The sequence below is a fragment of the Ips typographus genome, linkage group LG16 (assembly GCF_016097725.1).
Source record: "Ips typographus isolate SLU linkage group LG16, UJ_Ityp_2.0, whole genome shotgun sequence".
Classification (NCBI taxonomy): domain Eukaryota; kingdom Metazoa; phylum Arthropoda; class Insecta; order Coleoptera; family Curculionidae; genus Ips; species Ips typographus.
This window is the reverse complement of record NC_138437.1, coordinates 8,757,425-9,029,731: the sequence shown is the minus strand read 5'-3', so window position 1 is coordinate 9,029,731 and position 272,307 is coordinate 8,757,425. Positions and strand designations below refer to the sequence as shown.

Sequence of the window (272,307 nt, the reverse complement as noted above, 5' to 3'; positions counted from 1 at the left end):
GGGAGGAGCTACAGAGGCCATTTTTAACCCATTTTGTAGTATTTTTTATGCTTTTTCGAATGGCGTTGGAACGAATTTTCTGCGAATTTAAATAAAAGAGCTACGATTTTTCAAAAAGTCTGAAAATTCAATTTTTGTCAAAAGTGCAATTTTGGCAAATTTTTATTTTGCTCCATAAGGGTTCTAATGCACAGCAAAGGATATATTTATACCAAAGGACCTCAAATTAAGGGAAATAACCACTTTGAACCTTTCAGAAATTCGAAAAATGCCATTTTTTGTCAAAATTTTCAATTTTTTTTTTTGTTCCATAAGGGTTCCAATGCACAGCAAAGGGCATATTTATACAAAAGAACATTAAATTAGGTGAAATAAGCACAAAAAAAGCACTTTAAAATTTTTCACTTTTCAAAAAAATTGAAAGAATGGGGGGGTATTAGAGAGGTTTTTTAGGTACTTTTTGAAATTCAATATCGCGGTAACGGGAGGAGCTACAGAGGCCATTTTTAACCCATTTTGTAGTATTTTTTATGCCTTTTCGAATGGCGTTGGAACGAATTTTCTGCGAATTTAAATAAAAGAGCTACGATTTTTCAAAAAGTCTGAAAATTCAATTTTTGTCAAAAGTGCAATTTTGGCAAATTTTTATTTTGCTCTATAAGGGTTCCAATGCACAGCAAAGGGCATATTTATACAAAAGAACATTAAATTAGGTGAAATAAGCACAAAAAAAGCACTTTAAAATTTTTCACTTTTCAAAAAAATTGAAAGAATGGGGGGGTATTAGAGAGGTTTTTTAGGTACTTTTTGAAATTCAATATCGCGGTAACGGGAGGAGCTACAGAGGCCATTTTTAACCCATTTTGTAGTATTTTTTATGCCTTTTCGAATGGCGTTGGAACGAATTTTCTGCGAATTTAAATAAAAGAGCTACGATTTTTCAAAAAGTCTGAAAATTCAATTTTTGTCAAAAGTGCAATTTTGGCAAATTTTTATTTTGCTCCATAAGGGTTCTAATGCACAGCAAAGGATATATTTATACCAAAGGACCTCAAATTAAGGGAAATAACCACTTTGAACCTTTCAGAAATTCGAAAAATGCCATTTTTTGTCAAAATTTTCAATTTTTTTTTTTGTTCCATAAGGGTTCCAATGCACAGCAAAGGGCATATTTATACAAAAGAACATTAAATTAGGTGAAATAAGCACAAAAAAAGCACTTTAAAATTTTTCACTTTTCAAAAAAAATTGAAAGAATGGGGGGGTATTAGAGAGGTTTTTTAGGTACTTTTTGAAATTCAATATCTCGGTAACGGGAGGAGCTACAGAGGCCATTTTTAACCCATTTTGTAGTATTTTTTATGCTTTTTCGAATGGCGTTGGAACGAATTTTCTGCGAATTTAAATAAAAGAGCTACGATTTTTCAAAAAGTCTGAAAATTCAATTTTTGTCAAAAGTGCAATTTTGGCAAATTTTTATTTTGCTCCATAAGGGTTCTAATGCACAGCAAAGGATATATTTATACCAAAGGACCTCAAATTAAGGGAAATAACCACTTTGAACCTTTCAGAAATTCGAAAAATGCCATTTTTTGTCAAAATTTTCAATTTTTTTTTTGTTCCATAAGGGTTCCAATGCACAGCAAAGGGCATATTTATACAAAAGAACATTAAATTAGGTGAAATAAGCACAAAAAAAGCACTTTAAAATTTTTCACTTTTCAAAAAAATTGAAAGAATGGGGGGGTATTAGAGAGGTTTTTTAGGTACTTTTTGAAATTCAATATCGCGGTAACGGGAGGAGCTACAGAGGCCATTTTTAACCCATTTTGTAGTATTTTTTATGCCTTTTCGAATGGCGTTGGAACGAATTTTCTGCGAATTTAAATAAAAGAGCTACGATTTTTCAAAAAGTCTGAAAATTCAATTTTTGTCAAAAGTGCAATTTTGGCAAATTTTTATTTTGCTCCATAAGGGTTCTAATGCACAGCAAAGGATATATTTATACCAAAGGACCTCAAATTAAGGGAAATAACCACTTTGAACCTTTCAGAAATTCGAAAAATGCCATTTTTTGTCAAAATTTTCAATTTTTTTTTTTGTTCCATAAGGGTTCCAATGCACAGCAAAGGGCATATTTATACAAAAGAACATTACATTAGGTGAAATAAGCACAAAAAAAGCACTTTAAAATTTTTCACTTTTCAAAAAAATTGAAAGAATGGGGGGGTATTAGAGAGGTTTTTTAGGTACTTTTTGAAATTCAATATCTCGGTAACGGGAGGAGCTACAGAGGCCATTTTTAACCCATTTTGTAGTATTTTTTATGCTTTTTCGAATGGCGTTGGACCGAATTTTCTGCGAATTTAAATAAAAGAGCTACGATTTTTCGAAAACTCTGAAAATTCAATTTTTGTCAAAAGTGCAATTTTGGAAAATTTTTATTTTGCTCCATAAGGGTTCTAATGCACAGCAAAGGATATATTTATACCAAAGGACCTCAAATTAAGGGAAATAACCACTTTGAACCTTTCAGAAATTCGAAAAATGCCATTTTTTGTCAAAATTTTCAATTTTTTTTTTTGTTCCATAAGGGTTCCAATGCACAGCAAAGGGCATATTTATACAAAAGAACATTAAATTAGGTGAAATAAGCACAAAAAAAGCACTTTAAAATTTTTCACTTTTCAAAAAAAATTGAAAGAATGGGGGGGTATTAGAGAGGTTTTTTAGGTACTTTTTGAAATTCAATATCTCGGTAACGGGAGGAGCTACAGAGGCCATTTTTAACCCATTTTGTAGTATTTTTTATGCTTTTTCGAATGGCGTTGGAACGAATTTTCTGCGAATTTAAATAAAAGAGCTACGATTTTTCAAAAAGTCTGAAAATTCAATTTTTGTCAAAAGTGCAATTTTGGCAAATTTTTATTTTGCTCCATAAGGGTTCTAATGCACAGCAAAGGATATATTTATACCAAAGGACCTCAAATTAAGGGAAATAACCACTTTGAACCTTTCAGAAATTCGAAAAATGCCATTTTTTGTCAAAATTTTCAATTTTTTTTTTTGTTCCATAAGGGTTCCAATGCACAGCAAAGGGCATATTTATACAAAAGAACATTAAATTAGGTGAAATAAGCACAAAAAAAGCACTTTAAAATTTTTCACTTTTCAAAAAAATTGAAAGAATGGGGGGGTATTAGAGAGGTTTTTTAGGTACTTTTTGAAATTCAATATCTCGGTAACGGGAGGAGCTACAGAGGCCATTTTTAGCCCATTTTGTAGTATTTTTTATGCTTTTTCGAATGGCGTTGGAACGAATTTTCTGCGAATTTAAATAAAAGAGCTACGATTTTTCAAAAAGTCTGAAAATTCAATTTTTGTCAAAAGTGCAATTTTGGCAAATTTTTATTTTGCTCCATAAGGGTTCTAATGCACAGCAAAGGATATATTTATACCAAAGGACCTCAAATTAAGGGAAATAACCACTTTGAACCTTTCAGAAATTCGAAAAATGCCATTTTTTGTCAAAATTTTCAATTTTTTTTTTTGTTCCATAAGGGTTCCAATGCACAGCAAAGGGCATATTTATACAAAAGAACATTACATTAGGTGAAATAAGCACAAAAAAAGCACTTTAAAATTTTTCACTTTTCAAAAAAATTGAAAGAATGGGGGGGTATTAGAGAGGTTTTTTAGGTACTTTTTGAAATTCAATATCTCGGTAACGGGAGGAGCTACAGAGGCCATTTTTAACCCATTTTGTAGTATTTTTTATGCTTTTTCGAATGGCGTTGGACCGAATTTTCTGCGAATTTAAATAAAAGAGCTACGATTTTTCGAAAACTCTGAAAATTCAATTTTTGTCAAAAGTGCAATTTTGGAAAATTTTTATTTTGCTCCATAAGGGTTCTAATGCACAGCAAAGGATATATTTATACCAAAGGACCTCAAATTAAGGGAAATAACCACTTTGAACCTTTCAGAAATTCGAAAAATGCCATTTTTTGTCAAAATTTTCAATTTTTTTTTTTGTTCCATAAGGGTTCCAATGCACAGCAAAGGGCATATTTATACAAAAGAACATTAAATTAGGTGAAATAAGCACAAAAAAAGCACTTTAAAATTTTTCACTTTTCAAAAAAATTGAAAGAATGGGGGGGTATTAGAGAGGTTTTTTAGGTACTTTTTGAAATTCAATATCTCGGTAACGGGAGGAGCTACAGAGGCCATTTTTAACCCATTTTGTAGTATTTTTTATGCTTTTTCGAATGGCGCTGGAACGAATTTTCTGCGAATTTAAATAAAAGAGCTACGATTTTTCAAAAAGTCTGAAAATTCAATTTTTGTCAAAAGTGCAATTTTGGCAAATTTTTATTTTGCTCCATAAGGGTTCTAATGCACAGCAAAGGATATATTTATACCAAAGGACCTCAAATTAAGGGAAATAACCACTTTGAACCTTTCAGAAATTCGAAAAATGCCATTTTTTGTCAAAATTTTCAATTTTTTTTTTTGTTCCATAAGGGTTCCAATGCACAGCAAAGGGCATATTTATACAAAAGAACATTAAATTAGGTGAAATAAGCACAAAAAAAGCACTTTAAAATTTTTCACTTTTCAAAAAAATTGAAAGAATGGGGGGGTATTAGAGAGGTTTTTTAGGTACTTTTTGAAATTCAATATCTCGGTAACGGGAGGAGCTACAGAGGCCATTTTTAGCCCATTTTGTAGTATTTTTTATGCTTTTTCGAATGGCGTTGGAACGAATTTTCTGCGAATTTAAATAAAAGAGCTACGATTTTTCAAAAAGTCTGAAAATTCAATTTTTGTCAAAAGTGCAATTTTGGCAAATTTTTATTTTGCTCCATAAGGGTTCTAATGCACAGCAAAGGATATATTTATACCAAAGGACCTCAAATTAAGGGAAATAACCACTTTGAACCTTTCAGAAATTCGAAAAATGCCATTTTTTGTCAAAATTTTCAATTTTTTTTTTTGTTCCATAAGGGTTCCAATGCACAGCAAAGGGCATATTTATACAAAAGAACATTACATTAGGTGAAATAAGCACAAAAAAAGCACTTTAAAATTTTTCACTTTTCAAAAAAATTGAAAGAATGGGGGGGTATTAGAGAGGTTTTTTAGGTACTTTTTGAAATTCAATATCTCGGTAACGGGAGGAGCTACAGAGGCCATTTTTAACCCATTTTGTAGTATTTTTTATGCTTTTTCGAATGGCGTTGGACCGAATTTTCTGCGAATTTAAATAAAAGAGCTACGATTTTTCGAAAACTCTGAAAATTCAATTTTTGTCAAAAGTGCAATTTTGGAAAATTTTTATTTTGCTCCATAAGGGTTCTAATGCACAGCAAAGGATATATTTATACCAAAGGACCTCAAATTAAGGGAAATAACCACTTTGAACCTTTCAGAAATTCGAAAAATGCCATTTTTTGTCAAAATTTTCAATTTTTTTTTTTGTTCCATAAGGGTTCCAATGCACAGCAAAGGGCATATTTATACAAAAGAACATTAAATTAGGTGAAATAAGCACAAAAAAAGCACTTTAAAATTTTTCACTTTTCAAAAAAATTGAAAGAATGGGGGGGTATTAGAGAGGTTTTTTAGGTACTTTTTGAAATTCAATATCTCGGTAACGGGAGGAGCTACAGAGGCCATTTTTAACCCATTTTGTAGTATTTTTTATGCTTTTTCGAATGGCGCTGGAACGAATTTTCTGCGAATTTAAATAAAAGAGCTACGATTTTTCAAAAAGTCTGAAAATTCAATTTTTGTCAAAAGTGCAATTTTGGCAAATTTTTATTTTGCTCCATAAGGGTTCTAATGCACAGCAAAGGATATATTTATACCAAAGGACCTCAAATTAAGGGAAATAACCACTTTGAACCTTTCAGAAATTCGAAAAATGCCATTTTTTGTCAAAATTTTCAATTTTTTTTTTTGTTCCATAAGGGTTCCAATGCACAGCAAAGGGCATATTTATACAAAAGAACATTAAATTAGGTGAAATAAGCACAAAAAAAGCACTTTAAAATTTTTCACTTTTCAAAAAAATTGAAAGAATGGGGGGGTATTAGAGAGGTTTTTTAGGTACTTTTTGAAATTCAATATCTCGGTAACGGGAGGAGCTACAGAGGCCATTTTTAGCCCATTTTGTAGTATTTTTTATGCTTTTTCGAATGGCGTTGGAACGAATTTTCTGCGAATTTAAATAAAAGAGCTAGGATTTTTCAAAAAGTCTGAAAATTCAATTTTTGTCAAAAGTGCAATTTTGGCAAATTTTTATTTTGCTCCATAAGGGTTCTAATGCACAGCAAAGGATATATTTATACCAAAGGACCTCAAATTAAGGGAAATAACCACTTTGAACCTTTCAGAAATTCGAAAAATGCCATTTTTTGTCAAAATTTTCAATTTTTTTTTTTGTTCCATAAGGGTTCCAATGCACAGCAAAGGGCATATTTATACAAAAGAACATTAAATTAGGTGAAATAAGCACAAAAAAAGCACTTTAAAATTTTTCACTTTTCAAAAAAAATTGAAAGAATGGGGGGGTATTAGAGAGGTTTTTTAGGTACTTTTTGAAATTCAATATCTCGGTAACGGGAGGAGCTACAGAGGCCATTTTTAACCCATTTTGTAGTATTTTTTATGCTTTTTCGAATGGCGTTGGAACGAATCTTCTGCGAATTTAAATAAAAGAGCTACGATTTTTCAAAAAGTCTGAAAATTCAATTTTTGTCAAAAGTGCAATTTTGGCAAATTTTTATTTTGCTCCATAAGGGTTCTAATGCACAGCAAAGGATATATTTATACCAAAGGACCTCAAATTAAGGGAAATAACCACTTTGAACCTTTCAGAAATTCGAAAAATGCCATTTTTTGTCAAAATTTTCAATTTTTTTTTTTGTTCCATAAGGGTTCCAATGCACAGCAAAGGGCATATTTATACAAAAGAACATTAAATTAGGTGAAATAAGCACAAAAAAAGCACTTTAAAATTTTTCACTTTTCAAAAAAAATTGAAAGAATGGGGGGGTATTAGAGAGGTTTTTTAGGTACTTTTTGAAATTCAATATCTCGGTAACGGGAGGAGCTACAGAGGCCATTTTTAACCCATTTTGTAGTATTTTTTATGCTTTTTCGAATGGCGTTGGAACGAATTTTCTGCGAATTTAAATAAAAGAGCTACGATTTTTCAAAAAGTCTGAAAATTCAATTTTTGTCAAAAGTGCAATTTTGGCAAATTTTTATTTTGCTCCATAAGGGTTCTAATGCACAGCAAAGGATATATTTATACCAAAGGACCTCAAATTAAGGGAAATAACCACTTTGAACCTTTCAGAAATTCGAAAAATGCCATTTTTTGTCAACATTTTCAATTTTTTTTTTTGTTCCATAAGGGTTCCAATGCACAGCAAAGGGCATATTTATACAAAAGAACATTAAATTAGGTGAAATAAGCACAAAAAAAGCACTTTAAAATTTTTCACTTTTCAAAAAAAATTGAAAGAATGGGGGGGTATTAGAGAGGTTTTTTAGGTACTTTTTGAAATTCAATATCTCGGTAACGGGAGGAGCTACAGAGGCCATTTTTAACCCATTTTGTAGTATTTTTTATGCTTTTTCGAATGGCGTTGGAACGAATTTTCTGCGAATTTAAATAAAAGAGCTACGATTTTTCAAAAAGTCTGAAAATTCAATTTTTGTCAAAAGTGCAATTTTGGCAAATTTTTATTTTGCTCCATAAGGGTTCTAATGCACAGCAAAGGATATATTTATACCAAAGGACCTCAAATTAAGGGAAATAACCACTTTGAACCTTTCAGAAATTCGAAAAATGCCATTTTTTGTCAAAATTTTCAATTTTTTTTTTTGTTCCATAAGGGTTCCAATGCACAGCAAAGGGCATATTTATACAAAAGAACATTAAATTAGGTGAAATAAGCACAAAAAAAGCACTTTAAAATTTTTCACTTTTCAAAAAAATTGAAAGAATGGGGGGGTATTAGAGAGGTTTTTTAGGTACTTTTTGAAATTCAATATCTCGGTAACGGGAGGAGCTACAGAGGCCATTTTTAACCCATTTTGTAGTATTTTTTATTCTTTTTCGAATGGCGTTGGAACGAATTTTCTGCGAATTTAAATAAAAGAGCTAGGATTTTTCAAAAAGTCTGAAAATTCAATTTTTGTCAAAAGTGCAATTTTGGCAAATTTTTATTTTGCTCCATAAGGGTTCTAATGCACAGCAAAGGATATATTTATACCAAAGGACCTCAAATTAAGGGAAATAACCACTTTGAACCTTTCAGAAATTCGAAAAATGCCATTTTTTGTCAAAATTTTCAATTTTTTTTTTTGTTCCATAAGGGTTCCAATGCACAGCAAAGGGCATATTTATACAAAAGAACATTAAATTAGGTGAAATAAGCACAAAAAAAGCACTTTAAAATTTTTTACTTTTCAAAAAAATTGAAAGAATGGGGGGGTATTAGAGAGGTTTTTTAGGTACTTTTTGAAATTCAATATCTCGGTAACGGGAGGAGCTACAGAGGCCATTTTTAACCCATTTTGTAGTATTTTTTATGCTTTTTCGAATGGCGTTGGAACGAATTTCCTGCGAATTTAAATAAAAGAGCTACGATTTTTCAAAAAATCGAAAAATTCAATTTTTGTCAAAAGTGCAATTTTGGCAAATTTTTATTTTGCTCTATAAGGGTTCCAATGCACAGCAAAGGGCATATTTATACAAAAGAACATTAAATTAGGTGAAATAAGCACAAAAAAAGCACTTTAAAATTTTTCACTTTTCAAAAAAATTGAAAGAATGGGGGGGTATTAGAGAGGTTTTTTAGGTACTTTTTGAAATTCAATATCTCGGTAACGGGAGGAGCTACAGAGGCCATTTTTAACCTATTTTGTAGTATTTTTTATGCTTTTTCGAATGGCGTTGGAACGAATTTCCTGCGAATTTAAATAAAAGAGCTACGATTTTTCAAAAAATCGAAAAATTCAATTTTTGTCAAAAGTGCAATTTTGGCAAATTTTTATTTTGCTCTATAAGGGTTCCAATGCACAGCAAAGGGCATATTTATTCATAAGAACCTTAAATTAGGTGAAATAAGCACAAAAAAAGCACTTTGAAATTTTTTGGAATAATTACAACCAACTCTTCAGGCTTCCGAAGACTCTCCTAATTATACTAGAGGATACAGAAAGATGTATCTTAAAAGCTAGTCGTAGTAGTGTTGAGAACTCCTAATACCGAATTTATTTATTTGAACCTAAATGAAGCAAAAGACATAGTAAAACGAAGAACACTAAATTTTAATACATAACGCGGCATTTTCTGTGGGACTTACTTCTCATAAATATCTTTCAAACATGAATTAATTTATAGCGACGTCTAGGATTTATATATGGAGTTCGATGTAGAGGAAATTCGTGTAAATTTATGAAAGCCTAAAACATTCGACTGAAATAAAACATTAATTGCTCGGGAATCGTCCTTCGATGATTTGTTAATGGCGAATAATGCGGTATTAAAAAAAACTGATTGACAAATTGAAATTGTTGATTTATCGGCAGCGCCACGCATTCGTTTGAATTTTAAATCAACCGGCGGACTAAAAGCTCTCGATAAACTAATATAACCACTAATGACTTGACAAATCCGAAATCTGTCATCGGAACATCGCACTTAAACGACCTTACAAGGAATCTCACTTTCTTTGTAACCTTCTGCTTTTAATTGACGACAAAGTTGCCAGGTTTACATTTGATTCTGAAAGAGCATGCCATTTTGTGTGTGCAAATTCAGAGACAGAAAATATTTATATCTTAAAATGAGAATGAGTTTTGTTGGGGGGGTCAGAAACAATTTTTGACCCTCAACATGTAGAATTTTCCTTTTTTCAAAAAATAATGCTAACCTTGATCTGCCGTCTGTGCTAAGTAAAGGTTAACATGAAATCTCACGCCTAAATATACTGCCCATAAAACGTAAGTAGTTTTCTTAGTCTACAACTTCTCTTAGATATGGTGAATATCCTAGCACAGGCACTGTTTTAAAAGTAATGGTACTTTGAGATTTAATATGTAATGTTCAGAAGTACCACCCTTTAGCACTATTTTAGTATCAATAAACATTCCTAAGTGACAGTAAAGGCATAAAAAATATTGATACTCTTTGTGTGTGAGAGAGATTTATGAATCTTTTGGTGGCATTGTAATCTAATTTACGTGTGCACAGACGGTTTATTTGATTTAAGACAAGAAATAACCGTTATCTACGTTAAGTGCTTAGATGTCCAAAAACATTTGATTTTCCTTGGTGAACAGCTGGTGAATAAGACAAATATGTGGAAGAAGATCTACATACAGGCAAAGTGAAGTACTTGCCCATATATTAATGATAGTACCGTAGAACTATATTAGCATATGAAGTATTTTAGTAACCGTATGAAGCTGCGCAGGGCAGTAACACCAGAAGGAATCCGTGATCACGTTTTCGCGTTACGTTACATTAATGCGTATGTAAATATGGATGTTTACATTTTTTTTCATCCTAAAATGGAGTTTGTTTTTCTGAAAGTTAATATGAGTACTGCCATTTGACCGGATCGGATATACATTACGGAGTAATATAATACAACCACGGACTGTGACTGGTTAACGGTTTTTTTTTAAACGATCACGTGCGCAATTTGGTGGCGCATTTAATTTAAATTGAGTTTGACTTGAATCCGCCACTGGTATTTGATTAAATTTCGTTAAACTGTCTGCGCTACTTAGTTTCTGCATATAGTGCACCTCAACAGTTTGTAATTAAATGTTACTTAGCTAGTTTTGACATTAACGAGTCTGCTGGTTTTGGAACCAAGTTCATGTAATTCCCTAATACTCGTAATACGTACAACTTCTGCAACATCCGTTTATGCAGTTATAAAATTGTCGCACTTTGATATCCCGTAAAAACGTTCTAAGCCGTTTCCCCTAAAGTCCTTAAGACTATTTAGCAATTTGTATATAAAGAGTTTAAAATGTAGGGCGTAAATTTAAATAGTCATAAATATGAAAATTATTCACGTCTGGTCTCTGTCGTAAAGGAAAGTGGTAGAAAGACGGAATTTAAATGCGGCAAGTTAGGTCGTGTAAGGTGGACCATTTATAAGGCGTCCCCATTCATCCCAGAGACATATAACCTATTGTTGTCCTTAATAAAGGTAACTTAATGCCTTATATCACTGATTTTATTTGTTAGGCTTGGGTAGCGTACACATAAAAAGCGCAGTAGGTGTGTTTGTAAATTACGGTAATTCATTTATTTTCTACAGCGATTGGTCGCACTTTACAACCTTTATTAAGTTATGGGACTTTTTTCTAGAAAGCTTTGGTCTACGTGGTTTTATCGCTATTATCTTTTATTACGTAAATGCATTTTTACTACATAAAGAGATTAACATGTTTAAATGTAATTCTATAGCTCATCGATATCCATAAAGCCATGGGACAATGACGCCACACCGAGAAGTATTTATTTACTTTAAATGTCTGTTATAACTGTACTTTTATTTTTTTAAATCTTTAATCGGATAATTAATTGGGTACAACAAGTAATTTCCACTACAAACTTAAGACTAATTGTAATTGCGATTAGCTTGAACTATCCAGGTAACTGGTATATATTGAAGTTAGTGGCACAATTAATTTGTAAAGTTACATCCTCACTGACCTAACGGCTACTTGCTAATGCATCGGACATAAAAGGTAAGATGTTATCTGCGCTATTGATTTTATCGTTCTTCATTTTAACTTAACCGTGAATAATAGGATTTTCTGCCTAGTGCTTACATCCACGATATGTTAATTGTCTTTGCCATAAATTTGCCCCATGTAATACTGTACTTTATATGTATGCCTTGCAATCCCCAATATTTATCGGTTTACCAATAATTGGGTGCAATTTCGCATGTGCATACTAAACTCATTTTAGTTGTTTCCAAATTTGTACTTCGTAACTTCTACATTTAAGCATATCAAAGTGATATGAGAAGCATCAAAATATACACCAATCATTATTAATTCTTCTGTCCAGGGTTAAAAAGCGATACATTTTTCAGGCCGGTTATTAAAAATGATTTATTACGCTTTTATGTATTATCACTGTTTAATTCGTTTCGTCTAGACTAAAATGCAAGCAGTGAGCAAATTACGAGATTGGCTTGATCAATAAAACCACGGCGCAAAATTATTTCCATATAATTACTTGAAGACAGTTTAATTCAACAGCTCATTTAGCTCAAAGAAAACTAATTAAGTGAATAGTTTCACTCGAAACAGATGAACATATTACCCTAACCCTCCGCCAACCAAACTAGCCACCGAGGGTCCTCGAAACATTTTAATGTATTTAGGGCAACTCTAAGTGTTTGCATAATTTAATAGGAATGAGCCAGGATTTTGCTTTATTGTTGTTTACCTGACCCACTTAATTTCTTACCCCTACTACTATAACACGATATACACAGACTGGAGCAAAAATGCTACTTTATCAAAAGGTGGCAGAGATATTTTTCCAATTCATTTAACCACCCCTTTCGGCGGATTCCTAAGGATGGTTTATGGATTGAGCTTTCCATAAATGGTAGAATTCCATGAATAAAGCTAGGTGCGGCGATTGAACGTGGGATGTAAGGGGCGACTAAAAGAAAGCAAAAGTAAATGAAAATGCATTCAGTGGCAAACGTTCAGCGATATATTACACGAAAGCTTGTTCCTCGGTTTATATTGGGGGTTGCAGGACCACGGGTAATAGAGTGTAGTTCGTAAGGTGAGCTGTGCCCTCTGATTTACGGCATTCTGCAAATCTCCAATCACTGCAATATCGCAGGATTTGGGAAACTATGGATTCCATTTCCTTGTTTTTCGAATCCGTTCTCAAAGTATTTTTAGAACGTAAATTTTCACTGGAAATTGTATTAGATGTGATATGAATTGTCTTTGGAGTCTCACCTCAACATTTTTTAAGGTCTAAATTTATGGATTTTTATTAGGAAATGCATTTACCTTAATGTCACAATACATAATTGTTACATTTTCACAAAACAACAGTATACCTAAAATTTTTCATTTTATAATAATTTGCACTGCTTCTGCTGTACTATCAGGATTGTAATTTGATTACAGGGTATTTCAGAAAACGTATTACAAACTTGTAGGCCGTGCAGGAAATCCAAAATTTAACAGACGTCGTTAGAGCTTTTGTTTTTGAAATACAGGGTGTTAAAGTTCTCAGCAAAAATTAGATACCTACTATGACGCTGATTAAAGACAAACTACAGATTTACAGATAAGTAACGATTAAAAACGAGTTTTTTCTATGCTAAATAAGCTAAACTTATCTACCGATAGTGTCATAGGCATTAAACCAAATGCCGTGTAAGTTATTTGGTAAAAAAATTGACGACATTTCTTTTTTCAAAAGAAAAAAAATTATCATGGAATAACGCTTCTTCAACAGCATCCTCAAAGCCTTCACTAGGACTTAGAACAGCAAGGTTTTAGAAAAAACAAGTCTACCATTGATGCTATATTCATTGTGAAGCAAATAAGAGAAAAATCTCTAGAGTTTAATAAACCAGCTTATATGTGCTTTGTTGACATGACTAAAGCTTTCGACCAGGTGGGATTGGCGGACATCATTCAGGAATCAACCAGGAATAATTCAACATGATTATGTACAAAATTGTCGGAGATCTACCTAAAAGAACAGGATACAAAATGTGGAACACTTACTTTAATGTTGTCTGCTACGCAGATGATGCGGTGTTCATTGCGGATTCTGAGGACGACCTTAAGAGATTACTTCACTCCTTTAATCAATCAGCAATCAAAAGAGCCAACAAGATACAAACTGGTGATTGACCAGAAAATTGTAGAATAAGTAAATCAGTTCAAATACTTAGGAGCTGAGATAACAAGAAATCTACAAAATGAAGTCTGAAAACAGCGTCTCGAATATCAGGATGCCTAAGAGACATTGTGTGGAAAAACAAATAACTCAACATAAACAGTAAAATAAGAGTATACAAGACGAGAGAACGGTTGAAATGAAAATAATAAGAAGTATACACGGAAAAACACTACACGACAGAATCAGAAGCGAAGACCTTAGACAACGGAGCGAGATACAGGACATAGGAAGGTGGGTAAGGCAGAGAAGAAAATACTGGAATAAAAAGAAACAGAATGGAAGACAACAGACTTGTAAAAATCGCAAAAACAAACAATCAATGTCCTGTAAGTTTGTAATACGTATTTTGTAACCGCCTGTATAAGTTTTCCATGTTTATTCAAAATGTATGTAATAGAGGTGTGAAATAAAATATTAAGATATCTCAGAAAGCAAAGGAGGCATTTTTAGCATAATTTATTGAGCTTTTAATGTCTGATTGTATCAAACATTCAAGTCTTGAGTGTCAAGGGTCAAAGTTCACAATTACCGTACTTTCAACTCAAATGATTATTGTTATTATTCGCAAGCAATCAGAAAAGATACCAAAGCCATTTTGAATACAAATGATTGCAAAATTAACTTTCACAATAGCTCTTTCAGTTTCATCTCCTAACCTAAAGGACATTCTTAAAACATAAATGAACGTTGTATATAAACAATCAGTTGCAATACTTGAAAAAGATGGCACATCTCTTAAATAGATTTTTTTCTTTAAAAGCAAAAACCAAGTGGCTACTTGAAATCTCAGACAAGCAGTAGCCCGCCATCATCACCGAGCAAATCCAAGGATATTTGTTTATTAAAATAACGTTATGAATATTATATTATGCAAATGGAGGCATCAGCATCCCGAACGCACCCACCTTTGCCAAAACCCTTTGTTTGTGAAATATTAGTCATAGAGGAAAGGCCAGGTTTCTCTGGTAAAAAGTCTCACTCGTGCTTGAATTTGCCAGCGAGTGGCTTATTGTTTTTCGCCGTCTGTTTTGAGCGGAATCTCATGGTGCAAACTTTGCCAACCGCACGACCGTTTCTCATAAGTCAAATTCGAAACTTGAAGTAATTTATGAGCTTTAATTATTGCCTAGGTTTCCCCTTTAGTTTGCGGGTTTTGATTTGTTCATTAGACGCCTCCGGTGAAAAAATCTATATGATTGCTTAATCCTTCTTAGTAAGCTGCCATTAAAATTAATAATCAGATTTTAATACGATCAAAGTTTCTATTTGCTACAGGATAAGAGTCACCCTGGCAAATGCATCTCTCTAATTGCCTTAAGTACAGCCGTAATTTGCATTTTGCGATATTTATTTGACGTGTATTAAATTATTCTTGCCTTTCCAAGTTGCATATCCTTAATCGATTAACCACAGGTTATTAATAATAATGGTATTTGAACAAGCACTTATTTATCATATCTACCACTGGCTGGTAAACTGTTTTATCGACGCTGGTATTTCCTTTGACATTTTTAATTGTAATTGTACAGTGGCGTAGCTACAAACAAATAGCAAGCCATAAAAGGGTACAACGTACTTTCTCTTCTTTGCTTAACGATTTTACACTTCATTTGTTTTGGACATATAATATTTTGATTTGTGGTAATGGTAGGCAGGGTGCTACAAACTGAACCATAGGGACCTGTGTGGAATTCAACGTTGAGGTGTTAATTATGGTTAAATGACTGTTCAAATAAACTAGTCAAAAGATTAAACCGCCATTTGCACTCTAACCTTGCCCATATTTAGTAGCAGCAACATGGTCATAATTCCAGTATTCAAAAGAACCACCAAATTGTGTAATTTACGATGGGAAGAATGTTAAAAATGAGCATTTCCAACTAAAAATGTAATTTATTGTCAATAAGAAAAAATGGCTTAGTAAATATCGAATAAAAGTCGTGTCACATCCAAAAAAGGCACATTTAAAACGGCGTAAAATGTTTTAAACCTCAGACACCGTCCATGAGGAATGTGCTCGTATCGAGTAATTAAAATATTTTCGAAATTAATGCCGACCGAGTGACAAATAAAAACTTGTTCGATGTGCATTCTGTAAAAATCACCATATTAATATGGACACGGAGAACGGCGTGGGTGCAGTAAAATTCTCGTTTACACCGACTGATTCGGAAAAATTCACGTAATAAAATTACCACAAAACATTATTCCAACATATAAAAACAATGAAAAAAATAACAACCAAATAGACTGACCATAAGTCATAGAATGGCGTCTAAGAAAACTTAATTCGAAGTGAATAGGCCAATTCAACCGGTGACTAGTTTAACAGCTTATTATGTCACTAGCGGCACTCCCAAGCGTAAAGAGGCGTTAAAATTTAAAAATTTGCATAGTGGAATATTTAGTCCACATGTCAGTAGGAAATCGTTTAGATATTTTAGAACAGTTATTTTGCATAATAACGACTATTTTCTTTCACGAGACCAAAAAAATCGCGTGGGCAAAGACAAATTGTTCTTCCATCTTGCCAGTTGCTAATACAACATCCATACGAACATTTTGTTTTTTTAGAGGTCATTCTAATTGTTTCAATCAACTTTTGTGCTTTCTTACACCCACCTACGCCATCGATAAATCTTTGAAAACACAGGCGCCTACGATTACTCAACAATTTTAATTTAAGATTGTTTTGAGTCTTTAACAGTTTGATTTCTGTAAAAATAAAAGTCTGATTCGTTTATTACTTTGATATCATATTTTCGCGGGTTACGGCACGTGCCAACCTAATTATAACTTTAGAAATAAATTTTGAATTTCTTTCGAAGGGGAAATCTCCTATCACCCTCGGTAGAATAAAATTTCAAAGTTCAGAAATTAACGTCCAAGTATTAGAGAATGGAGTGTTTTGAAACGAGTACCTATCTAGGAACATTTATTATTATACCGAACGTTTACTAGAAGTTTCATAGTTTATCTCCCAAATAAATTAAATTATCGTTATTGTTTCAATTTATCTTCAAGTTGAAGCAAAGCATGCTTTATTCAGTTAATTTCTGAAAAAAAAAGATTTCTGATGCTTCTTTAGTTGATTTTTAACTTGCTTCAAAATCTTCTAGTCTTTGATACCCTCATCCACTATTTCTTGTTTATGAGCTTAGTCTTCTATTTCCTGAGAAATTTTGTTGTGTTATTAACTAAACTAATAATTAACTTAATATATCTTTCAGGCAACTATTATTTGTTTAGCCAAATGACAACCTAAGGTGCAATTGAGTGTATCACTTCGTTATTTGCTGAAGCATTTACCATTGGCCAAACTATCTGCTCTTAACATAGTACCATCCTGTAACTCATAAGGTTATTATGTATAATCATCACATGTCTTATAAGTATAATTATATAAAACTTTCTTAATTTGGATTATTATTTTTTGTGAAATAACCCATAATTTAGAACTAACAAATGGTAAATGCTTCAGCAAATAACAAAATGTTGTTCAATCATTGAAGTCGAGTATCTCGAATGCTAGAAATTTTGAAAGATACCAAATATTTTTCAGAATTACTTTCTGCACCCAGTGGACTCGGTTTACACTCACTTCAGACCGGATGTTGCAAATTTTAATGTTTTTCTATTTGTTTTTTGAATACCCTGTACATGTTCAATTGTATTGAGATCAGCCAGACGTGAAAGGGCAGTTCGAGAAAAACATTTTGAGATTTTTACAATCCTAAAAATTTCGGAAATTTTGAATGAGAACAAAAATGTTTAGAATGATTTTTTTGCACCTTATGGACTAGGTTTACATCCACTTAGAACCGGGTCATAACTGGCAGAGCGTCATCAGTTTCAAATTTAACAGTTGTTCTTTTTGTTTTTTTGAACATCCTGTATACGTTCAATCGTGTTGCTGTTACGAGGTGAAAGAACAGTTTGAACTTTTTATTGAATCACAAGTCGTTATTTGCCCAGTCAAATAACTTTTGCTTGAATCTAAACTAGTATGGGAAAATGGTAAATTCCTAGACAAATAGGAAAATCTTGAAAAACTTCTGACTATATACCTAAAATTGCTTTTTGCCTACGACAAATACAAATCAAAACTTAATCCAAATACAGTACTTGTTTGATGTAGACTGAAATAATGAAAGACTAAAGTAATTTACAATTAAAACTTTTAGTAGACAAAAGATTTGTATGTGTTTAATTATCTCTTTATCCTGAGATCAACATCTGCATGCAAATGCATTGGAAAATTTCAAACGCTGTGTATGACAAGCCATCAAGCTAGTAAACTACCAGCACAAATTAACTTTCACACACGCTACAGGGAAAAAAGTTCTATTTCATCACCCATGCCATTGTATTTTGTTGTCAGCAACTGAGGTAGGCTTGCATAGAAGTGAATCGAGCTTACGTCGTATTTTCCATTTCAGTGAGCCATTTTCCGTTGGCGGGGAAATAATTTCTCTTGGCGGTCCTTCAAAGATAAGAAAGAAAAGTGTGAAGCAATCTCGAAATAAAATTTCCAGATGCCCTGGCTTATTTGTGAACAATAAAATGTACCGAGCTTTCCATATAAAAGCAATTTTTAATGCCAACAAAGGAATCTTATTATCCAAAGTTTCCATTTGCGAGAAACAAAACTAACTCTCTATATTACTACTCGAGTCAGGCGTGCTAATAAAATTTTGATTAGTAGACATTTCCTTTCCAAGTTATTATCCTTTCCGGACCGAGTGATAAATGTATTTATTACGTCCTAACCAGCCCGTGGTCAGATATGCTTACCGACATTATCAAGGGGGTGTTAAATTTTCATGATTTCAGCAAACTAAACTGATTTCTATGCTCAACTAAGCTGCAAGCTTATCGTATTATTATAATTATTTTTTCTTAAAATTGACAAGAAGATACTCTATCTAGATAAAGTTTGATCCAGACCATGGAACGGAAACAGGTGCAATTGACATAGTTGATATGGTGGAAGTAATCTCTCTCTGGGCAAGAGAGGTCTGCTTTCGAGCATAATACTCATCCGATTCCACTTAAACCGAGCCCTTGATTTCCGCCGTGGCTTTTTTTATGCGAGCCCTGACATGTCCGTGACACCTTTGACAGGTTATTAATACGCCAATGGCGCGAATTTTAACGGCTAATTAATTGCACAGTTTGAGCTTTTATTAAATTAAATCTCGAACGATACTCTCACGCCGCTTTAATAACTTCTGTTTACCGCATGCTTAAAAAATGTTTGCTTAATTGTGGTCCTCCGGATTAATTTATATCCGTAATGGATTGGTTTGGGTATCGACCCCCCCTTTTTTATACCCAGGGCTAATTATTTAGGTGAACGCCTGTCGATCCCCTGAACAAATCGTCTAAACCAGATTTGTTAATTAATCTCAAGCTGATTATTTGTACGGTAACAGTTTACGTTGGTAAAGCCTTCGCACAAACGCTATTATTATCACTAACAACATTCATGCATATTGAACAAGAGTATGCTGTAAGATAATATGTTTGTGTATGGCTGGTTAATCAAACATACGGCTAGATTAAATTTAATGACTGAAAAATAGTGAAAGCCTCTCAAAATTCATTTTATAAACCTCAATATGTGAACAGTAAAAAACAGCATGCATGAAAATTTCCATAAAATAGCAAAAATTCAACCCAACTCTAGTATGTCAATATTGCTGTATTTTTTAGTATTTTAATTAAACAGTAGCAGGGTATGGTACATAAATCAAAGAAATGCAAATAATTAATGTGAAACAGTTATAATTTGTATCGATTTCTAAGGACTTACATAAACTGTTTGTATTGAATATTATATATCATACGATATCTTCAGTTACTTACATCTAAATAATCGCAACATCACAACAACAACAATACTGACTTATACAGGGTGGTCCAGTTTTAAATGTCAATAATTCACCATTCCATAGCCCAGTAAAAAGTAAGTTGACATGCATTATGCCATTTTCCTGAAAAATGCTGCCTAAGAAAAATACAGTCCTTCAAATTTCAATTTAAAAAATCGGTTTTTTGTCATAACTGTCAGACCGTTGTACAAATTTAGAACAAGCACTTATGAAATTAATACGTATTATGAATGACGTTTGCCAAAATTCTCCAGTAGCGTAGATACAGGAAGATGGTTTTAATTAACAGTCACTGGATATTTTTCAAAAATTTCAGTTTTTTTTTACTTTACTTGTCCAATTTGACAAAATAAGTACCTCTTATAAAATTCTGATTTGAAGCTTCGTTTACGAGATAATTGAGTTATTACGTTCAAAGACCCCAAATCAACCCAACTTAACTTAAAAATTGTCTTGAAAACAGTGAAAATTTACTTAAGACGCTTAAAAAATGTCTTTTGACCAGTTTTTACACATTGAAAGATTTTAGCATTGGCAATTGACTTGGAAACTGTGAAAATTGTCTTGAAACGCTTAAAAACTGTCTTTGTAGTCGTTATAGTTTTCAGATAAGTTGAAAAACTTTAGTAGTGAAAATTAGGTTGTAGTCATGAAAAACTACTGTATCTACAATTTTTTACTATAAATTCACACATTTCAACCTTGAAAATGGACTTGGACACCAAAAAGTAAGTCTAAACCAATGAAAAGTGACATCAAAAGCTTAAAATTTCCATTTGAAGTAAGTTTTCATAATTTGAAAATACATTTCAATATTTTAGTCTTGAAAATAGTCTTAAATACAGGATATTGACATTAGATTGATAAAAATTGACTTGAAGACTAACTTTTCAGGTTTGTTTCCTTTGCTTTTGATTTTCTTAGAACGCTGGACTATTTTTAGGGTCTTTAAACAGCTTTCAGCTAGGAAAATCGAGTTTTAGGGTTATCTTCACCAAGTTTTTGACATAGGAAACTTAAAAAACTATTTTTACATTTTCCATACGCTTAAACATGCCATTTCCCGCTTTGTCAGTATTGACTTCTAGACGCTTCAGTTTGCTTTAAGAGTGAAAAATCGAATTTTAAACAAATTTTTCTAGTAAAAGTTAAGTTTCAGACTCTTCATTGATGAAAGTAAACAATTTTGGCATTAAATGCTACGATATTAGTCTTAAACACTAATTTTTAGAATTAAATTAGTCCAAAAATTCGGACTGTTACCAGTGTTTAATTGGTTAAAAAAAATCCTGATTTTTTACTATTTTCAGTGTCAAAAATTAACTCGTAAACCTCACAGATGACCAGATTTGAATCGTTTTGAACCATTTTAAAGTAAAAAATACAATAATCCAAGTAGACATTTTTGTCAATTTTGAATAATATCCAGTGAGCGTAGAAAATAAAGACTATCCCCCTATATCGACGCATTTAAACCATTTTGAAGGTCTTCCTTAGGAAGCGTTCTTCAGGAAAATGATATAATGCATGTCAACTTATTTTTTGATTGGCTATCGATTGGTGAATTATTGACATTTAAAACTGGACCACCCTGTATTATTTATAACGTCTTAAGCTTCAGGGTAGTCTAGTATCCCCCAAGATGTTAACAATTGTGTTTAGGTAAACAAGACTGGCAAATCAAATCACCAACAAATAAAAAACACACCTCAAATTTCCTTAAGAAAATTATTCTCTACATTTAAAATCATATTGAGCATTAAACACAAATTATAGGTAAGTAGAAACCAAACACTATTGTTAAGTAATATTTGATATTCCATTTCCTGGAAATTATATTTATAGTCTTAAGTGCCAACGAAAATAACATGTTTTCATAACAACGGCTTTGTAATCTCTCTATTTCTTCCAATCAGTTTTTCCTGATATTTTACATGTTTACCAATACTGTGATACAGGATAACTTATACTATTGAAAAGAGGATTGACAGTTATCAGTGCACCATTTCCAGAAATATATCAGGAAATATGAAAGGGTATTAATAGCAGAATTGTATCAAAGATAAAGAGCATTGCGCTATATTTTTGCGAAGAAAAGAAATGAGAATCGTTTACGTCGGTTTATTCCCTTGATATTTTATAGCAGAACCTAAACCCTCGTTTAAGGGGCGTAATAATACAATATATGTCTGGATTCAGCTGTTATCTGATATAAAATAGGCTTGCGTGGTGTATGGGGCATGTAAGCAAAACTGGGTAAAATTTGCGGTTAATAAAACTTTATAATGAATGAGCCTTATTTAGGGTCAGGGTATGTTTTATATCCCATTAGGAGTATACAATGGCGAGGGGAGATTGAAGGGTTTGGCAAGCGTAAATGTTCGAGAACTTTTTTTTAAATCAATATTTTTTGGGCCGATATTTAGAAATCCGTGTTTTAGTAAAAATTGTATTTCAGATACGGCCCTGCATCTACCTGCATTAATATTGCCCAGACAACAATCCAGTCGAGCTCTGGATTTCGTTCAGCTACCACAACTTCTAATTGTCCTAACATCACTGGATATCCCATCGGATTAAATCAGCTCAGTGTGAGCCAGAACAAAACGAAGTCTCTACCTACTTTTACTCTGCTTTATGTAGCTAAGGCGGGTCGACGTTTAATTAGAGTGATTGTGAGCTACATCCCTAAGTAAAAACTGGATGACAATATATGCGACCGAACAACAGCTATCTATTGAGCTTAGAGGAAGCCACTCGATTATAACCCCTAGCTGAATAATTCTTAATTAGATATCGGTTCTGAGTAAGGTGCCTGGCCATAGAATGCACTGAAAAGCCGGGTCCTTATAATCTACTTAGCACACCAGACCAATCGGTTCGAATGTTTGCATACATCCCCAATATATATAGGGGATCAATTGAACCATTCACAATCTGCAACGATTTGGCTAACTGAATTTGATTATAAATGCTGTTTTACAGAAGTTAATGAAAAATGATTATTCTCTTCTCGTTGGTATATCTACAATAATTACAGCAAAAACAACGTGTTTAAATCTTCGATACGAGGTATTTAACTGTTTATCTATATGGTCGTCAACTCCCAAATACATCTTTTTTGCCTCACTTAAAAACGAGTTTCTCAAAAATTAATCCTGTCCCGAGATTACCTCGGATATGGGTGTTCCGCGGTTTAAAATGATACCGTCATTTGCACGGCGTGTTAAAAAGCTGAAAAAAATGCGAAAATAATCAACCGGTATTAATTTCTGGCTTATCCCAATACGAATCAACCAAACCAAAAACTTTTTTGCATAAATATCTTATTCTAAGTTGACAGTATTGATTTCGCAGATTAAAGTACCGTTTTTTTACTAATTTCCGAGCCCACACACTGATATTGGGACATTAAGTACTGTTGAGGACCGTAATTGCAGGGAAAGAAGGATTTACTTCAATAAAATGAAATTCTGCTTATATGAGTAAGAAAATATCACAATTTAAAAAAACTGTGATGTTTCAACAAGATCATCATTCATCAATATCTAAGACAATATAATTTCATAAGAGTAAAGCTAGAGACGCGCGGTTGAATTTATGTTGTAGGTAATCCAGTAACTTGGATCCTGCGGAAAACTGAAACACAGCGTGGGCAAACTAAATTATGACACCCTGGAGTTCACAAATATCAGCAAGGTTGAGTTAGGAATTTACTAATTCGAGCGAATAATGCGCATAAAGTGGCCCGCGATTAATTAAAATGATTGAATATGCATGAGAGTAAGTAAAATCAATAGAATTCAAAGAAGTATTTTGCCGTAGGCTTTGAAGCCTGTTAAGTTTGGCCTGTATTGGATTTGAAGCAAAACAAGATCCAAGTATCAAAGCTGGATTTTTTATTGCATCCAAAGTACAAAGGTATTAGTCTCGTAACGGAATAGCAAAAATTACTTAAAAACGCAATAAAATCTCTTTCACGTCTGGAATTCAAGGAATTATTTCCGTTGTCGTCGGTTTATAGCAGCAAAATTCCTTCTAGAAGTTTTATTATCCACCCTAAGAATAAAAACATGTATATGAAACATCACATTCGATCCGCATATTAAACTTAATATTCCCGATCTAAGTTCGGGAGTACGGTTTCCGATTCCGTGTAAATTTTCACAGCTGGTTTCGAGCTTTACGTTCGCGAGGAGATTCGAGGATTGATCATCTGGCAGCAACACCTCCATTTCACACCCCTCTTATTCAGTTATGAGCGTATTTTACATTTCATTTCGAATCTCCCAAGTTGTTTACATTTTCGTGACGCGCGTGCACTATTAATGCGCTAAATTTCCAGAAATTCTTAATCTCCTGCGGGTTATCGTTGAACCGTTGTTTTTCACCAACGTCATGCAGAAGCACGTTATTGACATAAAAGTCATTTTACAGCCAAGTTTTCACACCCGTCCGCCTGTTTAGTTTTCATTTAATATATCCTTGACAAGGATGTTTTCTTTCTTGATCAAATACGTCCAGTCTGGGTCATCGAATGTTATTGCCTTTTTCTTGAAAGTTCATTTCGATCTTCGCTCACTCACACTCGACGTTATCGAATGCATAAAATGTGAAAATGAAAAAGTTCTAATAGCTCAATTTTCCATGCTAAAATCAATTCAAACCGCTGATTTTTCATTTGGAAAATGTTTCTAGGGTGTAAAATAACAATGGTCAGAAAGTTTCATTTGCATAGTTATTTCTAATTTCTGAACACCAGAAGTTTATTTAAATATTGCCTTTAACTTTTTAGAAACTACCCACCTGTAGTAATTGGAAACCGTTATATTTTAAACCAAGTTTAAGTTGGGTTTGGTTTTGAATATGACAGAATGAATGAAAAAAGTCACAGTCTGAACACTTGGTTTAAGTAAGACTACATTTATTTCCACCAAATTACCACGAATATGGACCTAACAGCCTATTTGACAGATCACGCTAATGACATATTACTGATAAAACTGTCAACTGAACATCAAGCTAAAATTACTCCTTATTTTTCCTTATTTTCATTTTTAAAGTTTTACATTTTTAAACAGAATTTTAAAGCATTTATAAAATCAAAATAAGTTGAAGATGATGATCTTTAAAGACATACTAGCTTTGGAATCAAATCTGTCCATATTATTACTCGCTTATTGACATTTGACACCTGACCGACGGAACGCTGTCAAATGTCAAAGTCACGTGACCCTAATAAATACAGTTTTAAAATTAAAGTTCAAATTGATAAAGACATTGAGTTTAAAAATGATTAAAACGGTTATGTGATCCTGATAAATACAATTTTAAACGTGAAAGTGTTGCGGAACGTCAAATTAAAAGTGTCAAATCAGGTATTACAGGATTAAAAAAATTGATGTTTAAAAAATAGTCAAACAGTTACATTACCCTAATAAATACAGTTTTGAACTTGAAAATTATTTGGTACGTCAAATTGAAGCTGTCAAAGTTCAAAATGAAAAAAATTGAGTTTAAAAATTATTAAAGCAGTCACGTGACTCCAAGTAATGCAGCTTTGAACGTGAAAATGTCTAAATTCAAATTAAATAAAACAGTCACGTGACCCTAAGAAAAATGAATTTGCAACTGTCAAAGTTCAAATGTTGACAGGATAAAAAAATTGATGTTAAAAAATAGTTAAAATAGTAGTCACTGACTGTTAATGAATGATATTTAAAAATCTCCTCATTTGACAATTGACAAGTGACATATGAATGTACCCAATGCAACAAAAATATACACCGGTGATTCACGATCCTATCCCTAGTTTCAGCTACTGCCATTATACTTGTTTCATATACCTTTCAATCTTATACAAGTCACTCATATACACGCCAAGCATATATTTTTATTAATATACATCTGACTTCTTGTTTGTATGTTTTAGTCTTCTCCACAAACTGACTTCATTCATCCTGCATTTGCTATTCTGCTACGTTTTCATTTCAAAACTTAATACATAATTAACAACTAGAGTTTACAACATCTTGACTATACCAAACACGTTTGTCAACTTATTTCCCTCGTATAGCCTTTGACTCTGTTAAAGGCATAAAAGGAGAGAACAAAGGCAGAAAATTATTCTGAAACCTAACTATCAAACACTGTGAAGGGCGTCGGTACCAATGATAAGTTTTCCCAAAAGTTATGGTTATGTAAATTGTTTTAAAACTTTTCCGAGCAAGAAAAGTGGCATCGGGCGGTTTTGGAGGAGACGAGAAGTTTTTAAGATTAGCTTGGAGGACTAATTGCGCTGTGTGATTCCCTGAAAAAAGTGGATATAGGAGTAAAGATCATAAATAATAGTTAGTAACTTGTTTGTAAGTTAGTGTAGTAGTTTTATTAGGAAACTTTGACGGACAAAGCTAGACACACATAAAGCGGGCTATGTAAAGCCCACTTGTATAACTCTTTTAACAAGATTAAATACTTCAATGCATGCGAAATAGAGCAAGGATACTACTCTTATTTAGAGTCGGGAATTCGTCCTTAAAGTTCTAACAAATGTTTCGTAAACGTTAAAGCATCTACAATATTTGTCCTACCGTGCTGAGACCGTTTTCTATCGATCCTTGTTTTCGAACACTTATTTGCTTATTGTTTTCCCAACTTCTTGAGTTCACGTCTTTATTATAGGTGCTGCTTACATATAAATTCGATAAATCAATGTGTCGCAAATAGATTGATTTTATTGGAAGAAGTAATAAAATTCAGTTAAAGACTAAATTTCCCAAATCCCGGGCGGCATTTATGTTTCAATAGATAAATCCGGAAACAAAAAAAAAACGTTCGACAGCGATATTTTATCCTCAATAGCACCAGATACCCAGTGAAATATATCATCCTAACGATATTTGATTTCGACAGGTATAATTGCATATCCCGAAAACTTACAAAAGTGTATAGTTCCTGAACCGTATTTGCGAGTTATATTTTCTGTTCGTGTTTGTTTTGTTTTTCCATATTCCGGAAATTAAAAGTGCTTGTTTTCCAATAAATTGTTGTGCTTTCGCTTGACCGGGCTTTTGTTATTTCCATTTATATTTAAAAATATTTACTCTTGAAATTGATGTGTCTCAGCACCCTCCAAAGCATTAACAGTATAGAACCAGAAGGGTTCATACCCTGCATACTTGTTTTGTTCATTGTGTTTTGTTAATTAACTTCCGAGACTCAGGTTTACCGAATAACTTTCAATAAGCGAGCTCAAGTGGGGAGGTTATTAAAGTTATTCTCTGGGAGCAATATAATATATCGAGTCCCCTCTTTATTAAGACTAAACCGCGTGGGGAAAATGAAAAGTCAAGACTCTCGCTAATCCTTTGCAGGTTTTCTTTTTTCGATTTGTATTCTGTTTACGAACATTTACTTGACCTCGACAGGCAGATGGACCCAGCTAGAGGGAAGGCTATTAAGGGACGATATAAAAAAAAGTGTGCAGCCGGGGTAATTTGTAAACTGTTGTTTCCAGAATGGCAAAGACGAAGGTATCAGCGGACTGTCATTTATTAAACCAGTCAAACAACTGCTAAAAATTCGATATACGCCATTTCAGTTTCGGTCAAGCTTGAGCATTTAGAGCACGCTTTCTTGAAGGATAGCACGACAGACGAGTATAATTGCGTCCGGACGTGATCCGGGTTAATCGAAAGCCAGTTAAGAATACGCTGAAACACCCTTATTTTTATTGCAATAACATCACCACAAATTATACTATTACAGCGCATGGTAATTAACCGTGCCTGATACCCTACACAATGTATAAAATGAGCGGGTGATTAGCTGGCAAAATTTTCATTTTAATGCCCATCAATCTTACGTTGGCAAATACTGATATATCCATCACCTCCCAGTTTAATAAAACGCAGATTCCAATTAGACAAGGCATTTTATTTTAATTGTGTTTCCTCGAGCACCCTTTCGGTTGTGCCTTTTAATTTGCGATATTTATAGCACCGCCCTAAATCCGGCAGAGTTGATTTCAAATCCGGAATTTACTGGCAACGGTTAAATCTCGATCTGACGCAACAAAACAATGCAAATTGCCTTAAGAGTGAAACTGGCAGAAATTCGTAAAGGACTAATCTTATGCTTTATTCGGTACGCGTAATTGCAAGCTTTACCTCGGTTTGGCTACGAATTATATGAATGCCAAAGTAGGCCAAAACTTTGTGACGTTGTGTCTAATTACTACTCCTAAAGGACTGTTTTGTTAACTTGTTTGCTATTTGTTACTCACCATTTGACGTTGCTCTAGTAAAACATCCTTATTACTACACCTGCTGGAAATCCACTTAGCTCTGTATAAAATTAAACCGACATAAAGGAGCAAACACAATATTTTATTATAGAAAACGTGTTTTTCCCTACATAAATTTACGTAAATACATTTCAAACGAAACACATTTATCATTCGGGAATCCATATCTCCTTATGTAAATTGGTTAGGAAATTTGCGGAAATATTTAAACGCAAGAGAAACACTCTTAACAGATTGTTCTTAATCCGGGAGTTTCACCGTTTCATCTAGGCACAATATTAAACGCTCGGGAATAAAAACTTAAATTAAAATCCTCGAGATTTTCCGTTTTGCGCACCAATTAATGCCGCTCTAATGCTTCAGAAGTCTCCAACAACACTATTATTCTACTAATTGCCAGTGTTAGGTACTAGTTCTTAACAAGTAAATAATTTAAAAGTTTTTGTAAAGGTGTAAAAGTCAATTAAAATTAATTATCCAGGAAGTTTTACTGTGACTAAAAAGTGAAACATTCAGCAAGAGGATTTAACTGTCCGATTATGAGAATAAAAATTATAATAATTTCAAATTTGACAGCTTAATTATTATTGACAGATTCATGATTAAATTAACTGTGATCACCATAATAATAATTTTTTCATGTTTTAAATTGTCAAGTTTGAAGTTGATAAGTTGAGATATGTAGGCCACAAAAGCACTTCAAATAATTTATTTTCCGTGTATAATGCTTTCTTTTTGTATTTCAGAAGAAAAGTTTGGAAGCTTGGAAGTGAAAACCTACGCTACTCAAGATGCTGAGGGTAAGTTGTTTTTTTTTTAATTAAATCGTGTTTGTTTCATTTAATGCGATTAAAAGTAATGCTTTTTGATTAATAAATGAAAATTTAGTAATAGCGATACAGTGGACACGTGAGGGTGATAATATCGAGGAATAGCTTAATAAAAGTCCCTCGTCAACCGTAAAAGGTATTATGGAGTAATGGCATCTAACCGACGTAATTAAAAGGAATTCATTTTGGGTCAGAGCTGAATACACAAATTAAGCAATGTTCGCCGAAATAGAGCTATTCAAGGAACGATTAAGTAAATCGACGTTTTATTAAAAAGGATATCGAAACTGTTCGAAACTACTATTAACCCGTAGGATCGAGTTTATTTACCAGCAGTCATCTGCTTGCAATAAATACGCTGAAATAAGAAAAAAAGGCATTGAAAATCCTTTAAAAGAGTGATATGTTGACCGAAACTCGAAAGCAAGTCTCAAATGAAAAATCCTTGGGTCGAAGCTCTAAAAGAGAACGTAGTCCAGTGGCTTTGTCATATTGATTTTTGGTGGTTTTATTTCTTGGCTAGTTGTTTGTTTACATGCCAGATACTCATATATGACCTCTGAAAATGTTTTTTTAATTCTCAAATAGCGAAAATAAACAGACAGGCATGCTACTCAAAGTGGTTACTGCTAGAGTATTTAAAGAGTGACGTAGAGTAGATTATTTTTACACAAATCTAATCAAGTTTCTGTGTTTGCGAGTGAAAACGTTGCAGTTGTCAGAGAGAACGAAAGAATTGTTTTCGTTTTTGAAACAAAACGTTGGTATTAGAGACGAATGTTCTCGTTTAGGTCATAAATTAAATAGAATGGTGCACCAGCAAGCCAGCAATGACGCCGCAAGGTTTTACTACACAAATAATGCTCGTGCAGGTCTTAACCGTTGCTCCTTGGTTTATGTTAATATAAGGACGGGAAAATTGCATTTTCGCGAAATACCAAAACTAGGCAAATAAGCCCGGCTTGTGGTGGAACCGTATAAACATTTCCTAGATAAAAGTTTTACATTAACGAGCTGAGAAGTTTTGCTCTGTTTACCAAGGAAAGCCGCCTCTATATTGGTTTTCTGGCGAACCTAACAACAAAACTGAAGAAAGACCTTTCACCTGAAAAATGCGCTACTATCAAGCCTGCAAATCCATTTAATAACGCGTGAGGGAATCTCAAATGCAAAATCCACTTAGAGAATTGCTCTAATCCTGTACTATTCGGAATTCGGCATAACATAGCCTTAGAGGCGAAAACCGAATTCCAGTCAAACAGTGGAAATTCCTTGGCTGGTTTCCACATTAGTCCGTCCCGTTTCCACTCGTACAGAGAAATCGGTCAGTGTTAGACCGAATGCGTACTTCATTAAGCCGAATGTAGAGTCAATTAAATATCAGTGACGGAGCTCTTTGGCTCCACACAATGGAATTCATTATTTGTTGCTGGTTAAGCTAATTCTCCATCCTAATTACCACTTTGTTTCAAAGAGTTTCCTAGTAACGAAAATCCACATATCCCACCAGAAAGCGATTTTGTAGTATATTGTGTTAATTGTATCAATATTCATTATTCAAATTTCTCTAAGCAATATTTAGAGTAGGAGAGAGATAAAGCAAAGCATCCTACGTCCTTTCTAAAGAAATTTAGTCCTTCCTCCTGGAGAAAATTTTTGCTAACACTGAATTATTCTGTAGATAATGTCAAAAGTCCTAATGTGGGGTAACTTTCTGAACTAGTTGGCAAAAAGAACATTAAAGGGCTGTTTTGAATTTGCTGATATATTTTCAAGCTACTTAATAAAAGGATTTTCAGTGAAGGAAGTCCTCTTGATTGTTTAATTCATATTTGAAAAGTTGAACGGATCAACGCATTTCATGCTACTCTTTTCATGGTGTAATGAAAGGAACAGATCTGGAAAATATTTTCTCTAAATAATTTCTTTGATTCTTGTCGAATATACGGACCAGCCCTGTACATCATTTTAAACAACCTTTATGATACATTTTAATTACTTTAAACGGGAAGTCGTACTTTTCAATGGCAAAAATTAAGCGAATTCTGAAAAGATTTCATCGAGAAGGAAACCTTGTATATTTGTAATGGAAAGAAGATCAGAATTTTTTTCTTGGGAAGCTAATATTCACCTTGGAACTGTCTTTTCCTTTATGATTGAAAACTAGGTTTTGGTGATTCTTCCATAGGACGTTCCTTTCTTATTCTTAATACAGTCTTCCTGCTTTTTGGTTTTACAGGCGTACTTTCTATAATTACTTTGCTACTAAATAATAATCCTAAGAGACACTTAACTTTTTTTAAAAAAGCTGCTCCAATTATCCTTGTTGGTGTACTATTGCTATCCAACTACTAGTCTGGCAAAAGGGTTTCCGTGACCTGTTTGTTTAATACTTGGAGATATCTATTGTGAGAGTAATCCAGAACAGAACGTCGTGTTAGGAAATGAAGCTAAATTCAGGACAATAGCCAAGCAGGTGATTCGGCAGCCGAGTGACCAGCAGGACACCGTCTTGTGAATGCGCTCCCCACCACCGCTCTTTCAGGACTCTAGTCCTTCGTCCAACGCAAACCGGCAGTTGAACGAAGCCTGCAGGACGCGGACGGATCCTGCTTGAAATCCTGCTGCGCTCCCGGTTCGTAAACACGTGTTTCGTCGCGCTACTTGTGAACTAAGTTTAGTTGAAACTGTCAGTGATCAAAATTTTTTCCTTTACTGGGTGAGTTTGCTGGCTAGATTTCTGAGCAATTTAAACTGGATTACTGAGCGTCAATGTTGATTTTGAACGTGCCAGATAAAAAAAAAGAGCGAAAATCAATCATAACTTTTTTAGACCTAGTTACCTCCGCGCGAATGGAGGTGATTCAAACTTTTACGAGTGCTTTTTGAATGACCTCTTATGCCTATTTTTCCTGGTTTTTCACTCCTTCATAAATTGTTTGGCTTGGCATGAATGAGTGAATAAGTGTAACTGAATACTTTCCAGTTACAAACTTCCATGTTAATCAATTTATGGGGATTGTTGTTAACTTCTTGGTTTCAGTTAGAAACCGTAGAAATTTTGTATTTATTGAGCGCTCAGCTACGGTAGAGCTCCATTAAATCATGGACGTTATTATTTATAGTCTGTGCTAAATTATTAAGGTTAGGCATTACCTAGATTTTAGGAAAACAGGCTAGGTCATTTAAAAGCGGGAATTTGCTTCAGATACAGACAGAATTAATTAAATTAATATCCCGGACAAATGAATTATGCAAATATTTGTTTGGAATGTTCAGGTTTGAATTTCGGGCAGCGGCTTCCGAAAACCGCAACATTTGTGGAAAGCTTTAAATTAAACACTTTTTAAAGCCTTGCCTAAATTTTTGTTATTATCATTTACAATCTTAACAATATATTACAAAATATTTTACTCCAACTTAAAAACCGAAATTATAAATAGAGACGCTAGCAACAAATTTTAAGTATTGCGTGTCTGCTGGAAATATTTATTTCCATTAAAGCCCTTTTCTTGTGTTAAATCTCCAGAACAACATGTTAAAAGATAACGGCTTGATAGTTTTAATTGCAAATTCAAATAGAAACGCTACAGTTTTTTTCCTTCAACGTGGATGCTCGATATTTGCCTCGGAACAATTATTATACCGGAGTAATTAATTCATTTTGACATATTGAGGGCTAATCAAGAATAAATGAAATCGTCTGCCTTGACTTATTGTTGCCTGGAGTATTTATTTATGGAGCAAACGCACGCATATATGGAGGAGGCCTTTGGGAAACAAATTTTATTACCAACCTTAAAAACTGCCTTTGTTCAGTTTATTGATTTAACAACGCCACACTATCTTTTACATAGCTTCAGTAAACCCTATTTTATTTCTGTTTCACTCACATTTATATTATTCTCGCTCTAATTATCAATATCTTACAATAAAAAAATTGTGTAATTTGGTAAAGGGTCATTTTCATCAGGGACACAGTCTGAGCTAGTGTAAGTACAAAATTACTTTTCTACCCTCCATATTTGCTGCTCACACAAAACCTAGATAGCAAAGAAAAAGACAAAATAATAACAAGTTGGAAGTCATTTTGTTCTAGATTTCACCAGTTACAGAAAATTCTTTTGTCTTGGTAAGAAAAGACAAGAACTTGGTTATAAAATATTTGTGATACCAGAATGGCTTTATCAATACAGTTGTCTTCAAGACATTTACTTATTCACAAAGTGAGCAAATTTACCTGAAGATTATCAAAAATTGTATTGTTGGTAGGATATCGAGGTTTTATATAATGTCCAACAGGTGTCTTAATTACTTAATATAATATAATGGAGCTACCAGTATCATGAATTATTTTCATTGAATGCAATTTTATTGTAGATTATTTATAAACTGACACCTCAAAATAGTGCTTTTTTATAAAGCTGGATTTATACATTGACGCAACACATACAAGCTCTGGGATGATATTTGTTGAACATTTTGCACACAAGGTTTGTGCTGTTGAATTGTTTCAAATTTTAATTCCTTACAATTTCACTACATTTAAGTTTTGCTTTAAATTGGCAAAGCTTTTTAAAAAGCAAGGAAACTTTCCTCTAGAAACATTTTCCAAAGTTCAACAATCATTCCAAACGAGAAATACGCATTGAAGCAGGTTTCCAATTTGAACAACGTCAAATTAATTAACAAAGCCTTTTTTATTCATAATAGACTGCAAAAAGTAAACACCCTGTAGAGTAAAATAGAAAAAGTTAAATAATTGGCTATTCTGGTGGAGAACAAAATATCATAAAACAAATTAACTGTATCGCCCAACGTCCTTTATGGAATGTCCTGAATCTTGACAAATATTATTTTCTCCCCAACATTCCAGGTATTTAATTACTCTACATGATAAAAACTCTGCACAATTTTATTAATGTGGGTTGATAGTGATCTTCCAGATATTCGCAATTTAGTGGAAATACTGCGGAATGCGCTTCAATAATAATTTGTCAATTTGTTATACTGCGGACAGTAATGTTAGTTTGGGAATGAAGAGTTACAGCTACGAGTAGCCGCATGGAAGTGAAATAATGAATGGTTGAAAAATTATTTATCTGAAAGCTGGACGGAGAAAATAGTTTTTGTCGGGAAAAACTTTAATCAGTTTAATCTTCGAAGTAGGTTTACGTCTACCCTTGTCCTGCCGAGTAAGAAAAAACTTTATTAAAAACTGCTTCCCAGTTGGCTGATACGCCTCGCATGAAATTCGCCTCTGTTTAGTCTGATGGGCTTCTGTGAATGATGGCTGTTCATCCGAAAATAAAAGTGATAAGGCTGTGAAGAGATATGGTTCTTTTAACACTTAGATACAGACCCATCGATAAAAGACTTTTGCGTAAATTGTAAAGCAGAATAGTAAATGTAGAGTGTTTTCTGTAGTAACGGTTGACTATAGAAACTGTCCTAGTTTACACTTCAACAAAGATCAATGTACAACAAGATTGGCCTTACAAAGTTAAATAAATGGCTTTGTGCGCGGAAAATTTTCATTGCAATTCTAAAGAACAGCCCCGGGATGAGAATTTTCAAAGGGCTGTTGCAGGTATTCGGCCGCGACTGTAAATCAGATAAATTTAGTTCAGCCGGGATTTGTTTAATCAACGATGAATAATTAGCGGAATTGGGTTTTCGCAGTCGCAGAAATTAATAGAAACAAAGTGGCAAAGAAAGTTTTGCCAAAGCTTAAAGGCACTTTAGCGAATTATTCCCAGGAAATTAAATCTGACTGTTGCGAAAATCTGCCGATTTGATATATCAATTTGTCACTAGCAGTCTCTTTTAAATTCATGGTGGCAGTGAGAGTCTCGCGTTTATCAATTTCCTCCTTCGGCAATTTTTCAGATTTTTTTGTCGAACGGGCTTCGAAAACTGATAAGCAATCCAGATTGATTGAAAAATTATTTAAATGGAGTTTACTTTTTGCCTGGGGTTTGTCGGCATTAAAATGTCGTTTATTTTTTAAATACAAATAATACTTTTTTATCCAATCAAAACGCATTAACACCGTTGAAAACAGATTGTATCAACTGCACTAAAACTTTCTAATGTAACTGAACGTATATACTAATTTAACTTTGTTATTTCGGTATAATGCATTGTTAATGATAACACAATATTTTAGTTTTCCAGTGGAAAACTTTTCTGCATATACACTGACTGTAACATATCTAACTTCAGTCTCGCTTGTGGTGGGTGGTACTATTTTTGAATCTACTGGAAAATAATTCAATGAAAAAAATAATTGATATCGATAATAAAAATAGCATTGAAAGAAGAATCCTTAATGCTGCTAACTAATGAACGTAATAAGCTTGATAATCTCATTTGCGATAAGAATGATCGTTCGTTAAGGGACAGACAAAGCCCAAGCGGTAATGAAGTATATTTAGAGGAATCGACTTTTTGCGGGAGAACCAAGAAATCGTGACGAAAGTTATTACTTCGTTTAACTTGCAATTTCATGCTTTTTAGTTCTAATCTTTTACGCCATTACGTTTCCTTAAATTTCCCCTATTTTATTATTGTTCCAAATAACATCCTTGTTTTATGGTTGTAAAACCAAGAATAAGCCGAAAGGTGGAAGTTTATTCCGCCAGAAATAAAAGCGACCGTGTTGCTAAGGCGTACTTTTAATAAAAAGTTTGACGTTTAAATATTTACGAATAAATCTACGTTGTCTAGTACCAAGCAATAAAACTAGTATAACGTCTAGTTAACTTTGAAGCGAATAGCTAAATATCAATAAAAACTCTTCCAAAAGCTGATCAATCTTCTAAGTTAATGGAATCGAGAAGCTAAAGTCAAAACTTTCGACTGGAGCAAAGAAAGTAAGCAAAACACTAAAGGCATTTATTTCATAGTTAGTAAAACATGGCGGGCACTTTAAAATGTGTCGTTCTCTTCAAAGAACTGCCAGAAAAATAGTGAGACTCCAAGGAGGCTTTAGGGAGCAGGGCGAAGCGAAAAGTCAAAAAGAATTTAAATATAAATGCATTCATTCCCTTCCCTGTTCTAATATTGATGCGGACTGAGTTTAGCTGATAGTGTTTTAACCCTGGACGGAATTCATTCTTTTGGGATGATCATGAGGGTACAGTTGAGTTCGCTAAGAAATCTTAAAACGAATTTATTTTATTAAAATATGTGTGTTTTTGCTTTAGGGTAAATATTAGTATATTGCGCAAAGCATCTCTTGAGGAATTTCATAACATATGAAGTAGAAACCAGGACGAGTTTGGTCTTGCGGATTTCTGAATTGCATGCACGAAATGAACGGTTCTAGCTAGCCGCTAGGGAACTAACTATAATTAACTATAAAAGGCGAACTGAAATTCTAAATATTCATGAACCGGTTCAACTGACTGCTTTTCCTTTTTACATATGCTCAAGTTTTACTGCTATGATTCATACAAAATTTCCTGAAACTAAATAACAAACTGTTACCTAGATTACATCACCAGTGATTGATTAAAAGGGATACGTGATAAGACAAAGTGGCTTCTTTACATTATAAAATGTGATTAATACATGTAGGGTCCTCAACATAAGGGCAAAACAGAGAACCTAATAATTTATAGCCAGACAAGTAAATGACTGCGGTGGTTATGTAAAGCAGTGAGAATTAATAATAATTCCCAGGATCGAATTGGCGGCTGTTATTAGCAGAGGCACTATATTCTAATAATTTGGCTTCAAATTAAATTGCCCTAATTAAAATCGGGAATTGAGTAACGTGCTTGTTATATCCTCCCCTTGGAATATTTTTGATGGGAACAACAAGGTAAAATTTAATCAGAACGGAAAGGTAAGCTAAAAGCGGCACTCAACGTAAAATTACACTTGCCCCTTTCTCGCTCCATAATGGATAATGATAGTTAATAAAACACATATTACTTATTGCAAAGTGGCAAGGAGCATATCGGGTTGCTGGAAATGGCTTCGAAATGTACAGAAACCGCAGAACACCCAGCGAAGATAACACACAAACCGAGAAGCAATAGACCCAAAATGAAAAGCGAAGAGCTCTTATGTACATTAAGGTAGATAATAAGGGGCGAAAATCGTGTTATACCGATGAAATTAGTCAGTGAAGCTCCCTTTTCTTTTATGCGAATATTGCTTTTAATAATACTGCCGCAAACTGTGAGATGTTAGCTTCAATAACTTTAAGTGCCAGACGAGAGACTTACCCGTGCCGTATGGCTTGTCTTCACTCATGCACATTGTTCGTTGTTTTTTCAACTGCACTTTAAATTCAAAATGGGACCGTCATCGATTTTAATATTCCAAGAGTTAAATTATCCGTGATTACTTTATTCAAGTAATTATGGAGTGTGAACATTAATGTCTTTAAAAGGTTTCTTGGATAGAAATCGAAATTAATTAAATAGTAGGAAACGGAAATTGCACGACATCTTCGATAATTAATAATTCCTGTAATCTTCTTATTCAGTACTGTACGATGTATTTAATTATGTACTTCAAAAAATTGTGTGGCTTCAAATCTGAATAACCACCTTTATGTTGGCATTTTTTAAATTAAAATTTTCCATAACATGTTTTTAAAGGGCTACCTTGTCACTGTGATTAGCAAGATATATAATTAAATACAATTAACATACATAATACTCTATTTTTTACTATTAAATCAAACTCCAATTTCATAACGTATATTTAAACAAACTGAATTGCTGACTTACCACTCCTAAACTGCATTAAACTTCAAGTCTTAATCAAAATGTACATTGTAAAAGCACGTTAACTGTATGTAATATAGTTGAACTAGTAATTAGATTTTCGATTAATGTTTGACTAGTTAGTTACTACTGGGAATGAAGACTGAAATTAAAACTACCCCTATGTCTATTACCAGGAATGCAAGTTATTACTGATCTTGTGTCGTCAATAAATTTACTACCTTGTTTGGCAAATTACGTTCGGATTACTCTAATGTAGTTGCTTTGATGTAATAATTGCTGTATAATAATAAATGAAAATCCTATCCCTACTTGAGCTTAAGCTTATAATTCCAATATCAGGCATCATAAATATGTCATTTACGTCTTATGACCAAAGTACTTTGTAAGAAATTTATGCATGGCAGTGGAGGCTTATGCAGACTGTTATGACAGTTCACTGGTTCACGGTGATTAAAGTTTATGAAACCTCAGGTTGCCTCATATACCAACTTTCCGGAATTCTACAGTGAGAAATTACATACAGGAGACTGCTATTTCTTATGTACGTAATAGTCTCGGTGGCTTATTTATGCGCTCACTTGCCTTCTGCGGAATATTGACTCTCAATAAATTCTTTGTATTAAGTTTGCGGATATTTAACCCTTCCGTATAAATTTAGCTCCCCCGATAATGAGGCTCGTTCCCTTCTTTGTCGGCGTTGATAAAACTTCACCAGCGAAATTCCTTCTATATATAACCCTTAATAAACAAAAACGTTGCAGTTGTCGGCTCACATTAGAGAGCCCATTTGTCTATGCTTTGCCCCAAAAATAACAAAAACGGTGAGGAAAAAAAAATTATTCCATTTTGACAGTTTATTTGTCGGAAACTACCGCTCGTAATAAGATTAGCAATTTAATAAGCCCTCTGGAAATTTCCATTTTCGGAAGACTGGGAATTTTATCATCTATCTTATTGTCACGACAGATGAGCTTTGTTATTCATTTAAATGTCAATCATGCGAAATAACTTTTCCTCCCAAAATTATAAGCTTAATTACAACTAATTAAAACAAGCAAAAATTATCGCTTTTAAGTTTTAAAGTATCAGTTTTCCAAGAAATATAAAGTTGCCACAAAACAAGACAGGGTCTTAATTAAGACGGAAAATCAATCGGCCTCATTAAAAGCAGCAAAAATGTATACAAGATGCTGGTTAACAGTGAAAGACTATCGAAAATCCTTTTTTGGCAATTAAAACTGTAGAAAATAAGAGATGTAAATAATATTTTCCTTGGAAATAAAGTTAATAATTAAGTGCTTAGTTTAACACAATCTAATAACCATTTATTTGCCAAGCATTTACATTTTTAAGTAGGTGTACACATGAATGTGCAAATAAATATGAAGTAAGTGTAATTTGCATTTTATTCGTCATGGCCAAGATGTGTTGATGTCATTATGGTCAAAGAAACATCACAATAGATTAACACATTCACATATTACTGAGCTTGATTATTTTTGTCTATTTGTCTAATTGTTTGGTTTTGAACATAAAATAAAAGAAAATTCTTCAATATTGGAAATTGTTGTTGGAAACATGGAAACAATTGTTACAATTGCTTAAACGAGTTCTTAAAAAATAGAAGAAATGATGAATTATTTTTTAAGGAAATGAAGAATTGGCGTTATTATTTTCGGTGTGGCTGCTAGTCCAATTTGGTAAATGAGTTTTTTTGATTAAAAGCTGCTAGTTTATTGGAAAAAAAACCTAAATAAAGTTACAAAACTGAATAAAATGAAAACAAACATCGAGTGTGGATATTTAGGAACTGGTTTCTAGTTTGAACATAATCAAAAATAGTTAATGGTAAACCCATAGGAAATGCATCCATGGAAGACTTATACCAGAGTCGGCAATATCATGGTGCACATCGAATGGGGTTAGGTTAGGCTAGGTTATAGGTATATAAAAAAAGATCTACTCAATTTTACTGCTTTTGTGAAATTTAAAAATTCAACAATAAATTCTCAAACCTACATATAACACAGTGTGTAAATTTTTCTACCATTTTCAATATATGTTTACTGCATTTTTATACTGCAATCAATTACGGTACTTATAATTTGTGTCCGACTGTGTATACATTTAATTCTATTTTAAATTAATAACTCTGTAAGCCCCAATATATGAAAACAAATTTATATACACAATTTTTTGAGGTTTAGTCAACAAATTGTGGTGCATACCAAATAATTAAACTTAACAAACTAATTAAAAGCTGCTTGTTAGCAATTTGAAATTATCGAGGTATTATAGATGTAAATGTGGAATTACTGATAAGCGTTTGGGAATGAATTTCTAAGCGACAAGAGTATTACCTGAAAAGGATGTAAATTCTCTTTTAAAGGAAATTTGAATATTTTTCTGGTAAAACGGAATAGATAGAGGTGTTACAAAGTCTTATACATTACTTGGGAGACTGTTAACCTCCCTTAAATTGAGGTCTTATCCTTTATCTAGGTATAAAGTTCGCATAAAAATGTCAATATATCCCGGACTTAATGCTGGGGAAGGGTAAGTTATTTTTGAGCCCGGAGTTATTGAAACGGAAAGTCCTTTTAAATTTTAAATCTGGGTTGAAAAGAAGTCATGTCAAACAACCGGGCTAAAAGAGAAACAAACGACATTAGGGGTGGGTGAATTATTCGAGTCTGCCGATCGGCAAATATAAATGAGGAAAATTCATCAGCAAAGACAGACCTTAAGAGGAAAGTTAGTTTTCGGACTTTGGGAGTCCCGCTCTTCGTTTTAACAATGGAAAAGCCAAACAGGATCTTAATTAAATGTTGAGATTAATTAGACCTAGTTTTGATCTATAGAGCTGACATTTTTCTTTAGCAAGAAATTAGTTATGAAAATAGGACTCAGGAGTGAATGTAAGCAATTTAGATTTCGTCAGTTGAAAGCACGTAAAGGAAAATTAAACTTGCGAAATAGTTTTCAAAAGGTAATATATTAATGAGCATGTAAATAACACACTCAACCTGAATTTATTATGTGGTTGAATACGTTTTGCGAAACTCAAGCATATTTAAAACTTTTCAATTTAGCGAGTATTTCAAGCAACCTAGCAAAGTTTTAATTCCCAACCCACACCCTCTGGCTGTCTTAGTTACGAAATAATTCCAGTTCCAAAACCCCATTTGTTGTTCTACTAACTCGTTTCATATCCAGTGTTGCTGGCTTTTTCAGGCTTATATATTATTTTCCCTAAAACTAACCACTTTGGATAATCCAAAAATAGCAATTTTCCCCTGTTTACCATCGCATAAACGGTGTTATTCCAACTTATAACAACAATATCGCCCTCGAAAAATATATTTGGTAAGTTAGCGGTGTACAAGGCGCATATAGTCGCGACATAGAGTGAATATCAAATAAGAAGTTCAGGGTTTCAGCGGCAGCTGCGAAAGGGCTGTCAACCGCATTTCTGCCTGTCCTTTAACATAAACCAACTTTCCGCCTACTTTTGCAGGGACTTATTCGACTTATTTGAATACATTTTTTACGAGTTTTCAAACTCGGTTTGATTTTGACACGAAACTTGTTAAAGTTCGGTATTGTGCATCAATTGAATCAGTGATATCTCCAACCTCTTTTCTTTATTTTCCTTAACTTTTCCTTAACTCACAAAAAGTATGTGAGAGTAGGTACTTATTTGGTGTAGAAATACATTATTTAGCCACGTCTAATAAATACCAACTTTGACTAGTTTACCCTCTTATAAATTTCAGGACCCAGTTTGCAGCAACTTAAAGTTTCCCTTTTAACGAAACTGTCAAAGAAAAAAATATTTAGTGGCCATTACAGCTCTGTCGTTCCGCTCACTCTCATAGCGCCGCTAATGTCGTGAATCGACAATTTCTTTTAGCAATTCCATTCTGCTTCCTTTTCGAATTTTCCGCAATTAATTTAAAACTTTTAACATAATTCATTTGGTTACAGAGCCGAGCGCAGATTTGTCATCGGAAAATATTCGCTATTGTAAAAATTTAATCGAAAAAAATTTTAATAACACAAAGAAGTTTTGATTAAAACTCCGTATTCCACCGATAACTTTCGAGACCGGTGATCATCCACCATAAATTATTGTTCGTCATTTTCTTTATCAGGATTTTCAAATATTGACCAGGATCGGATTTTTAGGTTTTGTTTGTATAATAAAAGTTGTATACAAGGTAGAACTATATTTTAATGGTAAATATAACAAGATTCCCCAGTCCCAAGTCTATTTAGATGCTAAATATCTCCGTCCCTGTATATTTCAAAGTTTGAGAAAAAAAAGTTTATAAACAGGACCAAAAAGATCAAAAAGGTAATTTTTGACGTGCTTAGTTTGACAAACTTAATTTTTTTCACTAATTGTGCTTTATTTGATAATTAGAGGCCTCATTACTCACTCTACAATGTATAACACTTCTTTTTCCTGTATATTTTTTATTTTGTCCCATAAGGGTATACAGGTGTTTTTTAAGTACTTTTTGAGATTCAGTATTCCGGTAACATGAAGAGCTAAAGAGGAGAGTTTTGGCTCATTTTGTAGTATTTTTTATCCCTTTTCTAATGGCGTTTAGGTCAAAGGACCTTAAATTAGACAAAATAAAACAATTTTTTTCAAAATTATATATTGTTCCAGAAAGGTTCTCATGCACAGCCAAAACGACGTTGAGTTGACAGATTTTCGATTTTCTACATTCTAAACTAAAAATATTGGTTAGGTTACATTATCACCAGATACAACTTTATAGCTTTAGAGATATTTACTGACTGGTCTATTTGAGAACAATGTTGTAAATATAAAGTGTTACACTAGATCCTTAAATAAAACAAAAGTACTGGCAATAAACAGTAGAGGAAAAGTTAAGAACCCCATCAAAGACGAAATTACTTCGAAACCATTCTTTCCTCTACATTAGACCCTAGCACATTGCTTATCTTAAATACTGCCACTCTACTTGTCTAACCTCCTAACCGGAATTACCTTAGCGCCCCTTTTATTGAATTAGTTATTTTATTACACAACATGGGTAGGGTTAATAATTTAATTTAAGGATACCTTCCTCATTTAATTAATCTCTTTATCGCCGGATGAATTGGTAGTAAAGTGAGTTTTTTTAGAGAGGAATTGTGTAGTTAGACCGTATAGGAAACTCTCCTTCCGCTGCCCATTAAAATGTCTTTTAGGGAAGTTGAAAAGAAAATACAGGACCTATAGGAAAGGTCGGAAGACGTATCTGAAAAGGCTGCATTCCTTTCGGCAAAGGTTAATAACGCAGTGGTTGTGTGGAGCAACCTTTCTAAGCCCTGACCCGATAGCGCTTTAGCTTGGCAAGTTGTAAAATCGCCTTTAGATTACTAAGAGCTTTTCTACAATGCTTATCTTAAATTTTTGATAAGGCAATTTTCCTGCTATGTACTCAACTTGTAGATTTTTTAATACACGCACTAGCTATTTAGCAAAAAATCGATGAAATACTGAAATAAAAAGGTACCTACTCGGATTTAATATGCATTCCAAGTTTCATCCAGAAGAGTGCTTCTCGAGTGATTTAGCTTATTTATTATATCCGTTTTATCTTTGCTCTTTTCCAGAGAATGTTGTTAGCTGTAATTCCGAGATATTTGTATTCTTTCTGTTATAAATAACTCCCATTCGATGAATTTACGTTAAAAACACGATCGTTTTGTCAACGCGACTGAGTTTTTGGCGCAACATATGAAATTTCGGAAGGAAACTTTCCCATTAACTTTTGATCCTCCCTGACAAATATGAGGGCATCTTTCTCGGAGAGCTGGAGAACGGATGTGCAATATCCTTGAGAAAACCATATGTGAGATAGAGGCTACCTTAACACAAGCCGCAAATCCGTCCCGTACTAGCGAATATCGAATTTGGAAACCTTGGACAAACATTGCATTTTCCGGGATACGAGATATTGGATATTAACTACATAATGCCGGCGACTTTGCGACACTCCTATCAAATTATAAACTATATACTTTGCCTTTATTGCTTCTTGGTAACACAGGTATACATATAAATGCTAATTTTATACCTTTAAAAATAAAGCCGCAACGATCGCAAAATCCAGTTTGCTTTACTACTATTTTTACTAGTTTAACTTGCGGGGTTTCAAAACAAAACGTTTAATGTCATAAAGTCTTTGTTTTCAAACAAACTTTTTTTAGACGGAGTACATCATTTGAAGCAAATATTTCACACACGTATACAGCAACAATGTCGTGACATGTAACTATAAACAGTGCTCGCTAAGGGTTTAAATTTGTAGGTCGTCTGGTCACCCTATAAAGTCAAAAGACCCAGGTTTTCTATGTTATACTTGAACATGAAGCTACATTGGATTTGTCCCAAAAAGTGAAAGTTTGGAGACTTTTTATTACTTCAAAACTCAAACGCCACAGCACACGCACAATTCGGAAACCAACTACTTATGTCTTTATATATCCGACCTTTCCAACTTTCCTACTAACTTATATATATCCAAGAATCCACTACAGTCTCTCTAATACATTTTTTTATTCCCTCGGAAAGTTTCGACCAATTTTGAAGTTTAGGCTCTTTTACTTTAAAACAATCTGACGGGTACGTGCCTAAGCTTACCAAATAGCTTTCACGGAAACATTTTTGATGTCACAAACGACCAACTCTTTGACGTACCGCCGGTTTCGGAAACAACCAGTTCAAATGTTTCTCATAAAAGAGTCTAATTTGAAACTTTTGGTATGTTACATATTAAGAAAAATTACCCTGTAGAAAAAGCCTCAAAAACCAGGATGAGACATTTCCCCCTTTTGAAGGGTAGTAAAAAAGGTTCTTTAATAGCCAAGATGACGTCACGACATAGAGACCGTAAAGTGTTCCTCCTCAGTATTAGATTTATTTTCCACTAAATTGGATTTTTTCCTTCGTGTCACAGAAGTCATAAAATCAAACAACGTCCTGTTCTATTGGCGCCCTTTGTTGTTCGTTTTACAGATTCACCTCAACAACGTTTGATGCTGGCACGCCCTTGTGCTTTTTTTGGAGAATGTACGAACCATGCACGCTATAATAATTAGTTTAGCTAAAGTGGTTAGCTTATAAATGCCGAGGCATTTTGCAGGAAAATACCCCCTATTTTTATAAAGAATCGATAGCACTTAATCGGGATCAGGCGCGCAAAAATCTTGTTAACTTTTTACCTTTCCGCATCATAACTTCCGTATTTTCTCCCTTTTTAGAAACTTCGTTAATTTTATCTTGACTGAGTGTTTACACGGTATGGCAACGTCGCCAGTTGATTTTAGCCGGCGAATTAATTGTTCGGCGATAAATAACCCATGCCATTTAATCAGACTGAGCCCTATGTAAATTCGCCAGTTTTGCGACGACATATAACGTCAACGAATAATATATACGTTTGCATATCTCTATACACAAAAGCCTAAAATTTGTAGGGCTTGGAAGAGCAAAATTGGTCCCTTTCCGGCGTTCCATAGTCTCAGAGTATTAGTGTATCGAGTTTGAACAGGTGCAAACACTGTGAATTATATTATGCGCTATCTCTATAATGCTCCTAATTGTATAATGTAAATTAACTATCATTAGGTGATTTACTGTTGCCGGTTTATTAAGTGAAGTTCCGGTTGGGTAATTTTAATTCATTGGGTAAATATCGAGGAAAAGTATTGTACATAATTTGTTTCAATATGATTAACCAGTTTTTTTCATTTATATTTATTTTTGAAACTTTATTATTTTATCTTGAGTAAGACTCTTAGTATTTTTTTTAGGTTCATTCTTTTTTCCTTACTTAATTCAATCAATCAATCAATCAATATAATATATACAGAAAAAAGAATACAATGGTAACATTACTAAAACTTAACCTAAAAAAGAGTAAAAAAATCTAAAAGAACATAATTAGAATAGATGTAGAACATAATTGATTGAAACTTTGTAGGTTTGGTTTTTCCCATCTTAACTTAAACTTGAGCTAAACTGGTTAGTTTTTTATATTGTTACTAGTTATTTAACTATACTAATAAATTAGTTAAATAAGATATAGGAAATTTGCTCGTGGCTGTTTGTCACCATATGCCATTTTCCATGATCGTGGTTGTAATTTGAGTCGTGAAAGTGTGTTTACATGTGTAACGAGTTTCATTCCGGACTGTACGGCTAAATTAATGCCGGCAGTGGGCAAGTTATAAAATATTTGACAAGTTCATACTGAAATATGGCGAAAATTAAATAACGAATGTCGGTGCGACGCTTGTTTCACTGAACTTAACAAAGAACGGGAGTAATTTTGAGAGGTCGTTAATATTCCGCTAAGGCCTTTACCAACACGAATAAACCGAATTTATCACAGTCAAAGAGTAAAACAAATCGATCAAAATAAGCGTTATTAACAATAACAGCAAATTCTTAGGCTGTTACCGAAAATGTACACGTGTAGTTTTGTTGACGTATCCACACACTCTGAAAAGTCTAGAGGCACCAAGCCAACCACAATCATCAATCTTATTTTCTGTCGTCCATCATTTATCTTTGTATTTTTCAACTAGTCCGTAGCTGGATTCACCTTACCGCAAACTTTCAGCTGAAAACGTTTAAAACGGGTCAGACCCATGCTAAAAAACAAAATATTTGTTGTTCGTAAACACTTTTGAACTCCCAAATGGCATTTAAATGTTTGCTGAGTTTAGCGAGGAGGGTACATATAAGATGGAAAAAATGGGTCACCTCTCTAGATGGGATCAGCAATTTCCGTTTTGACTTCGACCGTGTGTTTTGATTGCACTGTTGCTGTTTTCCGTCTGAAAACTAACGTTTTCCCTTGCCCGGATAATTGCTCAAATCGAATCTGTCATTAACATTGAACAGGAAAATTCAATTTAATTCAATATCGCTAAAACCATTTTGGAGTTTCAAATAAAATTATCGAAGCTAGTGTACAGTAATTTTAGCTAAATTTTCCGTATAAGCAAATTAAATGCACTCGCTGGGATTCTCCAAAATGTTCAATTGTTTTTCTATTAAATTTCATCACCCTAATTAAATCTGCACGCTTTGCCCTCTAAAACTCGTTACTTCATTCGTCTCTGTTGCTTTACCCTTTAATTAAATCAACAGCTCAAATACTAAAAATCTAGTTTTTACTTTTAAAACCATAAAAGCTAGAACATTTAGTCTCATTTTATTCATACGGTACAGAGCAAATGCTGTGTTAATTTACTTTTGATCTTGTTTGACTTAAATTTTGGTCTTGCTGGAATAAACAGGTCTAAACTACAGCGTAGTTTCTAGTAATTTAGTTCATTAGAAAACACACTATCCTACTCCTCTAAAACCAAATTAATCTTACTAACTTTGTTTCAGAATGTGAAGTGACTAACACCTGCCAAAACATGCCAAAACTAACAATAACCTTGCTGAAGAATACCGAACCTCCAACGTAATTGCATTGCCGATGCAATGAGGCAACATATGTACGGTCATGCGCCTCATTCCGCGCATCCCACTCGAGTGATTGACTCTTACGGGGTTTACCATGAACCGCCCAGATACAACGTGAATTTCCACGAACCATTAAATGATCGTTATGTGGAACGATGCGCAGGTACCGAGTACCACGACACTCACATTACGTACACGGATCCGCTACGCGCAGAACGGATTCCATATAACGACGAAGACGGCTTCGTTCCTCAAAGAACGCAGATAGCGCGCGCAGGTGTGGTAGTTAACGCGTCCGGGAGTAGTGCCGTGGTTCGGACATCTACTGCGCAGAACAATACTCATTGCGTCGTACAAAACAATAGTCATACCGCGCATAACGGGAATGGAGCTCAGAGTACACCCAACGCACAACCTAATGTTCAACCAAGTGAAGAAGAAGAGGAGCAGTCATTTTGTTGTGGGTGTAAAGGGAAAAGGAAGACTAATGCATCTTCAGGAAGTACCAGTACTTCAATTTGGGCTGTTTGGTGCAGGCCTACCATCTTGCTGTTAATGTTGGTTCTTGTAGCATCTGTATTTGTGCTGGCCTCTGGGATTATGCTTTACTACCACTGTATGTATTAATTGCATGACAGTGTTTTTTTTTCAATTAGTTAACTAACTCTAAAGTTGTTTTGATATAAGCGTTAGTTATCATTTAATTACCATTCCAGATACATCTGCTAATTGTGTATGTCACATCCATATGCTTTAGATACACGCGCTTAGTTTGTGTGAAATTTGGTCCGAAATATGGGTTCTAAACGGATGAAATTCGATGATAACGCTAGAGTGACACGTTTTGCTATTTAATTTATCGTTATGTGCAAATAAGCCGATGAACGTCCTGTTTTGACGAGGCTAGGTGGTGTTGGTACAAGGGAGATTTTCAATCACAGATAAAATCTCGGTGTATACCGCTCTGATATAGTAATCAATGGCTTTCAACCCTTTTAAGGTGATTTGAAGTTTATTGGTTCTTAACATGCACTAGGATTAGAAAACTTCAATACCCTAACAAATTTAAGTAAGGTAACATTTTTACCATTTCTAGTCCTGCTTAGCAAACAAAACCTGGACATTTATACGTTATTAATTTAACGTGTAAACAAATTTCAGTTTAAACAATGTCAAAATTAATTTCGGGGGTCCCAAGTGTTTTAAACACGCTGAGTAAAGAAAGAACTCCATTTACTCAAACTTTCTTTTTAACATTCTATGAAAATCAAACATAACCGGCAATTTTCCTTAAATTTAATTTGAGGTTTGGGCGACTCATAACCGGAAAAATTGTGCAAACAAACACAACTCCGAATCTCGGAACGTTTAAATTTACTTTCATCATGCCGAAAGCGCTTTCAGCTACTACTTAAGAAAACTTGGAAATCTGGTTTAAAATATGTCTCTGTGACGGTTTGTGGTGTGTTTTGTACAAGTTTATTATTATATTATTTTGCTCAATTATTACTACAATTTTAATTACGTTTTCAAATTTTATTTTCTGTACACAAACTCAGACACTAATTGGCTGTAGCAATATGAAAGTCATCTCAAAAAACATTGCAGGAAATTAAATAAGCTAGTTACTATTTTTGCATGCATTCAAGTTTGGTGTAGTAATGAAAATAGGTCTCTTGAAACTACGCGCCTAGCGTGATGTTAATAAACAAGAAGGTGACATAAAAGAACGTGTACTCTTCTTTGTTTTGTAGATACACAAGCTTATTCAGTTGACTGGAAAAGTTAAAATCTTGTAAAAATTAAGACGAAATAAAATGGCCGAAGGCATTTTCCTTTTGTTTTCATACACATCAGAAAAGCGTTTTATTTATTTCGGCTGGCACCTGCTCTCTGTCTTTGTTAACGACTAAAATTAAATGTAGAGCTGTTCCGATTTCTTAAAAAGAAGCTGTGAAAAGGGAGCTTGATTACAGCTGGTGAGTGATTTATACAGCCAGATAAAGTGCTTTCTACGAAATCTTTAAGGAAATAGTGTATGTAACTCCTGGAGCTATGGAAACAGCCAGAATTTAAAGCGCTGTTATTTTTTGCGTTTGAAAGGCTGCCTCTTTCTTGGCACAAAATTCTCCTTTTCCAAGAAAATTCCTAATTAGCCGATTCAGAAGACCCGAATAACAAATTTCGAAATCGCAGTCCCTAAAAGGCAATACAGGCGATGAGTTTATCCACCGTGAATGATAAATAGGCCATGTGTCAATTCATTTAAAATCTTAAGAAGTAAGCAAATAACGGAAGCGATAAAACGGGGAAATCAGGGAGAATTTCTATTTTTGCTCAATTTGCGTTCGCATCTTCTGATTTCTCACTTGATTGAGGTTGTAAAAGTTTTCATTTTGTTTCGCAAAGCTGTTTGATTGCACTTTTACGGTTCCGCAATTCCTACTAAAATCCTCTTTCTGTTTTCTTTCAGATGTTCAACAGAACAGGCCCAACCTAAATCCAGCACCAGGTAAGTCCTTTTAAAGCGAACAAAGATAAATATTTTTTTTCATTTCAAAATCCCTATTGATTCAACGGCAGCTAATGTAACCACTGCTTAACAGTCGTCTGGCACGGCAAATGGTCGTTAATTTGAAAATTGATTTTTTTTGGTTGATATTCATCAAAGTTTCAGGTTTTTACCTGAAAAGAAAGTTTTACAAAAACACAAATGCACTGACAACTTTTTTTAATTTGTTCTAGCATTAAGCTAACGTTAACGCTCATTTAGCGAAATTAAACCTGAATACTGAAGCCCTAAATCAGGCCCATAGGCTATAAACAGTTCCCTAAACAGAGTGCAGAGCTGGAAACATATTAACAGTTACATGCTTGCTAACTAGACAAATCTACACGCTATTCATGCTGGTAGACAAGGCTGAAATATGTTTACTGACCATCCGCTTTAAATGTCACTCCTGCGACTCCAAAGCTGGGAATTAGACCGATCGATTACTGTGACACAGTCGTAAGATGAATTAAAAGATTTCATCCTTGTCTTTCACACTAGTTGAATTGTAATTTTGTTAAGCTTATGGACTGTAAATTGTGCCTGAATTTAAAAGAAAATTTAAAATTAGGGAAGTCCCACTCCTACTAAATGTCACTCCTACTTCTTTCTATAAGACTGGAAAAATAGTGCATTTTTAAAGAGATTTAAGTTGGTAGACTGCTTAGATCCTAAAAATTGTGACTATCTGATAAATTAATAATAAACAAGAATAGCAGATTATTAAATAATCTATTTTTTGTTTTTCAGGTGCACAGAATAGTGATGGAATAATAATAAAAACAAATGATTAAATAATTAGAAAAATCTTATCCTACATTGCTCTAATACATTTACTAAGGCTTTTTATTAGGACTTTTTGATTTTATTGAGTAATTTGCTGTGTGATTCTAACTAATTTGAGACAACAGAAAATCGTCTAATGGGCCTTATTATATTCATTCATTCATTCATCAATTCATTCATGGGCCTTTTGAATAATACTGGAAATGAACTAGTATTTTTGGAATGACATGCGGCACTTTAAAATGACAGAGAAAACAATTATTAATTTGTTTGCACACGTGTCATCAACTAATTGGGTAAATTTGGTTGTTAGAGGCTATGGTGACGTTTAGAGTGCTTTACTATGTTTTATTAATAAAAAATAAAATAGAGCATTATCTGCAATCATTCGAGTAATTTCAAGTATTGTTTTGACAGTCAGTTTTGTTTTGCAATATTTCTACTATTTATTTTATGTGTGTAATAAAAGATACTATGATATTTATAAAAAAAAAAGGGTTGAAAACCCTCGGTTTCTTACTTCGTTATTAATTTTAGGTTAGGTTAGTGTATTCTGGGAGTGATACATACATTTTTATGACAAATATTTTAAACCTTACACTGAACCAAATTACCTTCTCTTCTCATTGCAAAATACACTAATTAAATATGGTTTATAACAATTAGAGCTGGAATAAAAAATGGCTCAAATATTTAAATAAACGAAAGCAATCAAATCGAAACCCAATTAAAGAAAACGGTTTTTCGTCGGTATATCCCCAGAACACATGTTTTGTATAGGTTATTAATCTTGGATAACGATCGAAAGAAAAAAAAACCCTTTATGCTCGGGGGTATTGTGTTATAAGGGAGGAAGCGTGCACGCTTGTAAGGGGAAAATCCACAAGATTATCAGATATGGCACCGTAGCGAATTTCATAGCGAAATGAAACGAACAAATTTCTTTCAAACCTTTGCCCGGGGATTTTTTTAAAGTATATTGGATTCTCAACGAACGAGACATCAAATCGAATCGCGTCAATCACTTTCTTGTCTATTAGTTTTGACGTTTCTGGTGTGAAGTGGTCGATAGCAAATTTTTTTGGCTTCAATGAGTACAGGGAAATGCCCTGAGGAGGTTGTTGATCTCAGCTGAATATAATCTTTCATTATTAGCAGGCAAACCACTGGCGGAAGTATTTTTACTAAAACTTCAATTTAAAACTCATAACTGGTTATAAATTCCTGACGGCTAAGGAAACCGGGAGTGTAGCAACAATTCCAGAGTTAATTAACTCTAATTGGCTTGTAAGATACTTTCGGGTCCGAATTCGAGAGCTAACGGGGAAAGAGTAAGATCTTGTTTTGTAACTCTTCGAGCGAATTTCCTAATTGTTTTCTTTAACGGAATCTCTAGAATAATCCGATAAGGCTGGGAAATTTTTATACCATGAAAACGTTTTATGTTTTTCTTTTGCGATAAGTGCATAGTAAAATGGAGAAATGATACTGGGCACATAAAACTGCCCTTAATAAAACCTTAAACTGAGCTTTAAGTGGTCTTTACTAATTATGTTAAAATGTGAGGTGGAACAAAACCAGGTTAAGTCACACTGTAATACTAAATTACTTATAGGATTAAAAAATTGGGACATTTTCCGGGAAAGCCATTGCAGTTGGGTTGTTAGAAAAAAACGAATCATGTGTAATTCGGTGTAATACAGAGATTTCGTTAGGCAACATTTCCACGTTTATAGCTCTGATGTCCTGATATTAAGCTCGAGCGCGACATTGAATATAAAAATGGGGACCCGTTGCAACTCTAAATATAGAAATTTAAATCTAATGAATGGCGAGGCCTGGACTGAATGAAAATTCACAATGCCGTTGTTTTTCGGCACATATGATACGTCTGTATTTGTGTGCGGCACTGATTTCACTTTATGTAAACCCGAATTTGCGTAGAAATGTCTGGGTCGTAGAATGCGGATTTAAAAAAATATCAGGCATCATTTACGTGGGTTATTTCTAAAAATTAGGGTGGAAAAGGTATTTCAATATCTTTACAAAATCAAGTTATCTGCGATCGAGAACCATTTTGCTCTGATCCTTCGCGCAAATTCGTAATTAATTATTATTTGTAAGGGTTTATTCGTAAAGGCTTTGGGTCTGAAACTTTTTTAAAATTCCATTTTTATCCCCCTCGAGCTGACATTTATTCCTACATAATTTTTTGTTGCAAAACTGAAATCTTTTGTAATTTTTCATTTAACCGATCAAACAAGGCTCATTAAGTTACTAAATTATAATTTGATTACTGAATATAGCTGTATGATGTTGGTGGATTTATAAACCAACTAAAAATAGTCACAGTTTTGGTTTCAGAGACGTTTCCTTTAATTTCCTAGCCGAAATTTGCAAGAAACCAATTTAGCTGTCTTAATTAATGGATAATAATTCCTCCAGCCAGCCATATTGTTAATTGGAATTTGTCTATTTAATGCATTCGCATTTGTTTTTCGCAAGATAAGGATTAAAGTATATTGCTCCCCCTTAAAAATTTATATTGCTAACCCCATTAACAATAAACAAACAAACTCAAAATACAATCAACCCAAGAGACCATAAAAAACATTTGCTTCTATCATTCTACAGCACAAACATTTCCCGAACGAGACATTTGCAGTGTTTTGCCAGCAATTATTCGCATCTGATTTTTATTGCGTCTTGCCCAACTGAAAAATTTAACGCTACCGAACGTGTTCCGTCGGGAAAACAAATTAAAAGTTTTAATCAAAAAACAAACAGCAAAGACTCCGATGGTTAAAAATAATTTAAAGCGAATTCTAAGCGTACGAGCGTTTATATAATTTACTGTTTCCCGGCGTATCTTTAATTTGGTTATGTCAACTGACTGGTGCTTTGTACTTAGCGAGTAACGTTACAAATTTTTTTTAATTACTACATTTTGAAGTCGGGTTCATTAGCTAATATACGGGTCTCTTAATAAATAACGGTAATACTTTTAGTCAATTAGTAGCTGTTTGTTACCACTATATAATTAGACACGGTAAAAAGTAAAATTTTTTGTTATTGTTTCTAGTGGTGTAAATATTATAACTTAATGAGCTTGACTCTAACTTGGAAAATGGTTAATAAAGCTGAATTTGAATGTATGGGTTAATTTCAGAGTGATTTGGGCTAAGAATTTTCAAATATTGACAAGTGATTCCCATAACTGGGCAAACCATTTAGTGGTTTCAAATGTTGATTAAATAGCTAGTCTATTGGATGACTATGTGATACTAGTACCAGAAAATTTCACGTATATACAGGGTGTTACAAATTCGATGCATTAGCAATGCTATCTCAGAAACTAGTTGATAAGGCTTTAGTTAAAAGGAGGTAAAGTTGCGCATTTTATTGCAAAAAAAAAATTCTGAATATTTTCTTTACATCCCACAAAAACCCTAAAAGACAAATTTCTATTATATTTTTTTTATATTTTGGAAAATCAATGGCACCTTCTGGAGGCACTTTTTTATGTTATGCAAGAAAATAATGTTGTAAAAAAATTATACCTAGTGTACTTAGGTACTTGTGTTTTATAAAAAATATGCATTTTGGAATTTATATGTTGTCATAATGAGTAGATAATTTAATTTGATATGATTTAATAATTAGGTTTCGCTCTTTTTAACACTAAAAATAAAGTTTAAGCTGTTTCATCAAAACTCAACCTCGAATTCAAACGTGTGAATATCAAAAATAAATAATTAACCAAAAAGATTCTTTTTTCTTAAAATGAATGAAAAAAAAATAACAAACTGTCTTTTTCAAAGAATTAATGAACTTAATTATTAAAATTTTTGGATTTTGTTTTATCGAATTATTTAGCAATAAGATGCGCAACTTTGCCTCCATTTAACTAAAGCTATCAACTATAGTTTCTGAGTTTCTTATAAAATCAGCTCAAAATATGAAAATAATTAAAAGCAAGACACAAAAGTGATGTAAAGTGGACAAAAATGTCTCGTGTAATTCATTAAAACAACTATGTACCTAAATTATGTCCTCTTTTTTTTTGACACCTTAATTCACAAACGTCATATACAGGGTGTTCCTAAATATCATGTACAAAGAGTGTGATTCCTTGGCATATTTAATTGCTAAAGTTTCATATAAACCTGAGTCTGCAATGCTAGGTTTTCAAGATACAGGGTGTCAAAGTTTTTTCTAAAAAACTTTTTTTTAATAATATCTCAAAGACCATTCGGCTGATTTTATTGAAATTTGGCAGGGTTTAATATCACGAATAAAAAAGAGAAAAAAAAGTGCGCCACTGACTTTTTTTGAAAAATATTTATTTTTTTTGCATTAAGCAATTGAAAATACAACTTGATACTTTCTCGTGTCTTGCTTCGTTTTCGAGAAAAAAAAATAAAAACCATTTCGGTGCATGCCCTTAAACAACATAAAAATTAACTAATTATCAAAAGCTGAAGCGAACTTGTTCTTTTTTACATAACAATTGTTGATTTTAATCATAGAAGTTATCATAAAAGCAGTGGCAAACGATATGTAAAAAACACCCTGTATACAAACTTTTTTTCAAAATTTCAATAGATTTTCGTAAAAAAAAATGTTAATATACTCTACGCATGTTCACTACTAAAAAAACTTTTTTTGCAATGCAAAATATAGACAACATGATATTTTTCTGTCCAAGTTTTACTCTAGAACACACCTTAAAAGCTCCATTTGACATAACCGGTTTCAAAGGGAATGATTTTGCGGTTGTGTACTTTAAAACCGAGTATAACCTTTAGCTCTTTGAAAGTATTAAAGTTTTAAGCCAGGGAGATTAGCTAAGTAGCTGCTGGAGCACCGAGTGTACAAAATGAATCGCCGATTTATTTTACTAATGTTTTGGGTTATAACAGATATTAAATTAGGTGTGAGATTAAAAACGCAACCGATTGGCCTAATTACCTTTATGTCAGAATATTAACAGTCGATTCGGTTTTAATTAAATAAAATGAATTGCAAGAACTAGAAAATCGATATTGCGTCAGAGCCCGGGAACGTGTTTTATAACATATTGTTAGACTGAGTAGATTTTAAAGAAAACCCTCCAGTGTTTGCAAGTTAAATAAGCTTCAAATGAGTGAGCTTCCAATCGATGAAATTAACATAATTAGCAGCTAGCAAGCAAATATTGAACTGATTAGTGAAATTGAATATCTGTTTGCTGATTTTATCTTTGTATAACGCATGGCAAGATTAATCATTTGTGAACTGTATTCTCATTTCACCGAGTCCAATAAATTCGCTTTTTCTTGAAGCACAAAATAGAATCCCACTCAATTTTCTCTACACCGTTCATAAATAAGGAGATAAACAAAATTAAATGTCGTCTCGCTGTTATCATTTTTCCCTCCTAAAATAAAGCAGATTTATATTTAGGATGCGTTAATGAGAATCTGGTACTCCCCCACGTTCCAGATTTAAATTGCAAGGCTGCATGTAAATATCGACTCATTTTAATATGTCACAGGTTTATTAATATTTAACTTAAAGGAGCTTGGTATAATCTCACCGAAGATCCGTGGAGTGACAGCTAGTAATTTCCAAAAACAATAAATTCTGATATATCTCCCAAATAGGCAGGTGCAGTTATCACGAATAGGCAATAAGGCTTAGTGCCTTGAATCAGGATTGATTTGGAACATGTATATCCGATACTATATTCCATGCGTTAGTTAAACCGGTTGTAAATACATGACCCAGTACATTCATTATTTATGCACCAGTACAACTCATATTTTTCCTCTATTTAGATGAATGCACACTATCTCTATACACCCCGAAAACCTTATACAGCAGCTAAAAAATTTCTAAAGCAATTTTATTGAGTGAATTTATGTCAGTACTGAATTAAGATTACGTCGCTTGCCGTGGCTGGAATACTTTCGCTATATCAGAGAAAATGTGCATCGTATGTGTAAATATTATGTAAATAGCCCTGAACGTTCTCCACTTATTCCTATGTATTCTCTCTAAGAGGAGACAAATTTCAAGCAATTGTAGGATATCAAAGAGGTTGAAATTTGGTTTAAAACCGCATTACACGAAATATTTACTGGAGGAGGATTTGTCGGGAGTCACTATTGAAGTTACAAAGGGAATTTTCAAGCTTAGATTTGATTATAAATATTTACTTTAGAAATTGTTCCTTAGGTAACTAAGTAATTAATTAGCTCACTCAAGAAATTTCTTATAATTCTCATTATTTTATTTGACTCTTTTTTTGCTTTCAACTTGAATAAATAAATAATTAATCAGTATTATGCAATACACTTTTCTCGTTATAGGGATTATTAGGATTACTCCAAAGTGGATCGCATTTATGAAGCGAGATATTAAGTTTGCAAATTACTTTAAAACTTATAATCACGAAAATATCCGTTTTGATTTGTAACGATACATGAAAATCAAACCTAAGCTAAATTACAATTTTATTCCAAGGCTTTCCCGAATGTCGTCATTAACTTTTGCAATTTCACTGCATGTTTTCGCTACGAACTTTATTGATCTGGCTTTCTAACGGAGCTACATTAAAGGATGCGGTTTGCCGAAAGTCTGAGTGCCGGTTGTAGTTTCTTGACGTTCAAATTTAATCTAGGTTTAGACAAAAAAAAACTGCCTAAAGATAATTTTTAAAAGTCCTTTTTTGTTTTCGGTTTTGTTAAAAACGAGCGTGGACCAAAACATAAATCTAACTTATAGTCATATAAAAAGATGTGGTCACGTAATTGAATTTTATGTTGCTGACGTTTCCAGGTTTTTCTTTAAAATATATCGGGGATCTAATGCTACAACCGGTAAAAATTGCAGGAGATATCTTCACTTTTTGGCCGCCTAGAAATAAAAATCGCCGAGTGGGTTATTTATAAAGGCTAATAAACTTACCACTGTACTGGATATTCACTTTTATGTACAAATAAAAACCATTAGCAAAGTAATTCACGATTGCGTTTCCACAAACCGACCTATTAAACTAAAGTGCCTCGACTTGGAGCTTTCAAAGTTAAAAAGTTTTCTCTAAAGTTCAAAATGACCCTGTCCGAATCATTCGCGTCCATTACCTCTTCGCTTAATTTCCCTCCAATTCAATTAGTTCGCAGCAAAATTAGTTGATACCTGCACAGCTAGAAAATTACCTGATTTATAATGAAAAACCAACTAAGATGCACATTCTAGAGGTTTAAGGTGTTAAGTAAAAGTTTTATTAATTCGTTACAAATTTATTCGCGAAAAATTAACTGGCTGCAATTTTCCATCGTTTTATATTTGACTCTCAAATCGAGTTTAAATACTTCACTCCACTGCTGGCGCTAAAACGTTTTAATATTCTCCAATTGTCTGAAAGTCTGTCCTTTTCACAAAGTTTGTGAAATAAGTGAGGTATTTACATCAAGTTTACTCACATGTACAGGGTATGGTCGTGGTTAGCTTGAAACACATCACTGAAATAATGGAATTTGCCATAAGTTTCACGAATGATGTCAAGCAAAAATAGGCTGTAACGACATAAAATGGTTATGTTTGTCAAATTTCCATGTGGCTACAAGTTCATTAAATCATTCAGCTATTGATTGGCTTATTACTTATATTGTTAGCACCATTTTTCCTTCTTGTTGGTTGTGGATAGATTACTCCATTTTTCACTAATTGAAAAGAAGAAAAAAAATTTGCCAAGACACATATTTTTGGAGCCATTTTATTCCTTGGCTTAGGTAATTTTAATATTATCTCTCAGTAATTCACAAAACAATTCCGTCAGGCCTAAAGCTATAATTCTAAGTTACTACAGTGATTCAGTCGGTATGTCTCCTCTTTCAAGCCACTGAAAAATATCTGAAATGAAAATAATAACCGTTCGCGCAATCTAAAAAAATCAAAATTCTTTCGTATACTATTTCAAAGAAAAAGTGAGGTCTGACATTTGTAATCACGGTCGGACTTTTAATAGAGAAACCCCAAGAGTAATTTCACTAAGTGATAACTTGGAATGGGATCGCAAATTTCCGAAGTCTTGACAGAAGAGAAAGTTAGGTCCTTTGACCTATTTTAGGTGAGAAATAATATTTAGCAGATGGACGTGAACATATTGACGCATATGTTTGTTTAATATATACCGGTACATGTAGAATAGGAAGATTTGACGGATTTTGAACACTAAATGGAAGGTTAGTATAAAACAATTGGATTTCAGCAAATAAAACCTCAAATCTGTGTGGAGTAGTGGATTTAAAATGAGCGAGCATGATAAATAGGTAAAGCGTAGATTATACGCATAATGCAATATGTTCATTTGAAATGTCAATTAAACGAGAATATATTAGGGGAGTTATATTTTCATCGGATAGTTAAATAGGTGTCCGATATTTAAATATATGGAGGTAAACATTTTAAGCTAAAAATGCAAAATTTATGTTAATTCGTGTAACAACGTTTAGGTTGTTTCGACTGAACGTGACTAAAACAGATCGCACGAGAGGCATCGAATTTATTTAAACATAATTTACAAGTTCGATTTTCTCCGAATAAAGTTAAATTATTTCCGCAGTAGGTTTTAATTTGCACTTTATCCTCCTAAAATAAAATTAACGGTCCGAGCTGACCTGAAAATTTGACAAGCGAAAGAAAAAAGCAGATGCTGCATTATCGATTTTATTCCTAGTAATACTTTACTGCTTTTCCCATATGCACCGTGCCAAATTCACACCTCACTGTTCATTTTCAAGTATACTTTAATAGCGCGTAAAATCCATTTTAAATTCAATATTACGTCTCTCCAGGAACATTGTGTATTTATCGTACGAACCTAAAACCAATTTAAAATGTTAAACACGTACATACACCATAAAAAGTTTCGTGTTTTAAAAACATCGCAATTTCAACAGCTTTTCACTACAAAAGGGAAAATGTCTGAATAAAGAAAGCAATCCAAATAGCAATCAGACTCGATGAACATACGTGCTCTACTAGCATAATTTTTTTCTTCTCTCTAATTGTTCCCTTTTGAGAGTGAACTTCAAAGTCGAAGACGTTTAATTCAATTTTCAACAGATCGAACTGTTAATGATGATTCAAGAGCAAACGTCATAAAATTAAGCAGCGACTCCAAAATCGTCTTTGATATACTGCTGAAATTACATCAGAGAACAGATGTGACATTTCCCACACCCGAGGGATTTGTACGAATAATTTCCCTTTTTCTTACTCTAAAATGTCAGTGATTTATTTATTTTACCTTTCGGACTAAAAAGATCCCATCCAGTTGTTTATCTTTCCCGGCCTGATAACGCTCATATTTTACAGTAAAACATAAGGTCGACGTCCACCAAATCTCGTTAAGGAAAATGATACGTCACTAGAAAGGTCAACGTTATTATTTATAAATCTTTATTTCACACTTTATTTTCGCCTAACCTAACCTAATTTTTTAGGAACGATCAAAAGAAAGTTTGAAAAGGATATTAAAATTCGTTTTCCAGTATTATCTCATTCACGTAGCAACTTTTCATTTTCGTATTTATTCATAAATATTGATGAGGTCGTTTGGGAAGTTTCCTTCTATGTGTCTTCTCTCGACGTGACAAATTTGAAGAATATAATTTGTAGACCAACAACATTGCTAAAAGGATCAGAGAGCAACAAACGTACCCGAGACTATTAAAAATAAAATACAACGGAAGAAAAACCGTGCGAGACATAAATTTTCTCGGGAATGGGACGGATTTGTAAAGCGTCGGTACCTAACCTCTAAATCTTGAAAAATTATAAGTAAGTATCTGGGTGACATTTAGAAAAGTTTAATATTTCCAACGCAAGGCGACGAACGAGTGTCGCCCAAAAACCGTACTTAGCACCCTTAATGGTCTAAGTTTACTCCAGTAAAGTGAAAACTTTTTACATTAATCTATTACAAAAACGAACTTTAACTTACACATAGATAACCTTTTCATAACTACAGATTAAGATGATTTTATTCCAGCAATAATGTAAATTTAATCGATGTGGTTAAGTAGAAATTGCATTTCAAATCCAAGCTTACCTCGCTGAACCGTAGAGCTGTGTGTATGTCTATATAACTCCTAATTCAATAAGTGAATTAACGGCTATTATGAATAAGTTTACCGCTCATTTATACAAAGTTTACGTCAACTCTAGAGGAAATTTAATCGCGCTGATGATTCAAGTGATTAGTGACAAATCAAGCCGCGCTGAAGCTAACATGGTACTCTGATTAACGGGATAAAGCCAGAAATGTTTGTTTATATACCAGATTGTATGTGTTTCTTCACACTTCACAATACAAGGTGCCAAATTGGGGTATAGGTAGGAAATTTGTTCTTCTTTACAGATACAGAGTCGGTGAAATGTGAAATTTTTTAAGGCCTTAATTACATTCTACACGGCCAAAGTCATGTAGAATTCTTCTCGAAAAATAATTTTAGATGTATTCGAATTTTTTAAGAACTTCGTAGAGATAAGATTTTTGTCATCTGCTGTATGGAGTTTTATACTATCTTAAGTGGTTTAACTGGAACAGACTATGATTAACATCCATTTACAATTTAAGTCTAACCTTAAATTAACAATTTTCTACATTGTTAACCTAATATACATAACTGTCTACTCATATTCTACACGGTAATGTAGAAAATCATTATTTACTCTTTCCAATGATGCAAAAAAAATGGCGTCCATAAGATTTACCAAAATTATTACACATACATCACATCTTTTTTAAAAACGTCATCAAATTCTTCTTAAAAAAAGTGCCTTAATTATGTCTTCATTTCAAAACTGCCATTGGCGTGGTTTAGAAACTAAAAGACATAAGACATTTTCTCATTTCACATTGAGTTTGTCATAAGTCATAACATTCTCTAAAACTTTTCCCATTTAACCGACTCTATATTTGTAAAGACAAACTTGGGTGTTCCTATCGTATGAGGACCAATGTTGTATTTATGCAATAATATTTATTGAAACATTTTTTATTACTTAAGTAAAATGATTGTTTCAATCATTGTAACAGTGATAAACTCAATAATGTATCCTGTTCTGTGTATTTATATCCATTCAACTAGCTGCAATTCCTACTTATTCAGTTTCTAAACTTTAATCAAAACGTCAGATTAAAGCTTAAAAGCATTCTTGGTACAAAAAAAGAAAATTGTTGACCCAACAAAAAAATATATGCAGTATTTCATTGAAGATATTAACGCAGACATGAAGGCGGTGTAGATACCGAGATATTTCCCCAACGGGCAGCAAAATTTTTCACGATAGACATCATGAAAAATCCAGAGTTTCTTTAGTAAATAAAGTTGTAGTTTATTGTGGCTTTTATGGCAGCGGAATTTCGTCTTGGGAAAGTTGTATTATTGAGGAAATAAAAACAGAGTGAACATTCTTTTTTAAATCTTAATGTCACAAGAAAGTGTTGCAGCCGAGGGCGGTAAACGAACTAAAAAGAAACCAGACAGCACTGTCTGAATAGAAAGCGCGTTATTAGTGTTCATTTGATTTAAATGCTCTTAAATGGTAAACGGAGCTTTTGCTCTCGAGTTTGTAACGTCACAATACAACATAATAAGATGCCCGTTGAATGCTGAATAAGATGTTTCTATTAGAGTTCTTTCCATATGGATGTCGCGAAAGGAAAACTATCAAAGTGTTCGAACAAATCTATTGTTCCTGAAGCAACCTCGTTTCATAGAAATTTCATCCATTAAATCTTGAACTTTGTCGCATAAATAAAGAGTGAGTTGAGACATTTCTCAGTATCTTATGGTTTATAACAGCGGATGTTGGAGGTTCTTGTTCAAACCCCCCGGAGTAATTTTGCTAAGTGATAAGTTGTAACGTTTTAAATGTGTGGGACAGTTGCTGAATTTACTACTAAAATTATTTGCGCTTTGCAGCAATAAAACTCCTGTACTGAAATTAAGATTTACATATCTTATCGTTCATTCTAACTAAGCCAAATAACCTTAAAGTTATCCAAGCTAACTTTGTAATGTTACTTTTATTTTACCATGAAATTTTTGTTTCAGATCCTGAAAATTATTGGAATCAGCAAGGCCACGAATATGGTGAGTTAGAATGTTTTATATGAGATTTAAAAAGTTGTCTTAAAGTATTTTCTAACTCGAAAGTCACATAAAAGGTAATAAATCCTGCAGGAATCTTTAAAACAAGAAATTGCTTCCGAACTTGCACTCGTCTGAAATGTCTGTTGTGGAACTTTGGAATGATTTGAATTTTCCCTTAAATCTTAATTGCTGTCATACTTTATTCAAATCCGCGACCTGTAAACTACCGGAAAAGTTCTCATTGCAAAATTAAAACTTTTCATCGGATAAATAAAAAAAATTCTAAAGTGATAAATTGCAAAATTTTTATTAGCGGCGCAGTGATTTATATCAAAAATCGCATGTTTTCGTAACTCGAAAACATCACGGAACAATTAGCAAGCAAATGATTGATTCTGGCACTTCGTGCATAGTCCATATTGCAAACGAGTGGTCATCAATTGACTATCATTAAAAATATTTCATATGCGATTTGAAAACAATTTCATACGTGCATAAAACTGTCATTAATAATTCTCATGAAATAATAACTCACGTCAGTAAATAAAAATAGTTTACGTGTGAAAGAAATACGGATAAAGTTTTAACGTGGAAGTTCGGATTCCGCAATTCATCTCCCCGGTCAGTCTATTAACTAAATAAGTCAAATTATAATGAAGTTTGTTATGTGTACAGTCATATTAAAAAGAAATACTTCGACGACCGCCAAATTACTTCCTAAAACGTATTGCCACTGCCAAGTTTTTCGTTCAGTAGACCCTAAAATAGAAATTACTTTTGAAAGAAAAGTTTCACGGGAACAGGCTTACTTTTGCCGTTTAGCTTCTAAATTTTCTCTCTCAAATATAAATCGGCGTAATGAAGTTTGGCGACGTTGTTTGGCATTGTAATGGCTTCAATTAGAATTTTTAAACCTTGTCTTCTGCTTCTTAACTCGCTCCAACATTCAGATTTTTTTCAAACTTAATTTCACTGTTTGTTTGTTTAAATATAACTAACCCCCCTAAGATAGGGTGGCCCATCAAAAACGAACCAAGTTTTTAGAAACATCCCTTCAGACAATCAACTGCATTTTCAAGAGAGACACTTTTTTATAAAAATGTATAATACAGGGTGTAACAAAAAAAGTTATTACACCCAAGTCAAGCATTTCAAATGAAAATGTATTTTTTTGGGTTGTTTTTTAAATTCTAAGCATTTTCCATGTAACATGTACTCTAATCGTTCGCTTTGCTCTATTACCTTCTTACCTCTGCAAAAGCGCTCCAGTATTTTGCTCCATAAGGGTTCCAATGCACAACAAATAGCATATTTATACCAAAGAACCTTAAATTAAATGAAATAAACAATCTTAGGACCTAAGAAAGTCAACATTTTGCAACAAAAAAAAATTATTGAAAAAGACCTTAAAATAAAATTTTGTAACTCATAAAGAGACTTTAATTATGGATTCAGGAAAAAATTTCTTATCGTATACAACATGAATGGTTTTAATTAGTTTATACAGAGGTTTAGCTCCACTGCAATATAAATGATGCAAATAAAGCATTTTAATGTATGTCAGAACTAATTAATATTAATGTATCACGGCTGTAAAAAGTTTTACGTTTTGTTAAGAGTTGCTGGGGTATACGCTATAATGAGTGGGTTTTTGTCCGAATGTGTGAACTATAAGCCAGAAAGTTAGTCATGGTCCGCTGAGCCAGGCAAATAATAATTATTAATGTGTGGGACAGTTTTTATAGGAACAATTAGGTGGTTATCAAGGGATTAGGTTTAAAAAGCACTTAAAACAGCCTATGTAATTGATCGTAACTGACATAAATGTCACCACGTGTATAAACATAATTAATAATATGAAAATTATGATTAAATAACATCACAATGGACTAATTTTAAAATATGGTTCAGCCAATTAAACTCATTTAGTGCAAATGTCAGTTGTATCACCTAATTTCCAATTATATCCAGATTATTTTTAACCTCATTCGAATATTCGTAATCGGTTGGAATGGTAAAAGCGAATTAAAGTAAGAAGGAAAATACCGGAGAAATACTTTACATTTTAACAAATTACGAGTTGAATCCGCATTAAAGTTTTAAGCCAAATCTTTTTGTGAAATGAAATCCTTTACGAAACGAATCCAAGAGCCTGTAATTATGAAAAACTCTGTAACAAACGAAAGTATCTAATTTATTAAACGATTTGCTACTGTTCCTTAATTCTTTCACTTTGTAGAACTTAATACTCTATCTCTTCAGCATTAGCTGCACAGCCTCGTCTTTGAAAATTAATTATTATTAAGTTGTGTATCTACTCTGTGCATGTGTAAGACACTAAATCTATACTTCAGCTATCTACGTGTATACATACACCTTCTAGCGATTCCTCTTAAATAATCTATATTTTTAAGAGATTAAAGTTTCAGTAGTTTGAAACGGGAAGCTCCAAAATACGCTTTGGTACTATTCGCTTTGTTCTAAGCGGACTTTAAATATTTTAAGGACTTTTGATAGTATTAATTTCGTAAATCCCCGGAGAAGCCAAAAAGTTCTTTACACCGCTCCGATATTAAGTAATTAAATATTTTCTGGTAGGTATTTAATCCGCTTAGCGAATTACGTCTAGCTTGAAAGAATATTCGAAGAAACTTTTAGCAGTATTATATTTGCCACTAATGTTTTAAGTGAGTTCGTCCATAAAATCGTCTCCATACAGCAGCACAGAATATTCTTAGAATATTTCTCTAGGGTTCTGGGTGAATAATTTTAATGCGGGACTGGACATTAGGCCTTCAGGCTAAAGTGTAGGGCAGTCCCAAAAGACGACAGTCTAAATTGTTACTAATTTATTTCCGTAACCGGTCAAGCAGCGAGGATTTTATGCATCCATCACCGGTTTTACAGCTTAAGCTCTACACTCACCTGTGGGGTCTGCGGGCATGAAATATCGTTAGAGCGACCACTGGGAGAAATAGAGCCGTAATGTGGCAGTTTTTTAGGATTTAGTCGTTTCCAAAGCTACGGCCGTTATAAAATCCAGAATCCACGATTTGCAGTTAATTGTTAGTACGGCTAACATGCTGTAGCTCGACCGAATTGTAAAACTAATGAAAACTTATATTGTTTTTTGTTTGCCGGGAGTGTCTTTGTTATTGCTTTTATCCAGGATGTTTTTGATTTAGGTTATACTATGTAGTTTGAATTAATGTTTCTTTCAGACTAAAATATATGGAAGTACAGGAAAATTTAAAAACTACTTTTGTTCCTAAAAAAACTTGTCTATTGAACGTTTAGTTACAAAGTTCCTGCAATTTCGTGTCACTAAAGCTGGTAATAAATCAATCAAAAGAATGAAATTAAATTCCAACTATCACAGTGCAAAAAAAAGTTTCCGCGTAAATTGGAAATTAAAACCCGTGTAAAAATCGCATCAACAAAGTGACAACCACCAACTGGAAACCATTGAGCTTTATACTTATGCGCTTAAACGCTGACAAACGTAATTTTGTCACATAATTAGATAAAATTTATCAAGACTTTTTCCAGTTCCGGATATTCGCTTGCTCACTTGGCTTCTGTCGGTTACCAGATTGTAACATTTTAGGTCCCCTTTTCCATCAATGTAAGTAGCACAAAGGGCTCAGATGAGGGAATTAAAAAAAGTTGTCCGACTGAAGAGGTTCCCGATTTTGCCAGCGTAACCTAGTAATATTTTAAAACCCCATTAAAAACCAGAAGGACAACGCCTGGGAATTCTAATTGAAGACATTACAAAGCCAGGCAACGTTTCCTAACTTCATTAGGTCGATTTATATTTGAGAGAGGGAATGCCCAAGCCAAATGGCAAGAGTTGTACTCGCTTCCTGAACTTTTTCTTCAAAACTTATTTCTATTTTCGGGTCTGTTGAACGGAAAACTCGCGGACAATGTATCGTCCTAACTTTAAATTATGTTTTACTGCTCTAATATTGGGAAAAAACTTTTTAAACCAAATTAGAATTTCCTAACATGCGCTCTATATAAATCAGGACACTTATTGTGGCGGTTAGGCTTTCCACTTCCTGCTTTGCTCTCGCGTTTATTTTGTATATCATGTTCTACATATTAATATATTTCAACGCAATATGTCGTTCTGGTTGGCGGCGAACCAACCCCTGCCTTCAGGTTTTAATAAACAGAAGAAACGATACAATTTTCCTCCTATACGCGTGCTTGTTTTACATAAAAAAATCTCCCCTAGTGGTGTTTGAAATTTTTTAGCCTGGTAATAATTTTCTCCCCAGCTTTTTCAACATAATTATTGCTCAACGAGATTTTTAGTTTCCCTTTATACCCCACCTGAAATAAATTTGTATGTAAATTCATATTCCTAAAGGGTCTTAGGCAATATATGAATGCATTAAAACTGACCAAATATATTTGCTGAATAAAGATTCGGATTAATAATAAAAGGCACGATCGTCCAGGCCAGGTGTGTCGCCACAATATTTCAAACTTACCTCATATATTTAAATTGACTGTGAATAAGGGTAGGATTTTAAATTTTAAACGTATTAGGTTTGCCGTATGTGGGGTTGGTGTAAAACAGACTAAATTACGGAATTAAACCTCACAGCTCAGTCAGAAAGTAGGTAAATTAGTAATACATACTATTTTTTACTTAACGCTGAGAATTTCTATTATTAACTAGATTAAAAAAAAGTTGTTTGATGCCTACTCTTCTAACACTAAATTATTAGTTTCAGTAAAAATCGATGGCCAAAACTAATAAAGAGGACGGTGCCTAATTAATAATTCAAAACATTCAGCCAGTAGTGTCGATGCTTTTATTAAAGGTATTCATATTCCATTATTTATGAATTGAGGAAAATAACATGTATGGTGATTGAATGAAAGGGCTGCAGTAATATTATGCAGACCTCCTTAGTAAGTAATCAGAATCAGAATCGATGCTACTGTCTAAGAAAGACTTTAAAGCACACAAATAGTCAAGATATATCAAAGAAAGGCTCGACTAAGGACAATTTAGGAACGAATTCCGGTGCTTTAGGAAAGAAGGGAGCTGGGATAAGATGAGATAAACGATAGAGTGAGTGGATTGTGGGAGCGAAATAAAGTGATGAGAAAATTTCAAAGTTAAAAGACAATTACTGAGGAAGTCAGATAAGGTTTAGATTCGCGTCACTAGATTCTCCAACTCTAGATTATTCCGCCACTACTACAACTGTATTACAGTATACGCTTAAAAATTCGAGACCAACAAAAATAATAATTAAACGGCATTTTGCATTTAAAGTGATCTGCTTAAAAGTTTGAAATTTAAAATAGCTTTAAATCGGGTTCTCAGTTGCTACCTAAATTCTCCAAAACAAAGTTTTATAGTTTGAAAAAGAGGAATAAGTTTTATTGAAAGCGTAGTTAATGCGGAAAGTTTTATGTATTTATCTAGCGGGAATTTTAATTGACAATTTTCTGTTGGAATTAAAATTAGAACCTGCAACCCAGATATTCTTGGGTGTAGTGATACAGTATTTCTAAAGCTAACCAGTAATAACACTAGAACCAAACAGTATATTGGTTAGTATTCGACATTTAATAAAAGTGAGAAGCAATCGAATATTTCCATTTTCCACAACGCTCGGGTTATAACGAAATAAAAACATTATTTGTTTGAGCTTTCTATTGAATTTTAACAGGTTTTACCCGAATAGATGTTCGTATACGAAATCACTGGATTTGATTTTTAAATTTGTTTACAACATGATGTGATGAAAACTGATTTTTTCACTTTATTTCTACTATATTACTGCTCGTCCGAATTGCTGTTAAACCACTAACACGAAAGGGGTTAACACAAGGTTTGTTTACGCCTCTAAAGCTCCGTTTAACGCAAATATCGCCACAACTAGTAATTACTTGATGTATCAACGGAAGGCACACAAACACGACTCAATCAAGATTCAATTACACGTCTAATCTAAATTTTCTTAGACGCGTTTTCTCTATAAATTAGTTTCAAGCAAATCTCTAATAAAATATATATTCGGCTAAATCTGTTTTCGGAATCGCTTAAGGCGAATTGCTTTAACTCGACGCGCCAATTCGCGAATTTATTTGCTTAAAATATATTTCTACTGTTACAAGGGAATTCTTTCAGCGTTTGAAGTCTTTTGGATATAATCCTCTCCTTAAAATCTTTTTTGTTGCTTTTTATATAGGGATCTTCACTAAAATAATTCAAGAGTATGCATTACAGTGCCATGTTAAGTTAACTCATATTTTTATAACTTATACGGACACATATTAATAATGTCATTTTCTGATAATGATTGTAAATTATCTTAATTCTCTTGATTTCAGGAATGGACTATCCAGGTAACTACTTTTCCATTTGCATAGTAAACAGAATCAAAATAGCGGACAGGTAAGCTGGAGAATACTGATAAAATTATACGTTCCCCTATTCTGTCGCGGCTACATCCATTAAATTGGAGATTTCTTGTAGCGAGCTCTAATGTAACAATTCCACACCGAGTTAGCAGAGAAAATATGACCTAGGTAGCTTAGAAGAGTAAGTAAGCAGTTGGGATGGGATATTCGACCTAAGAGAAACCTAAAACTGAAACAGCACACGTAGGCTAAAATTAGTATTTCAGGATGAATATAAATAGTTGGCAAGTAAATTGCTCTGTTTACTAAAAAGTGATGTCTGAAATGCAATAAATATAATTTAGGTGTAAAGGTCCTACAAAACATAAAATATAATTTCTGGCTTATTTTAGCCTTTGAAACTGAACGGGCAAATTGGCCGAATGGGACAATTATTTATCGAAACATATCTGGTTTGACCGCGTTAGTATTCAATTGATAAATTTTAAGGGTACAAGTTCACATCTGCCCATATATATTTAGGTCGCTAGATCTATATTTCACGTTCGTATTTATCGCATAACTGCCTCGTATGGATATATTATTCGGGTAGCAAGAGCTAAAATAATATACGTACGATGTCCAGCTTCGCTTGGTTCCTCATTCACGTTCAAACTTATACATTTAGATGATAAATTATTTTGTAATTTATTTTTTGCGGTTACGTGTCAACGGATTGCTCCAGCAGACCCTTTCTGTCCAACATCTGCTTCGCTCGAAATTGTTCAATTTTTATTACGTCTTTCTATTTATATCTTTATATATAAAGTTAGTAGGTTGACTATGATAGAACAGCCGTCTATTAAATTGATATCCGAGTCATCTTGATAATAACCTGTCATTTAAAAATAACCGATTAGAAATCGATAGATCATAATACATATGTTGTTGTTATCTGAACAAGGTCCCAATTTCAAGCCGTTACGTCGTTCACCGATTTGATTTCACAAACTAAACATCCTGACGCGATTTAAACCTAAATTTGGGACAACAGGTGTTTTTTATTGCGATCTAGAACTCTCTACCACCGAAAAGATTAATCTGGGATATTGTTTTAACACGGGCCCGACCGCTTTGAAGGAATTTTAGTTTATTTACGTCTACAAAATTTATTGTCCTCTTAATACCACCAGACACTTACAAAAAATTGAAATTCTTTACTAAGGAATACTCAGTTTGTTGCTTCGAAACTAAGTTGCCATTACAATCTTATTTAAAATGTCTTTTATCAGCGGTATCATCGAACAAATGCGTTTCATTGAATGCCGAATCAAGCTAATGCATCCAAACTACCTTTGTAATAGCAAAAGTCGTTTAACTGAACACTGAAATAGCTTTGATAAATAATTCCCTGTAGGAAGTTTAATGCTAATAGTTTGCAGTTGATATCCAATGTTCTGCTGTCATAAAACTGTCTTATTACTTACCGTTATAGTACGAATAATTTTAAAATTCTGTATGGAATAAGTTAGTTTTGTTTGTTGTTAATTAGAATATTTTATTAACATTCATAGTTTTGACTTGAGAGTAACAACAAGTTTACAAATTTCGCTCAGATGAGAACAATTTTTGTTGTTATTTGACAAGCCAAATTTTATTAAATATCTCAAAAACTAAAACCAATCAGTAAATACAAAAATATGATTCTGATTCAGCGTTTGAAGATACGTCACTTTGCCACAAACTAAGGGTTTTGGGTTAATTTGGTAAAATTTTGAAAAATTGTTTAAAAACATACACACAAAAAAAATTACTCCAATTTCAAATAAATTATATCATGAACCAACAAGAATAATAAAAAAATAAGAATGATAATAAATAGGGATGCTAGTTACTTTTAAGTTAAGTAACAAACTGTAAAGTAGAAAAAAAAAATTTATATACTTTCTTTGTAACAATAATTAGAAAAAAAACCTGCAATTAACAGAAAAAATCTAAATAAAAATTTAAATCTTAATAAAGAGGGATGGACAATGTCATAAATGTATTTAGTTAATGTAATTAATGACAGGTAGTTAACGTAAAAATGTAGTTAAATTATTCATGTATCTATTGTAACTAATGTAACAAATTTCGGCTATATGGTCCATAAAAATTCAAACATACCTATCTTACTGCATGACAACTAATTTTACTTTATGGCAAACATATTGTTCAAGTATTTAGTTATAATAATCGAGAATATAAGTTCAGCTTGCTTAAAACTAACATTATTAAAACCACACCCTTAGTTTTCGGCTATTTTCATAGGAAAATTGACAGTTTTAAGAAATCTCACGACACTATTTTGGTCCAAAAATGTATATACTTGTGTAATTAAGAAATTATCGTTTTGCTAACAGAACAGAATGATTGATTGCAAATTAAACTATAGTTTTAGCCTCTTATACAAAGTGATCCAATTATCTTATAAACTGAAACTTTCATAGTTTCTGAAATAACATTGACGTACCAATTTTGTATTCAAAAACATTCCAGCAATCAAAAGTTATTTTAAAAGGTAATGCACAGAACTAAAACTTGATGGTCCAGTCAAAATAATTGGCCACAAGGTTCGACCAGGCAATGAACTGTGACAAGATGGCTTTGCTTTTGCCATTTCGCTCTTTTACTCGCTTTCACAAAGTAAATGAAGCATCGCATTTGACTGAGCTTCAGAGGTATCAACGATGTCCCTAAAAAGGGATGCTCTGTTGGCTTCAGGGGGATTTATGTTTGGCGCCGGACTTTGAGATTTGGTTTCCCGTTTTCCAGGCTAAACTGCAGCTAGAGAGTAGACGGATCCCGCCTCATTTAGGCGTTAATTTGCCATTTTACGGGTTGGTTAATTATCATAACGGGTCCCGTCGAACTTTGTAATTGAATATAGAATTGGGTGTGTTGAGTGCGTTATGTGGCTAGTAATTATCTCTTCGACGAGGGCAATTAACGTCGGCTGCATCTGAAATATTAAAAGCGAAGTTTTGTTGTAAAATACAGCCTAAACAGGACGCGAGAATGTGGAATGTATTAAGCAAAGGGGAGCAGAATGGGGATTCCGGGAATTCCGTTGTATTTCGAATTATTCAGGCCGTCTTACCTAACGCGTGTTAAGCTTACTCACAGCCGTCACAATCTCATATAATATGACGCACGTTTGTTTTACGGTTCAGCCGAACGGGATTAATAATTCACAAGGAACATCATTGGATGGTATTTTGTACAGTTCACGCATTGATGTGGTAAAAAATAATTTACTTTTGTAAGCGGCACGCAAGCCCCATATTTGTTCATTCGACATGCCAGATCGATAGACAAAAAGCACGATACACAACATGAAACAATCCTAAGATGGCTTGTGGTAAGTTTAGGTGTGGTTAAATTTGATTTTGTTATTTTGACGCTCCCTGAGGGAAAAAAACTAGTTAACATTCTCAAAAATTCCAAAGGTTTTAATTATGCAACCCGCAATGCCGACCCTGAATATCCGTTCGCAGTGCAGCGATTTTGCAATCATTAACGCTGGGCGCATAACCCCAAAATTAAAAACGTATTCCCTATACATGTTTTATTACCCAATGTAACCGACCGAGCAGTTTTTATTTAAATTCAAATCTAGCTTCAAAAAATCCCTTTATTGGTTATTACCTTCCTTACCCCCTCATAGTATTGTTTTATCTAGGCCACACAAATTAAAATAAGAAAGCCATAATAAGTCTAGTGTGGCTGACGTTATTGTACTGAAGATAATGACGTATAAGGAAGAGGGGTTTACAAAACGGAATAAATTCGGCGTTAACGTTGGAAGGAAGATGTTTTTACTACCTCTGGGTGATGCATTACGTCACTGGCGAACTGGTAACTTCAAACAGTTTTACGCCAAATTACCAAGATTTATACATATTTAAGTGCGAGTGAGATAAAGCACACAAAACTGTTCGCTTCATAAATACCAGATAAATTTACTAGAGTGTGACATCAAGCCTGCGAGACTGCTGTTCTTCGAACTTTAATGAAGCGCCATAAAAAACGATTTGCTGAATAAGTCTTTCCTTAATTATTGCCACGGAGGAATTGCTCACCGGAAAACGTTTTATTTAATCCAATTTAGAGGGATCTATGTTAAGGAATTATACGGGGACGTTATGGCTTTATTACGCCATTTTAATTAAGTAACAGAACGGGGTTGGTGACAAGGAACACAGCAGTCATGGGGGTCCCAGGTTGTGGTATTTATATTATCAAATATCTCAGAAAATCAGAAGCTGTATTAACTTTGCCTTCTAAATACGTTTCCAAAGCTTGTTTATAACTAGCTATCTAATATCAAAGCATTCAACTTGTCACGTAGCAATTACCTAGGATCAATAATGTTTACGAACAAGCAAAGAGTGTAGAATTACCACGTCTGAAGAAATAAAAGCCATTTATACGGTCCGTTTGCTTTAAATGACTCTACGTCATCAATTACGATAAGTTGTTGACAATATGAAATTCTGGAAAATTGGCTTTATTCGTAAAAGGTACTAAAAATATAGGGAGATTCAATGTTAAGTCTTCAGGGGTTCACATAAGTAATTTATAATGTGACCCTATGTAACATTTACTCATAAATCAGTACATACGTAGATGCAAAATCATCTTTATTAAACTAATCATAAAACCCACACGGGCTTATGGGCTATTTGTCGAGAGCATTTGAAGCCCAAATAATTTTTGTTTATGATCAAACTCTCAAAATTCAATTACCTTTTACGATCCACTTTACAAGGCTCATCGCCCTTTACTCGTTTCCAAATTTGGGTCTTGCAAATAGTATTGGTAGTTAGCATAAACCAAGTAAATGACAAATATGTAAGTTTTGTAGAAAATTTTTATTTTTTACGAGAAAATACCACGTTTTGTTGCATATAGAATGTAAATTTAAGATCGAATAAAGTTTTACTGTTAAAAGTTCGTAAACTTCTTCAGTAAATGCGAAAAATTGCAGAACATTACTCTTACTTAAATGTAGTAATATGCACATTACCCAGCTATTTAGTATTAAATTTTCTTAAACCACAAAGTACATTGTTTTCATTTATGGAATCCCTAACCAAAGCAGAAAAATTTAAATTAAAACTTTAACAAACCAAATGGGCATTTGAAATTAATATGTCAAAAAGAACGAACAAAATAATAAATAAACAGCCTTCATTGTTATGGAAATCTCGGAAATCAAACGACGAAATTGAGAATTTTTAAGTTGTTTATCCAGAAACATTGTTAGAATTTTCCAAGGAATTTCCAGTGTGGATAATTCGCAGCTTTGATAAAAATAACAGAAACGCATAGGCGTGTTGTAAAAAGACTAATAAACAAAATTGAGTATATTTTGATGGGAATTTTTTTGTCAGAGAAAAGAGAGTATGTTAGAAAAGAAGATAGGAAGAATGTGTTATTGTCTTAAAATTTAAATGTTTGAGCTTTGACTAAATTAACAAAAGTAATGCTTAGATATAATTAGTATTGAAAAATCAATGTAATATTCCCCACATAAAGTTACTAGTTGGTTCTTACTTCTAAAGGTGTCGAGGCGACTATCAATTTAGCTACAGACGTGTACTGAAACAAGTTTAAAAGTTTCGTTGCGATATGCTGTTAAATTGACGTTTAGTTGCGATATTGTGCAATGACAAGTTCGAGTTTGTGTTGAAATCGTGATGGTCCCATAAACGAAAATAGTAGGGTCTGGCAGCCGGATCGAAGAGAAATCCAAATGAGTTAGCTGGATTGTAATTTATTTAATGAACATTAGGGATGTCTGGTTGGGCGCTGGATCGCTGGCAATTTATTAATTGGCAGGTTTCTGCTATCTTTTTTTACGAGCCGAATTCAATGTTCCAAAAGCTAAGCGAATAAACGGCAGCACAACGCTCCTGAAGATATTAATGTTTGTCCTAGACGTATGGTTCAAATTTTATGACTGCTCTAAAAGTTTCAAAACACCATAAATGAACGTGAGCTCTGTCTGAGCGTGTTCCCTGAATGCCTTTTTTCTGGCCGGGAGGATATAAACTTTAGTTGCGCTAATTTATTACTTCTGTAGCTGGCTTTATTGTACGAAAGTTAATAGATAAAGTACGTAGTTCTTTGTAGAGTTAAAATGTGAACACGAATCTTGATTTATCGGCTTACATATCTTCTCCCCAACGCCTCTATTATGACACCACAATAAGTCTGGTTTTTTATCATAAAAACATTTTTTGCGTAGGAGGTCAAAGCAATTTTTTAATAATTACTTTAGTAAATAACATTTTAACTGTTCATTCAAGTTATTTCTCTTATTACTTTTTATTAAATTATGATACATTTCACAAGCACGAAGTACGCCCACAAGATCCTTTTATACAGTTTTAGTGGCAAAAATGTTTTTTTTGCTTCCTAATTAAATAACTCTGTCATACAGTCGCACAGAAAATGTTTCCAGTAAAAACAACCATTTATTAATAATTTAGCTATCAAATACTCGGATGCAGGGATAACTAACAAAAATTCACCTCTTGAGAATTCAAACTAAATAACAGAACGTGCAAAACTTACCAATACACTTCTGTTGTCATATAACAAGAGACATAGTCATCTTAACAATGGAAAGTTTAAGCATAGCAAATACTCCTTTTGGAGAATGAATTATGTTTAATTACTAGCATCTGGATTGCAGTCGGTCGTTGGCGCTAAACTCAAAGGAAGTTAAGTTCGTTGTCCTCAGCTTGCAGTACTTACCTTTTTGATGCACATCTCTGCTTTGTTCGACACAACAATCCTTTTCGCTTAAAAAACACACCTCCCGATTAAGCCCTTCAAAATTTGGAACGAATCGATAAAATTGTTGGTGGGATAAAATTATGTCGCTAATGAGGATGTAGATGAGATAAATTGGAATTTTGAATCCAAATGGGATCAGAGAGTGTGTTTTATTAGTTTAGATTATTTTTTGCTAACTTTGTTACAAAACTATATGAATGCCTAATAGCTGAAAAATAAATGGGATTTGGAGCAGCTGGCCCTCAATCAAGATCAAGTGGATTATTGCCCATTATCGCGCACGTGTCAGTGGCAACCTCGATTCGGGATATTCCACTGATATTCTGGATGACTTTCTAATTAAATTTTAATTGTTCGAGTAATTACAAAATATTTTGACACAGACTTGTCCTGAAAAACAAACGGTCTGAACCTGACGGCCGCTGATTCTCCACTTGTACCAACTTTGTATTTTCGGTTTTAATCTAAGTCTATGAATGTGACATTTAATACAAAACTCATTTTCGGCAACTTGCATATCTTTAACAGTTCCTCTTTGAGTTTAAATTTGCGCATTAATTAAAACGGCTTTACATATAGATTAAGTGCCTTTTTACCTCGATCGTCGACTAAAAGTGAAAGGTTTATTTACCGGATTCGACTAAACAATTTAAAAAGATTTTCAGCTAACGATTCATCCTTGAATTATTCATGCAGACTCCGCAAAATCTCTGGAGAAAACCAATATGTTTCTCTTTCCAAGCAAGTGTAGAAAATATTAATCTATTCGCCTAAATGATAAAGTGGTTCAGTTTTGTCTTGTCAACATTTTTATTTTAGTAGATTCTGTGTTACTAAAACTCACTTGTGCTGCTCCAGGTTAAACTCCTCTATTTTTTTGTCATTACAGTGATATTTTATTATAATTAATGTATAAGCTGGAAGTTAATCCAAAAAGAGACTTACTAGAAAAGCATATTAGTAACTTTGATGGATTCTACTCCTACTTGGACGAGATTATCTTATTAGGGAGAGGTCTATTTTTAACTTCAGTTAATTATTATTTTCATATACAGTGTGTCTGAATAAGTTTCTCGCTTCCCGTGTAACAGCTACTGCAAATATTAAATGGGGAATCTTTTAGGGTAAGTTGTATGTTAATAAGTAAATTTGAATATTTTCTGTGGTCGTTAAGGTTAAAACATCAAATAGTTTTAAAAAATTTATTTTATTATATAAAATATGAAGTTTTTGTTCATATGAAAAACAGACACGATATATTATTATTTTAAAGGGCTGAAACGAAAAAACTAACCAAATAGTAATCTAATTACTTTTTTAAAAAATTAGTATATTATGTTATTAGGCTTTCTACGTCCGTGTAACGTATACTATTTTTTTTTTTCAAGCGGCATGTATACAGGGTGTATGGATTTGCGATGTTTTGACCGGAAAACCCAATTTATTGGCTAGTTAGGATAATACTAGCTTACATAATTTGGTCAATCATTTTAACACAATCTTATAAATTCAACTTTTTCATTAGGCATAATAAACTACTAATTTTTCATGTTTGTTTGCTTTATTCCTTGCATTACAAACTTTTTATATTCACAACACAATTAACATAAATTAAAATATCAATTAATAGAAAAATGTAACTAATAATCTACACATTTTCTTTGTCGGTCAGTTTAAATGAGCAATTTTCAAATTTACAATTCTGAGTTACATTTAAAGTAGGTTGTTGTTGTGGGTTTGTTGAAATTACTGGTTCTCATCTGGATATCATCTGTGGTATTGTTCTCCATTGGTATTAAATTACAATCATTTACATCCAGAATTTTCGTTGCTGTGTCATTTTTATTTCTTAAAGAATCGTCAATGTAGCCTTCTGCTACAGTTGTAGACCTCCAACCACCGTGTCTTTTCAATGAGCAAATGTCTCCACCATTATCTACAAAAAGAATTGCAGAGGTTGGGCGAAGGCAGTGACCAGTATATTCTTTGACATCAGGCAATTTTTAAAAACAACGCTATTTCCTTGGGAATACTTGAGATTTTGTGAATACCCATTACAACTCTGTGGCCAACTCCATTTTGATATTTAATGAAAAAACGAAGTATTTTTTACAAATATTTATGTAAAATTCTCCAACAATTGTAAATGTTCTGGGCTTGTAATTTTTCGTGTTTGAAATTTTAACCAGAATTAATTTTTCCATGTATTCAATATCTTGAATTCTCAAGTTTACCAGTTCATTACATCGACATGCCCCTGCCGTATATTAAAACAACCTAAAAATGTTGAATATAGGTATTAAAAAAAATCATAAATTCATTTTTGTTTCGGATCTTACCTTCATGGCTAAATACTTTTTGTCAGGTGCTTCTGTTAAAAAAGGGTCTATTTGGTTCTTGGTGAAAGTTTTAGACTTTTTAGCTGCATAGTTTTCACTTTTTCGCTTTAAAAATGCTTGCACCTTTTTATACGATAGAATATTTATACTGTCTTTAATATTTAGCTCAGCTTTAAGCATTGCGCCCACATTGTCGAACTCTTCAATGATTTACTTAAATGGCCCATACAACATTTTCGGTAAAATTGACCGCTTGGTGATCTCTGGCCCAAGTGGTGAATGTATTGTACGCTCGTTCATACATTTCGCGGGACCTGCCAGGAATCAAATTATTTAGCGTATTTGACGCTATTGCTGCTAAAGCAGGTGGTGTACAACTTATTTTATCACTATCACTCATTTCGGCGATTTAGGTCGCTTTACGGCTTCACTGAAACTTTATTTAACAATACTACTACTAATAGAATTAGTGTGCCATGGACATCACGATTTTTGACAGATGACACAGTGAAAGCCTAATAAGGTAAACATAGGATGTGTATCGTTTCCTAGCCAGGTTAACCGATTAATTCGGACTGGTAAATATACATATATAACGGATACTGAAAAAATATCAAGCAAATGGCCGATAACATTGTTGAAAGCCTATTTTCAAGAACCGCGTTCCGTGTAAATTCGGAGCGCGTAACCGTAATCGACAGATGACGCTAGACAGCCATGATGCGGCCTCTGTTAGACAACTTTGGAAATAGCTTCGTGTTGTTATCGTATTCGCCGTGTTGTGTGTTGTGTCAATCAGTTTTTGCCTTTTTGTTTTTGTGTTAGTCCGTTTGTTTATGTTGATTTAGACCTGACACCTTCAGGAAAACTGTATTTCAGAGTAAGAACATGAAAGGATTGTATTGCAGAGCCAAGCCTGACAAGCCAATCAAAGCAAAGTAAGTGTTGCATTAATTTCATCTGCTTTTTTCTAAGTGCAACGCTTTTAGTCTGGATCAAGTTCTGGACATTATTTTTTTACCTCCTAGGATATGAAATAGCCTTTCTACGCCGGCAGTCAATGAATAAAAAAAATGTAAACATAGCAGGAAGGAGCAATAGCAAACAAAGTGGGTGACAGAAACAAGGGGGAGTAATATGGCGGCCGTCAATACTTGTTAATCTTGTCCACTGTACAACTTAATTTAAATTTGCAAAACTCAACTGTTAAAGAACCACAAACTAACACTATACTACAACAAATACAAACAACAAATTTTTGCGGGTTTGAAACTCCAAACTTTCAATGACTTTGCGTCAATTCAACTGCGCAGTAGGCGAATGCGCAATCAAAGTAGGTGGACTTCCGTCCCCCTCGCTTAATGCACAAACGAGTTATAATTTGTATTATTGTTACCTCCTGATACTTGTTCTTTTTACTCATTGCCGGCAGTACAGGTACACAATAGGCTTATTTTAGACCGCTTGAAAAAAAATTGTTGTATTCAAATTGTGTTTAAAATACACACTACACCAGTAAAAACCACTACATTTTTTCGATTATTACTTGCAGGATTCTTGTCCAAAACTGTGATATTCTTTTGATGTAGACCTTTAAGAGAGAATTATGTAAATAATGAATTTTAAGCCTTAAATAAGCAAACGTAGACAACTAATTATTTCTACACCTTTTGAAAAATTCTTCTATGCTAAATCAAGGAGATAGATGAGTAAAATATCTAATTTTTAGACAAACCTTAACTACAATAGAGATAGATTGAAAAAAAACATTTACAAAAAAAGTGGTTTGTGATATTTTGTTGGCGTCATTGTCTGCACGATCGAAAAGTATCTATCGATTACAGCACAGGCGAGAAAGTCGTTTAACAAAAACTCGTTGTATTTTTCAGGAGCAAATAATGGCTTTGTTTCTGATAAATTCAGAATGTCCCCTAATTGATGATGTACGAGCAAGAACAGCGTTCTTAGTTGTCTGTGTGTTTGTCTGCAAATTAGGGGACAATATTTTTATCGCGACTGCCATTGTTCCAAACACATCAGCCGCCCCGCCGAAAATAATGGAGATATTTTGCGGATGAGTGAACGGCTCGGGATGTAAAATATAAAACGCTGGAAAGTTGCAAAATTTAGAATGACAGCCATAAGGTGCGGGCTTAGAGAGAAAGGAGCCTGTCGTACCTAAAGCCGTATAATTGAAAACCTACCTGGAAATAGATTTTCCGGAAATTTGCAACTGTCGTTACCCCTTTTGTCTAGGTATATTGAATGCTGATAGAGAGGACTTTAGCGCCGTTTCAATAATTTATTAGATATGGCTTTGGCGAAAATATTGCTCCAGAACGCGTGACTCTAATTTATTTGCGCTATTGAGTTTAACAAATCACCCTTCCTGGGGACTATTGGGCGAAACGATCATTTTTTATTTGAATTGCCTTTCTGAACTAGTCTACCTAATGGTGTTATTAAGACAACTCAAAATGAGAAGTAATATAATATAGAGGGTAAACGTTCTTGTTGGATATAAGGATTACACAAAGTTGGTTAAATTTTGAGCATAAAATATGAGTTATACAGCTTGGAAATCACGTTTTCCTTAGCACTCGGTTCTCTGTCTCCCCCGAAATATTTGTCTCCTCCAAAATTCATGTTCCCTTTGATAGATGTTTTCACGGAACATGTCTCCACTAAAACAACTGAAATATGGGAGCTCCATCTAATATAAACGCGACGTAAGCAAACTTATCTTCAATATTAAATCCATATCCGCTACTTTCATTTATCAAACCAATTTGTTACCGTTTTTCGTTCCAAAGCGTTACCAGAGCTCTAATTAATTATCATTTTCGATGATGCGAACATATTATGTCAGATTAATAATTTTGCCGACATAACCAGGAACATTTCACTAAAGCCGCACGTAATTTTATCAGAATTCACCTGACTGCTTTGAAGTTGCTTTCCGTTACTCTAGCCTTAGAGATCAACTTATACAAAGTTGCACTTTGACAGAGCCCTGCGAGAAGACGTATTGCGCTTGGGGAGCCCAATGTGTCAACGCTCCTGATGGAAAGGCCCTTTGTCAATGCCCTACCTCATGCAAGAGCAAGATCGAACCCGTCTGCGGGACCGATAATGTGACATACGATAACCACTGCCTTCTGCGAGTTGCATCCTGCAAAGCCCGAGTGGACACCAGGGTTAAACATAGCGGGGAATGTGGTAAGAACTTTATTGTCTAATTGGTAGCATACAATGTTGATTACCTCAACTTTACATGTACACATATACCTACTTTGTTGTGGTTTTGTTTACAACTTTATACTCTAATCGTAATTGAGGTGTTGTGCATCCAAATTGATCAAAGAAGGCATTTTTCTTTTGGTATAGTTACTTTGTATGTAAGCTAGGGATAAGGAAGAGGCTCTTTCATTCAATATTCATACATATCAGTCTACTGCTAATCCGCTAACAGAAACTCTAGTCAATTGTGTAATAAACTTAATTCAGTCTTTTTGTGTACTAGTTTATCTACTACTCTAAAATATTTGCCTGGAAATCATGAAGCAAATGCTCTACAGAAAAGACCTGATAACAATATAATATTTTTATGAGGTTACACAGTGGGCAGTAACTATCCATTTCAGGATCCATACAACTCGAGAACATAGTAGCTGTTTCGTCTCAGGGGAAATGAAACTCTAACACATCTTCTATTATCTCCCGAAAATATGTTCAAAACTTGCCACCCCTTTTAAAAGTATTAGGCTATTTATATCGACTTATATAAGTTTCTGAAAGCCCAAGACTGTGTATATATATAAATCCATTATGCAGCACTGTTAATTGTTCTTTTTTGCCATTACTCCAAGGATAAGTTTTCCATTAGTCTTTCGCGGAAGATTAATTTACCTAGCAGCCGCTCTTTTCTTTGAAAGTTCAGATCGATTTTGCTGCAGGTCCTATTTGTGTATCGATAACCTTAAGTTACGTGTAAAAATCTTTACACTGACTATGATTTTGATAAATTTGGTTCGCGGTTTTCCTTGAATATTACCGCTTTTCTTTTTTTTTTGTAATCGATTTATTCACATCAGCAATATTCAACTGGTTTAGATAATTGTATTCTCCCCCCTGTTCACTTTTTTAAATAATTAAGATGCAATTACACCTAAGATAGTTAATACAGTCACAGAAAAAGTTATTAGTAATGAAGTTTGTATATTAAAAATTTAAGATAATCCATTACTTATTAAGATACATCAAAATGCATAAGATAACCTTTCAAACCCCTATTTTAATAAAGTGACAGTCATACTCACCCAAGTTATGAAAGCGTTCAGTTCTGCGTTTATAAAATTGTATTACACTTTTATAAATTGGTTTATACCAAAATGCACTCTTAGTGCCTTCGGCACCTTTACTATTACTAGAAATAAACTAATCTTAAAATTACAGACTAACAACTTCCTACGTCTAGCATATTCAATGCTTTGAGCACACTTAATATGTGAGTTTTCCTTTTTGTGTTATGCCACTCTTGATGAGTGTAGGAACATAACGAATTCTCTCTGTGTATGTACTTTATATGCAACCGAAGCGTAAATTCATCGATCTTTCATGTGGAAAATATTAATGCAGTACTCGATTTTCCACGGAGTTGTATTAATTACAGTTCAAAGTCTTTACTTTACCAAAGTAAATTTCAGTCAAGTTAAGGACGGTAAAAAACTGAAGATTTTTTTATATACACATACACCACATGCAACCAAGAAACATTAAACGAGCATGTGGCAACATCTCTTTTGATTAAAGCATGTATAAAACACATTCCTCTTTAGCAGAGAATCTGCTGAATTTATAAAACGCTTTAAGGGTAAAATTTGCTTAGCTAAAATAAAAAGCTAAGAAAATAGCATGTTCTACAAGAAAAACAGACAAGGTTGGCTCGAGCTGATATATTCAACGTGCTGAGGTTGATAATAACTAGAATCCGGAAGTTACGTAGTTTGGAAAGTATGTCGTACTGTTTTCAAATATTTCCTTGTTCAAAATTACTAACATAAACTGATGTGTTTTTTTGGCTGTAAAATGGCTTGCTGCCAGTATAGAAAATGTATTGAATGTTGCCGCGAAAAATTCGTTACGTTCTTTGTGTCTGGGTTTTGCGTTTCCCGAATTCAGTTCAGAGTCGATAAATGCAATTTTGGAGCGTTTCAAGTTTTCGATTGTGAAATAATTCGGTTTTTTTCAGGGATCGAGGCGTTGAAGTGTGTGATTATATGCACGTTTAACATCAAATTTCCTGTAGAAAAGGGTTAGTTATAGATTGCAAAAATGCTTGCATTAATTCAATTTTGACTCAACCTGATTATTTGTTGAGTGAAATTTATTTAGACAATAGATTTTTAATGAGGATCTAATTTAGTTAATGTATAGAAAGACTATTATAAGGGCTGTCATGTAACAAAAAAAAGCGTATAAAGAGACAGTGCACTTTGCACTAATGGGAGTCCTGATGAAACCGCTCCCCAGGTGGTCCTTATAGCCATTTATCAAAACTGGGGCGAAACAAAGGAAAAAAGCGGTGTCATCTTTGCGACAAACTAATCTGTGGTGTTATGGGAAACTTAAAATCAATATGGCGCTTGCTCGGCGTTGTCTTCATATATGCAGTCACGCTACCTGTGGTGCAAGTTATGTTTCGGGAAGGCCCTTCTGTTCACTTCAGTGGCGTTTAGACTTGTGTGCGGTTCGGGCGTTCTCACTATCGATCGCACCACTTCGCTCACTCTCCGGTTTTTCAAATATATGTGTCTGGTTCTCAGCTTTTTTGTATCACTCTGCTTAATCAAGTCCGCGTCCCCTTTTTGTCCACCGTTTCTTTCCTGATCGCAGCAAATTGCGAATTTGTCTTCCCTCTGGGTTTTCTATTTTAGTCACGTCATGCGCACAGCTTTATACTAGCCGAACAAAATTTAACACTCTCAGGGATATAATCATGTCAATTAATCTAGCTCTCCTGATAGTAGTCAGCAGCGCAAGTTTGTGCAGAACTTGCTACGTTTTTCCCAAGGGTAAATTACCATTAGTAACAAGCCTCAACTCTTGCCAGTTGATGCATTACACGTTGTGAAACACCAGACCTCATGTTCATGTCAAAATTCCACGTGGAATATGCACGTGCTTTCTGAAGGCATGCGCCTTGCATAACTCGCAAATCTATGACACACACTCTGTTGCTAACACCCAGCGCCGTGCAGTTTTTAGCCACAACTAACTTTTACCATAACAATACGCCACTGCCGTAGAAAGACCAAACTCAAATCTATTACAGTTCAAAAGCATAACGTGCAACTCTCTTATTTTTGCAGTCGAAAACGACCTGTGCAGGGAGAAGAGTTGCGGTTTTGGGGCTCGTTGCGTTCTCAGTTCAGACGGTCGTAACGCCAGCTGCGTTTGCCCCGACAAGTGCCACAATTATGGCGACCACGTCACATCTCATCCTTTATGCGGTTCCAACGGTGTCGACTACAAAAATAAATGCGAACTGGACCGAGCTGCATGCAAATCCAACACCAACATCACTGTTATGTATCATGGAAAATGCGGTAAGAATTTTGTCATCAAGTGCGCATGCGGTGGTTTGGGGTTAAAGCACAGTGCTGGAGAGCGCACATGTTTACTGTCATTTTTTAAGGTCTTAAAAAAGTGCATAAATTCCTTTTTTTTTATTGATTTAAATATTGGAGAAACATAAATTCTGTTGCAGTGAAAATTAAACTTTTTTTATATTCTACTTGACATAACATAAAGTGTTTCCTTGATTCAAGTCTCGACAACATTCAAAGGGAGTCCTGGAGCCTCATTAGCTATAATTTTAATTTGTTTCAGATCCTTGTGCAGGCATAGAATGTACAGAGCCTGAAGTATGCCAGTTGGACCCTCAACGTAATCCAGTCTGTCAATGCCGAGATACTTGCGCTTTAGAATTTACCCCTGTTTGTGGTTCGGATGGAAAAACGTATCCGAATGAGTGTACTTTGCGACAAGAGGCCTGTCGAACCAGAAAAACCTTGACTATTATTTACAGGGGAAAATGCAGCTCAGGTATTTCTTTCTCTCTGAAAAGTCAAGGGTTGATTGTTAACATTTTCAATCAATAACTATTAGCGAGAGTAAATTGAATAGCTTAACATCATCCTGGACTGTCCATACAAGAGTTGGATAACTCGAAATTGGCTTTGGCGATCGTTTCCGCTGCTTATCTGGAACAAAGTCAGTACGGTTCAGGACCGTCGGATTAATTTGTAATTCTCAATTATAAGAGTCTCTTGGTATGATCGCCGGAAGCCAATAGAAGAGTTAATCGTCGTTTTTGTAAGACAGAAACGCTATTCCTAAATTATAGCCACGACTAAACTTCCAAAGAGCATAAATAACTGGAGGTCGATTATCAAAAGACATTTTATAGGTATAAACCCATGCACGAGTGCCCGATGTACGACGGGTCAAGAATGTTCAATAAATAAATTTGGCATAGCGGAATGTGTGTGCCCACCAGAATGTGAACCAACTATGCGGCCGGTCTGTTCGAAGGACGGCCGAACATTTCCATCTGAATGTGAATTAAAAAGAGCCTCTTGCTTATCTCGAAAAAGCATCGAAATAGCTTATACAGGGGTGTGTGGAGAAAAAGGACCTTGTAGCGAGCACGTATGTCAATTTGGCGCCACCTGTGTGGAAAAGTCCGGTTCTGCCCATTGCGAATGCCCTATATGCTCTTCTGAATTCGACCCTGTCTGTGGCTCAGATGGCATTTCATATGGAAACGAATGCAAGCTTAGACTAGAAGCTTGCAAACACAGAAGGGATATAACGATCTTATATAGCGGACCTTGTAGTAAGTCTATGATAAAGTTTATGGGTCGGTTTTAACTGGAGGTAAGCTCTGAACCGGGGTAAGCTAGCAGTTAACGGGATATCGACCTTATAGTCCACTAAGTACTGCAAGAATGTTTTTGTATTTTATTCAGAAAGTTACCCGTTATGGGCAGCAAAATTGAATTGCCCGGTTGTTTGCTCATAAAGCAAATGCATAGCTGCTATAGCAAGAACTCCCTAAAGCCACGACTTGGGACCTCTAAAACTGTCTTACGACAAACTTTACTAATGGTTTACACAGCGTAATTTTCAGCATATATAATCTCCTCGGGTTTACCTCCAGCTGAAAGAGTTGAGAATGGGAAAATAGGCGAAAATAGACAATAGTGCAGTTGTATCAAATTTACTTACTCCACGAGTCGAAGATACAATGTTATCAAATCAAAACAAGCGTAATCACATTTTCAATATTCCCAAAATATTGCTTGTTTCTTGACTCGCAGCTTAAGATAAATTCGAACTGACGTATTCAACGTTTAGCAGCTTATATGGAATCTCTCAGTGAGGAGGGTTCTGACAGTTGCGGATTGTTTACGCCGCAATATACTAAAACACACCTTCTTTAAATTACAGACGGATGTGAAAACAAAAAATGCGAATTCTATGCAGTTTGCGAGAGCGACGGTGGCACCGAGGGCCGTTGTGTTTGTCCGAAAACTTGTTCAGACAATAAGGTAAAAAGTTCACAATATAACAACACGTGCATTAAGCTATTACGTATTTTTATACAAAAGTTTACAGGTTTTAATAGAGTTCACTTCAGTCGGTCATTTTTTTACTTTCCAATTTTGAAACGAAACAACAGATTTTGGTGCTGCTGTCTCTGTATTGTGCAAAAAAGTTTAATTTTTAAGTAGTCTCCAGTTAACTTTTTTTGTGGTATTTTGGAGTGTTGTTTAGGTCCATATCTCCGGATGTCTTCTGTGTCTCAAAAAATATTGATTTATAAAAAAAATTCTACTTAGCAGTGCTTAATCTTGACTTAAAGCAGTAGCTGTGTGCTGTAATTTGTCATTTTAAGTCAGGTGTAGGTCCTATATTATGTGTTACATCATGTTAAAGGACAGTTAAAGTAAAACAAACTGTTTCTGGACACCCTGTATAGTCTTATCAAACAGAACAAGAACAGAAGAATAACAGATGTAAAGCTGTTGATATGGTTTAATTCAAGATTAAACACTGTTATATCCATTTTCTGGACAAATCCATGTTTCTCCGGACACGGGACGTTAATTGAAAAACGCCCAAAAACATTGCAAAATATTGATTTAAACAACACTTCCTTATGTTTTTATTTATATAAGATGTAGTGCCATTTCAATACTATAAAATACAGGGTGTCCAGTTTAAAATTATTATGAAAATATTAGTGCTATTGGAAACTGTTGGAGATACCGACAATTTGTTGTACGCACAGTTTGTTGTTATTAATCCAAGCTTGTATCTCCAACTGTTTAAACTAAAAACCCAGTAAAAATTAATGATAAACTGGTAGTTACGTCTGGGATACACTGACTGTTTAACTGAAAATTGTAAACTCTTCTATCTGGAATCTGTTCTCTGTTCTATCTTCACCGTGTTTCTGCTTATTGTACTACTATAACTATACTAAAGACCTTTTCATACATATATTTGCATGGGGGGTACATTATGCGCATTTCACTGCATATTTGGTAGACAATGCTCATATTATTGATAACGTTGCAGAAGAATTTTTGAATAAATCGTAATGAATAAACCGTTAGACATCCAGGTCGGAGAAATCGAGAGGCAGCGTCGGGTGTTAGGAATTGCACTAATGAAAAAGAATCGCATTTAAATGCGGCTATGTATATTTGGGTCACGTCGGGATTTATTGAAATTCTGTATTTATATTCCGGACTTGTTCTCATAATTCCGGCTAGTGCATAGATGATAGTTAAATACATTTGTTCCCTTAGCTTAACAAGAGCCCGGTTTGCGGAACAGATGGAGTCACTTACACAAACGAATGCGAACTGAGAAAGAAATCCTGCAACGCTAAACAGAATATTGCGGTGGTTTACAAAGGAAATTGCGGTGAGTTTATTAGCGTATGGAAAAATCAAGGGGGGTATTCAATTGAGCGTCCGTAGAGAGAGTAAATAGAATTTTTAGAAACGCTTTAGGTGCAATAATGTTGACAGGGCAAACAATGATTTTAGATTTATGCGAGAACGTGGAGTGTAAATATGGGGCCCGATGCGAGGCTGGAGAATGTGTGTGTCCAACGAATTGCGATGGTTCCGGGGACGAGCCTGTTTGTGCTTCAAACATGATGACATATCCAAACGAATGTGAAATGCAAAAAGCGATGTGTCAAGATACGTTCTCGAAATCAAGCCCTTTGAGTGTCGTTTTCTATGGGGATTGTCGAGAACGATTTCCCGCGGGCACTAGTAAGATATTTTTTTGTCGATTGTAGTTGCAATTAGTACATTAATAGCTGGAACAACCGAACATAGACTAAGCTGGAAATGAGATTTGCTTCTGTTAAATGATTCAGTATAAGCGCGCAAATCAGTTGTTCCAGCAAAACTAATGAAACGTTAAGGCCTGGAACGCATAATCGCCTTAGTCTAGCTAACTTCACGCTATTAACTTGTAATGCTGCCCTTGTAGCTACGCTTGGTTCGTTGACCAATGCTGCTCCCACCGAGTTGGTCACCATTCAAACGGACAACTTTATCCCAAACACAAGCACCAATGCTAAAGAAGCTTGCAGAGATATTCACTGCGATTTTGAGGCCACGTGCGAATTGGGTCCTGATAATTTTCCGCGTTGCACGTGCAAATTCGACTGCGCCAGTGCGGCCCTGGCGAACCCCGTTTCGACCAAACCGGTGTGCGCCTCAGACCTAAGAATCTATCCTTCCATATGTGCCATGAAAATGGAGGCCTGCCAAAGACAGGAAGAGTTGAGGCTCAGACCTCTAGAACTTTGTCAAGGTTTGATTAATTGAGTCTTGTTGCCACCTCTATATCTACTGTCTGTAGATGTGGCAATCGCGCTCGAACTGAAACTTAAACCTATTAATTCGGAGGCGTCGCGTTTCGATTAAGTTTGGCTCGAACGTTAAGAGGTTCGCCCAAAGTAGACTTCACTAACGGTTTACCGCGTTTTAGGACACTTTACACGTGAAATTAAAGCTTATTATCTTTGTTCTATGGAACGCTAATAATAATCAATTTCCAACAGCAAATATCGTTACTGAGCTAAATTAATTGTACTACAGTAAAGCTACTCTGATCTATTTATATAGCTCCTTTACATGATTACAGCTTTATAGTGCTTCAATTTTTTCATATACATTACAGAAAAAAATGAAATAATATCAGTGGTGGGTTGTTCCACTAGTTTGCTATCTAACCAAAGATTTACTGATCTAAGATTAAATAAAGATAAAATTTTTTGCATCAGTTGGTTGATAGAGTGGATTAAAAACCAAATTCAATATTTATTTAAGTTTTTTAATCACGTTTGTTTATAGTCCTGTAACTATAATTGTTCTAGGCAAATGCTGACAAGCTTAAGTCTCTTTGGAACGAAAAGCTAATAAGTAGTTCTCTGCGTCCTTTAATTCCCTTTTCTAATGTAATCCGATTCCTTCTCGAACCGATCTCGAGTGATCGGGGATTTATCAAATAAACACATTTCGCTTAACTGGTTTAGTGAAGTCTGCTACCCAATGCCATCAGCTTTCTTTTTATTTACTCGAGGACTTGGAGTGGTCACTTCAGTGTGAAAATCCTGAACGAAATTCTAGTCAGATTAAAAGACGCACTGAATGAAAAATTACTAAAGCGCTGGGGCACATGAAGTGACTCGTCTAATCTAAACAAAATCGGCTAACGGCCTTAAAGTGTCAAGTTGGATTTCTACTTCCCCACCTTCAAAGCGAAATTAAAACTAATGAAGCTTCGCCGTTTAAGGTTATTATATGGAACTAGCAGAAGGTTGGGAAGTTTAAATCCATACGGCCCTTTTTTGTTTCATCTGTAGTGTTTTAATAGGGATGGAAGTGAAACCGTGCAAGGGCGAAAAACCCGTAACGGACCCTGTAACTGGAAGGGAACTGGATTGCGGTAATGGCCCTTTCCGGCAAGACTGCCCTTCTGGCACTTACTGTCATCAGACCACACGTTTTTCACGATGTTGTCGCAAAGGTAAGTTTTTTTGATTCTACTAAAAACAAATTAAAATAAAGCGTACATCAATGAATAAAACAGTGACTGTTAACTAGTGTCTCCTTTAGAGCAAACGTTCGTATGTGTAAGCAACCAAGTTTCCGAAAACATATTACAAGATACCTTTTAGCTAATTAGTTTTAAACTAAAGCATACGAACGCCAAAGCTGCGATTCTTTAGTTTCGGATAACTCCTTTGAGAAGTTGTTTTAATTAGTTGCTCTTACAAAGAATCGCCTGTTTAGAAATATTAATTATTTGCCGTGCCGCCGACAAGCTAGCGTCTTGGAAAAAGTTTGCCAAGTTTTTATTAAAACATCCCGAGAGTCGGGTTTAAAGCTACATTTAATATCAAAACTTTTTTATATCAAATTTCGGTATTAATACCTAACGCTAACAAAGTGGGAATGTTTTAAACTGACTAACTTTCATTAATAAAATCGACAGGAATCCCTGCAACTTCTCCACTTTGAAATTAACGTTTCAATAAAAATTGACACTTTTTTAATAACAGAGCCACTGGTTCTGAAACTTTGTAACTCTAATTTTTTTCTATCTTACGGAGATTTGCCCGCGTTTTATCTTTTAGTTCTCATTGTTCTGGCATTCTTTTGTGCCGAACATGGTGCGGAAAGTTGCTCTTTTCCTACTGCTAAAGCTTGGACGTAATAATTTTGTAATCGTGTTCAAACTAGAAGCGAATAAATTTTTTTAATTTCAAATTTTGAAATATTTTTTAATAAATATTATAAAATAATTAGTCAAATAGTATTACAAACAGTTCTGTCGACTTACTTTATGAAATGCGTCTAAAATTCGACGTAGGATAATAACTAAGCAAGTTGACATCTACTTCCAGTTAAACCGGGTGTTACATAAGGATTAGAGAAATTATTTTTAAAATATAGCACTTACTATTATACAGGGTGTACCTGAAAGCTCTTCTCTAGCTGGGGTCAAAATAAAGCGATTTAGCCATATTTGCCTTCATCCAAAAGTTGATAATTACAGAGCTACTTCTGGGGACTGTTTTAGACTGAGATGATCGTACATTTAGTAGTTCAAACGCATTTTTCTCGAAAACTGTTGCCCTTAACGACATGACTAAGGTATACCTTTTCTAAGGAGAAATACCAGGCAAACACGCCTTTATACTCAAAAGTGATTTACCGTTACCGAGAACAAAATACAAAGGAATTAAACAAATTGCTTGAACCGTATGTGGCGCCCTCTACAATCAATGTAAAAATCGTTGGCAGATATGAATTCCCCATCTCGGAAAACCATACCTAATTTCATAATTTTAAATGGTTTGGTATAAAAACTCTTTTAACTTTGCCTCCCTGTAGCTCTGTAATTATCAACTTTTGGATTAAAGCAAATATGGCTAAATCACTTTATTTTGACCCCAGCTAACTGCGGCAGAGCGTTGTAAAGACCTTTCAGGGACACCCTGTATAGCAGAATTTGTGACTAATAAACGAAAAAAAGTGTTATTTTTAGATAAGGATTTCATAGAAAAGAAGAGTTGTGAAGACAGTTGGTTCGGTTGTTGTCCAGATGGTAAAACAGCAGCAGAAGGTCAAAATTTCGCAGGTTGCCCATTGCCCTGTGGTTGTAACCGTCTAGGGTCCTACTCGGAATACTGCGACGTAAAAACTAATAAATGTAAATGCAAACCTGGAGTAGGTGGAGATAAATGCGACCGTTGCGAACCTGGATTTTGGGGTCTGCCGAAAATATCCTCGGGATTTAAAGGATGTTTACGTAAGAGTTTCCTTTGTTTTTATAATTTTACTTCGTAGCTAGAAAACGTCGAGGGAATTTGTCTTGAGGGAAGTCCCTGTCGAATCACATTAAGACATACAGTTTATTGTTTTCTTTTTGTTGTTTCAATCAATTTTTCTTTATGGCAGCGTGTGGGTGTTCGATGTTTGGATCTGTTAGAGATGATTGCGAACAAATGACGGGTCGATGTGTTTGTAAACCTGGAGTTCAAGGGCAAAAGTGTACAGTTTGTACCAGCCACAATAAAGTTCTTACTCGTAACGGATGTGTTTCGGGTAAGATTTTTTTCTAAAAAACAGATTTTTAGAAGAATACAGCATCATCACCCAATCACCCAAAACGTAACAGACTAATTTAATTCTGGATAATATTCTATAGCTGATCTGACGACGACTCCACCAACTACGTGCAGAGAATTGACTTGTTACTTTGGGGCGACATGCGTTGAAAGAAATGGATTCGCTGTATGCGAATGTCATGAACAATGCCCCCAGGACAATGAGGTGCAAGTACGTAACCCGAATATATTTTAAATTTTTATTAACGTTCCCATCCATCTTACGCCACACTTCCCCTTGGATCAGCTTCAAAATCCCGACAAAAAGTCAACTAAAAACGTGCGGTTTTCACGAGATACTTTCAGAATCCAAATGGCCTTAACAAAACCCAAAAAAATATATATCCGCCCCTCACTAACTTTATTTAGCTTTGTTCCAACTTCTTCTGAATTTGTAATGGCTACTTACAAGCGATATCCGCCACTTGCATTAATATGGCTACCTTCTTGTTAGACTTTGTGTTTTGTGGAATGACTAACAAGAGTACAATTTCACCTGCATTTTTAATTAATGATAAATTTTTTAAATTTATAGAGTGTCTGCGGAAGTGACGGGCATACCTACAATTCCCCTTGTGAATTGAATGAAGTGGCGTGTCGATCACAGAAAGACATCGTTGTTCAGGCTATTGGAACTTGTAAGGGTAAGTCCCGGAGGTAACCTGTCTATTATCTTTAATTATGCCACGATGCTAAGTATAGAAAGATAGCACTGATATAAAAGTTAAAAAAGGTTAAAAGTAGAAGTACGCTAGTGTAGTAAGTTGGTTAAAATTGTATTAAACTTAAACGAGTTTGTTGTGTGTGTTTATAATTTTTTTTCTTTTAATAATTAATAACTGAAAGAAGTTCTTTGGAGGGGACAAGACAAGAAGCATTTATGTAGGTTTTTTTACGGGTACTTTGAACTATTTATATTAATTAATTTCTAATAGTCCATTGTACCTGATCACTATTATTTCTGAGCATGGAAACAATTTGGTTCAAGAAGTTGGTATTATCAGCCACTAAATCAAAGCAATTTAGAAATAAAGTAAAAGTATTTACAATATTTCAGATGATATGTTTCCTGGTACAGACTGGCCTTTAAGACGCTACACTCCTCTACAATTTACTCAACCAGATGAAGCAAACTCACCATTGTCTAAATCAACCAGACATCTCTTAGTGCCAGATCCAAGAACTTACTATGGAAGTGCTACTAGGCCATTAAGTTCCGACGTGAACGATACCAGGGGTGAGATATTCATAAATTCGCTTTAATTACCCTTTATGAAGATTATAACTGTAAAAACTAGTAGTTTGTGAAAGTAATAAAGTCAAGTGAAACGGTTTTGGTGAATTGCTTTGTACCCGAGTATTATGGTGGTTTGTATCAATCTGTTCTTTAACACTTCCTTTAGAAGAGCTAACCCAACGTAATCGAAACAGTACAAAGCACCATAACCTAACAAAAAAGGCGCATTTCTAGATGGAGATATTGCTCTAGCTTACAGACCGACACCGGCGACGGTTAGGGTAACGGCTCTACTAGGCGATTTGTGCTCCAAAAATTCCGATTGTCTGATATTAAACAGCTATTGTGTAGCTGGGGCCTGCACTTGCTTACCGGATTATTACGCTTCGAACGATAGACAAAATTGTATAGGTAAGACGTCCCTCTGCTCTATTCAATTACTCCACCCCCGAAGGGATCGATGAATTCGTTTGTCCACTGTAATAGCCGTAAAAAGCCATTTGTTGGATGATAGAACTCTCCTATCTTGTAGCTGACAAAAGGGAAAATTACTTTTTGCCTTTGTAACAGTGTGCAAACAACTTACGCTTGTCACGGCACAGTTTCAAATCTTGCGCAGATTGATTACCCTAATTTGAACAGAGAAGTATTAGTTATAGTTATTAACATCTTCAAATACTAATGAATTTTGAAAATCGAAGTCAGCCTAAACTTTCCTTACGCATCTAATTTAAAAGCTCTTTCTACTACACTTTAACATAAAAGCAATTTTCCGTAATGTGAATATATCAAATTGTGCAAATAGTTTACGATTGAATGGATATGAATGGAAAAAGAACATGCGGTGAATAATGGATAAATCTGTGGTCAGATTAAAGGTTCATGTGGTTTTATAGGGAAATTTAAAAAAATTTTAGGGTTGATAATAAATATACACCTCACGTTTCGTTTACAGTAAAAAATAAGACGTCTGAGGAACAATAGCTCGATAAGTGAATTTCGCCGTTTGGCCTATATATTTCTTGTGTCATAACAGGAGTTTCTGAGGGACATATTTTATTCAGGATTTGCGCATACCTACTTTTCAGAGTTTGATGGATTCGCTCGCGTTTGGGTACATTTTTTCCTGAGGGATAACAGAAAGGGTAACGAGAAACAAGCTGGGAAACAGACATTTGTTTCTCTTGTCCTTTAGGACAAATCAACGTTGAATTTTGGTGCAGGGTGTCTTTTTAATGTGACGGTGGTCAAAGTTTACCGAATCTGGATCATTTATCATAATGTACTCAAACAGGTTTTAGCAGGTCTAGTAACAAATCGGATTTCAAACGAACATGGGTTGCGGCCTGAAAATTGTATATTCCTGTTGTTTATTACGGGAAAATCCATTTCGATTTCGGTCGCAAAATTAATGTCGCATAGGCATGAGAATGTAATGTAATTTGTAATTTTAGGAGATCAATCATCCAGCAGGAAAACCAAACAAAATTTCTTCTGTAAACCTTTAAAAGCAAACTTTGGTTTTTTAAATGTGAAGTATAAAGCGCTTTACGAGACACTGCATTGAATTAACTTATAAATCACGATTTTTCCTAAAATCTAATAAAAATTATAGCTTTTAGGGGACATTTAATGACCGTGCTTTGAAAACTCCTCTAAACATTTTACGACGCATTAAATTTCTCACCATAGCCTTTGTTTGCAGAAGGAACCCGAGATGTGTTTAATTAACTTTTGTGTACCCGCATAAATACAGCACCCTACATCCTTAAAACCCATTAAATAATAGGAAATGGGTAAATATAATCGGGGACGCTTAACAGAGTTTTAAAACGGTTTTTACGGGGTTAAAATTGATGTTTTCACACTGTTCAAATTTCCGTCATAAACTCTATTAACGGTGGCCATATAGAATTAATTGGATAGTCATAATATTAATACATACATTAAATATGGGAACGTTTTAACTGAAGACCCCATTTGATTAACTTTTCTACCTGGAAAGGAAAGTTTTAATAAAACACTATATTTGCGAATTAATATTCCACTAAAGCTAAATCTGTATGGAACATACAGATATCTGAAAATAAACAATTTCCGGATGGACCGTTCAGTTTAGAACAAAGTTATTCGGATCGATAGATGGCCACCTTCTTTGGATTGGATAGCAACAACATACATTTTCCTAGCTACTTCAATTTGGCAACTAACCCCAAATACACTCAAATATTTGACTTTAAAAACCTACTGCATAATGCACATTTTAGGACTTTTCGTGCTAAAGCTAAACCTACATGAGAATGTGTCGTAAAAATGCAATCTTCTGCCGAAAGGGTTTATTACAGTCGTAAGGAAATGTCCCATTACAATAATGGATACATTATGTATTGTTTAAGGGTTTTTTTCTTTTTGGTATTATTAGCAGAATAATTACCAAAGAATTGTGGTTATCCGCAAATGTCAAAAAAGTCTCAATAATACAAAAGGAAATTTTACGACTAAAAATGTAAAAAAATTACATACAAAAAACTTTTTTTTAATCTAACCTAACCTAATTATTTAGCCCTAAAAATGATGTACAAACAATGACTACATCTATGTGTGATGAAATAAAACATATCACTAATTCAAATTATTCTGAAAAATTGCTTTTTTCTCCTGAAGACCTATTATTATAAATAGCTTAATTACCGCACTTAAATCCAAGCAGAACTTATTCCCACTATGAAATTAAAAAGCAATTCATTGATTTTATGTAAAGTACAAAGTTCAAGTGGTGTTAGGTTTCTCGGGCAAATGGAAACCTAATAAAAAGCAAAGGATTTTTTTCCCAGGTATAGTAGAGCATTTGTTTTGACTTGATTGTGGGCAATTGTAATAAGTAAATTTATTAACCCAATAAAGCTTTGGCGTTTCAAAGGATTCTCTATGCAATTAACCGATTGAGAAACCTTTAGTTGGACTGTGTTGCTTCAAGCTTTATAATGAGCGTAGATTTCGAGATATCGACGACCTGAAGCAAAAACGGGGTATAAAGTGAAAATGGAAAATTATCCAAGAAAATAGGGCGCTGAGGCGTTATTAATATCCTAGCTATCACGAAGAATTAAAAATTGTCAATTTATCTTTTCAGTAGGAAAGCCAATCTTGAGCTCGATTAGATAGATAAATTACAGGGTGTTCCGATTCAATATGATTTATCGGAGAATTAAACGAATCTTTCATAAAAGTAAATTTATAAAATTAGAACAATCCGATGTTCGAGAAACTTATCTCTTTCAGATAATTTCATCGAGTGTCTTCCACACAGGTGTCAAATTGGCTGATAGTGATAATTTCCTTAGAAGAGAAAAAGCTTTTTTATTAAGATAGCTGCTGGAAAGTTTGCTTTTATGTTTGAACCCTTCTAGGATCCTAAATACACCCTTCCCGGATAAATCAATTAATATAACTAGGTTTGAAGTAATGAGATACCCTGAAAATTGGTTTGTCCTTTAATCGGTGCTAACTAAGTTAGTTCATGGCTGGTTGTCCTTGATTCTCTAAAATGTACACTGTTACAAAGCAATTAATGTCAGAAAGTTCGTTTTCGACTCGTCTCTCGACGTTCCCTTTATACTGAAATGATCCCTCAGAGATTGTGATAACTAACTGTGGCCAAACAACTTTATCGAATCTCTCTCTTATTTAACTAATGTCAGCTTTACACCTAAGACCACTTAAATAAATTGCTTATACATATGTAAATTTTAGTTCACTGATATTTGTTTGTGTTTAGAAGATTCCCGACCAACAAAAGAGTTTCGAGCATGTGGTTCATCACCTTGTTTCCATTTGAGTACGTGTATTGACCTACCAGGAGCGACCTTCACCTGCATTTGTCCTGAAAACTATACAGGACCCTCTTGCGAAACGGAAATAGTCCTAAAACAATACGAGACCCCGTCTTTTAGTGGGAGATCCTACGCCGTTTTGAAGACTATAGAAGCTTACAATAAACTTATTATAGAGGTGGAATTTAAGTCGTACACTTACGATGGAATACTACTTTACAACGCTGAAAACGAGGACGGGATTGGAGATTTTGTCTCTCTATCGTTGGTTAATGGATTTGTCGAGTTCAAATATAATTTGGGACACGGACCTGTTATTATGCGTTCTCTAGACAAAATCGAACTTGGCAAGTTTCACAGGGTGGTAGTTAAGAGATATAATAGAGACGGCTTGCTAAAGTTGGACGACGCTGATGACGTGGCAGCTCAAGCAGCTGGATCGACGAAAGCTCTTGATTTGAAGACCGACACCTACATTGGATACGTTCCCACTAATTATACCAGGTTAGTGTTTATTTTCCGTTTGAAACTTTAGCCAAACTCGCCGAGATTATAAATATTTCATTGGAAACTCGCTAAATTGTTTCCGTCGAGCTAATTGAATGGATCAATATTAATTAGTAAAACTGCTCTAACCTTTAGTCCTTAAAGTAGTAAAGTTTCATGCAGAAAAGTTATTTTTTAAAAACCGTATTAAAAATTCAAACCCTCATTCGGGTTAGTGGACTGAACTTTTGATACCTCTTGCAAACTTAGTAGACTTACTTTTTTGTTTCGAGAGAAACGTTAAATAAATTAGTCAAGAATCCGAAAGGGGGTTGCGAACCGAATTTGATTTAAAACAACAGTTTAGTCGTCTAAATTAAACGCGTTTTGACCCCCTTCAAAGGTAACGAAACTTCCCCAATTCCCGTTTAGCTGTCGTGTAAAATCAGGTTTCAATAAAGCAAAAACCCCAAAAAAGGGGTAGAAAGAGATCCGATATACGTCACTGATTACACGGGTAAATCTGCAGTCAAAAATAATTAAAACCGATCGGTCTACTTTCAGGGTGTTCGAGAACATAGGCACCGACAAAGGCTTCGAGGGTTGCATTAAAAAGTTCAAGATTGGCAGGGAGGAAATTGAGCTTCACACATTCAGGCACGAAATGGTGTTAGAAACCAAAGACATTTACGACTGTAGCGAACACGCGTGCAACCACTCACCGTGCTTAAATCATGGAAAATGTGTTAAAATGGACGACCTGTTTCGATGTGATTGTCCTACGCAGTTCTCAGGAAAATTCTGTGAAAAACCCGATGATCCTTGCATGTCTAATCCTTGTGCTTTTGGGTCTATTTGCAAAGCTTTTGATCGGGATACTTATATCTGTCATTGTCAAACTGGATGGACTGGTAGACGATGCGAGATTGGTAAGTCACAATTTGTTTAATTTTTTTAGTCATAAAGTTAAGTACATAAAGTAAGCAATATAAAGTTTACCACTATAAATAGTAAAAACATTAAGTTGTAGAGATATAATCTACATAACAATTGTTGTGATTGGTGTTTTATAACAATTATAGTTTATTCCTTAAGTTGAGCTGCCATAACAAAAGCACTTATTAGAAATAGGGAAACAACCTTCTGAATCACAACAAATACAGATACATTAATTAAAAATCAATACCACTCAGTACTCTATAAAAAACTGCATATACAATGGATTTATGGTTTCGAATAAATTCGTAAATTACTGATGAATGTTTTTTTGTTATGGTTAAATTTACTTTAAAAATGTTGTACCAGCAACTATTACATAGAAATATTATTAAAACAATATTTTATACCTTTCTAAAATATTAATTGATCCTTTATTATTATTTTTTTTATTATATCGGTTAAACATAGCACGTCAATGACATACATATAATAAATAGGTCACAGAACCCCTCTCGTATTGTGTATTAATATAATAAATCAAACTCCTGAAGGTGAAAAACCTCGAGTTGCTTTACTATGATTTCTAAGAAAGCGTTTTAAATCTTAAGAATTTAATAATTTTTCCTGGTTGTAATGTACGAGTGTAAAAATTAAAAACTATTCAAGCTAGTTCATGAAGCATGTCCTGCTTCAGACAGGGTGTTCCATTTAAAAGTTGGTATTGTCCCTATATTCTAGAAATCCTCCTTCGAGTATGTCTTCATATTCATCTGTCATACACATCAATTCACTTTAGTACAATCGAATGGTCTTTGATATAAGTGAGACAAGCAACATATTCATTTGCGTTTTCCTCACTACCAGTCGGATACATCTCTATGTTCTAAGAAAGTAATATCCGAATATGTTAAACCATATGGAACGCTGTATCGAATGTCAGAAATAAAGTTATTGAAACGAAAGAAGACAATGTCGAAATAGGGAGGTTGAAATATCGACACGTTTGCTTGTTATACGTGTAATTCTATACTTGATTTTGTAACCTTTACGAAAAAGTTATTCCGTACTAACCGTTATTTCCTGTTTTGGAGTAAATGATGTTGTTTGACGACTGTGTGAAAATAACAAACATTGTAGGTGTTGTTTTACGCGCACCATTTACAGGAGAATTTTGATTGCAGAGTATAAAAATGATAAAGTAGTTATTCCGGAGTTCAGCGGACGCAGTTTCATTCGATTTCCGCCAATAGAAGGCATCGAGAAGACGTTTTCGATTGAAGTTTCCTTTATGCCCAAAGCACCTAATGGTCTAATTCTGTACAGCGGCCAAATGAAAAATGGACTGAGCAATTTTATTTCTTTAAATCTTGCCCAAGGATATCTGCAATTTCGATACAGCCTTGGCGGTAGCAATGTGGACCTCATGTAAGTATTTTTGCTATCTTTGAATTTTTTTAAACTGTCTAGTTTTCGATACAATATTAAACTGGCAATTTCAGGCATATTTTTTAAAGCGACCCAATTCGACGGGTGACTTGATTTCAAACGATGCAACTTTTGAATCAATACACAAAATCAGAATGCTATCTATCGGAGTATATTTCGCGATTTTCCAGTTCGTTTGAAGTTTTACAAAGATTCTTTTTTAAAGTTGTAATGTTAGCAGACCATGTATTAGATAAAGAGACAATGTCGTCGCTATCTGACCAAAGTTGTGAACGAGCACAACGGAATGATAAATGATTCGAAAACATATTCAAAAACCGACTTGTTCCCGGTTTGGTCTCTCTTACGAAAATTTATCATTCAAGTTTACGCTATTATGGTTTTTTAAAAACGCGCTATATTTCATCAAGGCGAGGTCGCTCATAATCCGTATCCTTTCCGTTTAGGACTTTGGATCCCATCGTCATTCGCAAATGGCACAGGGCCCGCATATCTGGAAAAGGGAAAGAGGGCATTTTGCAAGTTGACAATTCGAGCATAGTTTTTGGCTACTCCGACACCCCCATTAGGGACTTTGTGCTCGAGTCTCCACTCTACGTGGGATACTACCCGTAATAATCGTAACGAATGGAGAAGACCTTTTATTTTGGCGGACGCTTTTTTCTAATTCGTAGAAGCCTCGACTCGGAAAAAAACATACTTTCTAGTCAGCAAAGGGATTATCCGAAAAAGTGACCGTTTAGAGCTATATTGTTGAAAGAAATATGCAGGCTTTATGCCCACCACAAAATGTACAAAGTAAAACACTAAACTCGAAAGCATAAACAGGATTTTTCCACGTTTTAATTTTGTATGGACAGGCTTCCATTAAATTTTTTTTCGTGTTTTGGTGCTAGTAGATATGTGTCCGCTGAAAATAAAAGGTCCCAAAATAAACACTACTACACTGCAATTTGTTTTTTCTAAATTTCAGTGAAAGAGAAGACGAATACAACAATCTGTTCGCCTTTCCCGGCTGGAATAAGGGATTCCGAGGAATCATTCAAGGACTTGCCGTAAATGGAAATCCGCTTCCGATAACAAACATATTATCGGACTGCTCATACAATCCCTCTAACAATAGTTGCGCCTCGAACGTGGGATTCTATGAGGGATTACCCTGTCCCTTGTACAAAAATCCCTGTCTAAATAATGGTGTCTGTGTTCCTGACTTGGATCATTACACTTGCCAATGTCCCTCCAAATTTAAGGGCAAACGTTGCGAGACTGGTAAGTTTCTGACTCTTCAGTATTTAAACATGTGTTAGTGACAAGGCGTAATTACGTTAACGCTATCTACATAAATTACTGCAGAATTCTCTACTAGTACCGCCTGCAAACAATTTATTCGCAAATTAGGCCCGCATTAATTCCGAACATTATTGAAAAGATCAAACATTTATCTTACTTGAAGGGTGGTTTTTTATTTTTACTCTTTTGTCTTCCTTTTAATTATAGAAATTTAAAGGTTGGATTACAGATACTTTTTGTCTTAACCTTAAACTCTTTAGGCACATGTAGAAGTATTCTACTTGGAAAATACTGGTTGTGCAGCTTTCAAGACACTTCAATCTCTTTGAAAACCACTATTTCACTAGACACTACATTATTGAATTGTGGTAAGTCATACTTGAATTCAAACTCTGAAAAACTATTCACACCTAAAGGTTACTTTTCCCTAACCTAAAGTTAAAAACATTATTCACTTCTTTCACTCTCACTACAAGGTTTATTAATTTTTAATCTATTGCACCTAATCAAATATAATTTACGACTTTTTTAATTAATCATTTGTCTTGAATACTGTTAAAGTTACACTTGTACATCTAAATTACTTGCATCATTGCTTGAAGTTTCTATTTTAGTGGTTAGAACAACCATTTTTTAAATTTCATTTTTCAAGTCTTGTAGAGGGTACTGCATTTTCGATGGTTTTACGGGGTACAGAGAAAACGGTAATAGATAAAAAAAAAGTAGCATACGTGTTCTGATCTCTTTTTCTGAGCTGAGATGACTGGCGAAAAGTGGGCGGCGCAAACTTCTTTTGTTTCAAAGGGGGGCTTTTGAAAATTGGTCATTTTGGAACCTCCTCTGTATTTCATTTGCTCTTAAAGTTATCAAAAAAGGAAAAAACGGTTTCCAGTAGAAGTTTTGACGTAGAATCCAATGGCGTAGTCAGTTTTTTCTATTACGTTTAGTTTTTGACATATGACAGTAAGTTATATTTTTTTAAATGGAACACCCTATATATTTTTAGTTCATTTAATTCTGTTGATTTTTACTTTTTCAACGGTGTATTAAAACATATAAGTTTGTAAATGTTAATCTTGGTAATAAGAAAAAAAGCGTTCCCTTAACAAAAAAGTGCTAAATAATATGTATAAAAATACCCACAGTCGAAACAAAATTTGGCTATGTTCTTATTAACATGTTACATGTCGTTTATAAACAGTTTTTTCAACTTCTACCTTAAAAATAGTAGAAAATAGAAATGGCCACTTTTCTTATTAAAGTGACGGTAGAACTGTTTGTAACTTAGATTTTTAATAAGATTTATTAAAAATATTTAATTTCCTGATGTGTTAGTTTATATGATTTCCGATTTTGTTTGGTATTTTAGATATTGGCCTTTTTTTAGCTTAGCAAATGTCTTTTTTTTTAAATAACAGGATTAACCTCTACATACTTATATGTTGTAATACACCGTTGAAAAGGTAAAAATCAACAGAATTAAATGACGTAAAAATATATAGGCTGTTCCATTTAAAAAAATGTAACTTACTGTCATATGTTAGGAACTAAACGGAATAGAAAAAAACTGATTACGCCATTGGATTCTACATGAAAACTTCTACCGGGAACCGTCTTTATTTTTTGATAACTTTAAGAGCAACTGAAATACAGAAAAAGCTCAAAAATTACCAATTTTCGAAAACCCCCCGTATCTTTGAAACAAAAGAAGTTTGCGCCGCCCACAGAAAAAGAGATCAGAACACGTATGCTACTTTTTTTCTATCTATTACCGTTTTCTTTGTACCCCGTAAAACCATCGAAAATGCAGCACCCTGTACAATTTCCTATTTTACTACAAAGCAACATTTCATCAAAAATCTTTTTATAAGATTCATTATAGACTAACTAATTTCTACTCAAGTATTTACGAGAAATTCAAGAGAAAATATTAAGCATAAATTTTTATAAAAGGGTCAGTGACCAGAAATCCCTGGAAGCTTTACCCTTTCAAGCATTACACCCTTGAAGTTTATTTAAAAATGTTCCTGAAATTAGCCTCACAATAAAGCTGCGCAAGTTAATATAATGATTTTTGGTTGAGTGGTTAATATGGTAAGTAGTCTTGTTCTCTAATCCGTTTGGGTTTTATTAAATCCGCAGAAAACAAGATGAGACAAAGTAATGAAATCGCAAAGGTAAATTACCACCGGGATATTAAAACCTTAAGTGGAGTTGAAAGTAGTTTTTTGATTTTACTGTGTCCCGAGAAGTCCGCACTAGTAAGTTTTTGTCGAGAGTAATAAGAGAAGTGAAAAGTCCGTAGATCGCTGTCAGCCAAAAGAAGCTATTAGGAAGTCGAGATTTTGAGTGGGACTGAGTAATAAAAGGTGAGCGTTTCTTATTAAGCCGTAAGTTCGGCGATATACCTTCGTTCTACCTTGTGCCAAACCTTCGAAACAACTTCGACAAATGCTCCGTAATTAAATTACTTTATGAAGTCTGCTTTCGTTGGTCGAATTAAATTTTATAGCGGGGTATTAATTAAAACGTTAGTTACATGAGGCGTATATTTTCTAATATAATTAGGCAAAGACCACGAATCAGTTGTGCACCACTTAAGGGTACGCAACAAAAAACTTTTAAATTTTAGTCGTGCTAAAAGTCTTAATTAATTAGCTTTTATTCGCAGCGCTGTCAGAACTGAAACACAATTAATTATACAGTCGTTCCCATCAATAACTAACTTATTAAGGACTTGCCCCTTTCATTTTAGAACTCGCCCAAAGAATAACTTATATTAATCCGAATCGGCCCGGTTCGCTTCCGGTTATACTTCAAGTTTGCGGCAAAAAGCGTCACAAAAAATTGATTTAGTTATGTCTTGCGCCTGCCTTTCTTCTTCTTCGTCTTTTTTAATTGAATAACTCGGTTAGGACACGAATTTTTGTCAAGGATGAACTGACGAGGGATAGACTACCAATTTTAATTAGCTTTATTGAGACCAATATTGGCTTCCTTCCAAATAAGTTATTTTCGTTATCTTTGCAAACCACTAACTTATGTGTACTATTCAACCAAATTCATAACGACAGAGGGCTTAGCAGTTATATGTATGAGATTGTCCAACCGTATGTATTCAGTGGAGATTTTCCAGCTAACTTTAGCCCTTAAAAATGACCCTCATGCGATAAAAAATGATGTTTGCCTTCACTTACGGCGACTGCTTACATTTATTATTACAAACTCTCATGTTATACGATTAAGATTAATTTCGCCGTAACTTTCCAGGACGTATATTTATGATCATTGCCATTTTTAATGAGAACTCGTTATTTATAAATTGAAATCAGCGTGGCCATCGAAGAAAAAGGGGCGGACTGGTGCTCAAAATTATTTTTTATTACTGGCATAGTTTACAAGGGCTTAATCAAGCGGGAAATTGAATAAATTCGATATATTCAAATCTATTTGTAATTTTTGGACCTCACTGGGCGTTCCGGTAATCAACTGGATGCTTTTCCGCTCGGAATGATTTTATTTTCAGATGGAAACTGAATTGTTGGATTTACAAATTTCGACACTTCACAACTTGTTCGATTACGATACACCGTTTATTTAGTTATAACAGAAATATGCGGAAAACGTTTTAATTAAGGGGAATTATAAAATTACAATTCATTTTCAGTGACGCAGAAAAAGCGAAAAAGCCTTTAATTTTGTTCTAACAAAAAACATAAAATTTAAAAACATGAAAAGTTTTAAATTAGTCTGCGTCTATTAAAGTCTCTAGTGAAATTCAATACACTAAACTGGGTTTAAATTTGCAGTCGATTTAGATTACTTTTGCGTTTTCCGGAATTATTTATTGGCAGTTGAACTACTTTAATTGAATTTTGTAATTGAGCTGCGTCCGAAGCGTATGTCAATTATTCACATAGTAATTCAATTACTCTTAAAGTAATGGCATTACATGTGGAATAATTAAATTACAATGAAATACTTTAACTGCTTGTAGCAGGGTGATACTATTTAATTTACTACAATAAGAAGAATGAAAAATTACTATGTTTTTCTTCAGTATTTGTTATTAACACAATAATAGCTTTTATATTTCCAGGCTAGTTTGCATAGGAGACGAGAACATAATTGACAATTCTGTTGCTTGACTATATTACCTTACATCACCAACAAACTCTTCTCGTGGTTACATTGACCATTAATTTTGTTTTCTTTTTCAGAAGAGCACGGTCCCGTCAAATTTACAGGCAACACCTTCTTGCAATACAAGCTGAAAGGATTCAGAAGGTAAGTGACCGTATAGTGGGAATATTTTATACGATGTTTAATATTGAATTTCTGTGTAAACTTTCTCTCTCTAACCAGCCATAACCGTACTGACATCGAAAATCAAGTCGTAGTCCAATTGAAACGAAAAAGAAAAGAGAGTGGCGTTCTCGATTACAGCGGAGAGGAGGAACTGTAAGTTTCAGTTAACCGACTAACTTTACTAATAATGATTAGAACTATGGGTTTAAGTAGATAATTTATTGGAAGTAATTCGGTTGATGGAGCGAAATGATTAAGTCTTAAATTACATTCATTAACCATCAATTAACGCGCCGTCTTTAATTAACCTCCTCGGCCGCGACTCTGAACTATATTATAAATTTACAAAACTCTCACATTATCACTTTAAGTTGTCCAGATACACCTGGAAAGAATTTCGTTTAAACTTTTCTCGGAGACGCCATAAATTGTGCAAGTTCATTTCGCTCTACTACGTATACAAAGCCATACAAAAACCGAGAGGTTTGGATTGTATATCAAATAAAAAGATTTATTTTACAGGAGGAAAGCTGAATTAGGAAACGACTACAAATTTGAGGTCCAGACCTTCGTCGCAGACGGTTTGTTATTATGGAGGAGCAAATCCAAGCGAATTGCCAGAGAATATTTTGCTATCGCTATTGAAAATGGATTTCCCCACGTCAGTTTTAATCTTGGACGTGACAAACGATTTTTCTCTATCAGGTTAGTGTAGACCATGACGAAAAATCGGATGAACAGCGCATATTTTTGGTTTTAGAGCAAACAAACGAATAGATGATGGTCTTTGGCATACGGTTCACGTGAGAAGGAAAAAGCGAATAGGAATGATATCGGTGGATAACGAAAGGATAATTCGAGGCAGGTCAAGCCCTGGATCTAAAAGTTTACGGACAACAGCTAAACTGTGGATCGGTAAGACTTTTGCTAGCAAATTTACCCAGCACCCTAAGCCAAAACCAAGCCATTTTAATTCCGAAGAGAAAAGGGAAATAGAGCCCGACGTTTTATGTGACTCTTCTTATCTCTGAAATTTTCCCGCTTCTTTGCGGCCTTATTTGCTGGGGATATAAGGAAAAATATATCAAAATTAGCCGGTCGACAACAACAGTGCATAAATAAAACTGAAATGGAGGATAGGCGACTGCGCCTTAAAGAAATTACAAGTTTAATGTCGCGTAAAAGATAAAGTGTAAATTATTAGACAAATAAAAGAATTTTCTGTAATGAACTTTGCGAGTCGGTGAATTTGTTTTATAAAGGTTTTGGCAACTTTCTTTCATCTTCTTTCATAAAGTAAATGTTAACTTTCAGGTGGAACGTCATCACTACCCCCAGGTTTACCTGAAGCTTATTACAAAGGATTTTACGGTTGCATCAAACAACTCTTAGTCCACAACAAACCTTTTGATCTGTTATCGAACGTCGACGGCAAGAAACTCAACTTTTGCCACGTAAACGATGTCTGAACAACCCCACCAGCAATATTTACTTTGCGGTATTTTATGTGAGACTGATACTTATTGACTTTCCAATAATGTCTAGCTTAGGAAATGTATTGATGTATATATAGTAGCGTTGTTTATCTACACTTTAATGAATCTGGTAATAAGTTCGCGAAGAAGCTGAGTCTTCATCTAGTCCCTGTAAAAATATTGTGAACAATTCGGGAGTGATAGCAGGGCGAAAGTACGCGTTTACAATCAAGTTTTTCCAAGCTAAATAAACATACACCACTAAAGTCTTCCTTCTCATGAAATTTTCCACACTTGATTTTCCCAGGAAACCATCTTAAGTAGTACGTAATACACTAAATAACCAGATATGTGTTACATGTTTTATAATGCTTAAGACGCTACTTGGATAAACCGTTAATCAAAATCAAATCATATCTAATAATCCATATCCAGTAAGTTGACCATATCATGTAATGGAACCCCGTCGCCAGTAACTTCCTACTAATCCTCCTTACTTATCAGTAAACTCGTAAATCCATTTCAATACAAGCGTGCCATAAAACAGTTTCAGCAATTTAATAACAGTGCCATGTCTGGAATAATTCCTTTTAGTAGTAGAGCCAGCGGGGTTCTAAGTCCTTCCTATGCTACCCAGATTAGAATGGTTCCCAATAATGTTTTATACATAAGAACCATTGGTAATTTTCTGTTAGATATAATTAAAACAATCAATGTGTGTTTCCCTAACACATCGTACCCTTTCTAGCTGAAGCTATTAATGTAATAATATTAATAAAAGGGTGTGTAATAAAATTATACTTCCCAACAGTGTATTAGAGTTAATGTTTTCGGCATTTCTGTTGAACGATGTTATCTAAAAATATCAAGTTTATGGATTGTTCGTATATATACGCTTTGATGTTGATGTAAATATACCTTTAGTAGGATGATACTAATATTTTTAGATTATGTTAAGTTTTAGACGATTATTATTAAGAAAATGTACTATCTAGGTATTTTAGGCAATAACAGATATCCTAGTTTAATTAGAGTATTTTTATTTTTAAAATAGTATCTCTGTACATTTTATTGCAATAAATATATTTTTTTCCTAATGCTCTTCTATTTATTTATTAGTCTAATAACAACACAAGTTATTAAAATTATCTTAGAACGAGCAGAACGTGAAAACAATGGGATTTGTCAAGTACAAGGCAATAACGTTAAAAATGAACAAAAAATGATTATTCAGTAAGTTGCTTTATAGACAGTTCAGTATAATAGTCTGATCTAATTAAAAAAACGCACGAACACAAAATCAAACATTGATGCATGTTTGGAAGCTTTTAAGCTTGTATCATAAAGAGAAAGCTATATTCAGAGACATAATTTTAAATCGTGTTCATTTCTGCACTAGATGCAACTTATGACGGTATATGGTAAACATCTCGTTTTACTAGCAAACATTTGTCCACGCAGATAAGTCAACTAAAAATGAGCATTTTTTACATTTACAGTAAAGTACATTTGGTCAAATTTACAGTTTTATGTAATTTTCCTGCACTCAAATAATGACTAGCATAAACCTCAGATTTAAGTTTCTAGTATTATAAATCTGGAATTAAGTTTACTTGATAGACATTGGATGTCTTAAAAACCTGTAGCAACTTGCATTTGCTATGCTAATAACAGGATTAAAATTCCTTATTTGGTACAAATTACAATAGAAAATTTCTGGTCAGTTATCTTGGATTTTTATTCAAATTACCATCTTACTTGGCAAATTAATATAAAAGTTTTAGATGACCCCACACATTCTACAAATGCTAAAACTTTTTAGTGTATTTTGCTCTGTACCGTCGGGGTAATGTTTCAATGTAGGAAATGTGTGTGCTTAAAAACGTAGAACATTATAATTAAATTGTAACAGAATGCCAACACAATACAATAGTCGGAGCGATGAGGGGCTCGAGTCGTTGAAAAATTTGTATAATGAAAATTTTGTAGTTGTTTTTATTATTTGGTTTTTTTTTTATTTCCAACATTAAAATTTTTTTCTTGATTAAATCCATAAAAAAGTGCCGTCCACAACTAAAGTTTCACTAACAAATTGAGAAAAGACACTTAGCGACCTCTGTAGTCAACTGAGACATTACATTTCCATTTTATTGATTCTTTCAAGAAACTTATATTGACTGCGTGTGTGGAGACACCTTTAGGAAACTTTTTATATTTGCAGAATATGTTTTGCCTTTTGAGAGATATCTGCAAGAAACTCAAATTTTGCTTTGGAAGGTGCTGCCAAATTTAATCCCAGGATTGCAACACTTTGATTTAACTGCCAATGGAAATTGACTTTTTACGGTTGCTGTACAATCACAAATCAAAACACACTCATCTGTGTAATGGAAATTTACGTTTAAACGTCCCTATTGAAATGTGTTCAATAGCTGTGGTTTGCCGATGATTACCAATTATTTATGTATAGCTGGCTAGCATTTAATGGTAATTCTTTATGCCTGCACATCACTCATGATGAGCAGGAAAACATGTTTTGCACTATTGAATTCGTACTCGATTAACAATTTCCTCTCTCACTCAAAGTTGTAAGCACAATTTAATTTAGGCTAGAGATTTAAAAGTAAGCAACCTAATTCTAAGCTAATTAAGCCAGGCAGAGACAATTTAACCTGAGTTAGTCAGTATAAATTTATGTCACAGATGGTCCTAAACTAATTTAATTTAGGTTAAACAGACTAAACGGTTGCCCTTTCAAGGGCATTTCTTTTTCAAAGTCCCTAATGTCATCCAGTTCTTTTCTTAAAAGAACCGGAAAATGTCTGACAAACATCCGAAAGGAAATTCGCGCTTCTAAAAATTAAAATGTATATGGCACGACCGTACACGTAACGCCTTACTCGCAGTGATATATGGCTAAATAATGTTAAGAAATTTGACGTTCTCCACAATTCTCCATTTCTCCAGCGGTTTTATCTCTCCTTTAGTATTATACCGCTCGCAGTTTAAATTTGAAACGTGCAATGCTGAAAGCGACTTTTGTCACCAGGATAATTGCCACTGCCCATATTCAAATGTGTGTTAATAGTTTAGTAATGTAAATGCCCTACAAAAAATGCACAGTTAAAAATATAAATGACTATTGTAATTGTATTAACTTCACATTGAAAAACGTTTAATTATTCAAACAGTTCTTGGTTCAACATTTTCTTTCAAATAAAATATAGTATCATCTGTTGTAACACCGTAGCAATTTGTGTACATAATGTTAAAGCTAGTATTCCAAAGAACAAACGTTGTTTAGTAAATGACGGAACCCCTAAAGGAATAACGGTCGGAGAAGGGACTATAAAAGCGTAGCATAAGATCCATACAAATTGAAACGGCCATAAAAAACCTGCTTAAACAAAATGTTTCCGCAACGGTTTAGGGAAAGTATAAAAATTTGCATAAATTAGAGGCAATCTGCCTTCCGAAAAATGGGCCTGGTCCAATAGGAAACAGAAATATTTGTGTTTTAGCCGTAATATTTAACGGAACGAAAAAGCAGCCCTTGTAATCTAATTTTCGAGAATATGGTAGATTGTTTTAAAAGATATGTCAGTTGGGTCTAAATTAAGAAATATGTTCAGTATTCGTAATTAAACTAACCTACACCTATATAAGTTGCTCAAAGAAAAAACAAATTTTTATTATAGACTTTTATGCAGAAAACCATCAGCTAATTACTAAAAAGGAAACAGAAATATACCTTTAAGAAAGAAACTTTTATAGTTTATTTACCAACCAACAACAAAAAAATATTATGTCCGGAACTGTTGGCAGGATTGACAGGATGAATAGAATTTCCCTGCAAAGCTTTCACGCAATTTGTTAGACATATTGATTATGAAAAAAGCTTCATGAAAATTTTATATCACTCCTGTGCATTGTGTCCGACATGCATATCGCTTAATTTAAACAAACAGCGTTTATTGATATTAATTTTCATATAAATTATTCACTAACACTGGCTTTTTTAACCGGAGACTGAATTTAATTCTGCTTTTTACGATAAAAAAATAGAGAGGATTAATTTTAGTTAAACGTATGACAGGCTTACTAAAACAGAATTGGTCAGGAGGAAAATTGATATATAAATGTTTGTAGGAAATTAAAAACTTTTTAACATATACATGCATTGAACAACTGTTGGAATTGGAAGAAGCATTCCAATCAATCAGGCAATTATCACTAGTCCTTACGTTAACATCACAACATCGCAAATCTCGACTTTGTAAATATTTAGATAATGCGTTGTGTCAATATCAAAACCGAATGAGTTATCTCGGATTATAAGTAGAACTATTAATGTAAAAGTAGCTGTTAAATTAGCAGACTGGTATTAACAAAAAAAAATTCGAAAAAGAATGACATGAGGAAAGCGCAGGATCCCCTGCTGAATTTGAGCTCTGGATAGGAGGCGATTGCTGGATCACCTCAGTTTGCTTGTGAAGTGCCACCCTATCCAGACCTGCTCTGTGGTTCGAACATTCCGAAAGGCGCTCCGCTTCCGAACTTCTGAAAAGTTGTTTTGGTAAGTAAATTTTTAAAACTAGCAGTAAAGATTGAGTATTTACTTACTAGTTTTTAACTAGGAAAGTATAATTGGGATTTTTGGATAAACTTTCAAGGTAGTTAAAAATCAACAAAAAGTTTTAACGCTTTAACTAACAAAAAACTATTTTCGTTCAAAATAAAACTAGTAAAGTAAAGCAATTATTTGGATTTGTTTGGTGATTTATTTATAGCATTTATTATATCATGTACAATACACATACGTAATTAGACCAATTTTACTACAATGATACACCATATGGATTAATTGTTGATTCAATCACATCGTATGTCTAATTTTGCTTTATTGATTAAAATCAAAGCGTATCGCGTACACCTATAATTAGTATGTATACACAACTATCTCCCACAAAATCAGAACAAAAAAAGACGTTTTTCAAAATAATAGTTCTGACAAATAAACACATAGACCTCATTCGTTTACCAATGTATACAGCTTTTCTTCAACAAAGAATATGTAAATTTATTTTTTTATCGGAACATGGAACATCACTTACGAAATTGGTTCCTGTCTATGTATACATATGTGTGCATGTATAGATCCAAATTAAACTTGGTGGATCAATCCAGTTTAAACGATAACAAAAAAAACACAAGTCACTTGAACAGAAATTTAACTTTGATTACATCAATCAGTCAATTATTAATAATCACCGACTTATTGAAAAAAAAATGATTACTAAAACGTTCCTCCTATAAATATCCCTTTTTCAGTTTGCTGAACTGGAACAAGGAGAAAAAATGAAATACGTTTTGACCACAATAGAATCGAAATTTAAAACGAGAGCTGCTACTTATTTTTTATTCAATGCCGTCATTTGTTTTTAATGTTCTCTGTTTTTTGGGGCTTTTTTAAATGGCTGGATTTTATTCTATTCAGCCGTCCGCAGTTTCCAATTACAAACACCCATTAAAACAGATCAACTTTAAAAAAAAAACATTTGTTGCATCTGTTGTTCCATAAAAACAAATCGGTAAAATAAATTATTTGCTAAAAAACAAAAATGTAATATTCAGAAATTATTCCGGATAGAATTTAATATTTAATGGTCTTGTGTAATTAATATACACGTAAATTGTTGGAAACTGCTTGCTGCAGGTGTATGCCAGACTTAATCTCAAAAACCTTATAATCATGGAAGTCTCATAAATTATAAGACTGATTTTGAAGGTCTGTTGTTTCTACGCAAGTTTAGCTGTTATTTACTAAAACAGCCCACTCAATTTGTTTATCCAATCTTTTACTCAGCAGAAAAACATTTTTGTTTTTTCTTTGTTAATTAAGGAGTTTTCAATTGTATTATCTAAGTATCTGTAATTCAATAAATGTTGTTTTATTCTGTTGTTTATTTTGCTATGGTATTTCAAATTATTAGAATATCTACTTTTAATTGTATTTTACGAATGTATCCTCGGGAAGTTACCTTCAGGATTCTACAAGATATAATCCTCTGTTTAACTCTATTCTCTATTAAACTATATTGTTCTGTTTGAGTTCTTTCCTTAATAAGCTCTGTAAATTATTTTTCCAAGTCAAACTTTGCTGTATTTTGGTGCTTTCTATCTTATTTTTGAGGTATTTTCTCTTTTTTTAGATCACCTTTAAGTACTTTCCTCAACATTGTCAAGACCGTACTTATTATACATACATATTACATGGTGAGTATATTTTTTTATTACACGGGATGATATTTTAATTTGGTGTTGTTTGGTATGTATAACACAGTATTGGACTACCAACTCATGAATATTTCTTGTTTTACTTTTTTCTTCAGGCTTCAGTGTCAAAATCTAACGAACTAAGTTGAAAGCACTAATTTTCAATTATACTGCTTCACCTTCCAACTACAAACAACCTTCTACTATTATGAAATACTTTGTGGCATTGGGGATGTGCCAAATGGCTAGTTAAGCAACAATTTCCTTGTATTTTCCTAACGTAACCTAATCTAGTTTAAACTTCCTGGAGACTGAATTTTGACTAAATTTGAAGACATAAGTAGCATAGGATTAAATTTTGGAATAACGCAACTGGCAGTATCGAATAACTTTTAATAACTATTTAATTTGCGCGAGTGACTCCTGGAAACTGGAGAAAATTAAAGTTTGAAAGCATAATAAATGGGAATACGGTTAGGTGACAACGCTCCGACTAATTTCCTTATTTCGTATGTGCATGTTGATCCTAGGAAGCTTTTAATCTCGGCCGACGTTTCTCTGTTATAGCGGAAGTGCCGTCTTCAGGGTTATTGTTGTATATTTCAATGCTTAGGGCGGAATAGAAATTAATGGGTAGGTACAGTTTAATTAAAGAGGTTAGATGTGGGGGCGTGCATATAGGAAAGGATTACAAGGACCTATTCAGCACAGATGATATTTTTTGGTTTATCTACAATAGTATTTTTTAAAAGGTCTGTGGTGGCAGATAAGTCGTTTGGCCACTCTATTGGCACTAAATTGATTAATCGTGGTCCCATTCAGGCAAAAAAGCCATTGTTAGCTTAGGTCATTGCCCAAATGTGTACATTAGGAGAACGACAGCAAAATTCAACTTTTTGCCCTTCAGGTTTAGTTATAATTAAAAACAGAAAAAATCATAATTCGTATGAGTACGAAACACATTTTTTTAGGGGGGATTTGCAATGCACCATCAGAATATAATTTCACCTAAAAAGTTTCACTTCAAATGAAGGCACAATTAAAACCTGGAGAGTAATCGTACACTAGAATTGCAAATTCAACGCGAGTAATAGCTAAATCGATATTTGCATCTAATGCAGGTCCATGTAGGGATTAATTGAATCGTTTTCGAATGCTATGCGATGTCGAAAACTATCGCCTTGTGCCTAGTAAACACAACTAAACTCAAAAGGTTTAAAACCTAGAAAATAGCGATTAGCACAAAGTTAAAAGTCACAGTGGGGTAGGCTGAATCCAGAGAGAGCAATTTGGAGTAATTACTACATAATTAAAATCAAAATTCCACACATGCTGCACCATTTCGACGACGCCGTCTGCATTTAACATAGTAGAATGGACTTGCATTCTACTATGTAAACACACACATTTTATTAGCGAGAAATATCCCTCGACAAGATTTTTTACTTAGTTCGGAATCCAGTTAAGTAAATATGGTATGCTTGAAAATACATTATACTTTATAAAGTATTTCCCACCAGGTTGAAAAATATTTTAAATGTATATTCCGTCTAGTCAGTTCACGTTGCTGCTTTTAAAATTTGCTGTTTTAAAGTTATCTCGATTGGATTGTCATTTAGATCTGACATCCACAATTTGAATTTTCCAATGCAAATTCGATTTGGTCGCAAGCTTTTGTGTAATTTTTTAGCAGAAAAAATTATAACTGGTCAGACACTATAATATCTATTAAAGAATCATTCTAAATATTGCTACTCAATCAGAAAAGTAATTCATTATTCCAGAAGATCTGATTAGCATTTTGCAAATTTAGAAATGTCTAGAGAAGTTTTGGATATAAATAAAGCTGACTTCATTATAAGTAAACTCATTTGTCATAAACGGATAGAAATAAAGGTAATTGCCCCTCACGCGTTGCTGGTTTTGCCGTTCCTTGTTTATTACGAGATCAAAGTAAAACGAACATAGAAAGGAAGCGGAAAACAGGTTGCGGTGTAAAAAATGCCAATAGTGAGTTCTTGTAAAGGTAAACAAATATTAACTCGAGAAATTTTCCCTTTCCCAGTTTGTTAACAAGCTTGAAAAGGGACAGAAACACTATATTTCTATAAAATATCGCTTCCCTATCTCCCGCTTTTTAGTAACTAATGCTTCATATCATATTACCAAATAGATTAAATCTCGGAGAGCGCGGAGCTTAATTTATGTTTGATAATATCAACTTTTTATTTACCGACCTAAGCGGAAAAAAGAAGCTTTATGCTTTGGGTGATTTGATTTGAAATAATTACTGATTAAAGAAAATCGGTTGAAAAACCAGCTTAGACAAGTCTCTATGCCCTATAGTGAGACTTGACAAATGGATTATTCACTCGCAGACATATATCACTGTCAAAGGAACCAGGCCAGTTAAATTACAATATATTTCACCTTGGCGATATTAAATTACCACTTAATGAAAGGTTAAGCAAGCAACTGAGTGGAGGTTCTTAGAGAACAAATTTGAAATCTGTCAATAAGACAAAGCGCTCCATTTAGGATATGGTCCCTTTTACTACTGTCAATATTATGAAATATGTACACCTCTATGGATTCTTCAGCATAGCGCATTGACTTTTCAACTTTAACCTGAAAGCACAACCCCGAACAGCAACATTTAGACAATGAATCAATAAAAAACCCTGTACACGCAACCAGAATAAATCTAAAAGAACTTTATTTAAAAAAAAAGAGATTTATCGGTCGGTTAGTGTGGCAGAGCATTGCCCTCACGTAACATATTTAAATAGGATAGATCTCAATGGGACGCTCAGATTTATTGGTTATTTGGCCAAATGTTGCCCTGATAGGGATGCAAAATTCACCCTTTTAGAATGTATTGATTGATCGATTTTTTTAATTATTTACCTGTCAATATTTTTTTGGATTATTTAATTATTTTCAATTTTTGGTTAACGACCAGAATATTGAGTGAACGTACTTGAAACTTATTTTCGGAATATAGACATAAGTCAGACAAACGTTTGAAGCTTAAAAAAAAAACATTCAAGTTAAGAGCTATAAAACGTAGTAATGGCAACAAGACTTCGATCTAGAAATTAGTTATCCTAGCATGTCTTTTTTACTTTATAGGTAGTTAAGATTCAATGATCCATGAAATTACTACCAAATACTTCGTAGACAAAACTTAACCGTTATGGAAATATCTGCCCGTTAAACCAAATTGTATCGCCTCAATAAACAAGTTGGGACCAAAGTAAATTAGTGTCAAACCGTAATTAGGTTTTTGTACAGTTGCTCATACATGGAAAAATCGGATGCTTATGGTTTAGCAAAAGCTGAAGTATCCTGTGACCTATTAAAAGTTTAATAATTCATTAAATTGGCTCGTGGAGATCAGCGTGCCAACCCTAAACTTACGGCGGATTTTCACGAAACTGTTTCGCATTAAACCGAAATGTATTTTTAATCTTCTTTATGGAAAGTTTTGTTTTCTTAGGGCCTAAATTCGTTTTGTGTTTCAGGAAATTTAAACCCGCCTTTATTTCCCATTTATTGTTTGTAGGTTTAGTACTACGCCACTGTAAAATAATTGACCCTAGAATAAAATAGGAATTAAAGTGGAGTTCCTTAAGGGTGATTTTGGTGGAAGCATATCTTTCTCCATAACGACGTCACGTATTGTTGACTTTTTCTGTTGACGGTAATCTGAACGCTATCTCATGCATCTATGATTTTATGCTTCGAAGCCAGCCTAACTTTCTTGCTGTCAGATAAAGTAAGCCAATTTAGAATATTATCTCAGCCCGGGGCTTTTAGCGCCACACCCAGGTCGGAAAAGTGAAATTTTCGGCCTGGGAAAAGAGCGTTTAACCCCTTCCACGCTAAGAGCTTATTAATGGATCTTACAAATATTTGCCACAGATTTCAATACTTACTGTCTATTTTATTATCATTACGCACAACATATTAAAATTTGTAAAGTATAGAGTTTCCGACAAACTTCTTCTTCTTCTCCTGCTACGTGTCCATTAATGGATGTTTGCGATCACATTTGTCCACCTTATTACGTATGGTATGCATTAATTCTTGCATTGTCCTCAGTCCTGTCCACTGCCTAACGTTGCGGAGCCATGACATCTTTTTCCTGTCGATTCCTCTCTTTTCCTCAATTATCAATTGCAGGAATTGGTACCTTTTGGTATCGTTGCGTATTATGTTCATTTTTGAAATTCTTGTGACTTTTGAGTAATTATCATGAATTTAGTCTTCTTGGTGTTGATATTGAGGCCCATGTTCTTACTGCATTCCCCGACAGTTCCAAGCATATACCGCAAATCCTCTATGTTATCTGCAATTAGAACTGTGTCGTCCGCATAACGAATACCCATAACCCATACACCATTCACCTTAACGCTCACGTTGCGTTCTTCTAGGGCTTCCTGAAAGATGGCTTCAGAATATAAATTGAAGAGAAGAGGGGAAAGAACACACCCTTGTCTGACCCTTCTTCAAATTGGTATTGCTTCTGTGAGATTGTTACCAACTCTGACTTCAGCCATTTGGTTCCAGTATAGGCTTTGAATGCAGCGGATGTCTTTTTGGTCTATGTCCAATCTATTTAGGATTTTTGAATCAATTTATGATATTGGAACGCCTTTCTCTGATCGTTGCAGTTCTGAATCAGTACTTGAGTTGCAACTAATGCTTCTCTAGGATCCGATGTTTCTTTCGCACTTTATATGCCGACAAACTTTCAAACGTCTAATTCAGTAATTTACCATCACAAGACCAAAATTAAATGAAAAACAATCTAGAAAATCTTGACAAGTGAAACATGTCAAACACCCTTATCTTACTACAATTTGATTTGTGGTTTATCTCTCATTAACAAAATTGTGTTTGTTAATCTCAAAAGCTGACTGGCAGCATGAAAGCCAAATGACGATTAGTGACCACCGCCTGTTAAGCATCTCGCCTAAAACAGAATTGAACTTGACGTTATTGCGATAGCAAGGCTTTTTCTTCCTCTAATGGGAGCTAGTTTCCATAACGTATCAAAGTTTAATCAAATTATGCAAAACCCATTTTTCATTATTGAATGTGGCTGTGTTCGAGTGTTACATGAAAATCTACTTGATTACCACTGTTGTTGTCACTCTGCATTTGTTAGAATCGTTAGTTAATAACGAAGGTAACCACATAGGGAACATTCTATTTTTTGTTTAAATCCGTTCCGATATATGAAACTTCTACTTATTGATATTTCAATAACGTTCCCCAACGGCCGTTTGGAATGACGGAGGAACCTTTCAATATTAAATCATGTTTTATTCAAATTATTGCGCTAGGTGCTTCAAATTCTCTCCTATTTCATATTTTTACCATTGCATATCGCTTCTTATAAAACATTCCAGAATATTTTGGAATTTTTCTTCGTTCAAAAATATCGCCCAACCGAATGCCACTGAATGTCATAAAGCAATGCTCAGCTTATAAACTGTCCTCAAACTTATTGGATCCCTAGATATTCTAAATATAGAGCATTACTAAATTACTTTTCCAATTTTGAATAACCTTATAAAATAATAATTCTTAATGTTGCCATACTAAGCAGCTTACTTTGGATGATCCTTGTCAAAAAATTTCATCTTAGTGAGAATTTATGGCTTGTCGAAGTAATATTCACCTTATAGAAACTACAGATTTAGGATTCAATCTCTGCTTTTCGAGCTATTGAATTATGTTAATAAAATTGAAATTATTCTATCATATTTGATAAAATTCAGACCTTCACCTTGGTGGATCAGATACGCGGCTGTTTTTTGTCCTTTATCCAATATGCATGTTCTGTTCTTCTATAGTGAGTGCAACAATATCTGAAAAAAAATTGAGCTTCATATTTTAATTCCAACAAAACTTAAGCCTGTGTTTTTGAGGTTTTCAACGGGCTTAAAAGCTTGAAGAAAAGTTGATTAAATCCCGTCTTACAGTAAACGTTTAATTAATGACGATATAATTATCTCTCCACCGTTAAGGAAAGCTGTAAAGATCGGGTAATAATTTATTTATTTAAGAGGATATTGAGCTTGACGGGTTCTTTCAAAATTTATTGAGAAAACAAGTTTGGCCTGACTTTAGTATAAACACTGGGAGGGCAGACAACTGATTAAGCGCTGATTCGATTATTAGTAAATAGCCCTTTTTGGTGAAACTTTGTATTATTTTATCGGGTCGATTATAAGTAAAGGGTCTCTAATTTATAGGTATTTTCTTTAACACTCTATAAATCGGAACATTTATCTTGCTGTTAGGGACTTCGTTTTTAATGCATCATGCGCAGGATATATCTAACATGTAATAAATCTTTTTAAGAAAAAAATTTAATATTGTGCGTGACTGAAACTTGATAGCATCAATACTATTCGATGAAACGGAAAGATGGAGCGTCTAAGAACTAAATCATCCAGCATTTACAACAATATGCTCTTTTGATTGGGACAATGAACCAAGAAAAGAAACTGGTTCAAAGTTAATACGATATTCTTGGGACAAACGTTTGAGGAAAGTTTCAGATACTTGCATGTAACTTATAAATTTAATTTATTTTGTTGTTATAATATTGTGCGCGACAAACACAATTTAGAGTTACATTACTTATGGAAGTCTTATTTCCATAAGAAGTATGCTATAAATAACATGCGAAATTGAAATATAAGAGAAACATCCTCTTTTTATGAGTAATATTTCACGTGGGAGGTCTGGTTCACAGTGAAACAACTTTAATAAGGCTCCTTTTGAGAAAATGTTGCTAGAGCATTTAAATTTGTGAATTAAATTCAGGAATAAAGGGAATGGAAAACAAATGCTTGAGCACCCGCATTTCCATACGTAATAACAACATAAATCGCGGTTTTCGCCAAATTAAGCCCCATGGGCTGACATAAAATATAATTGGACTCTGGCTCGGAAACGATGAACCATAATCCAAAAAACAATTAGGGTTTAACCGTAAAAGAGCAAGATATAAAATAGCCATATATCTATTTTAATTAAAAGATTAAAAGCCTCAGCTCGTATATGACTCTGTGACTATATTTAGATTGAGATTAATTTTGCTTTTGACTGTACATATTATTACTAACCCTTGGAATCTTGTTTCACTCAATACAACAAAGTTTACTAACATGTTTAATACCGGGTCTTAAGGCGCAGCCCCTTGGATATTTACCTCCTGACATATCAAAATAATTTAATTTACCCTGCAGAATATCCTTAGTATCCACTAAGCATTCTGAGCTTCCAAGACCAACCCATATTTTTAACTTAACTCAGAACTCGCTTCAATTTAACCGAGCCAAACAGGCTGTAAAGGAATTAATACGACACAACTTGACACGCTCCCAAACAAGTTAATTTGTCTGGATTTTAAAACTCTTACGTAACTGCTCAACCCTTAACTGTTCCATATAACGGCGTACTCGATTCCTTTTTTGCGATTACTCTGAAAATTGTGTGCGGCTTTGAAGTCAACTCTATCTGCTCTTTTCCCTCGTTTTTAGTATTTATTGTCCGACATTTTCACGCTCAGTTTTAAGCCTGTTGTTTCGACCGATTTTGTACTTTATGACTGCGAACCCTAAGGAGTAAATTAAGTTGGGTAAAGTTATGGCACGTTACTTCTAGCATGTTATATGGTGAGTGGTTATTCAATAATTACACAGTTAAAGCTGTTACTTGACATATAAGTGAACATCTTACCTTAACGATTTTCAGTTTTGCTTATATCAGTATCCCATACTGTGATATCAGAGTCTTCAACTGATCATAAAGAGTTATATTGATTAATCTTGCTTGTAAATTAGTGAAACTTGAACGTTGTTAAGCACAAAACTTCTTCCAATCAGTGGCTTAAATTACAAAAAACAACATGAAACTTTTAATTAGCAGTTTGTTATTGAACTAGCCAAACAGATATTTCGGTTCAATTATAAGACCCAATTACTCCGTGAAAAGCTTCAAAATAACAAAGCTTTTAAAAAGAGAGCATCTTTTTCTAGAGGTTCTCAAATTTTACAAAAGCTTTAATTATACTCAGCATCTAAAAAGTTCAGTCCAATTAGCCACTTCATAAAAAAGCGAAACGACGTAAACAAATTTGCTTATTATGCATTTAATGTCTTTTGATCACTTTTAAAATAATTTCAGCATATCTAAATTATTTTGTATCTCTGTTATATTATAATAGATGCGTCACTACGATATTTCTGCTCAGTTCTGAACCTTCTAAATGTAGTTCTTCTAGGAAAGCACCGTGAAATTGTTTTCTCGAATATAACCATTTTATCAAAAGCAGCAGTTGGACCCCAGAAAGCAATTTCGTAGTGCAGCCATGACGTAAGACTTCTTTTGTGGACAGTGCCAATTTTAAAATCTTTATCAGAAAACAAGTAATAAATACAAAACAGCTTTAAATATAAAATAGAATAATTTCCCAACTAGATTTTCCCACTCAGACCTGCAAAGGATTTTAATAACTGGAAGTGCACTTGAATTACTTAACCATCATTAATATTATAAAAGCTACAGTATTAAATTTTATATCTCTCTCAATTTTGTATAAGCATATGCTAGGAATTTAATGAATATTTTGAGAATGCTTGAGCCCTAAAAACTAATCCTCAGTAAGATAGAAGTATGTACTCGTATATTCATTTCTGAAAATAATGAAACAAAAGTTCCCGCTATGCAACGAGAATTTAAAAAGGAGAATTTTCAAATTACTGGTCCGGTATGAAAGTCGGTGTAGTCTAAAAATTTTCGAACTAAAATATTGGAAACTGTTGGAAAAGCGAGCATTATAGGAAAGTTAAATAATAGGGCGTTTAAATAAATTTTGAGTCATATATCAGTGTCGGGAAAGACCAACATAAATAAAACTAGCGGTGTCGCTTAAAAAAGCTCAATCTTAAAGAACTAGAAAGCTTCAAATATTGGCCATTTATTACTCGAAAGGCGGTGTTGCAAAAATCTATCCGAATTCTGAAGAAGTTAAAAATAGAATCCAGCAATAACGCTTAGACGTGTATTGAATTCGATCCTTAAACGAAATTAAATGGATCCAGTTGTTCTATTTCTCTGAAAAAAAATAAATCGCTTTATTAATTCTAATTGCATACCCAACCTTCCTCCAAATCCAGCGGTTTTGGGGGAGATTTGCTAGATTCAGATGCCTAACTAAATAAATCGAAACCCTAATCCCATATTTTAATCACGCTCCATTTAAGTTATTAAACTTGGTCTGAGTTTGCCTAACAAATTTCTAACATCCCCTAATAAACACAAGGCGATCCCGAATCGTTACAGATATCGCTCAATCCAACAGAAATCTTAATATCGGTTCAAGAACTTACATTCAAATCTGGAAGGGTCAAGATATACGGACATTATCCACAGGTGTTGCCAGTTGCCTGGACTAACTGCCAACTGCTCATAGCTCAAATTTTGTCCCAGTTCGCCCACTTACTAAAAACGCTAAATCCGATAAAGTTACGTAAACTTTTATAGTCGAACTCACTCGGATTAATAGAACTTTGAATTATAATTTACGTTTCACAATCGGTTTTTTGATCGTGATTAATGTGCTTCGTTTTATTATTTCCACTTCCATTACCGCATATTGCACGTTTTACTATGATTACTTATCACTAATATGAGTATACATATATGAACAGCAGTATGCAGTGAAACTCCAACTTCCAACAAGAATAAATATAAAGAAGACTTTGATGATATTCAATATTTACACTAATTTCAGGAACCGGAAACTCAAGGATCCTGGTACAATATTACGTGGATATAAAATAAGAAAAGCATTTTTAATCAATGACTTGATTGCTTTTGATTTTGATTCTTTTGATTAAATTTTTGTTAACTGGTGGGTGTTAAGAAATTTTATTGGAATATAACTTACTAGGTAAACTCTTTACGTTATTGAGAGCAGTTTGTTTAGGAACAAACTACTTCCTTGCAATGTAACATTGTTAGCAAATCCTCTTAAGAGGGGGATTTACGACTATTCGTAGATTTCGTGTGAAGATGAAACCTTAAAGGCTTATACCGTTGTGTTGTAACGACAGCGTGCATTAAATTCTGTATTATTCTAATAGAGTCGGTTTCAATAGTTTACTTGAATGGTTAGCACCGTTTACAAAATTCCTTTTTGCGAACCGGATAATGATAGATGGAGCAAATTAAATTTCCTGAGATCCAGAATGGCAATTTTATTCGTATAGAGAATCCCCTATTTTCTTTCTCATAAAGCGTGCGAATAGAATTTAAAGTTGGCTTAACCACCAGGATATTGCCTCGACTTTTTAAACAGACAAAGAGAATGTGATTAACCTCGACTTGTCATGAGCTACTGATTATCCTTACTTTATAATTGAGAGTTTAACTGTCACGATTGCCCTATAAACCCATTCGATACAAACAAAATCTGCTTTTCCCTTTATTGAACAACAGAGGCGTTATTGTGTGAGTTTTTAATAAAACTGGAAAATAGGCATGAAACTCTCTCGAACAAATTGTATTTTTCGTTATGAAATATGGGCATAACTTTATTAACGATAAATTTATCATCCATGCGGAATTATCAAGGTTATGCCTAAATCAAATTTGTTTATTTTATTGCAAAAATATGTGTTCCGCTATGGGTAAAATTGAATTACCGTGTTTAAATTAAATACACTCCACCGTAATGTTTTAGTCGAAAAACAACACGGAACGCATAATATACCAGAGCTAATATTGATACTTTCAGTGTTGACCCTTTTCAAACGATATCGTCACTCATCCTTAGCTTTAATTTACAAATTATTCAATTAATTTAATTCATCACTATTCTTTAAATAATTAGATTACTTCTCCACTTACGATTTTTGTATCTTTTCTATATATGTCCTTGATTGTATTATGTGTAACGCCAAAAGTTCTCGGTTTATTTCTGGAATACAATACCCAAAGCACCAAATTGGAATCCTAATAAAATGTGGGCGACTCAAACATATTTCTTTGCATTGTTACCAAATCCCTGAACATTATTCTTATTAGACCCTGGCAAAGGAATTCTGAGACACGTTTTTGATTGAAAGGCGATTTAATGAAAGGTAGAAAACGATGCAAATTTAAAAATTATTTCAACTGGAAAGGTCCAATTTGTAAAAATTGATTTATATTTATCGTGGTTTTGCCTGCAATAAGAACAATATTTCCAATTACAAGGAAAAAGCGTTTTTCCGGTACGAAAAGGCGGTTCTGTAATTATTTCCTGAAAGGCAAGGTGACATTTTTCTTAACTTTCTACGAAACTTGAAAATGTATAAAATAAAACCATTTCAATTCTGCAATTTCCCAGCCGTTAGATTAAGGAACCGAGGGCCGAACACACAAAACTCTTTTATATTGAAACAACGTTTTTTGAGATGAATAATAAAGGAAGGGTGCAATGTAAACAAGGACCTTCTCTAAATTTCGTCTGAATATTATCTGAAGTCCGCCCTTCCGCTCCAACTGGCAAAAGGACATCATCTCGCTTTAAAATATCTTTTAATACTCGCAAAAATATCGATTTTCTTGTCTATAGAAGACTTTTCATTCCATTAGTCATCGCCGTTAAGAAAAGTCGTTTTTTTAAGAAATAATTGCGAATTGTTTCTCTAAAATTGTAATTAATCTTTCCGGAAGCAAACGGCATTACCATAACGGTCCTGGACGTAAACAACTCGAATAGTTGGATATTTCCAGCTCCAAACTATTTCGCTTTGGAGTGGTCAAAACTATTTAACAAAATTGTGGTCCCACTTTGTAGCTGAAATTTCTCAAAATACCCAGTAATTTCGAGGCAGTAAAAATCAACTTGTAAGCAGACAATAATAACACCCGGAAGGTCTCAACAATCAAACTATGTACATCTAACTAATAATTCAGACTGCTATATTGGAAAGTTTGTATTGCTTTAAGGACCTTGGAGACTCAAGTAATCAAGCTACGGAAAGAATTCCATATCAGATTTGATCTTATTTGTGAGAAAACAACATGTAACAAATGTTTAAATTTAAATTGCAAATAGTCCCATTCACATGCAATAAAACTTTCAAAGTGTTTACTCGTTGTTGAAATACTTCCGGGGAGACGAAGCGTCAGAATTATTTGTTCCGTTAAAAGGTGTAAAATAATACTTATTTTTATTTGCTGTGCCGCTATATGCAAAATCTTTTTTTAAGGGACACACTCGAAATGTGTATTTGCTTTAAGGATTGAACTTCAGGAAACTCGTTGAGTTGCTTTTAAAAATTCATTTCCTGAAAGGTCGAAATTGTGAGTTGTCAAATCGACCAGGCAAAAATATCATTCTACCTCTAACATGCACTCTAAATCCGGATTAACTTTTGTCAGAGAAAACTAAATTTTGTAGGTTTATGCAACCTTTTAGAGGTTTTCTATTTAAACTAATATTTTGCTTGTAAATTGTTACTGTTTGAATAAAGCCAATGTATGAAATACATAAATCTCTATTTAATGAACCATGTTTTGAATCCATTGTTCATCTAATGGTCAGGGCTCATAAAAGGTTTTGATTATATGGATTAAGCTGTATAAACCTCTCTAAAATGCACCCCGTACTGTTTTACTATCAAAAGCTTCCAACCAAATACTAGTTTCTGCACTGACCCTTTTCAAATGATGTTGTCACCCATCTTTACCTTTAGGCTAACATTGCCGAGGTTCATTTACGAATTTGCTTAATTTACCAACACGATTGTTGCTTTGCACTGCCTTTAGAAAGATCTGGAAATCACTTGACTTGACATTTTAAATTGAATACTCCGAACCTTGCCAATTTGAAGCTTTTATAATACCGCATTAACTACGCTTAGAACTGGAAATTTATTTCATGTTTTCAGTTACAAAGTCCTGATAAAGTACCTTTAATTAGGCGGGACTTACGTAAAAGCTCAAATTGACTGAGATGAAATTAAATCTGCATTTAGCGTCAAACATTGAATAGGATCAAAGTGAAACTGATTCAAGTCACATGCATAAAAAAGAGAGTTAGTATTAAAAGCCACTCAATTAAAGGCAGCACAAAAATGTAATGAAGTTTGATCTCTAGGAATAAATTTCAAAAGCTTTATATCCGGTGATTAAAATTTAATCGGAGAACTTACACAATTTTAAATCTGGGTTTAAATTTTTTCTCTAGGTGCTTTAAATCTTCTGTTCCTTTAGTAGTAATTTCTAAAGAGATCCATTGGATGGGAAATCAGAAAATCGCATTTTTATGACAAATCTGATGATTTAAATTAAAACCATGGAAAACATTTACTTAATTCTTATCTTTTCCCAGAACTAACAACAATCAATTATTTATAACCTTGTATAGAAAGATCATAGATACAAATAATTAATTAAATATATGCAACTCTTATCAGACTGATATTACCCAACTTTAAGTTTTATTTTTTTTCCACCCGGAAATTTGACTTATGAAATTTATGTATATATTTATGCAGTAAAATAATCTCTACTTATCAATAAAATACTATCGAGTTGTATACGAAATCGTTCTAAGCTCCAACATGTAGTGCAGTGAATTGTTTAGTGTGTAAGTATCCAATTTCATAAAACAGAAAATGTTACGAACTGACTTTAGTTGAAGTTCAAGAAGAACACTTAATTAAAATAGGGATTAGTATCAAGTGTAGTGCATTAACTCCCATATAATATAAGTCCATTCAACTTTTACGCAGGCAAAGTTAGATACAATGTATTTCAAAACAGGTGGAAAGTTTCTCAAACATGTATGCGCTTACGTTCTTATTAATTATTTAATTCAAAAAAGTTTTAATTTAGCGGAGAATTTAAACAACGTTTTTAATATAGTGTTGCATTCAACCAGTCAGAAGCTTGCACCCTGTCTGATTTCTGCTCTTCATAACGTTTTCAAAGCGGATAAAAATGATATAAATATTACGTACTGCTAGAGTTAACTTCTACATATAAAGTAGATTTTATCTTAACCATGGCTGGAGAGTATTATTCCACATCACCCTGGAAATAAAATACTTTCATGACATATCTCATTTTACACTAATGGAACGACTTCATACTTTTTATTTCAATCAGCTACTCGGAGTTGTTTTCTTGCGCCTGAATTATTGGATTAAATGAAAATGCACGCATAATGCAGATGTTGTATTTTAAAATGTGAGATGGATTCTTTCAGTCGGCAGATTACTTTAAAACCCTACAATACATGAATTGAAAAATTCTTACGTTCCAGCATCTTTTGTCCAACTCTGATATGTTATGTTATAAACGAACGGGCACGGCAATAGATGTCGGAACATTCCTGAATTTATACAGAATTGGTGGCAATAAAACCTCCAGGAAAATGCTAAATAAAAACCTTTGGATTATCATGCATCGCCCGAACAGAAAATTGGGTAATAGACAAGGAAAATCCATTTACTAAAGTATTGTTATCATTTTCCTCGAAAGTTATAATCTTTTTTGTACCAGAAGTTGAAATTTACAGAGCTTTTACTAGTTATTAGTGTGCTCTAGTGTCTTTACAAATACTAATCTCGTTAAGACATGTAAATATCAATTCAAAGTTTAGTTTATTAAAGTCTAGCAGTTTACCTTCAAAGTTTCGTCAAACTAGAATCAATTAAGTATACTCGACTGGTAGTGTTCGCACTAGTAAATACCTTTTACACATCACAGCTCTAACTGTATTGAAACCATCATAGCGTAAGAGTAAGTATGGTTTGGCCATTATACAGAGGTAAAAACAAAAATAGAAAAGTTACTTTTTATCCAAACATAATCAACTTAAAACAACAAAGAAAATAACTAAAACACTCTCTTTTAAGTCAAGAGTACTTGAAATCTCTATAACTCTGCAAGTTGTAAGACGGTTTATGCTATGAACCTGAAACTCAATAGGCCATTGAAAACAAATTACACTAAATAGGGCCGTAAATGTCAGCGGTTCTAATCTCCCTCAACAAACTTGATCCCTCAGGTTAGATTATTCGTAACATATGAGGTGTTACCTATAGAAGGGTAGGAAGAGCTATTAGGGAGCCATGCCCTGCATTTTAATGAGCTGTAAGCTTCCTATCTATTATAACTCATTTGCAGCCCTTGAGATTTACATTAACACTCTAGATTTGGTAACAGTATTAGGCGGTTGTACTATTACTTGTATTTTCAAATAGAATAAGAAACATCTGAATGTAATCCTCCTTTCTCTTGTAGCATCAACAAACATTAAATTCTCTAATAATAGGGCTTTGGCAAGATCCAGGTCAAACCGAATCTCCTTTGAGGGTGAGGTCGAAACTCTGTTAATCCTGTAAAGGGTTATGGCAAATAATTAGTGTTAGAGCGTCAATTATCGTTTACGTGTTGTGTTGAGTTTATTATAACTTTTTTTGCAGTTTGTTTTGTGATACCAAAATTGCATTAGAAGGCGAGCACACATTTTAGGATGTCTGGTGAAACAGTATGACAGACTAATAGTCATCAATCACTACATTAAGTTTAATGCACATCAGACGTCCATAGCAAAGTCAAACTACTGTATGGACAGAGTTTAGCACTTTTTTAAAAACCTGGTTGTGGGCTTTTCGTACGCACCGTGCTTTTTTACGTAAAAGTCTATAAAATAAACGAAGCTCCGTTGTGTAAGAGTGAAGGAAGTTTTACGTGCATTTTCTTATTCTTTCAAGAGGGGCGTAGGAATTTATGGAACGACGAAAGACAATTTGCTTTTACTGTTTTTTTGAATCCATTGAATAAAATGTTTTTCACGGTTATCATAGTTTCGAAACAACACCAGAAATTAGTGAGATATCGTATAAATCACTTTAAAAAATAAAGCGGGATACGTTTTATTTATAAGTTTTAAAATTAATGAGTTGGTAAAACTTCCCACAACTTTCAGCATATTTTAATTTATTTTAAAGTCACTTTTGCAACAAATTAATTACGTTACAATTTCAATAATAAGCATGTAAAAGTTTAATCATTAAGCTCAACTTAATTAGAAATTTCCAAATTCTATGAGACTCTAGCTATAATAGGTTTTCGACATTCGTCACAAATAACAAAACAAGGAATCAAAATTAATCTCCCATAGTGTATATTATGTACAATAGAATGAACTATAAGGATTCCAATTACGAATAATGATGTTGGATTACAGATATAAAACCCTATCGGAACTGAAATTCGGCGTAATTGCGATTACCCTATTAATCAGGTAAAAACTTTGAAATTTTCATATTTAATTTAATTAGAGGAATAATTTGTTCTGTTGAAATTTGCCTGCCAAGGAAAACTTTCCAAGTAGCCGTCTAGAATATTAACCGAAAATCATTAATATACATAAGATGCTTTTTCAACCAATGGCCATCAGTACAACTTTAAATTGTATTGTAAATGTATGCGAAAATACCTAAAATGATGACTAAGTGTTCACAGTAAAAACTTTAATTCACTCGTACTCCACTAATTCACTTTTTGATTTAAAATACTCATATACAACAGTTAAGCACTTTATTATGTTAGTTACGTCTCACAACTTTAATTCAATTTAATTTTCAGAAATTCTGTTTCTGGGAAAATTAACATAATACTCTACTAACAATTCATAATTCTCATATTCTATTTACAGTTGGTCTCAGATAGCTGGTAAAATTGAAAATAGAGTAAGTATTGTAAAATTGAATTTCCTATACTTTGTTATCTTTTTATAACCGAGGTATATTTATTTTAGAGGATCATTTTTCAATTATGTGGTTACATAAATATGCCGCATTTTAAAATTATAATATTCTATCTATTTACAAAAGATACTTATACAAACAAATAAGATTATTCAGCTTTGTCCCTTTCATGTACTTACATTTTCAAAGAAATCCCTCATACTTTGAGAGTTTTGTTACGATTTTATAAAATCCTAACAATTTTAGAAGGAAAATATTTTGGGGTATCAGAGAAACACATTTAGTGGAAAAGTTATTACAAATTTGTTTTATGAATCCATTTTCCGGTGAACGCTACGAAAATGTTTCGTCTCAAAGCGTTCCAAGGGTTATAATGGCATATGGCTCATGTGCCGTTGGCATTTCCCTCATTTAACCAGATATTTTGATAACAGAGAGCTGTTTTATAACAGAAAGAAGATGCTTATTTGCCGAAGGAAAGGATTTCGTCTTTAATAACAGAAAACAAAGTTTAGCCGAGGACTTTCGTTCGTTGTCCCAAACGCAGCTTAGTAGTATAACCGGCGATTTATTCGGGATTTTCAGTGACTACCAACAAAAGAAAAATAAAATTCGTCTGTCAAAATGGGGCCTCGTCACTTTTTAGGTGTCTAATCATTAGTCATGTCGAGCTAAGAGCTGATAATACAATTGAATACAAGGGAAGTAGAGAATGCTTCCTGCAGTAAATTTACACACAAAGCAAGGGATTTATAATGGCCCTGCATTAGTTATCAGAAATGGGATGTGGGTATTTTGGGAAGTATCTGTTTTCCACCGAGAGTTTCTATTATAAATTATAATAGCAAGACAATATGACACACTCATCCATTTGGGATAATACATTTTCAAAGTTTGTTTTGTTCCGGATCAACCCCATCGATTTATTATTGCTGATAGTAGTTTAGTATGTATCAGGCAAATTTTAAAATAATTCATGTTACAGAATTAGGAAAAGCCACTATCAGCGAACAGAGGGGTGTTAAAGAACTTGTTTGTTCCAGGCAAATTTGTATGTGACCCTTTGCAGCTAGATAACATTCTGGAAGTGACGTTTCAATTTTGTTTCACACAATGCACAATGCGGTACCGAGCCTTTTACAAAAGCATCCCTTTTCCAAATCCCTTAGACGTCCGATTTACTCTGCTTTAGCCCAAAAATCGACACGTTTCTCTTTTTAAACGTTCCTAAGTGTCCAGTTATTCGGGATTTAATGTCTTATATTGGCGCTGTAAAGATAACCTTTTGGATTCACCAAAAAGCTTACTAAGAAGACAATTTCAGTTTTTGGGTCGAAATTTCCCTATAGAAGTCAGGCCTTTTATTTGTCATTATCTGCTTTAAAGCCGAACCAACTATAAATACCCTTCAAGAGCATCGTATAGAAAATCGCATTTATCACTCTCCAGGGTACATTCCCGTATAGCTTCTTTGAAGTTGAATTTACTAGAGTCAACCCATCGAAACAATGAAGTCAAGCAGAGCTTACTATTTCCAGAACCGTTGTCGTTTTGGGACAAACTTTTTATCGTATAAATCCTAAACATATTGGAACATGTCTAACCCCTTGACGGGTATGCTGTATCAACTAAAAGAGTTTAACAGAACTTGAATCAATTCAATTATTTACAGAAGAACGACTTCAAATACAATCTGCAATATTATTTTTGATATCGTGTATTTCAATCCGTACAGTAAATGATTTTTATTTCATAAATCGATTTTAGATTCAAGAGTGCAAAGTTTAGAAGTATGCAAATTTCAGTTCTAAACTCTGTACACGGCAAAGAAGATTAAAATATTCAAAACAGTTCGATTTAAATGAGGAACACATTCCGTTCTAAGCTGTTGCAATATGAGTTTAAACGCTGTTTGTTTTACTATCTTTTTAAACGTCCGCTTACTGTGCCTCGAATATTTAACAGTGGAACTCCCCCTGAGTCAAGTTTTACGTATTTCCAAAGCCTTTTTTTCCAAATGATTTAGGAAGACCTTTATACAGAGTAGTACAAATTTAGCCTGGATGATCGATAGATATTGCTGTCGCTTCTTTGAAGCAAAATGAAAGATGTTATTTTTTTAGTATCGATTTCCACAGATGTAATGGATAGATTGGTCAACTTCCTTATGTTTGTTGTCCATTGTGAATGCTGTTATGTTTACTATAATTATCGATCATTAATCCTCATCGGCTTGCTAATCAAACTTCTTGAGGTATCAATTGAGTAACACATATGGGTAAACAATATTCCATAACTGGAAACACATCTCCGGCTGTAATTGGATCTGGAATGCGGCAAATTATCAGAGTTTACACCTCCAACCAAATTCGTAACAATTTTTGCCGGGAAATGGCACTTTCCTTACCAGTAAGCGGTTATTAAAATATCAGGCAATCTCATCCTATCCGATGGCATATTTTTAAATCACAGAAAATAAATGCAAAGCATTTTCGAGCGAATGTTTTCCTCAGAGTTATTTATTGCCTTCTTATGTTCGGGAATAAAATATTGCGGTGTGAATACGAGGAAATTACGCATTTTGTCACTATTCTACTTTCGTTTTTTCGTTATATAAATACGACACTGAAACGTGCGGGAAAACACAGTTTTTCGATCTAAACTAAGTCAAAACATTATACCCTAATAGAACCATACATTATTTTCTTCTCATTTAAACTGTAAATTATTTGTTTTAATTTTATAATGAATTAACTAACATTCAATAAACTTCAAACCAATGCAGTTTACACAGTAAATTTCAAATACAGCCATTTGCAATCATATCCACTCAATTTGTATGGCAATCACATTTATTATAACCACTACCACCGTAATGAACTATATTAAGGATAATTTGATTTAAGTGTGAAATAGCATTTTAAAGCTATAGCAGTAAAACAGTTTATTTATTTAACGTTTTTTATAAAATTATATAGTAAAAATTGAAAAGTTTTTAAACAGTGTTTTTAAATTTTATTTTGTCAGTTACGGCAATGTCAGTATTATGAATTATTTGCAACAATTGTGTTTGTCTTTATCACTGAAAATACATGCAACAAAAATAAAACCGAATTTGTATATTGGTCAGGTTTCCTTATCTGAATTTCAATTTCACCTTTGTTCCGGCTCTTTCGAAACTCTTAACAACAAAAGCATGTAGTCATATGACTGGGATATTGAAAAAGCGAAGGGATCCATTAATTAAACTGTCATCCTGTTAGCAAAATCGTATTTGGCCGCTTTTTTCGTCGACACACGTATGTACGTTACATTTAACAGTTTATCGAAATCCTGGAAATGAATAAAGCCAATTAAGAAGTGACACTAGAAAACGGAAAACTATTAGCAAAGCTGCCAATTACCATTTGCCTGTTTAATGAAAGCAACTTGAAAGCGTATTAATTACTTAAATTGGATACCGTCGGAAATAAGTTTTGCTGTAAATTTTGATCGAAACATGCTTTTGATTAAATTCCGAAAGCAATATTTTTGATCGTGGTATACTTGGTTTTATAGACTGTACTCGGTGCAGCGTAGTATATTGGAAAGTTATGAACCTCCCGAAGATACAGTTAATAAAGCCATTTAAATTAAACTTCCTCAATTCCAGCTAATATATTCAGAATTCACGAGCACCTATAACATCATGAATCATACTACCAAAACAAAGAGCTATTGCAATCTGCGCGCAAAAGATTATCATTCAGCGGATCACCGCAATTTTAAAATAGTCCACTATTTAGCATATCCCTCGAAGTTTCGTTAGTTATGAATTAAAAAATAGGACATTTGAATTTGAAACATGACTTTCCTATTGGATCGCAACCATTATTAGTTTATATCAGTTTGGTATTCGGCATTAATCTTGGTAAAGCGAAATTAGATAGTTGCCTGGTGAATTTCAGAGCAAATAATGGAAATTCTGCTGGAAATCTATTTTCTTAATTAGTTCTAAGTGCAGTATTAATTTTCTAATTTAGTTTGCAACCCGGATGGGTTTACATAATCCCTCTCCCTAGGTAAATATATCAAATAGTACCCAGAATAAAAAGAAAACAAGGTTGTTGTTTTTCCCATATACTGCTGTGTTTTCTTTTCCGCATCTAAAGGAGCCAATACACTTTACGATGTATAACTTACGACAGTGAGACTAAAATTGAAATAGCATAATTTAAGCATCCTTCTTAACATAGAGCCTTAAACTAGTTAACTTTCTCGCTAATGGCTGATGAATTTTATTGCCATTGAAAGCTAATTGTTTCCTAAGGGAGCAAGGTACATAATTAGGCTTAATTTGTGTAATTAACGAACGTCACTAAACGCTATTTACTCTGGAGTGCACGTGACCTGTTAATGAGTTATTATGAAATATATTGTCCTAAATTTAACGCAAATTAGGAAATCCGTTATAATATTTATTTCACTTTGTCAAAAATGTTTGCCACTCATTTGTTGATTGTTTTCAGTGTGAATACTACAGTGATGTTTATTTTCAGGTTTGGGCCTTTCTGCCAAAATGTTCTCCAACGAGCTTAATTTCCGTTTCATCTTTAGGGGCGTGTGAGTACAGTTTTGATTTGTTATTTAGTACAATTGAATACTAAAACACTAACAGAACTTACACATAAATATAGTAATTGATTTAAAAGACGTTCAAGACAAGTGGTAATTTTTTCTTGAACTTAATAATTTAAATTATTCACTGTTTTTGAAACAAAAGAGTTAAGCAATAAAAAAAGTTAAAACACGATCTTAGTAAAATATTCAATAACTAAGTATCCAGTGCAACAGTAAACCGAGCATAACTTTCCTACTTAACTTATCAAAGATATAAAAGATTTATACTGGGTAACTTTAAAACTACTTCTAGAATAGTGGAAGTTTATTAATTCAGCCTCATTGGAGCACCTGTTCAGCTTCAGAAAAACTTCTCAAAGATATCAAATACCATCGGAAATTTTATGGGCCCAGGGGATTTCTGTAAAGTTCTTAATGTATTCTGTTCAACGCGAGATTTTATATAAGATAGCCGGATGGTGTTTTTTTTTGAGGTTTGTTGAATGTTATCGGGAGTTAACATCACATAAAATTTTATTGACGAAATATCTTTTATCACTTAACAACAAGACCCTAAACCGCAGGGAAAACAAGCACCCTAAATAGGGATAAAGGAAAATGTATGTTAGAGTTCCTACACAGGAAAGATAGTAATGGAGCGCATGATATTTACAACGGGCCTTGTCGTTGTTTAGAGGAAAAACCACTATCTTCAAACGGTAAATTCTCCTAGTGTAGAGTTAGTTTCTCAATTACTTCCAACCCCCCGGAGAACTTTGAACTTCAACTTAACGCTAATAAATAAGGAATAACACTACACACATCTCAATAAAAAGCCCATTTGGCTTGTGAATTATTTATTAACTGGGGAGCATCTGTTTTGCTTTATTGGAAAAGTTATTTCCTTATCTTAACAACTAATTACACCAAACTCTGTTTCCCTAATTTTAAATAAGACTTCTTTGTCAGTTTCAGATAATTTCACTTTCACTATAAAACTCGAACCACAAATCTTCACCACAATGTAACAAATTTTCAGTCATATCAGCATCAGGACAGCAGAAAATTTAATAAAAATGCAACCACTTCGTAACAAGCTTCATTTGCTGAAAAAGGTCTGAAAGTCTGAACTTTACAGTGTTGAAACGTTGTAATGTCCCTTGTCTGTTACACTTTAATATAAAAAATTCTTTCCGTTCTTCTCTAAGTTGGTGGATTTATTTTGTTTTTCTGATGCTAAATGCTCTTAAGTTAATTAAGTCTAGAATTCTTAGTAAACCAAATTCTTTGAAAAATAACATTTTTGAGTAAAACAATAAGTAATGGAAGTATGGAGAAATTAGTTTACAAAACCTTTCTGCTTACTATTAATTTTTCTAAGTACAAAGTTGGATTTCTCTGAAACTTTGTTTTCAGCGACTACTTGGTTTCCTTTGTCGAACTGTAATGAAAACTAAAGTTTTCTTCCTGGAATCAATCTATAAGAGCTCTGAAAGATACTCTTTTTAAAATTCTTTTAATATTAATTATCTTTTATGTCTATGATGTTTTGTTTTATTAAGATTTTGATGGTGAAACATCATGATCATTATTATGCCTTAAAAAAACTTTTAGTTGAAACTCTAAAAATCTCTTAAAAACACTACATAACCCACAACTTTAAACACACTATGTTAAAATGCTGAAATTAGTCCAGGCCAGCATAACAAACAGAGTAATTTTATTGATAAGTGTTTCATGATAATCATTTTCTTGTAGAACACATTTACCTAACCTGTTCTTTTGTAACCATTATTGGATGATTGCCATAATGTTCTGCAAGACATCATTGAACTAACTATGGTATACCTGTACGATTTTAAATAACTAACTTACATTAACCTACGTATTTTGTTTCAGAGTAGAACCAGCTTAATTATTACGCCCAGACAACTGGGGATGTTAATAGTGTTTCTGTTTGTCCCCCTACTGCCGTTTATGTTAGCACAACAAGAAATAGCCAAGTCACAAATGGATTCATTGCAAGCAGCCACAACCATCCCCGGAGATATTATTTTAGGAGGTTTATTTCCTGTTCACGAAAAAGGCGAAAAAACACCATGCGGCCAAAGAATTTACCATCGAGGAATCCAAAGAATGGAAGCAATGATGTTTGCTATAGACCGTATAAATTCAGACCGAAATATCCTGCCCAATCTTACCATAGGGGCACATATCCTGGACACGTGTTCACGAGAAACTTACGCTCTGAACCAGTCTTTAGCGTTTGTTAGAGCATCAGCCCTTAACAACATCGATACTTCTAATTACGAATGTGAAGATCACTCGATTCCAAGACCTAGAATCAACTTTTCGGGCACGGTGTTTGGCGTAGTGGGAGGAAGCTACAGTTCCGTTTCCCTCCAAGTAGCAAACCTTCTTGGACTATTCCGAATCCCTCAAATTTCTCCAGCTTCCACTGCCAAAGCGTTAAGTGACAAAAGCCGGTTTAAATACTTTGCTCGTACAGTACCACCAGATACGTTCCAATCTAGTGCTTTAGTAGACATTGTCAAAAGCGTCAATTGGTCATACGTTTCTACTGTTTACTCCGAAGGATCTTACGGTGAACATGGAATAGAAGTTTTCCACAGAGAAGCTGGTGAACGCAACGTTTGCATAGCAACGGCAGAAAAAATTCCTAGCAACGCTGATGAAAAGGAGTTTGATAACATCATTATTAAATTGAAGAAGAAGGTGAATGCTAGAGGTGTTATTCTGTTCACCAGGGCTGAAGATGCAAGGTGAGTTTATTACCTTTGTTTATAAAATTGTGTTCATAAATCTGGTCTCCAGTTATTATTAGACTAAGGTTACTAAAACACGACAATAAATTTGGTTCGACATTTACTGGAAAAGTGATTAACTTAGGTTCTATCAGGTCACCGAACTGCTGTTAATTTTATTCAGAGAACTAATTTTGCCTAACTGCTATTTTTAATTTCTTGCGCAACTATATTTCCGTAGGAAAGTAAGCTTTCAAATTGTTCCTCGTTCTCCTATAAGCTTCCTAAAATGTTAAACACAAGGAGACGACAGCTTACAAACACATTTTAAATGTCAGTCAGGTATATTTTGTCGCATCTTTTATATTACATTATCCAAAATAGGTTCACTGACGTCAGTAGACGGCTGTTGTAACAATAATAGTGATTATGTTGCATTTTCCTATCTCACCCTACAATATTTTAAATATTTTTATCTAAATATTTTTTTTTTAAAGCATGTTATAACAAAACTTGATTGCATAACATCTCTAATAACCGGATGTGATGGAAATGACAGGGTTTAATTTTAAAGAGTAGTATAATTTTAAATAGCCTGATAATAAATTTTGTTAATTTTGTACCACTGTATTCTAAGGGTTTTATAGACGACGATTCATTAAATTAAGTGCCTCATAGAACAGTTAACTGACATTTAAATGGACTATAAAAATGCAACAGTAAAAACACATTTCTTTTATGAGATATGGTTGCAAACAAGTTTTCAAAGGTGAACTTATTGCTGCAACCTCAACCGAAAACATTGGAAAACTTAGAAGCTAAAAGGAATCTCTTTTCTTTGCACTTTGAGCTAAAAGGGAACGTTTCACTAGCTGATGTTTCCATCTGTAAGTAGTAAGTTAGTAATAGGAGTTAAAAGCTAATGCCTCTGTTCAATTGTTTTCCAGTGCAAGACTAACTTGGTAAAGCATTATTCAAGTAAATTAAAATTTTGTTTAATGCTTTAATTGTTTATTGCCAGAGTAACGAGAAAAACAGTTTTTTGCTTATTACCATTTAATCACTTCGAAGAAATACTAGACAGGACAATTTTGCCAATTACTGACTGAAATTCTGCAAATTTTTTAACGATTCCGGGAAACGTTAACTAACTAAGTCTTCATATAAACTACATAATCATCTTCATTAAATGTGAGTTTGTCCCTTAATACACATTGAGAAGCAATCAGGCCCAATATTGAGCGAGTTTTCCCTAGGGGCCAGCTTCATTGGCCTTTTTTCAATTTCCGTACTTAAATGGATCCAGTGCCCTTAAATCGACTTCATTTTAATTTGTTTATCGGACAAATGTTTAGACTTCTGTCGGTTTACTTTTCTAGTCCCTAATGCACAGAATGAGATTTTTAATATGATACGGATATTGTTGTTAACTATTAAACCATAACACGTGTAGATTGAAAAGTATTCTCAAAAATTCATTTTTACTTGTTACTAAAAATAACCTCCAAAAAAAGGCAATAAAAGTTCTTAAATTTTTACGCCACATTATCTCCCCCATATTTGAAAAACGCTCTAAATATAGGCATGAGTTTAAAATTGAAACATTGTCCCACATTTAGCGCCCTAGCGTCTCCAAACTGAGAAAAATTAAATTATCCAGTTTATATTTAAATTTTTGCTTTAGTGACTCCCTATAAAGCCCACCATAAAAACGTCAAAAACGATTTCAAAGAACAAATTGGTACCATTTAAATACTCTTGATTATTACCCAGTATAAGGTTTTATTCATAAGTTAGATATGACCACGATTATCAATAATGCAAAGTTATACAACCAAATACAATAACTCTTAAATTCATCAGGATTAACTAATTATTAGCAATTATTATCCCAGACTGTACTTATATACAGTTATGCAACACTAAGACGAATTGAGTACAATAGACCAATATATTGCATACCTACTCTTTGATGTTCAGTTTCTTCAAATAAAAAAAAGTAGGTTATAAAGAGCCAAAGGGCTCTAGGAGGAATATAAACCAAATACGTCTTACCGAATCTCCTGTTTACGAGAAACCAATTTTAGTAAATCCGGCCGCTGGAAAGTAAACTATAAAACGTCACCGGAAAAATCCAAAAAGTAGCTTTTGTAAATTGTAATACAATTTGGAAAATAGCGTAGCACACCGTTCTGACAGGTTTTCATTCAATTTAGTTGTTTTGAGTATTTCGTTTCTTCTCTGTCAGTGTCAAATTACCTTTATTATAAAATGATATAAATCAAAACTGTTCGTCGAAACATAAATCTTGGGTGCTAACAAGATAAGTGGCCCTGCTTGAACAAGCCTTGAGCATTTTCGGCCATTAATTATCCCAAGGAATTGGTCCTGGCTGATTAAATATAAAGTTTTGTGTATGATCATGTTGCGATTTTTCTTGCCTCAGTCTCTCATTGTTCGACAGTTTTTAACAGGTTTTTCCATCAATCTTTCCCAAGTTTTATTCTCTAGCCCTAATGGTTTCGGTGCAGTTTATGAGTCGGAATTGCCCTTATTGTATACGTTTTGTGTTTTACACTGCAAGATTATTTTACCATAACATGGTATGAGCCTCCAATTTAATGAAGCTAGAGTTTAGGGTTTAATTTGGAAATATTACAACATTAGTGTTCACTCATAATGTTAAAGAATTCATTAAACTCTTATTGGGTAGGTTAGTTATTACTGTTACTGTTGTCTTCAATTTACTTGATTTGCGATAACATAATGTTGCCTCAATTAAATTTTTAAGACTGCTAATGATATTGTCAAACAATACATTGAAATTTATGTAACCTAATAAATTACTTTTATTCCTAAATAAAGTAACTGTCATAATAATCGTCTCCTAACCTTGCATGGGAAATGTTTAATTAATTTGCTATTGATCGATTATTGTACGAAATATCTGGTGAAAAAGCCGTTTTGTAAAGTTATTTCAAAGCTATTAAGAGTGTGCCAATCCAGCAATTTATCATTCCATGTAGCCCTTATTTATACTTTCCGTTTACAGAACGCAAACCCATAAATTTTCATTAAATGGACCGATCTACAATTAGGTTATTGAATAAAAAAACATGCTATATATTAGTTTTCCTGTTACCAGTTTGTGATTAAAGTTTAATTCAGCCAAATAATTATCCTGGAAGGCAAAAAATTTATTTTTGTGGTCTCTTCTGTTATAACTTTTGAATACAAGAATCCTTGATTTTACAGTTTTTCTTGACTAATTAGATGAGGGGACGAGGGCTTGCGTCACGTGACACCTGCCATAACTGTCAAAACACTCACTAGTGACCTAAAAGTGTAATATGAAAAATAGATGTGTTCCTTTGATTGTCAGCTGTGTTTACAGCTCCATGGAACCAAATTTGACAGTTTTGACGTTAAAGAACACACTAAGTCACGTGACAGCTGTCATAACTCTTGAAACTCGTTCACCTGTGACATGAAAGTATAAAATTAGAAATAGTGGCTAATTTGAGGAATAACACTGTAAGTTGTGTTTACAGCTAAGTTTGACAGTTGGAACGTTAAGAAACACATTAATACTTTGCTTGCGTCACGTGACAGCTTTCAGAACTGACTGATAAAGATTTTTTCATTTATATTTTTTTAATCTGGCAGCTTGAGAAAGTCAATAGTTAAAGAGATTTTTTACTTTCAGCACCTGTCGAAATACTGCATTACAAAAACTCGGTATACATTAAAATATCCATCGAAGAATCCATCTGCCGTCTTAGCATATTTTTATCCTGAGTGGTACGTCAGGTTGCGAAAAAAATTGAATTTATTCTATTTCCGCAGCAGCCAAGAATTTTCCATACAATTTCCATGAGCAGATTTCGGCACGTGCCGAATGTTCGTGCCAACGAGTTCTCATTTACCCGAGTATTCATAAAAACAGAGACGTTTAATGCTTATTTAACACGTTCAATTTCATAGCAGATTTGAATTACTGTGCCATATTTTTTAGGCACACGTTTCATGAAATTTTGTTCAATATTTGGTTCATTTTCAGGAGGATTTTGTTGGCAGCAAAACGTGCAAACGCAACCAGATATTTCTACTGGGTGGCCAGTGACGGATGGGGCAAACAGCAGAAATTACTAGAAGGGGTTGAAGATGTTGCAGAAGGCTCAATTACAGTGGAACTTCAGTCTACCAATATTCCGGAATTTGATGCTTACATGATGGCTTTAACACCAGATGGAAATACCAGGAATCCATGGTTTAAGCAGTACTGGGAGGATTTCTTTCAATGCAGCTTGACTCGAAAACCTTTGGAGATTATTTATCCACCTAGGAATATTTGCAGACCTGGTTTAAGACTCAGCCCTGAACATGGGTAAGAATTACTTCTCAATTTTACTATTTGTGATTCCCAAGTCAAATTAAAAAATGAAAGATAAATCCATTATAGCAAGTTTGTGTAAGAAAAACCTCAAGTGCCATACTTCAGCTAAATTGAAAGAGTTTTTACATATTTTAAAAGCGACTTAACTGAAGCATTATGGCCTATTCAGTGGTTTTCCGAAGGTACTTACTTAAAGCGTTATGATTGTAGGAGGCAAAAGTTTAAAGTGCTAATAAAATAGATAAAACATTTTTATGATAGCTTTTAATAACTCAAAAATAAGACTAGTTTCAACATTGATGAAATGGAGAAAACTTTGAATTGGTTGATTAAGTTGAGTATGATGGAAAATTCAAGAAAAACGCTTGTTGAGACAACTTTTGAAGGTTTCTTTAAAGTAACTTTATATATATATAAAAAAAATAGGTGTGAGCTTTCAAGGGATTTAAGAAGAGCTGTTAGGTTAGGAATATCTCCTAATTCCTGTTGAACCACTTTGAAAGTTCCAGTACAAGGAAAGTTTTAGGGTTGATACGCCGAATGAAAATGCATGCCTGGTCTGCCTTTCGAATAAGTTGTTGTCAAGGTCTTAAGGTTTAATTTCAAACTTACGGCTTGAAGTTTTTCGCTCAGCTGGGTACTTTGCAATTTAAAAATATACAACAGGGGTTTCAGTGTTGCAAAAGAGGATTTTATCAGGCAAACAAGTTGAAGAGGTGTCAATTTCTGTTTAAGTTTATTCGTAATCGGCCTACGTTTTTGCGGGCACGTGGGAATTTAAAAAGTAAAAAGCAACGTGTGTAAAGCACCAGGACACAATACTTCGTGTTTTATCTGGTAGAAAAATGAAAGATGGAAAAACGTTCGGTTTGTGATAGGAGCACCTAATCACTGACTGTTGTTATATTTCTGGGCCTGAATAAGGGAAGGGTAAAAATTGGGTTCATATTTCAAGCTCCTGCCTCCGTTTTGTTTTCTAGTTACCACCAACAAAGAACATTTTTTATTTTAGATAGTTAAGACCTTTTTAAAAAAAAAAGTAGATGTAAAATTTTGTTTGTTCGTAAATTAAGTGCCACAAAACCTTTCTAGCAATAAAGGGGTTCCTGTTTTATCCAAACCAATTTGTTTGGGCTTTTACGAATAAAGTGTGAGCGTCGATATTGAGTTTTAATTGCGAAAATATTGACAATAACACTATGTTAATAACTGATTTAATTCCACCTCACACTTACAGAAAGCGGTTTAAAGGAAAACAGGAACGCCTCTGCTACCATTTTTCCAGTCAAAATGGTGGGTAATCAATTAAGCACGTTCTCTAAACTTAAGGCGAGAAGTGTTTGCATAACATTTTCTTAAAATGTCCCCCCATTTATTTAAGCTTTTTTACCGCCTTAGTTATAATGATTTTTTTTTGCTTTTATATTTAGGTCTATATCAAAGAAATGTAATACTAACACTTGAAATGTAGACACATGTTTTTTAATAATGAATGGTAGTTGAAAAATGTAAGTTTACAAACTATACTGAGAAGTCATAGTTTTTGAATGTTTAAAGAAAACACAACAAAAATTCATCAATCTCAGCATTTAGTAGACGGAAAAATTAATGTCAACTTAATCGATGCCACTCTCTATGTAAAACTATTTAGAGCCTCAATTTTTACCCTGCAGACATGTATTTCCGGGCAGCCAAAAACTAATAATGAAAAATTGATGTAGTCAAGTTTCCATTATTTTGGCGTCCGGATTCCAATCTGAAATTTGTTATTATGATTCGAGTGACGGACAATCATCAATAATTGCCCTTAATTTCCCCAGTCACTCAGTGAGGCATATTTGTCTATACAAATCATGTTTAAGTTAAATTGGATTTGAGTATAGTTTATACAGGGTGTCTGTAAACTACACAATATTTTTGTTGGATGATGTTGGATAAGCTGTCTTTAATAGAGTTTCATTTATGGTTTGTAATAACTTTAGAAACTTATCCTTCTTATCTAATTTCCTACTCCGAATCTCCTGTTTTATAACTCTGACTTTTCAGCACCTATAAAAATATGGTTCAGGTCCATAAATTTCCGTTAAATCTTCCGATTTACCAATTTCTACTGACAAAGCAAGTATGCTAACTTATCTCCGGAAATATCATTAAACATAGTTCGTGAACAACATGTTGGCTATAATCCTCGTCTTTGCTTCTATTTTCGCCTAACAACTGTACTTGAAAGACATCCCCCACTGTCAAATGGTGAAAATCGAATATAACCTCAACTTGAAATGAAGTTATGCATAATAAAGGCAATTTAGCATCCCCTTAGCCGGATTGCAAAGCAACACTATTGCCTTATATGTTTAAATTTGTCAAAGGTTTAACCTCGCAGCTTTATTTACAAATTTGGCTGAATAGCGCAATAAAGTTTGATCTTCTGCTTTGACTGTTTGATACAGAAGGTTCACGTCAAAAGCCCGATGAGGCATATCCCTTTTATTATTTACATCACAATAAAATTTAATATATTCGTCACTGTCTGTCGCAATTTGAAAGTTACTAAAAATAAAGGAACGATAAAATTTTATTCCCTCTTGCCTAGTAACAATTTTGGCTTACATTCGGGTCATGCTTTAACAAGTGGAGAGAAAAATGCTATCCCATTTAATTCAAAAGCCCATGTTAATCGCTTTTTTCAGATACGAACAAGAGAGCAAAGTGCAATTTGTGGTTGATGCTGTGTACGCTTTTGCTTTGGCTTTGGATCGACTATACAAAGATGTGTGCTCTAACTCTAACCAACCTGGAGTTTGCACTGCTATGACACAATTTGATGGAGGAGAGTTTTACCAAAAATACATCCTTAACGTCAATTTTGATGGTAAGTTTTATGTGTGTAATTTCTGTTGTCAAGTAATTATATGTACTATTAAACATATTAAATCAATACATTCACTGGCGGAACATGCACTGTATTAAATATAAATAGAACAAACAGGCAATACCTAGTGACCTACTGACATTCGAGTTTAAACAGTACATTATCAGGATGATGGTTAAAGATAAACGAGCTCTACGTATTAGATAATGTCCAATCATATATTCAACTAGATATGAATATTTTACGAGCAAGCATTAGTAGTGGGATATTAGCAAATTCATTTTAGGTATAAATATATTCTTTATTGCGGAAAATAATTTTTGATGCTTTAAAGTTGGGAGCGACGATTGGAATTTATGATCGCTATAATACAAAGGGTGATGTTAAAGGGACGTCGCTCGTCTGTATATTTTACAATATAATGCGTCCTGGAAACAAAATTTATGACCCAAAGGAAATTAAATTTCCAACAGTGAAAAAACTACAAATCCGGAGAATAATATCTCCATCAAGCCGCAAAAATTGCTTATTTTAAACCAGTTTCCTCCAGGAAACTTCTTTGTAACCGCCTTTTGTAGGTTTGAAGTACATTTACCAGGAAACGTCAAGATTAACAAAGAAGAATGCAAGAGATATTTAATACCCTATTGTGTACTTTGATAAACATGACAAAAGCCCGACCAAAACCAAATTTTTATGTCAGACTACGGATTTGTCAGTGTAATCTTGATACGTGTTAAACATGGTTAAATAAGTCACGCACGCTACAACTGGCAAATACAAATTACTACTTTATCTGTAGCACGCAAAATATAGTAGGACACTGTATATTTCAAATATTTTTTTGTTGTTGTAAACTAAGTCAGTATTATCTCATATCTTTAAATTTATGTTTGTACAAGTTTACGAATGTTATTATCCATTTTTAGTTTAGTTGGTGTTAGCATACAAACTTTTACAGTACACTTTGTTGCATAACATAACTAACTAGCTCTTAATTTAAATACTTAATCAATCAACGTGCTAAAAACTTACAAACACAATTTTCCATAGTTTGATAGGAACTACTTTCTAAGAATAGTCTTAAATCACTTTAAGCAAATGAAAGAAGTTTAAAAATTATCCGGACCAGATGTTCGGTATGAAAAGAAGTTCAGTAGAGCTACGGAAAGTCGATCGGGTCATGGTTTAATGCATTTAAAGGAACACGGGCATAATCGAGCCTTATTTTTCAAGAAAGGGAGGCTTTACTAATGAACCGTATTGTTGCAGTATTTTGTCGGCGAAAGAGCAATCGAGAAGGGTTTTATGGTGGAAAAAGAGGGACAATTTTTGAGGAGCTACTGAGCTGCTTAATTTTTTTAAAAGGGGAGTTAAATTAAGTCTGTATCATAATTCAGCCCCAACGGCTGTCTGCATACAAAAATCCAGTAGTACATACAGAGAATATTTCATTCATTTTCACCAAAGAATTTATTGAATTGAAATCAAATAATCTAAATTAAATATTGAGTCTGCTGTTAAAATTGAATTTTAGGAAGAGTAAAACGCTTGTAACTGAAAAGAGGTAATGTAATTTTATCGTTTTAGAATTCCATTAAGGTTTTCATTTCTGCGTAATCAAATTTTTTTTTGACAGTTCAATAGGTAAATTAATTAATTTGGTGAGAAGTAAACAGAAGGGAGTTTACCTGCTGTATGGTAATATATTCAACACCAAACTTTCTTATCTTTCATGCATGTAATACGAGTTTCCGGTTAACTTAACGTAAACACTTCTCATGGAGAAATATGGAAACTAAAGTTGAGTATTTATCTTTCACAAGTAACTGCAAACAGCAAACTCCTGTTGTTGGATTAATTAAAATTTTTCCATTAAATCCAGATCGAAAATAGTTAAAAATGTTATTTCAGATTTATAGTAACCCCTTAGAAAGCTATATAAAGCATTAATTCGCTTTATCGTCTAGAAAAGTTTCTCCACAAAACGTCTTAATCTTCTTTTTGTCGATACTACACGTTTATATCGACTCTCACCTTTTAAACCCTTTACGTTTTATTCGAAAAACTACTGCTTTGTGCTCAAGAAAATACTTCTTTCATTAAGCTCGATTGTCTGGCAATTAGTCGATTTTTCACCTGTTTTAAGTCACTGTTCTACAATTCATTAAAACGTACTTTGTGATTTTAATCAAATTAATTCAGTGAATTCAATCTGAATAAAGCCAGTTTTAATGCAGTCAATATTTTAGACTAGAACTTTTAAGTGTTTGATTTCTATTATATGAAATTACTTCAAACTTAAATATTTTCCACAGTGAAAAAGTCTAGTTCTCCTATTTTCAAACAAATTTAATTTTCATCTTCTTGTATACACATAAATTATAAAATTTTAGTGCAGTCTAGACAGTAAGATTCTGAAATATTTTGTCACCAAACTGCTAGACGCATTTTAGACATCTCGTAGTCACTCCACAAACTTTAGCCTTTAAGTAATTTTCAATAACAGTAAGTGTTTACCATCATAATGGAAGAATATCCGTATTTCTCTCCAAAACATTTACTCTAAGATCCGACTTTAATTTCCTCACTCCCTTGAATAAAAGATATTACAGTTTCTGTTTACATGCAATGCAATTTTACTCTGAAAAATTCCATAACGTTAAATGTAAAGTGATTGCTGGATGTTTCAAGTCAATGGTTTTAATGTTTTTCTCATAAAAGTTAATTAAATCCCTGAAATTTGCTTGTTTAAAATTTTTAATAAAATACAGTTTTTCTTACTTTTATGTCTACAACAATGAACTCAATTGCACTGTTCGAAAATATTTTTAATTCTCAACTAACGTATAGCAATTCAACTGAACTGAACCATAATTTTCGATAGTGTTTTCATGCATTTCAAAACAAACTGAAACTAAATTAAACTTCAATTTTTTTCAGCCTTTTGGAACATCAAACCACTGACTTTTATTAAAAAGCATGTTCAGTTTATTCAAGTAATGCAGTCAGTGCATTCATATACTGAACTGGGTCATATCCGAATCGGTTTGCGGGGGTTGGCCTTTTGATGTTACTCTTATTTGGTTGCCCAAAAAAAACATAATATCAGAATTTTGGGAAAAATTTGTTTTAAGGTTGGGTGAACGCAATAACATTTCAGTAAAATTAATTTCACTTCTGAAACTGGAAACAACATTTGGTTTGGAACTACTGGTTATTCTTGTACATGTTTGGTGTTTTTTGTTTCAGATTTGGTAGGAAGTTCTGTTAAATTCGACGAAAGGGGTGATGGTTTAGCAAGATACGACATTCTCAACTATCAAAGAATGGTCAATTCGACAGGATTCCAGTATACCGTAAGGAAAATTTTTTTAGGGGGTAAATTTAAAAAAAAGGTCATTAAAATTCCCCTTTTTCAATAAAACATAATTTCCACCGTGCTTTTCCATCACACCAACCGGAAGAAAAAATTTTCTGTCAACCCTTTTGGGTAGCACAGTTTTGCTAAATTGAGAAAGTTACTTGATCGACTAAAAGATTTATGAAAGTTTAATAAGAATTTTGATGGGACACTCAAAATCAATGATGAAAGTGTTGGCAATAGTCTGCAGGTTGCCGAATTTAATATCCAAAAACAGCATCTGATAAACGCGCATTCTATTTGCTTCCCTCATCATATTTGATAACTTTACCGGAAGAGTCAAAAGTCAATTTAAAGGTGGAATTGAATTTTGTCTCCCGACTTCGTCTTGGGGCCTTCGACCTATCCACATTGCACCTAACGAACCAATCATCGAAGATCCACGTGAATACTTTTATGCATTTCGCCCTAATGTAATTAGAAAATAGATTGCTTTTTCCAGACATACTAGCACTCTATTGTTTAGGCTTGAAATTATATAGTAATAGGTTTCTAAACTAATACTTTTAGGTGGTGGGCAAATGGTTTAATTCACTGCAGCTTAACCAGGATTCTTTGATTTTCGATCAAAACACAGTAGGTCTGCCAATGTCGGTTTGCTCATTGCCCTGCGAAACCGGGATGATCAAGAAACAACAGGTAAAATCTTTTGCAATTTTAAGCGACTAAGCAAGCAATTAGCTGGAATTTCATCGCCTAAGGCTTACCGGATCCTGTTAATAAAATCAAACTTAAAATTCGCTTTATATAAGAAAATCCGGAGTTTAGTTGGGCCGTGCTTAGAAATTCAGATTGCCTACTTGCTATTCGCATATTTATGCGTTACCTCTTTTGAGATTAGTATAAGCTTTGCAGCTATTCTATCACACGGGGGGTTACTGCTAAACTCTGATCGTATATTGCCAGTTGTTAGGATTCACAAAAATAAACGTGGTTTGTAATTTTTTAACGTTAATCTCTGAACTTTCGCAATTTGAGACTTTATTACCTCATTCTGCTTTATCGGAGCTTTAAAGCGGTTTCTAAGACTTTCTTAACTTTTTTATTACCTATCCTAGGGCTAAATAAGACACTGCTATATGCTTAAAAATAATCTGACTATTAAACACCACATCAATAAATTATAATTTATCTAAAGTATTATTCAGTTTGAGTTGGTAAAAAAATTACATTGTTATTATAATCTTCCTAAAACTAATTAAGGCACTTACATATACTATTAAACATCAAATATTACATAGCTTTTCCCATATCATCAAGTCCGTTTAGCCATTAACTTTTCCACTTTTCCAAGTGTATACCTGTCACTTTATAAAATGATTGATATCGTGTCTGTTTTTATTTTGGCTTCAGAGAGTTAAAATCGAATTATGTTTTTCATTTCTGTCATATTACTTTATCCAGGAAAAACTTGATATGTTGAGAGCTTTATTTAACCCTTGTTTCATCTGGATACCTTTGTACTGGTATGCATGACAAGGTTGAAGATTTATTCCCCTTTACACTTTAGAAGAACTATTTGATGCAACTTCTTAAGCTAAAATAAAGTATTTATATAGGCTTAGCTATTTGAAATGCAAATATGCATATGAGTTACACAGAAAATTAAGTCAGTAAGCAAGTTTACGCAACTACTTAGATTAACCTTAACCATTCAAATGAAATGGTGCAATTCACTTGGCAATTTAATGTTTGCTGTAGATTAAGTATTGACTGTACAAAGCGATGCAAATGGGCATTAATAACAAGTAGATTTCAGCTACACAAATTGACCTTATTCTATTTTGTCATAATTTACGGTGTGTTGGGGTCTCTTACATATATAAAATTTATATTCTGAACGTGGCTACACAAAAATAAGGGTTGTGCTGACCTTAAAAATTGAACCAAAAAATGGAATTTACTGAAAAAGAAAGTTAATAATGGAAGGAATTTGTAGTATTTCAGGCATCTCTTGGGGAACATTTCTGCAATTTTAAGCACGGTCCAACCTAATAGATTTGGAATTTCCTTTAAGGATTAGAAATAAATAATAAATTACAGGGTGATACCTGCTGCTGGATTTGCGACAAATGCGAGGAATACGAGTACGTTTACGATGAATTCACCTGCAAAGATTGCGGACCGGGAAATTGGCCCTATACCGATAAAACTTCTTGCTACCCACTGGAAATCAAATACATGAGGTGGAATACTGTATATGCGATTGTTCCTGCAGCTTTCTCTTGTTTGGGAATCGTCAGCACCTTTATAGTTATTGGTAAGTCATTCCGAAAGCAGTTTCAACGTGTGTAACGACGTTTGTTTTTTGATAAAACCTCCTCAATTATTTCGGATCGTCGAAAATGAAATTCGGAATTTAATCCCCGCGTCTCCAAAGGAAACTTCCAAATTAGTTTTAATCGGCTCGAACCTTTAGAGATTAAAAGTGATTATAGCCCTGTTTCATTAGAACTATATTCAGTGTTAAATTTCGGTTTTAGAACTTCATTCCAAATAAAAACATTTTTCAATCAGTAAAGAGCGTCATTGCCATCATTAGCAAAGGTCAAACTAGATCCAGAGAGACGGATAACAACTGCATCAGGCAGTACATTCATTTGATACATTTCTCATAATTGGGGATCCATTATTGACTGAAAGCTTGTCTGTTTGGAATTCAATAATGGATGACATATACCTCGCAGTCCCTTTATATGACGACCCGACCACAGTATTGCGTTCTAGTCTCGTCACTTAGAAAGACAATGGAATTAATTTGAATTACTTCAAGCTTCTGATATTTCCTACTAGTGTTAAACAATCTGCCAGACCTTTATGAGTTTAATTTTACATTCACACCTTCAGAAAATGTATCTAATACAGTATATTTATCAGAGTGATCAGGCTTGTGAATTTTTTGAACATTATTAAATTACATATTATTTTATTTCAGTTACGTTTGAAAAAGTGCAATTTTGGCAATTTTTTATTTTGCTTTAGGAGGGTTTCAAAGGACCTGAAATTAGGTAAAAAAGTACAAAAAAGGCACTTCAATATTTTTAAAAAAAATTGAAAAAATGGGGGGTATAAGGGGTCTTTTTTTACTCTTTTTTGAAATTCAATATCTCGGTAACATGAAGAGCTAGAGAGGCCAGTTTTCCAAGTTTTGTTAATTTCTACAGCTTCCTTTATCCCTTTATGAACTGGTCAAAGAGATTGAATATACTTTTATTAGATTTTATACAACTTTATTTTACTGACATAAAACAATGGAAAGACATAAGCACACTCGAATAATAATTACCGTCTATCTTCCTTAACCTGAGTATCTTAAATTGTCATTAGATGACATAATGTTTATGTAGTATGGTCTGTAAAATTGATTATTTTAACAGTTTTTACCATAAATAACTGATGTTATTCACACCTATTCTAAGCTTTCTAACTAAATCTAAGCTTTCTATAAAGAAACTTTTAGGATCTTGTACTCAACCTTTTTTAACCTTTTGTGAAAGCCCACACATATTTTACTGAAATCAGACGTACGTCGAAAACTCCAGTATGAAGTAAAACAGTGAAAGTTACTAGTTTCCCCAAACTTTACCTACTAATTGAAAAGTTTTAAAATTTTTCTGAGTATCATACTTTTTATATACTCCGATATTCCTCAACTGTTCATAAAAATTATTTCTAGGTTTGTTCATTAAGCACAATGATACTCCATTAGTTAGAGCATCTGGACGTGAATTGAGCTACATGCTACTGTTTGGGATTTTGATGTGCTATGGTAACACTTTCGTGTTACTTGCCAAACCATCAGCTATAATTTGCGTAGGACAAAGGATAGGAGTGGGCTTGGGATTTGCTATAGTTTACGCAGCTTTGCTGACAAAAACTAATAGAATATCTAGAATATTCGATTCTGCTTCAAAGTCAGCCAAAAGACCAAACTTTATTAGTCCAAAGTCGCAATTGTGCATTGCTTGCACCATGACAGCAATTCAAGTGATTATAACGGTGTTTTGGATGGTTGTGGAAGCCCCGGGGGCTGGATTTGATTTTCCAACTAGAAAGACGGTGAGTTTAGTGTATTAAAAAAGGAGAAAAGTTTGTAAACAAGCATTGTTAACGAAGGCCTTATTAAGCCAGAAACTTTTCTCTAGTGCTTTTTGGAAAGAAATTCTGAGAGTTAACTATACAAATAAGCCTGTGCCGAACAAAACATTCAACTCAAATTTAACTGTGTTTACAGCTCTAACTTATCTGGACGGGCTAGAATAAACATAAACATTACGTGACAAGGCTTTCATTTAACTAACTTCCTTGCCGTAGGTAATTTTAAAATGTAACATGCAGGCGATGTCATTCCTTTTCTCCCAGATGTACAATATGTTGCTCATTACATCGTGTACAGTTTATGCTGTTAAAACACGGAAAATTCCCGAGAACTTTAACGAATCAAAATTCATTGGATTTACCATGTACACAACATGCATCATCTGGTTAGCTTTTGTCCCGATTTATTTCGGAACAGGAGATGCGTATGAGGTAAGTACTTTTTGCTCTAATCTAGGTACAATGTTTCATTTCCTAAATTTACAAAGTCAATATTTCGAATTTCAATTTTTGTGCAAGAATACTTCTAACTGCTAAATTTCTAAAAAGTTAAACAGCAAATTTAAGAACCGTGCTCGAAACAATTATCTGCGGAAAAGTTAGTCCAATAACTTCATTCTCCATTAAAAAGTTTGTCGAGTTAAAAGGCATCTTTAAAAGAATTGCTGCGGAATATATGCAAATAAGCGAAATTGCTACCATTTTGGGCAAATAATAAATAAAACTTTCCGTAAAAGACCAAAACAAAATTCAAACTTATAGACAAACCGCGGCTCTTTAACACGCTTAAACGGATAGGCGAGCCCTTAAATTTTATCAATTAAGGTTTCATTCTTTTAACAACTCTTTTATGCACGCCTGTGCATTATTAAAGCTTACTTCAACACTTTTTTAATTGGATTTCTCACCTTTTGTAAACCATGTTTATACAACCCGAAAAACTCACTTAGGTTAGTAATGAAGTGACGTCGGATACAGTTTAATTTACAGGATTATTCAAATTTCAAAGGTTGTATAAAACCCAAAATCCATTAGTCAACCGCCCACGAAGTGAAACTTCTTTTTGGATTTTCGTCATATTGTCTAACTTTTTTTTTAAATCCCTAAGGCAGTTATTAGCTTTACAAGTTAAGAGCTATTTTTAGTTGGTTCAAAAAGTAAAAGTAGTGGCAGATGATTTTTATGTGCTCACAGTCTACAAAATACTTTAATAGTAAGTCCACATCTTGGATAGAGTTGGAAGTTTCTACTGTAAAACTTTGTACCACATATCGTTAAATACTTAATTTAAGCTAGATAAGTCAAACAAAGTTTGCTTTACATCTACAAATCTCTGATCATAAAACTAACAAAACTTTTACCGTTTTATAGATTCAAATTATGACTTTATGTGTGTCAACAAGCATGAGCGCCACTGTGGCTTTAGTCTGCTTTTACTCGCCTAAAGTTTATATAATCGTGTTCCACCCGGATAAGAACGTAAGAAAACTCACAATGAACAGTGCTGCATACAAGAAGTACAACGCTCAACCATCAACATCATACGCAACATCCTCGACTTCCATGAAAGGTAAGTTAAATAGAGTGATTTAGGTAGGGAGTTGAGAAATGATGGAAGTGGATTAGTCCGACGTCTTGCGAGATATTGATGACAATTTTTCATGTTAGCGTGCTGCGGGACGTTAAATTTGTTTCACGGAAAAGATCGCGGTGATTTAAAGGTTAATTTAAGTAAACGTCAAGACAAATATATATCGATTAGAGTAAACTGCTATTAACTTGCCGTTATTAAATAAATTATTTCCGCTGATTACCCCATTTGCTACGGTCTGCCACTGAAGGGTCTTAAACGAATAAACGCTTCAGCGATAAAAATTGTGACGTAAGTACTACATACTAAATTCTGTCATAAATTTCAACCCCCAAAGTGGAAATACGATATGAAAAACGTCCCTATATTCTCACAAACTCTTGTTAGATATTCTTACTCGACTATCTTTCAATAGCCGCGTCCTATATTATGAATGTTCCGATCAGTTTTGGGATTAAGGGACAGCAAAGGATAAAGGACCTAATGGATGATTTAAGTTTACTGCTTTGGCTCTTTCGTTATTTTGAATCGTCTGTTAGGTACTCCCTGCGAATCAATTCCCATGGAACGTGTCGGTGCAGCTACACCTTCCAGAAGTTCCTGCGCTGGAGTTCAGACCGAACCTCAAGATATTGTAGAACCTGCGGAACCAACAGACGCTATGGCGCTTCTCTGAGAATCACAGAGTAAGTCTGAAACTTTTTTACACATTTTTGTTCCCTTTGTATTGCTGCCTTTTTTCGGCTGTCGATAAAAGTCCCGAGCAAACGGCAAACAATCCCTCCTTGATCCCGTTCTTTCGTTCCCACTCATAAGCTTTTATTGCAGAAGAATTAATGATACGAAAAGAGATAAATCTAAGCGCAATAACTCTTTGATTTTATTATTTCGCTCTTTAGAACTGTATCGGTTTTCGAAATTATTTTCTAAACGATTAATTTTCTATGACGTGGAGAGGCATAAACAGTTAACGAAACGTCGCCTAAAATCAAACCCAGCAAAAAATCAAATTAAACCTGCTATCATTGAAATTCATTAAGCTCATCGCGATAATCGACGTCCATCATACTTTCGCCTCATTTATTTCGCATTTGTTGTTTCCCGAAACGATTTTTAATCGCCCGAATGACATATTGCAACTTTTTTGGCAACATAACGAGCGTTGCATGACAAACACAATCCTAGATTAATGAACGCATATGTAAATAATGGAACAAACTATTCGCAATTATTTGATGGGACACGGAACCGGATTTTTCGTTCCAGGATAGAATTAAAACTCCACTGAAAACATAGTACGTCCTCAGGATATTGATACGACCTGTAGAAGCATGAAGTTTAATTAATTAATTTTCAACTTAGCACAAAACAAAAAGTAATTTGCAACTCTCTAGTCTTTGGAATTTTAACGTTAGTCAATTTCCTAATTAATTTCAAAGCGTACTTGAAAAAGCTTTTCAATAATCTTTACTTAGTTTATTCTAGGCTATCATGTTTAGTTTTCTTAATTAAGAGGTTCAACTTCAACTTTTGTAATTAAAATTCAGGTTACTAAGTTTAGAAAAAGAAAAATGTATAAGTTTATTGATTACAGAGAAAATGATTCCTGAAAATTAACTCCTCTCTGAGATAATTTAAGACTTTCTAATTTCAGTGAACACTTTCTCAAGTTTCTCCCATTTATATAATGCACCTAAGTCCAAAAAAACATTTAGTATCACTCTAGTTCATTACGAGGTTTTTTGGCTTAGTAAGCAACAACATAATAGCGTCACCTCACGCTCTTGAAAGCGTAAAGGGCACTTTACTAATAATACGGTTATTCTTGTACTTTTATATGTCCCTATTTCTTTAAACGTCTGCAATTTTTCGATTGAAATACCGGGATAATAGAAATGTTTATAACATTTAAGTTATTGTCATGTGCTAGAAAGAGTTTCAATTTTACCTCAAACTTGCTAGTTCGACAATGTTCTTTGTGTGTATCACATCCAGATCCTAATGTATACTCTGTCATGAAAAGTACTTACTCAAAAAATGTGCTACATTTTCATATTTTCTATTTCATATTTTTCATAAAACATTATTCAGCATAAGTCACAAGCAGAAACTCCCGTTGTGAAACTAGAACAAGTTTCAATGTCAAGTTGGTTTTACAAATAGTGCAAGGTCAAATAGTATCGATACAACTGTTGAATTATGTAGAAGTTTTGTAACTTAATGCATTCTGAAGGTGGAAGGAAATGGCATTTTTCACAGCCAGTTATGCTAAAATAGAACTTGTTAATGTTGTTAATTGAAGTCCCATTTTAGTAGTTTTTTTTAGTAGTTTTAACTAAATCAGTCAAAATCAAGACAAACAAAAATGTTCTTTTTATATTAACAGAGCTCTGTGTGCACAAAACATAAAAATTTCACTTATACCCTATTGCATTTCCACTTCAGAATTAGATTTAGCCACGACGATAAGTAATAGCATAGTGAATTAACGATGCTATAACCAGTCTAATAGGGTAACTAAGTTAATGAACCTTAAGTAAGTCATATAATAGCGCATTAGAGAGTAGACGAGATTTACTGCAATAATCAAAAGTTCTAACTCAAATTTTAGCTAAGCTTTTCAAACACATTCTCATTTCCACTACTTTTCTTAAACATCTCCTCATAATATGCTAATTAGTTCACTTATGCACAATCCAGATAACTCAACAGTTGGCTTTTAATTAATACAAAACCAACTTGAATGGCGAGCTGTTAGTGAGATAGGTTTTTCTTTGCATTTCAGTCTCATTTAATATGAAAAGTCCAGGACACACACGCTAAAGACGTGTTAAGTAAGACAAAGAGTTTAATTAACTCCCGTAACTAGAAAACGTGTATAGCACCATAAATAAATTTTGAAGTCGCAGGCGAATGAATGTTCACAATTTTTGTATTGAAAAAACAAGCTATTCTCTAATAATCAATTTTAATGTAGAAGATGGTGCAAGCCAGAAAAAGAAAAAGAAGATCACAATAGTAACCGCGACGGATACTTCTCCATCTGCCCAAGAATCAACAACAACCACTGAAGTTTAAGTTAATCAAATTAGTTATCTACGTTAAGCTGCCAGAAATTTTGTATACGTAAGTTTTATTCAAATCGAATTAACTGGGGAAAATTTGAAATGCTCAAAATAGTTTCAGTTAATTTTCTAAGATAAAGCAGAAGCGAGAGAATAAGCGGTAAGGCACATGCCCTTAAGATAAGACTTTAGTTCTAAATCATTAATGAATTTTGCTACCAATATTATAAATTGAAATTGATATTTTTTTGAAAATTTAAGATTTGTAAATACTGATACAGGGTGCTGCAATACCTACACTTAGGTGAATGTATGTGTGAAGCTTAGTTATTAAGGCAGTAGTCTCAGAAAATGGCCCTAATTGAACTTTGTGGCACCCTGTACTTACATGTGTATCTTAGAAAGACTATCATGTTTAAAAAACACATCAAAAAACCACAAAAAAATAGTGTTAAGTACTCCTAAATCTGTCCATTAAAATGTACTATAAATGTGGTTATTTCTGTATAGTAGACTAGAATTCCAAAGTGAAGACTCAAATATTTTAATTAGGAGTCCGTCGCTTTTTCCATTATTTATTAAAATGTGATATTTGATTTCCAAGTATGTAATTATATAAATTAATACTCTTATTAATAGTACGTGTGTATAAGTGTCAGGATTTGGCTAGGTGTTATCGTTCCTATTGTTAAGTGTACCCCAGCCAAGAGTAGTGTTCAATGTCAAATGTGAAGTTTTAATACATCTATATGTAATTAGACATAAATTAGAATAGTTTTAGTAGTCATTGTTAAATTAATCAACATCAATATATCTAGCCTATCTCAAAAATACTCAAATATTTCTAGTCGTTTGTTAAGTCTGTGTAGAGCGTTTTACTTGTTCTGAGTGTTAGCATTCCACAAATACTTTTAAAACATGTATTAAAATTGTTGTCTCAATGTTGAATGTTTTCTTGCTGTCAGTAGAAATAGCTAGAACATTGTATATGTTGTTAAAAGTTGTACTTTTATGGTTGTTAATTCTCCGTTTTATGTAACAGCGAGCAAATCAAAAATACACAGGTTGGGTTCCTTTAGAAGCAATTCGATACAATAAGAAACATATCAGTATTAATCATTAAACTGACGGCTGTTTGTGTCAAATTCAATATATTGAGCTTATAAATTCCATTTCACAAATTAACCAACAGAGGTATTTCTTATATATTATATAACTATTACATAAAACATATATATTTAGACAAGATGTTTTTAGAGTAGTCAATTACATTTTAGAATTTATTGTTAGTTAAGAAAAAATATATAAGCTAAATTGATCGTCCGCAAATTAAATGGAATTACTTAATATTCCTGTCTTTTCGCTGATGGATTTATGGCGGGCTATTTTGGTATCGATTAATTTATTTGACACAATTGGGCAGGGATTATTTGTAAGTCCGAAACTCTAAGGCATTTCTTCTTGAAATCATTCACCTACTAGCCAATAAAAGTATTTTATATTTATGATAAAAACAAAAAAACTGTTTTAAACGAGAAATAGTGAGCAGTCAGCAAAGTTCAATGTTTCTATCAAATTTTCAAGTATCATAACATCATAACATTATACGCCCTTGTCTAAAATAAACAAAATCATCATTCAGTAAATTTTGATTTATTAAATATTGAAGCGTAAGATAACTTTTATAAAGTCAATATTAGCACGGACAGGTAAACCCGATAGTAATTTATTATTTACCACCAAACATGGGTTGATAAATTGTTTCGTTGATGTTGATTCAAATGAAAATTTTATGCTTTGTAACAGTCACTGGATTTTTTTTCTTTAAAATACTTACATATACTATAGGTCAAATTTAACGAGAAAAAATAGCGCAGTAAACGTCGGAAACTTATCAAAAACTACTATAAGAACTGAATCAATAACAAATGCCTGTAAATAAATTAATAGATATCGAAAATCCGACAAAACGGATGATTGGTTGAAAATCTTTGGCTCCATCCAAATCCAAATGCTCAGTGTTTATTCTAATAAATGTTACTAGAAATATGGTTGTATCACTTTGATTCCCCGTCAAGTCCACAGAAACTTTAGCAACTGTAATATGTATATCACGACATTTGGCAACTTTAAATAAAACAACGTAATATAATGAAAGTTGGAGCTTTATTAGCATTTACATACAAAATATAATCTCCGTATACAGACATTAATTAGACCAGGCACGGGTTTGTACATGAAAGTATCACAGTTAACTGAGCTGTCACAATAGAAAAAAAATAAATGAGTGGTCTATTCTGCACAACAATTACATAAAAACGAGGACACTAAAAATAAGCAGTCTGAGTTGTACTAAATTATGGAGGCTTAATACTAGCTTACTAACTAAATGAGTCGTCAATCATCCGATTATCATAGAAGACCAAATATGATAACTAATGCATTTCACAAAACCATCACGCAGAGACTTCTCATATCCTAATCCCAAAGGATCAGCGTCGTCATTGCTCGGTTCCCGGTAAACTCCATACAGTTCCTTTGAGAAAAAAATAACAGATCATACTCTCAACCAACTCTTTTAACTTACCCCTCGAGAAGTTGCCGTATCAATACTTAACAGCATGAAAGCGCCGTAATACCTCTGATTTAAAATAACATAATAAGTGATAGAAAGATCGGGAGACGTAAATATCCGGTGGTGATCTTGGTACTTCTGAAGCAGGAGTTTGGAAAGATTTTGGTACCATATCAAAGGCTGGTTTAACAAGGGACCTATGCTCGGATTTAATTGGGATAATGGAGTCAACTTAGCCAGGCGTTTTAACTCGATAAACTCATTGAAACTTAACGGTGTCGATTCTTGAGGCGCTATCAGCCTGTTCCAAAGAAGATTTGTTCTGCAGTGAACCATACCTAAATAAAATTAGTGATCTTAGATTTAAAAAAAAATTTAATTGTCATATCAGAACACTTACCTTTAGAAACCATATCTTGAATATTCGTCTGTATTATTTTAGACTTATCCATCATAAGCTGTAGCATACTCTCGTCATGAGGTAGGAAATAACCTAAATCATAGAACTTCTTCTTCATAATTCTGCCGTTTGCCTTCACATTGTTACAAGGTGGTCTGTCCTCAGAAGATAGATGCAAAGGCTTGTCATCGTTCTCACCAAAACTTCCAGTACCCTCAACGTCATCATTCAACTCAGACTTAGGCAAAACGATGTCAACCTGGCCAAGTGCTAATGGTGCCCCAGTAGAAACAATCTTAAGGAATTTTCCTAATATTGGTTCATCCTCAAGCGTAGGGTATGCCTCACCTCCTTTAGAGGTTAGAATTATATAGTACTTCAAATGTAAAACTTTGTCGGTAGGTTTGTATGGTGAACACAAATTATAAATTATTAAAGTCATATCAAAGTCATCAGTATGCAATCTGTCTTGTGAGCTTTTATAGGAAACTGGACTGGACAGTTGTACTAAAATGAATTCTGAGCCACCATTTTCCATTTCCCGAACATTAAAACCGTACTGGCTTACATTTGAAAGGAGGTAATCAAATAGTTGCTTTCCTTCTGTTATTAAATTACGTAAAGTGATTGTGCCTACAATAATTCAACAGAATATAAATTGCTAATGAAAACTTGTAATGGCAATTGTTACCTGCGTGGATTAAATTCCTGGCATGGAGAGGAGGTTTTTTATAATATTTAACAAACTCATCCAAAAACTGGTGTAGATTGTACTTTTTTGGAATCATAGAACTTTTGTCGGTTACGTAATTATAAACGCTCCTCAAGTGATAGTCATATGCAAAAGGATGTGAGTGCATTAATAACTTGGCTTTATCATACTCGTCTAAGAAGCTTAACGTAAACTGTAAAACCATTATTAAAACTTTTTTACGAAAGGGCTCTAATAATTACCCCATTAACTGATGCCCTAGATGTAACAATTTGAAGTCTTTCACACTCGATCCCATATAACTTACAGACGAAATTGGGTTCTTCAAATGACACAGTAAAAATTAAGATACCTCCCAAAATCGTACGTTGGATATAAAAAAGGGAGTTGTAGTAAGATTTGTCTCTCACATGCAATCTATAAAAATAAAATGTAAAGACTTTCTTGCTGATATCTTGAAAACGTTTTTACCCTGCATTGTCTGCTTGCGGATCTTCAATCTGCAAAAGACTGAATCCTAAATGTTGCAAGTAACTTCGATACTCAAGAAAGAATGAGTAACAGAGCTCAGTATGCCAACTCTCCTTTTCTTTGTCTTGCATTCTATCAATCAATTGCTCCGGATGAGCGATCAATAAATTCTGGTTTTTAGTGAAAGCGGATTTCAGACGCCACCTTGGGAGAAACAGCAAAGGGATATATGAATAATGTAAAATACGCCAGTTTTGCATTAGCAAATTTAGTTGAGGCACTGAAGCACTTCCATTTCTAGATTGATACATGTTATGCAGCTTCTTCATTTCATCTACAATAAACCAATGTGTTTAATAGTGTTATATAGCCTAAACCCTTCAGTTATATTCAAAGTTTACCTCTGTTTTTCTTCTCCATTAACTTCATTTCACGCATTTCAATAGTAAAAATAGCTACAGCATCCGGAGAAGTATATTTGGTATTGCAAAAACTATCCCTGAAAATATCCAGCAAAATTGGCAAACTAAAAGATGGGGACTTTTTAGGAAGAGGTTCCCGAGGGAATTTTGTCATGCCTTCTAGACTCCCAATTAGGGAGTAATAGTTGTTAGTGGACAGCATCTAAGACAAAATTAAATCATTCAAACGTGAAAAAAAGTAAGATAAGGAAATAGTACTTACAAAGCACTTTCGAGTTAGGGGTTGATTGTTAAACACACCCAATTTTTGAGAAATAACAGAGTTTAAAAAGCAAGAGCGCAAGACCAGCCATTGAGCTAAATTCATGCAGTTCGTGATTAGTTTGTCCATGTTTTCTTTAGCCCAATTATATGTATAAACTATGATCTGAAATTGAATGTTGTAACATTAATTTTTTGTACTAATACCTGAGACACAAAATTATGTCGTATTTTTTACCACTAAATTGCACCATTTTAGCTACTAACACTAAGACTTTGGATAACTCTGAATGTGCTCATTTAAAAAATGTAATATTTTAAAATGTTCTAACAACTAAAGACACTGCACTCATATAATAGCTTCCAAATTAACACAAATAGTAGTGATTTCACAAGATTATGAAAAATAAAAACAAAATAGTATGGATTCAAATACAGACACAGGTTAGAAAACAGATTCTTCAATCTTAGAATTACATTTATAGCTGTAAATATCCATTATTCATAAACAATAACAACAGAGAGATAAAAAAAACTTACGCTTTCGCTTTCAATAGAAATCCAAAATAGTTTCTGCCTGGGAATCATGACGTTGTCCAAAACAACCGGCAGAAATTTTCGGGTGTGCTTTAGATTCTGCGGATTTAATGGTGCAGGCAATTCACTACAATCTTCATCAATATTCTGCCACTTTAGAAAGCTTCTGGATATGATCACATAGCGCTGAATGACTTCGGAAGAAATGAAAGGAACAAAAATGTCTTCGTTTAGAGATTTTAGACTGTGAGTCGAAATCGCCCTAAAAGCTTTAGGATGATCTGGTAGCATGGTTATCAGTTCTTTGACTATTAAGTTTGGTAGATGTAGGTTGGTTAACTTGAAAACATGTTTCCTCACAGCAGGAGCTTTGATTTTGTCGCCGAACTCCATCCAGGAGGAGAGGAATTTTGAGTAGACAATTGATAAAACGCCGTTGTCATTGGTAAAAAGTTCCGGACCAGAATCGTTTTCCTCGTCATAGTTAAGGGAACGAATAGTTTTACCGCCTATTTGTTGAGCAGGAATGCGTTTGCTGTATTTTCTGGTAGGGAAGAACTGAGCGTCTAATTTTTTCGGAAGAGCGTCTTTAATTGTTGTTCTGATGTTTCGGTCAAAATTCAAATCTATTTCACACTTATACTCAATTTCTTGTTCCATGTTAATATTTTCAGAAATTTCTATTCTCTTCACTGGAGATGAGATGTTTTCTTTAAAGTCTTCTACACACAACGGTTTTTTCAGCAAATAGTATTCAGACACTATATCCCAAGTGGCCTGTTGTACAGCCGATGTGAGTTTCTTAGACAAATTATCCAAATTAATTCGGCCTTGTGTCCACAATCTAAACTCCAAGTAAGGCTCTGAACATTCTTCGTTTTCCAGCAGAGCAGTGCTGTTCACACAATCTTCATACTTTTTTGTTATAAAAACGTTTTCAAAAAAGTTTTCACTTTCTGTATTAGAAGTGCTCTCATCGCATTTAGGTATTATCGCTACAACTATACAAGCAATTCCTCTACTACCGGATGTTAGAGATTGACTTTGATTATAAACAAAAATATTGTCTAAGGGTAACGTTTTTGATTTACTGCCTACTGTAAAATCTTTAAATTGACATTCCGGACGGCTGTCTGTATATTTAGGAACATTTAGGAACTGTAGTAAGTTTTGACGTAGATAGTGGATAAATGAGTAAGAGTTTTTGAGCTGCAACGCAAAATCTTGCACTGTACACTAGAATTTGAAGAAAAAAATTAACTAGTAACTTAATTTTTATTAACACAGTGACTCTTACTTTAATAAAACTGTCAGGAGGCTGTGGCTTTTGAATGAAACGTACATCTTCGGGAGTTAACGGACACATAGCGTTTCTAGCCAAAGTCCCAGACAAAAAGTCTAAAACAGCGTCATCCAGTTTATTTTGCAGTACTTCAACAAGTCCACATTCTATGTCACTTCCAACCTTCGTAATACCATGCACTCTCAAAATCAGATTATCCTCGTTGAGTTTCTCTCGGGAATCTTTAGTGTCGTATATACGACTTTCTTTTTCACCGAAAGAACGAACTCTAGGTCTTAGATGATCAGCCTAAAACCCCAACAAGAACCTGAATTTTGATAGTTCCCCCATTAAAATATATTGCCAATGTTGCTAAATGTTTTTTATTTCAGTTTTAAATCAGTTAACCTACACTTACCGATACTATAGAAGCTATACTTTGATCTGAACTAGTTAGAATTGGTTTATTATGACCAATAGGCAATGAAGCAATAGAAGGACTTCTAGAAAATGGCCCACCTTCTTCAGTAAGTCGGATACAACCTCTGCTATTAGCGATATTCAAACTTTCATAAAGCCTTAAGTAAAACACATTGCCATCCACATCTTTATATATGAACATATTGGATCTGTTCATAATAGCAAATTTCTCCAAAATATTTTTTAACGCCATAATGCCCCGCGACGCGCCCGATTTACTGCCAGCGCCCGTTTTTAAGCGAGGATGAACGAAAAATACTTTTTCCCAAACTACTGGGCAGCTGAAATAACCTGGTTTTAAATGAAGAGAAGCTTCAGACAATGAACGTGATGGGGGCTTTTCTGAGTCGTCACTAGTGTCGCTAGCTGCAACACAAAGCACTAGTAAGGACAGTGAACAATTTTAAACGGAGAAAATTTACGTTCATATCCTTTGAGTTTTCCGTACAGACTACTGGAAGATGCCAAGTCAATGGAAGGCGAATCATCAGGTTCCAAAAGAGATTCGCATGTTTTGGACTTGTAAAGTGATTGAAGCAACAAAAGTTGATTAACCCTTTTACATAAGTCCGATATTAAATCGCATACAGCTTTTTCAGTATCCAAGTATTCCTCAATGGAGGCTGTTTTTAACTCAAGGAATCTACAAAACTCTAAGATGAGCATCTTGACGAGCATGAATTAATAATTTACCTGCAATGAAAGTACACATATACAACTTCTGGCTCAATTTTTAAAATCAGCCAAAAGTTTGGTAGATGTATCCTTTTGTTGTTGATGTTTACTAACCAATCGCATTCATCGTCATCTTCACTGATGTCTTCATCATATCCTTCAATCATTTTCAGTTAGACATTTTATAAAGTCAGAAACAACTAATTACACACCCGCATCAGTCCCAGTAACACTTCCGCTACTAATATCGCTTTGTTGCGAAACAGTGTCGTCCTTGCAGCTACTTGCAACATTAGAAATTCCATCAAAGGACTCCCGAACATTTACAGTGAAATCAATGTTCGCCGGAGGCTGGGCCATAACCTGACTTTTATTCACTGAAACGTCTTTTGCAAGATAATAATAATTTTCTTTCTTGCAAAGTGTGTATCCATTAGGCAACTTCATATTATCAAATTCTTTTAAAAACTTCTTTTGGCTGTGCTCACTACCATACACAAAGTTTAAGGTGACTTTATCAATTTTACATGAGCTCCGAATGGACTGTCCACTAATGACGTGATTTGTGACATAAGACAGGGTATCGTCAGTTACTGGATAAGTGTCCAAGAGTGAAGTACAAATTTCGTCTTCCAAGAGCCAGTTAATTTCTTCACATAGGGTATCCACTGATTGTTTTTGATATGCAGTTAGATTTTTTAGAGGTTGTGGAATGCTAAAAACAGCAATATTAAAATGATTACAACCGGCTATAACTATTACTTTACTCTGAATTCCCACTGGCATCAGATGTAGTGCTAATAGTACGTTGAAATCCTCCTTCAGAACAAAAAGAAGTGGCTCGAAGACCTTGCTGGGTATACTCAGACAGGATATTTTGGACTCTAGTAGGTAAAGTGAGACAAAGGATGTCCAAAGTAACTTGGGGTGTAGATTCTTCTAAATCCTCCAAATCCCGAAGAAGCTCCCTCAAACATGTCGGCAAAATCTTAACGGATTTGTTTGTGTGGTCTTTACCCTCCCACTTCAATGTGCAAACAAAATGCAGAAACAGAGGACTGAGTTCACTAACATTAGTTGCATCTATAGGTTCCGGACGAATCTTTAGGTGGACCCTTTCGTTTGCCTCATCGTCACTATTCTGTTTCACGTCATTTTGAATGCACGGATGTCTGAAGTAGTAAAACTCTACTTTAGTGCTGATCTGACTAAAATCCCTGCACACCATCGTGAGAAACTTCTTCTTTGTTAATGTGTGAAGATGTCTTAAATCAGTGCAAGTCAGCGTTTCTCCAAAAGTTTTCCTGTAAGGAGAATGAGAGCAAGTTTTGCTGATATAATCAGTGATGTCTATTTCGATTAAGTCATCGTCGCAAAAATCCATGGCATTTTGAACGTCGGAATTGTGGATTTTGATTCCCGTGTGCAAAGCCACGAACAATGAGAGAACGTAGCACTTTATTATGGTCATTTCCAGAGCGTTGCAGTGTTCTCTGATGTTTTTGGTGGAAGAAGTATCTGTTTCATCGGAACTACTTTCAGTGTCGCTCCCCTTGAGTCTGAAAGTTAAAGTTTAGAAAATATAAAAAAAAAACACCATGAAAAGTTATTTATGCTGTTTTTAGTATAATAGTTTAAGTTAATATAAAATGATAATATTACGGAACTACTCACCGTTCTTTGACTTCTTTGGTAACACTGTGAGTATATTTAAAGCGGTGATCAAAAAAGCCATCGTCGGGAGCGCAAGAAAGTCCATTTTCGTTTTCGATATAAGCATTGACCAACAGCTTCAAAGGACAATCATAAACGTAAACGGGAAAACATAAAGCTGTACAAATGTTTATAGGAACATCGCTAACGTTGCTTCCTCTAGAAGACGTTCTATCTCCAGCCTCATCTTCTATGAGTTCTTCATCAGCCCAACCAATTAACGCTTTGAGATCATGTACAGAAGCAGGAACAAAAGTCAGAATAACGTGAGTGACTGATATTCCTTTAATATAACATCTCCAACGGTAATTTTGATTTATCATTCCTTCCAAAATAGGACAATAGTGATGAGGGTTGTTGCTATGCCTTCTGAGAACTTCCATGGTAAAAGCATCGCAGTCGTCTTCAGAAAGTTTCAGTTCTCGATCATGCAGCAAAGCAAAATGCTCAAAGATGTTATCTAACAGCAACTTGTTAGCTGCGTCTGATGTTGGAGTCCTCAAATAACTTTGAGCAGGCTCCTCTTTAAACAGAGAAAAAAGCAACTCCGTTTGTTGGGTTAAGTGCAACAGTTTTATTGGATCAAAGGTAAATGGAATATGCTCGATTCTGGGTGTTATTATAGGATGCCAAGGAGATCTGAAACCCAATTTTAAGTTATAAAGATATTTATAATCATTTTTCATAAAACCCACCCATCCTCAGGCACATATTGATAGTGATCCGACCTGCTACTTTTCAAAGAAGTTCGTTTACTTGAACTTCTACGAGCAAAACTGGTCCCTGAAGCCAAGGCCTTATTTTGACACATTAGAGAAATATGCTCCATTGTTAATAGCACATTAATACATTCCAAGTCATTCTCGTAGATCTAAATACATATTTATATAAAAACAAAATTTTAAAAAGTCTCTCAAAGTAACTCACAGCTTCCGCAATCTGACGGTAGGTTTTGTTATTAAAGTAACTAGTTCTAGATTCATTGGGAACTACTTTTCCATACTGAGGCTCCACCCAAACTTCTGTAATCATTTGCAGCTCAGTGTCCAACTCAGAAGGCGGATTTGTCTCTTCATCAGAATCACTTGAAAACTCTTCTCCCCAGTCATAATAAGGTGGAAACAACACATACTGCACTACACAACTCGCATTTGAATCCAGCCATAATTCTAAAACCATTGTTACAATCCCTGAGCAAGAATAGGCAAAATGGTAACCCTCTTTAAGCCTCATTCTAAAACATTACAAATAAGTGGTTTGTCGGAAAAGAGTCTGGAGTAGTAAACCTAGTTAAGGTATTTAAAATCCTACAAACTGAAGAGTCAGGTAACCTAGGGTTGGCAAGATGATTGGTATTCCAAATCCAGCGTTTGTGGAATAAATAACGGGATAAAGTTGTAAATAGTGAACCACTGATTGGAGCTGAGTAATAACTAGAACCATCTAAAGGTTGAGTACCATCTGGGAACACAACAGTGGCGTACGTGTTTGGTACTCGCTCGTATCGGATTAAAATTTTTTCTAAAGGTTTATGTAGCAAAACACAACAAGAGGGCTCTTTAGCTTTCGGCAAGTAAGAGAGAGACGCCAAATGAGCTTTCAGTATGTCACAGGTCTGCAATTTAAATAGTTGGTTTCATTCGCAACAGCATAATAAACAAACATTACTTCGTATCTAACTTGTCCAGGAGTATCAGTTGAAAATCCGAGGTTAAGCACAACACTAGGAAACTTTGTACTAACTCTAACTATACAAAAACCAAGAGGAGTGTGATATTCGCCCTCCTCAAAGATTAATTTCAGGTACGTATCGTTATCAACAAGTACAAAAGATGACCAATTTGATAACATTCCAAAAAGCGCGACCACTGCTTGTCTACATTGAACCACCTAAAAAAATAACACGAAATGACGTTTTACTTGGAATTTTGTTATAAGAGAACATTGTCTACTTTAGAGGGGTAAAAGTAGTCTCCACAATAAATTTATTAGGTCTTGAACCTCTCTAAAAACTGCCAATCATGTTTCGAGCGCAGAAGCAGCTCATCATCAGGGGCTAGTACAAAATTACAAAATCATGCTCATTCTGTAAAAGGGGACAGCAAACCTGGGGTTAAGTGTTTATAGTTTTTAAGGGGAAACTTTCCAAAAAGCGATTAACGTTTTTAAGGATTAAAGATGTAATAATCCTACAATGGAGAAAAAAGAAAAATTAATTAACTACATGATTAAAAAAAATTTAAATTGACAGTACATCCCAATTTTAGGGGGCCCCTGGGGGGCAACCCTAAGTGCAGGGGAAGGTCATCATACTATAACACATGGTGTAATTTTTTTTAACTTTTTTACTTATTTAAATTTGACACTCGTCCCCCCCCAAAGCTTTTCCCATCGTGTGATGTACCGTCAGTTTAAAAATGTTTTAATCATAATTTTTCTTTTTTCTCCATTGTAGGATTATTACATCTTTAATCCTTAAAAACGTTAATGGGTTTTTGGAAAGTTTTCCCTTATAAACTATAAACACTTAACCCCAGGTCTGCTGTCCCCTTTTACAGAATGACAGCATGATGTAATTTTGTACTAGCCCCCTCGAAACATGTTGGGCAGTTTTTAGAGAAGTTTAAGACCGAATAAATTTATTGTGGAGACGACTGAGTGTTATTGTTACCCCTGTATTTGTACAGCTCCACTGAGTGAAAATGGACTACTACCAATCTATTGTCTACTTTGTTTTTGTGCATTATCCAAATATGTGAAGGGTGATCCAATGTTGCCGCCCAAGATAATTGATGTCGTTTTAGCCATTGTCTAATATTTCATATTGCTAAATATGTACCTCTAGAGGTTAAGCCATACCAAAACTTGGGCACCAAATATAAATCACCTTGTCCACAAGAATAATAGTTAAACTCACACGATATTAAACCTACCGGGTATCTCTGAGCAGAATTAGCAGTATACAAAGTACTAGGCAAAGGAGTGTCATGACACAAAATCAAAGAAATTTTATGAGTGTGAAACCATTTCCTCCAATGACTGGTTTCCATCTGACACAGTCCTTGCCATATATTAACAAATTTTACAGAAGTGTTATCCCTAAAAAAATCAACAATTTGTTACTGGTGGTAAAAGGAGAAACTTCGTTAAAGTAGTCATAAAATAGTATCCCAAAATTAACTGCACTTCTGTCAAGGTTAAACCATATAATTAAAAAAAGTTTACTGCAATAAACTTTGGGAAAACATCTGTTTGTTCCGTCATGTTAAATTGTAACAATTGATGTGAACAATTTTGGTGAAAGATATATTGGCGGCAGCTGTGAAATTCATTTTGAGACAGAACCCTGATGACTATTCATTTTTAACCCTCTTTACCTGGGTACCAAAACCATTTTGTTTGATTCAGAGTTTGTAGGAGTTTCAGAGGTAAAGACAGGTAATCCGCTCTTGACGCTATCAGGTAAAGCATACCAATCTTTGTTTGTGTTAAAATTACTTAATAAGCTTGCTAAGGCCAAATCTCCTGTAGAAATTTGAGAAAGTCGGCTCCAAAAACGTTGAATTATCGCTAGTCTATAAGGAGACTTGGTTTCTTTTTTAATTAAACAAGTCATGTCGTGCAAAAATTCATAGGGGGCTACAAATACAACAATTATTAACTTAATAGTTTAAAATTTAGTGTAAAATCACCGTGTACGTGTACTTCATAATGTGTCAGGTTTTGTACAATGGGCCATTGTGATATTACTTTATACTGAATGTAAATTGAAGACTTCCATTGGTGTATAAGTCTTACTTCCAAATTACCATTCATAAAAAATATATTCTACAAATAAACGTTGTTAACGCGGAAAAGTTATTTATTAGTTAGTTACTTACGTCTATAGTAAATCCTTCTTGCATTCTTCTAGCTAATAGTATTAACACTGACGTATTAGTGCTATCTTCAGTCTGACGTTTTGACAAGAGGTTTGGCAGTCTTTGGCTATGAAATGTATCATTTCTATAAAAGCTCCTATAATGAGACAAAACTTCCAGTTGCGTGACTTAAAACTTACATTTGGGTCCATGAATTAACATTATCACAGATTTTATCGGAAGAAAGTCGGCAATTAGGATTGTGAAAAGACCAAATTAAGACCTTTTCTTGGTAACAATTAAACAACATTACAGGATCATGAACCTACAAAAGTTACTAAGTTTTCTAGAACTGACCTGTGTCACCTAACTTACAACTTTAGGAAAAGTCTCCATACAGGTACCTAAAGTAGAGTGAGCAAAAAAAGATAACAAATCTATGTAGGGCACCAAGCCAGCTCCGCATTGAGGATGGAATGCAGAACCCACTTTAAGGAATGAAACGGATATGGCGTCATAATGGAGTTGATGTAGCATTGTCTCCATTACACTGGAGTCAGGCATTGACACTATTCCATCAGTTATGACAAGAATATCTAAAAAAAGCACTTGTGTGGGTCAAACATTGTAACTGAAATGCATTTTTTACACGTGCTTCCAAGGAAATATGTTTTATTGAGTCTCATAAATTCTGAAAGTTTACTATTTTTGTCTCAGTTGCTATTTAGATGTTTGCAGCAACTTATTAATCCTTATCTGAAAAGGCTTCCCACATGTTTCTGTTTATATTAAACAGTTTGCTGTACATTAAAACACAAACAGTAATTAAGAGCCTGATAAACCTTATGTACATATAATTAGTTGTGATAAACTTATGAATTTTTTTAATGAAGGAAAAAACCAGAATACATAAATAATAAACAACACTTAATGAGAAAAGGCAAAAAATATGTGTATAAGTCCTCTGGTATTTTAACGGCGCCTAAGTCCTGGCCTTAATCCAAACAATTACTCACTAACACTACCACCAATACAAAATTTTTAAAATTAGTTTGCAAGTATATAACAATATAACTTACGACTTAGTGCTGGTTCAGGTAAAAGGTGTATAGCCAACATTGAGTATCTCAACATATTTACAAAATTGGCATCTGGTGTTACCATAGGAATTTTTGAAAGTCGACCAATGTCATATATTTCAAATCGCCCAGTTGAAGAAGCACTATCAGATAACTAAAACCAAAGCAAACCTTGAAAATATAACTCTGGGAATAACTAGATGCACTTACCCTATGAGCTTCAATTTTTTCAATGGCCTGCATGCAGGCTTCAGCTATTTTATTTTCTATCATGTAAAAATGAGTTTCTACACATGTAATAATCTCATTCACATTTCTAGGAGTCATTTGGATGCCTTTCAATATGACTTGCTGTGCTGGAGTAATGAAAAATGGTGTGTTTGCCATTATTGTCAAGTATATGGTTGGTTGGAATATTAAAGAATTTCCTGGCACAGTAAACTAAAAATTAGACTTTATTTCAAATATATATTTTTAAATAAAGAATGAAAGTTTACACCTGCTTAGAAAGGCCTTCAATGCTGGTTTTGAAACTCTCTATCATTTGATCAAAAACTATCTCCTTGCCACCAACATTAGCATGGCTAGGGCTCATATCTAAGCAATATGCAATTCTATAAGTGTGAGATATAAACTTTACTTCTGTACGATAAGTGATAAGAAATTTACTGCACACTAAATTAATGTTTTGCTCCCTTGGAATAGCTGCAATGACTTCAATGTCAAAGGAGCTTTCTAACTGAAATATTGGAAGGAATTGAAAGTATGTGTTTCTTGACATTTTATATAGCAATAACTTACCAATTTTGTACTTGAAACGGAAATTGTGGTATTTAGGCGATTTAAAAGCCATTGCAGCCTGGCAGCACGAGAGATTAGAACATTCTTTGGAAGTAGTAAATAAAGGGTCTTGGCCTCTAAGAAGTCTCTAGGAAGACACTCCAGCAAGGGATCAGTTGGGAATTGGTATCCATATTCTAAAAATACATTATTATTATTTAGATTTTTCACACTCACACTGAAGTGTTTAAGAACTACACCAAAAATGTTTTCTTGTGTGTTGGACATTTATTGATACTTAAATAATTAATAATCTAATACATCAAATCTCAACTTGCCCCTAAAAAATCTATTCCCAAACAAAGCCATCAAAAAATGCAGTACCACTGTAAAAATCTACTTGCTGATGCTGAATTCTAGTTATCATGGTTGAATTTAATCAGAATGCAATATAATCTCTATTATGTTATATTATCTAGGAATAGACAGTATTCAGGGGCTTATTAGTTATTAGGGTTTCCATAGAAACTAACTTTATTTACTTATAAGTTCTTTGTAGAAACATGAAATTTGATAGTACTGCTTACCTGAAGTTGGTAACTCGATTCCCTCATCTGAACACTGACTTTGAACATCAAATTCCATTATAACTTATATTACAGACAATAATAAAACACTACAAAGAAGGAGATAAGACTATAAAGTTATTATGGTCATATTCTAGACCATTTAAAGTCACTAAAAGAAAAGCAATCTGATTTCAAAGTTAAACAAGAGCAACTAACACATTTTCATCCATTTATCAGGGTATGAGGGTGGTTGAAAGGGCTAGTAAACAAATAAAATGAGGGTTGTCAGCTGCATCCCGCACTAGAACAATTTAAACTACTATTTCCCAGCCGAAGAAAATTAATATCCATGTAAATATTTGAATTAATAGAAATTACATCACTACACTACTACACATGTAAACTCAAATACTCAAAACTGGTTCAACTGTTTAACAAACAACACTAATGGCATTATATGGATGGTTATTGACATTTAAAAGAATGGACACAACCTAAAAATTTTCGAATTTGTTTCGCCAACATTATATGGCCTCTCCAATCTATAAAGCTCATTGGCAAGTATTGTGGGTAACCATTTATACACTTCACCATGTGTCAAGATTTCTTCATTAATAATAAAACGATTAGGTAGTTAAAATGCATTTTGGAAAAAGTTGAATTTTCTGTTAAAAAAAGTAGGAACCCTTGAATTTTTTCTTTCCAAAATGCATTTTGAACTGTTTAGAATCATATATTAGTTTGTTCGCTAGTGGGGATCCCAGTTTAACCTTTGCCGGAAAGTCAGAAAAAAATCTGTATTTTGTATGTTGGCCGCCTTCGTTTTTAAGCTCCATGGAGCAAGCAGAGCGTTATTGACGTCACAAGTGTATGTGGGAATCACTTTTTTGATTGGCCTACTTTACTTTTTTGACATCCATTCACAGCACAATCAATTAATTGACCATTAATCAATCAATTTTCACTTTCTTTCGAAAACTGTTAATTTGTAATTGGAACTCAGCCGCAACACAAAATTCCATAGTTAGGGGGTGGTTTATGAGAAAAAAGTTAAGGAACCTCTGGTCCAAACCCTAACTCTGAATTCGACTCTGCTTGAATTTCAAATAATAGGTAAAAAAATATCAAATCAATAACAAACAAAAACTATTTATTCCACATAAAAAAAATTAAATATGACACATTGTTAAATAAGTTAGGTACAAAAATATAGTATTTGGCATAAGAGTGGGATAAACCAATAACATAATGAAATGCACAGATTAAATGATATACATTAGTAATAATTTTGAGCGATATGGATACAAACATGATATTGTGATGATTATGTATGTGACCAGGAGCTAGATGTAGTTTCAAAAAAACTCCTACTATATAACATTTACTTGTACTATTACTATATATATCTATACATATGTACCTACAAACTAATTTTACAGCTAATTTAGAATTTCTATATTTGCTTATTGTTTCCAACTACATGATTTGCTTGTATTATATGATATATATTAATATTTGACACCAATTCAGGAGTTAACTAAGACACTTTTTCAAGAACTCAACAGATGCACAGCTAGCCAGATATATTAATTTAGAAAAAACCTAACTTAGAACTGTGTTAGTGCATACATGACAATTTTGAAAGACAGAGTAGCTACAGCTAAAGAACTACCCTTAATAGACAATACTACTGCAATAAAACCAACTACCATCTTTGACTCATTACTACACTTAAGCAGAGGTAGGTATGATATATGTATTTAGTATTGCTTTTCTTAAATCTACACAACATCCAGAAACCAGAACTCTCAACAAAGATAGTGCTTGAAAACATCCCATTTAAAACTCACTAAATGTTAACAAAAGTAAAAAACCTTAATATTCACTCTACTTAAATATAATTAAGACAATTGACGCCAGTCTTACTGGCAGTCATTAAGGATCAAACCTCTATAAGTAATCAGAACCAAACTATCCAAAAAACAGTTGAAACATATTTAATACAGCAATACCTTGCAAATACTATAGATTATTTTACTTAGCTTGGGAATCTTACACTCCACTGGTTGTTGGTGGAGCATTGCCTTGGAACCAATCAGTCTCTTTGTAAAGGAACCAAAGATCAGCAGCCCAGAGGAAGAAGTTTAAAAACCCAAAAATCTAGTGAAAAAAAAACATACAATATTTAGCATATATACATTTTAAGATATAAATTACCACAGATATGTTAAGTGTGGAGTAACTGCTGATAGTAAACGATTTGCAGCAATTTTCCTCTACAAATATAGGGGCACTTGTAGCAGTTTTTAATCCTGTTAAACCATTAGCCCAGGCTGCACTGCTGGAAAGCCACAACACCGCCAAAAAGACAGTTAAAAGAAAATCCTATAACAATTTATTCAATAAACTAATGTCTTAAATTGATATCATAAATCCTTACATAGAGAGGTAGCCTCTTGTTAGTTTTGTAGGCTTCATCCATTTTAGTATATACAAAAATTATGCCAATAGCATACAACATTGATAGAACTCCAGTGGCTACAAAAAACTTAGCATCTGAAGAAAAGTCATTACTTACAGTTGCTATGCAAGTTTGGTTGTTTACAGTGAGAGTTACATTCTCAGTAATATAAAATGGGTATGAATACTCAATTTTGGAATTTTTACTATCACAGAGGAAAGTGATAAAGCCTGAGTAACCACTTATTGTTGCAAATGCACAGATTGAGAATATCTGAAATGAGTAGTCAGTGTTAAAACATTTTCTTGGTTAAAATTGACTTGTAGTAATCATTTTTAAAATTTGTTGTAGTCAAAAAGTCAGTCTCAAAAAGTTTGTTCCTTAGTTTAACTATAAAAAAATACATTGAAGCACAACAAAACAGTATTTGCTAACTTCCTGTATATTATTACTTAAAGTACAATTAATACAATTGACCCTAATCAGTGTAGTACCTGCTTAAGGTGAAATACACCCACTTACATGCCATCATCAGCAAATATAATTATTGTTAATAAATTAAACAATCCTGTAAAAAGTACTTACAAAATGTAGCACTCGCATTACCCCACGAGGTTCCTGGAAGGCAGAAAAATTTAAATCCATGGTTTCTGCTGATTGCTCGATCTTCAAAGTTGGCCAAAGTATGAATTTAAAGGAGTACCCGCAAAATTTATTAAGATTTGTTGAATGGTTCTATAATAATTATTACCCCAGACTGTTATTGAATTCTGAAACTGACAGAACACAGAACCAGTATGATTTGACGTTTATCACAAAAATAAGGGGATGTCAGATCAATATCTGTTGTTGTCCTTGTCTAAGTTGCTAATTAAACAGAAAGAGTCATAGTCTCGCCATTATAGATTTTTTTTTATAACGAACATTTTTATATTCTTATGTATATGCAACCCACAATTCACAAATTTAAATAAAAGGCATGATAGTTATTTATGATTATGACGTTGTGGTGAGTGATTTATTAAAGTTTAAAGATAATAAAATACACTTAAAAACTAACAGGAAATCTTACATAACATGTAACCTGATTGTCATCTTCTTTAGTTTTTCTGGTTTACGAACCGGATTTACCATCATTTAACTGATTTTTACTATCAAATTAAATGCTTATACCTAATTACCTAATTAAAACAGATAAAGCATTTGCTTTAATCAAAAACTTGAATTGACGCATTCAATATTGTAGCTGCTACTTCTGGACAACCAGGAAGAACGTTATATCAAGACAAGAAAGATTTTTATAATATTCTTCAGTTTACGAACTTCTGTTGACAATCGAATTTCTGGACAAATTAGTATCTAATTATAAATAGTAAAGCGACATAAGTGAGTTAAAAAAATCTTTATTAATAGAGGCTATAAATAGGATTAGTCAAGCAGGCAAGATACATAATAAGGCACAGAGTATATAGACACGATATAGGTAATAAATATGGAAGAAAGTAATATAAAGTAAATAGATTTTAATTTTATTACCTATATAGTACACCCTTCGTAGCTTTCTAAGTATAGGAACGTTCTTCTTTGTGGTATGAGTATGCATTTTAGGATAATGTCACTTACAATAATAACCTAATGAAGTGAAGTCCTACGGTAAAATAGAACATAAATTGAATAACTTCAACTGTACTAGAACGAGAGAAGCTGCAGCATTCAGCACCAACAGACAGTACTTTAAGATAATAGTCATTCCAGAATTTAAAAGCTTTGTGATTCACACTGTTTGGATCACTCATATGTATATTGTTATCTAATATAAGTAAGCCAGGTTTTTTTTTAGTATATGGTTCCCACTTAATAGGAACAATGGTATTCTGTGTAGGATCTGAAGTTTTTGCAAAACTTGTCCAGAACGACATAACAGTGTCTGATATTCTTTTATCTCTAGGATCCCATTCCTGCTGATCTGGTTTTAGATAAGGTACTCCCCAAACATAGATTAAGTCAAACAGATGTGGGACTTTAACCCAAGATGGTATGTTTTTGTTGGCAATTTCTGAACTGGGTTTCATGTCAAACCTATAGACATAAGTAGGTTTGTCTTTGCTTAAGTATGAAGCCAACAGAATTGCTGACGAAGCATACGTTTTTTCAACTAAAAGATTAATTGCTGTTTTTCTGAAAGTTTCGACATTATAGATGGGAATATCTGGTCCATAAAAAAACATTACAGAATCAGTCACGTGTTCAAAGTTATATAAGCATTCACCATCTGTGATATTTGTTGTGTCAGGCAGATCTTCCCGTATGAAACCATCTACCAGTTTTTGCAAAGAGTTTCTGTCGTACTTATCGGTATTGTTGATTAGGTCATCAAGTTCTAAACCATGTTCCATGTTAGTGTAACCAGTCAAAATTGGAATTTTAGCTTGCATTCGATTCTCAAAAACTGATTTAGGTGGTCCAGTAATGAAAGGTAGGCTGTAGTTGTTTAAGTCTTTGTCGACCAATGGACGCCAGTTGACATTTAAAGTTTGTGCAAGCAGATCTTTAGCATCAAGTCGTCTTAAACATTCCAGCAATCGATTTGTTTTTTTATCGCAACCAAAATGTGTGGCCAGTCGTTCAATTAGTTGTTGGTCCTCTTCCGGATATTTGATTGATGACGCTTGAAAAAGACTTCCACTCATGATTATGGCTTTATGAAATAACGTCCTGCAACACAAAAATTTGCATGCTCAATACACGAGACCAGCAAAAAATCAGGTAAAAATGTCATGCCCTTATAACGTTTTCAAGGTCTTGCACAAGGGAACCCATTAAAGCAAATTTTATGATTAATTCGTGTTTCCATTACAGAACGCGGCATCTGCATTAATTTAGATTTAATGTCACGAACTACGCTAAAAAAAAGCTAAATAACTAACCTGGATATCTGATTCATCATGTGAATTCCAACACTTGTGGCACCAGCACCATAACCCATAAGGCATATATTATCGGGATTTCCGCCAAACAATTTGATGTTGTTTTTCACCCATTGCATTGCAGCCTGCTGATCCATTAACCCGTAATTGCCAGGGGCTAGTTCATCCATAGTAGTGAAGAAACCCATTATATTTAGCCTCCAAGCTATAGTTACCACAATCACTCTTTGACGGTATACCAGAGTGTGAGGGTTCCAAATTGACACTAACCCCGTTGAAAAATTACCAGGGTGAATCCATATCATTGTCGCAAATCCATGAGATGGTGGAGGCCCTGATATGTGTTTTAAAGAAATCCAGTATTATAATAAAGTACTCTTTCACTTAACGAAATAGGTTTTCATAACTTAAGGGTGTAAGATACACACGTGTTTTTGTGCAATGAGATAAGAAAAAGTTTGTCCATACTATGACAGCGTTAGCTTTCTATAGCTAAGAGATAGATAAAGGTTATATAATAATATAACATCAGTTATATGCTCATCATCAGTTTGGAGTTCAGACCGTTTTCAGTTTTAAGTTTCTACCCCATTCTAATTTAAAAATGTCAGATGTTGACATTATCATGTAAAGTTTACAGCTCCAGTGAATAACTGGGTTTTCAAGAAATTATAGAACGAAAGAGGAATATTTTGTACTAAGTACACAATATAATGGTGTTGAGTGATTGTTTTTTAATGTCAAAAATCAGTATAATATAATTTGTATTAAATGGGGTTAGTAGACCGAAACACAACTTTTTAGAATTAAATGACTAAAAGCGTTTGCATGCTTACGTCAAACACCTTTAATTAATGTTTGCAATGCAGTAAAGACTACATAAAAAAATTGGCTGAGTTTCCAAGTAAAGCGGTAAAATGCAGATTTGAAGTCCCAAAATATTTGCATGTGCATAAACCAAATGTACTTGCACAGGACCGGACATAGGTATAGCGCTAACGCCATTTTCTAGCGTGTTTTTGTCTCATTAGCATACCTTGCACGCACCTTATGTTAAAGGGTCGATTAAAGGGCCGACGGTTCTTTTGTATACGGCAATTTATCGTATGCTTTCTTAGGGACAAACTTAAATCATATCTAAACGTGCGCTTTTTCTGGAAAACCGTTGCAGGAAACAACACACCATATACTGGCATATGATCGATGGCTCGTGTGAATATGCTAATTTAGGCATGAGTTTTTGCTTTACCTTAGAAGTTAATGAAGGCAAACAACCCAATTAGAATGCAAAAAAAGTAAATGACGTAAAGAAACAATACTAAGAAAAGTCTAATGTTCAAAATAAGAAAGCAGTATTGATCTAGTGATTCAGAGATTAGATAGACATCAGAGCAAATTAAAATCGCATAGTTGAGAAAGTTTTAGAGTTTTGTTGAAAACTAAAAGCAATTACCAATAAACTTCAACTACTACTCACCATTAGGAACGAAAATATTCAGGTACAAACAATCTTCACTCATATTACTACTAGTTAAGTCAATATCTCCCAGCAATTGCAAAAAATTTAGCTCTGTTTCTTTGTAGTTTTCCTTACTTTGTAAACAGGAAGGTTTAAAATCAAATTCTCTTCTCACATCTTTCCAAGATGGCAAAGGGTTGGTAACTGGAGGAGCAAACCTCAACAATCCTGTAGGAGGTTGTGCGTAAGGAATACCATAGTAAGCCACTATCTTCTGGATTCGAACTTTCGACACCTCCACCCCCAGCACTTTGCCTTGACTAGGAATATCAATCACTGATAATTGTCCTAAACTGACTGAAAACACTGCCACCAACCACAAACATACGACCTGCGTAAAAAATCTAGAAGAATTCATCATCGTTGGTTTCGGAAGGGTTGTTCCTTTGGTGGAATCTCGGTTTCGACTGCACGGTCTTGAGGGAGAGTGTTGCGTGATAAAGTTTCGCTCTGCGTTGTTTATTTGTGGATCAATTTAAAATTTGATAAAATGGGTCAGAAGGCCGCATTATTACTTTTTTTTATAAAACAAGTGTCAGTCTATAAAATTTTATTGTGATTCAAAAAATGAAGGTGATAATTTACATTTTGTCATTATATACAGTCTTAATAGATGAAAGCACTTATTGGAAACGATTACATCTCTGAAGAAGTAAAATAGAGGTGTTAAAGCATTTCATATTGCTATATATAAGTTAAAATAGAAAAATAAATATAATTATGAACACAACACTTCACTTGACAACTGTCACATCCGTTACTGATGATCAACGCTAACATATCAAATTAAAATTTGTATATTTTCTGATTATACTTTTTAATTTTCAATTGCGAACTGAGTTTGCTTGTGTGTGCCCTTATGCGGGATCTGAATCAGTTTCTACTTAACCAAATATGTTCAAGTGACTACTATAAAAAAAAAAATACTTTAAAATTACGATAACTGGGCTTAAAGGTTTATAAACTTCCAGCGTCCAGTTCAATGTTCAAATACATAATCATATTAGTAGTGTTAAAAAACTCATTTACATGGGCGGAAGAAAAACTGAATATTGGCAACATTGTACGTACGTACACAAATTCCAACCCGTGAAAGTTGACATATGATATTCGACAGTAATTTCGTGTCACTCGCGACCAAAACTGTGAACGTCAACATTCTGATAATTTAGATATGTACTCTGTAAAAAATGAATCGAAGTGAAGGAATGGTAAAAAGGCGAAATGTGACGCGAGAAAACACCGAGGGATTATCAAAAGATGATAATGAAGAACGTAAACCTAGCAGAGATGAAGAGGTGGAAGATGGAGACTCAAAGGAAACCAGACTAACATTGATGGAAGAGGTGTTGCTCCTTGGCTTAAAAGATAAAGAAGGCTACACATCCTTTTGGAATGACTGCATTTCCAGCGGATTGAGAGGTTGTATCCTGATAGAACTGGGATTGAGAGGCAGGGTGGAACTTGAGAAGAATGGGATGAGGAGGAGAAGTTTGTTGGCAAGGAAACTCATAGTGAAAAGTGACAGCACTGTAGGAGACACTCTTCTGGATGAAGCCCTAAAACACCTTAAAGAAACTGACCCTCCTGAAAGTGTACAGAGCTGGATTGAATATCTCAGTGGTGAAACATGGAACCCTCTTAAATTGCGCTATCAACTAAAGAATGTTAGAGAAAGGCTTGCCAAGAACTTAGTAGAGAAAGGTGTGCTCACAACAGAGAAACAAAACTTTCTGTTTTTTGATATGACTACTCATCCCTTGACTGACAATGTCACTAAAGCTAGATTGATTAAGAAGATTCAAGAAGCTGTATTGAGCAAATGGGTAAACAATCCTCATCACATGGACAAAAGGATGCTTGCTTTAATATTCCTTGCTCATGCTAGTGATGTCTTGGAAAATGCTTTTGCACCTCTTAATGATGATGATTATGAGTTGGCCACCAAAAGAGTGAGGAAGCTTTTGGATTTAAATTTTGAAGAAGAGGCCAATAAACCAAATACTTGTGAGGTGCTCTGGGCTGTTTTTGCAGCTTTCACCAAGTAAAGTATGTCCATTGTCTTTAAACAGTGAATTTATTGTAATCATTTGTAAATTGTGTTATGTTAATTTTGAAAGAGATTTCTTGATTTGAAAAACAATGTATCCCAAACACTATTTGTATATAGTTGCAAACATTTTGAAAGTATAAAAAGCATTTTTAGGAAAATGGGTCAAATACATTTATATTATGGTAGTATTAATATGTAGGCTTCAGTCTTCAGTACTGTGAAAGTGACTCATATCAGAGGATCTTCTAAATAAAATTCAGTTTTTTTACACTGTGATAAAATTCATTTTAAATGTTTGATTAGTGCAGTGGGTCACTTATTTATTTCAAAACATTTTTAATTCTGCTAAAGTTAGCTCTAAGTGTAATAATTGTTCAACAGTGAAAATTCCTTATTCTGATTGTAATTGAAACTGTACTAAGACCACACTAAGATTTCTTTAATGTTAGTATTAATATGAATTTTTATGTTAAAAGTAAGTGCATGTCATATACTAAAATAAATGTTCAAAAATGTATTTATATAGTTTTATTGTACAAATAATTTACACTACTTTGCTTAAATATGTACAAATTATACAACTGGATACTACTGTGAGGCCTTGTTCCTTTCCTTTAAGATTGCATTTATCTTTGCTTTCCTTTCTTTTGACATTTCTATGTTTTTTGTTCGTCTATTGATCCTCTCTTGCTTCAGACATTTGGTCATTTCAATATATTCATGGTCACACACTCCCAAGAATTTGCCTGCTGGATGCTAATAAATATTGAAATTTAGTTAAATAACAGTGGTTTCACCAACATCAAATTATTAAGCAATACAGTTGTACTATGTAAATAAGACTGCTATAGGTAATAATGAGTTTGTTTCAAGAAGAATAAAAGTAATAAACTATTAATAAATAAAAAGCTTTGTTAATGTAAAGATATGATAAAAAGGAGACAGGATTCCAAATTTTTGATACTCACATCCACTCTGCATTGTCTCAACAGCCTAATCAACTCATTACACTTATCTGTGTGAAGATGTGTAGATAAGTCGGTATGCATTGTTTTTAAGCCCTTTAATCAATTATTTTGGATAAATTACAATTAATTTATTATACAAATTAAAATCCCACAACAGAGACAATTAATTTGTTTACAACACTTTGACATTTGACTTTTACTAAGTGGAAGGCAATGTTGCCTACTACCAAATATGAAAATAGTATATGCAACCATGTATACAGTAACTCGTAATTCTGGTTGTATACATATTCGTGGTTGAATTCCTGTCTTAACTAATCTACTAGCCGCAGGAGGCAGGAGAAGAGACGCAGGAGGTTTGCATATCCCTGACGTTAGTGACACTGAAACAGCTGTGCCGTGTGTTTGTGGTACGAGAACAACGTTTGAAGCTTGTGTTAAAAATACAAAAGAAAAAAATACGGTCTTTTGACGGAATAATGATATAATTTTTACTGTGATTGCGACACGGTTGTGATGAACATGGAAACGTAAAGAACCCGTAATTTACACAGAGCAACGGCATGGACCAGTAAAGCATTGACCCTAGTAAGTAATTCATATCATCTGAAGAAGTCCTCCAGTTCTTTGTATTTTTCGCAGTGCACTAGCAACGTCAAAGTTATTTTTTTTATTAACCTTTCGATTTTGCGACTTATGTTGATCTTGAACTATCTACTCACTTTCAATTAATACTGTCGCAATTATGCTATATTGCTCAATACAACGTTTAGGTACCATTCTCTTTTAAGAACCAGATTTGTGTGTTGCTGACTGGTATGCGTAGCATGTAGGTTTGTATCAAGGTATTTATAACTAACTTGTGTAAAAAAGTGATTTTTTATTTAAAAAAATTGAGTTGACTTATATTTAATTATGATTACTCATGTTTAATAACATAAACATTTCGTTTGTTTCTAAAGTCACAATTGTTACATTTATCTTCTGATAAACTGACTGACCCAAGCTTATTGATGGAATACTAATTAACTATTGTTTCCATTTGTTGAAATAATCCATATTTGATAATTTTTTTGAGAATGTAAGGTGACTGTTTTATGAATCAAGTAAATTCAGGAAGCAAGAATTTTTGCTCCTACGTTTGAATCATCAAAAATTTCCTCCAGGCTTGTAAATTGAACAATCTTTTGTTTGAACTGAAAGAGGTTCTTAATAATAACAAGGTTAGCAATTTAGTAGTTGATAATGCTGTTAACCTCCAACAGGTAATTGAAATTAACTGTTTTTACTAATCTGAACTTTACAAAAAGACACCAAAAAACAGCACGTATAAAGTAAAGTAAACAAAATATGACCTAGAACTACTAAATTTTGTTGTAAAAAGGTTCTTGCTTCAGTAAATATCGCATGTAATGCACGTTCGATCCTGACACTGTTTAGGTTGTAATATCTATGTTATACAATGCTTTTAGACAAGAACACAGGCATGTTTTACAGGGTCCTTTGGTGTTTTAATGGCTATTGATTTTAGAAGGTAATTAATTACTCAAAGCTTTAATACTACCACAAGTTGGAGAATTTCCTGTAGTGATTTACCCTTCAAAAACCTCAACTCATCCCAAAGTTTTCCCATTACTTATAAATTTAATCTTGCCTTTAGAAGGTTTCCTTGACTACTATTCTGAGGATAGAGTTTCCTAGATTTCTTCATATTGCAAGGATTCTGGTGAAGCCATTAAGAGAAGTTAGAATATCACTCAATGCTTTAAATCCAGGGTACTTATATACTAAATTTAGGTTTGGGCACGTTCCAAGGGAAAACTTAAAAAGTGGTCCTCAAGCATATAACTCGTGTAGTTGGCATAAGAATTACTCATTAATGCGGATGATATACCGTTATCTCCAACTGTATGTTACACATGTGTGGGTATAGGGGTGCTATAGGTTGCTTTACTTAGTGTTGGGTAGACAAAAAAAAAATATTTACACCCTAAGGATGATGTGTTTATTTGAGTAGATGTTGTGGACCCATGTGTTGGTTTACAGCAGGGGAGTTTACAGTAGGCGTGAAAGTAAAAAAATCCTTCATGCTTAAAATTATTGGCCCCCTGATTATGAACGGTTTTGAACGCTTCAAAGATTAAACATAAGGAAATAGAGGTTTTAATGACAAGAGTTGTTAGTTTCATAATAGTGTTTAACGAATTAGAGTAGAAAGTTCCGTATTTTGTTGGGCGAATTATGAAGAACGGTAGTCAAAGCTTTCATGGATGACCTTTTGATAGCAGCGTGACTAACTTTAAAAATGTTAGGTTGAGCATTTTAATACCATGAATATTCGTGCTGCACGTCAATGATCAAACTATACCCTATTAAAAAATGTGTTGTTGTTTTTCGGGGGGCGAATTGAAAGTAAAAATTGCAAAGGAAGCAACCAATCGGTAGTTGCTAACACTCGAAACTGTAAAAACACGTATCCGTTCTTATTCACGTTGTTTGTGACTAAATAGTTATGTAAACACTTCTTGCAGGTATATGTGGTCTTTAGCCATTCACCTAGCATGTTAATGAGTTTAATTATGATATCATTGTTACGATTTTTGGCTAAGGATAAACCAGGCCAGGGGCGGGGCATCCGACCTATTAAACAGGGATTCTTTGCCCTTTAAAGGCAGATTTTGATTATAATGGATCCGGCATGCATATACACCTTGACCTCGCCGTTTTCGCCATAAAAAAATCGATAGTTACGCTATAAAATAACGCAGTTTAATTTTAATTTCCACTTTTATTTGGGCTAGTCACCGTTTGTTGTGCCAACATCAAACTTTCTATTTTGATAATTTAAATATGTATAGATATGATAGTTTAAATTTGGAAATTTATTCTATAAAATGAGTGAAAATTTGGTACAGTGGCAGTGGAAATGGATCAATGTTATGATTATTGATTACCTCATTGTGTAACAAAACATCAAAGTGTTAATTGGTAAATCTGTCGTCCATAAAACCCTAATTGGCGCACTTTCACTTTGACGTGAAATAATACTTGGGCAATTTGGGATTGATGTTAGAACCACGCAAAAATATCAAATAAAGCGGATAAAAGTTAGATAATTTTAGATATGTCTGAAAATACGTATTCTTTTATTGAAACTAGTGTCAGCTTATTGACTGTGAATCGAGGGGTAGACCGCCGATAATTTTTTGTACACCAAAATGCCTTTTTGCATACAAAATACCTTTAAAATACCTCACAATGCTTCTATTATTGCTCAAAATGTCTCATAGGGATAATGCTTTAAAACTGACTAAAATGCCTTCAAATGTTTACACATATGTGCCATTCTTAAATTTAGTTATACACAATGAGGAAAAAGAACAAGTATCAGGAGGTAACAATAATACAAATTATAACCCGTTTGTGCATTAAGCGAGGGGGACGGAAGTTGATTGCGCATTTGCCTACTGCGCAGTTGAATTGATGCAAAGTCATTGTCAGTTTGGAGTTTCAAACCCGCAAAAATTTGTTGTTTGTATTTAGTGTTAATTTGTTTTGTTTGTTTGTGGTTCTTTAACAGTTGAGTTTTGCAAATTTAAATTAAGTTGTACAGTGGACAATAATAATAGTGTTTTATAGTGCCAACCGAAAGTTGACGGCCGCCATATTACTCCCCCTCACCCCCTTGTTTCTGTCACCCCCTTTGTTTGCTATTGCTCCTTCCTGCTATATTTTTTTTATTCATTGGTTATACAGCAGTTGGCAGTATATCGGCCGATGCAAGTCATCAGAGAGTTTGACGTTTTGAAAATGCATTCTTATTGCGTAGCGATTAGTTGCAGGCTAGCGCGCTCTCTTTCTCACACGCGCCTTTTCAAAGAACGCAGATATAATACAAAGGTGACCTTCTTGATCTCGACTTTTAGCGAGTTGTGCCAACTGCCAGATTGCCAGTTGACAGTTTTCTGTTTTTGTTGTGATAGAAAATTGTATACTGCTAAGAAAACAACTGCTTTTAAGAACTTAAGAATCTTCTATTTTAATAGGCATTATTTATTGAGCAGTTAATAGTTAATTCGTGCGTTGGTGTGTGTATGTGTACACATAATAATATTACTTATTATTGTGGTGTTTAAGACTGAGTTGTGGTTATGTTAATGAACATGGCTTTAGGTAAACAAAGCCAGCAGCTTGTCTCTGCTTTAATATCGTTTTTTGAACCAGAACGAGATCACCGAGGCTGCTGTGAGAGAAGTAAAACAAAAATTATTGCATTAGAGTTTTTTGTTTATCAACAGTATTTTTAGTGAGTAGCCAAAGCACTTGGACTGTTCACAGCGAGCCTTATATCCCAGAAAGTAAAGCCATGCATTTCGTTGAGTTCACCTAAAATAGGTTTATATAGGCAGTCCCAACTAATTGAATCTCAATATATGAGATGTATGAACAAAGTAAGTCCCCTGGTATTGAGATAATGAGATATGGTAGTAAAAGTAAAAAAAGGTCAGGCAGTGTTTATACAACTTTGTAGTACTATGGAGATTTCAACTATAAGGCTGAGTTGTTATTTTAAATTCTAACCTGAAAATTGAAACGAAAATCGCCGAATATGATACGGAACTAACTGAAGTACAATAAGGACTCTTTAAAGCCAAGCATGGCCAAGTCTTAATTTACTGCAGGCACAATCCCTATTAGTGGCTCGCCTTATTAAAATTGAAAAAAGCATGCGCAGATGTCAACATAAGGAAGCCACTATTAGGGACAAGGCATCATTTGCACATCCATATCTCTCTAATGATAAATCTTGATGAAATACACTCTTGAAATTAATGCCGAAAAAATATTTTTTGACGTTTGCACGAATCTTCTAACTGTCATATTAACCAAGTTAGCACGTGTCAAATAAAGACCCTTATCATTTAAAAGAAACAGTTGAAAAATTTGTAATTTAAATTTAGTTAGTAGTAAAATTGTATGAACTACGTCACGTGACTTGATAATTAAATTTTTGAGCTTGCAACATTGGAAAGGCCAGTTGACATTGGCCGCATTCGTTTTCAAGCTCCATAGAGCGAGCAGAGCGTTTTTGACGTCACGATGACGTAATTTGGCAAAACCATAGATTGACCAATTGTCAAACTACGTCATTGTGACGTCAAAAAAGCTCTGCTCGATCCATGGAGCCTGAAAACGAATGCGGCCAAAGTGTACGTTCACCCGACGTCAGCAGCTTAGAAGCTAAGTAAGCAGTCATAACAAACTAAATGGGACCACTTACTTAACCTCTAAGCCGCTGACGTCGGGTGAACGTACCCATTGTCAAAAAATGGTAAATTAAATGTAGACAGTTGTTAAAATTAAAATTGCAAAATACACGTTACGTGACGTTGAAAATGCAATTCTGCATGTTCTTGCAACACTGTAAAGACCAGTTGACACCTGTCAAAATAAGTCACGTGACCTTTAAATTAAAAAATTTGGTAAATTAAATTCAGACAATTGTAAAAGCTGAAATTGCAATTATTATAATAATTTGTAATGAATATTGTTTCAACTCAATACCATTTAAAAAAGATTTCGCCCTAATAATTACATGTGCCTATGCTGTTCTGTTCAATTTTCAGTCAATTTTGTTATATTAATACACTACATTTTGAAATATACAGACAATGCCTCAAAATACTCCCAAATGCCTTATAAATATCTGAAAATGGCTCATAATGCCTTGTAATACCTCACAATGCTTCGTAATTATGGAAAAGTGCAAACTGATACATGTAACTCAAACAATTCTCATAAAACCACTTTCTGTGTGGTGTAGAGCAATATATTTATTTGTTTTGAGCAATAGTTTTCATATCTCGGTTAACGTGATTAATCACGGCACAGGGGGAGTTTTTTTGTAAACGTAATCTCTGGTTGTGTAGTTATAACTAATAAATTCATATATTACGAGTACCACTCGAGAAAGTAGGTCGCCTAAAGAAGCAAACCATAAAAACTGTTACATTATAATTCGTTACTGTTGTCTTGCGCTGGACAAAACAATAGGAACAATTCAGGACCAACCTTTGTAAATTGGTACTAGTATATCCTTGAACCCATTTCCAAACGAACAAAGGATTTCAGTACTGATAAACATATACAAACATTTTTTTGATAACACTATGTTAACCTTTCTATTACAGTAGATAAATCCTATTGCGGTAAATAACCGAAATCAAATTAGAGGTTTGGCCGGATGCTTCCATATAACATATTCCCATTGCTCATCGTTACTTTCCTATATGAAACACAGTTATGTTTGCTCGTTAATTATTAACAATCAAACAGGTGTTAAACTATCGTCATTGCTAATTTTAAATTTTTTGTCATGATTGCCACACCAAGATATTTGCACAACTATTGACAATTTTATCAAAAAAAAACAATATACCTACTATTATAATAATAAATTAAAGTAAGTTCATCCACTATAAACGTGACTAACATACAAAAGTAATTACTTCAAATATAATTAGGCCTGGTTTAAAGAAACGACTCTTTGTGAATAATTGTGGGCCACGTTGCCGAATAAGCTCGGCAGATTCAGTCCGTTATATAAACGTGACGTTGTGTAGAAAGAAAAAATGTTTCAAAACCTTTTTGCCTCAACGTCAAAACCATTTAATTGGAATTATTCAGCCAGGAAATTGCCAATAAATTATTTGTTTGTAAAAATTACATGCCCGTAAAATATGTCTTGCATTATTGTTCTCTGCGCATTTTATTAATTAGCACACAACAGGTCGATTACAGCCCTTGTTTTTATCTTTGCGACCTTTAAAATGCAACAATTTTTTTATTTTAGTCCGCTAATTTAGTTGCATTAATACTGGAGAAGCATTCCATCACAACACAAGCATTAAATTAGGGCAGAGCTGCCAATATTTGCTTTAATGGAAGAGAATACAAACAAATCCAATAGAACCCATGAAATTTTGATGGAGGCTTTGATGAAGCGCTTTAAATAGCTGGGTCGCATACTTAATATCTCATTGTTCCAGACGTAAGGAAGATGGTTCGAAGTTTGGTCCTGTAGAAGCTAAAACCCATAGAAAATGACGATGAGCGACAAAGGGGGGACCACCCTTAACTCGGTGGAATCTTCCGGATCAACCAGCCAGGGACATTGCAAAGGCCACAGGTACCATTTACAGTAGATTTCTTTGTTTACTACTGTGTTGTTCTATTAAGCAACTCTGGTAATTCCGTTAATTTAAGAGCGTTTTACATTTCAATGAGTCATAAAATTGCCAGCTACATGTTTTAATGGTTTGAGCGTAGGTAGTGTGGAGTTTGTTGTACTAGTGACCTTTTGTCCGATATATTCCAAGCCAAAATCGATCAAATATTTCCACATCAAAGGTGGTTACCCAGTTCACTAAATAGCTACGTGTCAGTTAATAAAAAAAGTTCCTTAATCAACTAGACCACTTATTTATTATGGGTAATGACATCTGGTTAATAAATATTTAGTTAATTCCTACAGCACTGACCCATTGGAATTAAGAGGAATTAACTTTTAACCTTGTCAGGAACGTTGTTATGTGCAAAATAAAGCTGGTTTAATTGTATTTGATGTTGGCTATTTTAATTCTATGTTCTTAGTAGAAGCAGATTTAGGTAATTTAAATTCAGTTTAATGCAGTATATTCTGGAAGACTGGCAAAAGCCAGATTCAGAATACACTGCTTTTTTAACTATCTGTAAGCTTTTTCATTTTTTTTCTTCTATGTATAACTGATTAGACTACACTATGAGGCAAAAATTTTGGTAAATGAAAACGTGTGACGTCCGTATTTCATGATAACCTTAATGAACTCTTGTAAAAGTGCTGAATAGCGCCTCGGGTTGATAATAACATGTCACTACAAGCTACATATACACTGAAGAAGCGCGGTCGCCGTTTTCAATCAAACGCGGCATTGATTTTCTGCTTTAAAGTACTTTACACCATCTCAAATGCTAGAAGTATTCCATAGCAAAACACTGATAACGAGACGTTTGTTAAATTTTACATCAGAATCGACTTTTCTTTAATAAATCATCTAATATTACGTCACATCACCGCTTATTTGATGCATGCACCTTTCAATTAACTTCTACAGGCGACAAGAGTCCATGTACGCAATGACCGGACTCTACTCCGAAAGTATCCCTGAAGAACAAGCGGAAACCTCCAGTGATTTGGGTACCACCAAATGTACCACCACATTTTGCCATGGAACAGACACCGTCATTAAATGCCACAGTCGAAATCCATCATCCGGATTCGATCCTCACCGTACCACCGTGCATTCTGCAGTTGGTACAATGGGCAGATCCAACGAACCACCTGTGATACTCAGAGATCTGAAGGACTGCGGTATTCTAGGATTTAGGCCTTCTTGCGTACAAAGTTTGGCTAGCATCAAGGCAAGTTTTTTTATAAGTTAAGTTCTCCGCACTAATTAATTGGCAGTGTCAGTGTAATTTTGTCGCTGATTACTGCGCCAAAATTTCTACGTGAAACATATATTGATCCGAAATAACCGCAATTCTACATTGCTGATGCTAGTTTTTGATGGATAGTTGCAATTATGCTAACGCGAACTTCATGTTTCAACTGTCATAGCCCGGATGTAAACATTATGAAGTGCCAACATTCTCATTAAATCAATTTTTTGTAATTTTTACTGCAATACCATCCACCACGTGGCCCAGATTTATTTCAGTGTTTTTAGAAAATTCTTTGTAGTTCAAAATAATAATATGCTGTGTAATGAAATACTTGTTAAGTGCTTAAAGTCATTTTAAATTTAATAGCAAGTTGTAAAATCCAATTTTAACTTCAAAGTAAAATAGTGCGTATTATTCTGATGGTAAAATTGAATATTCATTACAAAACATCATTCATAACAACCTATTGCAAGCCCACGTTTAGTTTAAAATTGAAAGTGGTTAAGTTTTTGGTTCGTGTGCACTTTAATACAAAGTTACAATTATATATCTTCTAATCAATTATAGTAAGAAGTATTATTCCTAACTTTAAAAATTTTAACTTAAACTACAAGGAAACAAAGTGTAATTTTACATTTCACGGAAGTCAGTGGTTTAAAACAATCTACTAGAAAAAGCTACAAACTACAACTTTGTTTGTTTTAGGTAGTTAATGTAATGTAAATATAATTTGAAAGAGCATTTTAGTGCACCGGAACATAAACACATAAATTGCTTCAATTTATATGTTTTGTAAAGTAAAATATGTGAGCCAATACTTGAACTTTTGTACATTTCTTTTTAAATTGAAATCTGATGAATAGATTGAGAATTAATTAACCATATTACAATTAAATCTTTAACGTAGTTTCGCTTCTGTAATGACTGTAAACAATAGATAATTTTCTAATTTGCATAGCGCATAATTTGTAGTCATTTTCACTGAATATACATTTCTTAGTCCTGATGGTGGGTGGTATTAAAAGCGCTTCCGATTAAAACTTTTATATTGCGGTTTGTCTTTATGCAACAAATTACATGTTATTTTTATTAATGTACTCAAATAATCTTAATTTATATTCCAGTTCTTTGTGTTGCTGCTTTCCTTCTTGGTAACTCTCCAACAAGCCCTAAGCTCCGGCTACATAAATTCTGTGATAACCACTATCGAAAAACGATTCGAGATACCTTCAAGTCTGTCGGGACTGGTGGCATCTTCGTACGAAATCGGAAATGTGATAACCGTGATATTTGTAAGTTACTTGGGCAGCCGAAGACATATCCCTGTTTGGATTGGTGTTGGGGCAGTGATCATGGGAATAGGGTCACTGATTTTTATGGTGCCTCACTTCATCGCGAATGAAAGTGTCGAAATCACAGAAGTGAACAATAGTGAAGAAAATATGTGCCGAGTAGTGACGGTACACGAACAGGATATGGGACTGGGGCGATTATCCTCAGGGTTGTCGTCTCCACCTTTAGCTCCTAATAATTTACGGGGGGACAACTGTATTCAAGGGAGTCCGTCTACGACTGGACCGGTACTTTTGTTTGTTTTGGCTCAATTGCTATTAGGGTGCGGTGGATCACCTTTGTTTACTTTGGGAACAACTTATATTGATGACCACGTTCGGTCTGAGAGTTCTTCAATTTACATTGGTCAGTACTATACCCAGACCATGCGTCATGCAGTTCAGTAACCTTATTATTTTACTTTCAGGTTGCATGTACAGTATGGCAGCTTTCGGTCCAGTTTTGGGTTTCCTTTTAGGAGCTTATCTGTTGTCTTTCCATATGGATTCTTTCTCTAAAATAATATCAATAAGTGCTGGTGACAGCAAGTGGGTGGGCATGTGGTGGGGAGGATTTTTATTGTGCGGTTTCCTCCTTATAATTGTGGCAGTACCCTTCTTTTCTTTCCCTAAAGTTTTGACTCATGAAAAGGAGAAAATACGCTTGATGGAGAAGCAGGCAGCAGCGAACGGAGCTAGTACAAGTGGAGCAAGCAAAGAAAAGCAGGCTAATGCTAACACTGCAGATGACCTGGCGTATGGAAAAGATATTAAAGGTCTTGAACTGAAAAGTAATCCTGATTTAGTTTATTTAATGTTTTATTGTAGATATACCAAGGTCCATGTGGAGGTTGGCGTCTAATCCAATTTATATGGTGACGTGTTTAGGAGCTTGCATGGAACTTATTATAGTGTCCGGTTTTGTGGTGTTTTTGCCTAAATATCTGGAAACCCAATTCAGTCTAGGCAAAAGTCAAGCCAGTGTCTTTACTGGTGAGTTGATTTGACCTTTGTTAACACGAAAACTTAATCCATAAAACCAACAGGTTCCATTGCAATACCAGGAGCTTGCATAGGAATTTTTATGGGAGGCTTAATCCTCAAAAAAATGGAACTTAGACCTAAAGGAGCAGTGCAGTTCGTCCTTATATCCAACACGATCTGCTTGTTGTGCTACGGCCTGCTATTTTTCTTGGGCTGTGACAACCTAAAGATGGCAGGGACGACAATTCCATATTTTAATAGCACACAGCCGTTCCAAGTAAATTTAACTTCGGCCTGCAATTTTGGCTGCGAGTGCAGTATGAACGACGTCGAACCTGTTTGCGGGAACAACGGACTCACCTATTTTAGTCCCTGTCATGCGGGATGCACTTCTATTTTTGCTTCTAATTATACCAACTGTGCCTGTAAGTTTTGTTTTGCTAGTTATTTCTATTAGTATTCTTTTAGGCTACATTTTATGGTACAAACTTTTAACGTCAAGATTTATTATTTCACAGATCTCTTTAATGATCTTGATAACTGTTAATTTTCTGTGGGCGTTTTATTGGGATTTAGGTCAGTTATTAAAGCCTTTTGTGGGTCAAAGTCTGAACGGTTAACATATTGTTAGTTGAAAACTTTAAAGTGTAATTTTATTTTAGGTATACATGAAAATATGAGCTTAAAAAATAGTTCTTCCATAAACTACGCCTCCACTTTAGAAAATGATTATTCGGAGGTTACCATAGTGCCTGTAGCGACGGCAGGACCATGTAATTCACAATGTCATACCATATATCCATTTTTAATCCTGCTATTTTTTATGACGTTTATCGTGGCAATCACGCAGATGCCTTTACTTATGATAGTGTTAAGGTAAGGTTTTTTTCACTTTTGCTTTAACTAGTTGATAAAAAAATTATTTACAGATCTGTGAATGAAGAAGAACGATCATTTGCTTTGGGTATGCAGTTTGTGATATTCCGACTGTTCGGGTACATTCCAGCGCCAATCCTATTTGGCAATTTGATTGATTCGACTTGTCTGCTTTGGAAGAGCACCTGTGGCTCTAAAGGAGGTTGGTTTTTGTTTGTGTTTCTTCTTATCGATTTTAACATTCAACACATTGTAGGTCGTTGTTTGTTATACGATATTGAACAGTTCCGGTACAGATACGTAGGTTTGTGCGCTGGAATCAAGATTTTAGCTCTTGGAATATTTTTAACCGACTGGTGGCTAGTTCGTAGAAGAAAAATGATCGATGAAGATAAAGTTATATCAGCAAATGAAATCGTGGGGTCTATCATTAGCTTAGATAAACGTAAGACAATGCAATTTCTCAACTTTTCAGTATGTTAAGTTCTCTTATAGTTTTTGCAGAAGGACTGCACAGTAGAGGTCACTCACGCTGCCATTCTAGAAACACCAGTTCAGTAAATGCGCATGATTTTCCCCCACCTAACCCCTCACCCAAGACGATGCGCTTAGTCAAAGAAGCCCTGGAAGCTCACGTAGCCGCTAAAGCGGCTGAAGAGAAAATTGAAGGACCTTTGGATAGTGAAGTCGAGGGAGGGCTTAAAAGACGTCACACTTAGTGCACTGACTCAGTTTTTAGGTGAATTTAATTTATTCCTGCCCTGTTTAGTTACTTAAATTAGTCGGTTCGTGCATGATTACCTTACGAGGCTTAATCGCGCCATCTAGGATTTTACTCACTAATATGTAATTATATAGCGACTGTCAACAAATTCAATTATGTGAGACATAACCATATATAGTGAATTAGTACCCAGATTTCCTGTAGTGAGTTCAGGTTGATTTTACCCCATATAAAGCCAAGTATAGCTTCAAGCACATTTGCATTATGGTAGAAAAAAATTGAAACACGTTTAGTGAACAATCTGAGTCTCATGACAGGGAAAATTAAGGCAATTTTATTTAAAAGACCAATGAGCACACTTACAAGAGCTAATTTGTTGATATATGGTTTGTCCTTTACTAAAAAAGTGACAGGTTCCTTTTGCTGTACAGGATGGTTAAATAAGCGATGTTGTACTGTAACTGAAAACATTTATCAAGTTCTATAAAGCAGTTTTCTAGAAAAAGGAACGAGCATGTAACAGGTTTTTACAAGACCTTAGTTGGCACCAAATAGGTCAACAAAAAGGCACCTTTAATATCGATCGTTGAAGAAAACATCAAGGTATACCGTAAGAATAATGAAATAAGAGCACAATGGAAATTATATGAATCTGTAGGTTACTATAGTTTGTTATTAAAAAAATCGCTTATTTAACCGTCCTATGCAAACGTGATATCAGTACCAATTTTTGTCTGGTGTAACTAAGGATTTACCCACTAAATTAATATAAAACTAACATTCTAAAAGCCGTACATAAAGAAGTGTCTGCACACTCAGGGATCTGTCTTGTTGTAAATAATGTCGATGTATTACGTAACAAAGTGATCGCTCAATAATAAGTAGAAACACTCCAAACAAGAAGTCGATAAAATAAGGAATGCAAAGTTTGTACAATAATCGGAACAATATATATATATTTTTACTAAAATACTCACGTAACATGTTAAGTAATAAGTTTTTAAAAAAACGACTTATATTCACGCTGATGATTGGAATAATACTAATGGCAATACGTCTTTAAACACATATCTTCCAAAAAAAATGTCGATAAGAATCTCCACACGCTTTAAATTTTACACCAAATGTACTATAGAAGTAGCGCTAGTTTTCTATTCTGACTTAGAACTAAAAATTGATACTCTTGAGAGCTTTAGAATCTCACCTGGTGTAATTTAAACTCACTTACTGTTGACCGCTATTGACCTTAGTCCTTCACGCACATGTGTCAATTACGGTTAGGAAGACTGCAAGCGCATATCAGTAGAGGTCACTAAGCATAAAATTGCAGTGAGGTTAGACTTACCTGATCAAAATCACAAGTTTGTTGATAATCAAATGGCAGTTCGTTGTCTCCACAATCTTTCAAAACGCTTTAGAACTTAATGAAGCCAAACTTTTGTTGTTGCCTTAGATCTATGTGATATTAAAAACGAATAATCACGTTCCTGCCATTGCATTCGAACTATCTGCTAGCATTTTTTAATTGTGACTAATTTTGGAAGTCTAACCTTACACTTTAAAGCAATTAAATCTGGCTTTTAGTCAATTAGAATCTATTTCAGTGAGACTTGATTAATCCAGGGTGTTAACAGTTGGTGAATATTTTCGCTATCTCGTAATTTTTGGTTTTTTTATAGTGATCTCCTTCTGTTAGATACTTAAGAAAAAAGTATATCTTTTAGTTCATTCTGATTTTTGAAACATTCCACTCTATTAAAGACTCTCGTACTTATAAAGGAATGTACTGTCATCAACATAAACGTTTGGAATTTCAAATGTTTGCTTAAGTTCTTGTTGCTGTGTCTTTTTTAAACTTTATTAACCGCAACGGCCTTAGACATTTTAATACAACATACAGTAACAGGACTTTAATTGAAGTCGAATTCCACTCTATGTTGGTGTGGGTTTAAGGGAATGGTTTTAAGAAGCTCGATTGTAAATAAGGGACTAGGAAGCAATAGATTATATATATATTTCTAACAGTGTGATCGAATTTTAATTGATATTAAACTTTATAACTTATTTAGTGAAATTCCTATACTATTTATTCCTTTTTATTTTTTAATACCATATTGTGTATTATTTTTTGTTAATTAATTTTCTCCTTTAGATAAATAAGTTCGTATAATGCGGTTTTAATAAAACACGTAATAAGAACTTAATCCATGTTTTTTTTTACCTCTTGCTTGAGCAGTTTGACTTGTGCTACTCAAGATACTATGCGAGAATCAGGTAGGTAAGTATCAGTATCTGGGAATTTCAAGAATATAAACAAACTTTCTCCAAGTCGAAATTGAAAATTAACAGTAAAACAACTGCATAAATTGATCTGAAATTAATTCTGCTAGAATGAATACTGTCGGTAAAATAAAACTACTAAAGGTCACCACAGAAATAAAACAAACCTAATATAAACTTAAATAAATAATAATTTGCATGACTCGCTTAATACATGACAGCAATAAAATCTTCCAGGAACTGTTTTAGCGTACTGTGCATTTTTAGCACATAGCAGCAGTTTTTAATCCCATATATAAACTGTATATTTTTTAGAATTACCAAAGTAATAAAATACAAGTGGGTTTCGGAGAATTTTTACTTTATGTGAATTATCAATTAGGTGTCAAGTCTTTTAAAAATACCTGCTTTTTGTCATGGTTTCCTGTTTTTGATTGAAATTGTGACCACATACACACAAAATGTTGTAGCTTTTGCTAGCAATAGCCACTTTAATTTTTGGAGCACTGTTTGACCCATGCTGGTAGAATTAAGTAGACAGGAGAACTGCAATAAATTCCATTTCTCACACTGCGAGAGATATTGATAAAATTTCATTTAAATCTCATATGTTGTCAGATTAAAAACTTTTGATTCAATAACAACAAAATAATTAATTAATTACTTCAAATATATTGACTGAAATACTATAATTTAGATAACAATAATTATTCCTGCCAGGGACTAGAATATTGTTTTTCCCGTTTACCGCTAATTACTTGCATATTACATTTTATAGATTGATATTTTCTTTCTTTGCTTCTGCTTCATATTTCTTCAAATAAACACCTTCTGGATCGTACTTTGCAGCCAATTCATCCCAATATTGGCGTTTGTTATCAATTAGGTAACGTATAACTTTTGATGCACCTTTTTTCTGGCTTTCGTTACATTTTGAGCATTCGTTTTCCAGAGCGTCGGGCAAATTTTCTAGAGTAAAAAGATCATAAGTTTTTTGATGTGCAATAATATAGTCTGACTTACTCTTCAATTCAGCGCCATCAGGAGTACATCTTCCCTTATCCAGCAGACAATTCAAGTAATTCCTCAACAATCTCTCACTCTGAAGAATTTGATCAATATCCACATCATCGTATTTGGAAGTATACTTATCTGCATATGATAATGCAGCCACAGCGATCAACAAAAACGATATAATCAACTTCATGATTTTAGAAACTTGCAGACACTTTCAACTATAGTATGTCTTCCCGCCTATTAAGAACTAATTTGCGACGTTAATCCGACTTTATATTTATATTCAATGGATGATCTCGAGGTGATATTATTTTCATAGCCGTTTTAAGTACCTATCTAATTAGCATGGTTTTTTGGTGGGAGACATTACATTGGATGCGCAAACAGTAAAGTACTTACCTAAAACGATTTTCCACCCGATGGTATTGTTAAGCGGCTAATTGTGTACCTATACATGTTTTTGACCAATTATTTTAATGGGATACTTGTGTCGAATTTTTTCGTTTAGTTGACCAATCGACTGTTTAACAAAATTTGTTTGTTAAATCATCGAAGTTATTTGTAACGAAATTACATGGAAAAGGTAATGCCAAACAACATAAACTAGGAAATAAATAAATTGAGTGTGTCATTTGCATTAAATTAAAAGCTGAAGTGTAAGATTATTTTTTGACAGTGGCCAAAAACCTAAACATAAATCATACAAAGGAGTATAGTTGATTTTTATCCGTTGCTAATTTTTGACTTTGATCTTTTTCCTAAAGTTGACATTACTTCAAAAGAAACATTTTTTCATTTGGGCTCTTCATCAGATTATATAATTATGATGTAATTAACAAATATATCAAGAACATACAAAAGTCAATTTTACTGTAACAACATTATAGAACAGAAGTTCAAAGATCTCATACGTCTTTTTAGGCCTTTTTAACATTGAAGAAATGCAGACCTGTGGTTACAGGTTACAGACACTAAAACTACAAAAAACGTCTTGAAGATTGGTCCTGAATTTACAAATACTTTTTTTAGTTTGAAGAGAGGTTTTTTAGGCAATATTTTACTGTTTTTAGGTGATCCTGTGGTGGGATTATCATATCTGATATAAATAACTTGGATTTATTTTGAAAAAAGTCCACTACCATAATGTTTCAAGTTTATTTTCAGCTTTGAGAATCTAGATGAGTTGGTGAACCAACCCAAAGCATAGGAGCGCAACAAGACAGAGGATATAAACCTTTAAACATTTTATTGTATTAGCAAGAAATACTTAAGTATGAGTGAATCAAAATGGTCTTTGTTCCATATTTTTGCAGTACACGTTGTATGGAGTAGATACAACTTGCAGAAATTATTCTGATCTATATATTTCCTTTAGGAAACTCGAGATGATTGAACTTATCCTAAAAGTTGTACTACAAAAACCCTCTTATATCTTCATAAGTAAATGAAAAAAATATTGATTCAAAGCAGTAAAAAATGTCCATCCAGACAACTAATTACTGTAATTCAAGAATCTGAAAAACAACCCCGACGTTACGTCAGAAAACCGAGGGGAGCAAAAATAGCACCCCGCTAAGTAAATACAAAATTGACGTCTACCACTTCATTTTCAATTAACTGACTTTTCTCGGAAAGAAATAGCCTACGAGTCTGTTTTATCGCCGCCTCATCTAATAAAATCAACCCCTTAAGACTACCCACTTGAATGAAGTTTAAAAATATCGCATAAATGTATTGTGGGTTGCCTGACACTAAATAGGCCTCACGACTTGGATCGATGGCCAGTCAAGGACAGCTAAAAACCCAATCCTAGATATTACAATTCAGTAAATTGTACGTGAAATACTAGTTTCTTGTACAATTAAGTTAGTTAAAAATATCGTTTAAGGTCATATATTTCTTCGTGGTACTTAATTAAATGTAATCAAATTTGAAGTGACGTATTCACAGTATGGAAGACTATTGCAATGCACATTTTAAAGAAAAAGTACATATAACGTTTGGTTTTAAGTACAATAGGAATGAAGAATAGATAGGAGTCCACACTGTGACGTCACAGTCCTAACTTTATAATTCGTCATTATAAAGAGACTGTGAGGAGGCGGAGCATAGTACTGACGTCAGTGCACGACTTTGTCCAAGAACCATCTTGCTTGCGAGGCCTATCCTGCGTGGAAGTGCAAAAGTAAATTCGTCCTCTTTAGGGCTAGACGTTCGTTGTGGTTTTAGCGTGTTGTGATTTTTCTACGTTTCGTGGTACTTAGGAAATCCTATTTTCAATGTGTATGGCTATAGCGGTGAGTAAAAGTAGGATAATAGGCCTGTCTAGTATAGTTCGATGCTATTTTGGAAAGTTAGCTATTTTAAGACGTTAGGACGGTTTCAGGTGGGTTTATATCGTTTTCAGAGTGCTTGTGCCGTTCAACTTTCTACTTTTTTTTTGGGCAAAAGTTCAGTCGGGAAGGCTATTTGTTGCGAAAATATGTTACAAATGCTTTAAAGGTGAGGCTCACATTGAGTTTTAATTTTTGTGGTTTTAGCCTAAAAATAACTTTCAGGGAATTTCTACGGTTTTTTTTGTTTTTTATCTACTAAATGGAACCCGTCTTGTGATAAGGATATTACAGTTTGTGTTATCCACTTTATAATAAATTTAATAACCACATGGTTCCTTAGTTTTTAAAGTGTCTTCAATTATTCTACTTTGGGTAAAAATTAATTAACACTAGATTTTTATTTTATGAACATATTGTGCATTTGTAAAACGTTTACATTTTTGTCAGGAATTTGCAAGTGCAAGTGGGGTTTGTAGAAGAACTCTTTATTCAACATTCTTATTTTGGTTTTCAAGCTCAGAAAACATTTTCTAGTATTTGGATTAGGAAATGCACTGTTCAACTATTGAATAGTTTTCCAACCCAACGAGAACTGAACTGATAAACTTTACCTATGTAACTATATTTGCTGATAACAATTATTCTACAAGATGATTCAGAATTCTGGGAACTATTGTATGCACGTCACAAATTTAATTTAAACTATTATGTAATGCTTTTTATTTGTTTGACAAAGCCACTTACATGGTCTGTATCACATTCAAATTCCTAATCTGATTATATTCTAATTTGTTATGATTACAATCTATTGAAAGACACTTAAATGTTTTTTTTTCCAAAGATTTGAGTACACACTACCACACTTCAATGGGTTTTGTGAAATTTTTCTTTGGAAGATTAAGAGCGTATTTGCGTATTTGATGTAAATTGTTTTTATGTTGAATTTCTTTAGTACGCTACAAATAAATGATAGGTATTAAAGTGTTTTGACTGTGACTGATTGGGACAGCAAATATTATATGCATATATAGATTTTCTTTAAAATAATATACTTAAATATGAATAAAGATTAATACTGAAATTCCCAGACAAACGCGCTAATATTTAGATAAATATTTGAAAAATTATTAAATTGAAACTGTGAGTTTTGCTACCCTTTTTGTGAAGGATCCCCGAGGGGTAGACCGCCGATATTGTGTACACCAAAATGCCTTTTTGCATACAAAAAACACTTGAAATGCCTTTAAAATACTTCACAATGCTTTATTATTGCTCAAAATGCCTCATAGCAGATTGGCTTCTCTCTCCCTTTAGGAGGCAATTTGCCAGGGGTTTTCTTTCAGCCCAGGATTTGTCTGACTCTAAGTCATCCCCAGGCAGACCTCTCAATGCTTTTCACAAAAAAGTCAAAAAAATCGATTATAGGCACAATCCGAGTAAAAATATAGTCATTCCTCGTGGAAACTATAACCCAAAAGCTCACGTGACAGTTTTTAGGTTAGGTTATTTTAACAGACAAAAATATTTTTTGTACGGTTGTCTGAAATTACGGGTTATATTTTGACGTTTAAACGAATCTTCTAACTGTCATAGTAACCAAGTTAAAAGAAACAGTTGACAAATTAAATATATAGTAGTTTAAATTTAGATTGTGGTAAAATTGTAAGAACTACGTCACGTGACTTTGATAATTCAATTTTTGAGCTTGCAACACTGTAATGACTAGTTGTCATTGTCAAAAACAGTGACGTGACTTTCAAAAGGCAGTTTAAACTTTGGAAAATTGATAAATAAAATTTGGACAGTTGTAAAAACTTAAATTGCAAAATACACGTCACGTGACTTGGATAATTCAATTTTTGAGCTTGCACCACTGTAAAGGCCAGTTGATATCTATCAAAATTAATCACGTTACCGTTAAAATGTGGTTTAAACTTTAAAAACTTGGACTACTTTAGACAGTTGTAAAAGCTAAAATTGTAAGAGACCACCGCCTACTATACTAGAAAGCCTAGAAGGTGCTTGTCAAAAATTCCAATATGGCGGGAATAGTGGTGACAGTTCGTATTGTGGAAATTGAGTTTTTTGAGGGTTAGATGAATTTTTACGGTTTAAAATCAAGACTTGAAGTTATTTGCGTAAGTTATTTTTCTTTGCTGCCGTTCATAAGTTTTTCAAGCCACATTGTAACAGCAATTCAGGAAAAAGCCCAACCGTGTCAGTTTATTGAACACTTTGAAGTGGGATGATTTTACTCCAACACTATACTCAATGGTAGGTACAAGAAGGTTTCTAGTACAGTAAACTTATTAGGTATTTGTTACATGCACAGGTATGTGAGTCACATTTTAAAGCATCCTTCATTGTGAGAGCAACAAAAATAATTTTGAATGAATGTTCTTGGAATAACATAAGAACCATTTACCATTTTTGCTTACCTAGTTCAAGGATTTACAGATTTTCTTACATTGAACAGTGTTTAAACTAGTTTGCTGTGTGTTGTACTTTCTAGGACAAATGTTCTAACCAATTTGTTTAGGCTGGACTTGATTGTGTATAAAATACATATCTGGATCAGGAATGAACCTTTCTTTGATTTTTTACTCACAACTTGCAATCAACTACACAAAATAATAAAAAAAATACATATTTCTTACTGCATACGTTTGTGTATAAAACGAAAACTGTTAACGCCGCCATTAAAAGTGACATTTTAGGCTTTCTAGTATAGAGGGCGGTGAAGAGACACATCACGTGCTTGCAACACTGACCGCATTCGTTTTCAAGCTTCATGGAGCCAGCAGAGCGTTTTTGACGTCATGATGACGTAATTTGGTGAAACCATAATTTGACCAATTGTCAAATTACGACATTGTGACGTCAAAAAAGCTCTGCTCGCTCCATGGAACGTGAAAACAAATGCAACCACTGTAAGTCCAGTTGACACCTGTCACGTGACCTTAAAAATGTTGAAAAATTGGTAAATTATTATAATAATTTGTAATGAATATTGTTTCAACTAAATATCAAGTAGTAACAAAGATTTTACCATAATAATTACATGTGCGGTCAATTTTGTTATATTGATACACTATATTGTCTACTGCTTGGTCTGCTACAAAGTGTTCCTTAAAATATTTCAAAATTTCCTTTATTTAGGGTTTATTTCGCTCAAAAGTCCAAGGAAAATATCGCAAAACATTTTGAAATAAACAGTCAATGTTATTTCAAAATGTTTTGCGGTTTTCAGTCCGAATTACCTCGAGTGTGTCCACCAAAATACTTCGGCAATCTACCCCTCGAGGATCCCTCAGTCTAATTACTATGCAGGTAGAGAAAAGCTCATTGCAAATTGTCCCAGTCTTTGACCTGGATCATAAAGTGTTCAGGGCAGAATTAGTGATAATTTCAATAAAAAATGTACCTACATTTTATTTGCGGGATATAATATGGCATACGTAGCGTTTTGAAGTGCACTGCAAATCTTCTTGGCGCCCGTTATCTGTTCTGATAAGTCGGAATACGAAGGCTGCTGTTATATCAATTTCTAAGCTTGTTTGCTGTTTAAACTAAATAAACAAACATTTTCTTCTACTCCGGCACGTGGATTTATTGGGCAGTTAAAATTGGAACCTATTTAGGCACTGACCTACTACAGTATGATTGATAACCACCTGAAAAAAAAAATAGTTGGCACCAAATTAATTAAGCAAGTCACATGTGTCATGGTGCATTTTACACTGTAGATAAAATTAATTTCGGGGAATTTCATTATTTTAGTAATCCTTTTAGTATTGTATTCCTCAGATAAGGTGTGTTAGTAATCACTAAAACTTTCAATGTGATGTACAAAAATATTTAGTTTACAGTTAATAACAAGCAGGTAGGCTAAATTTAGCTCGTCTTCTGTTTAAATAAATTAAAAATAAGTTGATTAAAGAGCGCATAATTTAGTGTGTTTTTAACAGTCAGACAACAGAGATGTTAAGGCGGACAAATATTTTGACGCTGATCTGTACAGAACTCGTTCAATTTTTCTCTAGTACGGTCCACTACGTCTCGTGAGTGTTCCAAGTCATTCAATTGAATTTAGGACTTGTATAAACACGCTTTAGGTAGTTTGGGCTTTTTAGAGCCAGTACCATTACAGTGCCCTAGGTTCCAGGTCGTGCAGTTTAGTGTTGTGCTTTAATATAGACTTCCGCTTTGTCACAACAATTTAAGCTTGGATTCGAGTAAGTACTTATCATATGACGTCAAAGAACCCAATACATGCGAACATTTAATCCTAAAACAATCCAGCTCGTTTACTTAGATCTACGCTTTAAGTTTATATATGTGAGCATGAATCAGTCGAATAATAATCTCCACTCATTAAAACCATTAGTACGTTCTCAGAGACGTGATAATTCCTTCTTGTGGCTTTATTAAATTATCAGTAACTTGATAAAATGATGTAAGTGGATTTGAGTTTTTTATATGTTGTCAAGTTAATATAGATTTCCTGAAGAGATTAAAAATTTACATTGGCCAGACCAACCTAAAAACATCATGCAGATAATCCCAGTCAGTTTACAAATTTTTATTGACTGCAATAATTCTCAACCACCTGTTCGATTATTGTTCATAATTTGCAACATACCATATGGTTATTCTTATCGCTAACAACACCACCTGACCTGCATCTATATAAAACTGGTTTCCTGTTCACATAGAAACAAACTGTTAAGTAGCAATCAAATGGTTTTTTGTTTAGGTATTTCAGACAATGCTTTCTTTGATTAGTCTATTAGAGTAAAAAGGAAAATTGCTACAAATTTTGTAGGCTTTCAGTCCAGTAAATAGCTGCGTTTCAACTTAAAACAACGAAATGAAATCACCAACCCACAGAATATTGATTTCAAGTGAATTCTCATTTCTCTCTGATGAGTTTCAGCTTTATTGATTAATAAACAGTATACTAACTTGTTAAATATTGTTAAAATAATTTTTGTATCTGGAAAAAAAATTGTTTTGTGCAGTGTTATTCACAATTATTAAACCTCAAAGATTGAAATCAATTTTAAAAGACTTAAAGTACTTTGGTACTGATGTAGGACTAATTATGTGTTATAGCACCCTGTGTATTCCATCAGCAGCTCCTTCTAGATCTGTACAGCCATTCTGCTTGTCCTACACGTGAAATTCCTTTCCAGTGCTATCCCCATAAATAAGAAGCATTTGTTGTCTAATTTCATCAGTGTGCATTACCATATGTATAGTAAAAGTTAAATTGACGTATTTCAGCCAGTAACACATAAAGTTGGTTTAAATGCAAAACATATTTCAAACACAATTTCCCTCTTTATTTACTGAATAATATTTTACTTTTTGAATAATAAAGTTATGGAATACATTTACCGCATTATTTGGTTATTATTAAATTGCATTGGGTTAAAACTCAACTCATCATTCTTTTCAATAACCTCAATCAATTTTTTGACCAGTTATCAACTCAACTAAACTTGGCAAAATAATTGTTATCCTTGATTGGCATAACAAAAATGTCACGGGATTGTTTATCCGAATATTATTTTGATCTTTCTTTGGGTTGAACAAACATTTTCTCGTCATTCACTAATCAAAAATAGAACAAAATTTTGGCAACACAAACGTTTCGACCAAGTAGTTTACTAAGTGCGCCTTAATGAAAAAAAAAATCTATCACGTAGACCTTTCGGGATTTTGTGATTCTTTTGTATGACTGCGATCTATTTTTATTAGGATGGTAAACAAAGACATTGTGCGTTTAAGTTGTTTACCACGGGATTTGTATTAATAATTATTCTTAATTACTACTGAATGTCGTCCTATTTAAGCGTCAGAACCGTGAAATTACGTTCCTAACTAATCATCTTTAAAATTTTCCATATTTCTAATACAATCAAAGTTTATTGACAGTTGCAAGCCGCCAGACAAATCAAAAATGATCACAGTAGTAGCAAGTCATTGAATATGTTATATGATATTCACGTAAAATATACCGACATAGCCCGAACAGTAATAATTTAATATGCATTGCCTGGTATCGGTAACCTTAGAACTTCTACTATCTTTATTGTTTGTTTAGGCTATAATGTCGTAGGTGCAAATTATCCCAGCATTACAATATTGCTGTGCCATTTACAATATAATTTTTTCCTGGACGTGTAGAAAAATTTGAATTTCGCAGTTTTCCCGGCCAACTTAACACAAGTAAATAGCATTTCCAAAATAAAACGTTATATAAATGTCATGAGGTTCTAAATATGAGACGTGACCAATTTAGTTCGCCAAAACGATAAAATCATTACAGATGTTTATTTGATGGAGTTGTTTATGAAGGTTAATGCATTTGGTAAAGTATTATTCAAAACCGTCGGAAAAACTCAAACAATCGTTTTTATTAACCATAATCTCTATGGTTATCCTTCAGTAACTTTGAAGTTTTTAAGTGATTGCCATTGACTGTCAGTTAAAAAAAATAGTTGCTAGAACATCACAGAATTTGTTTAATGAAATAAGTCAAGGAGAAAATTCGTCAAGGGTACCGATTACGGAGTTAACGGTTATTCACCAGTCGAGCTTTTAACTTTTATTGCGAAATGTTACTTGACGGAACTATATACTACCGTATATAATATATCGTTGATTTTTTCAAACTATTATTTTTGTTTCAGTATTTTGGCGAACCTGTTCTGGCATACATGGAGTTCCACTTGGACAGCGCGGAATATTGCCAGGCTCAACACAAATAAAGGGAAACCGGAAAGGCAAAACCTAGTTATTGAACTTAGTCTTTGCAACGTTGCCATAGTTTATTGGATTTACCTCATCAGAAAGCCAAATAAGCTGTGTGTCTAAACGAAAGTTTATTTTGCCGTTCCCATCAGCATTTCACCAAAAGATATGAGCTTTTTCTAGTTGTCTCGGTTTTATAATTTCTATATATTGCTGAAGCATATCAACTAGTGTAAATAACTACCTGGAGCAAGTTACTTAATACTTCAAGTTTACTTAAATTGCTATTGAGAGACTGATTTTTTTCTAATCGACGATACTTTCGAATCGAAGCCAATAATTTAACTATAGTAATAACAAATTGAATAAATTAGTGAAAACTAACGAAGACAAAGTAATGACAACCGGCGTCATGAGGCAGAAAGACATCCGACCCGCCCCAGCGGAAATTGAATACAAAAACTTTAGATTTTTGATTACTGACAGGCCTTCGGACCAAAACATCATACTTTACATTCAGGTAAGAATCATCTAATTATATACCTTTCATATCCAAAGAGTTGAGTACACACTACCTAATATCAGTAGGTTTTGTGAAATTGTTTCTTTGGAAAAGCAAAAGCGTATTTGCGTATTTGATGTAACCCTTCTGTTGTATCAAATTTCTTTAGTACGCAACAAGTAAAAATTGTATTTAAGTTTGTTGGGAAAATAACAACCATTTCATAATTGATGGCAATAACTTGGCTTGAAGTAATTGCAAAAGTAATCTGTACCCGGCCGTTTCAGTTGCCCTTATTCCATACCAATGTAGGTTAGTAGGTCTGCAAAAGGAACATGTACCATGGTAATTCGGACGAACCTCCATTAGCCATGCTACGGCAAGCAAAACGTATTTTTAAATCTAAAGTAGGACGTCACGGTTCACGAATGGAAACTCCCAAAATAGGAATCTTAACATCCTTAAAAGGGCTTTCATTTCTATTTATAGGTTATATTATCAACTTATTTTATAAGGAGGTAAAAAATGTGATTGAGTATCAATGTAAAAAAAAACAATAAGCGGAAGTGACGTCTAGATGAGACGACAATAAAACCAGACAACCTTTCTATTAAATTACCTGCATTGTTGGAAATGAACTGGGAATTAGATTGTACATACCTACCTAACAGATATTATTGTAAACTGCATGTTTTTCATGTCAGTTTTATTTATGGGTGTGTTTCTGATAACACAAAGTAATTAATAGAACACATACACACAATGGTCAAATCAAGTTAATGGCATTTTAGTTAAGACCACCAGATGTAGCCATTTTAGTTTTCAAATTCTTGTTTCCTGTTTTTCTAAAGGGCTATCCCCTATTCATAAACCCAGATGTTACTGTCCCTTTAATCGCTCTTAAGGTATTCTACCTGCTTTGGCAGACTAGTCCGTTCAAAGCCCTGTAAAAGTTTTCTAAGGAACCAACTCTCGAGTTGAATAAACTAAAAGATCGCCGAAAATTTTACCTGTTCCTAACTACCAACAATTTGGATTCTTAGAATCCTTTTGAACTTCAGGTATTGTTACCTAATCGCATTAGCGTTACAAGAACAATGACAGATGCCACTAAACCATTAATGATCGTTTTGCATGTCAGTCATGTAGAGGAAATGCCTTTGACGTCACGCAGATGGATTTTCCTAGTTGATTTCAATTGTAACGTGGAAATTGCCCATTTTCGATACGTTTGCTTTGCTAATTGAAGAGTTAAATTGCGGTGTAACTCAAAGCGCACATGCAAATTGATAGGGGTTTCATTTCAGTTTAATCCTCATATCAGTCGCTTTATCTATGTCAAATGATCTCAATTTTAATGACAGCATTTTCAGACCAACTTTTGTTTACAGGAACTACAAAGGCATAATGTGACAGCAGTGGTACGAGTATGCGAGCCATCCTACAAAACTGACGAGCTGAAGAACGTTAACATCGAGGTTTACGACCTTATGTACGAAGACGGGACATTTCCCCCTAACGAAATAGTTGAAGAATGGTTTAGGGTATTGAAGAAACAATTCAACGAGCATCCGGATGGTTGCGTGGCTGTGCACTGCGTCGCTGGCCTAGGCCGTGCCCCCGTGATGGTGGCGCTTGCGCTTATCGAACTAGGCTTGAAATATGAGGAGGCTGTGGAACTTATTAGAGAGTAAGTAAGAGTAAGGTTTTACGCTAGTGGCAGAACATAACTAACTAATAAGCCTTATGAAATAATTAAGTGGCCTCTGGATTGAAACTTCATAGAAAGCTTAATCAAAATCATGTTCGATAATTATAATTAGCAATCGCTTTGATGCTGCTATAGTTACGTAATTTTCGCGTAACGAGTTTTATGCTTGAACACGTGAAGCGGGGCACAAAGCTATATTCTGTAAACTAGATTGAAATGGAGAAACCCTTTCGATGTAGCGGAAAATTGCCTTTGCAGGCTCGAGCACATATTTAAATTGATATGGTGTTTTTTTTTGCCATCAAAATTCAGTTGAAGGCTGTCCTTAAAAATAGTTTCTTGTTACAGGAAAAGGCGAGGTGCAATAAATGCAAAGCAATTGGGATTCCTGGAGAAGTACCGTCCGAAGTCTCGTCTAAAAGCCAAAAACGGACGACAGAACTCTTGCTGCGTGCAGTAAACTTTATATGAAAACCTTAAACTTAATATATGTGTTCATCTTTTAAAAAACATATACAGGACACTAATAGTTTAAAAACTTATGTGGATATTCGTACGTAAAAATAAAAAAAAAACGCTTCCTTTTTTTTTGAAAGAGCAATTTCTGACTTGATGTGAAACTTAGATTGAATTACATTTGTCACTAGACTTTGACGTGTATACTTGTCGATTGGTTTCGGCTACAGGTACGTTTGCAACACTAGTAGTATAAAAAAATACGTATAAACTTGACGATGAACTCGGCTTCATCGCTTTACTAAAGATATATTATGGCAATTGCAAAAATTCGAGGCAACTTTTAATGCAATTCGAAAACTTATTTATTCAGGTACTGTTTTAGAAAATTGTGTTTTTTTCCAGTTAAGTTAGACATTCATCTCTGTATGTTTTGTTGTAAATTTTGTTCTTTGTAATTTAGTTCATTATCGTTATCTCTGACCTGTTTTTGCCTGCCTTCGTTACCTATTTTCATTGTGTTGATTGTATTCACTTCAAGTCTTATATATTTTTCCCATTCACCAGTATAGGTTTTGAGAATTTTTATTGTAAACCCTTGAAGAATATATTTTAGTATTATGGGTAAAACGTGGTATTTTATTTCTACACCCACCACTACAAAATAAGTGCAACTAAACACAAAGTGACAATTATCATATTACAAAAATGCAGTAAGCGATGAAATTTGAAACCTGAGTTAAAGATGGGAATTTGACAACGGACAAGGCCGTTGTGCTTGATATACCCGCATTTCGAAGTGATTCACCCCGTCTAGTTTGGCTGGTCATTCACCTAATGAAGAACGGGTCAAAACGGATGTGAGAATGTTTTGTACAATGAAACACGAAATCCTGACTGGGTATTTAAGCTGAATGAGAATTTTTAAGGAGTAAGACCACTAAAATATAAGTACAGTTACAAATTTATAGGAATCTGTTGATAACTAGGAAGTTTATTATCTTTGGATAACTGAGTTCCTAGAATTTGTTGTCCCTGAATATGAACAAAATTTGATTTACTGATAAAACCACCTTACTAGAATTTCTAGAATAGAAACAGGAAATTCACTCAAGGGGAAGTGTAATAGATTATTTAAAAGTATTAGATTAAAAAGATAAAGACTGTTACATATAGAGAAAATTAAATTACGGACAAATTATATTAAATCTATTTTAGGATGTGGAATGTAATATTAAAATGATATTACTTTAATGGTGCTGAAGTAAAAACATGTGGAACGCTATATGGTTATGCATTCTCAAAAATACTAAACAAATAACGTTTGAATAAATGAAAACATAAGTTTGAGGACATGTTTGGTTTGATATATTGGTTTAATATTTTTATTGAAAAAACTCGGAATGCACAAAAACAGTAGATAAATAGATATAATTGAAAACAAACAAAAATTTAATATCTTTTTTTGTGAAATATCTTTAACTGACATTTCAGGCAGATCACAACTTTACCTAGGGTGTTCTTAAATAACTTGGTGCAATTCACTTTTAAAGGCTTTGAAAATGTAAATTGTAATGCTGCGCAACTGAGAAAAAATTTATTCGCCACATTTACAAGAAAAGCTGAGATTGTTTATTGTTAATCTATATCTATAGGTATCTTCCTGTATCCTAAGACCAATTATTCCAACCGGTATATACAATCTGGTATCAAATTGAAATTTTTGACAATGCCCTTCTTATTTGCAAAAAAAAAAAAAATATTGTTGTCACATTCAGATTTCTTGACTTATTGTTATCCCAAATTAATGAACAATTTGGTGAAGACTAAACATACTGCTTAGTTTAAACTATAAAATTGGATTTATTTCCATATGGCCAGCGACCTCACACAAGTGTTCGCTCTGTATATAAAACATTAGTAACCACGTGAAACGTCTTGTAAGCACGTGGACGAAGATAGACTAACATAAAGTCGAAAGCCCACCAATGAAAACCAGTCGAAAAACTTTACGCAGCTTTTTATTCCACTGCCCGTCTGCTTGAGCTTAAACTGGCCAGTCTAAAGTCAAGTTTTTAGTCCACGTGCAGATATTGCTTTAAAAGGTTCAAATTAATTTAAAATGTGTCACATTCGAGTTGGTAAGCAAGCTGTGTCGTCTGCGCAAAAAATCGTTATCACTCTGTTTTGAATTGAATCACCAGAAACGTTAACTATGAATAAAACTCAGACCCTTCATATGTGATATATTCTTACCAGATCTTGGACTAAACCTTACACTGTTAAATAAGTGTGGTAGAAACTGAAAGCTGGTGTTGTGTTAACAAATAAGAGTTCAGTGTTACTCTATCATGCCTGGTGTCACGTGGTTCGTATTTCCTGCATTGATAACGTTGATTTTAACAACACATGTGGGTTCGGAAGAAGTTATCGAAAAAGGGACTGTGGCGCGGCTTTACGAAGAAGGAATACAAGCATATTTAGAAGAAAGATTCCCTGAATGTGTCGAAAAATTAGAACAGACCCTCAAAGTTTACCGGTGGCAGCGGAGAAACACTCAAAACTGTAGATTGAAGTGTAAGCATGAGAGCGAAAGTTCTGAGCCTCTATTTCCGGTTGATGTGGAGGATTTAAGGTTTCATGAGAAAAATGTTAGGAACACGTTATGTTTGATTAATTGTAAAATCAATAATAATGGAGATAATAATAACGTTGATCCGGAAGTTGAGAAGCTGTTTGAAGAGAGGAAGCCTTATGAATATCTTCACTTGTGTTATTTCAAGGTAAGTCTGAGCAAACGTTCTTAGTCATAAACGTCTGTCATTGATATTGATATTTTAAACTAGAAACCATCTGGAGGTTTATAGGCTACAAAATGCCCACATAAAATGCCGATTTTATTGATTGAGGCATCGTCGTAAATTTTTCACAGACAAGTAAATAATGAAAGAAATTAATATTGGTCATTCAACAAAAACGAAAAGTTTATATATTGAGAAATACCGGCTACATACAGCAAAATAAATCAGATTAGTGGGCGTACGAAAGATGAAAATAAATGTTTTTCATGTTAGTTTCATAACAGTATGAGTACGTCCACGTATTTCCTTCACGTTCTAGCTAAAGATGTTAAACGCAATATTTATATATTGCTAGCTGCAGATGGAAAACTCTAATTTTAAGTCGCTGACCTGGATTGCAAATTTGTAAAGTTGATAGAAAAAGGTTTATATTTATATCTCGCTTAGCAAGCAAAACACAACTGTTCCAAATTTCAAAGACCGAACGTGAAACAATACATAATTTGCCGAAAATAATTTCAGCATTTTAGCTTTGAAATCCGATTCTCCGCATAATCAAACGCTAGCAATTTACGCTTTTGATTATCACCCTAATACACTATTTTTAACTCCGTTTTGTTGAAACATTACATGGAGGGTTTATTTTACAGGTGAACGATAGACAGAAGGCTGCTTCTGCAGCTTTTACCTTTTTAGTCGACAATCCTGATGACAAAATGATGGCCAAAAACTTGCAATACTATTCTGGACTTCCTGAAGTTGATATGAAAGATGTTATTAACTTTGAGGCTAAGGTAATTTGAATAATTTTATGTAGTTATAACTGTCTTTTAAAACAACTGTTGCCATTGCTAGAAGAGATTTGATAATTAGAGATTTTAGCTCTTGAATAATGATACTTACAGGATTACGTCTACCTTTACGTATATGGTTCTGATGCTTACGAAAAAAAGGACTGGGACACAGCAATAAATAACATGGAAGAAAGCTTAGCTTCCTACTTACATGCTGAAGACGAATGCAGAGCTCAATGTGAAGGACCATTTGACCCTGGATGGTACCCAGACTTTGTCCCAGCAATAGCCAGTATTTTTTTTTTAACTGAAACTTTGTCAGTAAACTATCACTAATATATTTCAGATCACTTCACGTATGTCTTGAAGTGCAAAAGAAATTGCACTGGGAAGTTGGGATCATTAAATGGAGAGGTTTACAACGATCTATTTGTTAGTCATTATGATTATCTGCAGTATGCTTATTTTAAAAGTACGTTACCCTTAATCTTTAACTGTATAGTTACTAGGTTGAGATTTTAGAGGGTAAACTGTACGAAGCTTGTCAGGCAGTGGCCAGTTACCTTTTGTTGGCCCCTAACGATGAAGCTATGTTAGCTAATATGAGGTACTACCAAGGATTGCCTAAAGTTCAAGATAACTTTTTTGTACCTAGAGAGGTAACTTAGCGTTACTTTAATACTTTACCACTCTTGAGCAGTTTGCAAAATTATTTCATCAACAATTTTGTGTTCCACCATGCTGAGTAATGAACATTTTGAAACAAAAATGAAATAACTGATGGATGGAGCTTTTCCTCTCTATGTTCTAAATGTACTTAACGTAAAACATGATCAATAGTTTTACCAACCATTAGAATGGTAAGCTTTATAGAGCGGTCACCACGTTTGCAAGACAATTTAATCTACCACACACCTGTCTATCAAATTAATAGTAGTCATTTTGAAGTTTTACTTGTGAAAAATGGTTGAAACCTTCAAGGGTGGTAAATTCTTAACTTGGATAACTGGTACACAACTTGTTTCAGGAGGCAATTAGATATGCTCAAAGAGACACTTACGAGCAGAGAATATTGGATTATATAAAAAACGAATTCAAATTCAGTAAAACTTCCCAACAACTCAAAAAAGAAGCCTTAGCCAAAGTGAGTTAACGTTACTTACTAATTTGTTGGTGTGGGGTCCAATTGCTGCACTAATATAGCATGATCTGGATTCTAACATTTCCTTAACTTTTAGGAGGATGCTTCTGATACTGAATCGACTGACAATGACATTGAAGATAATTTGTCTGAATGACGCTTCTATCTTCTCGGTTACTTTTTTGTAAATATTGACCTTTGGTTGCTTTTTTCTTCCGCCTATTAACTGTGTTCTTTTTTTTTGGAAACCATTGTGCCATGTATATTGATTCCTATATTATTTAATAAATATTTTGTACACCAAGAAGCCTGTTCATTCTCCTGATTGTTAACAGAAGGTAAGGAAGGGGAACTATAGCAAAAACGCCACTGATTTAGGAGGGTCAGAACGATTTGCATCGGACGGATTGATTTCCTTGGATGATTGTAAAAAGTTAATGTTCATTGCCAACAATTTCATGAGTAACAATGATGGATACAAAGGAACAGTGGGGCTTACGTCTCCTCATACTAAAGATGAATTATTCCAGGGAATCACACTTAGCAGAGTGGGGTTTTTAGTGTATATAGGGCTACTACGCCCAACTTATTTGCAACTGATGCTCAGGGTTACAGAACAGATGAGGAGTGTTCTTAAAAAGAAATTTACATTGGAAGAGCATTTGTACTTTTCTTATACTCATTTAGTGTGTAGGTCTGCCTTGAAACATCCAGGTAATAAATTTAAAAAATAATTTACATAAAATACTTAAAAAATTCTTTGAAAAGTTGGCAATAGAACAGACTTCAGTCATAAAATCCACGCAGATAATTGCAACCTTTTGGGGGAGAACAACTGCAAGAAGGAGTTTCCAGCTTTCTTTTGGAGGGATTACAGCGCTATTTTGTACTTAAACAACGACTTTAAAGGAGGAAAGTTTATGTTTTCGGCAGACTCAAAAGGAAAGCAAATCCAGGTAACTTAACCACAACATACAAAAAATATCAATCAAATTACACGCAACTCTCATTAGAGCTACATCACCCCAAAATGTGGTAGAATGGTGGGATTTTCTTCAGGAAAAGAAAATCTGCATGGGGTTACTGCCGTTCGAAGTGGAAAAAGGTGTGCCCTAGCTGTATGGTTTACTAAAGACCCAAAGTATCAAGAGTTCGATCGGGATGTTTCCCACTATATTCTGGATAATGATGTGTCCTTCTACCATTTTTCTAGCAAAGACGTTAGTGAACTCGTTTGAATTTAAGGTTGTTTCGTTACCTTTTGGAGATTGATGGTTGTACTTAATTAATTATTTTATTCTTTGTTTTTTTGTAATAATATATTTTAATACTTGTTTGGTACTTGGTTGTTTTATTGTGCTCAATCTTAGGACTTGATGATATTATATGATTGTTCTATATTAGTTCTTTCTTATATCTATATTAAGCAAGCGTATCAAATAACTGAACTGAATTACATTAAAGCAAACCGTACGTGACATTTCCTTAAATTTTTCAGATTTGCTAAAAATTCAATTTTCTATTTTTATGTTTGTTGGCCAGTTATTGGGTGCTTATTGTTCTTAATGATTTCCTTTATGCAGGTCTGGAGAAACAACGTTCGAATAATTGAAAATAGCTTGTTTTGCATTTTCTTGTCTTTATATAAAATGTACAGCAATCTTGAAGATCCATTTTATTATAGTTCGTTGATCACACTTTTGACAAATTTGTATTTGTTGACTTTAAAAAGCTGTATAGTAATTCTTCACATATTATTGATATTGTATTATTACTGTAGGTTTATCGCATAAACCCTAGAAAAGACTACAAGTTTTTCTGAACGGTAAAGCTAATAATTCTCTCTTTCTCCATACCTAATACTGGAGTCTTCTAGGTTAATTAATAAACTTGGAAAACAGCTAACTAATTTTTTGTTTATTATACTTTAATTTAGCAACAATAAATTAATTCAGGACTGGGAAAATTTACTCAATATAAATATTTGGAAAGTAGGATTTAGGGAGATAAATTCCTCATCAGTTCCTGTTTGGAAAGCAAAGCTGGTCATGATCATTAAAGCATTAAACAACAGCAATGTAATAAATTTTAAACTAAAAGTTCAAATTTATTCAGTCATCAGTGGTTTGTAAGGAGCGACTTGAATTTAGTGGGGGGTCATCGGGCACCGATTTTCGAATGTCTATCAACAGGGGCGCCGGCTCCAATCGAAAAATTATCAATAGGACAAATCCAGACTAAGTCGTGGGTGTGCAATTGCGTCATCCACGTTTTACGTAAAACCTTCTCTTACTCATCCTCCAGCCCCTAAAACTCTCTGATCTGAGCTTAACCCCCTGATTGAAGATGCTTGCTGCTTAGACTGCTAGGCTGATTTCGTATGGTTTGAGATGGGATTCTAAGATTAGAGATGCTTTTAAATCTATCCAGGAAAGAAAAAAATGTGTGTAACGCCACTGGTTAGGCACGGGCGTCGCGATGCGTTCCGATGCCATAGTCCACGGTAACCTGGACGTAGTATCCGTCAGTGCGGGACTTATATGTGACCGGTGTGGTAAGAAGAAAACCATGGAGGTCTACCTCAAGTCCTCATGGTTTTTGCTGCTTCTTGGATTCGCTCTTATAGCTGCCACCTTGCAGGGTACGTTCCAGAATTAGTTTTTTTACGTGCTTAATCCGGGGGTTAATTAAGTCGCGTAGGACTTGTGAAATCGCTAAGTACCAGTGCTTTTTAAGTGAACCTGTTATCCAAAATATATCTTAGTGTCGATAGTGCATATATGAGAAATATACGTAATTATGTAATAGATTGTCGCCATCGCTTTTCATGGGTGCTATTTCATGACATTACGTTATTTTTGGATCGGCAGGTTGCTAATTTTAAAATTCGCTACAAATATATTTTATTTAGCTATTAATAACAAACTCATCCTCTACTACCCATAACGCCCTTAACACTCCTTTAGACTATTCATTTAAGTTTTTCCTGGTATGGGTGTTATTTGAGGGTTGTATTCACCACTCCTCTCTGTCACCATAGAAGGCCAACTACTAGGAGAATATGTGTGATAACGAAAGTAGTGTCAAATAATTTCGTTTTGAGCAAATTAGCTGCCAGTGGCCCACAGTTTTTCAAAAACAGGCAACACGCCAGATACCCTAGACTTGTTACAGATTTAGAATTTGACTCGAGCATTTTCCTACATGCCCTTGTTTTTATCTCAAACTCAAATCTTCTATTCAAGGCCAATTTTTCCTACTATTTTTAATATTACATAATTTCCCACTACATTCATATTAATTGCTTCACTCACTCACTATTACACACCATATGAATCTCGTAACTTAAAAAAAAATGAAAACGTACCGTTTCATTTAACCCGCTGGCACCCATTTAGACCTAAAATTAGACCATTTTATTTATTTATAAGGTGAACCTAGCGCTAATACCTGGCGCTAAAGAAATTCTATATTTAACAGTTTAATCATCATCTAAGGGCAACTCGCGAGTTGAGTCAGGCATCTCATTCGCGGCTGCTATTTAGACATCCTATTATGTCAATTTGGGTCATTAACAACCCAAACGAAAAAAGCTGGCTTAAATGTGACACAATAATTTCGCGGTTAACGATACAGGACCTATTCCAAAAATACAATTTGCGGCGTCCATATATCATTCTTCTATCGTATAAAATGAACAGCTGTTTTTGTGGCCTTTTGCCAATAGATTAATAAGTTAAAAAGCTATTGAAATCTTGATATTGTTTGAAGTTAGCACCAGAAGATCCTATCCATTATCCAATTTGTTCCGGGCTCATTTAAAATTAAAACTTTAATTGTCTTTTTTTTTTAATTCGGGGCCAATTTGGCGGAGGTAGAATATCTTCCAGGCGTACAATTAACTCATGTGGAACGCCAGGTTGATTTCATTGACCATGTGATACATTCCAGAGTTAAAAGTTTGCAACCCACGTCATGAAACGCTGTCTTAATAACAAAACTTTAAATCAATATTTAATTTCCACGACTGTTTGTTTCGGCGAATGTCTATCAACAGTTCGGATTACTTTGTTGCAATTCACATGCGTTAGACTCGAATATGTTTAACAGATATACAGAATCATATTTAAATTCAGAATCAAATAACATTTTGAAGTGTAAAGGTTGAATGGGTACTATTTGTACTAAAACGTTTAAAAAATTGTGATATTTACAGAAGGTCAAAATTTGTAATTAAAATAAATTAATTTATTAGTTAATAAAAATTACAATGACAATTGTCTCACTAGGGTATAATTATAGTCCAAGTAGATTAACATTAAGGGACATTTTAATACTAAACATTATTTATAGTAAAAATCAAAGTCACCACGTAACAATGTAATAGACAGGTAAATTGTATCTTGTATTAATCTCTAAATACAGACCTTTCTACCTTGTTTTTTCTATAGCATCAAGACTATTCATAGAACCTTTGATGCTTATGCAAAAAAAGGTTATATGTACTATACAGAGAACATAATTTAATGTACTATGCAGTTTCTAACAAAAGATTTTCCCATAACATTAGTCTAACAAGTTCAGGTTTTATAAACGCAGTTTAGCAAACCTTTTTATATTTAAGGCTGTCAAAGACGTTGAACTTCTTAAAAGTTGAAGCAGTGAAAAAGCTGTACTCTGGTTAAATCATCATCAGTTTTAGAAATTTTGTCTCACGTTCTCCCCTACATTGTGCTTGTTATATGCAAATTTTAAGACAACGCATTTACCCTTTGTAATTTGCTTTCACTAGATGACCAGACCAGTAAACACACATATATTATTATATATTTTAGCATCGTACATAATACAAGTGTTTTCATTGCACAGCTTAATCTTAACAAACATTTGTCACCGACCAAAGTCGAGGGCGCAGCGGACAAGCGCAACCACGATGGGCGGATTATAAGATGGACTGCCATATCCGCCCATCATAGTCGCGTTACGTTGAAAGTTTTATTGTAAAACAGGGAATGTTCTCTTGTAGAAACCACTGACTGTCCGACACCCGAACAAGTCTCGTGTACGAGTGGAGTAAAGTGCAATGAAGATGGAGATTGTCAGAGTAATGAAAAATGTTGTGCGAACGCGTGTTATACGAAACGATGCATACCAACCTCGAAAGGTTTGTTGATCATCGAATATCACTTCGCTAAATCACAATTTCATAATATTCCAAATAAAAGTTATTTTTAAATTGTTAGAAAAATAATAGACCCCCGTAAAGCTCGGTATAAAGGCAAGCGCCGTGACGTATTCACTAGCATTGGAGAGGCAAATATTCTATTTCTTATCCTTTAAATATACACAGTCCGCGTTATTTTCAGAACCGCACAGTGGCGGCACATATAACAATACCCTATAAATTTATCAAAATTATTTACATTTTTAATCAGGCGTGCAAGGTGACCCAAAGACTGACGGACCATCCGAAACCGACTGTCGACCTTACATCGAGAAAGCTCTGAAGGAGCTGGAGACTGGTGAGGCCGGACATGCTCAAGAGGAACCTTCAGACAAAGACGAGAGTTCTGAGGACGTTCCTACTGTAGAAATCACCGACGACTCCAGCCACCAAGAAGAGGTGGATGGAGATGGAAAAGCTAGTGAAGAAGATGACCACAGCACCGAACAAGATGCCACACAGCAAGAAGCTGTACCAGAGGTTTGTTCACCTGACATATCACACTTTAAATTTATAACAATTGAAATATAACCAGAGTGCCGAAGATGACAAAAGTGAACACGACTCAGGTGAAACACCCGACGAAAAGGTATCACCCTCATACAAATCAAACACCAACTCAAACACTCTTATTAACTACTGTTCACAGGAAGTAGAAAAAAGCGAAGAAAAACTCGAATCCGAAGAAGAAACGAAGACTGAAGCTTCGAAAGAAGAATCAGCCGAACAAACCGAGGTGGCAGACCAAGCAGTAAGCGCTGAAGACGAAGGTGTAGAACAAGGAGAAGTTCAAGCTAGCGCAGAAAGGTTAGAGGAACCCGAACCAAGTATAGTTAAACGAGAAGTACCCGTCGTGGAACCGGTGTCAATTCAATCTGCAGCAGCAAGTCAAGAAGATGAGAGTGGTGAAAAAGCAGACGCTGACGAAGGAGATGAAAGCGCTGAAGCTCCTCAAGAAGATGAAGAAAAGTCCGCTGAAAGCAAAGAAGAAGAACCCCAGCCTAAATCTAAAGAAGCAGTGGAATTATCTAGCGAACAACCTGATGATGGAGGTTCTGAAGAAAGTGCTGAAGGAGGTTGCCCTCCACCAGAAAAAGTATCGTGCACAGAAGGAGAGCTTTGTGCAAAACATAGGAATTGCGGAGAAAACCAAATTTGCTGTTCTAACAAATGTTACCGAAAGCGTTGCGTTGAGGGAACTGTACCTCAAACTGAATTAGACGCTGAATCTGCGTCGGAAGAATCCGAAGAGGCTAAAAGTGTAGAAAACACTGAGGCCCCTTCAACCCCTGGTAAGTCATGTTTCAACTGACCATGATTTCAATTTGTCGGCAATTTAATTCCAGAAACTGGTTGCCCATCACCTGGCGAAGTCTCTTGTACAGAAGGAAATTTATGCAGCAAGCACAAACAGTGTGGTGAAGATCACATTTGCTGCCCCAACAAATGTTATAGAAGAAGGTGTGTTCCTGGAACAGCCACTTCTGCCGAGCTTGCTGAAGAATCTGATGAAGAGTCCGAAGAGGACAAAAAGGAAGAAGCAGTGCCTGAGAAAACCACACCAAGTGACGCCAGGCAAGGTAACTAACTGTTCGATATCATTTCAGATTTAATATATAATCAAGAAATTAAATTAGATACTGGATGTCCTACTCCTAGTGAAGTTTCTTGCGTAGAAGGAGACTTATGCAGTAAGCACAAGCAGTGTGGTGAAGACCAAATCTGTTGTCCAAATAAGTGCTATAGGAGGAGATGTGTTGCTGGTAAAGCTACATCAGCAGAGCTTGCTGATGAATCTGATGAAGACTCAGAAGAAGACAAACAGAAAGAAGAGATTGTTGAACAAGCTACATCTGGTGGTGATAAGCCAGGTAATAAATTATATTCTTAGATCTAGTTCACTTTTAAAAAATACTTGAAACAGATACAGGATGTCCAAGCCCTGGTGAAGTTTCTTGCATCGAAGGCGACGTATGCAGTAAACACAGACATTGTGGTGAAAACCAAATTTGCTGCCCCAACAAGTGCTATCGGAAACGCTGCACTCCAGGAACTCCAACAGAGGAGGATTTGGCAGAAGAAGAATCCAGTGAGGAGGCCCCAGAAGCTGACGCTAAAGCTACAGAAGCTGCTTCTAGCACCTCTGGAAAAGGTTTAGCTTTACAATAAATATTGATGGTAATCATAATCACATTAACGTTATAGACACAGGCTGTCCAGATCGTAATGAAGTGCCTTGCGGAGGAGAACAATGTCTGAAACACAAACAATGCGACACGGGAGAAATTTGCTGTGCTAACAAGTGCTACAGGAAAGTTTGTGTGACTGGCACTGCAGGCTCTGAAGAAGAAGATGAAGAATCTGAAGAAGCAGAGGAACCTGAAGAAACTGCGGATGCTGCATCTGAAAGTGTGGAAGAAGGTACTTGTGTTTTTTTTATTACTTCCAATAGTTACATTTTCAACATTTTACAGAAGGTGGTTGTCCTTCTCCCGATAAAGTATCGTGCACAGATGGAGAACGATGTGGAGAAGACGAGGACTGCGACAAGGGCGAAATTTGTTGTCCTAATAAATGCTACAACAAACGTTGCGTACCCGGTTCCAAGGATGAAGATGAGAATGAAGAAGAGCTCCCACCTCCCGTGAAAGTACCACCACCTAAAGTTGAGCCGAAAAAAGAAGAAGAACCGAAAAAAAAAGTGGAACCTAAGGAGGAGGTCAAGCCTAAAGAGGAAGTGAAGCCCACAACGGCTCCTCCACCATCTCCACCACCAGCACCTATAAAAGAAGAAAAGAAACCTCCACCAGCACCCAGTGTTAAACTTCCACCACCTCCACCAGCACCCTCCAAACCAATCACCGTAGTGGAGCCTGTAGTGGAGGAGGCAGATGAAGAAGAAAGCGCTGAGGATGAAGGTAAGTGTCTTTTTCCGGTTTCTAGGACTAATAACAACTTCTAATGTTATTAAAGAGGATGGAGTACCAGTAGAAGATCTTCTGCTGGACGCAGGAATTCCCAGTGAACTCAGGACCAGAGATCACGTGGAGCACTTGCTGAAGTTGGACAAAGAGTCGTCGAAACTAGAACATGTGCAAAATCGCGTATATGAAGAAACATTGAAAGAGCTTAAAAAGCTGTACGAGAATGCTATTAAACCTTTGGAGGTTCTGTACAAGTACCGAGACTTAAGTAATCGGCATTTTGGTGACGCTGAGATTTTCTCCAAGCCTTTGATCTTGTTTATGGGACCGTGGAGCGGGGGAAAGTCCTCAATTATTAATTATTTGACTAACAATGAATACAATGACACGACATTAAGAACAGGTAAGGGTTTTTGTGTTTCTATTAACCTAAAGTATTATTTCCAATCTAACGCTGGTTTTTAGGCGCTGAACCATCACCAGCTTATTTCAACATCTTAATGTACGGAGATGAGCCTGAAATCATAGATGGAACTGAACTGGCAGCAGACTTCACCTTCTCAGGACTACAAAAATTCGGTCAAGGTTTGGAAGAACGTCTTCGTGGAGTGAAACTGCCTTCGAAGCTTTTGGAAAAGGTCAACATTGTGGAGATTCCGGGAATTTTGGAAGTCCGAAAACAAGTCTCCAGACTATTTCCCTTCAATGATGCTTGTCAATGGTTTATTGACCGGGCTGATATAATTTTCTTAGTTTACGACCCATCCAAGCTTGATGTAGGTCCAGAAACTGAAGCCATTCTTGACCAGCTTAAAGGAAGAGAACATCAGGTTTGTCATAGAGAATCTTTCATTGGGGGTTTTAAAGATATGTTTTGCAGACGAGGATTATCCTAAACAAAGCCGATCAAGTTAAAGCTGAAGAATTGATGCGAGTCCAAGGAGCACTAATTTGGAATATTTCTCCTCTGATGTCTTCACCACAACCCCCAGTGATGTATACTACGTCTTTGTGGTCAAGGCCTTTTGAGCCTTGGGCACCTGTAAGGCTGCTTCAAGCTCAAGAAAGGGCATTTTTGAGAGACTTGAGATCTGCTGTAGATAGACGTGTTGAGAATAAAATTGCCAGTGCACGTAGATTTGCTGTAAGTTAACGTAAATTACATTAGAGTGCTTTTGCATGATAGTGATTTGATTTTTCAGGTTCGTGTTCGAAACCATGCTAAAATGGTGGATTGCTACTTAACTACTTACTACAACCACAAATCTGTGTTTGGCAATAGAAAGCAGGTGGCTAACGAAATTATTGATCATCCTCAGGATTATCACATTTACGAAGGTTTATCGACCTTGACGAATATTTCCCGATATGATTTGCCCGATCCTGATGTATACAGAGACTTCTTCAAACTTAATCCTTTGTATGAATTCCAGCAACTTTCAGCTACTTGTACATATTTCCGAGGTAATTTATTTTTAACTAAGCAGACTGGTCTACATATCTGCAAGCTATTTTTGAATTTCAGGCTGTCCGATTAACAGGCTCGATATAGCAATAGCCTATGATCTCCCTGAATTAGTGGGAACATACAAAAGGCACTTGGAGGAAGCCATCAACAACGCAAACAACCCTCCCAAAGAATCCTCTCCTTCGCCATCAAAAAAGACGAAAAAAACGGCTCCTGGGAGTTGAAACCAAAACCAACTTAATCGATCAACAATCATATACACCTTCATGAAGGAAGAATGGAATTCCTAAAGGATGAGAGGAGATGTCAGTGCTGCCATTAGATCGTAAAATACGTAAATAAAAGGAACTGAAATAGTGTGCACATTGTTTCATTATAAAAAGACTTAATTCGATCAGCCACGCTTGCCTTGCCCTGCCGCCATACTTGTGTGTTGACCGCATTTACAGTTCATGCATTCGGAGTGTTTTTAAAATAAAGAGAAAATAATTCAAAGAGAGTGGGAAACATATATATACGCTAATAGGTTAAGAAAAACGATATGTCATACTGGGTGTACAATTTCTTACAAAATTTTGCAAATGTGTCTTATATGCGAGGCACGCGCCTCATTTATATAGTGATATAGCTAAGCGATTTAAGGTACTTTTCCAGCAGTGAATCGCCCTCACTTTATAACGTATGAATTGTATAAAATAGTGTAAGATTATTTTGTGTTTACCCTATAAAACTGGTCGACTTTAAGTGTATTTAAGTACTTATAGAATTCTATTTTTATTTCCTTTTTTCTTTTGTTGTATATGAAACGAATGGACACTGTATGAAGACAAACTTAGATTAAGTAAAATAAATATATTTTCATTTGTACTTTTAATTTTTTTAAACCGAACTGCAAACACTCTAGTAATTAAACTTACTTAAAATAAACACACTCCATAATCACTTAAGTGCATGCACTCTATAGCCAGTTAATAAACATTTTCATTTTAATGGTATTAAATTTGTCAATTGTACACCCCGATTTATGAACAAATCGACAGAAAACCGACAAAGTCACTAAGGCCTTATGTTCCAAAGTAAAAATTTAGTTCTCGCAACGAACATGAGCCAATCATTTTTTTACTGTTTAAATAAAACGATTGAGGAGTTATTCCTTCAAAAATAGCAATGATATGCCCAATTTCTCAGTTTTACTGCAGACAGTGTTAAAAAATTAAAATACCTTGATTCAATGTGACCTAAAATAACAAAAAAAAATTCAGTAGTGTATAAAATAGAATTTTGGGCTGTTACAAGAAAAGGGATGATAGACACGAAAATGTAAATACTTCGAATTATATTTAGCCTCAATATTTGAATACAGTAACATACATTTATATATAAAAACAAGAAGTGTTTCATCATGTTGTATTTATACAATTTTTTATAATAATTATTATATTGGGAAGAAACATCATTGACTCAATTCAATACTCTAAGAAATTTAGTGATTTACAAAATATATAATATATTAACTATATGTATATAACGCAAGGATTGAACAGTAAGCGGTCTTTTTGTCAATTTATTGCAATGTGTAATTTCCTCAAAACCGCTTCGTAGTTTGTGCAAAAGGCATGTGCAGAAATATATATAGCAGTTCGCATTTACGCCATTGTAAAATACAAGTTAAAAACAGTTTTAAAACATCTTTTAATACATGTATATATTCATAATTTAACAGATCTCACCACGCAATAATTTTTAAACTAAGTACATTGAAACACGTTTTAAAATCCATTTCATCCAATCCAATTTTCCAGGTATGACTCCAAAAGATTGTAGTCCATCAGTAAATAAGTATTATCTAAGTTTGTTTCCTATCAGAGGTTTTACATTCTAGATGAAGCCAGGCAAAATCAAAATACCATGTGTCTCTAATTATTCATGCTATTGCACTAACTGATATTCTGTTGAAATAACAGTTCAGGTATTTCAATCAATGTTAGTGTGTATTAGAGAAGTTTAGGTTACCATTAAGAATGTCACAAATACAGGTTTTACCCAAAAATGCAGTTGTGATCCCTGTACAGTCATAAAGACATTTTTTTGATTTTAAGTAAAGTCGTATTAATTGTAATCAGGCTTGTAAAATTATGCCTCCTTTTAGGACAAGTAGACTATTTGAATAATTATAAATTATCCACTAAATGTTTACTTATTCTACTGTAAAGTCAAGCTGTGTTATTAGTTTATTCCATTTCCTGATAAAGCTAACCAAAGATTGCAAAATTTAAACATTTAGTAGATAACTATCAAGACTTTTAAATTAAAACTGAAGTAAATTTCACCTGATCTATCCAGCTCTCTGAACAAAAAATTGAATAATTAGAAAGTCATCCTGCCTTTCAACTGTGCTCCAAGAACCAGTTCTACTTTAATTACATTATTAACAATACTTGATGATAGTCATCGCACTAAATAAATGTATTTTAACCAGAAATTAGTGGCAAACTAAAAGCCAACATAAATAAAAATACTTACAGGACAACTCGCGACTAAAAGCGAAATTGATGCTTCCTGGAATAACGTAATAGAAAGCGTCTTGAGCCAAGTGAAACACTTTTGGACGCACAGTCTATAAAACGCTCTTGTTTTGAGCGTTATGGGACTTTTTGATTAAGCTGTGATGTATAGAAAAATGTTTTCTGTCCAAATGGAGCAAGTGAACTTGAGCAAAGATTGAACTTACCACACGGTTTTGGATTAGCATTCAATAACAAAATATTCAAATATTCATTTAATAAGCCATAATAAAAAGACAGAACTATTTATACAAAGTAAACTGAAAATCATTGATAAACATAAAATTCAAAAGCTTGTTCTAAAATGCATAAAATAACGACACTTCTGGAACATTTAACTACGTTATGTACTTATGTAATGGTGTTGTGAGGTTAAAATCTAAGTGACTTTTGACAAAAATGCAGAATAATTAATACACATACAGGCAACTATTATGTACAGGGTGAAAAGTACGTACCTTTGCGTGCTGAAACAAAAAGCTTTACGTAATATACAGCACCGAGGATAGCGTGGAAAATAAGGTCACTTATATACGATTAGAAGGAAATCCGTATTAACAAAGAAAAGTGCGTCACCCTGTGCATTAATATACAGCCGTACAACTTTGCTTATAATTTAAAAAATACACAGAGAAGGTTTATATGTTGTTAAATACTTTTCGCCTACACCCTGTACGCTAATGCATGTAACTTTTGGAAGGAGAGGTACAAAATTAAAAATGGATTAAACTAGGATAACGTACTAGAAATATTGTCAAATAAATTTGTATGTTAACACCACTGCTTAATTTTTTTTAAGTTAAAAATATAGTTCTAGACATTTCAAGTATTTTCCACTGGAAGACTTAACATACATTACGTTTAAAAGTAGTTCTAAATCTCTAAACATAAAGCTTTGATTCTCATAAATGTTCAGGTTAAAGAAAGTTTCAAAATAACTAGTGTGAGAAACGTTTACACTCTAAATTATACATATTACGATGAAGAACACCAGCTAGTTAAAGCACCAAGGGGATTACTATCACAATGACGCGAAGGTCACAATCTACACTGGGAACATACGCCACTGCTTCAGTGACACGAAAAAATCAACGTTGAATCTAAAATTGTATTGTTTTATTACGTAAGCAGTGGTGAAACTCGTCTTAGTAAACCCTGGTTGAACCAGGTTTTACCAAACGATCCATAGATTTAACTGCGATTTTGTAGGCAAAGAAACTACTTCAGCCAATTACCACAGACTTCCGGTGTTTGCTGGTAAATTATGTATTGTCCTATAGTAGTGTCCCGAAACCCAAGGTAGCCGGCGCGGGTTCTTCTAGTGACCTATTACTTCTATTTGACACCACAAATTGGCAGTATATTTAAATACCCTATCACTAAAATTGCCTCTAAACCTTTTAACTCTGCTTTTGGAAAATTACAGACAAAACGACAACTTTGTAGAACACTTCCATAGGGCGTTGTTTAAAAATCATTAATTTTATATTTACTTTGTTTTACCGCGAGTCCGCACTTGCCTTACGCTTCTACACTTTTGCACCCTTTTAAAGTCTTTGAAGAGTCTCTTTTTTTTTTATAAATGTACTTTTTGGTTCCAAGTGACGTTATTTTACAGCAGCGTGCAGATTGATTTCTTTTTCTTGTTTTGTTTCTTCTCCGGTGACTTTTTATTTATTTGTCGCACTAAATCGTAAAATATCTGAAAAAAAAATTTGTCTCCTTAATTACTTACTTCTTAATTACTTTTAAAATACCCTATTAACAAATTAGTGCAAACAAAATTGAACTTACATCATTAACATTTATTTTTGCTTTGGCAGAAGTTTCCATAAAGGCACAGTTGAACTGGCGAGAAAGGGAGTTTCCTTGCTCCTTGCCTACAACTCGCTCGTCCTCCAAATCACATTTATTACCCACTAGGACCATAGGGACGTCGTCCGTATCCTGAAATGTAAATCATAGTAAATCGCCTAAAAGTGACAGCAAAAAGCCATTTTGTTTTTCATATTCCACCAAATTAAATGGATCTAATTGTCAATCAATAAAACCAATCGCCCATTTGATTAAATAGAAATTGCGTTAAACAACTCAGTTTGTTTATTGCCCTCCAATCCATTGTTAATGAAAACGCCTATTGGGGCGGTTATTTTTCATTTTCCTTACACCACGTGCTTAATTCTCAATTACGGGCAAATCCCTTCATAAGCCCAAAATAAAGCTTCGCTACTCGATACGATCAGGCTATACTAAACCGGCCTAATGTCTTAATAACATTGCAGAAATGGGGTATTAAATTTAAAGCCACAACTGAAAGTGTATTATTATTATTATCGGCTTAGGGCCTCAATTTGCCATTGTTTATACATAAACCTGCTTTGTTGTGTCTGGGGAATATTTACTACCGTGAAATCACCGCGCTAACTAGTTAAGTTATTGACCAGTTCGATGGATCCAGTTTAGTCCATAGAGCTTATGTGGATGGATGGGGGGGGGGATAGTTCTGACTAGCTGAGTTGTTACCTGTCAATAACATGTCTAAAGCTGGGTTTATACAGCGCACAATGCATAACATAGAAAGTTGGCTTTACAGTAATGCCTACTGTCGTTTATACAGCGCAGAACACTTGCACAATACCGCATAGAAAGTTCATAATTTTTAACGCAATTCTTATGCGAAAACAGCTGTACGCATGCGCAAAATTTTGTAATGTCATATTTTGACATCCGCCGTCCGTCATCCGTCATTGTATTGTGTTATTGTTTTGTTTATGAATTGTGGATTTGGATTGTTCAAGAATTGTGGTTTGTTGTTGATTTTGTATTTGTGATTTTTTGGTCATTTAGTGCAATAAAAACAGTTGAAGTGTCTACGGAAAAAACAGAGTTTAGTGGTAACAATTATCTAGAGCTAATTAGTTTCTCTTTACATCAAGAATTTATTAAACAATTGCAGATGGAACCTTGGCAACAATTGGGGCTTCTACTCTTGATGGGTGCCGCAGCTAGAGCATTAAGCTTAGATATCAAGAAAAGGAGAATACGGAGGTTTAAAACACGACCTATGAATAGAAAACGCAATGAACATAGTGTTTTTGAAAAAAAATAGTTCAGTTTTCAGAAAAAGATGATACAGAGCAGTTTTTCAAATATACCAGAACTGTTCCATAAGTTATTAGCTCTTGTGGGGCCATTCCTGCAGAAAGACAAGACAAAAAATCCAATTAGCCCAAAACAACGTCTTGCCCTCACTCTGCAGTAAGTATATTCTCAATTCCAAATAAAAATGTGTAGTATTGCCAGTTCTGTACGTTTTTCAGATATTTATCAGAAGGTTGTTCTATGCAGGAAATAGCATGCAATAATAACACATGAACCTTGCCATCTTGTGTTGCGAGTGGTGGTTGGAATCATCAGGGATGGCATGGTCGGTTTGTGTTGGCTTTCTAAATATGGAGAATTCTAATATATTGTTGTTATTAAAAATTTTTTTTTTTCACTTTTCCAACTTTACAACAGCAAGCACACCTTTTTGTGCAATGTTATGCATTAAGTTATGCATTGTGCGCTGTATAAACCTAGCTTTAACTGTTCTGAGTGATAGTTAAAACTACTACTAAAATGACAATATTCCAAAAGAAAAATCTAAAAAGAGCTTTCCGGGAATCACTGAAACTATTCACTCAATTAGAATTCTGATAATCAACCCACTCAAATTATAGGCCTTTAAAACAAGATATGTATTTATCCAGCGTAAAATTACACAAACACAAAAGCTCACTAATGGATTTACTTAATTTGATATGCTCACAATAAAATACATGGAAAACCTATTTCGAATTACCCAATAAGTAATTTCATATTTAAATTGGTAGTTTCATAAGTAAAATGAGAGCATATGCGCAATGCATTATCACTAAAAAGGCCCTAAAACTCATTCCAACTATTGATTATTTATATTCAGAACATTATCGAATCGACAACGTTCTCCAGGACAATTTTTTTTTTTTTTTAGAAATATTCAATCTTGCCAAGAAGCAAGAACTAAAGAAAACAAGTCCTAGTGAGTGAAATGTAAAGCAAACTATAAATATATCAACCCTATCGCAGTTTACCGTAATTACTTGATACGGTTAGAACAAACAGGTCCCAGAATAACAATTTTACTACTACTACTGTTGTAAATACCAACGAAATTGATTAGTATTGTAAGCACGGAGTTCGAAATTCAATATTAAACTTAAAATAAGAAAGTCCATTTCCGACGTTTATCCAGCAATCTCCCACCAATAATTTGGAACGACGGGAAAAAATGAAAAGCTGACGTTTTATAATTGGAGGAATTACAAAATACCGAGATAACATGGTTCGATTGGCTTACATTCGATTAACTCTATGGAGATAAATTGCTGTAACATGGCCGAGAAAGGGAATGAAAACATGATACAAATCTGGCAATTTCTAGTCTAGTAGTTTCATATAGAGATAACCAATTTATCCTAATTCCTAGTAGTGAAAAAGTAACGATTATCATAATTAAAAGGGCGCTGATAACGTCGATCAGGTTAATTTGCTCAGGCAATGTACATCCTGAAATTATTTTTCATTAGGGCGGTTCTAGGTAAACGAGCTTTCCAGTTAACTGCTTATATGAGTCATTGAAAATGGGTGGGAATGCTTTTGGTTACACTAACCAGAGTTATTTTGGTTTTATTATAAAAGGCAGAGTTACAAATACGACACAAACTCACTAAAACAATGACTCAAAAAATCCGGAAGGCAGATAATTAAAAAAGAATGCAATTAGGTAAATTACAACATTATACGCCCAGGTATTTACGACTAAGTAATGGAACTGTATTTAATCTGTTTCCTAAATTATGAGGCTTAATCAGTATTTAAAGATAAAATATGGCCATACAAGGACTGGGCCCATAAAGTATCATCCTTGCCTTCCAAATTCGATCTTGACGTGACAACCAAACTAAAATGCAAAAGAACCCCCTCGATTCGACTTTAAACAATACAAAAGGTTATAAATAAACGGCGTAGTGGTAGTAGGATGCTAAACGACTAAAGAATTTGGCGCCTTGAATATTGTCGTTGCTGGCTTTCATCAAACAAATTAATTCTGTTAAGTGACCAACGAACCAGTTCTAGAATCACATTAAAGCAATAAACAGACTACAGTGCAGTCAATGTCATACAGTTCAATTTGAATTTCTATTATATATGAATTTTCCATTTTGCTTATAATATAATTTTGGTGTTGGTGTAACCATCAACTAAAACAAAACAGCTAGAATTGATAAAGCATTTAATCAATTCACGCCCGGATATATTAGTTTTACTGGTAGATTAGAACGGGGTCCCGTTTATTATTATCATAATAATACTGGCTGACATATCGCTAATTTTGGTTTATTTTAATTACCCACATTCTTATAAAATTCATATCGCAAAACCAAATTTGCAACCCGTAAGAATGGCATTTTTGATGATTCCTACCAATTTTAAAAGTGATTCACATTTAAGTGAGTCATTAAGTTCAAATGATTTATAAAAACTCAACTTACCTTGACTCTCAGAATTTGCTCTCTGAGATCCTGGAGATCATTAAACGTTGACTGGGCGGTAATAGAATAAACCAGAACAAATCCCTGGCCGTTTTTCATATACAAATCTCTCATGGCAGTAAATTGTTCCTGAAATACATTTTGTCGTTTAAACAAAGAGTAGCAACTTTCAGCCGTTCATAAATTTGCAATTACAGCCTACATCTAAATACGAAACTTTTCCATTAGTGTATTATAATATAGAGCCAGATTTTCCATACAATCTCCTACCCCTAAACCTAACTCTGTTAAAATCATTAATTTACTAACAAACAACCGAATCGCCTGATCTTAAAATACATTTCGACACAAAGACCAGTTCAGAATTTTAATATTTTCAGTTTGTCTGGAAAGGGAAATTATATACTACCTGAAAAGCACTGGAATTGAAAGAAATTGCGGATTAAATTGCAAATTAAGCTCCCGAACCATACACTCCGGCTCTTTCATCAGAATTATTTGTATTATTTTTAATTCAGTATACAACCATTAAAAATTAAATTTTTATTCGGAAGACAAATTCCTAAAAGTCTACAAATATTAAAATTGAATAAGAAATGAAAATGTCACTGACTTAAGTAGCTCCCTAGGGAGCTAAGAAGTTCATTTTTTGAAATGTTTTTAGTTTTCTTGATGAAAAACGCCTGAGAAAATTTTATCCAATTATTTCTTCAGAAATTGGATAAACACGGGGGGCCTCAAATACAAATTCAGTCATAAATGGATTATATTATGTGATATTACTTAGAAGCTACTTCAAAAACTGATATTTGCCACATTTGAAATGTTTTCCTGTCTGCAGTCCTAGAAACCACTGCAAAGGAAATGACTAAGATTTTAATCTTAAAGCAATTATTTGACAAAATTGCCTTGTTTTGTTGTGTTTATACCCTTTTTAGTCTCCTAAATGATCAGAGTAGAAGTTGTTTTGAAAATATTCTGTGGCTTAATTACGTATTTTCTACAATTAATCAATTCACTTTGAAGTGAGGCAGGCTGTATTATGTAAACATGCAACTAGCTTATATTATGTTGACTTTGGGTTGCATTTACCCTATTCAAATGGTTCGATTCAGGACTGAAAGCAATACTGAATTATATAAAGGAATCGAAATTTCCAACCAAACAGGATATAATTAAATGACATAGCCAATTACTCATCCACTACAGATATAAATTAAAAACGGATGATAAAATAGAAGTGCAAAATCCAATAGTTATAGTGATCATTAGAGATAGATGTTTTAATTTGAAACTATAATAATAACACTATGCTTAGTTAGTATATTCATGGAGAAGCTCTTATGTTTTAATAATTTTCTGAAAGCTCATTTGTTGCAGAAACATTTTTGCAGGCATACACAGAGTGTAAACAAATGCAAAACCAAATTACTAATAATTTGACTGTCACAGTCATTGTATTTATAACTTAGCTATTTAGATGAAAAGTCTCCACTTAAGATTCTGCAAGAAATTATTTCAATTTCCATGGACAATACTCAGGGTTCCAACAAGGATAATCTAGAGGTAGAACTTACCGTTCCTGCAGTATCTAAAATTTCCAGCATACATTGCTGTCCATCAACTTCCACTTGTTTCCTATAACTGTCTTCTATCGTAGGGTCATATTTTTCTACAAATATTCCTTGCACGAATTGTACTGTTAACGCCGATTTACCTACACCTCCGGAACCCAGTACCACAATTTTGTACTCTCGCATTTTGTACGATTTTTCTGTAACAAACAAAATAAACTTACTCAATAAACAGCCTTGTAGGGCGCAATGAGTACAAACACAAACATCCACAATCTAAAAACAAAGGTTACACACAGGCCACCAATCTAGACTTAATTACATAAAAAAGTATGGAGACTATCGATCTGAAACTTTATTTCGTACACGTGTGCCTGCTTTATAAAGAATCACAGAAATTGAATTTCAGGTGAGTAAATAACAGCTCTGGATGCTGAAATGTTTGAATCCAATCAATGAGCTTGTTAAACTTCCTTGAAACTCTACAAAAACCCGGGAATATTTTCGTATTCAATTTAAAGCAATGAAGACCTAATAAGACAGCTATTCAGATTGAATCCATGTCCTGCCCTTCAAATTCTAATTAATTTAGTGACAGCCACTCTATGTATTAAATGGAGTGTAATTATGTCCTCACCTCCCTTGTCTCTATGAATTAGAAATCTTAGCATGATGGCACAAAGTTGTAAATTACCTCATTTAAACTGAAGAGGTTTTAAGTCTTTGTTGCATTATAATTATTGAATAAGCAGTCTGGAAAGCTAAGCAAGTAAAAAACGTTTTTCCTTTAAGACTAAAAATATTCATATTTTGGTTTCCAAACTTAATCCCCCACTATAAACCAAAATTCAGCCCTAGGCTGATTGTTGGTTGGCTAAGAAGCTAAACTTGCTTTATGAATTATTCATGGTGGATTTAAAGAGGGGTGATTAACAACACACATATTTTCCATAAGGGGAGGGAATATTCTTGATGCAATTACCAATGAAAAACTAATTAATTGAAAACAATTAACAATTTAAATGACTAACTAGCTAACAAACTAGTAGTAATTAAGGCTTTAACATTACTTATTCAGAAGACAATATTCTCAGTTCATTCTCCAGTAGTTCATCAACAAAGAGTACATGTACCAAAATCTTTCCATAACCATGACAGTTCCCTATAAAATATTGCAAATATAATTCTTAAGAAAACTAAAAATGTGTGTTTCATTAAAAACAACTAAATCAATGGAAACAAAAATAACAACTTACTAATGTCAAAACATTGAACAAAGATGCCTCAAACACACAATGCTGTCACAAGAACAGTTTTAAGCTGTAGTAACATAAACCATCTTGTTTTACCAGAATTTAGTTAAAATGACTCTAAACACTGACACCAAAATTCATCTATTGTTGATATACTATTTTATCACATCACCTCAAACTGTTAGGAATCCCCTTAGTATTGCCATAGTACTCTAAAAAACAGTAAAATGATACTAGTCCATATATTACCTTGAATGGACATCTCATTAAGCAATTCATAGAAAAATAGTCATACTTTGAGTTAAAACATTAGTCACTTTATGTTTCATTCAGAAGTGGTGGTGTATACTATTAAGAATGTTTATAATTGCAGGCACATTGTGTAGTAATGAAACAATCGGAATACATAGTATACAAAGAGTGGCAACATTTGCTCTAAATTTAGTTTTCAAAATGAAATCAAAATAAACATGGCTCATTGAGTTTCATAGGGACACAACTAACAAAAAAAGATTGCTTGGCTATTGTGTCACTAAAAAGTTAACAAAGTCACATCAAGTATATAGACACTAGCAACTACACTTAACTTAATGAATTTCAAGGTAAATTGGCTTTAATGGAATAATGAAAAATGTTTGTTTCTAACCTCATGCAAATTTAAAATAGTTTGTTAGGAATGTTAAGAAAGGGTTTCTGGTGACTGTTTATGTGGCCTTAAAGGTTCATTCAAACTGGAATGAATCATACTAGAAGCAAAAGCAAAACAGGAAGGGAGATTTCAGTTAAAAGCTGCTGGCTACAAACTAATCATTAATTAGCACCATACAAATATAACAATTACATACTTTTTCGCGGGGTACTGTGACTTTAATAGACTCCGAGATTATAAATACACTTCACAAAGACGTCGGTATATTGGCGTGAAATAGTAGTTCAAAATCCTTTTGATTTACACTGTCATGGCTCAACAAATACTATTCTTATAACTCATTTTTCACACTCACTGTTCGGGTTTCTGGTATATTTAACTGGTATTGGCTGGTACTTGGGGTTGATTAAGTATGTTTTGAACTTACCGTCTTTATTTAAACCGTTAATAGTACATCGGGCGAAGCCGAATCTACTTCAAATTACTCTATTTGATAAATATATCACCGCTTCTACTCCTCACTACGTTGCTTTTCCACGAGCATTAAGGCGCATGCCATGTTGCCACGTTCAATTTTTCGCACCCAAACTCATGACATGTTTTCTTATACTTCAAATAGGTTCCACATCTACAGCAGCTGTAATAAATTTTTTGCAGTTCTATAGAACATTACGTTATTGTAAATGTATCAACTGAAAACTTAAACACTTGTTTAACGCCTTCTAGACGTAGCAAACGAAATTTAAAACGTTAGATACTAAAAGCTAAATTTGGCAACAGTGGGCGCATGCCGCACCCGAAGGAAGCTTTCCAGCGAGGACTCCTACGTCAATAAACCACTAGATGGCTTTGATTGATTAAAATAACAAATTTACTAATTAACGAACATTCGAATATCTTGAAATTTTTTGCGCCACCGAGTAGCAGATCTAGTTTCAACTCAGACGCGTTTGATGGTTTGATACAGGTCTGAAAACGCACAAAATTCAAAACAATTTCATACAGTTGGGTTTTTTGTTTTTTAAGATTTCACACAAAAACCGTCCAATGTCTTTCAAGCATTGGCATTCACGATGTCACTCTTACGTCACCGTGTAGGCTATCACCACTGAAAAAGAATTGTGACGTCAGATATAAAATCAAGGAAATTTATATGACTAATGTAACAAATTTGATCACATTCGTGGGAGTTCGTCCGAAATCTGTAAATTGTTCCCGGAAACCGAATATAATAAAGAACTATGCACAAATCTATTTAATATAATGACAAACTCTCTATTTTTGCTACAATAAATTATAGTTAATTTAAAAATTTCAAGAAACATTAAAAAGTCATCTACAAACATTAAAGATTTATTAAGTCATTCAACTGAATGTATATGTTATTCTATGGAAGACGGTCAAAGAAAAATATTGACCGGATTAAATTACAAAAATTAACAACTAAAATTGATAGCAATATTAATGAGAGTAATAATAATAATAATAGTGATGCACAACACGTAACAATGACACATAAATATTTGAACAAACACTCTCCTTACTGAATTTGGCAAATATTGGAGAACCAGAAAGAGATCATCAACAAGAAGTTTTCTTCAGCTACCTTTTCCACTGGCGCCTGGCCCTTTTGGTCTTTCTTCCAGTGATGAAGTAAGTAGCGTTTTAAGTAATCCAGGTCCCCCGACTGACCTGGAGAGCTTGAAATACCAGCAGAAAGTTCGGAAGTGCGCTTCTTAATGTATTCGTGGAAGAACTGCAGCTCGGAATAAAGATTTCTCTTGTAGTACACTGCTTGTCCGGCGTCCAATTCTTTAAGCGTCAAAAGAGATTGCTGAGCTATGAAAAGCATCAGCTTGTCCGCAGTTTTCCGTGTGCTTTCGTAGTTCAAATTGTTGATCCACGGGTCAATCATACCTAAAAAGTTTTGCTTATTAACCAACACCACCGTTACTTGAAATTAGTATTACCGGAGTATTCGTGTAAGTATCTCAAAAATGAACTGAGTTTCTGGTCAGGCATGATATCGCTAGGATCCTGGTGTTCAACAAGTCCAATACACTCAATAACATTAGATTCATCAATGTCGTCGTTTCCTGATCTTAAAGAGGATCCCATTTCGCTTCTCTTTTGGTGTAGTTGATTTAAAGCCTTGCACAAAAAATGAGCAAGACATAACAATTTCCCATAAGTTAATTCGCTTGGAATTGGAAGCTCAAATCTTGGCACGCTAAAGTCATTTTGGATCAGAACTACAGGTTCAGTTAGTTCGGATATGTCGAATAAGTTTAAGAGATCTAAGTTCAATTCGTACAGACAGGAGAAAGCTAAGCCCAAAATGCCCAGTAACCTATTCAGAATAACATCCTTGTAAAAAATCCTTTATTAAATGGACCAGAAGTTTACCTATCAATCACCGAAATCATCAAGTCATTAATTGGGATTGAAAACTGTTCTACAGGCGTCAGTTGATCATACTTGTCCAAGCAGTAAAACTCTATATGCTTAGGTCTCAAGCATAAGTAGATGCACGAGTTCACTACTTTTCTTACTCCCAACTGAAATAACACCGTAAATAAACTAACAACTAACAAAACTTATCAACTTGCAGTCATTTCGATAAACGCCTTGTTGTAAAGACTTCTCCACTCATTCTTCCAGTTCTGTAGAATTTCGACGAAAAGAATCAAAGTCTGAGATAACAAGTCCAAAGCCTTGAAATCCACATTATTTTCAGGAAAAACCAAAACATGTCTAATAAGATCTTGATTCAAGCTCAAAAAAGTGCAGCAGCACTCTACAGCGCTAGCTTGAAACTTCCTTAAGAAAGCAATGTTAAATTTCATCAGCAATTCGCAGATTTCCCAAGCTTCTCTCAGTTCAACTAAGTCCGCCTTGAAAAAGTATTTGGTTTATAGTTCAATTTACAGCATCATGTATAAATGTCAAAGATGGAGGTAGTTCAAAATTGTAATTGAAATTTCCTCTGGTTGTAGTGATATTAAGACTAATAGTCAAACATTTTCATAAAAAGCAAGTATCTTATTGTCAATTTGTTATTGTTCTTCTCTTGTTTTAGCATAAATACGTTTTAAGTACTACCTTCACCTTACCCCGATTTTATCTTGTACAACTTACCACCCTTACCTTATTGGATTTTCCGCGTATGTAAGTATTAATTATCGGTTCAATTCGATCAAAGAACTGGAGCATATTGGCCTTCAAAAAATCAAAAGCAAGGCTCGACTGGACATACAAAATTAGGCTGAATACTGACAGCTTTGCAGTTTCGATTGCTTTCTTGTGAGCCAAAATGCGACTGGTGCTATCGACCAGCTTAAGCAGGTATCTCCGATTGGAAAACCAAATACCAAAATCATCGCAGTCCTTGTAGGTCAAGACGCAATTAACTATGCATAGGATTAAAGTCCATGGACCCAAAAGCGCCCTTCCTAAGTCAACATCTTCTTTAAACTTTTCACATGCGTATTCAATGTGGTTGTACTCAAAATCAACAATAGTGGCAATTTCTTCCAGCAACTGGGCTAACTGCTCCTGATTACTTGTGTAGTATGGGGTCAGTTGCTCAACAACTTTATATATGCAAGTCAAAGATGCTTTTTTGTCCAACAAACACATGCGCTCGTAATGGTTTCGTATGATTTTGGCAAATTCGATAGCATTTTGAGCCACTTCAGACATATGATCTTTAAACTGTACTCCATACATGTTAAAAACAATTGTAGCAAATTTGAGCCAAGTGCTTAGAATGTTCTCATAAACGATTTTCTTTAAAATTCCTTCCAAAGCCAGCTTTACGTATGAATATCTACATTCACTAGTAGGGTAAATTCGGGTTTGATTATGCTTGTGACTTGTTACAAGCAATTCTGTAAACACTTTTAGAAGTGATGCTCTTTCCTGTAATCAATGGTGGGTTACAGTATTTAATAGGTTGAATGCATGAACACATTAAGTGTAAGTTACCAACTAACAAAACAAAATTTCTATATCATAATGTTATCATAATTCTTAATTTCTTTAGGTGTCTCTTACAGTTTTTTATTTGCACATTTTATCTAAGTAATTATGATGTGTAATTTATAACAAATACCTGTAAACTTTCTTCATTAAGGTCCTCATTCAAAAACATCTTGTACAAATACTGCTGAAACAACCCCATCTGCCCATCATCATTCAAGAACTTTTCCATTGCGGTAAAAAAGTTGTCTTGCCCTTCAGGGTCCCTCAAGCATATAGCGTACTGAATGGATACAATTTTAAACAAGTGAATGTACACTGAAGGTTTCTGTTCAAACGGTTTCAACAAGGGATCAGTGACCAAAGCCCAAAAGTCTTCTGATGACGTGATGTTCTGAATAAGATGTTGTTTTTCAGACATCCAGAGATTGGCCATGATGTTCAAAATTCCCAGTTGAAGTGGACTTTTCAGATACGCCACTGACTGAAATTGAAAATTATGGTAAAACATTGAAAATTGTACTGTGAGAAGAAAAACCTTTTTAATGTTTTTCAAGTAGTCCAACATGAAATGTCCCACAGTATCTCCGACTATACGTTTTACATCAGGGTTGTACCATCTTTTAGAGGATTGGATATTGAAAAATGCTGCCGTCATGCCAGTTTGGTGCATAATGCAGGTACTGATGAGGCTCAAGATGTTTAATTTAATTTCTTCATCCTCCATTGGATCTCTCAATCTTTCCAGGAAAAAAGTTTGGATCTGGTCGTAATCAACTTCTAAGCAAGACATTAAAGGAAGGTTTTCATCCTAAAAATAAAAAATTTTAAAAACAAAGCTTAATTTTTCTACGTCACGTCGTTACTTTCGCTAGCATGTGCACAATTTTTCCAGCCAATAGACTTAAAGTGTTTTTGTATGGTGTAACGAAATAGAAGCAAGCAACTTTAGCAAATTTGTGAGTTCTAGAATCAATTTCACATTTTGTGTCAATCATGTTACGCCTGCATTTGAACATTAAGAGAAGCAAGAGAAGTTGCAGTCTAATAGTTTCCTGCAAAATCAAACTTTTCCCAGATACCCAGTTGTGTTCTTCATGCATCCATGTAGGAAAAGCAAACTTCTCCCTGTCAATAAGGTTGTAGAATTTATCTATGATAAACGGATCATTTATGAAAGCATTGTGCACTAGACGGTAGAGTCTTTGTTTGCCAGCTGACTGACGCTCTTCAGTGTGACTTTGTAGAACGGTAATAAATACTTGAAGACATCCTGAAGGTTATTGTTTTTAAGTTAAATTTTCATATTACATGCAAGGGTACAAACCATTAAGAATTTCAAGTTTATGCAAGTCTTTTCCTTCCCTATTATCCCAGTATTTCTGATACGCAAATACAGTATATAAAAGGTACCACACTCCACCGTAGAGAATGTCTTCAGGAGGATTGTCCATCTATAAACCATGAAAATTTACAAATCTAATTTTTAAAAATATTGGAAACAGCACCTTTACGATATGAACGATTAGATCAACAAACTCTTTAAGCAATCTAGGGTGACTCATGTCTTCTTCCTCTTTAAGAAAATCATATAAAACACAATCATAGCCACTTTGGAAAAGTTTTGGCTGTGGTAGAGCATTCTGGTAAGTAACAATAGGTGGAAATAGTATCTTCTGGATTACTGGATTAAAAGAATCGTCAAAATCTATATTCTGGTATTTAATCAAAGCGCATTTAGCTTCAAAGTAAACGAAAAACAATTCCATATTTTCCTTAAATGAGTTTTGGCAATAGTATGTGGGAACACAGTCCATTTTGCGTAAAAGAGGTCTTATAATTTGATCCAATTTAAAGTCTCCCCTGTAATGTTTAACAAGATGTGTCAAGAATCTAGTGCATCGTGTGACACAGAAAAGCATGTTAGGATTTAGTTCTCGTCGTTGGGATGCACCCAAATATAAACATCTTATGAATTGCTCCATAACTTCAAAGAAGCTACATTTAAAATGAAACTTCATTACTGCTACTTTAGATGAGATGCATTTTTCTGCCAATGCCCCCATGGGGACAATAAACTTTGGAGCATCAGGAAATAACGCTGTAGGTTGGCTGATTAGAGTTGAATTAGAACTGAACGGCCACACTACATCTGAGCAGAATGTGGGACAGTTATGCAGTACATTAATAACCTTAAAATGTATAAATAATTCCTTATATAAACAACAAACATTATTGAAATTAATACCTTCTTGTAATTTTCTTCAGATACCACAATAGCTTCAACCATTCGTAAAAAGCTGTCAAGCTTATATGGAAACCTTTCAAGACCCAATTTGAAAAACACACCCAAGTGTTCTAGAGCTCGCAGTTTTGGATCTCTGTACAACATGCAGATTATGTCAAGACCTCCTTCTTGTTCCATCAAATAACGGTGACTTGGTATAAATTTAACCAACTGTTTAAATATGATGTTTGTAGTTTCTAGTACTACCCTTCCTGCCTCACAATTCTACATTTACAACATCTAGTCAAAAAAACTTGTTAAAATATTATGCTAAAAACATACATGAAACATTTCTGATGTTACACACTCTGCAAAACTTTTCAAGATTTTTTTTCTGAACAGAGTTTCTAAAACTCGCCTTGCCGGTTCAACATATTCTTCTGCTAAACCGTGTTTAAAAACCGACCAGGCAAAGAGTATGGTTCCATTGTCGCCTTGAATTTGCAGCAGCTCAACCTCCGTCTCAATTTCCTTTGGCAACATTTTGAAAACATCTGGCTTCAGCCTATAAATGATTATAATACACAAACTTCCCCTGTTACTAAATTAACATTTACCAATATCTGTGAAGTAGTCCCAAAACCACTCCAGTTTCCGCAATCCTAATATCATTAAAATGCTTCTCTTCTAATATAACTCCGGCTTTCAAAAAAGAAGGGTGTCTTCCAAAATTATGCTTCAAGAAGATCGTCAACGCTTCAGTAAGCTCATCGCCATTTAAGCGAAATTCCACAAATTTAATAAGTTGTATCATCAAAAGAAGCACCTCAACCTGCTCATAATTATTTCGTATCACCCACTTATCAAGAATATCCTCAGAAACCCTGTGGCTCTTCTCTACGTCAATTTCAATAAACAAAAACTCCAAACTCTTTAAACTATTAGTCCACAGATCTCTTATATCTACTTCCTCAAACAAACTACAAAACTGATGATGGTAAATGTAATTTCTGTCAAAAACTTTCTCAAGTATAAAGCGTATGGTTTTCAAAAAATACATCCGGTCTGAAGTGTAAAACATCCAGAGGTGTTGAATCAGCAATATTGTGTCAGTTTCTGAGCTTATTATGGACTTCAGCTCAGTAACTTTACCGCAATACCCAAAAATTAAAAAGTTACATATCATAGACCATGCCAAGGAAACATCCAAATCCTGGAAGAAAGACGTAACTTTAAGTTCGTAAGATTACGTTTATCAATGTCCTGACAAATTTGAGTTTGAACAGTTTTGCAGATGAAACCTTTCGGTCCCAGTTTATGGAAGCAGCTAGTATGTACTTGTAGTATTACCCTGACAATTATAAATAAGTTTTTTATTTTAAATATTGTATATTGTACGTTCTTTTTAGAGTACCTACAAATACATAACTCAAATCCTAGTATGTCAAACCTTCACTGAATAAACTATCAATAGGTTTGTTTACCTTAACATAATTAAACTGCCCAGGGAAAATCGATACAGCAAAATTTTTGGCCATTTTTATCGGCTTGTATGTCCGAAATGCCTCAGCCGAATTTAACAAACAAAAAAGGTTTTGAAAGGCAATTTTTTCTAGAATCATGACTGTCATTCTTATGTCCTCAAAAGTGATATATAGATTCCTTCACAGATATATAAAACGTGCTGCAAATTTCATAACTGAGATAATTTTAGAACATTCTTATATCATTTTATGGGCTTGGTTGATATCTCGGGACATGTTTGAGGGTTTTTCAAATTTTGGTCTACAAAAGATGGTTTCGGAAAACATGCAATTTTGCATGGGATACGTTTACAACAGAAATACTTTTATTAACCAACAGCCTATGTCCCTAGTTTCACTTTTAATACAACTTCAAAGATAAATCTTTTTATTAAAATTATCGTCAGTATTCCTGCAGTACAGGGTAACATTAAAACCTGTAAACTTTTACAACCAGTAAACATGTAGTGTTGATTTATCTCTTTAAAATTAGTCCTAGTTCGTAGTATTCCCAGGATACAGAGTAAATTATAAAAAAGTATGTCTTTTTCAAGACCCCGTAATTTCTTTTGTAGACCAAAAATTTAAAAACACCTTAACATGTCCCACAATATGAACCAAACCCATTATATGATTAAATGTTCTAAAATTATTCCAACTATCAAAAGCACCCGGTTGAAATTCAAGAAAATTGCAGCACATTTTTCCTTACCCTGTTTATCCCTGAAGAAATCACTGTGTCAAAATAAATTCCTGTCTCTAATTCTACAAAAACCGGTCTCTTAAAAACCTTTTTTTTAAATTTTATTTTCATTAAATTTGGCTGAAGCAGTGAGAAGATACAGTTTATTAAAAATTCACAAAGATTTATATAAGTGTTGAAAATAATAGAAAATTTTCCAATGTATGGCACTAAATTTGGTAACAGTGATAACAAATGGCATACTCCATTATTTTAAAAATAGACACTTAAAAATGTGTTTATCTCCCAATTTACTAAGCTATTTGAAATAATAAAGGTATTATGAGTATTGGACACTTTTTATGCGGCTTGCCAATAGTTATAGAGCAATGCAATTAAAGTTAAACTTTTTATGGAGTTAATAAACAAAAGTTCTACACTATACTTGATGGACTTACAAAACAATACAAGGTAAATAAAGAAACTGAATATAAATCAGTATGCAATCATATTATAGATGGCTTTAACTCCTGTAAAACAGTGACTTATCAATACAGAGTTTATACCTGGAACACTAATAGTGCTATTATATTATAATTCAGACAGTTATTTCAAAAAAGAGATTCAATATATAACATAAGTGATAAGCTAGTCACTATGCAGACTGTTGCCATAAACCAATAAATATAATATTAACAACAATCATAGTTTTGATGCAATAATAAACAATATATAATTTTAATTTAAGTACCAAAAAGTATGTTGTTACACTGTACTACCACAAGACTATTAAAAATTATTTTTTAATATAATATGTAGTTATTAAACAAAAATAATGTTTTTCTTGAAGTAGTGGCAGTTTAATAGTTAAAATTGTATGCCTGGAACTGCAACCAATGTGTATGTAAAGTGTCCAGTTAGCCCATGCAAACTTTACTATTCAAATACTTTATATAACAGCAAATTAACTTAGAGAACCAGTGCAAAAATTAATTTTCCTCAAATTTGCTCATGACATTAATAAAACAGACAAGAAACCATAACAGTTTGGTAAACATAGCTTGATACTCTGCAGGTCTATCTACATATCAACAAGTGTAACTAACTACTATATGATTTCAGTAACAAACTATATAGACCCAAATGCATTAAAACCTACTAATTCTTTGCTCATTCGATGAACAAAACAGCACATTTCATCATCTTGAATCACCATGGAAGTTGCTGATTCAGATTTCCATGTCTCAAAACTTTGCTTAGTGTAAACCTTATAGTCAAGCAATATTGGAATTATACGTTCCTCACACATCTCCAGGACTTCGTCCAGGACCTCAGTAATAACATTTTGATTACTCCCTGAGATTATTTGGTATAGTTTTTGCCAAACGCTATTAGAAATATAAGGTTCCAACTAAATGCATTTGTGAATGTAACAACTACTTACGGCAATGTATCCTCGGCCATGTTCACTTACTACTAAGTAAAAACACTACCACCTGAATTTTAAAAGCGCATTAGATTATATTAAAGACTTTTTTTCTCAGATTGTTGTTTTGGTTCGTCTAACCTATCCTAAGCAAACCTAAATCGACGAATATTTAGCGGCTCTCACATCTCTCAATTTTGTTTGTGTTTGTGACATTTGTGTGTAACACTGATCTATAGAGGTATTCAAGTACACACCTACTTCACTACGTTTACCAACTTAAGTAAACAGATAACCCTATAGTTCAAAATTATCCATGTTTTGACTATTTAAATGTTGAATGACAACAAACTGTTAGATACTAATACTGCAAAACCCTGCTAAAAATATAAAGAGATAAAACTGAATATATCATCATATGGGTAAAAAAAATATGTTAATTTGCTGAATTAAATAGCACGCTTTATACCTCTATTTTTTTTTAGTTTTGATGTAAGGTGCGAAAGTAAAATACTGATTGATTTTTTTTTAGTAAATATCACATGACCGATAATATGGCACCTTTAAAACAGCCACGTGATAAGACTTTCATATAATTTCTAAAACTCAAACAAACCTACTGGCTCAACTGGCTGACAGTTGACTGATGTCAAGTCAACGGTATAACGTTTCCCCGGTTTTGTTGAGTGTTGTTTAGTCAAGTTCCTGTCTAAATTAATTTTGTTTATTATTTTGTGTTGTCTATTTTTCTTAAATTTTGTATTGTCGTATTTTAGTGTATAAAACAATTTTATTAACTGGATATCAGCTGTGGAGTATCTCATAAACTGACGACATGGTAGGGTGCCGATGTTCCTATAAAACATGCATGAATACTACCAAATCAGATACTTTGCGATTTTTTCATTACCCAGTAAAATATCGAGAAAGATGTACTATATGGATAGAAAAAACTGAAAAACCAAGTTACTATGATTTAGAAGAAGAACAGCTACGAAATAAAGTTGTATGTGAAGTTCATTTTGAAGATAAATGGTTCCATACCAATCAGAGAAGAAGGCTAGTTCAGGGGGCTATACCAACACTAGATGGAGACAACTTGGCTGATAATAAATCAAAAATGGACGTAGATCCTGTTTACTTCCCTTCAAATCAATATAGTGATGTTAAAGTAGTTCCTGCAAATGATGATGGCACAGTTTTTGTCCTAGACACTGACAACATGTTCACTATTTCTCCAAAAATTCAGTCTTACATTATCAAAAATGGAATTCTTGTACCAGCAACATCTAATGGAAGCTCTTCTTCACTACCTGGAAAATTAATTAAACCACCAACAAATCGCTTTATTAAACCTTCTGATAAAGATAGTTATATCCTGGAAGCTGAGAAAGAAATAGCAAACATCAATGCACCTCCTGGTGCTTCAAAGTTTTTAACTAAGGGAGAATTTAATCAGCAAGATCTGGTCAGAAAAGTATTAAATAGAGAAAACCAGAATGATGACTCACAGGATAGTGTTACCTATGCAAACCCTGGAATTCAGCAAATGAAAATGAAAAACAACTCATCTCAAAGTACAGGCAGCAGCACCATCACAAGACCTACTCCATCTCATACAAAATCATCAGTTACAAAAAATTATCTTAGACAAATCAAAAGGCACAGCCGTGACATTGCCAACATAAAAAGAATGTTGAAACAGAAAAAAGTGGCTGAAAACCCTAAACCTGATGTAAAAATGATTCTGAAGGAGCTGCAAGAACATCAAGTTCCACCTAGTTTAGTAACGATCATAAGTCTTTTACTTGGTAAATTCAAATCTTTAACATATGAACAAGTAATCTTCAATTTTTCTTTTCAGGTGTCAAAAGTGACTTGGGTGATGAGGACATAGAGTTTTTCACTTCTTTGCATAAAGTTTCACCTGAGGTTTACCAGTTGCTTTCAGATAAATATAAGTGGAATTTACCCAGTGTTGATGTAGTTGTTGTGGATCAGTCAGAGTAACTTCATTTTATAAATAAATTTTTTTTTTTTTTTCTTTTGCATATGTAGGTATATGTAAAAAAGTTTGTATTTGTGCTATTAAAAATTTTAATCATATATTTGTTTTATAGTTTCTTTGCTACTAAATTGTAAATTTTAGTATCCTGTTCATGTATTTTATTTTTTGTTTAACTGTTGATTTACAGTACAATTTTTTACATATGGAAACACCTAAATTCTTACATAAAACTTAAACAAAAAAAACAATAAATCTGACTTATTTAATTATTATGTCCAGACTAAATTAAAGTGTGTTTGACTAAGTTTATTTTATTTTTCTTTCGTTCATCTAAAAATAACCATTACACCAACCAATCCTCTATCAATGTCCTAAACAAAAAATGTTTATTACTTCAAATTCATCTAATTATTTATAAGTGTCATTTTGTAAAGGATTGGATTATTCTTCCTGAATTTTTATCCAATGAGCCAAAACATCAATAGTCCTACTGCTGACTTTCTCATTATTCTTCTCATTGGTTCTCTCAACCATTTGAGAAAAATTATCATTACCCAATCCAAGCAAATCAGTTGTGTCTGCCTTTTCACTAACACTTAAGAGAATGGTAACCAACCCTAAGATGAGACCGAAAGATGAATACAATTTCCATTGCCGAATTAATTCAGAAACTGGAAACAGCTTAACTGGATCGCTTCCTAGAAATTTTAGAGTACCGGATAGTGATGAGTAGTAATGGTTCAAAAGTTCTTTGAAGTTGTTTAGTTCCTTTTGAGATGATGAGGAGTAGAGGTTGTAGCTGAGATCCCAAATTGGTGGTCCTATCATAGCAAGTTGAAAATCAAGAAACTTTGCTTGATCTGGTTGGGCTTTGTCGGTTTCATCCTGTAAGAAGCCAATGTAAATATAGTTTTAATTATACAAGTATTTTCCATAAATAGTTGTAGGTATATCTAAAACTGAATATTTAGATTTACTAACATAAAAATGATAATCTATTAATAACGTTATTTTGTAAGAGGTTTTATGAGCTGTGAATAACTTTATTGTGTTTCTCTTACATTTTTACTCTCAGCTTATTTTGTCTTTAACCAAATAAATAAAATTTTCCAAATTTAAACAATTGCTATGTTAGAACCTTAGACATTAAGTACTATTCTGTAGCACTTGGTGAGTGCAACATATCAGAGGGTGAGAAAAATGCCCCTATATTAAAATGGCTTGAAATGCAAAGACCAAGTTTTAATTAAACTAAATTCCTTAAGTAAAGAATTTTCTTATAGTTTGTATCAATAATTAAGTCTGGATATTTATCATACCATAAACATTGCCATCTCTCTTACCTTATACTTAAACATGTGATTATTATTCCAGCAATCACCGTGTAGAATTATAGAATTTTCTTCTTTCAAGCTTAACACTCTCTTGAATTCAAACCAAAGACCATTAGGAACCATTTTCTTTAATTTGGCGATCATCTGTACTTTCTGAGCATTTTCCAATACTTTCCACATATTGATCTCTGATTGTTTAATAACATTTTCCATTACACCGGGCATAAAATACAAAATTAAGACATCAACATTTTCACAAACTTTATTAAACTTTTCTGTATGCTGATCTCGGTATGCCATATTTAATCCATGCCATTTGCCATAGTTCGAAAATGTCATCATCAAATGATTTAAGTTCATTGGTTCGGTGCTAGGATAAAGCTTGTAGCCTGTTGATCTTAAATCTTCAAAAATCAACACTCCTGAATTGGTAGACTCCATACAGGAGTAACAGCAATGTGGTATGAAAGCATTTAAGACATCCAGACTTTTTTCTCTTTCAAACTGCTTTAAAATTGGGATCCAAGTGTTAAAAATGAATATCTCCCTTTCGAATGCCACTTGGACGGTGCTTTCATCATTTAACTCCTTTCTACAGCACTTTAAAACTAAGTGAAGTTCTTTGGTTTTGTCTGCGATTACTTTGAAAAAAACTATTTCACTGGCATAACCAACTCCTTTTTCTGATCCACCTTGAAACTGTATATCAAAATTGGAGTACTGGTTTTTGAAAGCCTTTTGCAACCAAATGGTAACATCACTTTTGAAGGAGTTTCCAGACATATTTGTATCTTGATTTAGTACCAAGTTGAGTACCTAACTATAGGCGATTTACTGCGTATGTACCTATTATAATAAATCTTTCACTACATACATCCGGTAAATTTGAAATAATTGCAGGACAGGGGAACATATAAATTAAACCGTGCACAGAACGAATAGGATATTTTATATTGAGGACAGAGCGCGGATAAATATGCAGTCTATTACCGAAAATCCATTATATACTAAAATGTGGAGTGCTAAGAATATAGGCAAGGTATATCACACTTAGATGTTTTGATTATTTATTTATTTATTCAAGTGGAACTTGCAATTGAAACTGCAGTAGTAAATCATCTTTATATTTATTGGTGTAATTTTTGACAAGTTTAAAGAATTTTCGTGACTTTGGTAGATGTTACGCTAGAGCAAGAAAAATAATTATATGTAATTTTCGACAATATCAAAATTACTGGGCCAGTAAAATACTATTTCAAGGTAAAGTTTGTTTAGAGTAACAAGCTTAAAAAGCTCTCAGGGTAAGTTTTTAAATGTTCATCAGGAATTCAATTACATCATTATATATTAACCAACTTTCCGATAAAATGTCAAATATAGCATAACTATAGCAGGTAAGTTGGTGAATGCGCGGGGTTCAAAATATGGGCACGATTCCAAATTTGTGACCAATGTATATTCTAGACTAGTTAAACCACTTTTTTAATTAATAAATTTTTAACAATTCCCAAATTAATTTAAATAATAAACCACTAAAACGAATCGAGATTGTAAAGCAAATGAGGAAGAGTGAAAATGCTGAAAACATTTGGCACATTGATAGAGGATTTATGCCATCAATGTGGTTGTTTAGGTTGAGTTTTTTTGATATTGTTTAAAAGAAGTTTCCATAGAAAAGTGTTTACTTGTGTGAGTGTTTTATTGTATGTACAACGTTACTACTAAACTATACTTTTAAGTTAGGTGTATGCGCAAGGGAAATCAAAGTCTAGGTTTCTTCTTAACATTATTTTTTGTAATGCCTTATCGACAAGGCTGTTTTCTAGTTTTATAGACCTTGACCTAAATATTGAAAACCAGTGAGATTTATCAATTTTGAATTTAGAATTTGTCATGAACTAACGTATATTAAAAAAAAATTAAGACATACACAACGGTTTTTCTATGTCTCGAAAAACCGTCACAAGAAAAAAACTGGTTTCAAGAAACCGCTTCTCTAGGTTCACTAGCAAACCTTGCCGTTATGATAATTAAGGGCACTATCTGAATAAGGGCCCGCGTTTTTTTCTGTCCTACCCTTATTACAGTTGCATCTTCTTTGGGGCACGTTTTTTATGATCAGGAGCGACGATTCACCCTGTAACTAAAAAAAACAAAACCTCAAGGTTCTTTAATTTTGCTATGCTTAATGCAAAAATGACCATACAGAGAGAACTGAACAACGTTTTGTGTTGTTTCTAAGTATAATTTGCATAGGTGAAACAGAAAGTTCGCGCGTGCCAATATAGGTTGACAAAGGGGTTGATTAGTGTCCCCCTTAGTGCACATATGCCATTGCACCCCTAATTCCTTAAGGGAAAGCTGCAACTGGGATTGTCTTGAAATTGGTGTGGACCCTGTGAGTAAGAAAACGGCAATTCACAGCTGCCTGGAAGGCTTTCTTACATCTGCTCCATATTTGCCATGATTTCTTTATATCTAAAATAGGCAAATTAGGATGTCATTGAACTCGTTCTTAGGCTCTAGAGGAATTGTGGTGTGGTCTTCTGCGTTTTTTCTAAGGTTGGCATAGTTGAACTGGTCGGAAACATAACGGAAATTTTTATAGCGGCAACATGGACCCTTAATTGTAATAAATAAATCTAAGGAGTTCCCCCATCAAATATGTGTCAATAAAATCGAAAAGTTACACCACCGTGTCATCCAGTGGGTTGAAGTATTTTTACTTCAGTCCAGACTAAACCCATTTTTAGAGACAAAACAATTAAACAACCCTTCTGGATGTAAAATGTGATTTACGAAAAACTAAAACTGAAGTAAATTACTTAATAGTTGAATTACAAACCACTAGCATTGTCCCACTAAACAACCTATTGGACCACTGCATTGCTAGCGCGAACAAAACAGCTGCACATATAAGGGTAAAAGGGCACGTGCCCTAGACATATTTTCTTCCAAGGGGTAAACGTACTTTCTTGCCCCTGCATCTCGGGATAGGCCTTATAAACCTCAAAATTTACGAATTCTAACAAACAGAGGGGTGTTTATTAATAGCATTTTTGATTTTCGGAAGTTCAAAGGTGCGGTCTGAAGGAGGAACGCGGAAGCTTTCAGACTATCGGGACAGCTGGACACACAAAACGGAATCTGGTCTGGTTAATTCAATGATAAGAGGTTTATCAAAGTAAACTGATTTTGAAACTCAGATGAGTAGTTCTATTTTAGTTAAGTATCTAAGAACATAGTTTTTTGTTAATAGATATGTTCCAAATTAGGGACAGGACAAGGTTAGCGTCACAATTTGCGTCTAAAAAGCGTCAAAGGGCTCGTTGATGAAGAAAAAATCATAAAATTTATAAAACACTACGTTGACTTAAACAATTAAGAAATAAAATCAGTTCTCTGGAGAGACATCAGCATTTGTCAGTTACCGAATAACGTTTATTGACAAACTATTTTTTTGACAATGACATTGCTTGCCTTTATTGAGACCTAAAACACGATCTTATAAAACTGTTTTTGGTTTTGTAAGCAATTTTTGGTGCTATTATGTACAATAAGCGTTATAATCCAAATAAAACCGAGGGGATTTGTGTCTTTTCTTTGTAAACACCCTAAAACTCGGACATCCACTTTCTCACAGAAATATGCAAAATCAATTTTTTGCATTCCCACAGTTCTAAGGGCAGATGCTTTTCGTAGGGCTGACCGGCTTAATGGTGATAAGAATTTGACCGAAAATGTGGTTGTTGTAATTTATGCGTTGGATCTTAATGATCTGCTGCGCAATAACGTTGCTTTTTTACGTTATAGTCTGACTGTTATCGAGTTTTTCAGGGTAAAACGGAATTATTTGGTTCGTTTGTTTTCCTAACCGACGCGGGTTTGTCTATATACATTATGTGGGTCCGGAACAACGACGCATCGACATGAAACGGGCATATGGCGTCGCCTAAACCCTGTACACTCAACGTCGTATATATGGGATAACGGACCATATAAACCTGATACGTTATCCCTTCTGAATGCGCCCTTATGCCATGGGAAATCTGCACATGTTTCATTTAATCGGTGATCGATAAATAGTCGGTATGATTCATTTCTATTTTACCTTGGGCATTCACGAAAACCAGCAGGCTTATCATAATCTGAATAAATATTTTACTTTTATTGTTCAATTCAACTAGCGCAAGGCGTCAGTTCCGTTAAGACGCTTATCTCACCTTTAAACCAACTGTTAGCCGCCTTACTTCTCAAAAAATGTAACTTACCAAGGATTACAATGCCCTCTTTGTGTACAAGCTTTTGACATTACGTTTATATAGGAATAACAAATATACTAGAAGTATATTAGCATTAAACAACAAAACATATGTCTTTTTTTACTGTATTTGAAAAAATATTTAGTTACCAAAAGGACGTTCTTTTATGTCCGTTATTTTGAAGCTGATAACACGTGAGACAAACCGTTATCAGCTTTATTTTCTAAAAACCACAGTTTAATTATTAAGCGAAAATCTACATATCGAAAGTGTTTGCTTGTGGGAATATTTGGCAGTTTTTTTGATAAAGATATTTTTAATTCATGATCTAATGCATTATAGTGTAACGAAACCCATGTGAATTTCTATACGAACCAAAGATCAAATATTAACGACAACTATTAGTCCTCTAAGGAAATAAGAAAATTAGTTGAATTAGTAAAGTATGCATTAATAACCATGAATACTTGACTTGACAACTATTTCATTGTTAAGTTCTAGTGTTAACTAACCAAAAATTGTCTCTAAAACTTATTTTTGTTTATCACCAATATAAATTATAATGTCATATCCCACAAAGATGCTGAATGTTGTCCACGTTTCATACCTCTTCTGGTTAAAAACGCAAATTTTATAACGTTTTGCTAAACGACATTAGTATTTCAGTTGATGTCAACTTATTATATATTTATGGAATCAGAAGAAAGAATCAACTCATCAGAAAATATATAGTAGAGTGTTCCACCACCCTGTGTAGTGACTTTTAACGTTTAATGTTTTACTAAAACTGATTGATTTTTGTTATTTAATATTAAGTCTAAAAGTAACACACATTTTTGATGTAGAAGTAAATTTCTGTGAAAGGTTTAACCAAAAACAGCCATTATGATCTTGCATTCAAAACTAAACAATGTGAATTATGCAAAGAACCCTGCAGGGTGTTATCGATTTGCTCTCAACCCCATTAACGGTTCAAAGATTCTTAAGGAATCTTAAGAAGAACGTCTTCATGCAAAATAACACCTGGCATGCGTCTAACGGTCAACAATGTCTGGTATTGCTAAAGGCCGCGCACACACACACACACACCCCTCGATTTCGTACGTGCACCCCCTATCCACCACGTGCCCCGTTAAATTGTCGCATTCATCCCCGCCTGAATAGGGACTAATTATTTCAACAATTAGAAGTGGTAGGGTGGCTTGGTTACGCCGTTAGGTGTACAAGTTTAACTACTTCATTTTTTAAAAAATCTTTGGTGGTTGAAGTGGTCCATCTTGTCTTGATACCGTCTAAAAAAGTCCCAAACTATTAAAACCGTCATTTCTGCTTTGGGTGGTGATTTATATTATACGGTGTTAAGTCTGAGCAAAACACACATGGATTTAATAGCGGAAAAAGCATTTAAATTATGTCATATTTTTTAATGGTTTTAAAGCTGCATCCTTTTAGAAAAAAATGTCTAGCGTTTCACACTTCGTAGTAAAGAGCGAAAAAAAACGACAAGAATAGCATTGCGTGAGGTCCTTAACAGCCATTCAAAGTGCTAGTAAAAGGACATTTTCTGCCCTACTATAGCGAAAAACCACGTCGCTTTAAAGGTACTTAAACATCAATGAACCAACATGGTACACCTTTGTAAAGATGTTTTCACAATTTCCGGTCTTCCTTGAATGTCAGAAATATAAAGACCTAAATACTTGACACCAACATGAGAAAAGCTACAATTGAATTGCCCAGGCAATTTCGCAGAAAGCGTTGATACTTGATTTTTTCTAAAGAGCATTGACAAATCATAAGCCGGAAATGATTTCGACTTCTGCTCGCTAAATTAAGTTGCCACCCTCACATAAAGGGTTGTTAATGTTACTTGTGGTAGCTGAAATCAATTCATATTCGTTCAGGTTAAGGTACAACCTGTGTGGTTACCCACTGGTGGTTGATTTAAAAACATAGGAAATGACGGAAGGTGTAGTTCAAAAGAACGTGGCCGTTTTGATTTGGTACTACCTAACGTTCTTATTGTGTCAAAGTTTAAGAACCAAAGTTCCGCCGGATGCGTGTGGTGCAAGTGGACTCGCTTTGTACTCAATTGACGTGTCCCTTTGTCTTTCAAGAAGGGCAGTTACTGACGTCACCCTACTGGTTCTACATAAAAAAAAAACATTCTATAAATTTACTACTGTAAAGAAAATTCCTCGGAGCTTCAGACTTGCAGCTCAAAGGGCCGAACGTGTGTTTAGCCGGATATTTATCCGAAGGAAGTCGCAGGAGACTGCATTGAATCATCCACGTGCATAATTACGTATTGCGGCCCTTTTCTTATGCGTGTTTCCGTTTCTTTTATTGTCACGCGTGCAGTTATGCAAGTGAAAAAAGTCTTTGTGGAACCCAATAAATGCACAGTTCCAGACTTTTGAAACGATCAAATTATGCTGCACATACACATTTTATCAATCTCGTTATAAGGAAGTTACAATTTGATATACACACATACAGTAAGCCACAGCTTTGATAAGTAATTCGATATAGTGCAGGAAAAGAGTGGTACCATGTATGCTGGTTTTCACAAGTTTATCAAAGATTTTCCAGAATTAGTCAAAAGTTGAATAGTGAAGGTTAATATGATAAGTTTAGCACGGTTCCACTTAATCTGGTGGATAGCATCTAGTAGAATTTAGAAAAAACATCTTAAAATAAACTTAGATAAATAGTAAGTTATTAAATATGTCATATTTATTTATTAGTAACTTCAAACATCATAAATATAGTCAAAACCGTTTATTATCATAAAATTAAGTTAACTTAAACATATGTTTGAATAATGTGTGGTAGAGGATATTGTTTCGTATAATTATGTAAAAAAAAATTGCCAACATTTATTAAGTTATGGTTCCCATCCTTCAAAGGTTCTTGTATTTAATTTGTTATATTTGGTTTTTATAATATTCAAAAGTGAAAATATTTCAGCAGCACTTCCATGGGGCAAAACAAGAATTGTTTTAAGTAAAATTAATAAATTTTTGAAGAAAAAAACTGTAGATATTTTTTGAAATTACATTGCCGTTTAGCACTAGGTGCAAAGTAATTATAAATATTTCTTGCAAAATTCTCTATACTTAATTCGGCAAATAAGAGCAAAATAAAATATTTAAGCTCAAACGAGTGAGATCTCGCTCTATTTTGGAAACTAACAATTTTGTATTGAATTATCTGTGTTTTTTTAAAAGTTGTATTGAAGTATCCAATTTGATAGCAACACTGTAGTAGAGTCCCTGAGTTTTTTCTGACTTTGTTCTGTTTTTACAATTTTTCATTAACAACCTCTTAATCCTGCTAGTTCTATATCGAAAGAGTAACATTATAATGAATGTTTTAAAATTGATCAACATCAATACAATAACCGTGAAAATGGTTTAGTGGTACCACTCCAGCCTACACCATACCGCACAAATAATACGTTGCACGTGCTAAACACAAAAAAAGAGGGCCCATGTACATGGCTCTATATAGTGCAAAGAGAAAAGGCGTTGTCGGTGCAATTTCACCCCCTCAACAATCAATATGCAGTCTGGTAGTTGAAAGTGCATTACCCTTGTCCCCTATTATAATATCGTGTGCAGTACTCGAGTACCATATGCGTTAGTTTGGATAGTCTGCTCCCCAGATGTGTTACGTTTTAAGTTTTTCAAGCAAAGACATTTTTTGTTTTTGTTTTGATAAATCTGAGATGCATGCGCAGATTGTCCAACCGGTTTTTTTTAGCTTGGTGGCTCAATCTTAAATATAAGTAAGGTTCTGGAGGTACCTACAGACTTATTTTTGGTCATTTAAATGTCCGATGAGGCGCTTAGATTTTACTTTCATTTGAGAACCACCGTGACTTGATTTCTAACGAATCATCTTCAGTTTCAGGTATAACGCTGCAGTGGCGTTCACCGTCTGGAGCACAAATTCTTGTGTTAGTAGTGATGCTTTAACGTGGTACCATCAAGTGCTAAGTTGGCAACGGAAAACTGAATGTAACCTGCAATACCGCAAAGCAGAAAACCTGTTAATCACTCGGTCAGAATGTGTTAAAAAAATATTGGGTACGACCATGACTTAATATCGAATACAGGTACTGCCTGAGGGAATGCCGCGTTTGTTTTGGCGGGAAAATCTGGCTCAATGGCCGTCATGATGTAAGAAGAATTCACCTGAATAATAAATGGACTTGGTTTTTTTTTTAAATTCAGATTTAATGGCCAACGCTTTTACGTTCTATAATTCGACTTCTTCGAAAGTCTCTTACATTTTAGATAGTGTTCATTCAAGAAATAGTGTCGCCGGATCTTAATGACTTTATGACCCCGTCATACGGATCTCTGGTTGTTTTTTTTTACTGTTTCCGTCGTCTTTTTTTATACAAGGGCGTAAACAGCCGCACCTAAAAATGCCTCAAAAACGTTTAAAAAACCAGCCATTGTTGCTTACATTCACTTGGTCTTAAATCTTGATCTCTATCAACAGTTTAAAGACGCCGAGCTGTGCTCTGCTGGGTCAAAAGGCACTTTTAGGACCGCGATCCTAATAAAATTTACATTGAATGCTTCGGACTACTCGGAATTACCTAACTAAGGAACCACTGCTATAAATATAAATTTCCGTTAATAAAGCCTTTATCCAACTTGAACTATACTGTCAACTTTTTTTTTGCTTTTAAATATTGATGTAATGGCAACAGGAAAAGGGATTAATAAGAATACTTTGTTCCAGTTTAGTTATCCAGTCAGTTATCTAAATATTCATGTCAAATGATACAACTGAGTGTTGTAGCTCACATTATACTCTTTATAGTCATAAATGCAGGATGTTTTAATAAGAATCTCCAATGATTGTTTTAATTTCATAAATAAAAAGACCAACCAAAAAAATTTAAATCAAGTAAATAACGTCAGCAAGTATGATTTTTGGTTGAATTTTGAAAAATATTATATTTTTAAACTTTCCAAATGGTAAAACCTAATTTTTTTATGTGTGGGATATTATATTAGTTTTGTTCAAAATTACAAACTTCTTTAAGTTGTCATAAATGTAACAAATTTGATTATAGCCAAAATGGCTAAAAAATGCTAATGGTACTGCACATTCTGAGAAATTACCAGCTGGCTTTGTATAAAAAAAACCAATTTAAAAGAATTAATGGTTCCTGTACTCTTTTCCACAACAACCTACTGTTTGCCATCTAAGTTTTTTTACTGAATTTTTGCAAAAGGATATTATGATGTATATTTATTGGTGCATGTTTCCTAACACGTTTTCGAGTGTTATTTAAACGGAAATAAACAAGTGAGAATGTCCTTCGGTGTTCGGGTTAACCGGAGCCCAAACTGCTTTTTCTGGTTCCAAATTCTTAATGTAAATTATCGATCTTTATTTTGTCTGTCGACGAGCTGGTGAAGATATTTTGTTGAATTTCAAAGTTCTGCAGATTGTCTACTTTTTCAAAAACATATGTACATCAAAGGGCAAATTTATACACAGGTAAAATCAGCACAAAAAATCCTCTACTTTTTGAAATTTAATATCTCGGAAACGTGAAGAGCTAGAGATACCAGTTTTGGCTCATTTTGTAATATTTTTCAAGCCTAATTGATAGGAGTTTAAACAAAACGACTACGACCATTCTAAAATTGGAAAAATGCACATTTTATCAAAACTGCAATTTTGCGGGTGGTACCCCAAAAAAGCCTACCTGGCGCCTGTTAGATTATATTTGTGTCTAGTACCAGAAACAGTAATTCACCTGTGTTGTGGGCTTGAGAAAATCCGATAGACGGAAATGCCATATATTTTACTTCGTTATTTAAACATCTAAGAAAACATGTAAATGGCCGGTAAATGCTTGTGTAACTATTAGATATTCCACGGGACGTATTTATTTAACAACTTGTTTAGAGACGTTCTAGCAGCTTATAGATTTGATTCAATAATCCTTGATCCGGGACGACATATCAATGAGTCCAGAATCCATTCATAAATCGACAAATTATGTAATTGTACGTTTTTTAAAAACAAACTAATTCGTTAAATGAAATGTTGCGTGTTTAGCATATTCAGAGCGCAAATTCCTCCTTAAGTGGAAGTAATTTGCGGTTTCCGAACCAGTACGTTAGGAATTAGGGGGCATTTTGTTTATATTATATTATTTAGTTACTAAAAAATTGCAGAAAATTACTTCTTAGTACTGCCTTGTAGCAACATTTTTGGGCCAGAAGTTTGCAGATTAATATGTTGTGAATAATAGTAGAGCTTTCATTACCTTTTTACCGCCCTTTTTTCACTAAGAAGATTAAATTACAATAAATATTAAAACTAAAATGAATGTGAATCTATCTATTTTGAATGGCAAAAGGTACAAAAGTCAGTTAGGTACCAAATCCCTATAGGCAAAGATAACGCAAAACCTCTGCTTTGTTATCATAGAAAAAATTCTGATCTGGTACACAGGAAATCCAAAGATATCTCTCATGAATAAATAGTGTCCTCATTGAGATAAATATACAGTCAGAATCAAACCAAATGTTAACATCGAAGACTGTTATGAATGGAAGATTTCTTTGGTAGTTGAGTGTTAGAAATCCGGTTTGAAATCATGTTATATGGTAACCATTTAGAAGAATTCGGTGGTACAAAAATTCGCTTTAGCATATCAATTAGGTTTTATTCAAGTAAGCAAACAGCAATAAGGTGATTTTATCAACGATCAGCTGGTATTATAAAAAGCAAACTCGAATTATTCTTCTTAAGTAAAGCAGTTCCCACAATGAAACATTTTTATCGCATATGTTGCTTATCTGGTTTGGGCTTAAGTCACATTGAGAGAACTTTAAATCAGCTGTTTTTCAAGGACGACCGTTAAAAATCGTGACATCGTCGTCGAAGTTTGCTTTTCATATCACGTATATACTTGCTGTGCCGAAGATAAAGTATGCTGAAGAATTCTTTGAAGAAAGGAAGAAAAAGACGCTTCGAAACAACCGAAAATGTGTGGTTTCGCCAACTCCGTGTGCGGTGTTCCAAAAATTACATGCCCAAAACTACATACTCTCACGTAATTAAAACCTTTTTTTGGATAAATGCACAAAGCCATTTCCGAAAAGTACCTGCTTTTAAGGAATTCCCTCTCTAAGTCGTCGAAGGTACCGTACCGAATTTTTAGCGCCCTTAGTTTTTCAAATCAGATGGTACCTCAAAGACGTACCTACAATTTTAATTTATCCTTGACATTTTTAGATTACTTCAGTCAAAAATGCTGATCATTCTGTTCGAACATCATTAATCAAACCCACACTTTGATTCAGATAGTGTATTATAACAGGTAGTTGAAAAAGTACCTTAAAAAACTTGATTGTTGAGAACCAAGCGCTACGCCAGTGATTTTTACGAATTCTTCGTCTTTTTGTTTGCCCATTTCTATCCTCCCACTACCTGACACATGGGAAAATTTAAAGGGACGATTTAAAGGGACTGTTTAAAGGGCTCTACAAAAACCCGTCAATCAGCTGATTTCTGAAAACTGTAAATAAGGTCGGTACACTTGTTGTGTATACACAAAACGGTTCTGTTTCTTCTGAACCATATGATTCCAGTCTTCGTCTGACGCCAATATCTTCTTTGTGTTATATGTCAATTATTTAAGTTTTAAAATTGACAAAAAGCTAGAAAATTGTTATTGTTACGCCAATGAGTGGAGATTCCCGCACAAATGTGGTAGACAAAGCGAAATGGTGGGATTTCTTCTAATCTATAGCTTGCTTTCTAACCGTCGAGATTAGATAATTGATGCTGGCAATATTGAGACCCGACCTCCTGAGTGGCAAAACGTATTATGTTTTAAATGATTTAAAACACATTTTTAAAATAATTAAGGGCTTTTTCATGGGCAAGAATGACCTATAAATAGAGTTTCAGCGGTATCTATTTAAGTTGTCTGAAGCTATGAAAAATTGCAGTGCAAGGCTATAAAACCACCCGCTGATGCTGACGTGCTCAAGGTCTTCAAGGCCTGGAATATTCTGATTCGCGGTTAAACCGAACTCTTAAAAATTCTACAGCGGCTTCGTGTAGTTTCCGGTGATAGACTGACATTCCTATGAGGGCAAGATCTTCAAAGAACGGCTATGGTTGATATGCAATGCAAGCGCTGCAAATTAATTTTTGAAGGGAATTGAACAGTGCCACCCTAAAAAGAAATTAAAAGGACCAATCTGGACCTGCACGAAACAACAATATTAACTAATGATTATCAGATATGACCCAGCTTCGCAGAAGACGTTGCCTTGAATTATGTTTGCTGAAACCCAACACGGTTGCCGTTATTCCACTAAATTTGGTTCCCATGACACCACCCTTCTACTCATATTTAACTTCTTATCTCTAATTTTGTTACTGACTCTCTGATAGCCCGAAACACAAACTGTTAATCACTCCCTTAATTAACGCCCTTACAAGATAACCTCCCTTATGTGACAGAAGATTTGGCAACCCCGGGGACAAGTTCTTTACAAGATGGGTCAAAAAACTAAACAGATTCCCGCCTCGGAGATTCTTTGTAGTCAGCTCAGCTGACCGAGGTTCCCAGGCATTTAAAACCGTCTAGCTATGCGGGTGGTTGCCAAGACAAGTGAATCGCTTTGGTGCCAACAAATGGGCCTTTCCGTTATGTAATTCTTCGCGATTATTTATGACTTCGATTGATTTAATTTCCTATACGCCCTTTAAATTTACGAGGAACCGCATATAATTTACACAATCACCATCAATTCCATGATCGATCTTGTTACAAGGTACTTATTCCGACACACCACGAAGTGTGATACTGAGCTTTTGGGAAAAATTACTATATCCGAACACTTAAATTATATGGGAAAACATTGCAACGGATTGAGTGGGTTTACACTGTTTTACTTAATGGTCCTGTATTAACTATGGTAAACTACTTCAAGAGTAGTGTTGAATTGAAGAGTAAAACATGAAACGTTGGTGTGGTAACTATACAAATTTGTAAACAAATATTTTCCCAAACATCATTTAGTATGACTTGACCACATCTAAGTTGTCCATACAAGTTTTTGTAAAAAATTCGTTCTGTAAAGATTTTAGATAAAAGACGAAACAAGCATAGAGGTAAACGTAACCAATGCAAGTGTCCAGTGCAGCATCCTCGAGTGAAGAAAATTATGATGAGGCGAAGCAAGGAAGGCGTGGTTGCTTTTCTTCGTAACCGACACAAAGAACGATGAACTTCACTTAAGAGTCTAACAAACCTTGTTGGCTTATGTGTACTTACGTTTACCGCAGAGGTACTTGCAGTACCATCATTTAGGCTTATCTGTGGTACTGGGGAATGTTTGTGTTATGCAACCGACTTACTCTTTACAAAGTTAGGATTAACGGGGGTTTAACAGATAAGCTATGGAGATTGTAGTTAGTATAGTAGGTGGTACTGTGAGACTGTGTTTGTAGTCGAGTGTTTTATCGTGCCCTTTATGTAAGCTTATTTAAACTAGATGCTGGGTTCTGTAGCAATAAAACGAGAAGAATCGATAGTACCAGGTCGTTCGCCTAGGAAACTTGTTTCTCAAGTTAGATGCACGTTTAAATATTCAAGGGCGTACCCATCTTGCTGCACCATTCAAGTGTTTTCCGTAAGGAGAAAAGATCTTCGACTTGGCCTGCGTGTTATGTCAGAAATGGAAATAAGACTGGTTTCGTGTAGAGTTTAAGAAAATATGCAGATGCAGAAAAGTGGTACTGTTACTTTAAAAGTTAACTAGAAAGCAAATAGAGTCGACTGCGACAATCAGAAGAGCATACACCAAGTACGTCGACCCTGGTTTGTGTAGTTGTCAGTTGGTCTATGAAGACTTCAGCATTCTCAACAGAATTTCATAATTCCACGAACATCCTAATCCACTTCTTAAACTGTCAAACCTTTGTATCGCAAAGAAAGTTCATTCTCATTCAAAATCGCTTATGAGTACCTGCTTACTGACATTTTTCGAGTAAATATTTAAGTAGTTCAGCTGGAACCTTTGACTTGAAATGCCGCCTAAACACTTGTTAGAAAAATTATTTAAAACAATTAGTAGTAGTACAATTTGACGGCCTTTATCACTCAACACCCCTGGAATGCGTGTAAAATAGCAGAAGCGTGGGAAAAAACTAACTTTTATCGATGTCTGCCAAATCTGGACTAGACAGTCCAGGTGTTGAGTTAAATCTGGAAATGCCGACAGACATCCGTTTGCTCCAAATGTTTTGATTTTTATTAGGGGAATAACCGTCAGGGTAAAAAGGGGACTATTTTTAGTCCTCACCCGCCAAGGGTGTTGTGTAAAGAAAACTAACAGAAGTTAATTTAAGATTATCGCCTGGGAGTCTAATGCATAGTTTACTACTATATGCCATTGCTATTTTAGTTAAGTCCCAGGCAATGTTTGTAAAAAAGTGTCAAACTAAGGAGGATCGCAAAATCTCTAAATATTACATTTTTTTTACTAAAACGTTGTTGATTAAAATACTTTTCACACTAGACAGATCTAAAACCTTTCACCACCAAACAGTTTGGTTTGGTTGAATCAAAATATACCTAGAATCCAAAAACACATAGAATAATACACAGTTAATAAGCAACTTCCGGTATAACCGGAATTGCCACCATATTGCACATTCCATTTCCATTGGACCATTTCTGCTGAAAATGCGTTGGTCAACATTTCTTCCTAAATGATTTTGATGCTTAAGGGGATCGGTAAAGACTTTACGTTTTTCGATCGCGATGCTTGGCCTACGTGTAGAAAAATATATTAAAAACAGTGTTCGTTCTTTGTTTCTGTCGATAAAACTACGGCAGTGTTAACGCAGACATTACTGTTTAAGCGACGATGCTCCTAGAGTAATATGGAACAAAGATGCAAGATTTTCGCTCCGAAATTCGGGCAACTTTTTAGTCCTATCTTTTAACCCAAATTACGACTTTAATTTTTGACTTATTTGCGTGATTTTTTTTAAATTAAATAGCTAAAGGTTTGGGGAATGTGCGAAAGTTATTTTTGTCACCAAAAAAGTGTTGCAGGTAGGAAAAATAGTGACTTGAAAATTATGGTAATTTTAGCATTTTGTTAAAATGCTTCTAAATATTTTAATTGACGTACTATTAAAATTATATTGACTTTCACACATTCTAGCAAATGTCTTCTTTCATAAATATAATAATTCAAAAATAGCAATATCTAGCCTAGTTTTTTTTTAATTTGGGTTAAAAGATTGTCATAAAATGCATTTGCTTTACCGATGCCCTTAAAAGTGTTCTTGTAACTAATTTGATCGGATCTTTTTTGATAAATTGTTATAAATATTAAACCAACCTTTGTTACATATATTAGGTAAACCTTGTCAAAATTATCATATTAACATCTACCTGTTTTCTTAGAAAAAAAGTCCCACCCTATTCGGGCGGTGGATTTCCATTATTCAGGTGACTGTCAACTCTATCCGCCGATCACAATAGCAGTTTTATTTTTATTTATCCTTTTATAAAAGATTTGGTTTTTGGGCCTGAAAATAATAAATTTTGCTTATGACAAGCAAATAAAAGAATTTTTGTAGGAGTTATTAGCCAAAATGGAATATGACTCCCACAAGAATTATTTTGGAACAATCGTGTATCTTGTTCCAGTAAAAATTTGGTTGTAACTATGTTTTCCTAAAACTGATTAGCATATTAACCGTTAAGCTCAAGGAGTACAAAAAAAGCTTTGTGAAGTAATCAAAGGTTAGAAGACAAGAACTAACCTAACTCGTCCAAAGGGTGTAAAAAATGCTGCTTTCGGCCCTCACACAATAAAACTTGCCCCGTTCGGTTGGCTTAGTGACAGTTAGTTTTTGTGAGAAGCCGCTTCTTTTGATTAGTAACTTTTGGGTGGGTTTTCGTCACAATCCATCATACCGGCATGTTTAGAACATAATTTGTTATGATTTTGCCTACAATATCTAAGGATGTATGGTTTGTTAATAATCACTTTTTCTGTCAAAGTATGGTAGCCGTAAATCAAGAAGGTTAGAAGTATTTAGGTAAGGTTGAGCCAGAGATTAGATTACTCGTACAACATTCACATCCAACTACCATTGATATGTTTCTAATAAAAAGGGCTTGAAATGTCTGAATGGAGCTTGTATGAATGGATTTCGCGCTACTTTTTCTCACAGAAACATTTCGATGTGTGGGCCTAATGTGGCAGAAAAATTCCAGAGCCAACATCCTATGTGAACTACCGATAAATTTGTCTAATCTAAGATCGGAGCTTTTTCAGACTCGCACTTTGTTGTCGACCGGATTTTTCTTGTGGGGTTTCGGGTCTCTAAAGGCGTTTAGAGGGCGGAAAGAAGCCAAAAGCAGAAAGCACTTGTGCATAAAACACGCATTGATTTTTCAACCTGTTCCCAGAATCCAATAAGTGTACTAAAAACATTTCTTCGGCCGTTTCCTGTGTGGAGGGTCTATGGTTAGACCACATACGTTATTGCTTTTGAATCGTTCCGTCTTCACATCACCCATAAACTGGTCTTATTTGAAAATGGCGGCCGAGTGGGTGTGAGAATACACTGTTATTGTTTACCACAGCTGAAACCGAGACCTAAAACAATAATCCACGGTCCTTTTTACGTTGCTTAATGAATCGAGAATTTTATTACCCTGTTATAAAAGGGCTAGTAGTAAATTTGCAAGCATGTTACGGACAAACAGGACTGGTTTCCTACAACGTTTAGTTAATGAACGCTATTTTTCAATTCTTTCCTTCAGCAATTTGCTTATCAATTCGTACGAGGATGATTCTTCAACTGAGGACAATACAGGCAGTAGGTATAAAGGGACTTGAGAACTTCGTCTTTATATCCTTAGTAATTAGTTTTTTTAGCTTAGGGTCTTACGGGATCTGCCTGGTCCAGGTAACATTTTCGTATCTCAAAAATCGGCACAGGGTTATACTAGATGCCCAAAAACAACCAGTAAACTGATCGACTAACCGCCACTTTGCCACGACATGTGGGATATATGGCAATATGTAACTAAATATATCAACAAATCTATCTAAAGCGGCAGACTTTATCCATGTAAATAAACGCCAAGTTGTTTATTAGTAATACGATTCTAATTTTTAGTAGTCACTGTTCTACCAAATTATGTCATCATAATTGTAACGGTTTGTTTTCTGAAATTGTTTACAGAAACCATAAAAAGGAGATCGTAATAACGAAGTCGTGGAAAACAAATATGAAACATTTTAGAGAGATTATCAAGACATTACGTAAGGGACATTACAACAGCAGAAATTTCTAACTATTACCTACTCAACTTAATTTACTGAAAATTTCAACCTCCTCCAGTGCTAAAAAATGCCTTTTTTAAAGTCTGGAAAACATTACAGCATAACCTATTGAGGAACAATAGGTAGTACTGCAATTTTTATTATGTGATGGGTCGTAAATTTAAGGTTGCTGTAAAAATAAAGGTTTGTACATATTGTAGTTGTGTAGGACCTCAAATAGTAACAAAATGTGTCATAAACGCAAAAAGGTCAAACCACAACTATGTTACTATTAAACTTAATATAAAGAAACACACTTTTAGCCAGATGTCATCATAATAGCTACGTGAATATATCAATATAGACATTTTAAAATGCTTCCTAGAAAGTAAAACTAAAAGAGTAATAACTCATTTTGGGATTGAAGTCAAATGAATGAAAAATAAAGCGTTTCTCCCTGCTGTGTTAATTAAGAAAGTGTAATATGGTTGTCTAAAAGCCAGCAGACGTTCCATTTTTGGGGTTGTTTACCATTTAAATTACTTCATCCATGAACACAGTTTTACGCTATCCTGGGTTGTTGTAAATCACCAAAGTTACAATTACATCATAAATTTCGACCGAAAAAAACGCGGGAATAGTGTGGGAGTATGGCAAAGTTTTTGGTTCGAAACTTGAGCCGAACCTATTAAATCCAATTTGGAATGTCTGAGGTACCAGCCTTTTTTCCTGTTGAATGGCGGTTTCTTTTAGAAGTGTGTTAAGGTAGGTAAACATCGCTTTATAACTACTATATGACAGTAATTAAAAACCACAGACCAAGATGCCAACATCTATTGATCCGATTGATTTGTTGCTACGATTCCTCGAAAGGTAGTGCCTTTTTATTTTAACATCCTGTAGTTGGCCCTTTTTTAGCATTTTTGTAGTAAAGTATCCTATTATTAGTTGTCAGTGGGATATTTGATATACTTAAGGTCTACTTGATATGTCTGGCGCCTTGAACCTTCGCAATTTAACGGATTTTTCAATCTGCCGATGGTCTTTGAGGTTATCACTTATAAACAGCAACAATAATAATTAAATCATTCTCGGCTGTTTCTGTACCGTAAATAAATGCAACAAAGAAAGAGTGTTTACATAGCCGAGCAAAACGTCGAGACGAAATTTATATATTGGGAACTTGTCGAGTGTATGATTGTTTTGAAAGTCCCTTTAGTTCGTTAAACATCTTTTGGGAACGGCATGGTCAAGTCAGCTGATTTCTTGGAACCCAGAACCATTATTTAAGACCGGCGAGGACATTCTAAGAGACCGAAGACTTCTCGAAGGAGCGCCCATCGCCGTATATAATGTGATCGGTTTCCTAACGACATATAACCTGTTCCTCGAAAGCTTTTAGCTTTTTGACAAAAGGAATGGGACCTGTTCCTTCTTCTTTGTGGGCCAAGCTTTCTTCAAGACATATTGGGGGTGCGGAATAATAGTCAAAAGTCCTATCAATAACGTGGGAACGTGAAATAGCCACTTTATCACTAATTGTGCGGTTTTTTTTTCTAGTGATCCTCTGCCCTGATAGTTTTGGAATAGGTATTTAAAGGTCTTAAACACCTATTTTGTATCATCTTCCTCAGTGGGAGGCCTACAATTTTTAAATAGTTTGAACGAAGAAGAATTGCTTATAAAGTATATCAATGCTCTAGCACTATATCTCTACAGATTCGTCAGACTGAAGTGAATACTGTACTGTGATGGGTATCAAATTGCACTCCATAAGGAGGACAAACCAAGGAAATAACACTTTTTTAAGCTAAATGTTTTTTATCCAAAAGAACAGGTTAATCCAAAAAGAATGTCCTGGATGTGATCACAGTAGTACATCTTGGCTTTCCTGAATTTCCAATCATCAATTGTTTAGGCTTTTGGAGATTGGTTACATCTCGATGATGGTTATCTTTAATTTATCAAGACTTTTTTGTTTTCTGGCAACTTTCTTGGACTACTTCAATTTTCATCAACTGTTCTGCTTCAAACCTGTATCTTAATCTCTCTAACTTGACGATCACATACTCTAACGTTTACTTCCCATCACTATCCCAATTTCCCCGTAAATCCTCATTTAAAAGGTTAGCAAACTGTACACACAACACACCGATGACAAGTTTGACATTTCTGGAATTGAAAAGAATGAATGAACGTCAGTATGCCAGAATTGTACATTCTTATCTTCTTATACATTGAATCTTCAACGCCTTAAAGATTGATATCTTAGATTTGTGAAAAACCATGACAAGGGTGTTTTACCTTGATGCTCAGCTTACGTTGATAATTGGTTTACAAGTAAATTAGTACAGGAAAATTATGTTTTTAATAAACAATTGAGTATTACATGTTAACTAATTTGTTAGCTGACCAGAAATAATGAGAGCTAATCAACCACCTTAAAAGGAATCTGAATTGATAATAATTGCGGACAGCATTCCATTTGCGATTCACTTTTGCTGATCTTGATCCAGCGTGAGAATCATCCGATGTGGATGGCATAAATTGACGCAGGAATTTTCTTTTGAGTTTTATTTCTGAAATTTTAAATTTAGCCAAAACAGGTGAATAAAACGGATACTGAGGTAAAAATTCGAATAGGCAATACCTGACCATAAGGGATGAAAAAAAAGCTCACCGTCAAGTGCCATATAGGGCTTTTCTTTAGAGCTATTGATTGAATGCCGCCTTTGAGGTATTTCTCGGATATAATCAACATTATAGTTACGTAAAACCTAAAAAGGCGTTACTAAGTATACCATAAGTATCCCGATACTTGTTCGGAGCACGTATTTAGATCGGACATAACGAGAAAGCAATTTGTACGTAACCGTCATTCACAAATACTTTCTTTGATCCATGTTTTTCGACCGCCGTGGTTTGTTTTTTTCTTCCCGCACGCCCTGTATATTGGTGGGATCGCGAGATAGAGGTGGTCCTCATCGAATCTTTTATTTCGTCTCGTCTCGACCGCCGCTTTGGAATGTGGTTCTACCAGAATTCTCTTCGGCTTTACGGCCGTGTAGTACCTAGGACTAAAGGCGAAAGCTCAATTACACCATTTCACCCTCTCGCTTTTAAATTTAGATTTTCTTTAGGCTTTATCTTTACGTCCTATCTTCTTCTCCTAGGTGTTCAAGATGAAGCTTTAAAGCCACTTTAATTTTGTTGTATATTTAATTAGTTCCCAGATCGTTAGCTCTATCTGCTTAATTCAGTGCCCTTTAGAAGGAACCCAATATTAACATTCAGTCCTAATTTTTCATTTTGCATATCAGTTTTAGGATCTTCAAGGTGACCTGGACTGCGATTTCATCTACTATCAACAAAGGTCATTTTAGGAATACAGCACAATTTCTTCTTCAAAGCAGTCATGAGAACGCTTCTCTGGATTGATCTTGCAACACAAGGTCGATTTTAATAAAGCGGTCAAAATTGTCTCTTTCTGTCCGTTGCTTTAACCAGTTAGCACGGTGAAGATGGTAAACCGGAATTTCATTCTTATTCGTCCTCGTATCACTGCATAATCTATGTCTTTAATGTATGGTTACGACCGGATATTAAAAATGTTAATGTGATAGATGTCATAAAAATACCCAGATTATAGTCACTGTAATTTATATACTTTTAATTCAAGCATCGAAATAGGATAGGTACAGAGTGAAAGGAGAAGAAACGGATGATAGGCTGGCCTGCCTTATCTACATCAACCATGCCTTATTTTTTTATACAGGGTGGTCCAGTTTTAAGTGTCAAAAATGTGTGTGTGTGTTAAAAATAAGTTGACTTGCATTGTGCCATTTTTCTGAAAAACGTTTCCTAAGGAAGATACAGTCCTCCAAATTTCCATTTAAAAAATCGTTTTATAGTTTAAAACTGAACAGTGTGAAAGCCCAAATTTGTACTGAATAGTCTAAAAACGTGCTTTTTACTATTAGGAATGGTCTTATGATTCGCTTTCTCAGACTGCCATCCTGGTTGAGTGTCTGAAACTGGCATTCAAGAACTAAAAAAAGTCCGGAAATCAAGACAAAGATTGTATTGTGCATGAAACTCATTTTTTACTACTAAAAATAATATAAAAGTTGACTTTTAATGCTAGAACGAACCTTACTAGGACTAAAGAGAGTCCAAAAGTATATTTTCAAGACTTTAATTGGTGTACAACTCAATTTTCTTCAACTTTCAACAAGTCAAGAAGTAAATTAAATTTTCGGACTATTTTATTTCTAAAAATTAGTTCTCAAGACTATTATTGTAGCACCACAAAATTTTTTACTTTTATTACTGAAGAAACTTGACTTTTGGAAATAGTCTTAAACTCGATTTTTCAGTCTTAAAAAGCACTAAAAACAGTCTGAATTTCTTAGAGATGCTACAATTTATTGCACCTATGAGTGTAGAAGTCAATTTAATAGTGAAGAAGCTTGAAATAACATTTTCAAGATTATGGTCAGTGGACACACTGGCTTTTAGGCCTGATAAGTCAAAAACTTTGTAAAGATAGTCTTGAAACTCGATTTGAGGCACTGAAAACAGCCTTAAAACGCTAAAAACAGTCTAGTTTATTAAGAAATACCCGAATTTTTAGCACTGAGGTGTCTAGAAGTCGATTTAATAGTGACAAAGCTTGGAATGCCATTTTAAGTCTATGAAGAATGTAAAAATTGTTTTTTAAGGTTGCTATGTCAATAACTTGGTGAAGATAGTCTTGAAACTCGATTTTCCAAGCTGAAAGCAGTTTCGAAGCACTAAAAACAGTCCAGAATTCGAAGAAAATGAAAAGCAAAGTAAAAAG

The 272,307-nt window shown here is 34.0% G+C and overlaps 16 protein-coding genes across 39 annotated transcripts; 8 read left to right on the top strand and 8 right to left on the bottom strand.

Moving 5' to 3' along the window:
- Window positions 1-28,948: 28,948 nt before the first annotated feature.
- Window positions 28,949-108,709, top strand: LOC145738903 (agrin-like). 12 transcript variants are annotated; one of them, XM_081994049.1, is made up of 31 exons: window positions 31,610-31,747; window positions 47,203-47,896; window positions 49,754-49,792; window positions 62,731-62,769; window positions 69,133-69,147; window positions 81,336-81,545; window positions 84,698-84,934; window positions 85,218-85,433; window positions 85,798-86,226; window positions 86,841-86,941; window positions 88,208-88,325; window positions 88,451-88,684; window positions 88,908-89,234; window positions 90,300-90,452; window positions 91,977-92,240; window positions 92,390-92,536; window positions 92,640-92,770; window positions 93,134-93,242; window positions 93,656-93,835; window positions 94,070-94,246; window positions 97,614-98,172; window positions 98,719-99,083; window positions 100,275-100,518; window positions 100,986-101,150; window positions 101,513-101,808; window positions 102,090-102,197; window positions 106,050-106,116; window positions 106,195-106,290; window positions 106,660-106,842; window positions 106,898-107,052; window positions 107,452-108,709. In XM_081994049.1, the coding sequence occupies exons 2-31, from the start codon at window positions 47,299-47,301 to the stop codon at window positions 107,604-107,606; spliced, it is 6,117 nt and encodes a 2,038-aa protein (XP_081850175.1). In that variant the 5' UTR covers window positions 31,610-31,747; window positions 47,203-47,298; the 3' UTR covers window positions 107,607-108,709. The 12 variants fall into 12 exon arrangements, with proteins under 12 accessions (XP_081850182.1, XP_081850183.1, XP_081850175.1 ...); XM_081994050.1 differs by having other exon boundaries at window positions 91,965-92,240; window positions 94,088-94,246; XM_081994048.1 differs by having other exon boundaries at window positions 91,965-92,240; window positions 97,617-98,172.
- A 3,393-nt stretch (window positions 108,710-112,102) lies between these two features.
- Window positions 112,103-159,544, top strand: mGluR (metabotropic Glutamate Receptor). Of its 5 annotated transcripts, XR_014180884.1 has the most exons (16): window positions 112,104-112,188; window positions 113,825-113,888; window positions 135,226-135,289; window positions 137,045-137,128; window positions 137,186-138,069; window positions 142,112-142,438; window positions 145,138-145,319; window positions 148,572-148,678; window positions 149,254-149,382; window positions 150,787-151,003; window positions 152,420-152,802; window positions 153,058-153,273; window positions 154,213-154,411; window positions 154,972-155,118; window positions 157,410-157,558; window positions 157,613-159,544. XR_014180884.1 is itself a non-coding variant. In XM_081994084.1 (15 exons), the coding sequence occupies exons 4-14, from the start codon at window positions 137,126-137,128 to the stop codon at window positions 155,106-155,108; spliced, it is 2,784 nt and encodes a 927-aa protein (XP_081850210.1). In that variant the 5' UTR covers window positions 112,104-112,188; window positions 113,825-113,888; window positions 135,226-135,289; window positions 137,045-137,125; the 3' UTR covers window positions 155,109-155,118; window positions 157,410-159,544. The 5 variants fall into 5 exon arrangements, 4 of the variants coding, with proteins under 4 accessions (XP_081850212.1, XP_081850210.1, XP_081850213.1 ...); XM_081994084.1 differs by having other exon boundaries at window positions 157,410-159,544; XM_081994086.1 differs by lacking the exon at window positions 113,825-113,888 and having other exon boundaries at window positions 112,103-112,188; window positions 157,410-159,544.
- Window positions 159,545-159,644: 100 nt separating this feature from the next.
- LOC145738915 (KICSTOR complex protein SZT2-like) lies at window positions 159,645-173,784 on the bottom strand. The gene is made up of 31 exons (XM_081994083.1): window positions 173,332-173,784; window positions 172,766-172,941; window positions 172,464-172,703; window positions 172,175-172,405; window positions 171,965-172,118; window positions 171,261-171,481; window positions 171,086-171,210; window positions 170,907-171,030; window positions 170,718-170,853; window positions 170,403-170,664; window positions 169,959-170,124; window positions 168,694-168,915; window positions 168,312-168,640; window positions 167,953-168,259; window positions 167,721-167,896; window positions 166,987-167,664; window positions 166,080-166,871; window positions 165,525-166,027; window positions 165,331-165,469; window positions 165,060-165,280; window positions 164,576-165,003; window positions 164,173-164,466; window positions 162,879-164,111; window positions 162,340-162,504; window positions 162,057-162,279; window positions 161,656-161,989; window positions 161,427-161,601; window positions 161,164-161,377; window positions 160,473-161,105; window positions 160,085-160,410; window positions 159,645-160,033 (listed from the first exon to the last, which is right to left on the bottom strand). Exons 1-31 carry the CDS (start codon window positions 173,387-173,389, stop codon window positions 159,899-159,901), a joined length of 9,420 nt encoding a protein of 3,139 aa, XP_081850209.1. The 5' UTR covers window positions 173,390-173,784; the 3' UTR covers window positions 159,645-159,898.
- A 662-nt stretch (window positions 173,785-174,446) lies between these two features.
- Window positions 174,447-176,560, bottom strand: LOC145738840 (synaptophysin-like). Its single transcript, XM_081993933.1, has 4 exons — window positions 176,360-176,560; window positions 175,754-176,047; window positions 175,531-175,698; window positions 174,447-175,473 (listed from the first exon to the last, which is right to left on the bottom strand). Exons 1-4 carry the CDS (start codon window positions 176,417-176,419, stop codon window positions 175,366-175,368), a joined length of 630 nt encoding a protein of 209 aa, XP_081850059.1. The 5' UTR covers window positions 176,420-176,560; the 3' UTR covers window positions 174,447-175,365.
- A 601-nt stretch (window positions 176,561-177,161) lies between these two features.
- LOC145738715 (carboxylesterase 1C) lies at window positions 177,162-180,621 on the bottom strand. Its single transcript, XM_081993709.1, has 3 exons — window positions 180,179-180,621; window positions 178,702-179,035; window positions 177,162-178,489 (listed from the first exon to the last, which is right to left on the bottom strand). The coding sequence occupies exons 1-3, from the start codon at window positions 180,579-180,581 to the stop codon at window positions 177,394-177,396; spliced, it is 1,833 nt and encodes a 610-aa protein (XP_081849835.1). The 5' UTR covers window positions 180,582-180,621; the 3' UTR covers window positions 177,162-177,393.
- A 713-nt stretch (window positions 180,622-181,334) lies between these two features.
- sau (Golgi phosphoprotein 3 homolog sauron) lies at window positions 181,335-182,790 on the top strand. Its single transcript, XM_081994093.1, has one exon. The coding sequence runs from the start codon at window positions 181,411-181,413 to the stop codon at window positions 182,266-182,268; it is 858 nt and encodes a 285-aa protein (XP_081850219.1). The 5' UTR covers window positions 181,335-181,410; the 3' UTR covers window positions 182,269-182,790.
- LOC145738922 (COX assembly mitochondrial protein 2 homolog) lies at window positions 182,787-183,445 on the bottom strand. Its single transcript, XM_081994098.1, has 2 exons — window positions 183,242-183,445; window positions 182,787-183,029 (listed from the first exon to the last, which is right to left on the bottom strand). The coding sequence occupies exons 1-2, from the start codon at window positions 183,320-183,322 to the stop codon at window positions 182,862-182,864; spliced, it is 249 nt and encodes an 82-aa protein (XP_081850224.1). The 5' UTR covers window positions 183,323-183,445; the 3' UTR covers window positions 182,787-182,861.
- Window positions 183,446-183,599: 154 nt separating this feature from the next.
- Window positions 183,600-197,844, top strand: LOC145738917 (solute carrier organic anion transporter family member 3A1-like). 2 transcript variants are annotated; one of them, XM_081994089.1, is made up of 12 exons: window positions 187,270-187,495; window positions 187,549-187,692; window positions 190,291-190,430; window positions 191,395-191,701; window positions 192,850-193,423; window positions 193,485-193,832; window positions 193,885-194,049; window positions 194,103-194,465; window positions 194,703-194,916; window positions 194,970-195,118; window positions 195,173-195,361; window positions 195,412-197,844. In XM_081994089.1, the coding sequence occupies exons 3-12, from the start codon at window positions 190,345-190,347 to the stop codon at window positions 195,633-195,635; spliced, it is 2,619 nt and encodes an 872-aa protein (XP_081850215.1). In that variant the 5' UTR covers window positions 187,270-187,495; window positions 187,549-187,692; window positions 190,291-190,344; the 3' UTR covers window positions 195,636-197,844. The 2 variants fall into 2 exon arrangements, with proteins under 2 accessions (XP_081850214.1, XP_081850215.1); XM_081994088.1 differs by lacking the exons at window positions 187,270-187,495; window positions 187,549-187,692 and adding an exon at window positions 183,600-183,829.
- Window positions 197,845-198,572: 728 nt separating this feature from the next.
- On the bottom strand, window positions 198,573-199,225 carry LOC145738921 (ejaculatory bulb-specific protein 3-like). Its single transcript, XM_081994097.1, has 2 exons — window positions 198,944-199,225; window positions 198,573-198,889 (listed from the first exon to the last, which is right to left on the bottom strand). Exons 1-2 carry the CDS (start codon window positions 199,125-199,127, stop codon window positions 198,693-198,695), a joined length of 381 nt encoding a protein of 126 aa, XP_081850223.1. The 5' UTR covers window positions 199,128-199,225; the 3' UTR covers window positions 198,573-198,692.
- Window positions 199,226-201,046: 1,821 nt separating this feature from the next.
- PRL-1 (protein-tyrosine phosphatase 4A family member PRL-1) lies at window positions 201,047-211,331 on the top strand. 3 transcript variants are annotated; one of them, XM_081994096.1, is made up of 5 exons: window positions 205,204-205,334; window positions 205,389-205,508; window positions 207,972-208,552; window positions 209,926-210,224; window positions 210,594-211,331. In XM_081994096.1, the coding sequence occupies exons 3-5, from the start codon at window positions 208,430-208,432 to the stop codon at window positions 210,703-210,705; spliced, it is 534 nt and encodes a 177-aa protein (XP_081850222.1). In that variant the 5' UTR covers window positions 205,204-205,334; window positions 205,389-205,508; window positions 207,972-208,429; the 3' UTR covers window positions 210,706-211,331. The 3 variants fall into 3 exon arrangements, with proteins under 3 accessions (XP_081850221.1, XP_081850222.1, XP_081850220.1); XM_081994095.1 differs by lacking the exons at window positions 205,204-205,334; window positions 205,389-205,508 and adding an exon at window positions 201,047-201,234; XM_081994094.1 differs by having other exon boundaries at window positions 205,220-205,508.
- Window positions 211,332-212,777: 1,446 nt separating this feature from the next.
- Window positions 212,778-216,778, top strand: LOC145738918 (prolyl 3-hydroxylase 1-like). Of its 2 annotated transcripts, XM_081994090.1 has the most exons (9): window positions 212,778-213,484; window positions 214,153-214,296; window positions 214,408-214,588; window positions 214,643-214,768; window positions 214,819-214,955; window positions 215,324-215,440; window positions 215,773-216,151; window positions 216,206-216,393; window positions 216,451-216,778. In XM_081994090.1, the coding sequence occupies exons 1-9, from the start codon at window positions 213,053-213,055 to the stop codon at window positions 216,673-216,675; spliced, it is 1,929 nt and encodes a 642-aa protein (XP_081850216.1). In that variant the 5' UTR covers window positions 212,778-213,052; the 3' UTR covers window positions 216,676-216,778. The 2 variants fall into 2 exon arrangements, with proteins under 2 accessions (XP_081850216.1, XP_081850218.1); XM_081994092.1 differs by lacking the exons at window positions 215,773-216,151; window positions 216,206-216,393; window positions 216,451-216,778 and adding an exon at window positions 215,535-215,744 and having other exon boundaries at window positions 212,805-213,484.
- Window positions 216,779-217,900: 1,122 nt separating this feature from the next.
- LOC145739103 (uncharacterized) lies at window positions 217,901-225,920 on the top strand. 3 transcript variants are annotated; one of them, XM_081994447.1, is made up of 15 exons: window positions 217,901-218,078; window positions 220,464-220,601; window positions 220,873-221,141; window positions 221,197-221,250; window positions 221,311-221,953; window positions 222,008-222,241; window positions 222,299-222,532; window positions 222,586-222,813; window positions 222,867-223,082; window positions 223,136-223,579; window positions 223,635-223,988; window positions 224,051-224,415; window positions 224,466-224,729; window positions 224,788-225,049; window positions 225,111-225,920. In XM_081994447.1, the coding sequence occupies exons 1-15, from the start codon at window positions 217,916-217,918 to the stop codon at window positions 225,275-225,277; spliced, it is 4,035 nt and encodes a 1,344-aa protein (XP_081850573.1). In that variant the 5' UTR covers window positions 217,901-217,915; the 3' UTR covers window positions 225,278-225,920. The 3 variants fall into 3 exon arrangements, with proteins under 3 accessions (XP_081850573.1, XP_081850576.1, XP_081850575.1); XM_081994450.1 differs by lacking the exon at window positions 220,464-220,601; XM_081994449.1 differs by lacking the exon at window positions 221,197-221,250.
- Window positions 225,921-227,819: 1,899 nt separating this feature from the next.
- Rap1 (RAS oncogene family member Rap1) lies at window positions 227,820-237,253 on the bottom strand. 2 transcript variants are annotated; one of them, XM_081994454.1, is made up of 5 exons: window positions 237,097-237,253; window positions 234,771-234,967; window positions 233,194-233,322; window positions 229,412-229,564; window positions 227,820-229,319 (listed from the first exon to the last, which is right to left on the bottom strand). In XM_081994454.1, exons 2-5 carry the CDS (start codon window positions 234,951-234,953, stop codon window positions 229,230-229,232), a joined length of 555 nt encoding a protein of 184 aa, XP_081850580.1. In that variant the 5' UTR covers window positions 234,954-234,967; window positions 237,097-237,253; the 3' UTR covers window positions 227,820-229,229. The 2 variants fall into 2 exon arrangements, with proteins under 2 accessions (XP_081850580.1, XP_081850581.1); XM_081994455.1 differs by having other exon boundaries at window positions 236,866-237,192.
- Window positions 237,254-238,006: 753 nt separating this feature from the next.
- On the bottom strand, window positions 238,007-246,884 carry Nup188 (nuclear pore complex protein Nup188). Of its 2 annotated transcripts, none has more exons than XM_081994445.1 (15): window positions 246,527-246,884; window positions 246,242-246,470; window positions 243,495-244,090; window positions 243,220-243,442; window positions 242,899-243,162; window positions 242,159-242,842; window positions 241,978-242,104; window positions 241,517-241,923; window positions 241,189-241,461; window positions 240,784-241,134; window positions 239,808-240,590; window positions 239,279-239,563; window positions 239,076-239,227; window positions 238,640-239,019; window positions 238,007-238,586 (listed from the first exon to the last, which is right to left on the bottom strand). In XM_081994445.1, the coding sequence occupies exons 1-15, from the start codon at window positions 246,544-246,546 to the stop codon at window positions 238,210-238,212; spliced, it is 5,151 nt and encodes a 1,716-aa protein (XP_081850571.1). In that variant the 5' UTR covers window positions 246,547-246,884; the 3' UTR covers window positions 238,007-238,209. The 2 variants fall into 2 exon arrangements, with proteins under 2 accessions (XP_081850571.1, XP_081850572.1); XM_081994446.1 differs by having other exon boundaries at window positions 239,817-240,590; window positions 246,527-246,882.
- A 283-nt stretch (window positions 246,885-247,167) lies between these two features.
- Window positions 247,168-248,614, top strand: LOC145739106 (uncharacterized). The gene is made up of 2 exons (XM_081994452.1): window positions 247,168-248,319; window positions 248,373-248,614. Exons 1-2 carry the CDS (start codon window positions 247,344-247,346, stop codon window positions 248,516-248,518), a joined length of 1,122 nt encoding a protein of 373 aa, XP_081850578.1. The 5' UTR covers window positions 247,168-247,343; the 3' UTR covers window positions 248,519-248,614.
- LOC145739105 (uncharacterized) lies at window positions 248,601-250,705 on the bottom strand. Its single transcript, XM_081994451.1, has 2 exons — window positions 249,860-250,705; window positions 248,601-249,401 (listed from the first exon to the last, which is right to left on the bottom strand). The coding sequence occupies exons 1-2, from the start codon at window positions 250,631-250,633 to the stop codon at window positions 248,958-248,960; spliced, it is 1,218 nt and encodes a 405-aa protein (XP_081850577.1). The 5' UTR covers window positions 250,634-250,705; the 3' UTR covers window positions 248,601-248,957.
- Between the last annotated feature and the right edge of the window lie 21,602 nt (window positions 250,706-272,307).

Bases quoted from the DNA above. Each gene is read 5' to 3' on its own strand.
- PRL-1 (XM_081994095.1), top strand. From the start codon at position 208,430: ATGACAACCGGCGTCATGAGGCAGAAAGACATCCGACCCGCCCCAGCG. The intron at 208,553-209,925 runs GTAAGAATCATC...TTTTGTTTACAG, and splicing joins ACATCATACTTTACATTCAG to GAACTACAAAGGCATAATGT. The intron at 210,225-210,593 runs GTAAGTAAGAGT...TTCTTGTTACAG, and splicing joins GCTGTGGAACTTATTAGAGA to GAAAAGGCGAGGTGCAATAA.
- Rap1 (XM_081994454.1), bottom strand. From the start codon at position 234,953: ATGCGAGAGTACAAAATTGTGGTACTGGGTTCCGGAGGTGTAGGTAAA. The intron at 233,323-234,770 runs GTAAGTTCTACC...AATGTATTTCAG, and splicing joins TTTTAGATACTGCAGGAACG to GAACAATTTACTGCCATGAG. The intron at 229,320-229,411 runs GTAAGTTCAATT...TTTTTTTTTCAG, and splicing joins CAAAAATAAATGTTAATGAT to ATATTTTACGATTTAGTGCG.
- sau (XM_081994093.1), top strand. From the start codon at position 181,411: ATGAATCGAAGTGAAGGAATGGTAAAAAGGCGAAATGTGACGCGAGAA.
- LOC145739105 (XM_081994451.1), bottom strand. From the start codon at position 250,633: ATGTCTGGAAACTCCTTCAAAAGTGATGTTACCATTTGGTTGCAAAAG. The intron at 249,402-249,859 runs GTAAGAGAGATG...GGCTTCTTACAG, and splicing joins ATCACATGTTTAAGTATAAG to GATGAAACCGACAAAGCCCA.
- LOC145738922 (XM_081994098.1), bottom strand. From the start codon at position 183,322: ATGCATACCGACTTATCTACACATCTTCACACAGATAAGTGTAATGAG. The intron at 183,030-183,241 runs GTGAGTATCAAA...AATATTTATTAG, and splicing joins TGAGACAATGCAGAGTGGAT to CATCCAGCAGGCAAATTCTT.
- LOC145738715 (XM_081993709.1), bottom strand. From the start codon at position 180,581: ATGATGAATTCTTCTAGATTTTTTACGCAGGTCGTATGTTTGTGGTTG. The intron at 179,036-180,178 runs GTGAGTAGTAGT...AACACATATCAG, and splicing joins GAATATTTTCGTTCCTAATG to GGCCTCCACCATCTCATGGA. The intron at 178,490-178,701 runs GTTAGTTATTTA...TTTGTGTTGCAG, and splicing joins ATGATGAATCAGATATCCAG to GACGTTATTTCATAAAGCCA.
- LOC145738840 (XM_081993933.1), bottom strand. From the start codon at position 176,419: ATGGATTTAAATTTTTCTGCCTTCCAGGAACCTCGTGGGGTAATGCGA. The intron at 176,048-176,359 runs GTAAGTACTTTT...TACTCATTTCAG, and splicing joins TAATGCGAGTGCTACATTTT to ATATTCTCAATCTGTGCATT. The intron at 175,474-175,530 runs GTAATTTATATC...TTTTTTCACTAG, and splicing joins CCACACTTAACATATCTGTG to ATTTTTGGGTTTTTAAACTT.
- LOC145739106 (XM_081994452.1), top strand. From the start codon at position 247,344: ATGGTAGGGTGCCGATGTTCCTATAAAACATGCATGAATACTACCAAA. The intron at 248,320-248,372 runs GTAAATTCAAAT...TTTTCTTTTCAG, and splicing joins GATCATAAGTCTTTTACTTG to GTGTCAAAAGTGACTTGGGT.
- mGluR (XM_081994086.1), top strand. The intron at 142,439-145,137 runs GTAAGAATTACT...CGCTTTTTTCAG, and splicing joins AGACTCAGCCCTGAACATGG to ATACGAACAAGAGAGCAAAG. The intron at 149,383-150,786 runs GTAAAATCTTTT...AATAAATTACAG, and splicing joins GGATGATCAAGAAACAACAG to GGTGATACCTGCTGCTGGAT.
- LOC145739103 (XM_081994447.1), top strand. From the start codon at position 217,916: ATGCGTTCCGATGCCATAGTCCACGGTAACCTGGACGTAGTATCCGTC. The intron at 220,602-220,872 runs GTTTGTTGATCA...ATTTTTAATCAG, and splicing joins ATGCATACCAACCTCGAAAG to GCGTGCAAGGTGACCCAAAG. The intron at 223,989-224,050 runs GTAAGGGTTTTT...GCTGGTTTTTAG, and splicing joins TGACACGACATTAAGAACAG to GCGCTGAACCATCACCAGCT.
- LOC145738915 (XM_081994083.1), bottom strand. From the start codon at position 173,389: ATGGAATTTGATGTTCAAAGTCAGTGTTCAGATGAGGGAATCGAGTTA. The intron at 168,641-168,693 runs GTAATGTTTGTT...TTTAAATTGCAG, and splicing joins CTGGACAAGTTAGATACGAA to ACCTGTGACATACTGAAAGC. The intron at 167,665-167,720 runs GTGGGTTTTATG...ATTGGGTTTCAG, and splicing joins CAATATGTGCCTGAGGATGG to ATCTCCTTGGCATCCTATAA.
- LOC145738921 (XM_081994097.1), bottom strand. From the start codon at position 199,127: ATGAAGTTGATTATATCGTTTTTGTTGATCGCTGTGGCTGCATTATCA. The intron at 198,890-198,943 runs GTAAGTCAGACT...TTTTTACTCTAG, and splicing joins TGATGGCGCTGAATTGAAGA to AAAATTTGCCCGACGCTCTG.
- LOC145738917 (XM_081994088.1), top strand. From the start codon at position 190,345: ATGACGATGAGCGACAAAGGGGGGACCACCCTTAACTCGGTGGAATCT. The intron at 191,702-192,849 runs GCAAGTTTTTTT...TTTATATTCCAG, and splicing joins AAAGTTTGGCTAGCATCAAG to TTCTTTGTGTTGCTGCTTTC. The intron at 195,362-195,411 runs GTAAGACAATGC...GTTCTCTTATAG, and splicing joins TATCATTAGCTTAGATAAAC to TTTTTGCAGAAGGACTGCAC.
- Nup188 (XM_081994445.1), bottom strand. From the start codon at position 246,546: ATGGCCGAGGATACATTGCC. The intron at 246,471-246,526 runs GTAAGTAGTTGT...TATTTCTAATAG, and splicing joins ATGGCCGAGGATACATTGCC to CGTTTGGCAAAAACTATACC. The intron at 239,228-239,278 runs GCAAGTTGATAA...GTGTTATTTCAG, and splicing joins AGGCGTTTATCGAAATGACT to TTGGGAGTAAGAAAAGTAGT.
- LOC145738918 (XM_081994090.1), top strand. From the start codon at position 213,053: ATGCCTGGTGTCACGTGGTTCGTATTTCCTGCATTGATAACGTTGATT. The intron at 214,589-214,642 runs GTATTTTTTTTT...AATATATTTCAG, and splicing joins CTTTGTCCCAGCAATAGCCA to ATCACTTCACGTATGTCTTG. The intron at 215,441-215,772 runs GTGAGTTAACGT...GATTGTTAACAG, and splicing joins AAAAAGAAGCCTTAGCCAAA to AAGGTAAGGAAGGGGAACTA.
- LOC145738903 (XM_081994047.1), top strand. From the start codon at position 47,299: ATGAGGCAACATATGTACGGTCATGCGCCTCATTCCGCGCATCCCACT. The intron at 86,942-88,207 runs GTAAAAAGTTCA...TTGTTCCCTTAG, and splicing joins AAACTTGTTCAGACAATAAG to CTTAACAAGAGCCCGGTTTG. The intron at 92,771-93,133 runs GTACGTAACCCG...TTAAATTTATAG, and splicing joins CCCAGGACAATGAGGTGCAA to AGTGTCTGCGGAAGTGACGG.